Source organism: Lemur catta, chromosome 21, assembly GCF_020740605.2.
Source record: "Lemur catta isolate mLemCat1 chromosome 21, mLemCat1.pri, whole genome shotgun sequence".
NCBI lineage: Eukaryota > Metazoa > Chordata > Mammalia > Primates > Lemuridae > Lemur > Lemur catta.
Genome location: NC_059148.1, coordinates 25,153,829 through 25,432,393, shown reverse-complemented (window position 1 = coordinate 25,432,393; position 278,565 = coordinate 25,153,829). Strand labels below are relative to the sequence as shown.

General features: G+C 42.7%; 9 protein-coding genes and 4 long non-coding RNA genes across 24 annotated transcripts; 7 read left to right on the top strand and 6 right to left on the bottom strand.

The window, feature by feature from the left end:
* Nucleotides 1-16,863: 16,863 nt before the first annotated feature.
* LOC123626047 (BRCA1 associated protein) lies at nt 16,864-43,546 on the bottom strand. Its single transcript, XM_045534817.1, has 12 exons — nt 43,262-43,546; nt 41,348-41,509; nt 40,118-40,316; nt 38,798-38,987; nt 33,832-33,945; nt 31,646-31,794; nt 28,128-28,203; nt 27,363-27,501; nt 26,870-26,979; nt 25,716-25,805; nt 21,978-22,081; nt 16,864-19,265 (listed from the first exon to the last, which is right to left on the bottom strand). The coding sequence occupies exons 1-12, from the start codon at nt 43,341-43,343 to the stop codon at nt 18,902-18,904; spliced, it is 1,779 nt and encodes a 592-aa protein (XP_045390773.1). The 5' UTR covers nt 43,344-43,546; the 3' UTR covers nt 16,864-18,901.
* A 41-nt stretch (nt 43,547-43,587) lies between these two features.
* Nucleotides 43,588-88,802, top strand: ACAD10 (acyl-CoA dehydrogenase family member 10). 7 transcript variants are annotated; one of them, XM_045534804.1, is made up of 21 exons: nt 43,588-43,798; nt 48,100-48,299; nt 49,896-50,044; nt 52,610-52,804; nt 55,355-55,513; nt 56,355-56,514; nt 57,734-57,875; nt 60,909-60,980; nt 62,579-62,760; nt 67,721-67,871; nt 71,136-71,281; nt 73,142-73,315; nt 77,570-77,970; nt 81,018-81,158; nt 81,951-82,088; nt 82,170-82,260; nt 83,069-83,227; nt 83,926-84,098; nt 85,694-85,837; nt 87,451-87,528; nt 88,071-88,802. In XM_045534804.1, exons 2-21 carry the CDS (start codon nt 48,113-48,115, stop codon nt 88,209-88,211), a joined length of 3,183 nt encoding a protein of 1,060 aa, XP_045390760.1. In that variant the 5' UTR covers nt 43,588-43,798; nt 48,100-48,112; the 3' UTR covers nt 88,212-88,802. The 7 variants fall into 7 exon arrangements, with proteins under 7 accessions (XP_045390760.1, XP_045390761.1, XP_045390763.1 ...); XM_045534805.1 differs by having other exon boundaries at nt 43,588-43,827; XM_045534807.1 differs by having other exon boundaries at nt 43,593-43,700.
* On the bottom strand, nt 61,537-69,447 carry LOC123626046. Its single transcript, XR_006730726.1, has 3 exons — nt 69,197-69,447; nt 65,171-65,281; nt 61,537-61,582 (listed from the first exon to the last, which is right to left on the bottom strand). It is a non-coding gene; the product is annotated as an uncharacterized LOC123626046 (long non-coding RNA).
* An 8,919-nt stretch (nt 88,803-97,721) lies between the features above and the next one.
* On the top strand, nt 97,722-119,279 carry ALDH2 (aldehyde dehydrogenase 2 family member). Its single transcript, XM_045534812.1, has 13 exons — nt 97,722-97,888; nt 102,881-102,985; nt 104,168-104,308; nt 105,374-105,453; nt 107,926-108,037; nt 108,519-108,647; nt 109,066-109,179; nt 110,861-110,963; nt 111,362-111,546; nt 113,302-113,466; nt 115,447-115,604; nt 116,851-116,965; nt 118,879-119,279. Exons 1-13 carry the CDS (start codon nt 97,775-97,777, stop codon nt 118,909-118,911), a joined length of 1,554 nt encoding a protein of 517 aa, XP_045390768.1. The 5' UTR covers nt 97,722-97,774; the 3' UTR covers nt 118,912-119,279.
* Nucleotides 119,280-126,433: 7,154 nt separating this feature from the next.
* On the bottom strand, nt 126,434-129,118 carry LOC123626044. Its single transcript, XR_006730724.1, has 2 exons — nt 128,957-129,118; nt 126,434-127,128 (listed from the first exon to the last, which is right to left on the bottom strand). It is a non-coding gene; the product is annotated as an uncharacterized LOC123626044 (long non-coding RNA).
* A 430-nt stretch (nt 129,119-129,548) lies between these two features.
* On the bottom strand, nt 129,549-129,968 carry LOC123626043 (putative uncharacterized protein encoded by MAPKAPK5-AS1). Its single transcript, XM_045534816.1, has one exon. It carries the CDS (start codon nt 129,966-129,968, stop codon nt 129,549-129,551), a length of 420 nt encoding a protein of 139 aa, XP_045390772.1.
* Nucleotides 129,801-162,305, top strand: MAPKAPK5 (MAPK activated protein kinase 5). 3 transcript variants are annotated; one of them, XM_045534814.1, is made up of 14 exons: nt 129,801-129,972; nt 136,505-136,578; nt 137,428-137,503; nt 138,943-139,040; nt 140,090-140,198; nt 141,930-142,019; nt 143,228-143,323; nt 151,630-151,710; nt 153,315-153,502; nt 155,354-155,474; nt 158,118-158,248; nt 158,525-158,640; nt 160,033-160,137; nt 161,858-162,305. In XM_045534814.1, the coding sequence occupies exons 1-14, from the start codon at nt 129,937-129,939 to the stop codon at nt 161,950-161,952; spliced, it is 1,416 nt and encodes a 471-aa protein (XP_045390770.1). In that variant the 5' UTR covers nt 129,801-129,936; the 3' UTR covers nt 161,953-162,305. The 3 variants fall into 3 exon arrangements, with proteins under 3 accessions (XP_045390770.1, XP_045390769.1, XP_045390771.1); XM_045534813.1 differs by having other exon boundaries at nt 129,894-129,972; nt 158,525-158,646; XM_045534815.1 differs by lacking the exon at nt 138,943-139,040 and having other exon boundaries at nt 129,894-129,972; nt 141,934-142,019; nt 158,525-158,646.
* Nucleotides 162,306-166,172: 3,867 nt separating this feature from the next.
* Nucleotides 166,173-168,782, top strand: LOC123625981 (disintegrin and metalloproteinase domain-containing protein 1a-like). The gene is given in 4 exon segments (XM_045534721.1): nt 166,173-168,065; nt 168,068-168,142; nt 168,145-168,666; nt 168,712-168,782. Coding segments are annotated over 4 exon segments (2,508 nt in total). The 5' UTR covers nt 166,173-166,225.
* Nucleotides 168,783-172,656: 3,874 nt separating this feature from the next.
* Nucleotides 172,657-204,304, bottom strand: LOC123626045. Its single transcript, XR_006730725.1, has 3 exons — nt 204,200-204,304; nt 196,841-196,972; nt 172,657-172,912 (listed from the first exon to the last, which is right to left on the bottom strand). It is a non-coding gene; the product is annotated as an uncharacterized LOC123626045 (long non-coding RNA).
* On the top strand, nt 183,354-185,883 carry LOC123626040 (disintegrin and metalloproteinase domain-containing protein 1b-like). The gene has a single exon (XM_045534811.1). The coding sequence runs from the start codon at nt 183,419-183,421 to the stop codon at nt 185,750-185,752; it is 2,334 nt and encodes a 777-aa protein (XP_045390767.1). The 5' UTR covers nt 183,354-183,418; the 3' UTR covers nt 185,753-185,883.
* A 161-nt stretch (nt 204,305-204,465) lies between the features above and the next one.
* ERP29 (endoplasmic reticulum protein 29) lies at nt 204,466-213,228 on the top strand. Its single transcript, XM_045534803.1, has 3 exons — nt 204,466-204,783; nt 209,759-209,897; nt 212,365-213,228. Exons 1-3 carry the CDS (start codon nt 204,643-204,645, stop codon nt 212,865-212,867), a joined length of 783 nt encoding a protein of 260 aa, XP_045390759.1. The 5' UTR covers nt 204,466-204,642; the 3' UTR covers nt 212,868-213,228.
* A 686-nt stretch (nt 213,229-213,914) lies between these two features.
* LOC123626037 lies at nt 213,915-233,422 on the top strand. Of its 2 annotated transcripts, none has more exons than XR_006730720.1 (2): nt 213,915-214,301; nt 233,028-233,422. It is a non-coding gene; the product is annotated as an uncharacterized LOC123626037 (long non-coding RNA). The 2 variants fall into 2 exon arrangements; XR_006730719.1 differs by lacking the exon at nt 213,915-214,301 and adding an exon at nt 223,002-223,258.
* On the bottom strand, nt 216,953-270,226 carry NAA25 (N-alpha-acetyltransferase 25, NatB auxiliary subunit). 3 transcript variants are annotated; one of them, XM_045534800.1, is made up of 24 exons: nt 269,925-270,226; nt 260,408-260,493; nt 259,827-259,965; nt 258,278-258,396; nt 255,432-255,506; nt 253,852-253,959; nt 253,405-253,483; nt 252,263-252,374; nt 251,569-251,658; nt 248,783-248,952; nt 246,865-246,977; nt 244,762-244,969; nt 243,488-243,577; nt 240,693-240,873; nt 239,889-239,988; nt 234,532-234,683; nt 233,870-233,995; nt 232,988-233,231; nt 232,430-232,553; nt 231,712-231,777; nt 231,002-231,099; nt 228,158-228,268; nt 223,381-223,527; nt 216,953-219,683 (listed from the first exon to the last, which is right to left on the bottom strand). In XM_045534800.1, the coding sequence occupies exons 1-24, from the start codon at nt 269,980-269,982 to the stop codon at nt 219,561-219,563; spliced, it is 2,919 nt and encodes a 972-aa protein (XP_045390756.1). In that variant the 5' UTR covers nt 269,983-270,226; the 3' UTR covers nt 216,953-219,560. The 3 variants fall into 3 exon arrangements, with proteins under 3 accessions (XP_045390756.1, XP_045390758.1, XP_045390757.1); XM_045534801.1 differs by lacking the exon at nt 216,953-219,683 and adding an exon at nt 221,751-221,910 and having other exon boundaries at nt 269,925-269,988; XM_045534802.1 differs by lacking the exon at nt 223,381-223,527 and having other exon boundaries at nt 269,925-269,988.
* Nucleotides 270,227-278,565: the final 8,339 nt, after the last annotated feature.

Genomic DNA, 278,565 nt, shown 5'->3' with positions numbered 1-278,565 from the left:
TTTGAGGTTGCTGTGAGCTAGGCTGACACCATAGCACTCTAGCCCAAGCAACAGAGCAAGACTCTGTCTCAAAAAGAAAAATCAAAAGCATTTCCTGTGATTTCCATGTACCTTCAGAATTCTTTAAAGACAAATGATGCGATCAGGAACTAATATATCCTGTAGAAGTTAACATATTGAATGCTCCCACCTGCCCAAATGATTTTCAGGCAGCTATTTAAACAAAACCAAGTGTCTTTGGAGAGGTGTCTTTAAAGGCAATGAAGAATATTGTCCTGAAAGAGTCCTGATATTGAGAAGTATTGTTACAATTAAAATTTCAGAAAGAACTATTGCCATTTCAGCCACTGTTTCAGAAACGAAAAAACACCTCAAAGGAGAAAGCATATCGAGAAAGCCTTTCAGACTTGCAAGTCTAGTCCTGTGACTTCTATACTTGCTGTCTGATTTTCAATGACCCTTCAGCAAGCCACATGGCCCTTTTACTAGCCTGTTAATTTTCATCACATCAATGACTAATCAAGTCTCGAGATTTGGGAATGACAAACTGATGGAGCCCTCCAAGGCAGAGCTGGGAATCGTGATTTGCTACCACTCACTACAGCAGCGCACATCACATGACCCAATATTCCTGGCAATTCATTTTTCTGCAATCACTTCTTTTCAGCTCTCTTCGTTTGATCATGTTTAATGTGTGATGATACATTATTCACTCAATACTCTTGATTTCACTTTCAAAAGCATGAAAATTAATTCAAATCAAAACTTAACATGCATCCCCAAAAATCCAACCTCTTCAAGTTTTTGTATAGACCAATCCACATTAAAAAAAAAAAAAAAAGGAAAAAAAAAGAGCAGATGTAATTTCAAAAATAGGACTATGGCTAGTTAAACCTATGTTGTTTTTTTTCTAACCACGGTTCCTCAGAATTCTTAGAGGCTAATCCATTTGTAGACACTCCAGGAACCCCGAAAGACTAAATGCAATAACAGAAATTTGTTAAAAAAGGAAAAGTGTGTGGGGGTGGGGACTTCCAGGAAGGCATCATTTATATACCTTGTGTGCAAAGTAACAACTTTCCCATGGCTTTGAAAAACTGAGGAGGGGGTGTGGCAAAATAGTAGGGAACACAGCAACATTATTTGAAAAGCTTTTAAATGAGCCATTCCCTCCAAAGAAGCACACTTCTTGTTAAAGTTGCTTGTTTTGTTTTACCTTGTGGGACAGAATAATGATGCAGTGACATTATTCACAAGGCAAAAGCTGGATGCCAGCTGAAATAGACACAGAAGAAAGAATTCTTTATTTTTCATTGGAAATGCTTGCTCTCTGCAGAGCCAGAAATTTAAAGAAACTCAGCCTTTTGTTTCTCCTCCTCCTCCCTTCTTTGTTTTTATTCACTCCCTTTTTGGGGGTGAATTTTGTGGGCAGCCAGTTGTTTCAGGGCCACAGATTTACGGAGAGCTGAGGATTTGCGGTATGCAGCATTTGGAGAATGCAGGAGGGGGTTTAAAGTGGAGAGGTGCAGATCGGTGACAGCTGAACTAGCCATTAGCGTGGGATCTTAGTTTGGAGCAAAATACTGAGAGCCCTACAGTGGAACCCCAGAGGGGTCAGCCTACGATTGATACTGACGTTGCTGACCTGTAATCTTAGAATAGGAACTTGGGTGCTTGTTCTCTCGTGGAATCAGATATGGGCTTAACAATACTCACTTATTTAAGCATCCATGTTATCAAAAATATTTATTTTCCATGAGGCAAGCCAGAGCTAGAGAATAACAATCACAGACCCTTATATAGCATTCACTATGTGCCGGGCATGTTCTAAGTGCTTTCTGCACAACAACTTGCTCATTTAGTCCTCTCAACAATCTGTTGGTTTTCAATGGGAGCGGGGAGGTTTGCCCCACTCTTTCCCGCAAGGAGATATTTGCCACTGTCTAGAGGCATTTTTGGTTTTCACAATAGGGGAGAATTCTACTTGGCATCTTGTGGGCAGAGACCAGGGGTGCTGCTTGTGATATTGTGAAATATACATCTAGTCTTTGTTCTGGTTTCCTGGCATACAACTGCTAAAATCCTTGGAATCTTCGGAGTGATGGATGGCCTCAGGTTGAGGGCTGGTCACAGGATTAGAGGGTTGGGACTGTTCAGCCCCACCCCTCAGCCTCCGGGAGGGCAGAGGGACTGACAGTTAAGGTGATCATCAATGGCCAATGATTTAATTAATCGTGCCTATAGAATGAGGCTCCCATGAAAACCCAAAAGGACTGGGTTCTGAGAGCTTTCACATAGCTGAATAGTTGGAAGTTCCTAGAGTGTGGCTCATCCCTTCCCACAGGCCTTGACCTGTGCACCTCTTCCCTCTGGCTACGCCCTTTGTAATAACACAAGGGTTTCCCTGAGTTCTGTGAGCTCCTCTAGCAAATTAATCGAACCGGAGGAGGATACTGTGGGAACCTGCATTTGTAACCAGTAAGTCAGAAGGACAGGCCACAACCTGTGCTCCCAACTGGCATCTAAAGTGGGGGTCAGTCTTGTGGGACTAAGTCCTCAATCTGTGGGATCTGATACCGTCTCCAGGGGGATAGTGTCAGTGCCAAAACTGAATTGAATTGGAGGTGTCCACTGCAGAATTGCTTGCTTGGTGTATGGGGGGGGGGCGGAGAAACCCCCACATATCTGGTGTCAGAGCACCCTGCAATGCACAAGACAATAGCCCACCACAAAGAGTTATCCACCCTGGGCCGGGCATGGTGGCTCACGCCTGTAATCCTAGCACTCTGGGAGGCTGAGGCGGGAGGATTGTTTGAGATCAGGAGTTTGAGGCCAGCCTGAGCAAGAGCGAGATCCCATTTCTACCAAAAATAGAAAAATTAGCCAGGTGCCGTGGCTAATGCCTGTAGTCCCAGCCACTCAGGAGGCTCAGGCAGGAGGATTGCTGGAGCCCAGGAGTTTGAGGCTGCAGTGAGCTATGACGACACCACTGCACTCTAACCAAGGCAATAGAGAGAGACTTTGTCTCAAAAAAAAAAAAAAAAAAAATCTTGTTGGGCCAAAAAGCAGAAAATATTAGTAAAAATAAATAAGTATGTAGAATACTTTGTATGGTATGCACCTACTTGTGTGAGTATATATATATATATATATATATACATATTTTTTTTTAACTATGATTTCTAGATAGGACACAAAAAACTGTTACTAAAGGACACAGCAGGAAGGAAACTTACTTACCATGTATCATTTAGACTGTTTGAAAATTTATTTTGCTTTGTGCACATATTACCTTTTCCAAAAAAATAATAAAATGTCAGTGTATCAGTAGGAATTACCATTTGCATAGGACTTGCTAGTTTACAAAGCACTGTTATTTGCATTATTGCCTTTGGCCTTGACCCATTTTAGAGATGGCAACACCACAGCAGAGAAACAACTAGAGCTGTCACCCAAGGTCATGCAGTCCTAAGCAGCAGGTAGGAGCCCGGCCCCAGTGTGACTCAGCTGCCCACTTGCTGCCTCTCCTCATTTCCCCATGTCAGATCTCTTACTGTCTAAACCGCTTTAATTTTGTTTTATTCAAACAGAAACTGCCGTTTTCAAGCTCTAGGCAATAAATCCTAAGTCACACAGAAATAGAAAAGAAAGACCAGTTACAGAAGTTTCCTCCTGCATACTTTTCTGCTGAAATGCCAAAATGGCCAGATATAGGAGTGGCCGAGGCAGATGGAGCCTTCTTCCCCTACCACCACCTGTACGGCGTCAGTCTATGCGTACTAGGCACTTAATAATCGGATCTGACAGAGGCTCATTCTCAGTGTATGCATGTTTGCTTACTGGGGCCTGGATTGGCCCATGCTTCCTTCATGCTGATAGCCACCAGCCATGGGCCTGAGTGATGGGGCCAACATCCAAGGCCACCCCCAGTGACCCAGGCAATTCTAGGCGGTAGAGGACCACAGGACAACTAGCCACCTTTACACACACGTTTCTGTCATATGTGGTTTGGGCAGAGTTTTCACTCACCCACCAGGCAAAGCTTATTTCTCTTGCAGTCAGTAGCTTGTGATATGGCTTTGCAGGCATTCGGAAAAGTGTCCCTCTAGTTCATAAGGCAGCACTAGAGCCAAGAAACCACAAGGGGCCTTCTGAGGAACTGCTCTTCGTCACCAGCCTGCTGCAGGCTTCAAAGAGGTTAGAGCTGTGGCCCTGTGAGAGTCGGTTTCCCTCTCCTTTGATCAGGGTTCTCGTCTTCCATTGCACATGTGACTCATTTCTGTCCTCAGAGGGTCAACACAGGACACGTCTCCATGCAGCAACAAGCAATTGATAGGCTTCCGGTGGCTTGAAAATGACTCAGGAAATCCTGTTACCATGATTTCTAATGATCTTGACGTGCGATTTTTTTCTAGTTCTATAAATGTTTTTAAGAACTTCCTGAACATTTGTGTATCAGTTAGCTTTAGCTGTGTAACAACCGCCCCCTGCCCCAACATACGGCTTAAAACAACAAGCTTTTTTTATGTCTTAAAATTCTGCAGGTTGGCTGGACAATTCTACTGTTCTGGACTAGCTCGACTGGGGTGGGTTGGTCTAGGATGACCTCACTGACATGACTGGCAGTTGGCTCTGTGTCAGCTGGGGATGACAGGAACTTGGCCACGTCTCTAGCCGTCCAGCAGGCTGGCCTGGGCATATTCACATAGTGGTGGGCACCAGGTTGCCAAGAGCAGCAAGAGGAGGCAGGCTCCCCTGCACAGGCACTTTGCAGGTTTTGTCTGTGTCACATTTTCTAATGTCACATTAACCAAAGCAAAACATGTGGCAAAGCCCAGACTGGAGGGGTGGGGAAACAGACTCCATCTCTTGGCAAGACAATCTGCCAAATCACTTTGCAAAAGACAGGTGTGCAGGAAGGAGAGAATTGGCAGCCCTTTTCTGTAATCATCACAATTAGTGATGGGGTATTCGGAAACCCATACAAAAACTTTTTTCTTTTTGGGGGGCAGAGTCTCGCTTTGTCACTGGGGCTAGAGTGCCATGGTATCAGCCTAGCTCACAGCAACCTCAAACTCCTAGGCTCAAGAGATCCTCCTGCCTCAGTCCCCCAAGTAGCTGGGACTACTGGCGCGCACCACCATACCCGGCTAATTTTTTCTATTTTTAGTAGAGATGGGTCTTGCTCTTGCTGAGGCTGGTCATGAGCTCACGAGCTCAAGTGATCCTCCCACCTCGGCCTCCTAGAGTGCTAGAATTACAGGCGTGAGCCAAAACTTTTTTTAAAAATACAAGATGTCTTCTAGATACAGAAAAAATCTGAGAAGCATACTTTTAAAAACCTAATGGCCTCCAAACTTCTAGATTCTTGGTCATCTCACCCAGGACTGCTAGAACTATCCTGACAAAAATAGCACCAGGTATAGTTTCTGCAAAATTGGTTGTCCAGAAATGCAAGTGTGTGACCTTGGGAAAGTCATCCTTATTATCCTTCATCAATGACAAGGGGCTATACTGGACATTCTTAAGTTGCAAGGGACTTTTCATAGGTCATGTTGCAGGAAAATGAAAGAAGGGGCCACATGCTAAATGGCTCCAGCCCTGCCTGGAGAGATGAGACAGCCAGGCAGGAGGCTGAAATTGTCAGCTTTCATCCAGAGTTTGGCATGGTCTGTGAGCCTGCGATTTTATTTATTTATTTATTTTTTTTGAGACAGAGTCTCACTTTGTTGCCCGGGCTAGAGTGAGTGCCGTGGCGTCAGCCTAGCTCACAGCAACCTCAGACTCCTGGGCTTAAGCGATCCTACTGCCTCAGCCTCCCGAGTAGCTGGGACTACAGGCATGAGCCACCGTGCCCAGCTAATTTTTTTGTATATATATTTTTAGTTGGCCAGATAATTTCTTTCTATTTTTAGTAGAGACGGGGTCTCACTCTTGCTCAGGCTGGTCTCGAACTCCTGACCTCGAGCGATCCACCCGCCTCGGCCTCCCAGAGCTAGGATTACAGGCGTGAGCCACCGCGCCCGGCCGAGCCTGCGATTTTAAACTTTTCCTTCCCATAGGCTTGATTAAACCTTTGATCTCGTTTTATTGAGCAATGTTATTACACCACTGTACAATGCACCGTTTATTCCAGGCTGACCTTAAACATCTTTCCTTTCCCTGATGGCTTGAAGGGCTCTTACAGTTAAACGATTAGCAGAACCCTCAACAATTCCAGGTTTAAAAAGGGAGAGTCTCCTATGGGAGATACTTGAAAATGTTCAAATAAATGAAGGCCAGGAAGGGAGGAAGGAGACAGAATGAAAGAAATGAAGAAAGACAACTCGTTTACCTAGGATATTTCCCAAGTGCATGTCTAATTTGGCTTTTTTTTTTTTTTTGGAGACAAGAGTCTTGCTCTGTTGCCAGCCCAGCCTGAAGTACAGTGGCATCATCATAGCTCACTGTAACCTCAAACTCCTGGGCCCAAGTGATCCTCCTGCCTCAGCCTCCCCAGTAACTGGGACTATCGTTATGTACTACCACACCCAGCTAAATTTTTTTTTTTTTTCAGTTTTTGTAGAGGGGTCTTGCTATGTTGCCCAGGCTGGTCTTGAATTCCTGGCCTCAAGTGATCTTCCCACCTTGGCCTCCCAAACCACTGGAATTACAAGCATGAGCCACTGCACCCAGCCCCTCAAATTCTTAAAAAGTTAGAGCCTGGCTGGGCGCGGTGGCTCACACCTGTAATCCTACCACTCTGGGAGGCCGAGGCAGGAGGGTTGCTTGAGCTCAGGAGTGTGAGACCAGCCTGAGCAAGACCGAGACCCCATCTCTATAAAAAGTAAAAAAAAATTAGCAGAGCATGGTTGTGCACACCTGTAATCCCAGCTATTCGAGTAGGAGGCTGAGATGGGAAGATCGCTTGATCCCAGGGGGTTGAGGCTGCACTCCAGCCTGGGCAACAGAGAGAGACCCTGTCTTTAAAAAAAAAAAAAAAGAGGGAGGTAGGAACCAGTAGAAGGCAATGAGACAATGGAATTAGAGGGAGAAAAAGTGATGTGACGTGGGACACAAGCCAAGGACTGCAGGTGGGTTCTGGAGGCTGGAAAAGGTAAGGAACAGATTCCGCCTAGAGGCGCCAGAAGAAACCAGGCAGGCTGCCACCTTGACTTTAGCCTTGTAAAACTCACTGTGGACTTGTGACCTCTGTCACTGTTACGATACTACCTGACCGGCCCCGACCAATCTGTTGCACAGAGCACTGGAATTGATGTGACTGGCTTCAACCAGTCGTGACTCAGCTCTTTCCTAAGAAAGCAGCACAACTGTCCAAATATTCGCCCTCTGTGAGCTTCTGGGGTGGGGAGGGCCATCTACAGTCTTAGGGGAGGAAGCCCGATTGTCCTCGTGGGACAGGGGGCAGCCCGGGTGCCGTGGGCCAGGTCTCTGGCGAGGCTGTTGAGCAGCTCGCCTGAGCGATCTGGAAACTGACCTGCCTCCACTGCTGCCTTGTGCAACAGCAAATCCCCTTGTCACCCGAGGCAGTCTGAGTTGGGCTTTCTGTTGCTTGCAGCTGAAGACGTCCTCACAGACACACTCCCTAACGCCACCAGAACGTTGCCTTGGAGCCAAAGACAGCAGCCTCTGGCAGGCCAGCCCTCTCCGCCCTTCCCCGCCCAGCCCGTGTGCCCCCTGCCGGCCCCGCCCCCAGTGTGTGCGTTCCTCTCATTCTGCACGTGTTTAGCAAAGCACTTACAGTCCAGGTGATGTCATAGGTGCTGGCCTCGCTCAGCTGAAAACACCCAGTTCCTGCCTTCAGTTGTGCAATGTCTGCTTGGTTGTACTCCGCCCGGCCTTTGTTCATTCATTCATTCCTTCATTTAGTCTGACACTTCTGTGTTGAGGGGCTTCTCTGAGCCAGGCCTTGTGCAGGTGAAGGAAAATGGTCGCCACTACCAAATGCACAGCGTCTAGTAGGGGGAGAGTGGTAGAGGTAAACGTAGGGACCACCGGAGAGCTGACATAGCCCAGGGGTGGGAGTCCCTGACACCGAAGCCACCAGCAGTGCTCATTGCGCAGAGCGAAGTACCAGCTCATTTAATGCTCCCCACAGTCTAGTGAGGGGCAGATGCCATTATTATCCCCATTTATAGGCAATGAAATCACAGCTTAGAGATGTCAAATAACTTTCCCTAGATCACACAGCCAGGCAGTGGCGGAGCTGGGATTTTTTTTTTTTTTTTTTTCTTTTTTTAGAGCCGGCATCTTGCTCTGTCACCCAGGCTGAAACACAGTGGCGCGATCATAGCTCACTGCCACCTCCAACTGCTGGGCTCAAGCGATCCTCCCACCTCAGCCTCCCGAGTAGCTGGGACTATAGGTGTGCGACACCATGCCCCGCTAAATTTATTGTACAGACAGGGTCTCACCATGTTGCCCAGGTGGAGAGCTGCAGTTTGAACTCAAGCAGGCCAACTCCAGGCCCCTGCAGATAACCTCTGCACCACACTGCCTGTCTGGCCTCATGGCACACTTGCTAGATCCCACCACGGCAAGCTCCCTGAAGACAGGGACACCATGGTGCTCATCTGTGACCCCCAGAGCACCGTGCACTTAGTAGGCCCCAGCTGAATATTTAAGGAGATAGTATTATCTCAATAATAATCAATACTGACCTCTGAGCGCCCCTCCTGCCTCTGGGAGGCTGACGTTGATGGAAGCCCATGCACTTCACAGGCATTAACTCATTTGAGCCTCACAGCAGCCCTGTCAGGTGGGCATCATTCCCCACGTCTACGGAGGGGGAGCCAAAGCACAGAGAGGTAAGGCATGGCACTGGGGTCACACAGCTGGAAAAGGGAGCAGCTGAAATTCGAAGCCAGGTAGCCCTTGCGCTTAATGACTTCTCTGCAATGACTATGCGAAACAGCCGTGCGGAGGCTCATTTCACAGCAATGCTCAACTGGAAAGATGCTTTCCTAGGCAGGGAATTTGGAAGGTCACAGAAATTAGGAGGCAGGAGATCTGGGGTCTGATCCTAGCTCTGTAGTGTGACCAGGTAAACTCAACATTTCTTCTGTCATGTGGTCCACAAACACTGGGGATACAGAGACATAAACCCTGGCTTCAACGAGTTTACAGTTAGAGGAAGGAGACAGGAAAAAATATATGTGGACAAATAAAACCATTGCAATGAAGGAAACAAAGTATTGAGGCAAAGGGCAATAGGGAATGTCTGGGCCGGGATGGCTCAGTGAACACTCATTATTTAGTGGGGCGAGGGGTTGGGGAAAGCCTCTCTTAGGAGAGGACATGTAAGCTAAGACCTAAAGGAAAGGAAGGCCCCAAAGAGGTCAGGAGGGCATTCTAGTGAGAACAGCATATGCAAAGGCCCTGAGGTAGGAAAGAGCTTATAAAGTCAAAACCATGTGTTATAGGTTGAATTTTGTTCCCCCGAAATTCATATGCTGAAGTCCTAGCCCACAGTGCCTCCAAATGTAACATTACTTGAAGACAGCATTTTCGACACAAGTAATCAAGTTAAAAGGAGGTCATTAGGATGGGTCCTAACCCAATATGACTGAGGTCCTTATAAAAAGGGGAAGCAGACATGCACACGGGGAGAGTGCCAGGGGAACGGCAAGGCAGAGATCAGTCTGCTGCATCTGCAAGCCGAGGGACATCAGAGATCGCCCGCAAAGCAGCAGAAGAGAAGACAATGCGTGGAACAGGTTCTCCCTCCCGGGACTCAAAGGAAACCAACCCTGCCAACCCTGATCTCTGACTTCAAACCTCTGGAATTATAAGACAACACATTTCTGTTGTTTAAGCCATTCAGTGTATGGTACTTGGTTACAGCGGCCTCAGCAAACTAATACACCATGTAAGTCACAAGGTAGCTGGGAACTACGGGTGGTCCTCAATTTACAATGGTGTGACATATGATCTTTCATTTTCTTTTCTTTCTTTTTTTCTTTTTTTTGAGATAGGGTCTTAACAAACAAAAAGATAGAAAAAAGAAAAAAAAGAAAAAGTTTGTCCATCTCTGCTTTAAAAGGCTAAATTATGATATGTCCATACAGAGAAAGTAGTATGCAACCTACAGAAAAAATGCTTGCAAGTCATTTTTAATGCCATGGGAAACTATTTGTGACATAATACAAAGTTAAAAAACACAGGAAACAATTTGATCTACGGATTGATACTTAACTTCTCAGGGCCTCTTGTCCTTCTCAGGGGACAAGATCTTGTCCCAGATCTTCATGTGACTCACTTCTTCACATCACTTAGTGCGCTCTGTGCAAACGTCCCTGCCGTGGAGAAACTGTTTCAGTTAGCTTTTGCAGTGTAACAAATCAGCCCCACACTTTGTGGCTTAAAACAGTGCCCATTTGTTTAGCTCCCGATCCTGCGGGCTGGCAGTTTGGGCTGAATTTAGCTGGGTCTTTCTTCTCGTCTTGGCTGGGTTTCCTCACGCCTCTGTGGTCTGCTGGGGGGCAGGGGGGCAGCTCTGCTGCTCTTCGCTCGGCTCCTGTCGAGACCTCAGCTGGGACAATCAGGCTGGCTTGGCTCACACCCACGTGGTCTCTCGCCCCCAGCAGGCTCACCTGGGCTTGTTTCCACAGTGGCTGAGCAGGGTTGTGAGCCAGAGTAGCACCTTGAAATGCCTCCTGAGAATCAGAACTATCACAATGTCACTTATGCCCCATTCTATTGTCTAAAGCAAGTCACCAGACCAGCCCGGATTCAAGGGGGTGAAGAAGCTGCAAAGCCACATTGCAAGGGGAATAATGGACCATTTTTTGCCCACAGTCTACCATGGGGGCCTTCCCTGACTATCCTAAGATAGTCCTTCCCTCCCATCCCTTTACGCTGCTGTATCTTTCTCCCTAGCACTTCTTATTACCTGAGATTGTATATTATTTTGTTTGTTTTTAGGATGGTAATGTCTGGACTATTGAGTTCATTGTCATATCCCTAGGACCTAGACATAGTCTAGCACTTCATAGGCCCTCATGGAATTATTGAAAGAACAAAGAAACCATGTAAAAAGAATATGCATAGAAAATACTAGAAGAAACACACTCTACAATGTTTAATAACTTGCTCTGTTGAGATAAGCATTTAAAATTTTTTCTTCTTTATATTCTTGTGTTTTTAAAATAAAACATTTTGGGAGGGGAGATGGAAATGTTCTACATCTTGATTTTGGTGATGATTACACAGGTATATACAATTGTCAAAAATCATCAAACTGAACACAGAAGATCTGCATTCTATTGTATGTTAATTATATCTCAAAAAATAAAAAACACACTATACGTTTGTATTTGCTATTATAGCATTTAGGATATATCCTTGTAAATAGGAGAAATGGAAATAAATGGAAATGTTAGTCATCACATAATACAAACAGCTATTAAATTATATCAAATTAAATTTGATTTCTTATAATATTAAAAAAAAAGAAGGAAAAAGAAAAAGCTACTGGGCATGGTGGCTCATGCCTGTAATCCAAGCACTTTGGGAGGCTGAGGCAGGAGGATCGCTTGAGCCCAGGAGTTCAAGACCAGCCTGGGCAACATAGCAAGACCCCATCTCTACAAAAAATTTTTTTTAATCAGCCAGGTGTGGTGGTGCACACCTATAGTCCTAGATACTTGGGAGGCTGAGGTGAGTGGATTGCTTGAGCCCAGAAATTTGAGGTTACAGTGAGCTATGATGATGCCACTGCACTCCAGCCTGGGAGATGGAGCAAGACCCCATCTTTTTAAAAAAAAAAAAAAGAAAAAGCTCTTGGAACACATTTGCACACAGACACACACAGCACCAGGGTCCATGTGCCAAATTCATACTGCTTTATAATATCCCCCAGCAGTTTACAAGAATTTTGTCCCAGGCTTTCTCTCTCCCCTGTTTAGTCTGTAATCAATTGAATCTGCAAATTAAGTTGATCCCTCCAGAATCTACATTTTCCAGTGAGCCCTTTTGACTGTGCCTCTGGGGACAGTAACTGAGTCTACGCTCTCAAAGGGAGAACTCCTTAGAGTCTGGATAATTTTGTTCCAGAAGCAATTTTTCCAGCTGAGGAGGAGCTTCAGCTTCCACGAAGCCCTGTATAAAAGAACTGAGATGTCAGCTTAAACCGTTGCCGTGGCCTGGGCTCACGCCTCCCAGGGTGAAGAGGCCAGGACAGGCCATTGAAATGAAGTTTATTGCCGAAGCCAGCCTGTGGCTTTGGTGGGAGAAGGCACTGTGGCGGTTTCCTTCTTCCTTCCTCTTTATCAGCCCTGGCTCAGGCCCTGCGGAAGCGGGGGAGAAGAGAGGGAGAAGCTAGAAAGCTCCATGGGAGGAAGGGAAGGCTTGCAGGCAGGTGTGTAGGACCTCTGGACTCACACATGGCTTTAGCTCAGGCCTCTCCACCTTTACCAGAGCGACAAGAATTGGGGCTGAGCATGGTGGCTCATGCCTGTAATCCCAGCACTTGGGTAGGCTGAGGTGGGAGGGATCACTTGAGCCCAGGAGTTCAAGGCTGCAGTGAACTGTGACCATGCCACTGCACTCCAGCCTGGGTGACAGAGCGAGACCCCGTCCCCTAAAAAAATTAGGAACCAGGAGCTGTATCCTTTACATTCCCAAGTCCCAAAGTTGGGGGAGGCAGCACGGCAGTGCGGGACTAAGCCCAGAGTTTGGGGTCAGATGATGCCAAGATTGAGAATTACCTTCATCGCCTATCAGCTATGTGACCTCAGTCCGTGCTGGCCAAGTCCCATCCTGTCTCTACTGAGCCTCAGTTTCCTGATGTGTCAGATGTGTTGAGGATTGAATGAAACGTTACGAGGAAAGTGCTCAGCACAGTCACTGTGGTTTTGTAAGTAGGAGTTCAGCAAACGCGAGCTGGCCCGGGAATCAGCCATGTCAGATCAGCGGGTCAGGACTCGCTTCCGCTCCTCATTCTCGGCAAGGGCGAGGGGCCTCTGTGCGCTCTGGGCCTGGATGGCCTAATTGGGGTGACCGGTTCTCGTCTAGGATTTTCTTAGTCCGCTTGGGTTCACGCGAGCTAATCCACTCAGGGTTCTTTACCATAGATTACCTCTCTCCCCACAAGAACATTAACTCAGAAGGTGAAAAGGAAACTGTTTTTCAAGGGTTCACCAAAAAGACAGCCCTCTCCTGGGGGCCATAAAAGAGCTAACCAAGAGGAGGGGAGGGGGTGGTGTGGTTATCTTTTTCGGGATTGTTCTGCTTCTGAAAACAGTGGAACATTCCGGTTGACAACTCTGAGGGGCAGAGGGCCCGGGGGAGAGGAGACCCCAGCCCACAGAGGAGGAAAGGGACGGGAGGAAGCCTTAGCGTTACTCTGGCCAAACAGAGCCAGGAATCTCGCCAAGGAGAAAGTGCAGGATTGGCAGCAACCGAAGGATCCTATAAGGACTTTTAGGAAGGGATTCTGGGCCACAGCACGGGGCCTCCTCTGTCCGGGGCCAGGAGAATCCTGGCAGCGCCCCCGGCCCGAGCGTGTTCCCACATAATTGAAGTCGAATGTGCTGGGGGAGAGGCCTCGGCGTTCTTCCCGGCTGCAGGATCCTTCGCGTTCTGCACTTGGCCCTGTTTGGGATCAAAGCCAGTTAGCGCTGATTTTCCACAGCAGGGACACAAATGCAATGAAGCTGTTTTCCTGAGGCATTCGTTTTGCAAAGAGGATTTTCATTTTTCTCCCCCCAAGGACAGGTGGGGTGGGGCGGTGGGGGAGTATGATGTGGCTCTTCTATTACTGTCCTTTCTGCAAACAGCTGGGCTCAGCTTCCGCGTGAGCATGAACTAATCAGCTAGAATACGAGTGGGAACAGCTACAGCTAAGGCTGCGTCTTTCACACGAGATAATTCCTAAAAAAATGCTGCTGGAAGCCCCTCTGGCCGTGCGTGATAAGTCACAACTGGATTGTTCTCTTTTGGAGTGTTTCCAAGACAGCAACTCTCCTCATTCCTTCTAAAATTTTCCATTTTACTCTTTTTCACTTCTAGGTCTTTCTCTGTGATCTGTCCTTCTACCTCAGAAATTAGTTTGTGCTCCCTCTTTTTAGTTAGCACCGAAGACTTTTGGTGCTAAGCGTTATGCTAATGATGTAAAGTGATACAGGCAAGTTTCTTAAGTTATGGAAACAGCTCATTCTTTTACATGGGACTTGACCTCGCCCAGTTCTCTAGGGAAAGTCTGAACTTTTGCCTACTGGGCTATAAACAAGGGACTGAGAATTTAGAATCAGGAGTCGATATAGCTGGGGGCGGGGTGTCAGTGGGCTCCTTTTTAAATGAGGAAACCAATGTACAAGATTTGGTCTAGGACCCGCTGCTGCTTCTGGGCAAAAGATGGCAGAAGACATCTCTATGGAGATATTTCGTGTTTGGCATTTATGCTCAGTGCTATAGGTTTCCTTTTATATTTTGAAAAGAACTGCATCAGTCGCAGTATACAGGGGTAGATTTATCTGGGGTATTGCAAACCTTCATGCTCCAGGACCTCTCGTGGCGCGTGATTTCACTCTCTGCCTTCCCCTCCTGGACAAACCTCGAGCTGGATCTGAAAGGAGTCTCGGGTCAGGGGATTTAGAACAAGGTCTGAAAAGAAACAAAGCTGCTTTAGTTCACTTAGCAAGCTCGGTAATTAGCCTTGGAGTAACAAATGTTATCTGCACCAGCGCAGCCCTGCGCCAAGTACCAAAACCACATTTTCCAGATGATTCCAGTGAGAAGTTTTTGACCCAAAGCAATTCAACATTAGGCCCCAAAGACCGCAGTCATCTTGTATAAACAGATTGTTCATCTCTTCCTTTAATGCAGCAAGAATGCAAAATCCAGATTAAAGACCAACTGCTGACCCCCTTGCATTAGCTGACCCCCAAAGCTTCCAGAATTATAGTCAGACACAACTCAGTGTTCACGGAAAGTATACTAGCTGCAATGATTCTGAAACAGTTTTGGCTTCTGGAAATACAGGTTTCAAAATTAATGTCTGAGGCTGGGCGCGGTGGCTCACACCTGTAATCCTGGCACTCTGGGAGGCCAAGGCAGGAGCATCGCTTGAGGTCAGGAGTCTCAGACCAGCCTGAGCAAGAGTGAGGCTCTGTCTTTACTAAAAATACTACAGATTAGCTGGGCTTGGTGGTGTGCACCTGCAGTCCCAGCTACTCAGGAGGCTGAGGCAGGAGGATCACTTGAGCCCAGGAGTTTGAGGTTGCTGTAGGCTAGGCTGATACCACGGCATTCTAGCTCCGGTGACAGAGCAAGGCTCTGTCTCAAAAAAAATTAATGTGTGATAGAACTTACGGTCATAAGTGTCTGGGAACATTCCAGGGAGAGCACGTGGTTTCATGGATCCAAGGTGAAGTAGGGTTGGTTATCATTAAAAAATGAAAAGAGGTGTAAAGGAGTTGATTATGACATTAATCAGGATAGCAAGGCCACCACCACCCCCCAATAAAAAAATAAAGGCAGCCTTATATAACTTCCTTGAAGTTCCTTAGTGCACAAGTGCAAAGCATGTTTTTTATTTGCTCCAGGCAGCCCACAGGACAGCGTTTAGGGGGTGAAAATCAACTTCACCTGGCAGAGGGAGGGTGGATACTTGGCCTCTAGGGATTCCTAAAGGGAAAAGCTTTTCTTCCTATTACTGCTTTACTCTTTACTGTCATTTAAATTTTTTAACTTTTAAAGGACGATGCACATATTCTAGGACTCCTGTTCCAAGATTTTCACAGGCAAGAATGAAAAGGACCAGCCAGCCGCAGGGCCTGCCACGGAATACTCAGTGGCTTCCTAAACTTGACAGCCAGGTCTTTGGGTAGTTTAGATGTCCCCTGACACCTTTAAGGGGCAGGAACTGGTTCTTAAGAGACTCTGTGATTTCCCTTCTGCTGCCCAGAGAGAAGCAATGCAGCAGAATCACCGTGCAGCAGTTCATTCAGCTTTATCCTGGAGAACACAACATAGTTAGGAGGGACTTTTTCCTTTTTTAGATAAGCCCATGGACTTCATTGCACAAGCCAAAGTATGCCACCAGCCCAAGCAACGTGGCACTGCATACAGCAGCCAAATCTTATGGATAGTATTTGTAGCTTGCGTATCCTGACTGCACCAGGAGAGGGGTTTCCAAACGATGACAGAAGGTTGTTCATTTGTGATTTGCCAAGTTCTCCATACTCTACTGGCTGGCTGCTGAAAACAGTTTCTCAGCCCTTTTTATGACGACAACTTTGCCGTGCAAGTGGAGAGGATAGTTGCTTCAGAGCTTTATATTACTCGATGTATCCTAATAAGCCACATTTGTGACAGCTGCTTACCCCCTCAAGAAAAAACCCTAACAATCTCAGCTTGGTGTAGGGCCTGGAAAAAAAGCCTCAGGTGTGAAAATTGATTGTTTTTCCTTTGCAAAAGAGTCGTGTGCCTGAGTCTTCCCCTATAACCCCCCCCCCACCATTCACATAATTTTCCCCAGTCTATATCTGGTTCAGCTACTTTTCATTAGTTTGGGAGTTGGAGGAAAAGGGCTGAAAGATGAATAATCTAGCTGCAAACTATATCGTGCAGGGGTTGCTTTTTAAAATTTTATTATTTTAGAGATGTGGCCTCACTCTGTTGCCCAGGCTGTAGTGCAATGCTGTGATCATAGCTCACTGCAGCCTCGAACTCCTGTGTTCAAGCGATCCTCCTGTCTCAGCCTCCTGAGTCACTTGGATTACAGGCATGAGCCACCACGTCTGGCTGAGGTGCTGATTTTTATGTGGTTTTCTAAATCCAGGCCATTGACATTTTCTTAGATTATTAGACATGCTCCCAGGCAAATGGCAATCAGAGACACAAATTTCACACGGGGCAGAATAATTTCAAAGTTTGGCTATTTTAATTTCATTGTTCAAGGTAGTATGGTATAGTAAGTGGTTCATTTCCATCCTGAAGAAAACACTAACAGCTTCTAGCTTATGTAATTTTGTCAAATTCAAACATAACCCTTTGACTGTTTTTTAAAAAAATTTTCTTTACATATTTTGATAAGATTTTTTTTTTTCCTGGAACATATTTCTTAAACCTTCAAGTAGTTTGGAAACATTTGACTCTTCGCTCATTCCTCTGGGCACAGCCTTTCAGAGCATTTATCCCACCTGCGCTGAAAAAAATCTCTGTTCTCCCAGCTGGCGGGAGGGCTCCTTGGCGGAGGCGATCAGAGAAAAACAAGGAGCGAGCGAGCATTGTAAACTGCTTGTGATTCTCTTCATTAGTATGCTGCCATCCACCCCAGCTTCTGCAAGGTCAGACATGCAAGACAAATACTTGGCCGAAACAGCAGGATTCTAACTAGTGTAAAAATAGATTTTAAATAAAATAGAATCTCTATAGGAAAGAGAATTAGGTTATGCTTTACATTCCTACTCTTGCTTTAAGATATCTGTATACATCAGTCCAAGGAGAACTTAGAGAGTTGGTATGCCCTAAGTAAAACTGAAGAATGTTTGAGTACATTCATTTTGCAAAGTTACAGGTAAGGTGTTTTGGGAAATGCTGCAGCACATCCCACAAAAATGGATGGTGATACAGTCGGTATGTTCACACAGGTAACATGTAAGATTTTTAGGGCAAAGGCCTAACCACAGGCTGAAAAATAATTCCAAAATGCGATAATTTGAAACCTTTGGCTAATTATAAAGCAAGAAATAAACCCCACAATTTAACAGTATATCTTATTAGCCTATCTACCTCTTCTGGAAGCTAAATTTCAACATGGGTCTTACTTTAAGTTTGCTCAATTACTGCATGTTGTGAATTATGTGACGTTTATGGTTCTAGAGAAAGTACACAGCCCCTCTGTTGGCCCACAACAAGCATTACAAGACTGTTTTAAAGGGGGCTCTGTTGAAATTCTAATTTTAGGATTTAGAAACAGCCTTTGGTTATATCTTGAAAGCATAATTGAAAATCTGCCCAAGCTCCCTCTAGCTGCAACCTGAACATGCAGCTCAATCTTTTGTAAACATTTAGAAAATACTGAACCCAGCAAAATACACAATTAGCTAGTCAGAGGCCTCACTCTACATTTTCCCATGGATGACAAATCTCCCTGCTTACTCTTGCTAGATGCTAGGAAATCCACTCTGAGATTTGAGTCTTGGAGCAGCCATTAAGCCTCCTTCTTATTTGAGGTTCATAATGACGCATGGAGTCACCAAAAATAAACAGTGGAACTGCCACCATTTTTCCTACACTGGGGCTACTCAATATGCCCCGGCTTGTTTTTCCTGGCTAGCCCCACAGCAAGAAGAGATGACTGCTGGTGACAAGCCAGTGCCTGGTTTACAACCCAGCCTCTTTTCATACAACATTCAAACAATTCTTCAATTCCCCAGAGGAAGGGAGGGACCACAATGATATGAGACTAATACTAGGGAATTTTCCTAACTCCTCAGTAGCCAATGGGAACCTCTCTTTAAAGCAGCTGCTACGACCTCAGGGAGGTTTGGTGCTTTAGTGCTAGGTAATGTTACCTTCGAGAGAACAAAAAAACAAACTTAACGTCTTAAACCTACCCCAGAACTGAATGTCAAATACACCAACTCCATAAATATAACAGAAAAATGCACAGAAGAGTTGGGGCATCTACCAAGCAGGAAGGCAAAAAATGGTCATTAGAATGTCTGCGTTCGGTGACCTGTTCCCACCTTTGCAAACACTGCCCCTTCCCTCCGCTGTCCCGGTGGGCACCCTCTGCATCCACTACACCACACACCAGCAAATGAAAGAGCCAAAGACTGCGGCTTGATCCTCGCTTGGAGTTATTAGGGCCACCCTCACATTAGCTGGAGGTCCCAGCACACCCGCGCTGTGCCAGGGGGAACAGTCTCGGGGATGTCTGTTTCTCTGAAGGTCACTTGCCCCTCTTGCTGCGGCCCTTCCTGGAGGGCAGCTTCCCACTGCCCCCTGAAGAAGGGGGGCTCGGGGCTGAGGCCATGGCGATGTTGATCTGTCCCTCCTGGATCTCCTGCCGAGTCTCGGCAGGCAGGTGGTTGATCTTTTGCTGCGTCTCCAGGTAGAACATGACGTCCCGCAGCTGGTCCTGGATCTCGGTGATCTGCGAATCCTTTTGGTCGCAGGTCTCCTTCAGCAGCCTCTCCCCCTCCTTCAGCTTGCTCTGCAGGAGGACTTGGTTGGCTCGCAAACACTTGTTCATTTCCTGCTCCTCTTTGAGCTCGGTGGTGAGTTTGGCCACTTTCGTGTTTAGCTGAGTGCACCTTTTGCAAAACAAAGGAAGACAAAAGCACATTTTTCATTTGCTGACACAGTCCCCTTTCTGCTCTGGGATTGAACGAGAAGCCATGACCTCAGAATCCATTTAGGACAGACCCCTTTCTCCAGCGGTGAGGGAGATCGATTGGTTTGCTGCCAATGCAATCGGCTACGCAAAGCAAGAATTTTGCTCCAGTTAACATAAGCATATCTTCAAGACACTTTATTTGAGCATGATAAATTTTTCAACAGCAGAAACTATTCTGTGACTCATGGGAAACTTCAACTGCTTCCCTGTTTTGCAATCAGGGGTTAAATAGGTGTCTTAGAGGTGACAGCTACGATAAGGAAGTTATGAGGAAAAGTGACATTCTTGGAGAGTCAAGTGCTCTGACCTCACTACATTTGCTGAAAAAGAAAAAAAAGGTGCTTATTCTAATGAAAGGGTTTTAAGAATTGGGAGTGCCCTATTCTTTTTTTTTTTTGAGACAGAGTCTCACTTTGTTGCCGGGGCTAGAGTGAGTGCCGTGACGTCAGCCTAGCTCACAGCAACCTCAAACTCCTGGGCTTAAGCGACCCTACTGCCTCAGCCTCCCGAGTAGCTGGGACTACAGGCATGCGCCACCATGCCCAGCTAATTTTTTCTATATATATATGTATTTTTAGTTGTCCAGATAATTTTTATTTCTATTTTTAGTAGAGACGGGGTCTCGCTCAGGCTGGGCTCAAACTCCTGACCTCGAGCGATCCACCCGCCTCGGCCTCCCAGAGGGCTAGGATTACAGGCGTGAGCCACCGCGCCCGGCCAGGAGTGCCCTATTCTTGATGCTCAATCTTACTCATACGTAAGGAATTGCAAATTAAAACAACATTTGAGGTACCATTTTTATGTATCAGAATGCCAGAGATCTCAGACACGGGCAAAGAGGCACTCTTATACATTGGCACTGGAGCATGAACTGGTACACACTCTTTGGATGTCAACTTGGCAATATCTACAAAAATAAAACATTTTTGCCAAAAATAAAACAGCCTTTGCCGCAGCTATTTTTATTCTAGGAATTCATCCTATAGAATAGATATACTCAGGACTATGCCAAAAGACACATGGAGGAAGATGCTCATCGCAACAATGCCTGCAGTAGTGGAAGACTTTAGACAAATGTCTGTCAGCAGGGAACTGGTACGTGAACACAATGGAATACCACTCGGCTGTTCCGAAGATCAGCATAGATCTAGATGTGCCAGCATGAAAAAAATCTACAAAACAGAATATTTTACCAGGGAGAATACTTACTATTCTATTTTTGCAGAAAAAGATTATGTATCTGAGATATTTATGCAGGCAGAGCTAAAGATCTGGAAGAATAATTAATATTCACTGGTATGATTTATAACGGTTACCTCCAGATAGCATGATTTAGGGAATGAAAAAGAACTTCTAGTTTTTACTTTGTAATTCTTTAACACAGTTCAATTTGTAAGAGTGCTGAAAGTGTAGAATTTTTGATTTTTATTTTTGTTAATGCTGTAATGTTTTTTATAATAGTTAAACTTTTGGTGAGAAAGTTCTGTTTGGGGTGATGAAAAATTTTGAGAACAGATAATGGTGATTATTATACAACATTGTAAATGTACTTAATGCCACTAAATTGTACATTTAAAAATGGTTAAAACAGCAAATCTTACAATCTTTCTCTCTCTATATATAAAAACTACAATTTAAAAAACTTTTAACAATGGGGAAAAATGGGTGAAGGGCATATGAAAATTCTTTGCACTATCTTTGCAACTTTTCTGTAAATCTAAATTTATTCCAAAATAAAAGATTTATTAAAAAACACAAAACTTTCTAAGGACCAATTATCCTCCTTAAATTTATTTTTTATCCATTTCTTTGGAGGTAAAAATCCAATTATTTTTGTGAGTATAACTTAAATCAGAAAGGTAATTTTAATCAACAAAATTTTTATCTTCCCAAATAATGTTCTTGCCATACTGTTTTATGAGTTTTTTTTGCTCCATACTCAACACCTTTGGCCTTTAATTTCTGCATAAGGCCACAGCATATAGAACCTCCAGGTGAGACGCAGTCTCCTTCCTAACTGCCAGTTCTTAGCCCCCACATCTCAGAGAAGCTGAAGGTTCTGGATGCAAAGAAATTGCTTTCTACAGGCAAAAGTGGAAGACATTTGCAAACACTGAAAGCACACAGATATCAAGAGAGAGTGCTATGTTCCACATGGCATCCATCTGGCATAAAACGTGGCTTTTTTTTGTTGTTTGTTTGGTTTTGAGACAGGATCTCATTCTGTTACCCAGGCCTCACTGTAACCTCAAACTCCTGGGGCTCAAGCAGTCTTGCTGCCTCAGCCTCCCAAGTAGCTAGGACTACAGGTGTGCACCACCATGCCCAAGTAATTTTTTAGTAGAGACGAGGTCTCACTATGTTGCCCAGGCTGCTCTTGAACTCCTGGCCAAAAGTGATCCTCCCACCTCGGCCTCCCAGAGTGCTGGGATTACAGGCGTGAGCCACCGCACCCAGCTGGCCCACATTTTTTAATAAACAAAAAGTCACCTATAGGGGGACCCCTGAAAACCTGGTGATACATACACTTGAAAATGAGGGTGTTTCCATAGGAATGAAGGAAATTATCTGTTTATAGAGCCTGTTAAAATAAAATGGCTAAGTTAAAGAACAGACCAATTATACCTACTTTCTTTCCACAGACTGCTTTTCTTTTAGGAGATCATTTAATCTGTGCTCCAGATTATCACATTTCTCAATCGTTTCTTTAAATTTGGTCTTCATGTTGTTAATCTGAAAGAACAAGCAGAAATCAGATTCATTTCACAGAGGCAAAATTGTGTGGTCTTTGGAGCTAACATCATAATTTCCCCCCCAATTATCTATATATAACTTGACAAACCAAATTTAGAAAAGGTGAGACAATCACTTGAAAGAATTTCTGTAATAGGAATAAAAGTACCAAGAAATCCTTTTTTTCCTCACTATTTCTCTATACTAGGATGAAAAAGGGATCCAGAGCCGCTGAATATCAAGCAGAATTGCCCGCTCTGCTGCCAGTAGTATCTTATTTATTCCCTTTTTTTTTTTTAAATCAGGGTCTTGCTCTGTTGCACAGGCTGGAGTGCAGTGGTACAATTATAGCCAATTATAGCTCACTGCAGCCTCAAATGCTTGGGCTCAAGTGATCCTCCCTCCTCAGCCTCCTGGGAAGCTGGGGCTACAGGCTCGTGTCACCATGCTGACTACTTCTTTAAAAACTTTTTTGTAGACACAGGGTCTCACTATGTTGTCTAGGCTGGTCTTGAACTCTTATGCTTAAGTGATCCTCCCACCTTGGCCTCCCAAAGTGCTGGGGTTCTAGGAATAAGCCACCAGGCCTGACCTCCTTTATTCCTTTTAACAAGCCTGTGCCTTAGGTAAGTCAACTTTTGACAGAAACTGAAGCTTAGAGAAAAGAGAGTCAGTATGTCCAAGGTCATCCAGCTAGAGTGTGGTGGATCCAGGACTGGACCCAAAGTCTGGGTCCAAAGCCAACTTCTAAACTCTTCTCTGTGCTACACTGGAGCCCAAAGCTCTGTAGCAAAGGAAAAGTGACTTCCTGGCTGGATCTAAACTCTTAGCAGAGATCCTGTATGGGATGTATGCAGCATCCATCACGGCAGAGAAAGGGTCATCACTTTTAACCTTTCTTTTTAAACATTTTCCATACAGCCTACCTAGCAGATCTCTAATAGTGCTGCCTTAAAAAAAATAAATAACTGTTTTGTAGAAATTAACTTTATAGCCAACCTCATTAACTTGGAAAAACACATAAGGGATATTTCTAACAGTTCCTCTATGTCATAAAAATCACAATGGCTTTATAATTGCTCTAATTCTAGCTTGTTACTCATTTTCTCTTCAATTTTTTTTTTTTTTGAGACAGAGTCTCGCTCTGTTGCCCCGGCTAGAGTGAGTGCTGTGGCATCAGCCTAGCTCACAGCAACCTCAAACTCCTGGGCTTAAGCGATCCTACTGCCTCAGCCTCCCGAGTAGCTGGGACTACAGGCATGCGCCACCATGCCCAGCTAATTTTTTTTTTTCTATATGTATTTTTAGTTGTCCAGATAATTTCTTTCTATTTTTAGTAGAGACGGGGTCTCCCTCAGGCTGGTCTCGAACTCCTGACCTCCTGACCTCGAGTGATCCACCCTCCTCGGCCTCCCAGAGTGCTAGGATTACAGGCGTGAGCCACCGCGCCCGGCCTCTCTTCAATATTATTTTAAAATACGAGACCACTAGATCCTTTTGACATTTTCTACTAAACTGACTCCTGTCAGTTTAAGGAAGTTGGGAAGGACAGAAATTACTATCAATAGGAACCAAGCTCTATTATGTTTTGGTCAATAAAAATACTGAGAAGTATCATTAGGGGAATTCACCAGTACTGACTGCCTACTACGTGTTTTTCATACGTGGCCCCAAGAAAACCAAAAGCATTCAAGTGGCTGTGAGCTTCATTTTCTAGAATAGATTCCATTCACATGGTATAATAATTATATATACTTAAACCACTGGAGGAAAGCAATAGTATTTATAAATGAAGTCCACCATAAATTTCAACCTTGATCTACTCCCCTCCCCACATTAACTTTTTATGAGGCCATGAACAAGAATCTCTGTCAGCGGGACCCAGGGTCTGGATTCCTGTTTCTCCCTGCACATGCTCTGTGGCTGGGTGCGCTAACGGACAGGAGCGGGACAAAGGCTTGCATCATCCACGAACTTATGGATAAACGACATTTGTTATTAGAAAACAAAAGCATCCTTTCAAGCCCTTCAGAGCTTTCTATTTAGAGCTGCTCTTGCCTCCATCTTACCCCTACCTAAAAGCAAACATGAGTTTCACAGTTTTTTGTTTCCCTGCCCCTTTACTTGTTTTTCACTGGCATGTCTTAGTGAATGCAATTAATCCTAAAGAATCTTAAAAAGGCAGGCTAGGCACGGTGGCTCTCGCCTGTTATCCCAGCACTTTGGGAGGCTGAGGCAGGAGGATCGCTTGAGTCTGGGAGTTGGAGACCAGCCTGGGCAACATAGTGAGACCTCGTCCCTAAAAAATAAATAAATAAATAAATATTTTTTAAAAAAAAGAATCTTAAAGGGCAGAGAGAATCCTGAGCTCAGCTCTCAAGGGTCTTCACAAAGCACTTTAGGGTCACACTGGTATGTCCCACAGAAAAACTCATGAGTGAGGCTGCAGGGGAGTTGCCAGTGCACCTCCCCGAGTCCATAACTTGACACCAAGTGGCAGCCACCTGTGCTTTGCCTCCACCGTGTGCCATCGGGAGGCTCATCCTTCCCCGCGCGCACTCCAATCCAGCCCTGTTCGGAACTTGTTAGTAAGTCAAGTGACCTCGAGCACCTCTGGAAAGGCACTTCCATTGCTTGGAAGGTTCTTATAAAAATTTCTTCAATAACTTTCAACTACAAATCATTTTAAACCTGGTGTTAAGCATTAATTTTTTTAGAAACCTGATGTCTTCCATTTATAGGCATACCCAGAAAGAGAGGCTCATGGCCCTGCCCACTAAGCTCCAGGATAACCCCAGCACCCCAGGGTGGGTTCCAACCCAGCTCTGCAGCCTCCATCTGAAGGCCCCGGTTTCAGTGGTGACTCACAAAGTTACTCAAGTCATCATTTAGAAATTTTAAAAGCCTTTATTTGATATTAAGGGAATCACTGAATTATAGACCCTGTCCCTAGGTCCAGAGAATGGTTTCTAGAGCCCGAATTATGCACAACCCTCAGGTGTTCACTGGATAAACAGGTGTTCATCTTCTTTCTCAGTGTTCCTTGTCCATGCTAGAGACCGGAAAACCAAGCAGGCAGAGCTCTGGGCCTTCCATCTGGGTTTCTACCAAAATCACACCACTTTTCTCTTTTATTATGTACAAGCAGGAAATGGCATCTTCTTTAAAGGACTAGTCAGTTAAAATTTGAAAGCTGCTGCCCTAGACCTTCAGGGTGAACACTGACGCTCCAAGATCTCTGCCCAATTTTATTTCCTTCAATTTAGAAGTGCTCAGACCATATCGTCACCTCAGAAGTCAACAGTCAGCTCCCAAAAGTAACTATTCCCAAGTAGACAAACTCAAATTACAAACTCACATGTATGTACTTGTATTTTTTTAATTGAATTGCACAAGGCATTAGAAAACCTGCTTGAGGTTAAAAAAACCAAACCCTCTATGACCACAAAATACCAAACACACAGCCTTTAAAGCCAAGGTTTCTTTTTAGAGGCAAAACAGTTCTCTACCTGTTATCAGACTGAGAAGGGAAGATTCTACAATTCCTTTTTCCCTATACTCTGCATTCCCCCCACCCCACCAGCAGACTGCCCTGCAACGTGGCATTTTAGCAGTCACCAAACCAGAGACTTACTTCCTCTGCTGTGTCCTTCTCTATCCGAACTATCTTGTTTTCCCAGTAGATTCGCTGAGATTCCAGCTGGCTTGTTAGTAAATATGAATACTAGAAACAGACAGAAAAAACACCAAAATGTCACTGTTGTCAGTCTTTGAAATCCAATTAAAATCTGACCTTTAATGATCTACAGAAGCCTAAAAGTAACCATCAAAATGTATAAAACACCTTGATTCCACTCTACTCAACAAGCCCTGGAGCTGGGGAACACAGAAATGACAATTACACTTCTGTCCTCTTGGGGCTTACAATCTAGTTGAGAGAAATGTACATATAAAAAAACTTATTTTCATCAAGTTGACTTTAAGAAGAACCACAGGCTGGGTGCGGTGGCTCATGCCTGTAATCCTAGGCACTTTGGGAGGCTGAGGTGGGAGGACTGCTTGAGCCCAAGAGGCTAAGACCAGCCTGGGCAACAGTGAGACTATGTCTCTACAAAAAATTTAATTTTTTTTTTTTTTTTGAGATAGAGTCTCACTCTGTTGCCCAAGCTAGAGTGTCGTGGCATAAGCTGGGCTCACAGCAACCTCAAACTCCCAGGCTCAAGTGATCCTCCTGCCTCAGCCTCCCGAGTAGCTGGGACTACAGGTGCTCACCACCACACCTGGCTAATTCTTCTATTTTTAGTAGAGATGAGGTCTTGCTCTTGCTCAGGCTGGTCTTGAACTCCTGACCTCAAGCAATCCTCCTGCCTTGGCCTCCCAGAGTGCTAGGATGACAGGCATGAGCCATTACACCTGGCCCCAACAGAACATTCTTAACTTTCAGTTTTACTACCCCTACAGAAGACAACCTTAATACTGCACTTAAGACAACTAGGAACATCACATTGAAAATAATAAGGCATGGTGAAACTTACACTTTCAAAGAAGAAAAACAGACAGAATAAAAATAATAATCCTTCACAGCAATGGTAGAACTTTAAAAAAAAGGTTTTGAGCATAAATAAGGATGTAAATAGAAAAAAAAGAAAAAATAGTTTAAACACTTTTAAAAATAAATATTTACATGCAGGGTAAATGGCAAAATTAAAAGCGCAAACACCCTTTCAAGCTAGAACAGTGCGCAGCAATAGAGACAGGTGGTAAGTGATAACGCATAAAGCATCTTACCTCTAACTGTAAGGCATCTATTTTCTCTTCCTGGCAAGTGTCGCCCTCACATTCATACTGTACGATTTTTCCATCTGTTTTACTTGCAACCAGTCGATGGACATAATTATCTAAAGAAAAGAATGAGTCAACAAAAGCGTGTTCCTTCAGAAGGAAAAGGGTCTCCATATGCTTTTAACTCTTACGAAATTTTTGTTTTTACAGATCTAAATTAAATGCCTTGCAGTATTGCTTTAAAAGTGGGTCAAATCATTCAACTTTTAAAGGGGAAGGAGAGGACAAGAGTGGAAGTATTAATCGTTTCTTTATAAAATGTGCGATTCAGGCCATTCCTAGGAAACGGTGCCCTTGGGCACCGTGAGAATCTGAGTTTGTGAGGGCTCAAAGATGACAGGAAGATGACATTTCAGGCGGTGAGGGAAAGTGGAGAGGTTCCGAAGGAAAAGTTTCCGCATAGAATGAATCCAAATTAGAAACTGAGAGCAGTGCTCACCTCCAGCATAGTCCCAGACCCGATGGTTGGTGAGCTGCATGGCATAGGTGTGCTGCGTCTCCTCAAAGTGCTTATAAGCATGTCGACTTACGTACCGTCCACAGCCTATGTGGCCGCATATTAAACAAATCCAAAGGTTCTGTCAGAAGGAGGTAAGATCTTAATTAGTTAAATAAAAATACATGACCTGGCCCTCTTCGGGTGGAAAGGGGCCTGGCACAGAATGAGACTTACAGTTTTTTTCAGGAGTTTTGAATAAATATACATTTAAAACCCAACAATCGTCTGGGCGTGGTGGCTCACGCCTGTAATCCTAGCACTCTGGGAGGCCAAGGTGGGAGGATCACTGGAGCCCAGGAGTCCGAGGCTGAAATGAGCTACGAGTGTGCCGCTACACTCCAGCCTGGGCGACACAGTGAGACCGAGTCTCAAAAATTAAAAAAATAAAAAAATAAAACCCAATAATCAAGGATGCTTCTATGAGTCATTTTCTTGCTCTGACTTCTAAAGAGCTCTATGTAAATAGCAAGAAAAAGGCTCACAATTTATCAGTAAAAATTTAAGCTTTTTAAAAGAACAAAGAATAAAAGTATAAAGTATTTTGCTTAGGAGTAATGAAATTTGTGTATTCATATGTTTTGTCTGACCCTAGACAAGGGGAAAAAAAAAATCAGTCTCAAAAAGAATTTAAAAGAATTTAAGCAGAAGAAAACCCCAGACAATTAAAGCTGTGTTCATTATTCTTTTCCACCACCCATTACTTACTTCCTGAACACCACACTCAAAACACTTATTTTCTTCTACTGGTTCTGGTGTTTGACAGTACCGGCAAACGGGACACCTATATCCAGGACACCAAAAGACAATGGCGCAGGTTAAATATAAAAGACAGTTGTTTCAGAACCCAAAAGCCAAAACTGGATTTTATATCCTCCCTCTCTTAAGTGCTGTTTTTAAGTGTATCAGAACTAAAGATATCACTTAAAAGACAAACATTTTGGGGCTATTCTCAAACAAAATGAAAATACACAAAATCTTGATAAAGCAGAAGTAGGAGAAACTGTGATCTGCCCCATATCCTTTTCCACTCTTCTGCCTAAAGCTCAGATGATCTTTGCCATTCTAAATGTGTTTCAAAAGAAAAAAGAAAAAACCTTAAATGATCAAAGGGCTAAATATGTGCAGGTTAGAATTGGGACTTGATTTCATGACTGGTTATCTATAATGTATTTTATTCCAAACAATCTACTTTATCTCCATTTCCCAAAGATTTAGATCATTGAAAATGCACCCTTTCCTCTCCAGGTTGTTCCTTAGAGTTGGATCTAAAATCTGTAGTAAATTTTACCAAATTAACAACCAAAAAAAGGTGTTAATGTGCTTCCTGCAATGCACATGACATTTCACCATACAATGAACACAATGCAGAAGATACCAAAGCTCTACTGAATATTCAAGTTTCGATTTACAAATAGCCAATAAAAATGACATTGAAAAAAATCCATTAACCCTTTTATTATACTCCAAAGTAATGCTAAGTCAGTCATGAATATTTTTGTCAGATGGGCAAATATGACACAAAGTAGGTCATAGTTGAGGTTGACTGAATTGGCACCAAGAAGAATGAAGACTCAAGATGTAATTAGTATCAGTCTGTTACCCACCTGAGTAAATTAAACCAAGAAAAGGAAATAAGCAGGAAGAACACTAAGTTCTTGTCACAGGTGAGGAGGCTCTATTTGTGTTTCCTAAGAGAAAGCTAAAGGATCCAATCTGCCTCTTTCTTTAGTATCAAAGAAGACAGGCTAGGCCCGGTGGCTCACGCGTGTAATCCTAGCACTCTGGGAGGCCGAGGCAGGAGGATTGCTTAAGCTCAGGAATTCGAGGCCAGCCTGAGCGAGAGTTAGACCCCGTCTCTACTAAAAATTGAAAAAATTATCTGGGCCTGGTGGCACTCGACTGTAGTCCCAGCTACTCAGGAGGCTGAGGCAGGAAGATGGCTTGAGCCCAGGGGTTTGAGGTTGCTGTGAGCTAGGCTTGACGCCATAGCACTCCAGCCCAGGCAACACAGTAAAACCGTGTCTCAAAAAAAAAAAAAAGAAAGAAAGAAAAAGAAGACAAGCTTGAAGAAATAACAGAAATGATATCTAGTAAGTGAGAAGCAGCCTTGTCAGAGGCAGAAACTAGTGTTGTGTCATCCCTTCTGTTTGTGTGGTGGCTATGGCAGTAGGTGGGTAAGAAAACAAACTAATCCTGCAATCTAATTCTCTACATTGTGCCAGAATGATCTTTCTGAAATGTAAATCTGATCCTGAGAATAAAAGAGGGGAAAAGAGTATAAAAAATGGAAAAAGAATACAAAAATAAACTTATATGTACTACATATAATTAGCACTCATCTCATCTATTAAAAACAATTAGTAGTTTATTAAATCCTTCCCCCCAAATTTTGAGTTTTGATCTTATTTTCCTGATGAGATCTTTGGAAAACCTTCCCAGAATGGCCTTCCCTGACATCTCCACATGTCACAAAACCCGGTCCCAATGCTGCCTCCTACAGCAGCCCTTCCTGAGCACCTCCGCTGGGGACCCCGTCTCTCTCGCCTGCGGTCTCTACCGTGCATCACAGGGACTTAAACACTCCTGCAAACTCCCGTAGACTGAACTTTCCTGGAGAGGACCTGGGTTTGCTTCAGTACCTCGCACTGTACCATGCTCATACCAAGGCTCTAAACCCATTTGCTAAATGAACCACAAGCTTTTGAGGGCACGCGCCATGCCTTACACCCCATGTGACGGGTTGAATTCTAGTCCTAGTCTGATGTTCTCTGGCCATGGCACCCTGAGCATGCTAATTCTCACCTCAGGGCCTCAGTTTCCTCCTCCATAAAATAAGGTTGGACAAGATGGTCTCTGAGGAAATTTCCAACTTTAAAATGTTACGGTTCTATGGTTTTATGACAGTTAACCTATACTGCAAGTAAAATTGGAGTGGTGGGGAATAAAGAAGTGCCCAGAACTCAAAAACGGTATAGCAGATGGACACAAGATACAGATGAACTTGATGGAGTACACCCACCTCAGTGTGGCTTTATTCAAGGTAACTGGACAATTCTTTGAAAAATTCCCAAATGATACCCCAGAATTGACTAAGGACTCTATGGAATTGCAGCAAGATTCTTGTCTTGCTAAGTAAGCCAGGGAAACTCAGTTTATCTGTGCACCAGGTATCCCGCTAGGCGTAAGGGGCGCAGCAGTGAGCCGGCCAGGTGACGTCCCTGCTCTGTGAAAGCTGGCGTTCTTCTTCTAGCCACCAGGCCACGTGTCGGGGGAGAACGGAGATTCCTGTGGACTTTCACCCCTCCTAACCTCTGGGCTTTGGAATGTGATCTTCCCCTTCTTGTCCGCCCACCACTGCCTGGCTTGGTTGTTGGTTCTGCCCTTTATCCAGGTACCTCCTACTTATCCTCCCTGAGATGCCACTTCTCAGGTGGGCCTGGCTGCATCACAACACACTGCATGCTGCTCCTTTGTGACACTAGTTATAACTGTGATTTATTTATTTGTGTGATTATCTGAATCCGTCTGCCTCTCTGTACGTGGAAACCCACGAAGCCAGCACATAATATACCTTTCTAGCTAAGTCCCACAGTGCAGTGTGCAAAGAAAGCAACCACTCCTGATTTAGGTGAAAAAAAATAAAAGGTATAGGCTCCACCTCAGTTCTTTGTAGCAATGTCACCACCTATAACTAAGGCCTCTGATGCACTGGAATCAGGAGACTGTAGGGTAGGCCTCATACTTAGTGACTGCTATTACTACTGGCCACCAAGCCATCCATAGCCAAACAAAGCTAAAACATTAGGTTGCTGTAGCCCTGTTGACAAGAAGCCAAAGTGAATGGCAGACACCAAGTGCAGGTGACAGCTGAGATTCCAGACCTAAGTTTCATTTTAGCTAAGAGCCTCAAAGCTAAGCTTTGCTTTGCTTTTTCCTTTTCCAGCTCTTGGAAGGAAAAAACAACCCATGGTGCTTTGGGGAATTCTATAAGGATTCAGAATCAGCATACTAAAAAGGACCTGGTCTAAGAATGCCAATTCCCACATGAACCGAGGAAAGGGAAGGAGAAAAATGGAAGGCCCTTTGTGTGACCTCTTACTATCATGGTGCCAGGTTTATAAAGTCAAACACTTGGAGTGGTTCATTTTTGGTGGTGGCTATTTTTAATTCTGGAACGGGTGGGAACGGGCTCTGATACAGTGGAGGACGGCCTCTGCACTCACGTCGTGTCGTCCCAGCGCTGCAGACACTGGCTGTGGAAGCTGTGGTTGCATAAGGTGGTGAGAATGCCATTCACAGACTCATCCATGCGCTCCAGACAGACGGTGCACTTGGGGAGCTCGGTCAGGTCCATCACTGGGAGGCTGGCACCCTACAAAAACACCTGGCATAAGCCTCACTCTTCATCCACCAGCAATAATTTTTTTTTCTTTTAGCAATAGTTTTCCTATTGCTTTTTGGCTCTTGGCCAAGATGTTCTCAATATTATCGCTCTATGCAAATAATTTAAATTGATAAGATTTTCAATTATTTATTCATTCATTCAGCAAATACTGATTGAGCACCTCCCATATTCCCAGCACTGTGGTAGGCACTGGGGATACAGTGGTGAACAAAACCAAGATCTCTGCCCTCATGGAGCTGACATTCTAGGAAGGGAGACTGCTGCCAAAATCTTAACATTTAAATCCTAAATGTTACCAGACTCCTAGCTCTAGCTCTAAATGTCTATGACTATAATAGAACACACAGGAATAAAAGAAGCTGAATAGCAATGGATCTGAGGGATTTTTCCATAGCATAAATGATAACTTAACTTTCTACTTAGTGATAATAGTATCAACAACACTGATTTTTATTTATTCTTTCACTTAACAGGTACTTATTGAGTCCTCGCTATGTGTACCAGACGTTGTTCTAGGTGTGGAACAATGATGAACAAAAACTGACTCAGTAAGTCCAAAAATGGGAGCATGGCTGGAGCCCAGGAGTTTGAGACCAGCCTAGGCACCATAGTGAGACCCTATCTCTACAAAATATTAAAAAATTAGCTGGCTGTGGTGGCACATACCTGTAGTCCCAGCTACTCGGAAGGCTGGGCCAGGAGGATCACTTCAGCCTGGGAGTTTAAGGCTACAGTGAGCTGTGATCATGCCACTACACTCTAGCCCAGGCAACAGAGCAAGAATCTGTCTCAAAAAAAAGTGGGGAAAAAAAACAAGAAAAAACCAAAAACCAGTATAGGAAGCTAAAACAGGGTGTGAAACAGGGGGCATGACAGTCTAGGTGGTCAGGAAAGGCACCCTTAAGAGAGCAATGTCTGACTTGAGCCCTTCCAGACAGAAGATGAGCAGGAATTACTTGGGTGAAGCTGGGGAAGCACACAGATAAGGACAAACAGAGAAAAAGCACATTAATCTACAGTCCATGAAAAGGAGATAATCACAGGAAATCTCTCAAGAAGCCGTGTTCATTTAGAGTTTTCTACAAATCCAGATCTCTAAAACTGAGGCCTCATGCAGCACTTGGCACCAAGGGAAGCCCAATTTTATCACCTATCAAGTTTGATTTCACCTAATCTAATGATAGAAAAATCTATTCAGAACTCATTTCCATCAAGCCGATCTCGAGGTAAAAAGATCTTTAGGTTTACTTTTGAAAAAAAGAAATCTTAAAAATATTACAGAGCTGGGTGTGGTGGCCCAAGCCTGTAATCCTAGCACTTTGGGAGGCTTACGCAGGGGGACTGCTTGAGCCCAGGAGTTCGAGGCTGCAGTGTTGCTGCAGCCCGAGCAACAGCGAGACTCTGTCTCAAAAAAAAAAAAAAAATCAAAGAGCTGAATCTGCTATTTCATGAAATGATTCAAGTGAGCACATGTAGGAAAGGTTCCCATAGAGGGCAGCAGATTGGAGCAATTAGAGGTTGCTATCGAAACAGAATCAAAAATTAGGAAGATGATTAAGGATATTTAAAATAAAAACTTTTCTTTTTGGCTCAAGGCAATGCTTCATTGATCTTAAATACAGGAACACTCAATTTCAACAATGTAGATAATATATATTTTTTTAAAAACATTTTTTGCAATTTAAAACATGATATAAAATTCATATAATACAAAATTCTTCATTTTAAAGTATACAGTTCGGTGGCTTTTAGTATATTGACAACAAGATTGTACAACCATTACCACTATCTAATTCTAGAACATTTCTGACACCTCCAAAAGAAACCCTATACCTGTTAGCAGTCACTCCCCATTCATCACTGCCCCCAGCCCCTGACAACCACTGATCTATTTTCAGTCTCTACAGACTGGCCTATCCTAGACATTTCCACATATATCTTAGCATGCAATTTTATACCAATCTTATATATTTTTAATCAAATATAAGAATTATTCACACTTACATCTTCAGATTTCAGCACTTCAGCCCTTTCCACATATACCAGCTGGCAAACATCATCTTCTATTGAGTTGAACTGGCGGCCATTGCACGCTATATAAAAACTATCTGCGTCAGCCTATGTACACCAATGGGGAAAAGGAAAAAATTAAGACAGATATCCTGAAAATTCGCTTTATATTCAAGATGCATGGTTTCATTTATTCTTCTCATCAGCTTTTAAAATTTATACTTAGGAGAGAAAGCAACAGCCAAAAAAGTAACATCTACCTAAACAAGCTGGTCAGCTAACTACACTCCCTGGGTCAATATCCTACATCTCTACAGTGTTTCCTGGGCCACAAGAGAGATTTTATTTGAATTGGCAGAAGGTACCAGAGTGCAATGAGCTGAAAGCTAGTAGAATTTTAATATTCAACCAGCAATGGTCAACATTTCCCTTAATAACAGTTTTTTTCCTCTAGCCATCACTTGAACAGCAGCTGAAAGTAAACAATCATTTCTGGAACCAAATCATAACGGATGAGTGTTATGAAAGAACTCTTTTGAAAAATGTCAGCATCATTTATATTAGAAAAAAACACAAGACCAGTAGAACTGGTATGGGATGAAAAACCAACTCCTCTTCAATGAACCAAATAATACATGATAAGGATCCCATTAGGAGGTGTGAAACCCCCATCTAGTGTCCAATACTTAGTCAAGGTCAAGAGATCCCGGATGAACCAGCTGTTTAAGGACTAATAGTCTCATTCCCTTGCAGGGGAAAGTGGATGGAGAAAGTCCTTGAGGGAAACAGCGCCCTTGAGGCAAAGCTGCAAAGGCACAAGTGCATTTGTGAGTATGGACACAGGTGGATCAGAACTTCTAGTCTAGCCTTGATAGAAAGCAACAAAAAGATGATTCCAGTTTTTAAACTCAGCCAATTTTCTGAGGCAGCAGGGAGGCCAAGGCTTGTCTGGCTTTCATTCTCCCATGGGCATTAGCCCAAACACAGGCAGTTGTGCACTTTGGCCCTACCAACTTTGACAAGCTGCTTCTGGGGAGGATTCTGCAAAAGGAAATGCTGCACTGTCAACCTCCGGGAAGAGATGATTCAAAGCTATACCAGGCAAAAATAGTCCTGTCTGTCTACCTTCGTGGGGTTCTGCAGCTCACTGCTACCATAAGCTTCTCATCAGCTTTTAATTCCCCTCTAATGATGTAATTCAATTGTAGATTCTTGATTATTTATGCTTTCCTAATATGATCAACTGAGCTAAGCAGCCGAGGAAGGACGATCAATTCTGAATGTAGTTGTATTTTGGGGTGGGGAGGAGAAGGCTGCCAGGGGAAGCGCTTTCCTCAGGAGACAACAGTGCATTTTAACTTCAAAATGTTTAAAGCCAGTTGCTGGCTAATAAGTCTGTCTCCTACTAAGAAGAGGCAACTCAAAATGGCTTCCCCCCTTCTTCAGGAGCAATGGCTTTTCCTTGAAATGCTTCTGGCTGAGTAAGCAGCACAGTGAGCACAGGGATTCCCGCCCCGAGGGAGCCGACTGCCTGCAAGTCAGGCCTCAGCTCAGCTCCCCAGGGCCTCAGGCACCCCAGGAGCTGGATCCACAGCTCTGCACATGCTAAATGACCAGGCCTCCTCAGAGGAAGGGGCAGACGTGTGACCAAACCCACGTAACACCAGACAAATTATTCCTTTCTTGGGGGAGTAATTTATCTCTACCAAAGAAGTGTACTTTTTTGAAATGAGAACATCTATAAATAATTGAGATTTCCCAATTTCAACACATTGGTCTCTTCTTTAAAATCTCAGTACTAGAAATGTAGCTTCACTTGGGTGACTATTTACTGAGCACTTGGTATATGCCCGGCACTATGCTATGCACTAGAAAGAGAGTAGGGAACAAAAATCACACGATTCCTACTTCAACTCACCATCAAAATACAAAACGAAAGACTGAAGCTAAGTGCAAAGAACATAGAAGAAACAACTCTTTAATATTTAAAATGTGTGCATTGTATGGAACCAAAACTTTAAAGAAACCCAGGTTTTTTTCCCTAGTCCATTGTTTTTATTGTTCTCTTCTGAGGATGAACTCAGAAAAGATAAATCTATTATGACCAAGGTTACTTCACTGTCACAGTGATCAACTATAGTGCTGAGTATGTATTTTTACTCATCAAAAGAGGGATCTCTCAGGCTGTCCTCACTAAGAACACAAGTGAAAATAAGCCAACATACTCCATTGAGAGGTCATCTGTCCTTTTTTGTCCCCAAGATTAACAAAATGAAATCCCTTCCCGTTTTCCTATGTCTTGAAGAACTATAAATCCTTTACCCAAAGACAAAGTTTCCTAAGGGTCACACTACATGTCTGCAAGCACCTCTCTTTTTAAGACCTCCAACATAAAGCTAAGCCCAATAGAAATTCAAGAGATTATAAAAGACACAGAGAAGGCTTGTGAGTTCCTACTTAAAAATCTCTCGTGAGAAAAAGAAAGGAATAAGACTATAGTTAGCTGCCCAGACTATGGAGTCAGGCTGCCGAGGTTTGAATCCTAATTCTGACACTCATTAGCTGTCTTAACTTTGGGCAAGTGACATAACTGTGCCTGTTTCCTCAACTGTAAAATACAAAAGCAACAACACCTACCTCATGGCGTTGTTGAGAGGATTCAAGGAGATAATGCATGAAAAGCACTTGGCACAGGGTCTGCTTAACAGCTGGTAGCTATCATGTCTATCTATTATTCTCCTTAGAATCTATATTAATTTACCAACTTCAAGTCTTACACCAAGAGAGTGTCATTAGGTCTTAGAAAATTCTTGATAGGATGATCGGGATCAGACCCCAAGATCCAGAGTTAGCAATAAACAACACAACTCATGATACCGAAGCCAAGGGTTCTATCCCCATGGGGAAGAACATGCAGCAACAGTTTCATAGTCTCAGAAAACATCTGTCAACTTGAGCAACCTGCACTTGGTCAAAAGACAGAAGTGGAAAGGATAGTGCAGATATACAATGAAAATCCACTAACAGAATATATCCACAGTAGTATCTGCACATTATGAAGGGTGGCACTTGTTCCCGGGAAGTTTGTGGGTTTATTAGACTTTAGGTCAATATGTTCTCAAATATTTTTTCCCAATCTATTCCTGAACTTTTCCTTTGAGTTACTTGTCACTCTTAATTAAGTAGAAACTATAACTAAAATATTGTTGTTACAGAATGTCTTGCAAACAGTGACTGCTTCTGTTCCCCAAGGTTTCATCCCGTTCCTCCTAGAAGGGGAGCATGTCCTAGGGATGACTAAGAGTGAGGGCACAACCCTGCCTTGGTCATTTGTTTCTAGCTGTGTAACCCTGGGAAAATTATTCATCTCCCTCTGCAGTCAGTTTCTCCATCTGTAAAACAAGGATAAGAGCAGTATCTGTCTACATCAAAGGGCCGTAGTGAGGAATAAATGAGATAAAGCGTGTTGAGCACTCAGCACAGTGAGGGGTATAGAAGAAGCCATCAATAAAGGTTACACATTATTGTCATCATCCTTATTACTGCATGTACTACCAGATTTAAATGGTTTAAGGCACGACTTTCCCATGGTTTGCAAAGCTCCTCATTGACCTTGGAAGGCTTATTGACAGTCAGTGAAAGGAGTTAAATGCTTTTCCGTTCTTGATGTCAACTTGTAAAGTCTAAGTCTACAGGATAATCGAAACCCATGTTTTATACATCTCCCTCAGTGGTGGGGTGCTTTGTAAATGTTAAAGGTAACTGTGTACCTTCTTGTACATAGAACTCCATACTAACGGTTCTCTTTCTGGAGCCCGTGGAACAGGTACACATATAATTCAACTCTCGTTTCTCTTAATTTCCTCCACATGGCCACTGAATGGCTGCCACTGCCATCACCTCTGGATTTCTGTACCCGGAAGGGGGAGATGGCAAGTGGACTTTGTGTTATGGGCTCTGTTTCATCCACAAACCGTGGTGACCAGTCAGAGAGGTAACATTAGGCACGTGATCCTCCAGGCACGCACATTTCTTTCACAAACAGCGATTTAGAACTGTTTATCTGGGGCAAGTGCAAGAAGGCTATCAATGAGGCAGACAAGTGAACTTTTGACAAAGCTGCATTTCAAAACCTAACACAGTTTCAATGTATAAACACAACAGGCTATTTAAAAAAAAAAAACTTGAAGGAAATGGAAGGATAGGGTAGCTCTTTAATAATCTGGATAATACCTAAAGCTTACCTTATTTTTCTATTCATATAAAACTTGCATACTCCTAAGAGTATGAATGGTGTTGCATACTCCTGAGTATGCAAAACTAAAGAAACTTTCTAGTATCTTTAGAACTGAGGTGCATGGAAAGTGCTGCTCAGTGCAATTTAAGTGAAATGGAGTGGATAGCAAAACCTTCCTGCATCGAAAAATATCTGTTATAATGCACAAGCACTTTTAAAAACTAAAACTATCACCATTCTCTTAGTGTTTCTTTCTCTCTAATGCAGTAATTTCCGAAAAGAACTCTAAAGCATCTTTAATAATACTTCAAGGAATGTCACAAAATCCTTCATCACCAAAATTTAAAAAAAAATAATGGTTTTTATCTTTCAAAATGTGCCAAAGAGCACCTTTTAAAAAAAGGAAAATGAAAGTAGGGATAATGGCAAATAATAAGATGGTGTCAACTTCAAACTGCTTTTCTGGAATAGTTACTACTGGATAAAGAAACAAACAAAACCCTAGATTTCATACCCAATCTGATCTAGAAAAAATCATGGGAATTAATTAACAATTGTATTTCTAGTAATCAATTTAGAAATACATCTAGAATTACAATAACCTAGAAGAGATATGTGCGAAGAACCTTAAGTGTAAAACGTTGTAAATCACACACAGCTAATATCATACAGTTTCAAAAACAGTTTCTGTGGCAAAGAGATTTTTAATATCTTAACTTTTACCTGTGCACTAAACTTTATCAGCACCATATATTGATTTGGAGTAGAGTCTCTGATGATTTTCATTTGTTCAATTACTTCATTAAATGGGGCGACAAACTTCATAAGGTCATGACTGGTCATTGTAGCAGGGACTGTGAGAATACACAGCATGGCACTGCGCCTCACATCTTCTTTTAAGGAGGTCATCTTACTAATAAGACAATAATTAGACTGTCTTGAATAGGTGAGGTATGGTTAGTTCAAACAACACTAATTAGACAACTTTTATGTCCAAGAAAATAGGAAAAAATTAAAACTTGTACTATTCCACAAATCAATTTAAACAATGCAGAATCTCTTAAATTATCTCTGCAGTGGAGTTTAAGGCAAGCTTGAAAATGTTCTACATTACACCCCCCACCAAAATTTTTAATCTTCAGTTAAAAATAAACCCTTTTGTTAGGGTTATAAGTCTGCATTAGGCAGATTTGCAGTTTGTGTTTTATTCTCATTAGCGTTTGAATAATAATCTGTCATTAGGTAACTTAGAAGCAGAACTGTAGCTATAGACTTTTTTTAAAGGGTCTGGGGAAAAAAGAGCTCTAAATATAAGAGAGAATCCTAAACCATGAGGATATAACTGAAGATTACAGAAAAGTTTTCGTGGGTTGGAACAGCTGGAATAGAGGGGAAAGAAAAACCTCTCACAATGCAATTTGCTTTTGAAATGCTGCAAACTCAACTTGATGGCTATGATCTGAAATGGCTACCTATTTGTTGTTTTCCCAGTAGGGACCTGGCAGATGAGTTAGGACAAGGACAGCCTTTAAGATATCAAGTACCAATCATCCAAGGAGCTAATGGCCCAGCTTATGGATAATCAAATACTTCCTTTCGTTGGGCCTCTAGCAAGCTGTTTGGACCTCAGAAAAGGGTAAAAAGAAGTGATAAAATTGTAATTACTTAACTTTTTACCAGCTTCTTTAGTAAAGATTTGGTGGGCACATGAGACTACAATGATGGTGTGTATCATTTTCTTTTCTTTTTTTTTTTTTTACCATCCCTTCTTTCAATTTCCCAGTCACCTTCCATACCTACCAGCTCAGGGAATATCTTCCCAGGTATTTTCTTAAGTGTATCTACAAAAGTTTCTTTTATGAGGAAAAGCTTTGACCCAAACCATAAGAGTAACCAAACGTAAAACATCTAATAATTCTCTAACACAAAATACACGAAAGTACTATCTTTTTGAAGTTGAAAACATCCACTTCCCTTCAGGGCAAGAGAGTTTACTCTAAGGCAAAAAACAGACCAACCCAAAAGGAAAAAGGTTGCTCTTACTTTGTCTTGTATAGATGCATAATACCATGAACTATTTCAACTGATGGATTTCCACTGAAGAATGAAATCTGGTCTGGAAGCTGTTTGGATGGAGAATCGGGAGCAGCATTTATGCATTCTTTACTTTGATCTCTACTTCTCTGTGCAGTGGGGGGTGCTTCTGAAGATTTCCTTTCTTCCACTGTAGTTTTTGGTTCATCTTTCACAAATCAAAAAGTAGATTATAAATGGATAGGAAATATGCAGAAAGAGTCTAAACTAGATTAAAACTTCAAGTCAGAAGAATATATTTTGACAGAGAAATTGTAATGTGCTGCATTAAGAACTGTATTTGTAGAACAACTTATTTATGGGAGCATCTCAACTTTAAAGCTCTCTTTGCCCCATAAAAATCTCATTAACGCCCTCAGAAACTCAAGGATGGCGCTTACATTGGGCAGTACTATAATATAAGCAGGTGTCTTCCATCATGCAATCCTAAGTGGGACAAACATTCAGGACTTTTTTTTTTTTTTTTGAGACAGAGTCTTGCTCTGTTGCCTGGGCTAAAGCGCCATGGTGTCAGCCTAGCTCACAGCAACCTCAAATTCCTGGGCTTAAGCAATCCTCCTGCCTCAGCTTCCCGAGTAGCTGGGACTACAGGTGCATACCACCACACCCAACTAATTTCTTCTATTTTTAGTTGCCTGGATAATTTTTTTTCTATTTTTAAGTAGAGATGGGGTCTTGCTCTTGCTCTTGCTCAGGCTGGTCTTGAACTCCTGACCTCAAACAATCCTCCTGCCTCAGGCTTCCAGAGTGCTAGGATTACAGGCATGAGTCATTTCACCCAGCCCATTCAGGACTATAAAGTTTGAAAACCAAACCTACCAGTTCTGACTGCTTCCATGCTGGAGATGCAGCACGCACCACTTCCTCAGGTAAAATGAGCTGAGAGAAGCAGGAGGAAGCAAAACATGCTTATCTAAACACACTCAGATCTGCCACTGAATTAGGTGGTAAGACGCCCTCCTTCACCAAATAGAGTTGTCAACCCAGCTTGTTAGGATTGATTTGGAAAAAATATTTGGAGGCACTGAAATGTGCCTTAACAACCTCATGTCCAACACATAGACAGTGAAAGATAAAAGTACGCTAGAGGTCAAAATCATGGGCTCCTCAAACAGTATGTATAAAACAGACAGCCAGGAGCTGACATTACAAAAGAACCCATGATTTTAGAAAGCATACCTGAGTTGGATTTCATGGTCTCAATGATCATATCTGTCATTTCTCGACGGCCAAGATGCTGATGGATAATTGTTGCTTTTTCCCCTGGTGACTTTCCTTCTAAACAGGCAACCGCTGAAGCTAGTGTCTTCTTTTTGATCTCCTCATCAGACATTTCCCCGGCTAAAGAACACATGAATGATTAATACCTGATGATAAAACGAACTCTTCTCCATTTTCAATGTATCCATCGATAGGTTTCCCTTTTTCTCTCTGCTGCCTTCCCACAAGATGACAAGAAGCCTTTGCAGTACCCATCTCACTCACCTCTGGGACTCCTGCAGTACCCAGTAAACAGTCAATGAGCAGCCAGTACAATAAACTCAGAAATGCAGGGCTGTTCTGGTGGAATCATGCACTTTAAAGTCAATCAACAAGAATAATAGCCTTGGGAGAAGGTTCGACTGTGATTATGCCCAGATGAACTAACATTTTATTAACATCTGATAAAGTGTAGCTGTGTTGAGCCCAAAATGAAGGTATCAAGTCCATTAATAAACAAAATTTCAAAAAACCTTCAGGGATAGTCTTAAACCTTTGGGGTTACTCTCAAGCCATGAAAATTTGTGATTAGTGTCCTAACTCAATGAAACACATAAAAAGGGAAAAAGAATTTGGAGACTTCACTGAAACGAGAGACTTGACTGAAATATCCTTAATATAAACTCTGTCAGGGAAGGAACCACACCTGCTTTGCCCGTCACTTATTCCCAGCACTGATATCACAGTGCCTAGCACACAGAAGGAACTATATGTGTATTGAATTAATGAATAAATGGACTCAGTGAGTGACCCATGTAGATCTATATGTGGCTAATGTGTCAATCTGACTTTCAAAACTCAGAAGTCACTTTTAACTTTTGAAAGGTGCTCATAACCCATTAAAACATATTCAGTCTTTAACGTGCAGCTCCAAAGTTCATGTACTCAGGGAAGTTTCCAGTGACACTATCCGTACCTGCCTTGGTCCTGCTCTCTGAACCAACAGATCTTCTTGTAATAGTTTTCCAACTGCTCCTCCTTTCCTTCAGAGCACTTAATCGCAGTTGTAATTCTGTTTATTCTGCACTTAATTCATGTCTCCCCCACTGAATTGCTGGTGCTATTAAAGCAGACACCACATCTGATTCTACATATAACAAAAATCCCAGCAGACAGAGAACATTAAATAAATATTTCTTGAATGAATGTTATTATTTGGTTATTATTTGAGGACCAAGGAACAGAGTTATAGCTGCATTCCCCACTAAAGAGCTGCGTGAAGAGTTCAGACTCAAGTCCAGCTCCCTGAGTTAGAATCCCAGTTTTACCAATTACACATAACCTTGGGTAAATCATTTAATCACCAACCCTGTTTCACAATTTGTCAAAGGTGCATAACACCCATCTATCGCACAGGATAGTTGCAAATATAGTTAAAGAATACACGAGGTGTTTAGTATAGTGCTGGGCCATAGGAAGCGTCCAAATTTTAGTTATTACTATTGTTACAGGGCACCTAAAGGGACAGCCTTCCAAAGGGGAACAACTTCATTAAACCAGGGACTGTCAGCGTTGCCTTCACGGAGTCTGGAGGAAACCAAGCGAGATACACACACAACTCGACTCGAGCAGGGCGGAGAGCGAGACGCGCCAGGTAGAAACAACGCCTGTGGGAAGGCACGGGGAGGGAGGGACGGGGAAGGGCCTCCCAGAGACGACATCTGGGAAGGCCTCTCAAGGATGGATGGGAAGAGAGGGATCCCAACCACCTCTCGGCTTCTTCCTAAGGCACAAGCCCTCGCCGCGGCCTTTCCCTGGGCCCGTACTTCGGGAGGGCGAGCCCCCCGGGCCCAGACCCGACCGCGGGGAAGGCGGCCAGGCCGCGGGACTCACCGGCGGCGCTGAAGCCGAAGCCGGCGGGGCTGGGCGAGTGTTCCGCGAGCTCCAGTCGGATGACAACCAGTGACACACTCATAGGGCAAGCGCTGGCCGGCGCGGGCCCCGGCGGGCTCAGGCGAGGCTGGGAGGCGAGCCGAGAGGCCGAGCGGCCCGGGGCTGGCAGCGCCGCCACCGCCTCAGCACCGCCGCCGCCTCAGCAGCAGCGGCAGCTGCACCTCACGCAGCCCTCAGAGCCACAACCTCCTCTACTTCCGCCTCCCGGCCGCCGTCCCTGACCCGCGGGGTCACGCATGCGCGCGTGAGCGCGCTCTGATTGGGTGGCGCGGCGCGGGGGAGATCCTGCGGCCTTCCGGGTGGGCTCTGGAAGAGGTCAGGAAGCAAGGACATCGTTGAAGTTGCTGGTGCTGGGCGCTGCCGCTCCTTAGGCCGAGCGGTGGGTTGTCGCCCAGGCCCGGGTCAACATCTGCCTCTCGGACAGGCCTCTTTCTTACGACATCTCGGCTGGCTGCGTGGGGTTCCTGGCTCCGCGAGGTCTGCGAATTGTTCGAAGAACCTGTGCTGTGCGGAACTTTTGCCTCTTTTTTCATGTTTAACCCCTCGCTCTAACCTTAGGAAAGGTTGCTTTATTTCAGCCCCACTTTACAGATAGACACGATGAGGCTCAGCTTGGTGAAGTTGCTTCTTAGGGCCCATGGCGATTGCAGACTCCATTGCAGGGTTTCTGACTCTGTTAAGGTAGCGCTGGGCTGGGTAAGAGCACAGTGCTGGAGATAGATCTGGGTCCTGTTCCCCACTCATCACTTCACAGATGTTTACTGAGGCACTATTGGGATGTTTGAGATACATTGGTGAAGAACATAAACTCAGTTCCTGCCCATATTGTGGAGTGGACCTTCATCACCAGTTGTGCAGTCTTGAGCGAGTCATTGCATAAAGTTGGGATAATATAATATCTCACAGGATTGTGAGGATGAAATGAAATGATGAATATAGTGAGAACATTAGCTTTTCTGAGGTTCAGCATTCTTTTTAGTATATCAGACTGACTTTAGCACATAGGTATTGTTGACAGCCACAATCAGTGCATATATGGCATATACGTGATAGGTTGCCATTCTAGGTGTATGTTATAATGATACATATGTAAGTACACCTATGTAAGTATGTAGTACATCCTGGATATGTGTAGGTATGTTGACTATATGTGTATAACATGGGACCACGTGATGTATGGGTATACAGAGCTTTTGACGGTACTGTGACATATGTTTCAGTATATCTTGCACTATTGACATTTTGGGTCCTGTTAATTCTTTGGAAGGGACAGTGTCCTGAGCATTGTAGAATGTTTGGAAGCATCCCTGGCCTGACCCACTAGACCTTACTAGCTCCTCTTCCCCAGTGGTGACAACCAAAAATGTCTGCAGCCTTCAAAATGCCCCCGTGAGATCAAAGTCACTCCCTGTTGGGAATCACTGGTTTACGTGATAGTGCATAAGCCATACACAAATAGTATATGTGTAAAGCATATGATACCTTGTGTGAACTTTTTCAGTATATTACAGTAGTAATAATATTTAATGGTGTGCCAGATACTGATTTGAGTATTTTACATACTTTATCCCATGCAATGGTACTCAAGAACTTTATGAGACAGGTACTATGATTGTCCCTATTTTATACAGGAGGAACCTGAGGCTACAAGGGAATAACTTGCTCAGGATCTCACAGTTAGGTGACAGAGGTAGAATTTGAATCTGGGCAATTCGGTCCCACAGCCAACACTCTTAATCTCTTTACTAAACAAATTGTCTCGTTAGTATATGACAACACAGTATGGGTGCATATTTATGAAAGCATAAATTAGGTAGCAAATCTACATTATCATACTAATCTCATTATTCTCAGGGAGAAGACTTTCTTTATGGCAGATGCAAATTCCAGAGAACTAGAATTGTTGGCCAGAGAAGGGAAAGTTGGGAATGTTACAGTTCTTTTTGGCTGCCAACCACTAAGCCTGTCCCTAGCCTTTCTCTATTTTCTGCTACATCCAGTTTATGCATCTTTCCAACTCATATTTATGAGCACCTGCTATGTGTCTAGAAACTGCACTGGGCCCTAGGGGATGGTTGTATAGAATGATGGATAAGATAGTCCTCTCCTTAAGGAGCTTACAGTTGTAGATGGAGAGAGACATGAAAATAGTTACTGTGTAGTGGGATAAGTATTCTACTGAAGGTATGGAGAAGGGGCAATGGAGTGAACAAAAAGTCCTGCAGTCTGCCTGGAAAAACAAAGAAAAGCCTCTACATAGGTGGTAAAGCTGAGGCTATGAGGTAAAAATGAATGGAAATTCACCAGGCAATTCAAGAAGGGAAAGGTGTTTCAGTCCATGAGCACAGCAGGTACCAAGGAGTGGAGGTATGAGAAGTGACAGCATTTTCCCACTCTGAAGAGAGCATTGGGAAGTGGCTAGAACAGAACAGTCACCTATAGTTGAAGGAGCAGGCATGCTGCCTGTGGGAGCGTTGCCCACATATCCATTAACAGGAGTGTGTGGAGGTTGGTGTCCTCAATAAGGATTAAAGTTCACCCTCCAGGCCCCAAAGGCACTTTTTATCTCTGTTAAGCCCTCACACTAAGTGTGTTGATGCTTTTACAAGCCTATAAATAAGTTTTTCTTCCTATCATAAACTTTGGCCTTGGCATAGGAACATAAGTAAAAATGCAAATCAACCTCGAAATTTTTAGTTTCAAAATTTACTCCTAAATTCAGCACATTTCTTCCCTCAGCATGCTCAGGGGATTGGTTCCAGGACCCCCTGGATTCTAAAATCTGAGGATGATTAAGTCCCTCATGTAAAGTGGCACAATATTTGCATATAACCCACACACATCCTCCTGTATACTTTAAATCATCTCTAGATTACCTATAATATCCAATACAATGTAAATGTTATATAGTTGTTAAACTCTATTAGTTTTTTATTTGTTTCATTTTTTATTGTTATTTTGGCTTTTTTCCCCCAAATATTTTCAGTCTCCAGTTGGTTAAATCCACAGATACGGAACCCATGGGTGTGGAAGGCTGACTGTACGTGCGAAACACATTATATAGTTTTCAAGATCTACTGCTTAAGATTCCTTTCTTTAGATTGTTATACAGGTTGAGTATCCCTTATCCGAAATGCTTGGGATCAGAAATGTTTCAGATTTTGGATTTTTTTGGGTTTTGGAATATTTGCATATGCATGATATCTTGGGGATAGGACCTAAATCTGAACACAAAGTTCATTTATGTTTCATGTATACCTTATACACATAGCCTCAAGGTAATTTTGTACAATAGTTTTTTGCATAAAACAAAGTTTGCGTTAAGCACTCATGTGTGGAATTTTCCACTTGTGGTATCATGTCAGCACTCAAAAAGTTTCAGATTTTGGAGCATTTTAAATTTCAGATTTTCAGATTAGGGATGCTCAACCTGTGTAGTTTTTTTGAGTCCTTTTGGCAGCACCTAAGTGACTCCCATGAACTCATAGGCTGTCTTACCACCCTGTTTTAATCTTACCTGATTTTTATAAGTTTTTTAACTATAGAAGTGACATAAAAAGTAGGCCGGGTGCAGTGGCTCATGCCTATAATCCTGATACTTTGGAAGGCCAAGGCAGCAGGATCGCTTGAGCCCAGGAGTTTGAGGTTGCAGTGAGTTAGGATGATGCCACTACACGTTAGCCTGGACAACAGAGCTGAAAGAAAGTATAGTGATCTCTCATATACCTTTCATCTAGATTGACTATTAACATTTGGCCATATTTGGTTTATCTCTATGTATGTGTATGTAGATATATATCTATATGCACTTGCATTTGTGTGTTGCGTGTATGCTTTTTTTAAACCTGATTCTTTTGAAAGTAAGTTTAGAAAAGAGGCAGTGGGGGAACAGTTAGTAGGCTATTACAGTGATCAGTAAGAGATAATATGATGGTGTTTTGATGTTGTGATGGTGATATCTTAAGTGCTAGGAGATGAGTACAGGACATCTTGGGAGTATACATACTCCTACTCTGTCATTTCTGGTAGCCAGAAGAGGTTTCATGAAGACAGTGACAGGTAAACTAAAACCCAAAGGACCCTTTAGAATTAACCAGGTAACAGGTGAAAGAGAGCATTCCAGACCAAGGGAACATAATATGCAAAGGTCTGGTATCATGGGGAGGACCTCATGTGTTTGAGGAAACTGCATGTAGATTTGCATGTCCAGGTGATCCGGGTTGCAGTGAAAAAATGGGGAGTTACTGCAGAAAGAGGGAAGCAGATCTTAGAGGGCCTTTTAAACTAGGTTAAGGAACTGAGAGTTTATCTTGAGGGCAGTGGGAACCATTGAAGGTTTTAAGTAGGGTCAGAATGTGCCCAGACGCAGTTTTGAAAGATTCGTCTGACTGAAGAGTGAAGAAAGGATTGGAGGGAGGTTTGAGAAGAGGCAAGGGGACCAGTTAGGATCCATTGCGCAAGATGGTGGCAGTAGGAATGGAAAGAGGTAGATGGAGATTTTCAGGAGGAAGAATTGACAGCACAGAACAACAACTGGAGGCGAGACTGTGGGAACTCAGGGTGAGTCCCAGTCTTCTAGCATGGCAGGAGGATGGATGATGGAGCCCTTTACTCAGTAGTCAGGGAGGGCTGAGACACAGTGAGGTCACTTGTAGATGTGGTTTGAGGTGTCTGTTGGTGATCAGTTGGAAATGTCTGGCTGGCACCCCTGAACTCCAGGGTGGAGGCCTGAATTGGAGGCAGTGAAGGTGAGCTGTGCCCTCTGCCTTCTCGCACAGCCCCAGCCTCAACATGTGCATAAGGAGGCTTTTGCAGTGTCCCCCTCTCCAGTGGGCTCGGAGGGCAGCCTTCCTGAAACACTTCCAGTCCGACCACCAGGAAACCCACCGGTGGACACATTTTGGAGGCAGCACTTACAGAGCCGTGATTTTTGACATGGGTGGAGTTCTCATTCCTTCTCCAGCGGGAGTGGCTGCAGGTGAGCTCTTCATTCTTTTCTGTTTCACTTTGGGGGACTGGGGTGGGGCGGGAGAATGGAGGAGGTGGAGGAGGCAGAGTGTATCCCAGGGGGCAGGGCTCTGGCTCTTGAATCAAATTCCAAGCACCACTTAGTGGCTGAGTGTCTTGGGCAAATTATATAACTCGTTGGAGTCTTATTTTCCTCCTCATTAAATTAGGACTAATAAAAAGTACCTGCCTCCTTGGGATTTGGGGGAGAGTTGAATGAAGCAATCCATGAAAAGCACTTGCCTAGCACAGTGAGTGCTCAGGTCCTCCTAGATTCCCAATCAGTGATGAGCTGCCATGATTGTCGTTGTTCTGATTAGAATTTAACTACCTTTCCCTGGGAACTGTGCTGCTTCTGAAACCTTGAATGCTGAATGCAATTGCCCCTTTGATCACATTTCTCTCTTCTGCCTCGCTCCCTCTAAACCTGCTTCTGGACCTACCAGGTGAACTCTTCAGTCTCTTTGGCCCTCTGTTTATCAGCCTCTCCCTGGTTTTACTTCTTTTCCCTACTCAGTTCAACCTACGTTAGTTAGATTTGTTTTGGCTTCAAGTGGTAGCAAACTTAACAAGTGACTTCTCGTCATTTCCACTTTCACCTCGTGGTCTGTCATGGCTGCCCCACCTCCTGCTATCATGTTCTCATTCCAGCCAGCAGGAAGGAGAAAGGGACAATCTGCTGTCCTTTTCCTTTTGACCTTCACTGGTGGCTGGCTGGCCAGTTCTCCCTCCTAAATCAACCCAAGTGCAGGTTTTCTACACTCATGTGTCTGGGCTAACACTGCCGGAAACAATTACCCAGCTGTGCAAACCAGCTGTGTGGGCTAGTTTTTGAGCTCCAACCTCAGCTGGGCCCTCGGTGCTATGCCAAAGCCTCCCTATTCTTCTGCTAGTATTTCTCTCACAGTTACTTCAGGAGCTGTTCCAAACTGTCAGCTCCTCCAGGCTCCTCACCCCCAAATATTCATACTCTACAGACAGCTGAATCTCCCCTTTTACAGAGACCGTAAAGATCGCTGGACAGGAAGTTTCTCAAGTTTCTCCAGAATATCTTGAGAACCTCCATTCCCAATGCTTCTCCTCGTGTGTAGATCCCTGTCTTCTCTCACCTGAATGATGGCATCAGCCTTCTCACTCCTCTCCCTGCCTCTAGCTCCAGAATTACCTTTCTAGAACATAGATCTTGTTCCTTCCCTCCCCTGCTTCAAAGCCTTGAATGCCTGCATGTAGTCCCTTAGCTTAAGTCTGGAAGCTTTTGCCAGGTATTCAGGGCCTCTCACAGTTCTAGCTCTCCTGTCCCCGTGCCATACCATTTTCACCGTGACCGCGCCCAGCCAGGACCTGATACTTAACAGCAGTGTGCACTCTGTCATACAAATTAGTATCACTCTTCCTTTGGAGGTCTAAGGTTGAGAGTTTGCATTTCATGGATTTCTTTGACTTCCTAATAGCATCCACTCGCACCATGATGATGCAGTAGGAACTGGTGTAATTCCCCTGAGTCCCTCAAACCCCAGCCATTTGTCAATGTATTATATTTTACTTTTGCATATTTCACTTCCTGTAGAATGGGAGATACAGAATCATATCCCTTCTGGAACCATAATGAAGGCCTTTAAGGAAGGTGGTGAAAATGGGCCTTGGATGAGATTTATAAGAGGAGAGATAAAAGTACAGGATTTCTTACAAGAATTTGGGAGACTTTGCTCTGAAATGGTGAGTGATAAACATACCTGCATTTCCATATTATTCTTTTTGCATTGAGTAGTGGTTGCAACATTCATCCATAAGTTGCTTAAACTGAAAATAAAGCAAAATGTAGGCCTGGTGCCATGGCTCACGCCTGTAATTCTAGCACTTTGGGAAGTTGAAGAGGGAGGATCGCTTGAGGCCAGGAGTTCAAGACCAGCCTGAGCAAGAGTGAGACCCTATCTGTATAAAAAAATAGAAAAATTAGCTGGGTGTGGTGGTGCATACCTGTAGTCCCAGCTACTCGAGAGGCTGAGACAAGAGGATCACTTCAGCCCAGGAGTTCAAGGTTGCAGTGTGCTATGATCATGCCATTGTACTCCAGCTTGGGTGACAGAGCAAGACCCTGTCTCAAAAAAAAGAAAAAAAAAAGTGAAACCTAATGTTTCAGTTCATTTTGCACTGCTATAAAGAAATGCCTGAGGCTGGGTAATTTATAAAGAAAAGTGGTTTATTTGGCTCACAGTTCTGCAGATTGTTCAAGAAGCATCGCACTAGCATCTACTTCTGGTGAAAGCTTCAGGGAGCTTCCCATCAAGGTGGAAGGCGAAGAGGAAGCAAGCGTGTCACATGGCAAGAGAAGGAGCAAGGAGGGTGGGAGCGGTGCCAGGCTGCTTCAAACAACCAGCTCTAAGCTAATAAAGAGAGAACTTAGCCATTATAGAGGGGAGGGCACCACGCCATGTATGAGGGATCCACCCCCTGACCCAAACACATCCCACCGGGTCCCACGTTCAACACTGGGGGTCAAATTTCAACATGAAATTTGGAGGGGCCCAACATCCAAACCATATCATCTAATAACCCATTATATGTTTTTAAGCTATTTCTTCTATCCCTAGATACTCAACTTTAAATTCACGTATGAATAAGTAGAAATTTTCTTTAGTAAGCCCCTCCAGCAGATTTTTTTTAATGTTTATGTGTTTATTATAAAGGATATTATGAAGGCTACAGATGAACAGCCACCTGACAAGATGCACTGGGAGAAGGGGTGCAGAGTGTCCATGCCCTTCCTGGGCCTGCCGCCCTCCGTGTGTTCAGCAACCCAGAAACTCCCCCTCCACCCGACAGATAGTGAAACAGGACCTGTCTGCATAAAGGCTTTGATCAAAAACAATATTTAAAGCAATAATATTAGCATTTTCTCTGTATTGTGTATTGCTCTAAGCTCTTTATATTAACTCATGTAACCGTCACAATAGCTCTATTAAAATATAATTTAGAAATATAATAGTAAGAAAAGTTCTGTAGGTGGATGGTGATGATAGTTGCATAACAATGTGACTGTACTTAACACCACTGCATTGTACACTTAAAAATAGTTAAAATGAGCCAGGTGCAGTGGCCCACACCTGTAATCCTGGCACTTTGGAAGGCTGAGGTGGGAAGATTACTTGAGGCCAGAAGTTCGAGACCGGTCTGGGCAACATATCAAGACCCCATCTCAAAAAAAAATTTTTTTTTTAATTACCTGAGAATGGTGGTGAGCCTCTATAATCCTAGCTACTCAGGAGGCTGAGGCAGGAGGATCACGTGAGCCCAGGAGTTCGAGACTGCAGTGAGCTATGATCTCACCACTATACTTCAACTTGGATGACAGAGTGAGACCCTATTTCAAAAAATAAAGAAAAATTTCGTGTTTCATATATTTTCTGTAATTACAAAGTAGGTATATATAAAATAGTAAACCTTGAAAATGTTATGCTAAGTGAAAGAAGCAGCCAGTCAAAAAAGACCACATATCATATGGTTCCATTTATACGAAATGTCCAGAATAGGCAAATCCATAGAGACAGAAAGTGGATTAGTGGTATTCCAGGCCTGGGGCTGTTGGGGGAAATGAGGAGTGACTGCTAATGGGTATGGGTTTCCCTTTAGGTAATGAAAATGTTCTAAAATTGATTGTGGTGATGGTTGCACAACTTTATGAATATATTAAAAACCATTGAATTATATACTTTAGGTGAATTGTACAGTATGTGAATTATATTTCAATGAGGCTATTATAAAATATCTGTGTATATATGCATATGTAAAATAGACTTTGCAGATTTTGAAACTTGATAATAAGAGTTTTAAAAAACTCACATAGATTGAATTTAAAAACAGAAAAATAGAAAGTAAAGTTCATAATGGTGATGCTGAGGCAATACAAAATCATTAAGTGCCTTCTGGATCATTAAAAATTAAATTACATCTGTTTAATACACTTTCAGAGTTTAATGTATCCTCTTAAGACGTTCTGATATTTTTTCAATTAGCAATCCATGGGTGGAATAAAGAAGTTATTTAATTGCATTATTGATATAAATAGCTCCATTCCCCAATCATTGTAACTCTAATTCTAAGTTAATTTTAAAAAACCTTAGATGAAGAGTTCAGCACGGGGTTGGAGGGAGACAGCAAGCCGAGAGTCTGGACACTAATAACCAGAGAACAGCAGGAAGCCAGGAATAAGTCTTTTCTGTTGGTCAGGACTGGTTCTCACTCTTAACGATTCTGGTTCTCTTCTGCCCTCCCCATTCTTAGTCAAAGACCTCTGTGCCTGTGGACTCATTTTTCTCTCTGGTGACCAGTGAGCAAGTGTCAAAGCAGTTCCCAGTGATGACTGAGGCCATCACTCAAATTCGGGCAAAAGGCCTTCGGACTGCAGTCTTGAGCAATAATTTTTACTTTCCCGAAGGGAGAAGCTTTTTGCCCCTGGACCGGAAACAGTTTGATGTGGTAAGCTCACAGTGATTCAAACAATCAGAACAGGATCCGTGCCTTTGCTTCGGGATGCAACATTAAATGCTGCCTTTTAGCAGGTCTTGAGTGATTGGTTTTTTATTCAGAAACTTGACTAAGTTAGGTTTAGATGCAGTGGGTTGAAAACAGGGCTTTTAGAATATCGCTGTGCTCTTAGCAAGGTCAACATCTGTGGGATTTGATAACTGATTGTAACCTCAGCTTTAAAGACTCCCTTACATTCTGAATTCGAGCCTTCGTCTTCATGTAACAAGAGCGTCTCCATCAGCCCGCACACCTTAATGGGCCTTTTGACCTTTTCTCTTCTCAAACCAACTATGTTGCCCTGCATGCTGTGATGTTAATTTCTAGACCAGCGCTGTCCAGTAAAACTTCACCGCTTTCCTGGCCTGATTTACTCCCCTGCTGAATTTATATGACATGCTCCATGTGTATATGCCAACCTCTAATGTTTATGATACAGTTTTGACATGCTTGGCTATATTTGGGCACTTTTTAAATGTTTATTTGTGTCTTATAAACAACAGCAGTGATAATTCCCTTTAGAGACTCCAAAGCCCAGATTGGCATAGGGCTTCCAGGACCTTCCAGAGTTGGGATGGATCGGGAGGACCCTTCCCTGTGGCCCACTCCTCCAGGGATAGTCTGGGTCAGTGCAAATGGGGAACATCTGGCTAAATACAGCGAGACTCACGGTGGCCTCTGGAACGCATTAGGGGAAACTTCTCTGATAACGTGAGCATTGCACATTTTATTAATAGAGCCCCTTTCTGTTTCTTTCCATCCTTGGAAGAGGTACTTTGGTTTGACTCCAGAAAGTAGCATATTCCCTGCCCCTTAGTCCTAAATGTGCCTGTTGCTATGTGTGTTTGTGCCCTTATTTGGACCAGTGAGATTAACACATAGGTTTTCAACTCTGCCTGCACATCAGCATGACCCAGGAGTTTGTAAAGGTGCCGGGTCCCTTTCCCTGGAAGTTCTCACTGAGTGTGTCTGGGCAGGACCTAGACGTGCATATTTATGAAAACCACCACAGGGGATTCTGCCGTGCAGTTGGGGTGGGAACCCCCGAGATGCAGTGAGGGACTTCGGATTCTGTCCACAGTTCTCTCTTGTCACACAGCCTCTAGCATGCTCACCTTGAGAAGGAAGCTTCCCTTCCATCTTCCTGTGACAGATCCTTGATAAACTAAAACCACTTTTATTTCATCTGTATTTGGGCAAACACTGGCCATGTTCCCACAGTTCCTGGTTTGCTGAGAAGGTAATAGAAACCTTGAACAGGTTCATGCCATCTGTGCAAAATAGAACAGAATGAGAAGGCCAGAGATCTGTCAAATAAATCTTCAGGATTTTTCACCTCACCCAAATGCAGTTGACCTGGAGAAAGGAGCTGTCTGCTTGTCAGAACTTGGCCCCATCCCCTGAGTCCCCTCTGCTGTCTCACTGCTTGCCTCGACTGGCACAGCTATGAAGCACAGCAGCTAGAAGCTGCTTCCTTCTAGCATAATGTATCGATTGGTGTCTGACACGTCCTGCTTCTCTGTTACCCACTATTGACATTTTCTTTAGGGGGAGCTTCTTAGTATTCTTTTAACTCATTCAAGTCCTTAGGAGACAAGGAAAAGTAAGTAGAAAGGCCGAATTTATTCAGGACATTTATTTACCTGAAAGAACAGTTTCACCCAGCCAAGAATATAAGTGGAGGGAGGGGCCTTCGGGTTTGTCCTTGGCCTTGGAGAACGTGGGTCATTCCAAGCAGTGAGTCAGAGATTTAGTTGTATTCTTAGAGGGTGCTGGTTGTAGGCCTATATGGCCCAGTTGGGCCCACTTTATAGAAGATTCAGCCCTGGAGACAGTGTAAGAGGACTTCCAGGGGGTCTCTGCACCAGAGATAGCCTGATGCTGAGATAGCTTTTTCAGGGTTCTCCTGAACCCTCACCAGACCCCCGGGTTCCAGATCATGCACATGGCTGAAGCAAGGCTGTCAGGGTAGAGGAGCCTCTTAGCATGAAAGGAACAGTGTCTTTGCCACTATGGTCTCTTTGGTGTCAGCCCTTCTGGGGGATTTCTGTCTAAATTGAGTATGGATGGGTTATTTTTTAACCTCTTAACTAAACATTAAAGTCATGTTTATTTTGTAGCAGTTAACATTCCCTTCTTTCTGGAAAAATGGTAAAATATTCTCCATAAAGCTGACATGTACAGCTTATCTTCTGCTCTGTGTAGCCCCAACATGTGGCATTAGCAAAATGCCACCCACTGTGGCTTTGCTGTTTGTATGAGGTCATGGCATCTGAAGCAGAGCTTTGGTTTCATGAGTTTGCCCCCAGGTTGTAACCTGGTATTGTCAAATCACTCAACGTAAGAAGGCAACATCATCTTATATCATAACACTGTTAAGTTACTTACTGAAATAAATCTCAACTGTCCTCCTCATGCTCTTCCTTTCAAACAGTTTACCAGCATGCATGTGCGAGCGCCACCTTTAGGGACATTCATCTCTCATTCCTGTCCCTCCCTCAGGTCGTGGAGTCTTGCCTGGAAGGTATCTGTAAGCCAGACCCCAGGATCTACCAGCTGTGCTTAGAGCGGCTGGGCCTGCAGCCCTCTGAGTCCATCTTTCTTGACGATCTTGGACCAAATCTAAAAGCAGCTGCCAGCCTTGGCATTCACACCATTAAGGTAATAGTCACTGTGTTTTGAACCCCTACTATGTGCCAGGCACTATGTTTCTATGCAGTCTTTTTACATTTGTAGTTGTTGCTTTCCTTAGTGGTTTTCCCCCATGTTTCCATATTTATCTTTTTTTTTTATTATTAATTTGGCCATCTATGTAACTAGCTGCTTGTATTTTCAATGGGAAGCAAGGTAAACACATACTAAGAAGGCATTTTGAGAAAAGAGATACACAAGGAGGTGAATGGCAGGCTTAAGACACCTGGGGTGGCGTTGAGACTGTCCTGGGGATCTAGTGATGCTGTTCTAGGTGGGGAGCACCCAGGCCACCCAGGCCATGAAGTACAAGAAGCCAAGTGAGAGGTCTCAGCCAGGCTTCTTCTACATTTGAGTTTTCATTATTAAGCTAATGGGGCTGTAGGGACAGAGCAAATGCTTCAGCACAATCTTCCTTCTGCCTACTTGGCCCAAGAGAGTATGTTTTTTAAGGCAGAGTCTCACTATGTTGCCCAGGCTGGCCTTGCACTCCTGAGCTTAGGTGATCCTCCTGCCTCGGCCTCCAGTAGCTGGGACTGTAGGCAGGAACCATCACACCCCACTGTGTTGTGAACTCTTGACTGATGCTCTTCCCTACAGATAGAAAGTTCAGTGTGGTTAGGAGTTATTAATAAATGGGAAGAGGAAACTCATTCTGCTGCTTCCTCATTAGCTGGATATCCTGGCTCTAAAGGCCTTCCTCAGAGAACTGACTTCTTCAATAACTTCCTCTAAAGAACTACCCTTGCAGGGAACAAACAGGAAGAGAGGTCAGGATCAGCTGGTGGTTCAATATTCTCTCCGAAACCAGGTTCGTGACCCAGAGACTGCAGTAAAGGAATTAGAAGCTCTTTTGGGTTTTACATTGAGAGCGAGTATTCCAAACACGCGTCCTGTGAGAAAGACAATGGAAATTCCAAAAGAGTCCTTGGAGAAGTACCTCAAAGACTTACTGGGGATCCAAACCACAGGTATGAGAATTTTGGTATTTTGGTAACTCTCCCTAAGGCTGGGCTTTCAGTCTGGTTCTCACTTTCAATCCCTGATGGAATGTGCCAGAGACAAAGAGGCAGTGCGATGGGGAAACAGCCATTGGGCCTGGTGGATCTGAGTGCTGTTTTCAGTTTTGCTTAGGAAAAAGCATTAACTTCCTTTTTCACGGATTCCCCAAAGTGCATTTGCACCTCTCCTGCACCCGAGAGTGTGGTAGGGCACAGTCGCCTGCAGACGGCTTTCAAGGAGGAGAGGAACTTGGGGACTGCACTGTGTGCTCAGGGGCGTTTGAGAGTTTCTAATTTTTTGGGAGGACAGCCTGTTTTGTGAAGGTGACATGAAAGTTGCATGATTTTAATATGTGACAAGATGTCTCCATCAGAAAAACAGGCGCCTTGCGAGCTTTTGAAGAGATTCTTACCAGATGATCAAGTTTTGCCTTACTCACTTGGTCCCTGAAAAAGGCTTTTATTGATGGAGTTTCATGTTACGATGTTTTCTGGTGATTGGATTCTTGGTAGTGTCTCTGCAAAGCTGAGGGGCCCCTTCTGACCGGGCTGACAGACTCAGGCAGTCCCTTTGCTCTCCTGCTTTTCCGACCAAGTGAAATGAATCTACATCCAGAGTTCAGTCCTACGAAGCTGAGGGTTAGTGGGCTTCACCTCATCAAGGAGCCTACAAGAATTCAGCCTGGTGGAGTGGGAAATTGCATCCCACGGAAGCAGCTTTGGCTCAAGCCAAAGGGCTCTGCATAGCTCCTTTTAGCTGTCACGTCAGTGTCAGGCTGAAGGACACACAGGGCACTTTTCATCCTCAGGCTTAAAGCGTTCCATTTGGCAAGATGGGTTGCCATGACTGTGCTTGTGGTTGATAAACAGAATAAAAATGTTTTTGGTCATGGAGCAGGAGTTGGCAAGAAGGGTAAAACTGGACACTCGTACAAAGTGAGAAAATTATCGTGGTGTAAAGCCAGTGGCCGTTGCCAAACTGTAGTGGCATGTGATTCTGGACCCAAGCTGGCAGGTGCGCCTGGGACTCAGTCACTCCTGGTACCCAGGGAGGAGGTGCCTTCCTTGTTCTGCATACCAGATGAGGATATTTTGCATCCCAAGTGCAGGACTCATTAGAAAGAAAGAATGTCTGTCCAGATCTGTCCTCCAGATCCGGTTTGAGTTTTCAATGTTTGCAAACTTGCAGGCCCGTTGGAACTCCTACAGTTTGATCACGGGCAGTCAAATCCAACTTACTACATCAGACTGGCCAATCATCAGCTGGTTCTGAGGAAGAAACCTCCAGGGGCCCTCCTTCCATCTGCCCACGCAGTGGAGAGGGAGTTCAGGTAAGTTTCAGGGCCCAGGGGGCACTTGCCCACCTGGTCTCCACATTGCACACGCTCAGCCCCTAACTGAAAAGTCAGCACTCTGTAAAAGTGTCCTGACACATTTAAAACTGCAATTAGGAATCGCTCGGTTATTTCAAATGAGAACACATAACCTAATTCCATTCAGAATTTTGGCTTCTCTTTTCTATTCCTAAACCTAAGAAGACTAGATTTTTTTTGGAACTTCGAGATGAAAAAAGGCATTATTGAGATGCTCTTTAGTCTTGCCCTTTAGTCTTGAAAACTTCTTTAAGACCTTTAGTCTTAAAATCAATATATTAATGGGGCTATGCATGGCCATGAGTGGATAGTCGTTGAAGCTGGATGACAGGTACATGGGGTTCACTATACAAATCTCTCTACCTTTGTATGTGTTTGAAATTTTCTATACTAAAATATTTAAAAGAATAAATGTTTTATAACCCATCCCCAGTAAAATAGTTCGTTTTGCAAACAGGAAAATTTAAACATAGAAGGTAGGAAAAAACCTCACTCCAAATCCCTTGGAGAGTGGGCAGCAAAGCCACAAAAGAGCTCTAGAGTGGGGCTCGCTGTCCTGGGAGATTTGCGCTTTCTCTTCTTATTTCAGCCTCTTACGCTCTACAGAAGGAGAGTTGCGGAGAGTAATAAGGAAAATGGGATTTCAGCTCCCAGCCCCTCCTAGTTCTTGTTGTTTACTGTCTCTCCTCTTGACTGTCTGGTTCTTAGGCTCTGCCTTCTCCAGGTGTTGCAGGGACTGCTGACTGGCGATTATGAAGCCTTAGGGGTTACTCACAGGAGACAACCTACAGCCATTTCTGAGCACTTACTATATGCCCATATAAGAGCAGATGTGTATTTGTGGAAAGAGAGACCCTAAAATTGTAAAACCACCACTGTGTTTTCTATATGTCATGCTTGGGATCTCTCTCTAACCATTCCCAGAGGCACCAAGGAATTCTGGAATGCTAGAATGATATTCAAAAGATCCAGGAATGCACAGAATTTCCATTGTAGTAAAAACTGAAATGTTCATTTGAATGTAATACAGTATCTGCTTAAAAAATGCCAAATGTGGCCAGAAGCAGTGGCTCACGCCTGTGATCCCAGCACTTTGAGAGGCCAAGGTGGGAGGATTGCTTGAGGCCAAGAGTTTGAGACCAGCCTAGGCAACATAGTGAGACCCCCATCTCTACAAGAAATGAAAAAATTAGCGGGGTGTGGTGGTGCACACCTGTAGTTCCAGCTACTCAGGAGGCTGAGGTTGGAAGATCACTTGAGTGCAAGAGTTTGAGGCTGCAATGAGCTATGATGACACCACTGCACTCCAGCCTGGGCAACAGCAAGACCCTGTCTCTTAAAAAAAAAAAAATTTCTTCCTTGAGTGTTTCATAGAATTCACCAGTGAAATCATCTGTGCCAGGAATTTTCTTTAGGAGAAGGTTTTTGATTATGCATTCAGTTTAATAAATACAGGGTTACTCAGATATTTTATTTCATCTTGTTTTAGTTTTGATAAATTGGAATTTCTAAAGAATTTTTCCATTTCACCTAAGCTATCAAATTTATTATTCATAATATCACCTTATTATTCTATTTTTTTGGAGATAGGGTCTCACTCTGTTGTCCAGGCTAGAGAGCAGTGGCATCATCATAGCTCACTGCAGCCTCAAACTTCTGGGCCCAAGTGATCCTCCAGCCTCAGCCTGGCCTACTTTTTAAAGTATGTAGGATCTGTAATAATATCCCCTCTTTATCATTCCTGGTATTGATTGATAATTTGTTCTCTCTCTCTCTCTTTTTCTCCCTCATCATTCTAGCTAGGTATGTATCAATTGTGTCGATCTATTCAAAGAACCAATATTTGGTTTCGTCAATTTTTTCTGTTTTTATTGTATTTCTACTATTAACTTTATTCCCTTTCATCTACTTACTCTGGGTTTATTTTTACCTTCTTAAGATGTAACCTTAAGTCAGTGATTTAAAATCTTTCTTCTTTTCTAATACAAACATTTAAAATTGTAAGTTTCTTTCTAAGCACTTCTTAGCTGCTTCTACAAATTCTGTATTTTTATTATTATTCTAATTTGAAATACTTTCTAATTTCTCTTTTGATATTTTTTTATCCTATGGGTTATATAGAAGTATGTTGTTTAGTTTTCAAATATTTGGGTTTTTTCTAGATACCATACATTAGTTTAATCATATTCTAGTTTAATTCCACTGAGATCTGAGAAATAGTCTGCAAGATTTCAGTATTTATTGAAATTTAATGAGACTTATTTTATGGACCAGCACATGATTCATCTTGGTAAACATATTGTGTACACTTGAGAATAATGTGTACTTTGAAATTGCTGAGTGAGTGTTCTAGAAATATCCATGAGGAAGTTGGTTGGTAGCATTGTTCAGATCTATGTCTTTAGATAAAACTTTGTCTAGGTCTATCATTATTGAGAAAGGGGTGTTAAAATCCCAACTATGATTGTGGATTTATCCATTTTTCTCGTTAATTTGAATCATTTTTACTTCATGTATTTCTAAGCTATGTTTTAAGCACATATGTATTTATGATTGTAATATCTTCCTGATAATTAACTGTTCTATTGTTTTGAAATGCCTGTCTTTGTCTCTGGCAATACTCTGCCTTAAAGCCCACTTTATATGGCACTGAAGTAGCCACACCAGCTTCCTTATACTTAGCAATTGCACAGTACTTCCCATTCTAGCCTTTTATTTTCAACGTATCTATGTTTTTATATTTAAAGCATAACTCCTATAGACATCATATAGTTAGGTCATATATTGATATGTTTGATTTAGATCTATGACTTCACCATTTGTTTTTTGCTTATCCCATCTGTTTTGTGTTCTTACCTACTTTGGGTCAATTGAATATTTTTTAGAATTCTATTTCAATTTATGCCTGTACTAATTTTTAAATCAGAAAAGTAATTTCAAGAACATTTCATCAGTTCTGCCAGCAGTTATGCTTATGTTATTTTGTTCTAGCAGGATTATGAAAGCCCTTGCAAAAGCTGGAGTACCTGTCCCTAACGTTGTTGACCTCTGTGAAGATTCAAGGTAAAGTTCAGATGTATTTTTGCTATTGCATATTCAGGCTACAGGAGTGAAAAGCCTATATACCAATTCAAATTCCAGATTGTTCAAGACAAATAAAATTTGGGTAGGAGAGAAAAGAGACTTTATAGCAACCTCCCCCAGAAGTTCTCAGATCTTTTAAATTATCCTGAAAGATCAACATATGCCTGCTTTTTATGAGATTGGTAGAAAACATCTTTTTTAACATACTAAAAATATATATTCATGTAGTTTCTTGTTCCTTGTTTTTGTTAATTTTTTATTGTGGTCTTTCTAAACTATTTTAAACAGCTTTGTAACAAGTCTTTTCTCTTTTTGCCTAACTTTTCATAACTATGAAAACTTTGAAACATACAGAAAAGTTGAAAGAGGAAAAAATGGTGTAATAAATACCTATTTATACTTCACCTAGATTAAAACATTATTAACGTTTTGCCACATTTGCTTTTTGTGTGTATGTGTATGTATGTATATAACATATATATAAAATTATTTTTTTGACTGACCTTTTGAAGTAGTTTTTAGACAGTATGCATCTCTTAAGAGTAAAGATGTTTTCTTCCATAACCACAGCCCCATTATACCTAAGATAATTAACAATAATTTAATAATATTATTTAATATATACACCATCTTTGAATTTCTCCAATTATCCCAGGGATGTCTTTTATAAGTTTTTCAACTCAGGACAAATATTTATAATGGTAGAATTTTCAAAATAATTTTTTAGAGTAGTAAACTGACTGCCAGTAATAACTAAAAGATAGATTCATGACATGTCAGTGGGTCACTTTAATACTACCAGGCAGTGTATGTTATACAGTTCATATCACCAAAACATGATTAAAACAACTCAATAATAAGAAGGGGTATTTATTGAACCCTCATTGGAACTGGACACCAGGCCAGGCAGTATATATTTGTTCCCTTAATTCTTATAATTACTGTTGAAGTCGGTATGTTTTACAGATTTAAAAACAGAAAACAAAAAGACACTAAACACTAAAGCTTAGAGGAAGAAATGGTCCTGGAAAAATAAAACAAAAAAACAGAAAAGAAAAGCCCCCAAACCCCAAAGCTCAGAGAGGTTTGGTAAGTCTCTCAGGGTCACACTGCTAGTAAAGGGCAGAGGTGGGATTTACACCTGGTTCTGTAGGACTTCAGAGTTCCCCCTCTTAACCTTGCCACTTTCTACATTATCACACTTAAACCTATTCTGATGGCTTCTACAAATGGATCAAAGAGAAGAATGCAGCATGCTGGCAAAGAAGTATATACGCGCGCGCGTGCGTGCATGCGTGTGTGTGTGTGTGTGTGTGTGTGTGTGTTGTGTGTGTGTGTGTGTGTGTGCGCGCGCGCTCGCGCGCCGCGTACGCGTGTATACCTCGGCTGGGAGAAGGGATATTTCTATGCCCTGCACTTATGTGCAAAGGAAAAAGGAAGTGTTCAGTACTTGGTCTGAACTCTGCACCAGCAGTCAAATCGTACACCCAGGAACAGTTAGAGCAGGGCCGTGACTCACAGCCCTCCACATTAGGACTTGGGCCCCTGAAACACCCTGTCTGTTTCATCCTTTCCAGCGTCATTGGCACCCCCTTCTATTTGATGGAGTACTGCCCAGGCCTCATCTACAAAGACCCCTCCCTGCCAGGCTTGGAGCCCAGCCAGAGGCGAGCCATATACACTGCCATGAACAGAGTCCTGTGCAAAATCCACAGTGTGGACCTCCAGGCTGCGGGCCTGGAAGACTACGGGAAGCACGGTGAGCAAGAGGCACGTTGTCCACACTGGTCATTTTATCACTAGCAGCTCTGCTTTAGGATTTGAATGGTTTCAGCTATTAACACACCAGGTGTTTGCTAAATGTAAAGTGAACTTTAGCTTCTTCCTTGGAAATCTAGTATAGTTTTAATGAGATATTGCTTACTTGGACATTTTAGCCTTGGATAAGTCCCTTCATGGAGTAACTATATAGACTACAGAATCTCTCTCCCCTACAACTTTTATCTCACTAGGCCATTTAAATTTTTTTTTTCTGATACTGGCCAAGGGTATTTAAGATACATTTTTCTCCAATTTTCACCCTTTGCCATAAATATTCTTTTCAACAGGGATAGTTTTTTGTTTCTGTTTTTGTTTTTTAGAGACAGGGTCTCACTCTGTCACCCAGGCTAGAGTGCAGTGGTGTCATCATAGCTCACTGTGGCCTCAAACTCCTGGACTCAAGCGATGCTCCAGCCTCAGCCTCCTGAGTAGCTGGGACTACAGGTGTGCGCCACCACAACTAGCTAATTTTTCTTATTTTTTATAGAGACGGAGTCTCACTTTGTTGCCCAGGCTGGTCTCAAATTCCTGGCCTTAAATGATCCTCCCACCTCTGCCTCCCTAAGTGCTAGGATTACAGGCATGAGCCACTTCAGCGGCTTTTCCTCTATCTTTAACCAAAATGTATATGTTTTCTATAGGCTCTTATCAGAGGCTACAATATATGTCCAATGTACATCAATTTCCTATTTCTGCCAAGTTACCTGAAGTTCCACCACTCCGAGGGCACATGGTCTGAATCCTCAAAACTAACATTTAAAACACTTTGCTACAACAGAGCAGGCTTGCAGCCTTCCCAGCAGAACTGAGGGAGTACTCTCTGCCTCCACCTGTTCTTAGCACAGCCAGTTCCACATTGTAACATCTGACATTTGTAGAACTCTGTTCTGGAAACCAAGTTTTGTATTAGTTAGGACTCTTAAAGTTGCAGATTTCAGAACCCAATTCAAACTGACTTTTTTTGAGTTTTGTTTTTTTGGGGTTTTTTTGTGTTTTTTGTTTATTGTTTTTTTCTTTGAGACAGAGTCTCACTCTGTTGCCCAGGCTGGAGTGCCATGGCATCAAGCCTAGTTCACAGCAACCGCAAACTCCTGGGCTCAAGCAATCCTCCTGCCTCAGCCTCCCAAGTAACTGGGACTACAGGTGCGCACCACCATGCCCAGCTAATTTTTTCTATTTTTAGTAGAGATAGCATCTCATTCTTGCTTAGGCTGGTCTTGAACTCCTGACCTCAAGCCATCCCCGGCCTCGGCCTCCCAGAGTGCTAAGGATTACAGGTGTGAGCCACCGTGCCTGGCCCAAACTGGCTGAGTTTGAATTTTAAAAATAAATCTATTAGCTCCCAACCCGGCAGGGAACCTTTGGCCTTCTGATTTCAAGATTGTTCTTTTTAAGCACCAAAGGAGGCAAGAAAAGTTTCATCTTTCTCTGCTGCACCCCTTTAATAAAAGGATTTCTTCTGTAAAATTTGGATTCAGTAAAAAGGCTGTATTTAAGGACTTAGAAGAACATATGTGGCCTTAAGCCCGCAGGTTTCCCACCCCTGTAGGACTTCCTTGGGCTTCAGGAATCAGTTTTCTCTCCTTTTCTCAGCTCTGTTTTCTTTTCTTTTGGTTTCATTCCCAGGTTTTTCTTATTTTCTGGCAAAATGGCCCCAGTCAGCTCCAGTGTTATGGCCTACCAGATTGTTACCCCCAGGGCAGAAAGAAAGTCCTGGCCCCTCTTGGGTTATGGGCATAGCTCTGAGTCAGTTACTGGTTGGAGGGATACAGTGATCTGATTGCCAGTCCTGCACGCGTCACCCTCGTCTAAAACTGGGGCCAAGGTCAGCCACACCAAAACAGTATGGACTGATATGGAGGTGGGCAGTTTTCTCCAAAGGAAATATGACTATGTACTAAGGTTACCACATTTAGCAAATAAAAATATAAGCTTCCCAGTTAAATTTGAATTTCAGATCACCTTGGTGATCCCATAGGGAAATATACTCAAAATTTATTTGTTGTCTATCGGAAATTAAATATAATTTATATTAAATATAATTTAATATAAAGTAAGTACAGGATGCCCAGTTAAATTTGGCTAAACAGGTCAAAATAACAGATGTCCTCTATATTGGTCCATTGTTTTACAGTATGAAGAGCACTAGACCAGAAGTCAGCTGCTAATTTGTCAGGTAACCTTAGGCAAGTGACATTACTTTGTCATAGTTCTCTCAGTAGTAAAGGTGAGTTTCAAAGCCCTCCCCTGCCTCCCTCACTGGGTGAGGGGAGAAGCACATGGCAGCTGATCCCAGTGCTTTGAATGAAGAGAAAGCCCCCAGCGCAGTGACAGGCAGTGCGACATACCTGTGTGGCGAGAGAATCGCTCAAGGAGATTCCACCCGCCGTCCTGTCCAGATGGATCCTTTGCCTTTTTGTGTTTTTAAAGTGGATTATTCTGATGCTCTTTCCACTGACCTGTTAGCACAAGGAGACAAAGCAGAAATCTGACGTGATTTCCTGTGACCCACGGCCAGCCCCTTCATCGGATTTCAGGTTCAAGGATCCAGCTACAGGTTCAGGTCTCGAACTCCTGACCTCGAGTGATCCACTCGCCTCGGCCTCCCAGAGCTAGGATTACAGGCGTGAGCCACCGCGCCCGGCCCAGCTACAGGTTCAGGAAACCCACAGTTTGTCAGGTTGTGTCAGGACCCCAGCTGCTGGGCTGGGCATTAGCCACATATAGAATAGTTATATAGATTCCATCGTTTGTAGAAAATGATTTATATTTAAATAAATTCAAAGGTTTGCCTGCACAGCATAGACTGTCTCCAAAAGGAAACCTAAGAAACCAGTCCCGTGGGCAGGTTGCCTTTGGGGAGAAGAGCTGAGTAGCTATGCAGAGGCTTGGGAGACAAACTTCACTGCATTCCTTTTTGTCACTTTTTCACTTTGAGCCGTATGAATGTATTGGCTCTTCAAGAGAACAAATTTAAATTTGTAAAAAAAAAAAAAAAAAGAGCATGCAAACATGATTTCTAGTCAAAAGGGGCTTTTGACAAAGATCCTTTAGGCACAGTCTGATTACCAGAAGGAACCTTCCACCAAGTATCCGTGGGGAACACATCACCCTCCTCTCCGGTCCCAGAGAGGCAGCTGCTTTGGGAAGGACATTTCTGAGCTGGGGCAGGCCTTGCTTGGGACCAGTGGCCAACAGAGCCAGAGACTTGGGACAGCTGCATCTGCTTCCCATGAGGAGGAAAATGTGCGCAGCACGGGGTCGGCATGTGCGGGACCATGGAGTCCCAGATCCATACGGGCAATTCACTGAGAGGCTCCTTCCCCAAGACTCAGCTCCTGTGGTTTCTCATTTGACTTCTTATGGTAATTTTTAAACTAACAGAAAAGTTGAAATAGTACAATCAATAACAATATGCCCATCCCTAATCTCAACAATGGTTAACTTTTGCCATATTTGCTTCTTATCACCCTCTCATATTATATATAGATATGTATATATGTCTATTTGTGTGATTAACAAAGTTGTAGAGACTATGAAACTTCATTCCTAAATACTTTAGTATGAGTTTTCTAAAAATAAGGACATTTCTTACCATCATCATATCCAAGAACATTTACCATTTTAAGTGGGTTTTTTTCCAAATCAGGGCATCTAGAACAGTCTCCCCACTTGTTTTTTTATGAATTTTTTAAGAGACCAAGTCAGTTGTCTTATAGATTTGTGTCTGTTATTTCCTTGTGGTTTCATTTACTGCTATCTTCTATTTCTTGTAATTCTTAAAAACTGGCAGATAGTCCTAAAGGCTTGATTCGTTTCCAATTAAATTCCTATGGATTTTGATCTCCGCGTCTCACAGCCCAGGGGATCCTCCGAAGGGCCAGCATCTGGGTGCAGTGGACTCTGCAGAAGGAGGCCGACTTCTCTGTCCTTGTCTTCAAAGCCTTCATCCTCTGGGGAACATTCTTCTTTTAGATGAGGAGTGAAGGTTTGGCTTAGAGCCAGGGACCTAACACATTATTTATTATTATGTTATTAATAGTGGCAATTAGTAATTGTCAATTGACAGCTAATGATAGTGACATTAATAATGGCCACCACCTATCGGGCAGCCTTCTCTGCTGGCACTGTGCTTGGCACGTTACATATGGATTTCACGTAGTCTTCACAACAACCCTGCGGAACACAGGCATCAATACTCTCGCTGAACCGGTAAAGCAGTGGTGGCTCAGAGAGGTTAAACCAAGTGAGGAGCTGGATTGTGGCTGGGTTGACTCCAGAATTCATTCTGGTTTATGTTCCTAGACGTAACTTTCGAGTCCCTTAACTGTGGCATCTCTTGAGTTTCTTAGCAAGCAGCTGATTGGTAATAGCAAACACTCATGTCGTGCTTAACACATGCCAAGAAGAGTTCCAAGGGCTTTATGTATTTTATCCTTAACAGCTCTGTGAGGACCATCTCAGGATGAAGAAACGAAGGCACAGAGAGGTTAAGTAACCCGCCTGAGATCACACAACTAGAGAATGGCAGAACTGGGATTCAGATCCTAGCAGTTTGGCTCCAGAGTTCATGCTGTTAGCCAAGCACTATTGTTTAGACCAAAAGGGATTATTAAAGGCTATTAGGAAGCTCACAAGATCTTTAAGAGGGCCAGGGATCAGGCTTGGAGGCCAGGTGTCTGGGAACAGTGCCCAGACCACACTCTTCCAGCCGAGACAAAATAGCCAGTGGCTTCCACTTGGGGTGGCAGGAACATTTGCGTGGGGAATGTAGGAATCCATTCAAAGGTGCGGCGCCACTGCAGAGCATTACAAAGGGTTTCACCGTGCTGGTTAATTTTCGAAACTTTTGGAGTTTGTTCAAATAGCACACCGTGTTCTAATCTTCTTTCCCTCAGGGGACTATATTCCACGCCAGGTGCAAACCTGGATTAAGCAGTATCGAGCCTCAGAAACCAGCACCATCCTGGCGATGGAGAGGCTCATCGAGTGGCTGCCACTCCATCTCCCCCATCAGCAGAGGACCACGGTGGTGCACGGGGACTTCAGGTAGACATGGCGCTAGGGGAGCTGAAGATGATGGCAAGGGCATTTGAAAGGGAAATGAAGCCATTGGCCTTGGCCCAGTTTACAGTTGGGAATTGCTCCCAGTGCAGAGCGTCTCCCTGTGCCTGGCCTTTTAAGGCAGCGTTTCTCAGCCTCGGCTCTGTGACATTTTGGGTGGGACAGTTCTTTGTTGTGGGGGCTACCTGTGTACTGTGGGATGTCAAGCATCATCTCTGGCTTCTACTCACTAGATGCCAGTAGCACTCCCTCCCCCTACAAGTTGTGACAACAAAAGTGCTCGTAGACATTGTCCAGTGTTCCATGGGAGGACAGCATCACTCTCCCTTGAGAACCACTGCTTGCAGATAAGGCAGAGTGAGGTATCTCTTACCTCCCACGGGGTCGGGCGATGGACATTCCCATTGGGTGTGGAGTGAAAGGAATGAGAGAGTGGACACGGTCTTCTTGGGCTACATGGTGAGTCTATAGTGTGGCTAAAACTGGAACTTGGATGTGCCTTGCATCCAGCGTGAGTGTCTAGCTTTATCTTGTCATCTCTTGCTGTGAAAGCTGCCCACAAGGCACTTGGGTAGCTTTTGTGATGTTTTCTGCTTCCCAGCAGCGCCTGGAGGTCTGCTTTTGATCCAAGCACGCCTTATTTGGGCCTCTGATGCACTTGGTTGTTTTCTTGCCCATCTGGGGAACTGTGCCTTTTATTAAACAAGGCTAGACAGCAAAGGCTTATTTTAAAGACGCTTCCTTTCATTCCAAATGAAATTGGCCTTTCTTCACTGGCTTGACCTGTGTCACTCGTTCCTGGCTTCTTCTTTTAGCCACCTTTGGGGATCCCCCTGAATGTGAGAGTGAACAGCAAGACTTTCTCCATGTTGCATGGTTGTCCATGAGAGTATGATGCATCCGCTCTCGTGTCAGTCCCTGGCTGACTGTCCCAAGGGATTTCCGCACAGTGCCCTGAACTCAGCATGTGCCTGGGCTGCAGCTGGTTCCCCTGTCCAACCGCCCCCTCCACGTGGGACTCTGGAGCACCAGCAGCACTCTCCTTGCCAACCACTGTCACCCATTTCCTTTGGTGGCCTTGGTGTCACCAGCCTACAAGAGCTGTTCCGTGGACCTTGTCTTTGCCTCTTTTTGCATCTCAAGTGTCCATGAATGTGATTAAGCACACAGGGGGCAGGAGACATCCAGCTGTGGCTTGAGCCCCTCCTCCCTTAGCTATAATGAAGTATGATGATCATTTATGATGGTGCTTTCAGGAAAGACAGCCTCTGATTTTAGACAGTATGATGCCGTTTATAGATGTCACTTACAGTCAAAGGTGTTTCTAGCTGTTGACAGGTGGAGGAACATTTCTTCCATCTCCTAGAGCTGATCAGTGGTGGTAGGAGCATAAACTGGTACAACTACGCTGAAAAGAAATAGCCAATAACGTAGAAGATGGGAATAGGCGACAGCTCATAATTCCTCTTCTGGAGAAGCATTTGCACCTGTGTGCCAGGAGACTTGGACAGAGATGTTCCCTTTGGTCATGCCTGTGATTGTAATACACGATAAATTATGATTTGGTCATATGCTGGAATTCTAATTTTTAGTGGGTAAAATAAACCGATTTGCTATACATAAGTCGTCATAAATAAATCTCAAAAAGATAATGCTGAGTAGAAAAAAGTAAGTCCCAGGCTGCACATGGTGGCTTACGCTTGTAATCCCAGCACTTTGGGAGGCAGAGGCAGGAGGATTGCATGAGGCCAAGAGTTCAAAAGTTCAAGACCAGCCTGCGCAACATAGCAAGACCCTATCTCTAAAAAACATAAAAAATTTAAAAAAAGTTCTAAAAGGATATATATACTGTGTGTATAAATTTTATGTAAATTTTAGAAGAATTGAAAGACCACTATATGTGGTTTATAGGTACATGCATAGATAAGAGACATATAAAAATATCTGAGATATTAATATATACCAACTTCAGGATAGCAGCTATTTTTTTCTTTTTTTGTACTTTTTTACTTTTAAATTTTCTTTACACCTGCTGCAAAGAGAAAGCAAGGATAGCAGTTATTTTTGAGGAAGGAAGGAGAGGAATGGGATGGAGGCCATTAGCTACATCTATGATTTTTTTTTTAATCTGAAGCAAATAGAGAAGCAGGTATGACATCTGTTAAATCTGGAAGATGGCCACATGAATTCTGTTATATCACTCTGTATTTTTCTGCATGTTGGTAATTTTTCTTTTAAATAAAGTATGCATTAGAGAGGGCCGTGGCAGGAAACAGAAGCACTCAAAGAGGCCATCTGAGAAGAGTTTAATATAGGGGTGTAGCATGGCTTAGAGGAGCCAGTGAGGAGCAGCATGGAACCCCGGGGCTAGCAGCAGTGGGGAGTTGCGCCAGCCCTAGGTCTGAAAGAGCAGATGTGTGCTCCGGGTCTTACTGCTGCATAACAAACTACTCCAGCCCTGAGTGGCTGTAAATGATGACTAATTATTTTGCTCAGGCATCTTTGCAGTCTGGGGACAGGACAGCTTGTTTCAACTGGGGTGGCTGTCAGGCTGGGGCTGAGCTAGCATGCTGGCCCCGGGGCAGAGAAGACGCGAACAGCTGGGCTCCTCAGGTCTTTCTGTTTCTTTGTGGTTTCCCACGTGGTTTCTCCAGCATGGGGCGCCTGGGTAGCTGGACTTGTTATGTGGTGACTCTGGGCCCCAAAGGTGTTTATTCTGAGAGAGGGCGGGGGGGGGGGGGGGGGGGGGGAAGCCCTATCACCTTTTTTGACCTCGTGCAGTCTCGGGAAGCCCTTAGCCTCACTTTCACCTGCATTATATTTGTTAGAAGTGAGGTGCTTCAGCAGGGGAAGAATTAGACTCTACCTTTTGTTCGAGGAGTGTCAAAGAATTTGCACACCTATTTTAAACCCATCACAGGGAGGGAGTAATTCCCACAACTCCCGAGAGGGCAGCTCTGTGGGGAGCTCTGCCTGGCCAAAGCTGTGGCCCTCAGTAGAGAGGGTTGCGGCCACCCCTCAGCTGTCTGCAGAGCAGGAGCTGGGGAATAAATAACCAGGCCCCCTTCCGATCCCCTGCTGCTGCCTCTGATTGCTGAGTCCAGCCGGAAGCCAGAAAGCAAGGGAGCTCTGGGAGGAGGCTCAGAAAAGTGAGGAAGGCGGGGAGTGGGCCTGGAGGGGCAAACTGACCGTCCGCACAGAGTCCGCCCTGGGGCTCAGAGTTCTCTCTTTCCTTCTGTGTCTTTGCAGGCTCGACAACCTGCTGTTTCATCCAGAAAAGCCAGAGGTCCTTGCTGTCCTTGACTGGGAACTTTCTACCTTAGGCGACCCCCTTGCCGATGTGGCCTACAGCTGCATGGCTCACTACCTGCCATCCAGTTGTCCTGTGCTGAGAGGTAGGAGCCGGTGCTGGGGACAGAGAGGGACAAGCCAGCTCTGTTCTGCAAGCATTTGGAGCAAACTTGGCTGAAGTAGTTTGCGATTGGGCTGGGGTGTGAAAGTGAGGTCCTGGTGGTTTTGGTAAAAACTGTCATTGGAACACATTCCTATCACATTTGGGGGGCAATGGGCGTAGGCTGTATGTTAAGTGAAAAGGAAGCCTGCGGAGGCCCCTCTCATGCTTTCACATAGCTGACTTCTACTTAGAGTTTTAAATTAAAAATATGCCGATTGCAAAAATATTAGAGGTACCATGATAGTGACCACAACAAAAAACAGTTAAAATCATTAGTAGTCCCAGAGATAACCACTCGCTGACATTTCAGTATCTATCCTTGTCATCTTTTCTTCTATGTATACGTATGTCTTTCAAAACAAAAACGTGGGCCGGGTGTGGTGGCTCAGGCCTGTAATCCTAGCCCTCTGGGAGGCCGAGGCAGGTGGATCGCTCGAGGTCAGGAGTTCAAGACCAGCCTGAGCAAGAGCGAGACCCCATCTCTACTAAAAATAGAAAGAAATTATCTGGCCAACTAAAATATATATATAGAAAAAATTAGCCAGGCATGGTGGCGCATGCCTGTAGTCCCAGCTACTGGGGAGGCTGAGGCAGTAGGATCGCTTGAGCCCAGGAGTTTGAGGTTGCTGTGAGCTAGGCTGACGCCACGGCACTCACTCTAGCCTGGGCAACAGAGCGAGACTCTGTCTCAAAAAAAACAAAAATCAAAAAACAAAAAAAAACATGACTATATGATTTTATGACCTGCTTTTTTTCACTTATTTGTATACTTTGGACATATTTTCATGCCATTAAGTATTTCTCCTGCAGCATAATTTTTAATTAGAGCACAGGATTTTGTTGTATAGAATTAACTTAAGACATTTTGGTTTAATTCCTATTTGGATATATATTTGTTTCTAGATTTTTTTTTTTTTTTTTTTTGAGACAGAGTTTCGCTGTGTTGCCCAGGCTAGAGTGAGTGCCATGGCGTCAGGCTAGCTCACAGCAACCTCAAACTCCTGGGCTTAAGCGATCCTACTGCCTCACCCTCCCGAGTAGCTGGGACTACAGGCATGCACCACCATGCCCAGCTAATTTTTTCTATATATATTTTTTAGTTGGTCAGATAATTTCTTTCTATTTTTAGTAGAGATGGGGTCTCGCTCTTTCTTGCTCAGGCTGGTCTCGAACTCCTGACCTCGAGCGAACCACCCGCCTCGGCCTCCCAGAGTGCTAGGATTACAGGCGTGAGCCACCGTGCCCGGCCGTGTTTCTAGTTTTTTTTAAATATTACCTCATCTGTACCCCCACAAAAAAAGGCAATGAGTATCTTTGTAGTAATATCTTTGCTTCTGTGTAAAAATATCTACAATTAATTCATATGAATGGAATATATTACATGCTTCTAAATAATGAAAATGTCACAAATGAAGCAAACCAGTGAAATTTTTAAATTTATTGTAATTACCTTTTTCACAATTTGGTGGGATCTCTCTTTCAATGCCATTTTTAATCAAATGACTGGGTGAAGATTATGTGCATCCACCTGAACTGTGGTCCAGGTGGAACTGGAGAACCCCATTCCTTCCTTTATTGTCACTTTAGGCTGAAACTTTAAGAGCCCATTTGTGAACAATAAATGCCTGGATTCCCAGCCATCTGAGGGAGGAAGAGCTACTGAAATCACAAGTTAACCCTTGAACTAGTTGTGAAACTAATTTCCAAAGGACATTAGTGATTTTCAAAATGTAAACACCTGCCAGCCACAGGGAAGTGTAAAGTCATTGACTGCCCAAGAACAACTTTGTCTTTCTCCCAGGTTTTAATGACCGTGATTTGACTCAGCTGGGAATCCCTACTGCAGAGGAGTATTTCAGGATGTACTGTCTTCACATGGGGATCCCTCCCATTGAGAACTGGAACTTCTATATGGCTTTCTGCTTTTTCCGTGTGGGCGCCATCCTGCAGGGAGTCTACAAGCGATCGCTCACAGGTAACAGGATGGCTTCCCCCAAGAGCCAGCCTGAGTGTGAGTCACAGCCAAGATGGGCTTCCACCTTTCTCACGTATGTGTGAATATATCTGAAGGTTACATTTCCAGAATTAGAAGAGGCTTTGGAGGGACTGGTTTGGCCAGGATTCTGTAAGATTCAGTTAATCCAACCATCTGTCATATATATATTTTCTGTAAAACATTTAAACTTGTTTTCTAATGATTAAAATAATGCACAGATATTTTTCAGTTAAAGCATACATGCACATGATAAAAATTCAGTCATACAGAAGAATGTGAAATTATTTTGTGGCTGGGCACTGTGACTCACACCTGTAATCCTAGCACTTTGGGAGGCTGAGTTGGGAGGATTACTTGAGGCCAGGAGTTTGAGACCAAATTGAGCAGCATAGTGAGATCTCATCTCTATAAAAAAATGGAAAAAAATTAGCTGGGTGTGGTGGTGCTCACCTGTAGTTCCAGTTACTTGGGAGGCTGAGGCAGGAGGATTGCTTGACTCTAGGAGTTGAAGATTGTAGTGAGCTATGATGACGCCACTGCACTATAGCCTGGGAAACAGAGCAAGACCCTGTCTCAAAAAAAAAAAAAAAGAAAGAAAAAAAGAAAAAATTATTTTCCATCCTTCCCAACATTGTTCCTGAAAAATAAGGGTAACTGTTAAGAGTTTCTTGGACCTGCCAATTTTTTTCTGTATATCTGTCTTTTTTCTCCTTCTCCTATTTTTACACAAATGTGATTAGCCTACATGTGTTTTTCAGATCTTTGTTTTTTAAATCTTTTATGCTTAAGAATTTCTATGGAATATTTGTGTGTGTGTAAATATATTTGGGTATTTAACAACTATATAGGGAAAATTCCTTGCTTTGTTTTTCACTTAACAGTATTTCACAGAGACCTTTTCACACAAGTATGTACAGATCTACATCATTCTTTTTGATTTTTATAGGGCATTGCAATGTATGGATATACTATAGGTTATTTAATCAGTTACCTGATTGATGTCTATATAGATTATTTGCAGATTTTTGCAATTACAAACGGGTTGATGGACATCCTTTCTCATATATGTGTAAATATATCTGAAGGTTAAATTTCCAGAATTAAAATTGCTGTGTTAAAAGTATGTGCATTTAAAATTTGTATAGGTGTTGACAAATTGCCCAGTAAGAGGATTGCTGTCAGCAACACCTCAAGCTTGCTGGCGGCACACTCTCAGCCAGGTTGCCAGATTCTTCTGAGAGAGTCAGTTGTGGTAGGGAATTGATCATTCATTCACAAGCATCTGAGTCCTACTAAGCACCAGCACTGTGTCAGGTGGTCGTGGAGCTTCAAAGCTGTGAGCAAGTGTCCAGAGAAAAGTCAGTGTCTGGAGAATCTCTAGTTTACCCTTACATCATCTGATAAGCAGGGTTCCCAGTAAGCAGGAATTCCTAGAGGTGATATTTTTCCCTCCTTTGCATAGCATCAGCTCTAAGCCACGATTTCTCATTTTTGTTCTGGCTTTGCAGTAAAAACTAACCAGAAACATTTAATTAAACAGATGGATGCTAAGTCCCTACGGTGATAAACAGGCCTGATGGCCTTGACATTCCCTGGTGCTACGAGTTCTCTCTGTGCCCTGCTCCAGCGCCCTGGGGATAGCTGAATAGGCTTTGCCTACTAGGAATTACCCGTTTTCGAGTCTCCCTGCTGGATTGTTCTCCGCCTGCCTACCAGGCAGGAGCCCTTCGGCACATCTCTAAGATCATGTGGACCGTTGGCTTGGCTTCAGCCTTCTCTTGGCTGGGAGGCGAAACACCCACGTTTGCCACCACACAGAAAAATAGGTGTGCTATCCTTTTAGGCCTTTGTTCCTCTGATCCCAATTGTGCACTCCCTTCCCTCCCACCTGGGAAGCCAGCCAGACACACAGGAAGTGACTTAATTTTCTCACATAAAAATAGCGAAATCCATTTTTTGAAAAAATAGTATAAAAACATCCGATGAGGGAGAAAGAACCCAACGGTATGAACATAAGTGTTATTTCTATACATTTGCCTTCTACAATTAGCTGTTAAAATCTTTTTTTTTTTTTTTTTAATGTGAACAGTTGAGATATTTGACACTGCCCTAGAAAAGTGGAGTTTGGAGAAGGGGTATCTGTTTCCAAGGCATTCTCTGGTGTCATTCACAAGAGACTTCAGGTCATCCATGGATTGGGAGGGGGAGGAGAGGACAGCAGGCAGCAGATTCATAGGCGGCACCGTCACCGTTCTCTCTCTCTCGCCTCCGGTGATTGGTGGCTGCAGACATTTAGAGTTCTCATAGATGGCCGCCGAAATTCTAGAAAGGATAAAATGCTAACGACTGCAACTTAGGTGGACGCCAGTGATATGTCTCTTATCCTGGGACTCCATTTGGGAAAATATACTGGAAGCAATAGCTTTAAATCAACCCAAGCCCGTACGAGTGACTTTCTCAGAGACAAAGCAGCAGTCTGAGAGCAAGATCCAACTAAACAGAAGAAAATTAAGACTGCACCTCATACTCTGTTAGAAGAAGAAAATCATGAATAACAATGAGTTTGAGGGGAATACCTTTCCCTTCAACGTGCTGTGTTCAGTCTGAGGGACAGGGGGGAAGTGCAGCCCTTTTGCAGTCACCAGCCTTGCTGTGCCGCTGCAGCACGGCGGGTGGGTGTCTGGTTCCCGACTGATCTCCCAGGGCTTAGGTCCATATCCAGCACCCAGAAGATGCTTAGTAAAGACCTGTTGAGGTCCAGGGGGCTGATTCTCTGCTGGGGAGCAAAGAATTTGGTTCTTAACTCAGTAAGGAATAGTGTAAACTATCTTTAATGCCAAAGCTGCACAAAAATGCCTTTCTTTTGAGAACTATCAATTGACTGTGGCAGGAGCTGGAAGAAAAATGGACCTCTGTGAAGATCCATTTATTGACATAAAGACAATGAGGGAAACAGGCTTTTGGAGACATGGGAATGCTGAAACTAATCCAGGAGAGCTGGCTGTAAAAAAGCGCACTCTAATGAGAACAATATATGTATAAGAACAAGGATGGTCTCAGATGCAGTGCTCTGAGTGTAAGAGGCCATATTGAAAGGGCCACGTCCTGTATGATGTGTGTATTTATGTATTATCCTGGAAGAGACAAACTATAACAACAGAGATCAGTGGGTGTCGGGGACTAAGGGGTAGGGGTGTTAAGTATAAAGGGATACCAGGGAAGTTTGAAGGTGATGGAAATATTCTGTATCTTGGTGTTTACTTGACTATGGGTTTGTTAAAACTTACAGAGTTGTACACTGAGAGGTGTATGTACACTATATCTTAATTTATTTTTTTTGCTCTGTTGCCCGGCCTAGAGTGCCATGGCATCAGCCTAGCTCACAGGAACCTCAAACTCCTGGCTCAAGCGGTCCTCCTGCCTCAGCCTCCTGAGTAGCTGGGACTATCTATGGGCACACACCACTGTGCTTGGCTAATTTTTTCTATTTTTTTTTAATTGCCCAGCTAATTTTTTCTATTTTTAGTAGGAATGGGGGGGGTCTCACTCTTGCTCAAGCTGGTCTAGAACTCCTGATCTCAAGTGATCCTCCTGCCTCAGTTTCTCAGAGTGCTAGTATTATAGGTGTGAGCCACCATGCCCAGCCTCTTAATTTTTTTTAATGTGGAAAAAAAGTTTTAAAAAAACAGTCTCAATGCACCTATTAAAAAAATAGAAAGAGACAGTGAGAGCAAAATAGAGTTCTGTATTGGTTGTTGATCCAGAAAACGTGGTGCCTATAAATCACCCATTCCTCTAATCAATTGTGGCACTGCTGTTATCAGTTTCATGGAAGGGGTGGTCAAGGATAATGTCAGATTTCTTATAGCCCACTGGTGACAGCAGAGTGGTTTGGGATATTACTGATTAAATTTAGTTTCTCTAGGAAAGAAGAAATTAAGAGCAGGGAACAGGCAGACCTGAGCTGGACTTTGGCCTTGAGCCCACTAACTTTCCAGCTGGAGTGGGTCATCTTCCTCTCTAAGACTCGGTTTCCTTGTCTGCAAAATGCAGTGTAAAGCAGTTTATTGCTCTGGGAATTCCATGAGCTGTAATAATAGCTCTCAGCACACTGTCTGGTACATGGCAAGTGCTCAGCAAATGGTAGTAGCTGCTGAAATAACAACATTAACATTAACATTATTATGAAGGGTTGTTTGGGAGTAATCATTGTTTTTCTTTGATTCTGCTTAGGGCAGGCAAGCTCAGCAACTGCCGAACAAACTGGAAAGCTGACTGAATTTATGTTTAACCTGGCATGGGATTTTGCCGTCAAAGAAGGGTTCCGGGTTTTCAAAGAGATGCCGGTCACAAAACCATTAACGAGGTCCTACCACGCGTGGGCCGGTCCACAGTCCCCGCTGAGCCCCACAGGCACGAGGAGTTACAGCTCCATTCCAGAAGCTTCCCCAGCTCCTGCTTCAAAGGGAGCTCTGGTGATCTCTCCGGGGGGCCTTCGCCCGCCAGTCAGGGAGCTGTATGAGCGGCTGGACCGCTTTATGAAACAGCGTGTATACCCTGCAGAGCCAGAGCTGCAGAGTCACCAGGCCGCAGAGGACAGATGGAGACCCGCCCCACTGATAGAAGATCTCAAGGTAAAGCAGCCTGTCGTGAGGCGGTAAGACCTTGTTGACAAGGCAGACCCTCAGCTCGCCCTGCCGGGCTCATCTGTGCCCTTCCAGGCAGTTAGGATACAGGAGAGCTGAGTCAAATTGTCTTTGCTTCCATCGTCATCAGAAACAGCCAGCTCTCCATGACTCAGTTTCCATCTTGCTCTTGCTGCGAGACCAGGTCACAGCCAGACAGCTCAGGTGTGAATGAGCAGCCCAGGCAGAGGACTGCTGTGTCTGTGGCTTAGGAAGCTGGGACAGGTGGGCTTATCTTACACATATTTGAATTATGTAAATTTGAAGCAGTGTGCTATATCAGTTAATAAAGTATCTCTCTACAGAAACCATAATGTCACAGCTGGAGGGCCAAATTGCTTGTAAATTGTGTTTGCATGTCATATGTTATCTCACGGTGATGTTTCTTCAGCTGATGAACAGAAATACCTGTTTCCTTTGTTGAGGTTACCCTTGGATTGTGTTAGTTTTTAAATTATTTGAGATCTTCAGGAGCATAATGCAACCATCATATGTTTTTCTAAAAAATAGCATTATCAGGCTGGACTCAGTGGCTCATACCTATAATCTCAGCTCTTTGGGAGGCCGAGGTGGGAGGATCACTTGAGGCCAGGAGTTTGAGGCTGCAGTGAATTATGATCAGGCCACTGCACTCCAGTGTGGTGGACAAAGAAAGACCCTATCTCTAAAAAAAAAAAAAAAAATAGCATTATCAGTTTTTTTCTAGTTACAAACCTATCACAAAATCAGAGCTCAAATGTGATAAAAGGACATAATACAGAAGTAAGAGTTCTCTAGCCTTCTCTGCCCGCCTAGATAATCACTGTCAACAGTTTGGTGTATTGTGCTCCCAGCTTCTTTTTTCTATAATATACTAACATATTATTTATTATTCCTATGTTAGGATGGAAACGTTCTATATAGTCAAATCTTCCGCTTGCTTTTTTTAATTAAGTAAAGTGTCAGCTTTCCACATCAGCACGCAGAGGGAGCACATCTGAGGGGTTCCACAGTGGGTGCACCATGATTTGTCTAACTTACCCCTGGCTAAGGGACGTCATGGATGTGTCTCAGTTGGCAGTCTGGGCACAAGCCTGATGGCACATTAATGCTATCATTAGTGTGTGAAATGCCCTTTCCCCTCACGCTGGCCAGAACGTGTGGTCCTTGGCCATCCGACACGAGGCCAGCTGCACAGAAGCATTAGAAAAGCAAATACTCGTGCAGCAAACACTTTCAGACACAAAAATGGATGCTTACTATCTTGGTGAACATTCTACTTTTAGTTATACCAGAATGGAATCATGTTAACTAAGATTTTTGGGTAGAGTGATGAAATTATAGCCCATGACTTTTATCCAAATTGTGATTGCTACACATACATAAGGAGGAGTATTTGGCTATTTACCACACATGTCACAAATCCTGGGAGGTGAGCATTATTATCCTCCATTTAAAGGAAAGGAAATAGATTTGTGCATGGTGTACAGTGGAGAATCATAGCACCTGGATTCAGATCCAGGCCTGCAGGCTCGAATTCTGTGGTTTCATTTGTCGCTCCTCCTGCAAGCAGGTGATTAGATTCATTTCCTCATCTGCCGTTTCTCAGAACTACTGTTGCTTCTTCCTCCCTTCTAGTGAACATGCCCTTCTCCTTGGTCATTACACTCTGAGCTAATTAGCTCAACACAAATAGGGAGACATGCATGTACTGATTCTGGAAGCACATGACATTGAGACCAGGCCAGCTGGTGACCTCCCCAGTGAGAAGCAGCAATGACAATGATTATATCCATAATCACTAATATTCATTGCAACCTGCCAGCTTCTGTGTTGGGCTCTTTCTGTTCTATGTGTTATCTCATTTAATCTTCACAATGAGCCAGTGAGGTGGGTGCTGTGGGCCCTGGTCGGGTTTGGGCTGCCCAGTATCCATGCCCCCTTCTGTCGGTGGCAGCACCCTGGTTTTACCCAGGGGCATTCCCTCTCCCTGCCTTTGGATATAGTCTGCCCAGTCTGACAGAACCGGCAGTCACCAGCCCAGCCCGCCCTGGCTAAGAAGTTGTCACGGGAGCCACGCAGGCCTAGCCAGACTCTCTCTTCCTGGAAGTGGAAGAGTGAGCTGTGTTTCCAAGACAGAAGACAGTTGCTGCTCACTCGTGCCACAGTGGGATGGCCCCAGCAGGACGGCCAAGTGTCCTTTCCTAGTGCAATACTCTGGGCTGCCCTGGTCCATTTCCCAGACTCCTTCTCTAATCTCCCTGTCCAGTTTGAAAGCCCCTGAGAACCTTCCCATTCAGTTCCTTTTTCCCTTTAGTTAGTCACAGTCAGTTTCTGTGACTGCAGCTCTGTAGTCCTGTTAGGGTGGTGGTCACATCCCCATTTCATAGATGAGGAAACCGAAACACAGAGATCAAGCATCTGGCCTAGAGTCCCCCAGCAAGGCACAGCAGGGCCACGTCTGACCCGGACAGCCTGTCCTAAAACCTGAGACCCCAGCCCCAGGACAGACTTCCTAGCTGCCCAGCCCAAAGCTACATTCTGGACTCCTCATCTCAGGAACAAAGTTTTACATCATAAAGGAAGTTTGTTCAAGGAATCTCTTTACTCACCATAGAAAAGCAGCCGAGACTACAGCCAGAGGTGCTGGGCCCAGTTCCTATCACATGTGTTGAAGGATCCTTCAGTCTGCTGTGGTCATTGTGTGTGTTCTAACAAGGTTTATAGTTAAAACAGTACTAATGCTAGTCATGGTGAAATCTGGATGTGTGGGGATATCCAGGACATGGAGACGTGGGGGACCTGGTTGTTCCCTGAGGCCTTCTTGTGTCTATGCCACCTGCAGATCCGCAGGTTTATCTCCAGCCCAATGGCCCGGACTCGTGTCATTGTTTTTGGCACATTCTGTAGCTTTGGCTGTCTGCCTTATTCCCACCAATCCCTTTCATTATTTTCCTTGGGTCCAAATAAAATTAAATCATCCACTGTGGTTCCCTGACTTATTTTTCCCATGGTAGGAGAAAGCCAAGGCTGAAGGACTTTGGAACCTTTTCCTACCCTTGGAGACTGATCCCGAGAAGAAATATGGGGCAGGACTGACCAACGTGGAGTACGCACATCTGTGTGAGCTCATGGGCACGTCTCTGTATGCTCCTGAGGTACCTTCTTTAAAGTTTTCCTCAGCATGCGAGAATACCCTGGTCTTCTGTGAGAACATCTCCCCTCGCCCTCCAGTCACTCTCCTGCACAAGGACAAAGAGTGGATTCAGGAACATAAACTTAAATTTCTTATAAGGGCTGGCACAGTGGCTCACACCTGTAATCCCAGCACTTTGGAAGGCTGAGGCGGGAGGATCGCATGATGCCAGGAGTTTGAAACCAGCCTGGACAACATAGCGAGACCCCATCTCTACAAAAAATAGAAAAATTAGCTGGGTGTGTGGGTGCACATCTGTAGTCCCAGCTACTCAGGAGGCTGAGGCAGGAAGATCACTTGAGTCCAGGAATTTGAGGCTGCGGTGAGCTATGATTGCACCACTGCAATCCACCCTGGGCGAGAGTGAGACCCTGTCTCAAAACAAACAGAAATAAAATTAAAAAAAATAAACTTCTTACAAGGAAGGAGGACAACTGTAGGCAGGTGGTTGGAGCCACAGTGAGAAAGCAACTCAGAGCTAGGAGTTGCTCAGGAAGACAGAGCCATATGACCCTGCAGCGCCCCCTCCAGGCTCCTTTCTCTCAGACAAAGAGGGCTCTATGGCTGGGCTTCAGGGGCTCTGAGATACTATATTCAAAATGCTGTGTGTCTGGGCATTTCTTGGGGAGAGGAAGAACTCCTGAGGTTATCAGAGGGTCTGTGACTTGAAGGGGTCCCATTCCACCACTTGTAGGGCATTTGAAGTTACAAATATGGATGTGAGAGTCACTGTTGTGCTCTTTTTCCTTTTCAGATATTTAACTGCTCTGCCCCCGACACGGGGAACATGGAGCTTCTGGTGCGGTATGGCACCGAGGAGCAGAAGGCCCGCTGGCTGACCCCCTTGCTGGAGGGCAGGGCCCGCTCCTGCTTTGCTATGACCGAGCCCCAGGTACCTCATGTGGGCCACTACCCACTTGCCAGGCCCCATGGGTGACACTGGCAGCTCTGACTAGAACGTGCTCTCACGCAGGTTGCCTCTTCGGATGCCACCAACATTGAGGCTTCCATCAGAGAGGAGGATCGCTTCTATGTCATAAATGGTCACAAGTGGTGGATCACAGGTATTTGGCCTGAAATTCGCTTTTCAAGTGCACATCATCGAGTCTGTACTGACAGGCATGTCTCTCAGTGCCTGGTAGCGGCCAGCTTCTTTTTCAGTTGACACAAAGGAGATTCTGTCTCTGTGCCCCCAGCAGAGGCAGCAAACCCTTGGAGAACAAGAGGGTACTGCATGGCATGTGCTGTTCTCAAGGGTACTGTTTCACAGGGCTGGAGACATCCCCAGGTGACCACACATGACTCTAGAAATCTCTGCACTCACCCTGCTCTCTTCATTCTGCCTTGGGCAGCTCCCTTTGGAAAGGTGGGACATCACTTCGGTGGCTTCCCCCTGCTCCTAGATCAGGTGTGTTGCATCCTCAGGGCTAATGACAGTCCTGCTGTTTATGGAGCCTTAGGGAGTCACTTCCCTAATGTGCTAGCCCCCAGCTGCCAAGTAGGGAACCCAGAGTTAAAGGTTTCTTTGATTCCAAAGCCTGGGCCCAAAGCCAGGATGTTTATACCGCCTGTGGGTGGCAGTGACAATGTAGCAGTTTGCAGCCTCTTATCTCTAAATTATATTTTCAGCTCTGCATGATGCTTTTTAAAAAACTTGCTCTTATGATGTTGGATTCATTCCTCACTGGGACAAAACCCAATTTGCTCTTATTTCTGGTCAAGAGCCTCCAAATGCACAGCTGATTACATGACATCTCAGAGAGCTCTGTCTGGTTGCTGCATTCCCTTTCCTCGGCCAGGACTGAGTGTGTAAAGAGATTTGGTGGCCCTGGTGTCAGATGATCGGGGGCTGTCTCTCTCCTTTCCTGGCAGGTGTCCTGGATCCTCGCTGCCAACTCTGTGTGTTTATGGGAAAAACAGACCCGCACGCCCCGAGCCACCAGCAGCAGTCCGTGCTTTTGGTTCCCATGGATACCCCAGGGATAAAAATCATCCGGCCTCTGACAGTATATGGGCTGGAGGATGCTCCAGGTTCGACCCCCTGGGGCGGGTCACCCCTGGGTGGGTCTGGTCCCTGGGAAACGGCTTTGGCAGCGTTTGCTCTTGTTCAGGACTTGCCATGTCCCACATGGAAGGGTATGATGACATTTGGAGGGCCACATGCTCCTGCCTTTCATTTCCATACACGCATAACAACCATGTAGACAGATTTCAGACAGGCATTTATGCATTTTTTTCCTCTTCTAAACTTAGAATGTAAGCAGGAGTCTGTGACATAGGAAGTCACACAGGGCAGAGGCAGGAGGCAGGAAGTGGACTCCAGACCTCTGTGGACAGAGGTCCACAGTCCTCCAGTGTGGACAGCTGGCCTCCAGGCCACAGCCTCAAGTTTGGTCCTCTCACTGGGGTTCTCTGCTAACAATGTTTACCTTCAGTGTTTCCATAGGATCAGTATATCGGCAGAGGCACAAACTATTGGGGCATTTCAGCTTAGGGTGGCATCATTATGTTTTCATAAAAGGAATGACAGAATATCGATTTGCCATTATAAACCAGTGATTCGTTTTCTGTCTGTAATAGGCTCCTTCCTGCTGTCCCTTTCCCTGTGTCCCAGTTAAAAGCTTAACTAACTGGGTTAGTTAAGCTGGCAGTTAACCCAAATGGAGGCAAAGAGTAAACACATCCAAGGGAAATGGGCAGGGCTAAAGGTGATCATTTGGGTCTTTCAGGTGGCCATGGTGAAATCCGATTTGAGCACGTGCGTGTGCCCAAGGAGAACATGGTCCTGGGGCGCGGCCGAGGCTTTGAGATCGCCCAGGGCAGACTGGGCCCCGGCAGGATCCATCACTGCATGAGGCTGATCGGGTTCTCAGAGAGGGCCCTGGCGCTCATGAAGGCCCGTGTGAGTGCTCCTCTCTGCTCCCACCACTGACCCAGAACCACAGCTGTCTCCTTTACTGTCTGACGTCAAATCCTACCTGTTTTCTGAGAGCAGACCTAGCGGGCAAAGCAAGGTGATGTCCTTGCCAGGAAGTTGTGTTCTGGTCTTTGCTTTGCATCTGGCGTGTTGCTGCAGTGTGAATTCAGAGCGGGATGGGGCCCACCCTGTTGAGGTGACCAGAAGCAAAAGGCCAGGTTCGAAAGCCCAGAGGGTTATGGGCTGCCGAGAGCCACTTGCACTCCTAGCATATGGTTAAAAATCAGACACCAGGGAGAACTCATGGTGCTTGTTTTCATCCCTGGGGTTTCAGCATCTGGCCCTGTGCTACCCTCCTCCCCCAGCATGTCCAGAAAACTTTATTCTGCTGTGACCCCACAGAGGTTGGAAGCCTGCATAAAAGAGCCACTGCTGGGACGGGAATTCAAATTGGTGGTAACAATTTCACAAAGGTGAAGCAAACCCTGAGACCAAACCAAATGTCTCGCCATGCGAAGAACAGAGGCAGTCTGTGCGTTTTGATTACTGAGCAAACCGGGGATTTACACCCTTTTGCGCTGAGATGGACCAGTTCTTTTTTCTTTGAAAATAAAATGCTCCTCTCTGAGGACTCAAGTATGGCGCTTCAGCCCCATACAGCATTAACAGTTAGACCGTAGGTATGAAAAGTCTTCGGAAAGTGCTTAGGGTTAACATGACAGCTCCACTCAGGTCTTGGTTGCAAAGGAGTAATTAGGACTCTACCAAAGATTTGCTGCTAGGAGGTTCTCCGCAGCACTGATTCTAACAGCAAAATGTTGGGAACAACCTATGAGGCTAATGGACGACTGGCCAAATAAACCATGGGATGACAGGCAGTGAATCCAGAGTGACGCTAGAAAGATATCCAGCAAATATGAACTGTAAGTGACTAGATGGTGGGATACTAGGTGTTTTTTTATTTTCTTCTCTTTTTTTTTGTTCTGAAAATTGATAGTTTTTTTGCCATGACATATATTATTTGTGCAAAAATCATTTTTAGAAAAATAAATAAAACAAGAAAACAGAGAATACTTACTTTTCCCATGCCTTGTGGCGTTCAGAGCTTGAAATCCCCGTGAGGTCGCCCATGAGGGGGCTCCGTGCTCCCGACAGCACGCGTGGGATGCTGCGCCTTGGTCAGCAGAGGGCACCCTCACCCTGCACCAGGGGAGGCGCCTATGTCACATCCCAAGTCCCAGGTGTAGCCTTGGGCCAGATGCTGGCTCCGATCTGAAAGAACTGCTCTTGCTTGGCAGCTGGGCCTGCCTGTAGGTGGCTGGAATTGCTGGAATAAAGGGTTGTTAGAAGTAATCGTTACAGGCACCACGTGGACCGTGGCTGGGCTCACTCTGCTGCATGTGAATTGTCTTATGTACAGACCCCGCTGGCAACTTGGCAGATGAGCTGCACAATCCTGCTTTTGCTCTCCTCCCCTGCCCTCTCCTGTCTGTGCTTCCTTCCACTCACCTCTGCAGGCCACTAGGCCCCGTGCCTCTTAAGGCCAGCATGTCCCCAACCCCATGTCTCCTGTGTGACAGGTGAAGTCCCGTGTGGCCTTCGGGAAGCCCCTGGTGGAGCAGGGCACGGTGCTGGCAGACATCGCACAGTCGCGGGTGGAGATCGAGCAGGCCAGGCTGCTCGTGCTGAAAGCTGCCCACCTCATGGACGTGGCAGGAAATAAGGTAGGAGGCAGAGGGCACCTGGGAGAGGCCCCCAGAGGATGGAGGACAGAGGATGCTGTAAGGAAATCCATTCTTTCTCATTCAGCAAAGCATGGGGAAAGAGCTTGGCTTCTTGGCATTGAAATCTTTATTTCAACTCTACTTAGAACTGTTTGGGCAGCTTTTTAAAAATAGAAAAGGCACAATAAAAAAGAACCAACCTTTCTGCTTTGCTGACCTGGTGAACTTCTTAGTCTGAGACAGTGGGCCATGCGGGGCCATGGGGCCCCCAGTCAGCCCTGGCCTCCCAGGGCATGTTGGTACAAGTGTCAGGCAAAGAAAGAGTAGGAAGGGAGAAGGGACCTTCTCCTGGCCTTAATCCAAATATAGAATTAGTCAAAATAGAAGCTTATTTCCCAATGTGACATTTTCCTTTATTAAAGCTCTCTCTGGTTGGGTGCAGTGGCTCATGCCTGTAATCCTAGCACTTTGGGAGGCCGCCGAGGCGGGAGGATTGCTTGAGGCTAGGAGTTTGAGACAGCCTGAACAATACAGCAAGACCCCATCTCAACAAAAAATTTTTAAAAATTAGCTGGGTGTGGTGGTGAGCATCTGTAATCCTAGCGACTTAGGAGGCTGAGGCAGGAGGATCGCTTGAGCCCAGGAATTCAAGGCTGCAGTGAGCTATGATTTCGCCACTGAACTTCAGCCTAGGTGACAGAGCGAGACCCTGTTTCTTAAAAAAAAAAAAAAAAAAAAGGCTCTCTCTAAGTGCCTGTCACGGCCAGGCACGATGTCCACATTGACCCTGCTTTGTCCAGCTTTCTGTGGGGCAGCCTCCACTCCCAAGAACCTCAGCGTTGAGCGGACAACCCAGGCTCACAGTTCTTGGTTCTTTGATGCTCTAGTGCTGGATGTGGTGGAGGCTCTCAGGTGCCTCCTGAACACCCTGAGCCAGGGCAGATCCTTGTAGCTCAGTTTCCTGGACCCCCGGCTGGCCTTGGTTCACTGTGGCTTGGAGATGGAGCTGAGCAAGGCACAGCCCCTCTCCCCTCCACTTCCTCTGTGTGCTGGCCACGTTCCCCACCATCTGGGAAGGTGCCTACACTTTCGAAGCTGTCCTTTACCAGACATTTGCCTCACATCTTAGGACATCTTTTTTTTTTTTTAATTTGTATTTTTTTTAGAGAGTGGGTCTCACTCTGTCACCCAGGCTAGGGTACAGTGGTGCAGTCATAGCTCACTGCAGCCTCCACCTCCTGGGCTAAAGTGATCCTCCTGCCTCAGCCTCCTAAGTAGCTGAGACTGCAGGCATGTACTACCATGCCTGGATAATTTTTTCCTATTTTTTGTAGAGATGGGGTCTCACTATGTTGCCCAGGCTACTCTTGAACTCCTGGCCTCAAGGGATCCTCCTACCTCAGCCTCCCAAAGTAGTGGGATTACAGGCGTGAGCCACCATGCCTGGCCTCCTCTTAGGAGGTCTTGAGTCACCCTTGATCTGACATCCCCTGAGACCTCAGAGCCTCTGTTTTGAGCCCTTGTGTTATATTTCTCTCTGTGAGTCTGGTCGTTCTCCCAAGCAAGCTTTCTGCCCTCAGGTCATTTGTAACCACCTCTTCTTTTCCTCTCAGGCTGCAGCTTTGGATATAGCCATGATTAAAATGGTAGCTCCCTCCATGGCCTGCCACGTGATTGATCGCGCTATCCAGGTGAGCACAGACTGGACAGCTGGTTTCTCTGAACTCTTGACACCAGATGTGAAGCCCTCTGGCCTTCGGTGGCCCAACCTCCTGGAACCCTGACAGGGCCTTTATTGCCCCCTCAATGAGCATGCAGTTTTCCTTAGAGGGGGACCCCATCCCACCCCCATTTTGAATATGAGGAAACAGAGGCACAGGAAAGGGAAGTGACTCGTCCAGGTCACTCAGTTTCCAAGGACCTGGGTCTTCATGACTCCGGAGCACAGCCTCTTACCTGTGAGGAGGCCTCCCTCTCAGATCCTAACACCTGGCCCCAACCCAGAGCAGAAGCCACCTGCAGAGCGGACTTGGTGAGTCCCTGAGACGGCAAGCGTGGGGCCCCCTGAAGTCGCTGGATTATTAGTTATCATATTACGTAGATGTCATAGGGGGCCCCCAGGGGAGATGACTGCTATGAGCTGTTACAGGCAGGCCACAGGCCTTTGTTCTGGGGCCCTCAGAGACGAGGGCTCACCCAGGGCTTCCTCCCCTTCCCGCCCTGTGTCCGCCAGGCCTTTGGAGCAGCGGGGCTGAGCAGCGACTACCCCCTGGCCCAGTTCTTCGCCTGGGCCCGAGCGCTGCGCTTTGCCGATGGCCCTGACGAGGTGCACCGGGCGACAGTGGCCAAAATGGAGCTGAAGCACCGCACTTAGACCTTGGGGACTGTGGAGGCCGGATGTCCCTGCTGGGCCAGCCATGCCCAGAACCGCAACTGGCAACTGCTTTGAGAGGTCTGCTGTGTGGGGTCCTTCACCCTGCCCAGCAGCTCTGTCCTGGGACAGTCGAGGTGCACTCAGCCTCTTCAGGTCTCCACAGAGGATGTTTCTGTGAGAAGCCTGGTGTTTGCGTTTCGGGCAAGGAGGAGGGCATTGGCTGTGAGCTGAGCGGGTTTCGAGACGGAGCCTGAAAAGCTGGTCTTTGGGCTCTTGGTGCTGGGCTGGGCAGCCCAAGCCGCCTTCTGTCTGGCTGTGAGAATCTGGACACGTCAGGAGCCAGGCAGTGTGCCAGGCTTGCTGTGGAAGCCGTGGCCTCCTGTCCCTGGCAGGCAGGGGAGCAGCCACCGGCGCCATGGCCTAAAGGCCCAGGGCCACAGTGCTCCTGGGAAAATGGAATGAAACCAAAATCGTGAAGCTGCTGGCATCTAATTTTCTTCATTTGATTGTCCATGGCACAGAACACTAATTTAAATGTTACTTTGGAAAGGGGCAGTGGGGACACAAAAAAATAAGAAAATATATCTCAGAGACTCTGTGGACTTTCTGTATCATACAAAAGGCACCGAGCTTAGAGGCTCTACCTCAGCCCGTCCGTCTCAGCACGTCGGTCACCTCCTCCTCCGCACGCTTGTGTGTCCAGGATCCTGGCCATTGCCTCGGCCCCAAACTCGGTGGGGTCGTGGATGCCATGAGTCCTGCCAGGTCCCGAATCGGCCACCTTCTGTCACTGCTTAATTCCACATTCTGTGCTTATATAAATGTCCCCAGAGGAGCTGTGGCAAAGTGTGTGAGGCCCCTGCAGCCTCCTCACTCCTCTCTCTGCTCTGTTCAGACAGAGCATTTGGGGGCAGGGGAGGTGGTGGGCAATACATGGGCACAATTTGGACAGCAGTGTTCTCTGAGGAAGGTGGAAATGCTCACTTACTCCTCGAGCAGTGGGTACCCCACGAGCCCAGGTGTCGTGGGCAGATAAGCCAGTGGCAGTTAGGACCCAGCCTGCTAATCTCCTACCTTGTGGAGATGTGACCAAAGCCCATTTCAGGTCAGACCAGCCAAGTAGGGACCACCCTTGCCTGCTGCTTTCCCTGAGAGTGCCCTCCTGCTGCAGCAGGGCCCATGGCCCGCAGGGCACAGAGTCACAGGGGCTTGCCCCAAGCTTGCCTTCCTCCACCACACTGAGAAATTGCTTGTTGCTCAAGGAACGTAAAGTTAAAATCCAGCCCCAAACTAACAGCTATCACAACGCCAGCCACACTGGCAAAGAAACCTTTGCAAACCCTGGCAGGATTCTAGCAGCCTGAGTTCTTGCTTCTGCTTCGGGACTCCGGAGAGAGGAGGGTTTTTTTTTTTTTTTTTTTGAAAAAGGAAGTGGTTGTGGCCTGGCATATTACGCAGCCCTAAGAATTTCTTTCGTGGCCTCTGAAGTAAACCTTGCAGTAGTGCAGCTGCAGAGATGAATATAGGTGCTGTGCTGTGGGCAACCCTGGGCCTTAGCTCCTCTGCCTCAAGGGCCGGAGCCACTCGGAGCACCAGTAATGCTGCCTGCGGAAGGGTTAGGGTTAGGGTTCCCGGCAGCCCGCCCCCACCCCCCACCCCCAACCCGGTCAGCACCCCCAGCTCTGCTGGATGATTCCACTCACCGCTGTGGATGGAGCCCAGCCCTGGGCCAGGCACTGGTCTAGGCCTTGAGGAATGTGCAGCTGTGGGGCTGGGGCCCAGGAGGACTCTTTCTAGAAGAGGCATGTGATCCAGGACCTGACCAACAAGAAGAAAGGGTGAGGTGCTTCCAGAAGGAGGAGCTGTGATGCAGAGGCCCCGTGGAGTGGCCCAGGGGCAAGGGAGCAGGAGAGGGGGCGGCAGGTGAGGCTGAGGAGGGTGCCCTGGCGCTGGGCCACTTGACGCCTGCCTGCTGTTGATTCTCACTGTGGCAAAGTGGTGCGCTTAGGTGGTGTTGGGCCAGGACATGATTTGGGTTTTAAAAAGATCTTGCAACTCTCCAAAGTGCAGCAGGAAAAAGAAGGAATAAAGGAGGACTGGAGCTGGTTTAAAGTTCCCTAACATTGCAGAGGACGCCAAGGGAACCACCTACGAAATAAAAAATAAAATAAAATGAAGAGAGGCAGGGATTTAAGAAGATAGGAGCAAAAGATACAAAGAATAAAAGGAAATCTAACCTAATTTCACTTTTTTTCCCACCTCCAGCAAACACTTGGCATTTCTGGTTGGCCAAATGGGGTGACAAACGTGGTGATGCCTCAGCATTTTGTGGCTGTGGGTACACGCTTGGGCGTGAACAAGCTTGGTTTGGCAATGATCGTGCCTGACCAGTTTTATTTGTGGGATACTGTCCTTATGTGGCTGGACCTGTTTGGAAACAAAATATAATCATAACATACTAACATTTTTTCCTCACAGCATATTCTATCGCCAAGTGACAGCACATGTCTCTCTGCTCCCCTCTTTGCAAGCATTGGACTGGATTTCTGCAGGCTTGAGCCCTCCCCAGTGAGCCCATGATTATCCCAGCTCCGCAGGGGCCCACCGAGGATGACAGCCCTGGAGGAGGCTTGCACACTTTTCAATCTCCCTCCTCCCCATTCTCCCTGCAGCCACCTGTGGTCTTGGCATCTGCAGGCTGCCTGTGCTCCCCAAGCCCTGATTTCAGATACTGTCAGATCATTCCAGAACAATTCTATAGAGGCTGAGAGAAAGATGATGCCAGCCAGCTCACCTGGGTGGGGCTCCTTCAAGGCAGCAGCTGGGAGTGACACCGAAAGAACAGGATACAGTGTTCTCTGCCACATGTCCCCATCATAGAGTCCGCAGTGGTTGTCACCACCCAGGGCTTCAGAGTTCCCCAGGGATGTCCTTGGGGGTGCCAGGGCTGTCACTCTGAGACGCCTCTGGTTGGTATTTCCACTGCCTTCTGTGCTGTGATGTGGGTGCAGACTTCCCTCCACCAACCCCACCAAGATGTGTGAGTGTCAGAGCAAACCAGTGGCATCCCAGACTCCAGCAACCTGGGGCCAAACTCACAAGCCCCTGGGACAGAATTTCTGGGACAATTTCTTTTAATCAAGTTGACCCAGTAGAGAAATGGTGTCAGGGAGTTTTGCATCCTATGGGCATGAGAAGGATAACAGAGTGGGATCTGTCAGAGATAAAGCCAGACACTAGCTAAAGTGGTAGGGACAGGATTTAATCAGTAATATACTGTTGTACCTCGGAGGAGGGGCCCGTGGGGAACTAAACCCCATTTTGATTTGTGCAGAGGTCAAGGAGAGAAGGGGGAGGGGGAGTGGCAGGGTGGGGGCTCAAGCAGAGTCCAGGAAGTGGAAATTTATAACAAGTAGGAAGGGGACCCCCATCTGGGTTTGCTAACTGGGCTTATCAATGATAAGTTAGGCTCCTGCCCTCCCACGGAGGCTGGGAGGCAGGGGCGTTTCTTCAGGTGTTGCTGGAACAAACAGTAACTCCTTTTGGCAGCTTTGAGCATTCTCAGGCAGGCACTTTGTCAGCCTTGAGCTGTTAGAAATTATGCTAGTGTTTGTTCAAGTCTTTTCCTGGGGGTGGGGTGGGGATGAAATCCTTTGTGCTGAGAGTCTGCGGTTTTTATAGGCCAAGGTCCACAAGAGGAGGCAGCCTTTGGTCAAGGAGAACCTTTGTCAGGGCTATGGCGCTGGATTCCAGTGGCCCAAATTCAAATGGGCCGTTCCAGACTCACTGGGTGACCTTGGGAAGCGATTTTTCATGTTATACACTTGGTTTTCTCACATGGACAATGGAGAGACCAGTCCTCCATCCTGGAGTTGTTTGAGGATTAACTAACGGGAGGACACCTGGCTTTCAGTAAGCTGCAGCACATGCCAGCTGTTCCTGTGGCTGGAGTCAGGAGCAGGCAGGCTGAGGAGGAGGAGGCTGGGCTCATGTTGGGGTACAGGCCTGTGAGAGCCTCATGAGGGCTGAGGACCAGCTAAGACAGCCATGCTTCTCAAATTTTAACTGCAAAGGAACACCCCTGGAGATCTCGTTAAAATGCAGCGTGGTTCGGTAGGTCTGCCTTTCTAACATGCTTGCAGGCCATGCTGCTGGTTTCGGGACCCACACTGAGAAGCCACAGTGAGGAGAATGGCCAGACTTCCTTCACCCTGTCACTGGGTGGGGGGTGGGGGACACACCTGGATAGAAAAATAAGAGCTACTAGGTGTCTAGTTCATACCAGGTGCCAACAACTGTCCATATGTTATTTTGAAGAATTGGCTGTTGCTTTTTTTGTGCTCATTTTAGAGACGAGGAGACAGGTCCAAAGAGGTTGCTGACTTGCCTAAGAGCACGCAGCTAGTCACCGAATCCGAACCTAAATTCAGAAGATTCTGGAGCTCTTTTCTGCGCTGCAGCATGGAATTTTAGGATCACTAAGGGACTTCCTGAGAGGTGCTGGCTGGCTCTCCTGGAAAAGGAGGAGGGAGAAAATGAAGCCCCACCTAGCCAAGGAGAGTATGCTTTGCCTTGAAGAAAGTTCATGAGTTTCTCCTCTCAGGGTCAGGCACCATGAAGGGGTATCTGCCATGTGGGTCTGGCTGCGTGTGGGGGTGTGAGCCAGCTGTGTGTGTGTGCAAGCAAGGAGGGCAGCTGGGCACAGGGTGATCACATTTTTCCTCCTACTTGAGAGGGCAAATGTCTTCCTGTTTAAATGTTGCTTTTAATTCCCCAGCTAACATCATTGTTTGCAAAAAAAAAAAAAAAAAATGCCATAGACAGAGTCAGTGTCCCAGAATGGGGACTAAGTAACCAAACATCTAAAATCTTACCAGTCAGTGACCCTGAAGGAAACCTCAGTTACCACTGGTTTCAGAGAGCAGGTGGACCTACATTTTTTTCAAACTGAAAACACATAATTAATTGGGCCCTAACAATGAAATGTTTTGGGAGTATTTCAAAGCTAAGAACTTGCATGTCTTAGAGAAAATGAAGTATCTTGGGATGTTTGTCCCAAAGATCTCAGCACTATGAGGGTGTTTGTGCTTTTGCCAGCTCCATTCCTGGCAATCAGCCCATAGAGGAGGGACAATGAAGAACAAGAGAAAAAGCATATTTAGAGAAAAGGAGGTTTTGGGCCGGGGGCGGTGCTCACGCCTGTAATCCTAACACTCTGGGAGGCCAAGGCGGGAGGATCCCTCGAGGTCAGGAGTTCTAGACCAGTCTGAGCAAGAGCGAGACCCCGTCTCTACTAAAAATAGAAAGAAATTAGCTGGACAACTAAAAATATATATGGAAAAACAGCGAGGCATGGTGGCACATGCCTGTAGTCCCAGCTGCTTGGGAGGCTGAGGCAGGAGGATTGGTTGAGCCCAGGACTTTGAGGTTGCTGTGAGCTAGGGTGATGCCATGGCACTCTAGCCTGGGGCAACAGAGTGAGACTCTCTCTCAAAACAAAAACAAAAACAAAACAGAAACCTCATATGCTGTTGGTCTCTTTTGGCCCTTGGATCAACACTTTTGCCTGGTATTTCTTAACTGGGCCTTGGCCAACTTCTGCTTTGGCTCTAGGGGCTCCAGCCACAAACAGCTCCTTGGACACTTGTTGCCTAGATATGCCTCTTTCTTCCACTTGGCTATAAAAACATACTTCCCCAGGAACAGCTCAGCTCTTCTGGCTTTTGCTGACATGTATCTGGTTGAAATGCACAAATTTGACTGGGTATCCACCCCCTTCCCACCCAATGCCCTCTCGTTCCTTCCTGCATCCTTAGTGCCCATTTCAGGATGTCCCTGGAATAAATGACTTTGCAAAATCTTCACTTCCACTCCTACTCTCCAATAATCCATTGTCATTCTGAGATGAGTTTAAGAAGCAAATCAAGCAAACTAAACTCCACTGAAAACCCTACCTGCCCACCTGTCCCCTCACCTCCCATTGCCACCCACTCGTTCACGGGACTCGATTCTTTCCATTTCTCTGGCATGAGCCAGGGTGATCCCATCTCCCAGCCTTTGTGCTTGCTGTGCCCTCCCCCTGGGATGCTCTTCCTGAGACCTTTACAAGACTAGCTCCATCCATCTCTTCACCCTGTTCGCCTCCTTCATGGCCTTATCACTCTCAGAGATGACCTCACCTTTGGGGTTATGGCAGGTCTCTCTGCCTAAAGCACGGGTGGGGGAACCTTTTCATGTTGCAAGGACCCATTCATTTAGCTGTTATCAGATAAGACCACATTCAAGAAACTTCAAGTAGCTATACTTAAAAATGTACATTATTTTGTAAAAATCTAACTACTATGTACTTAATAATTTCAAAAATGAATATTATTTCTTAATTTTAAAGTTAACTAACCTTTTAATGATATTGTTGTGTCTGCTTTTTGTTGGAAAGCACTTGAATATTTGGTTGCAGCATAGAAGTCCGCAGTTTTAGTTGATCCTCTAGATGGGTATCAGCGTCTTGATTTGGGTTAGGTAGGAGAATGTAGATTCCCAGCAATAAGTGGTTGAAAAGCAAGAAAGCATTTTTTGGGCATGTTGCCGCAGGTGTGGGTATTCTACTGCATTTTTCCATATTTCAATTGGATCTTTCTTAGCATCAAACGATGACTTTAAAATGTCATCTACTGAGAGCTCAATGAATTCCATCTGTAGTTCTTTAGATGCCTTGGTGATATCAAGTAGGTGAGGCTGAAATGCTAATTTGACTGTGATGTCATGATTCTCAAAGTCAGTGAACAGTTTATTGTCTTCTCCAATTAATAGATCTAAACAGCTTTGTATTCTTCATTTGTTTATTTTCTTTTTTTTTCTTTTTCTTTTTTTTTTCTTATTTTAGGATCTTGCATTGTATATTCTTCAAATGATTCCCATGTATCATCCTGCTCATCAATGACTTTTGCTAACTGGTGAAAATGTTCACCTGAAATTTCCTTTTGAAGAATTGTTTTGAAAAAAGATAGCTTTTTAAGAAACGCTTGGATTTTTTTTTTGCCACGTATCATATATAGACTTAATTTTACCTGGCAAAGAAATATTCAAGTTGTTTTGATTTGACATATCATACAGAAGTGCTGCATGCCTACAGAAATCTTCTTTCAATAATTCACATTGCTAATTTTGTCCTTCATGAAACTTAACTATCTGTTCTTGCAGAGATAATATTTCAGCTAACACCTGTCCCTATGATAGCCAATACACTTTAGAATGATACCACAAATCCACACTGAACTCATAGTTCAACTTTAGCATGTTACGAAACGGATGATCCTGTGTTGCATTTGCACAAATTGAAGACATCTATTTCCCGTGTTCTGTTTGCGAGAGTACCCAAAGGGAGTAACTCTTCATAGCAAAGAAAATCTTCTGTTATGACTCAAATGAAGTATAAAACCTGCACCAAGTGAGTTGTGTCAGTTGATGTTGCAGCCTGATTACAGAAAGGGGGATGAACACAGAAAGAAACATGCAGACACAAAGAAACACACAGACACACAAAGATGGTACAAGACTGCAGTGCCGAAAGCACCAGTCGCTTTATTTTTATACTCCTTTTGTCCAGCAGCTACTTCCTGGTACGTGACTATCTTTAGAGCCCTGAGGCGACATGTTCCATTTCTTATGGAAATTGCTCAAGGAAGGCAGACGTTTGCATCTTAACCTTTTGACCTCATTACCGCTGTGCAGGACAATGAGACGCCTTGGCTTGTGCGCAAGACCTTAGGCCCTTGGCTATTTGCCACAGGGAACAGTTTGTTTATTCAAGGTGCCATTGACCTCTAGCTCCAAGAAGCATTCAACTGGCCATGTCTGGACCTATTGACCTCTGGCCCCAAGAAGCACGTCCAGCTTCACTGACTCTGGGCTCAAGCCAATTCTTGCCCAGGGACGGTCCCTACAGTTGATTCATCCAAAGCTATTGAATAATACCTATTTTCCTTTTTTTTCCGAGACAGTGTCTGGCTTTGTTGCCCAGGCTAGAGTGAGTGCCATGGCGTCAGCCTAGCTCACAGCAACCTCAAACTCCTGGGCTCAAGCGATCCTTCTGCCTCAGCCTCCCGAGTAGCTGGGACTACAGGCATGCGCCACCATGCCCAGCTAATTTTTTTTCTATATATATTTTAGTTGACCAGATCATTTCTTTCTATTTTTAGTAGAGACGGGGTCTCGCTCTTGCTCGGGCTGGTCTCGAACTCCTGACCTCGAGCAATCCACCCGCCTCGGCCTCCCAGAGTGCTAGGATTACAGGCGTGAGCCACTGTGCCCGGCCCCTATTTTCCTTTTGAAGTATTGCATGAAGTTGTTGTTAAGTTGAAGGCTAACTCATGTTGCCAATCTGTTATGGTTCTCCTTGAAAGAGGCAGTTGTTTGTACTTTGAGATGTAATGGGGGTCTAAGCATCCTACAACTACGACAATGCATTCTTTCACAATTTCTACATCACTGAATGGCTTCCCTTTCCCCCCCAAGTATATAAACTACTTTATAAGTTGCTTCAGTGGCATTATTTCCAGGTCTTATTTCTGTTTGCCTTTTTTTTGTTGTTGTTAAATTTCTGTGTTCCTGAATGCTGTTAGAATTGTCTTTCCTTTTGCTTTTCATCTTTTATTTTCTGCAATATAACCTTTTCGTGACTCTCCCTCTAATTTCGAATATTTGTGGTCCTTAAGAGTGTAATAATGCTGATGAGCATTGAAGTTCTTTAATGTTGATACTGCAGTATCACAAAGCAAGCAAATTACGTTATCTTTAGCAGAAACAAGAGAATATTACAATTCCCAATCCTCATTAAAAAATCTGCTTTCTTCCTATAGTGTTCTCTTGGTCTTCTTTGACATGATGGGCTGGAAGAATTAAGAAATACTGTTGAGCTGTGCAACTATTCACAGATTCCACTTTAGACAGAAACACAGTGCACCACTGTCAAAAGCTGATAACACACTGGCATACTCGACAACCAGCCTCAAGAGTGGCACCAGTAGGGTTGGGGAAGTTAGAACTAAATCATGAGTGTAGCAGCTATCAATTAGCCCTTATGGCTTACTAATGTTCTAACTGTGCTGGTCAATTTGGGAGGATTATTTCAAAACTTATTTTATTCTTTGGTATTTTAAAAATAAAATAAAAATATAAAAGACGAACAAAAATGTATAAATACAAATCAAAGGATTTGTTCTGTAAAATTTGGATTCAGTCAAAAGGCTGCATCCTTGAGGATCCAGAAGGCCACAGGTTCCCCACCCCTGGATGGGAGGTGAATTCCCGAGGTCGGGTCCTTCCCAGGGGCGGTGACGGCGCGTGGAGGAGCTCCGGCCCCCGTCCCCCACCCGCCCCACTGGCCAGGGGAGCGCCCTGGCCGGAGGGTGGCGGGCAGCCGCAGGCCCCGCGCCCCGCCCCGCCTGCCCATTGGCGGCCGCGGAGGTCAGGGGGCGGGGAGAGACGGCGGCGCAGGGGCCCCAGCCCTCCGAGCACACGCGTCCTCCCCGCACTTGTGTCTGCACCGCCGGCCTCGCTGCAGCATGTTGCGCGCTGCAGCCACCCTCGGGCCGCGCCTGGGCCGCCGCCTCCTGTCGGTCGCCGCCACCCAGGCGGTGCCTGCCCCCAACCAGCAGCCGGAGATCTTCTACAACAAGGTGAGACCCCCTCTCCGCCGTCCCGCCCCGCGCTTTGTTCTCTGGCCCGAGACTGCGCAGGACCCGCGCCGCCGTTGGCCTCAGTTTACCCTCTTGGGGCTCGAGAGGTTTGCTGCGGTTGGTCTTTACGCACACTTTCCCTTTCTCGTCCTGCGGGCATTTTGGACCCTTTGCCTCCTGACAGCCCCAGTCCCTTTATCCCCCTGTGACTCTCATTCGTCTTAGTCCAGCTTCGCTCGGTTTTCCAGCGCCAACTCCCCGGGTTGCGTCCTCCCCCAAAGGCCCTTGCCTTTCCGGCCTCTCGGTCGCCCCCGTGTCTGCGCAGGATCTCCACCATCACCCACCCAGAAGACGTGTCCGTCTGAGTCTCTGTTTGCAGGAACTTTTGTGTTTTCCTTGGTCATCTCTCTTCCCCGATTCATGCCCTCGGCCAAAGAGTTCAAAAGGAAAAAGTAGGAAAGGAGAGGTAATTTCCAGCCGAGAAGGCAGAGGCCAAGGCTGCTTCCCTGGCGGGGAACCGGGAAGAGGCCGAGGAGCTTGGCCTCCAGGGCGTGGGTCCCAAATGGTTCCACCGCTTCTGAAGCTGGCTCTCCTTCACCAAACCAGGAAGGGGCTTTCCAGAATAAAACCCATTCCCGCGGACGATTTCTTGCTCAATCAAGACTTTGGAATATACTTTTTTGCTGTTTGAGTTTGGGTAAAGTGCTGGCATTCATACAAAGGGGAACTGGTTATGAAAGAGTTCATTTTGTTTGTGCAACAAGTGCAGTTGGCTGCCGTTTTCTGAGCTTCAGTCTTCTGTAAAATGCGAAGGGGAGGTCGGAGGTCACGTGTCTGGCTAGCACAGGCCCTCATCAATCAGACACTTAACAGTTAATAACAGCTTCTGTCCTCTGTGCACAGCCTTTGCACTTGGTGCTGTTCTAAGCATCTGTTTCGTTGTTTAATTTAATCCTTAAACAGCCTCCTGAGGTAAGGACTGTAATTATCTCCATTTTACAGATGAAAGAGGTTTAGTGACTTGCCCAAAGACCAAAGTTAGTGACAAAGTTAGGGTTGATGTCTAGACCCCCAAGAGTAAGCCTCTAACTAGAACATTTCACGGTATGCTGCAACTTTGTGGGTGAATAAAGGGACCACCAATGCTCCGTGGTTATTGCTGATTCAGGATGCTGTGGAGCCAGCTCCTAGCCCGCTGCTTTCAACAGTACACCTGCTTGTCTGGCCCTGAGTGTTGCTGCAGATTTGCACACAGGTGACAGCTAAAGGCACATCTGGGTGATTTTAAGGAATTTTACAAAGGTAATTTTCAAGAGAATAAAAAAAGATAATATAAAATGTCCTTTGCATAACACAAACCAAAAATGCAGGAGCTGTTTCTTTTTTGGTAGGCTATTTAACCCAAGAGTTCATGCTTGGAAGCCTGAACATCAAAAAGATCTAGCAGAAATACCCTCAAGGGAGAGGCGCCAGCACTCCAAACCCTTGTGGCCACAAGATCTGATTAAGATCTTCATCCTTTGTGCTCACATGGAGGTGAGGTATCTGGGTCCAAGTGTGCACCCAGGCCTGGTGGATAACATGTCCTGTTCTCCAGATTTACTCTGGGGGTGTAGGCTGGCGGGGCAGAGTGAATTCTTCCTGCAGCTGCTTTTCTTTATCAGATTGTCTGAGATCTTAAAAGTGACACATGTTCACGGTATAAACATGCAAAGTACTGACATCAAACTCAGGAGTCCCCAAGACCGGGGTTCCAATTCTGGCTCTGCGCTCACTGCTCTGTGACCTTGAGCAAGTGGCTTGACCTCTGCTGTGCCCAGCATCCTCCCTGTGAAGTGCAGAGGATGAAGTTCATCTTCTAGGTTTACTATGAGGTTTAAATGGGAACAGTCCAAGGTCATTAACTGGTACAGGGGCTGCCCGTAATGAGTATCTAGTTGTGCTGGCTGTTTCTGTGACATGCAGGTGGCTGAGTGGGTGTTCTCCTTGGGGGGGCAATGAGACCAACCAAACCCACCCCACCCCCTCCAGCCTGGCATTCTGCTGCACTCTCCACCCTTGCTGACTCTGGATGCCTCAAGTAAGCCAGCAGGGGGAGCAGGGGAGGGATGCCCACAGTGGGTGCAGGTGAGTGCCATGCACTCCTAACAGGGTGTGGGCTCTGATCTGCTGGTAGCCCTGGGAGCGTCCCTCTCCTTCACACTTACTAGAAGGAGGAGGAGGAGGCCGCTTCTCAGAGGGAGCACATGTGCCCAGGGCCCTCTGCCCAGGCATGGCAGAGTCAAACTTGAATGTAGGTGCAAAGTCTGCCTGACTTGAAACTCTTTTTCACTGCTCTTTTTTGCCATGCCCATGCCACCACACCCCCTGCCAACCTCCGACACTGGAAATGACCCAGCCCCCCTCCAGTGGGAAGAAACGAAAATGTTATTTGCCTAAAAGTGAATGATCAATAGACTAATATGCTACCACACAAACATGTTTCCAAATATCTGGTTAACGTTTACCCACATTCTCCCAAAGCCAAGAGCCTTTTATTGAGCTGCGGATTCCACCACAGGGAATGTGCAGCACAAAGTTCAGCCTGGGGACCTGACCCCTGCTAGGCCCTTACCCTGGCTGGCTCCTACTTGGCTCCTTACCTGGCCACTTGGTTACCTCCCCTTCATCGTCCTGGCATCAGGCACTTACTCCATGCTCGGTTCAGCACAGACACTTTGAAGCCTCACACACCACTTTATGAAGGTGGTACTGCGTGATTTCCATTCTATAGGTGAGGAAACAAAGACCCAGAGAAGTGAAGGCCTTGCACTGTGTGTCAAAACTAGGAGCAGCCAGGCATGGTAGCTCGTGCCTGTAATCCTAGCACTCTGGGAGGCTGAGGTGGGAGGATCCCTTGAGCTCAGGAGTTTGAGACCAGCTTGAGCAAGAGTAAGACCCCCTCTCTTCTAAAAACAGAAAAAAACTAGCTGGGCGTGGGTGTGTGCCTGTCATCCCAGCTACTCGGGAGGCTGAGGCAGGAGAATCACTTGAGCCCAGGAGTTTGAAGTTGCAGTGAGCTATGATGATGCCACTGCACTCTAGCTGGGGTGACAGAGGGAGACCCTATCTCAAAATAAAAACAAAAACAAAAAACAAAACTAGGAGCAAAAGAGCCCAGGTTCATTCAGATTCTTGTCTGAACCTCTGCTCTTGACTGCTGAGCCTGGCACCCCTTCCCGGGCCCTGGTATGAGCCAGGCTCCATGCTTCACTTGGTGGCTTGGTCTTGTTCATGGTCCTAGACTCTGGCCTAGAGTGACTGCAGATGACTCCCTGAGGTTCCAGGCCAGGGCGAGGCCATGATGGGATGCCGGGGCCAAAGAGACCCCTTGAGGAAGGCAGGCAGAGATCCAAATGTCTTTCCCTTCACCGCACTGTGGCCTTTGCCCCAGTGCTGGTGAAGTGACTGTGGACCCGCTTACCTTCCAAGAGACAAGCTTCCCAAGCCTGAAGAGAACAGCTTGCTGGGAGGTCTCTGCTCTCCTCTGAGACTATTGCCTGGTTCCTGGGAGCAGAGGGCAAACTTTCGTACTTTATGAAGCACCTTTGGCAAAGACTCTTCTCTGAACAAATGAAGAGGCTTCCACCTCCCTGACATTGGCCTCTTGAGGAATGAGGTCTTTCACCACACTTGGCTTGGTCCTTGTTAATGCAACAGCAACGACAATGATGGCCTGGTCTGAATTAGGAGAATCAGGAGGCAGATGCTGACCTGAAGTCTTCACAGACTGCCTTCCTCCCTGACCCCATCTCCTGTCCCTTCCTGGTTCACCAGTAACTCTGGCCCCCATTGTTTTTCCTGAACCACCCAGACGTATTCATGTCCCAGAACCTTTGCACTCACGTTGCTGCTCTTCCTTCCCTTCCTTATTGTGGGAGGCTCCTTTCATCCTTCAGGACTCAAAAGTCAAAGGTCTGCTCCTCAGGAAGGCCCCAACCCGACCCAACCCCTTAGTCACTTTATCTGGATCCTGTTTTTCTCCTTTGCATTTAACATTACAATCTGAGGTTGTGTTGTGTATTTGATTGGTTTTTTATTTTCTGTGCCCACCAGAAAAGACAGCACCCTGAGAGCAGGGGCTTGGTTGGTTTTTGTCTCCACTATGTCCTCAGCCCTAGAGCATACCTGACCCATTGCAGGTATTCACTAAAGATGTGCTGAATGGATGAAAGAATAATCTAATTCAGTTCTTGCGACAACCTTGTACAGTAGTGTAGCAGAATAAAGGTGACTGCAAATTCTTTGTTACTGCTCCCAGGGAGAGGGGGAGGCTCTCTCTTCTGCCTGGGAATCTGGACTGGGCCTGTCACTCACTGTGACCAACAGAATCTGGTGTCAAAAATGAGGCATGTGACTTCTGAAGGTAGGTCTTAGGAAGCCTTTCATCTTCCACCTGGGCCTTTTGGAACGCTTTCTCTGGGGAAGCCGGTAGCCTGTGAGAAGTCAGACTAGCCCGAGTCGGCCGTGCAGTCAGGAAGCCCAAGCAGTCACGTGGTGCCAGACTACAGAGGGGAGACACCATCTTGCACATCCAGCCCCATTGAGTTCAGATGAGTCTGGCCCCAGCTGCCTTCAGCACTGAGGCCACGCAAGCAAGCCCTGCCCAGCTGAACCCAATCAAGGGACATAACCGAGAGATTACAAATCATTTTAAGCACCAAGTTTTGGAGTGATTTGTTATACAGTGGTAGATAACTAGAATAGGTAGAAACATTCTCTTCACTTTTCAAAGAAACCAAGGTACTTACTGAAAGGTCAAATGACTTATCTAAGGTCACTTGGCGGAGTTTGGGAATTCCAGCATAGATTGTCTGCGAGGCTGCTGCTTTTCTTCTCTTGGCCACACTACTCTGATGCTAATTCCTGTTTGTTCTGATTTTTTTTTTATAATAAAAATTGGTGTTCAGTATTGAGGGCGGGTTCTGAGCACTTCTTTCCTTCTCATTGCAGATCTTCATAGACAACGAATGGCATGACGCTGTCAGCAAGAAAACATTCCCCACGGTCAATCCGGCCACTGGAGAGGTCATCTGTCAGGTAGCTGAAGGGGACAAGGTGAGACTTACCTTACGGCAGGGATGGGTTTGTTTTTTACTTTCTGTTTTTGTATGGTTGAAACTTTACCATGTGCATGTATTACTTTCACAACTAAGATATGCCAACAAAAATTTTGGTAAATGAGCTGGACGTGGCGGCTCACGCCTGTAGTCCCAGCTGCTTGGGAGGCTGAGGCAGGAGGATCACTTGAGTCCAGGGGTTTGAGCCTGGCAACATAGTGAGACCTCTGTCCCAAAACAAAAACAACAAAAAAATTTTGAGTAAGTGAATCAGCGGAGGGTTGATAATTCATATAATGTGGAATTGTCAACTTGGAAGTGAATTTGGGAAACATCTCCTTTCCAGACCTGGAAGTTGAAGGTCAGAGAAGGGAGATGCACAGCTAGATGGCAATCTTAGTGGGTAGAATTTGGGTCTCCTGAGATCTAGCTCTGGTGTTGGTTTGAATTATATATACTGGTAGGAACTAAAGAAAAGTAATAGTATGTTAAAAGTTTTTCAATTAGACTCTTAGGAAAAATACTTTATTTATTTTTTTAATAGGAAAGGCATGAAAAATAATTCAAGAATGGTTCCTGCCCTCTGCTTTAAGACAGTTCTTTACATTTATTTGTTAGGCCTTCCCTCCTTTGCCAAAACCAAATATGGATATTTTTTTGGTTCAGAGGGTGGCCTATGGTAAATGTGTTTAATATGGATGAAAACCCTGTTCCCTGCCTCCTGGTTCACATCTCTTGATGTAGAAAATGCTGGCTATGTTGATTACTACTTCCCCAAGGAGTGGGACGCTGGTAAAACCTGCATTTGTTGGAGAATGCCGGTCGTCTTAGAAAGTTCGTTTTTGCTGGCCTTCTTTCCTTAGGACTCAAATTCTAAATACTTTTTACGTACTGACCCCTGGGTGCCTCTTCCTCCAAAACTCTTAGAACCTGTCAGGACTCTTGTTCCCACCCCAGCTTCTAGAAGGGAGAGAGAAAAGATGTTATTCAGCCCTGTCGCTGAAATCTGCAGTTCGGCAGGTGGAGCCCTGCCTACGGGGCTAGGAGGACTGTTCGGGGGCAGATTTCTTGTGCAGCTGGCTGCTGGCTGCCCTCTGGATGTGTCTCACAGCAAGGAGTTAGGTATTCGGAGGCGGTTATTACTGAGAAGGCCTGAGCTGCCTCTGTGGGTGTTTTCTAGGAGGATGTGGACAGGGCAGTGAAGGCTGCCCGGGCCGCCTTCCAGCTGGGCTCACCCTGGCGCCGCATGGACGCGTCCTACAGGGGCCGGCTGCTGAACCGCCTGGCCGATCTGATCGAGCGAGACCGAACCTACCTGGCGGTGAGTCCTCAGCCCTCTTTCTCCCTCAATTCCCACGTGGTGAGTGGGCTTGTGGCATCCTGTGAACACATCCTGGGCCACATTGCTGACATGTGACTATTCAGAATGGCATAGAATGGACACCTTTGGGGTATGCCCTGCACCGACCAGAGGGGCCTCTCAGTGTCTCCTCTGATGCATGGGTTTGGCTAAGAAAGGTGGAATCTGGGGTGAGGGAGAAGAGCTATGCTGGGGAGGCCCTCCCAGGAGAGAGACCCCAGGGATGGACACCTCTCCCTGAGCCCCTCCATGGTGGGGCTTTTGCCCGCAGGAGGCAATGCTTCCCCCTCCCCGATCCGTCAGGCATATAGCACTCAGAGTGAACCTTCCAAAAGGCAAGTTATACCATGGCATTCTACTCTGAAACCTTGCTTGGCATCCTGTATATTTAGGTTAAAGTCCTCAGTATGGTCTACAAGACCCTGCCTGATGTGGCTCCATCATCTGGGTAATGCTGGACTGTGGCGTCACACCCGACCCAGCTCCTCGCCAGCCTTCCCTCTGCACCTGCTGCTCCCTCCACCTGGGTGCTCTTTGCACCGTTGCCATTTGTGCCATCCCCTTTGCCCATGTGCCTCCTACGAGTCCTTCAGGCTTTAGCCTAAAGGGCTCATCTCTGTTTGGAGTTTCTAGATGGGGCTGGGCAATCTGGCCTCCTTTTGAGCTAGTGCTCCTCACACATGTGATTGATGACTTGTGTCATCATTCACGGGCTCTTTGCTCTGTAAGCGCCGTGCTCTGTATTCCCAGCACCTGGATCTGGCAGGGAGTGGAAGCTAAAAGAATGTATTTGTGAAAGGACTGAGTGAGAAGTTGGTGCCTCCTGCCTCCCTTCCTCTTCCCCCCTGCCTTTGCAGAGGCCAGGGCAATGGCCCAGAAATGCCCGCGACATTCAGTGGCACAAAGGGGACTCTCACCCTTGGCTACCACCAGCCCTTGTCAGTCCAGGCCTCAATGTGATTTATCAGCCTGTTGGCTTTGTTTCATTCCTGCACCATGTCTCTGCTGATCTTGTTCTCTTCTCAGGCCCTGGAGACCCTGGACAACGGCAAGCCTTATGTTATCTCCTACCTGGTCGATTTGGACATGGTTCTCAAATGTCTCCGGTACTGGTTCAAGTTTCCTGTTCTTTGTTCCGGCAGTGCCAAAGGGGAGGGAATGCTGCTGGGAGGTAGAAATTGAATTACAGAAATGCAAAAGGATCACAGGAGTTGAAGAAGCCTTACTCCATTTACACTCCATCTCGTGGGAAAATCCCTCCATATCAAAATGTGACTTAGTCCTAAACATTTTCTCTTTCTTGTTAAGTCACTTTTGGTAATTTACGTGTTACTTGGAACTTGTCTGTTCTATCTTGGTTATCTAATCTGTGGGTGTACAGTTCATAATATTCTCTTATAATCCTTTTTGTCTCTGTAAGGTCTATAGTAATGTCTCCATTTTCATTTCTGCTTTTGGTTATTTGAGTCTTCTGTGTTTCTTAGTCTGGCTAAAGGTTTGTCAAGTTTGTTAATGTTTTCAAAGATCCAGACTTTCGGTTTTGTTGATTCTCTCTGTTGTTTTTCTATTCTCTATTTTGCCTATGTCTACTCTAGTCTTTATTACTCCCTTCCTTTTGCTGTCTTTGGGTTTAGTTTAATCATAAACCTTCTAATGATGTTTTGTTAGAGTCCTTGGGATGCAGGTAACATAAACTGACTCAGCCCAACTTAGGCAATACAGAGAGTCAGGGGACCTCGCATCCAAAAGGCGAATGGGTCTCATTCACCCTACTGTCTTGCTTCATTCTTTTCTCAGCTACACATGGACTCTTTGAGGTCCAGTCTTTGTGTTGGGACCTAGCTGTCCGCCTTGCTTCTGCATACTTGATTCCAGCCAGACTAAGCTGCAGTCTCCTAGTCCTAATGCCAAATTCCTGGGGGAGGGACCCTTGAGTGGCTGGCCTTGAGTCTGAGTGGCTGTGGTCAGGGTGGACAGACCATTGTCCAAATAATGGCTGCTCCCCTGTGATAGGTGGACAGAGGTGATGGGGAAGAAGCAGTGCCAGGAAAGGAGGGGTTGGACAAAAAAACAGTAGTTATCCTTGACAATGGGTTTGCTCAGCCAGGGTGATCACGTCTCCCAGAGGACAGTGGGCAATGTCCAGAGACAGTCTTGGTAGTCTTGACTGCAGGGGAGGGGTGCTACTGGCATGTAGCGGGTGGAGGCCCGGGATTCTGCTACACATCCTGTAGTACACAGAACAGTCCCCACAGTGAAGAATTTTCCAGCCCCAAATGTCAGTAGTGCCAAGACCAAGAAACCTGCTCTGCAAGGATGTCCTAAAGAGAGCAGCCTGGTGAATCTTGGGCACTGCCTTCCTGAGTTTTAGCAATTATACCTTTGTGCTGATGAAATAACTGTTCTGAGGCATGCAAAACACATGTGATGCAGACTGTCTTTGTATAGATGTGAGGGGAAGGAAGCAGCAATGTCCAGACTTGCATAGATTGGCAACTCCCTGGCTAGCTTCTCTCCAGGGTCACAAACCCATGTTCAAACCCAGGTCACCTTGATCCCAGGCTAACCTTGCCAGACACCACTCATTTTGGAAATCTTCTTTTACCCCACACACTTCATTGTTCCCTCGTCTTTCATTTTTCCTGCTTCCCTGAACATGTAACCATTATAATACCATAAATACATCGCTGTTTCTTTTCCCCAGTTCTGGTTTGCTGTGCTTTTCTGTCACTTGTGTCCCTGTGTGTCTAGATAATGAGCTTCACAAGGGATGGGGCCCAGTGGGTGGTTTCTGTTTGTCTGGGATTGTCCAGGCTTGGGACAGGGCCCTGCACACAGGAGGTGCCGACTGTCGGATGGGGCCACACTTCCCCACCAGATTTGATCCACGGTGCTCAGATGCTTGTATGTGGTATGGGGCTGGTATAATAGTCACATTTTAATAAATCTGGATGTTTATTAAAAATACTGACTCATGGGCCAGGCCCAATGGCTCACACCTGTAATCCCAGCACTTTGGGAGGCTGAGGTGGAAAGATCACTTGAGGCCAGGAGTTTGAGATGAGCCTGGGCAACATAACAAGACCCCCAAATCTTAAATAAAGAAAATTATCTGGGCTTGGTGGTGCCTGCCTGAGTCCCAGGTATATGGGAGACTGAGGTGGAAGGATCCCATTAGCCCAGGACTTAGAGGTTACAGTGAGCTATGACTGGGCCACCACACTCCAGCCTGGGTGACAGAGCAAGACCCTATCTATAAAGAAAAAAGAATACTGATTTCTAGACATCAGCCTCAGAGAGCCAGATTGAGTAGGTTGGAAATGGACCCCTAGAATTTGGTGGATTTTTGACAAGCACCTTATGTGATTCTGAGGCCTAGAGTTTAGCTACCTAGAGTGGATAATTGTGACCCTAGCAGTCATTTAAGTCTTTCTGGGAATAAGTCAAAAGCAAAGGGAGTTATCAGAAAGACCCACTTGGACCAATCTGAGTCTTCTCTTTCTGCCAGGATTTGCAGGGGTTCCTGACAGCCACTGATTAAAGCTTTACTTTGCTCTCTCTCTCTCTCTTTTTTAAAGGTATTATGCCGGCTGGGCGGATAAGTACCACGGGAAAACCATTCCCATCGATGGGGACTTCTTCAGCTACACTCGCCATGAACCCGTGGGGGTGTGCGGGCAGATCATTCCAGTGAGTGCCGGCTTCTCTGGGAGGGCTGTGAGATTCAGCAGTCTTGCCCAGGCTCCTTGCAAAGGTGGAGGTTCAGGGGTGGCCGGTATAGGGGTTGAGAAGATGGGCCATGACAAAGCCAGCTTAGGTTCTTGTCTGAGCCCTGCCACTCTCGAACTCTGTGACCTTGGGCAAGTCCCCTATCCCCCTAAGCCTCAGTTTCCCCATCTGAATAGTGGAAATGAACATAGTACCTGTCTTAGGGAGGTAATGATTAGGGCTTAGCATGGTGCCTTGTACAGAAAAGCACTAATAAACATGAGTCACTATCATCACCACCCACCACCTGCCTTGTCCATCCGTCTTAAACTTACGGTCAAGGTGTGGGGGATGCACGTGGTTCAGAACTTGCTGCTGCTGCTGCTCTATGGCGCTTTCTGCTACCCGGTATACGTAGCTTTCTGGGGGAAGGCCTGGATCTCAGGGGTGGCTGTTATTGCAGTGGAACTTCCCGCTCCTGATGCAAGCATGGAAACTGGGCCCAGCCTTGGCGACTGGAAATGTGGTTGTGATGAAGGTAGCTGAGCAGACGCCCCTCACCGCCCTCTATGTGGCCAACTTGATCAAGGAGGTACGTGGCTTGTTCCAGCCTTGACCTCTAAATGCCCTTGTTTGGGCTTGCTCTAAAGGAGTTCTGAGGAGGGCCCTCAGAGGCCCCACACGGGGGTGTCGGTAGAGCTCCACGTCACCATACATGAACCAAGCTGGCTCCCCCACCTGTTTTCTACATTGGGCTTCACTGCAGGATCCCCTGCGAAGAGTGAAAACCATCATTCTAAGGGAGAGCTGTGGCAGAGGGGCAAGCCACAGGAAACAGGCTGCTTGGCCGTTCCGTTGAGAACTCCTGTGTAGTACCCCATAAAACCGGCTTCTGCTCATGCATGTCCTCGACACACTGTCTTAGCCTCTCTGGGAAGGGGTGTGTTTCCCTGTTCAGGCCCTTGGAACACGAGGGTGATGCGCAGTGTCCCCTGGCTGTTTGCTCCCAGGCTGGCTTTCCACCTGGCGTGGTCAATATTGTTCCTGGATTTGGCCCCACTGCTGGGGCTGCCGTCGCCTCCCACGAGGATGTGGACAAAGTGGCATTCACAGGTTCCACCGAGGTAAGGCATCCTTGGGACCTCAAGCTTTTGGTGTGTTTGGCTTAAGCTCCCACCGTCCTCAAAGGATGATACATTCAGGGGAGTCCTGGGTGTGGTGTGGAGGGTCTCTGCCCTGAGGACGTGCCCCTGAGTAGCTCTGGTGAGGGCCCTGGAGGTCCCGGAGGGATGGGGCCGGGTTGAGCCCTTTGTGGTTTGATTGCCACTCTTGCTGCTGAGGGGAGGACCCGGCATCCCGTGTGGAATAAGGAGGGACTGGGACTGGCTACACTAAAGCCCAGAACTGACCGTCTGCCCCATGTCAAAGCACTGTGGTCGTGCCAGGCTCCTTGACCGACACTGCCATTGTGGTTAAAGACTGTGGGCTTCAGAAAGACATGAGTTCAAATCCTGGCCTTCCCATTATGACATGGGTTGATTCACTGGATGTCTTTGAGGCTCTGTGAGGGTGGCAGTATCTGTGTGGTAGAGATAGTATGGACGGAGCAGAGGGGAAGATAATAGGCTTTGGAGTCAAACTGACCATGGCTCAGCAGCTGTGCAACTTCAGGCAAGTCACTTAGCCTCTTGAAGCCTCCATTTCCCCATCTGTGAAGTGGGGATAGTAACTGTACCCATCTTGCAGGACTGGCGTGAAGGTGAGATAAAGCTTACGAAGTGTTTATCCCAGAGTGCTCGATGAGTGAATGAGTGACCGGATGAGGGGTATTGTTATGCTGCTCTCTGCCAGACACTGGGGAGACAAAGACAAATTAAGATGTGATTCCTTAAACATAATCAATCTCCTTGAAAACAGGGACAGAATTCCTTCTAAAGACATAAACTTTTTCCTCTCCCTGAAATCTTGGAAGGTGTCATTGCGTGACTTCTGAGAAGGAATGCTGAATAGTATAGTGAGTGTGAGCTTCAGTCAGTTCCACCTGCCATAAAGACACCTTCAGACATTCAGTGTGCATGTAGGGGTGGCGGCTCTGGGGAGGGCAGAGCGGTGGCCAGGATAACGTGGTCAGGTTCTGTGCTTAGTCACCGCCTAACTTGATGCCGAGAGGCAACGATGAGAATCTCACAGAGTGGGTGGTTTCCTGGTGGGGATACATGTGTTCATACAGCAAATAAGCACACGGAGGCTTTGTGCCGTGCTGTGGGAAGCCCAGAGTGAGGCAGTGAGAAGCGCCCTGCCATGCTGCATGGAGCCTGGTGTGCTCAGGGACGACTCTCCGGACATCGTGCAGAGAAGGCTGGGTAGCAGGTCTGAACTGGTGTTGGAATCAGCTGCCCGAGTATGGATTCTGATCTCACGTTTACCAGCTGTGTGACTTCGGGCAAGTGACTTGACCACTCTGGGCCTCAGCTCCCACATTTGTAAATCAAGGAGAAGAGTCGCCCCCACTCCCCAGGTCATTATGAGGATCAAATTTAACACAGAGCATTTAGCATAGTGCCTGGCACGTAGGCAGTGCTTAGTGCGCAGAAGCCACATGACGATGACTCTGTATTGCTGTGGTCATTGTCATCCCAAAAGCTCAGAGGGTGGGGCAGCTCAGTGAACAGCTAGATTTGGTGGACTCTCCAGGTCTCCTTAATCCGGGTACTTGCCCAAGTTTTGGGGTGCTCTGCTCTGGGTCTGTGTAGAGTGTTTGGCTCCCCCTCACTGAAAACTGGTCTCAGTTTCTGTTCCCCATAGATCGGCCGGCTAATCCAGGTTGCTGCAGGGAGCAGCAACCTCAAGAGAGTGACTCTGGAGCTGGGGGGCAAGAGCCCCAACATCATCATGTCCGATGCCGACAGTAAGTGTTGGGCTGGAGGGCAGTCCTGCTCACTCCCGCTGTCCTCGGCACCCAGCAGCATCAGTTTCTGCTGGGCGTCGGGCCTCAGGGTGACGGCCAGACTCTAGCACAGTCTGGCCTTGGCTTCTCCCCCAGCTTCTCCTTCGGGGCTCCCTTGGGTCCAGCCTGCATCCAGCTGTGCTGCGCCCCTGCTTTCTGACTAGACAACCCTGCTGCCATCACATCCTTTGTCCTGGTCTGCAGGGGGCTCCCAGAATTGGTCTTCCTCCCTCTGTATCTGTCTGTGGCACCAGCAGGCACCAACCCTGATGGTGGTGGGAAGAGGCTATATGGGGAGGTGACCACTGGGGCCAGGGTCTCCCTCTTCTCACTGTCACCTTTCTGTCCCCTCCCTGCAGTGGACTGGGCTGTGGAGCAGGCCCACTTTGCCCTATTCTTCAACCAGGGTCAGTGCTGTTGTGCTGGCTCCCGGACCTTTGTGCAGGAGGACGTTTACAACGAGTTTGTGGAGCGGAGCGTGGCCCGGGCCAAGTCTCGAGTGGTCGGGAACCCCTTTGACAGCAAGACGGAGCAGGGGCCGCAGGTGAGCCAGGCAGCTGCAGAGTGGTCTTGGTGTCCATGGCTAGCACGAGAAGCACAAAGGGCCTTGGGCTTGGAGCCAGGTGGGACTGGGTTCAAGTCTCAGCTCTGCCATGTCATGGCTCTGTGCCCCTGGGAAGCCGCACTCCCTCTCTGAGCCTCCATCTCCCAGTCCCCGAGGCCTGCCCTGCCTCATTCACGGGGTGCCTGCAAGCGGAAATTAATCCTGGAAGCACATGTAAATTGCACATATATAACAAATACCAGGAGTGTCTGCAAAAGGAAAGGTGTGTTTCCTGGACCTTGGCCATCCATAAAAACACATCTACCAGGAGACACAGATGTGTCAACCGTGGTTGTCTCTGGGGAGAGGGCTGAGGGCCATGGTATGGGTAGGACAGGGACTTTATTTCACTTTATATTCTTCTGAGCTGCTTCCTGATTTTCATACCATGATCATGTGTTCATTTTAATCAGTAAAACTAGTACGAAAAATAATTAAAATAAAAGTAAATCCCGTGCCCATCACCACCACCTCCTCTCCCACTTGGGTCCGTATTCCAGCAATGTCCTGGGCTTGCTCCTTGTAGGGCCTGTGCTGGCCCCTCCAGCCACACCCTCCCATGGGCCCAGGGGTCACAGGGCCAGGGATGTACCTGCCCTGGCCCTGGCCAACCTTTCTAGACCTCTCTGGTCTCCACACTCCTAAGGGTGCTCTGCACTGCTGGTGTCCACTCCCCAGGCTCTAGGGCTGGCCAGGGGCAGCCTACCCCCTTTTCCTCAATTAATTGACTTTATTTATTTATTTATTTATTTTTTGAGACAGAGTCTCGCTCTATTGCCCGGGTTAGAGTGCCATGGCGTGAGCCTAGCTCATAGCAACCTCAAACTCCTGGGCTCAAGGGATCCTCCTGCCTCAGCCTCCCAAGTAGCTGGGACTACAGGCATGCGCCACCATGCCCGGCTAATTTTTTCTATATATTTTTAGTTGTCCAGCTAATTTTCTTTCTATATTTTTAGTAGAGACGGGTCTTGCTTTTGCTTAGGCTGGTCTCAAACTCCTGAGCTCAAATGATCCGCCCAACCAGAGTGCCAGGATTATAGGCATGAGCCACCTCGCTCGGCCTAGTTGACTTTATTTTTAGGATGGTTTTAGGTTTACAGAACACTGAGCTGAAGGCACACAGAGTGCCCATGTACTCCCTTGCACCTCTCTCCTCTCCCAGTTTCCCTTTTATTAACATCTTGCATTTGTGAGCATTGAGGAGCCAACATTGATACATCATTAATTAGAGTCCAGAGTTTACATTACGGGTCACTCTTTGTGTTGTGCATTCAGCGGGCTTGACAAATGTGTAATGATGTGTACCCACCATTCCAGTATTGCACAGAACAGATTCACTGTGCCAAACCCCTGTCCTTCCCTCCCTCCCTCCCTCTCATTCCTTCTACCATTCCTTCTACCAGGTAACATCACTATCCCTCAGCATTAGTGTCTTTTCTTACTGTTTTAATTTTTTGCTGATCTCGTAGTTGAAAAATAAAAATGGATCTGATATGCATTTCTTTGCTGGATGAGGAGGTTGAGCCTTTTTTGTGTTTTATGTTTGTTGGTCCTGTGTCTTTCTTCTTCCCATCCTGCTTATTCATGACCTTGGCCCATCTTCCAGCTGTCTTATTGCCCACGTGAGTCTAAGCCTGACGCCTAGGAAGGGTCTGAACCCAGCCTTCCCATAACTCTGGGCTCCTTCTCCTGCAGGTAGACGAGACTCAGTTTAAGAAGATCCTTGGCTATATCAACTCCGGGAAGCAAGAAGGAGCGAAGCTGCTGTGCGGTGGGGGGCCTGCCGCTGACCGTGGCTACTACATCCAGCCCACTGTGTTCGGAGATGTGCAAGATGGCATGACCATCGCCAAGGAGGAGGTCAGCATCTGGGCTAGCGCCCCGGGGAATGGTCCTGGGGGTGAGGAGAGGTGCATAGTTCAGTCTGGCATCTCGACTCCGTGACCCATCTGCTAGCTTTGGGCCAGATCTCAGCTCTGTGCCTAGAACAGGTTATTTGCAGTTTACATCTGATCTTGTCACTCTCCTCTTCAGCCTGTATGGCCACCTACTGTCTGGTAGAACAGCTAAATGCCCTAGCAGAGCCTTTGGGTTCTGGCCCTGAGAGCCATGAGTCTAGGAAGGAGTTGTCTAGCCTTCTGTGGCCTTCCTATACACAGTACTCACATTAGACCTAAGGGCTGACTCCCCATGTAACAAGATGGCTTTGATGTGTCCCCTCAGTGCTCACTGTGAATGCAGGGCAGCAGCTCTAATTCATTTCACACATACAAATGCCAGGGCGAATGGCTGCTGTGTGCCGGGCTCCCTGCAGACCCTGAGCCACGGGTGCATCCAAGATGTGTCCTCTGCCCTCACGGAGCTCAGACCTGCTGCTCGTCCCCCAGCTGGGTCAAGCCCTTAGCAGCACCATGCAGGGAAAACGTGGTGATGCTGCCTCCTTTCATGTATAAGTCAAACTAAAGTAATGTTAAAATGCAAAGCCAGGGTAAGAAGGTCCAGCAGAATTCTTCCTTTTTCCCATCATGACTACTTGGATGCTTTTCTTTAAAATCTCAGATTATCAGTTTCCAAGAAGGGCAGGGACTGTCCTTTGCTCATGCCTGCAATGCGTGATGCCCAGCTTTCCGTCCTTATTCCAACCACGGTGAGCTCCTGGCTGTCCTCTCCCACCTCTGTCAGCACTCTCCAGTCCTGGAGTCAGCCAGTTCTTTAAGGAGTTCCTTCTAGTGGAGAGTGGGATTTAGTGAGAATAGGCACTGGGTTTGTTTGTGCTGGGGTCTCCGTTTCCCTCTCTGTCCCTCACCCCACTCCAATTTGGCCAGTTTCTGCTCCTGTTGTATCACAGCTTGGCTGTCACTTCTGCTAGTCCTTCCCTGACACTGTCCTCGCCAGCACTCACTCAGGCCCCTCTGGGCTGCCCTGTCATCCCCTGCTCGGAGTGATTGCATTATGATCACTGGATGGGGCACTATAACTCCTTCCAGCCAGTCCCCCCGTGGTCGCCCCTGAGAGCAGTGACACCCCAACAGCAGCAAGCACACCTGCCACCCACACCTTGGTTTCTAAATACCCTTCTCCATGAAAAGAAACCAGAGTTCCTTAAGAAATGGCTCATTCCAGGGGCCAGGTGTGGTGGCTTATGCCTGGAATCCTAGCACTGTGGGAGGCCGAGGCAGAAGGGTCGCTTGAGGTCAGGAGTTCTAGACCAGCCTAAGCAAGAGCGAGACCCCATCTCTACAAAAAATAGAAAACTTAGGCGGGCGTGGTGGCGCGTGCCCGTAGTCCCAGCTACTCAGGAGGCTTACTTGAGCCCAGGAGTTTGAGGTTGCAGTGAGCTATGAGGATGCCGCTGCACTCTAGCCCAGGTGACAGAGAACTGTGTCAAAAGAAAGAAATAGAAAAAAAATAATGGCTCATTCCAGGAACAGTGTGGGGAAAGCATAAGATAACCTGGAACATCTTGAGAGCAGAGACAACATTTTGTTCATAGTTGTTTCTTTAGCACCTAGCCCATGTCTTGCACCTAGATTATATTTGCTGGATGATTGACTTAAATTGTTTGACCTTAAATCTATATATCACATGCAAATAACCCATACCTTACAGGACTGTTTAGAAATAAGATACTGTATGTAAGGCATGGGGCACATGAAAGGTAATCGCTCCCAGTTTGCTTTCTCTCCTTTGCCTTATGGTGAGTTTGGTGGCTGTCATCTCCCTCTGGAACCATCAGGGTATGTCTGGGGGCTCGTCCCCACATCCGGTATCCGAGGTCCCCACCTCAACAGCGGGTGTTTCCATGTTGCCACACCCTCCTCCTCTATTCTCTCACCCCAGATCTTTGGGCCAGTGATGCAGATCCTGAAGTTCAAGACCATAGAGGAAGTTGTTGGGAGAGCCAACAATTCTAATTACGGGCTGGCTGCGGCTGTCTTCACAAAGGACTTGGACAAGGCCAATTATCTGTCCCAAGCCCTCCAGGCTGGCACCGTGTGGTAAGAGCCTTCCACTGACCACTCATAACCTAGCAGAGATTTCCCAAAGCCAGGGCCTTCTGGAATCCAGTGCTCAACATCCCAGAATTTGGGGAGCTGGGGTCAGGTATGGTCTGGCCAATAGATTAGAGAGCTCCTGCCTCCAGGAGATCAGCCTTTCCAGTGCAGATGCCCCTGCAGCTCTCCTTGGCCAGGCAGCAGGGAGACTGGGGCAGGAGACCAGGGCTGAGGGTGCTTGTGGTTGTAATGCTGATTCTAAAAGTGCAGCACCTACTTCGTACCCACTAAAATGGCTGTAATTTTAAAAAACAGAAAATAACAAGTGTTGATGAGTAGGTGGAGAAATCAGAACCTTCATATATCACTGGTAGGAATAGAAAATGGTGCCATCAGTGTGGAAAACCGTCTGGCAGTTCCTTAGAAAGTTAAACATGGAGCTACAATATCGCCCAGCAATTCCACTGCCAGGTATATTCCCAAGAGAGATAAAAACACACCTCCACATAAAAACGTGCACATGAATGTTCACAGCAGTGCTATTCATGACAGCCATAAGGTGGAAACAGCCCATATGTCCATCAACAGATGCATGGAAAAACGCAATGTAGACTATCCACGTGCTAGAACATGATTCAGCCATAAAAAGGAAAGAAGTACTGATGCTGTAGCATGGATGAACCTTGAAAACATGACACTAAGTGAAAGAAGACAGATTCAAAAGGCCACATACTGTATGATCCCATTTATATTAAATATCTAGAATAGGCAAATCCATAGGGACAGAAAGTAGATCAGTGGCTACCAGGGGCTGGAGGAGAGATGAATGGGGAGTGACTGCTTATTTGGCACAGGGCTTCTTCTGCAGGTAATAGAAACATTCTGGAATTAGACAGTGGCAATGGTTGCACAACATTGTGAATATGCTATAAACCACTGAACTGTATACCTTAAAATGGTGAATTTTAAATTTAATTAAAATTTAATACTTTTTTCAAAACTGTAAAAAAAGGAAAAACTTAGCACCTAATTAGCCAAATGATTAGTTCGAATTGGAAGCTGTTCTGTCCCTCTGTGAGCACGTCATGAGGACGAAGATGACTTCGGGCTTTATCTCATGGGGCTTGCTTTGGATTCTTCTGTAGCTGGTTGTTACCACAGGGCTACCCATCCATTTTTCCTCAGTAAGATTTTAGAGCAATGCAAGGATTCCTAACAGTGATTTCTACAATCTCATTTCAAATTACAGGGTCAACTGCTATGACGTGTTTGGGGCCCAGTCCCCATTTGGCGGCTACAAGATGTCGGGAAGCGGCCGGGAGCTGGGCGAGTACGGTCTGCAGGCGTACACTGAAGTGAAGACTGTGAGTGTGGGGCCTGCTCTGGGTGCCACTCCTAGGCCTCTCCCTCCAGCTTGAGGCCATCAGTATTTTTTACTATTATTGTAATAATTTCTGTTTTTAAGCCCAAGAAGCCACAAGAGAGGGTAAAGACCCAGTCTCTGCTCTGTGCCTTAAGAAGTAACTAGGGATTTGCCCCCACCAGGCCTACATGGTCATTTGCTATATGGTCATTTTGCGAAGGCCTAAAAAGCAGGAGAGGAAGGAAAGACCCCAGTGGGCAGAAGCAGCAGGGAAAAGCTTCTAGTAAGAATCAGCGATTAGGCATTAGATATCAAGGGCCATAACCATCTCATATCCTTCAATTTTGCAATTTCAGTGCTAGGACTGAAAGGACAAACCAGAAATGCAAAGAAAGTAAAAGTTCCATAAATGTTCATCACAGCATTATCTCTAAGAGGGAAAAATCAGATATAACCTAAATGCCCAGTAAATTATGGAACACCCCAATCATGGAGCATTGAGTAGCCATTAAAAATGTTTTTGTAGAATATTTGATATGGAAAATGCTCATCCTTTGAAGTAAAAAGCAGGTCACAAAGTATATACATGTAATATAAGCCCAATTTCAGAACTATTTACACACATCTGTAGATACTCAGATACATTTTTTCATAAATGTAAAAATGATGGGAAGGAAATACACTAAAGTAAAAATGACTTTCTCTCTGCAGCGAACACTAATTATAGTTTAACCAGGAAATATAGACACAAGTGATATTTAAAGAAAGAGATAGGGATTGAGCTGGGCTTTCTCAGGATTGCAAAAAAGAAGGCTCAGGGCAGGCCAGCCAGCCGTGGAGCAGGAGAGAAAAGGCAGACGCCATTCATTCAGGATGACAGCGCTAAGCCTGAGCCTAGAGAGATAGATGACACAACCTGTGTTCTTGAAAAGCTCACTGGAATAAACTAAACGTGTTTGATTGTTTAGTGTGGAAACTTTCCAATATATGCAGGAAGAGGTATGATAGCATCACGAGCCCCGTGTCCCCACCATATGGTGGTGACAAAAACAAGCTCACAGCTAGCCTTGCTTCCTGCATATCCCACCAGCTCATACTTCATACGGTGCACGAGCAGAGCCCACTGCAGCAGCAGGTGGCGCATGACGGTGGAGAGCTTGCGCTGGGTTTTTGGGGATGACATTGGGTAAAAAGAGCCAGCTTGAGGTGATGGAGAGTCTTAAGTCTTGGAACATGATTAGTGTTAAGGAAGAGATGTCCAGGATGCCTATGTGGCAAGGTAATAATATTTAAGCTGATACCTGAAGGATAAGCAGAAGTTGAGTTGGTGAGGGGGGAGGAAGCAGAGAACATTCTAGACAAAAGGCATAGTTTATGGAAAGGCCATGGTGGTGAGAAACATGGGTATTCCAGGAATGGAAGGGAGGTTGCTGGTGTCTCACACTGAGACACCTGTGAGCACTAAAGTATATTATTTTTTCCTTGCTTTGAATCTTGTAGAGGAAAAATATGGATCTAGGTCAGGTTTCTCCACCTCGGCACTATTGTTTGGAGCTGGATGATTCTTTGTTGTGGGGGCTTCCCTGAGTGATATGGGATGTTTAGAGGCATCCCTGACCTCAAGTCACCGCATGCCAGTATTGCTATCTTCCCATGACAATAAAAAATGTCCACAGACATTGCCGGCTGTCCACTGGGGGCATGAGCACCCTGGTTGAGAACCACTGGGCTGGGTGGGGGCAGGGTGGCCACAGCCCTGGGGCTCCCTGGGATTGGCCAGTTGGCCAACAAGAAGTTAGAAGTTAGAAGTAAGAAAAGCCCTGTCTGCTTATACTAGGGCATCACCCACTGAGGGTGCCTACAGATCACAGGGAGGCATGGAGATCTTACACTTTCTCTGTGCCCCTCTTATAGGTCACAGTCAAAATTCCTCAGAAGAACTCATAAAGAACCCAGCTGGCTTCCTTCCTCATCCAGTGACAGAAAGTTCACCAAGATCAACAACAAAACCAAGAAAAATGAACGCTGCACGCTAAAAGTCTCAAAAGAAAGTCCCAGAATTTGAATTGATAAGCAGGGTAGGGTGAAGGGTGTGTGGAGAGCCTTTTGAACTGCAACAATAGTGCTGGTTTTCAGGGTCATTTTAAAAAATAGATTCAAATATCTTATCTCTCTGATATACTTCCCCTTAATTTGCCTTTATGGGAGAAGAAAAAGCCATTGTTTACAATTGTATTAGTATTAGCATTGAGACAACTGCTAGCACCTTGCTTTGTATTCTGGAATAAAACTCATTAAACACAGGCCGCTCTTAACTTCTTGGGTAACTCTTTGTCCATCTCAATAACCCAAGGGAATGGGAATACTGTCCCTGCTATTGGTATGTGGCACTCTATATAATTCCTGCCCCTCCCCTGCTATGGGTAAAGAGCTTTTGTTTCATGCATTTGATTAACAAATACCTCTGGCCTGCTGTCTACCTGTGGCAGGCCCTGAGGTAGGCACTAGGGACAAAATCTAAACATGACACCCTCGGAGAGTGGGGAGGTAAACCAGGAAAGAGACATTGAATGTCCAAGGTTGGTTCTATTTTGTAAGTTCAAAAACTTGGTCAGACCAAATGAGACAGAGTCATGCTGGACCAATTTCATAAGAGATTGATTTGGAAACCAGATGTCAGTTTATTCACTTAAGTGAGATCTGTATCTCACTAGGCAGTCTCCTCTCCAGAATGCTGCCTTCCTTTAGTCAAAGTACCTGGCAAATTAGTAGTTAGTTTTCTTAGTCCTCGGTCACTGGAAGATTCCTTGGTGAGGACTGGAGTTGGAACAAAAAGAAGTGAATTATAGAGGTAGTTTGTTAAGTTTGTGATCACAGATTCCTCTGAGAATTTGAGGAAAAGTAAGTTTGACCCTCTCCTAAGAAAAAATGTGCCTTCTGTTTAATTTTTGTACCCAGCATCTGGGGATGCTCAATCTCATTAGCTGACCCTGGCTGTATTTCACCCAGGCTGAGCCACGTCTTTTTTTTTTTTTTATTTGAGACAGAGTCTCACTCTGTTGCCTGGGCTAGAGTGTCGTGGTATCAGCCTAGCTCACAGCAACCTCAAACTCCTGGGCTCAAGGGATCCTCCTGCCCCAGCCTCCCAAGTAGCTGGGACTATAGGCATGTGCCACCATGCCGGGCTAATTTTTTCTGTATATATTTTTAGTTGTCCTAATAATTTCTATTTTTAGTAGAGAAGGGGTCTCGCTCTTGCTCAGGCTGGTCTCGAACTCCTGACCTTGAGTGATCCACCCGCCTCGGCCTCCCAGAGTGCTAGGATTACAGGCGTGAGCCACCACGCCCTGCTTGAGCCATATCTTGATAACCAATCCTTATTCCACTAAAGATCTATTTTATTTTTTTAGAGATAAGGTCTTGCTCTATCACCCTGGCTGGAGTGCAGTGGCGTGATCATAGCTCACTGTAACCTCAAACTCCTGGGTTCAAGCACTACTCTAGCCTTAGCCTCCCCAGTAGCTGGGATTACGGGCATGAGCCACTACACCCGGCTAATTTTTCTTATTCTTTTAGACATGGGGTCTCACTATTTTGCCCAGGCTGGTCTCAAGCTATCCTACCACCTCAGCCTCCCAGAGTGCTAGAATTGTAGGCATGAGGCACCACACCCAGCCTGGTGATTAGCTTATACCTGAGGTTTAAGGTCCACCTCTGTAACCAGGAGCAGAGCCCCCTCGTCTACCTGGGCTGAGAGTAAGGGAGGGAGGGATCCCCGTAAGAAAATCAGGGCTATTGCCTGAAGAAGAGAACATGGAGACTGCAGAGTCCCCTACTGAGGGACACTGATGCCACTGCCAATCTTTTAGTGCTACAGACACTGCTGCAAAGGACCCCATTAAGAGCAAATTGGAAAAGATAGAGAATGTATTGTTTCCTGCCTCCTAGGCATGCGCATCAGACTCGCTGTAGCTGTAAGACATTCAGCTCTTTTAACCAATGAATAGGAAAGCCACTATTAGCTATGAAGAAAAGTCCACAGGGTTGATTCTGACATCCTAGACAATTATTAATCTCCGTGCACTTTTAGTGACAGGAACCAATTAGAACCTTAAGTAGCCGTCTGCAGTAAAAAAGTTCTCAGGTAATGAACCACCTAATCTCTCTGGGTATTTGGATGTGGGTCAGTCACAGGAGTATTGGGTGAAAAGTGGCTGTTTCTGGGCAGAGCCTTGACAGGCCCCCAAGAGGAAATGCTGCACTTCTGGTTGAACAAAGGACACAGGAAGCTTTTCATGCAGCCTGGAGAACCCAGCTGAGGAGGCGCCACCTCTTGGGCCATAAGTAGAACTACAGCGCTGTCCTCTGAGAGCAGACAGGACAGACCTCCCCGCGGGTGTCCTTCAAACCACGTTGCATACAGCTCGACCCGGCAGGCAATGCAATGAGGTAATCAAGAGGCCAAGGTCATATCCTCGAAAGAAGTGAAAACAGGGACTCCAACGAAAACTTGTACACAAATGTTCGCTGCAGCACTATTCACAACAGCCAAGAGGTGGAAACAACCCAAATGTATGTCAACAGATGAATGGATAAACAGAATGTGACATATCCACACAACAGAATATTATTCAGCCATAAAAAGGAAATACTGATACCTATGGGGATGAATCTTGAAAATCATTATGCTAAGTGAAAAAAGTCAGACACAAAAGGACAAATACTGTTATGATTTCAACTTACATGAAATGTCTAAAATAGGCAAATCCATAGAGACAGAAAGCAGATTGGTGGTTGCCAGGGGCCCTGGAAGCAAATAGGGGTGTCACTGCTAATGGGTGTGTGGGGGGTGTCCTTTTGGGGTGATGAAAATGTTTTGGAACTAGATAGAGGTGGTGGTTGCACAACATCGTGAAAGTACTGAATGCCACCAAATTGTTTACTTTAAAATGGTAAATTTTATGTTATGTGAATTTCATCTCAATTTAAAAAACCAGGGTCACAGAGCTGGTCAGGGGAATTTGGGCAAGCCACATAACCTCTGGGACTCCATTTCCTCCCAATCTCTGTAGTGACTTCTGAAAGGGGCCTCCTTGCAAAAATAACAGGAACGTATCTAATCCCACAATTTCCCCAGTAACAGCTAAAGATCAATCCTCTGAGCTCTCTGCTTTTTCTCTCTCTAGCTGACAGGCACCCTGCTGGGGTCTGTTTCACATCTGAAAAGAGATGAATAGACAGACAGAAAGGAAATGTAAATCTTTCTCTTTACATTCCCAGCTCACTGCCTTTTAGAATTTGTTTTATAGCCTCAAGGAGTGCCTGAGAAGTTCCTGGACAGACAGCTGGGGTGCAAACTCCAAGCCTCAGTTTCCTGCCCAAAACCATATCTCAGGGGTGAGATCACATCCCCAGTGATAAGCCTCACTACATTTCAGAGATAACTAAGTCTCCAGGAGAAGAAAAACAGGAAAGACAGACAACCTGACCTCTTGCAGCCGCCTCCTGCTAATTACTCCATGGCAGCTTCTGTTATCAACTGACAACAATCACTATTATTTTTCCTTTCTCTCTGTCCCCATAAAAATAGCAAGTCACTTAGCCTCAGTGTGCCCACCCCACTTCTCTTTTCTGGATGCAATGCCATCCCTCTTTCTCTGTCTCACCACTCAACTCCCCTCTTTTTCCCTTTATTTCCCTTTTCTCTCTCTCGTTCTCTCACTCTCTCCTTCTAAAAGATAAAATAAAATGTATACTTTTACATCCTAATCTCTGTGTGAGAAGTTTTTCTCTACCTGTGCCATGATCACCTACTAAGTTTTCTACCCTAACAACTTCCAGCTCTCATTTGGTTATTTTGTAAAGGATAAAAGGGAACTGATACTTGTTTATTTTGATTTTATTAACCTTTTTGAAAAGGAAATTAAATACACCTGGTAAAAAAAAATCAGTGAAATGTAAATCTGGTGCCCAATCCTGTGGCCCCCCAAGAAGAAATATTTATCATGCACCCACTAACTACCAGGAACTTGGTGCCTTCTTTTCAAGAACTTCATTTTAAGGAGGAAAAAATGGAGGCTCAGAGAGGTTTAGTGATAGCCCATGGGTCACACAGCTTGAAGTGGCCAAGTTAGGACTGAAATCCTGCCCTTCTGATTTTCTTTTTTTTTTTTTGAGACAGAGTCTCACTCAGTTGTCCGGGCTGGAGTGCCATGGCGTCAGCCTAGCTCACAGAAACCTCAAACTCCTGGGCTCAAGCAATCCTCCTACCTCAGCCTCTCGAGTAGCTGGAACTACAGGCATGTGCCACCACGCCTGGCTAATTTTTTCTATTTATTTTTTTAGTTCTCCAGCTAATTTCTGTCTATTTTTAGTAGAGATGGGGTCTTGCTCTTGCTCAGGCTGGTCTCAAAATCTTGGCCTCAAGCAATCCTCCTGCCTCAGCCTCCCAAAGTGCTGGGATTACAGGTGTGAACCACCATGCCCAGCCTCTGAATTTGCATTTTAAGAAGATCCCCAGGTGATCTGCCAGTACACTGAGGTTTTGGAAGTGCTACACTAGGAAAGGTGTTGCCAGGCCTTCAGGCTAACTGAATTTATTCTCAGCCTGAGTAGGTGATGGGCCTGAGGAAGGGATAGTAACACATGGAAGCAACCTTAGCCTTAGCTGTGTCAGTGGGTGCCAGGGAGGAAATAGGGTAGTAGCAAGAGAGTCGGGGTCTGGCCCCAGTTCTATGAGTAGCTGCTACTTAACTGGCTGTATGATTGAGCCCATTGCTGGGCACACAGTAAATCAACAAATATTTTTAGAGAAATTACTAAAAATTGAATAAGTCTAGTTAACCTTTCTTAACTTAGTTTCGTCATCTGTAAAATGGGGATGATGATAATTACAGCACCCAACTGGGAGGGCTGTTATGAGGTTAAATGAAATAGGGTAAGTGAAAGTTACTGTAGAGGTGTTATTTGTTATTATAGAGTGAAGCTTGGATTTCTGCAGTTTTTGGAAAGGGGATGTTCTGTGTCTCCCAAAAGCTGGCTGCAGTTATAGGGTGCTATTTAAGATGAATGCAAACTTGGTTTCAGAGAAGAGTGGTAGAAAAGACTTGACAAAGTCTATCTCTGCTGGCAAGCTTGCAGGAGATTTTCACTTTCTGCATTATTAACTTCCATACTGCTCAATTTTTAAAAAAATGACATACACGATACTTCTGAAATTGGAAAAGAAACCTCATTAGAGGAAAAAACTAGGAGAGAGAAGGAAAGACTGTATGGTCTTCAACTGCTTTTTTGTATCACGTCTTCAGAGGCTCAACTCTGGATGAGGGCTACCAGGGGAGAAGGAAGCAGGCAGGCTCCCTGGCAATGACCCAAGCAGATTACCCAGCATGTCAGATGATGAAACATCTTAAGACTCAGAAGTTCACCACCCTTTTTCTAAGCAGTTAGAGAATTCATCTATCAGCCTAAACAGACTTTTAGCAGTGTTATTAAGGAATTTTAAAAGATCCTTTTGAGAGTAATGAGGTTAATTATCATACTGCTTTTTTTTCTTGAGGTAAAATTCACATAATATAAAACTGATCATTAACCATTTTAAAGTGTACAATTCAGTAGCATTTAGCGCATTCACAATGTGGAGCAACCATCACCTCTATTTAGTACCAAGACCTTTTTCTTGCCTGAAAAGGAAACTCTATACCCATTAAGCAGTCACTTCCTATTCCCTGCTCCACCCAGCCCCTGGGAACCACTAGTCTACTTCCTGTCTCCCTAGATTCACCTAATCTGGATATTTCATATTGTGGAGACAAAAGTGACTTCATCTTGGATGCTAATCTGCCATGCTGACTTCTGATTAGCCCTAGTCCCACGAGTGCCTCAAGATTTCTTATTTACTATCCTTAGTGTAAAAAATATGCACTCACCATAAATCCTGTCTTTAGATCAAAGCGACCTTGATGTTATCGCACATTATAGGCTATGATGCACATAGCACACTTGCCTGTTCTGAAGGGTTGCCTTTAATTGTTTTTATACGGCACTTACCCCTTTCACTATGGTATGGGGAGTGTCAGTGCAGAGATCTACCTATCTTGCACAAGACCACATTTCCATCTGTAAGTTCCCCCAATAAAACACCCTTTACTAACAGACTGGATTTGTTTGCCTCATTCTTTGGTTTCTCTGCTCCTTTGGCATTTGGGGACTACTTTCACAGAACACATATCAATGGAATCATTCAGTATGTGACCTTTTGTTCTGGCTTCCTTCACTCAGCATATTGTATTTAAGGTTCATCCATGTTGTAGCATGAATCAGAATTTTATTCCTTTTTCTGTGTGAATAACATTCCCTTACTATTCTGTGGAATACTCTCTTTTGCTTATCTATTCATCAGTTGATGGACATATGAGTAGTTTCCACCTTTAAGCTACTATTAGTGCTGCTATGAATATTTGTGTACAAATATTTGTTTGAATATCTATTTTCAATGGGGTATATATATCTAGGAATGAAATTGCTGGATCATATGGTAATTTGATGTTAAACTTTTTACTTTCCCACCTAATATATGAGGGCTTCAATTTTTCCACATCCTCCCCAACACCTGTTATTCTCCATTTTTTGATTTTTGTTTTTGTTTCTTAAAATTACGGAAGCATCAGATTGCTTTTGTTAACCAGGGTTACTCTTCTGAAACTTCTGATTAAGGGCAGTTGCACACAGAGAAAATGACATTCAGTGATAGGTTGACTGCATGTTCTTATCCATCCACTCCCGGATTTCAGTCATTGAGCCCCTATTGATATTTTTTAACCCTTTTTCTTTCCAGTGTGCCCGATCTTAGTAAATGTACCACTGTTTGCTGGGCTGCTTGTGCCCTGGGATAACCTAGGAGTTATCCTTGCCACTTCCTTTCCCTTTATCCCCCACATCCAATGCATCACCAACTCCTGCTGATTCTACCTGCATCTCAGATCTGCTCATTTCTCCTAATTTCTGCTGCAGTCATCCTATTTTAGGCCACCATGATCTCTCAGCTGCCTCTTCTCCTTTTTCTTAACCACCTATATAAATTATTCTATATAACAAATGACCACAAACAGCAGCTTCAAATAACCATTTATTAATATTATATCACAAAGCCAGGTGCGGTGGCTCATGCCTGTAATCCTAGCACTCTGGGAGGCTGAGGCGGGTGGATTGTTCGAGGTCAGGAGTTCAAAACCAGCCTGAGTAAGAGCGAGACCCCATCTCTACTAAAAATAGAAAGAAGTTATCTGGCCAACTAAAATTATATATAGAAAGAATTAGCTGGGCATGGTGGCGCATGCCTGTAGTCCCAGCTACTCGGGAGGCTGAGGCAGGAGGATTGCTTAAGCCCAGGAGTTTGAGGTTGCTGTGAGCTAGGCTGATGCCACGGCACTCACTCTAGCCCAGGCAACAAAGTGAGACTCTGTCTCAAAAAAAAAAAAAAAAAAAAAAAAATTATATCACAATTTGTGTGTGTCAGAAATCTGCCGTGGCTTTGCTAGGTGCTCACAGTTCCTAACAAAATCAAAATCAAGGTTGGGCAGGGCTTCAGTCATCTCAAGGATCCACTGGGGAAGGCTCCACTTCTAAGCTCGTTCACGTGACCATCAGCAGGCCTCAGGTCCTTGCTGGCTGTTGGGCAGACATCAGTTCTTTGCCATGTAGGCTTCTCTACAGGGCAGTTTACAAGATGGCAGTTGCATACCCTCAGAGCAAGTAAGCAAGAGTGAGAGAAGGGGCCCAAAAGAGAAGTCACAGTTTCTATGTAACCTAACTTTGGAAGTGATACTCTATTACATTGCTATCTTCTACTCATTAGAATCGAGTTACTGGTTCCAGTCCATGCTCAATGGGTGGAGGGTATGAAGAACAGGAGGCAAGAATCACCAGGAGCCATCTTAAAGGCTACCTACTACCCATCTGCCCTCCAGCAGCCAATGGTTCATGTCCTTCCCACATGTAAAATGCATTCTTTCCCTTTGAAGGGCCTCAAAGCCTCATCCTATTATAGTATCACCTCAAAGTCCAGAATCTCAAAACTAAATCAAGTCCTGGTGTAGATTAATCTCCTTGAGTGTAATTCCTTAAGTGCATTTCCACAAGTATAGATTCTTTCAATCTGTGGACCTGTGAAAATAAGGAGGTAAATTAGTTGTTCCCTACACATTCAATATACAACAGTTTGACAGGCATAGGGCAATGAGATGGTTAATTTTTGTGTGTCAACTTGACTGGGCAAAGGGATACAGAGATAGCTGGTAAAACATTATTTCTGTGTCTGTCTGTGAGGGTGTTTCCAAAAGAGATTAGCATTTGAATCAGCAGACTGAGTAAAGATCACACTCACTGAGTGGGCATCATCCAATCCATTGAAGGCCCAGACAGACCAAAGAGGCGGAGGAAAGGCAAATTTGCTTCTTCTTTTTTTTTTTTTTTCCAGATAGGGTCTTGCTCTGTTACCAGGCTGGAGTGCAGTAGTGTGATCACAGCTCACTGTAACCTATGATCATAGCTCACTGTAACCGTGAACTCCTGGGCTCAAGCAATCCTCCCAGCTAATTAATTTTTTTTGTAGATATGGGGTTTTGCTATGTTGCCCAGCCTGGTCTTGAATTCCTGGCTTCAGGCAATCCTCCTGCTTTCCAAAGTGCTGGGATTATAGGCATGAACCACTGTGCCTGGCCTGCTCCCTCTAGGATAGTCATTTTCTCCTGCCCTTGGTTGGACATCAGCACTCCTGGTTCTTGGGCCTTCAGACTGAGGTACCTACACTAGTAGCTTTCCTGGTTCTCCAACTTATAGATGGCATATCATGGTCTTTCTTGGCCTCCATAATCATATGAGCCAATTCCCATAGGAAATCCTCTCTTATATATGTCTACATCCTATTGGTTCTGTTTCTCTGGGGGACCTAACACAGGCAACTCTTGTTCAAAAAGGAGGAAAGTGGGAGGCACAAAGGAGTCTCTGGTCCTTAACAATCCTGAAATTCAGCTGGGCAAATGTTGGAAGTTCCACGATTAGTTCTCAGGGCCTGAGAATAATTATCCATGGCTCTCAGCTCTACTCTGTGAGTCTTCCTTTTTCATAAAAAATAGCGTATTTACAGTTGAGTAGATGTCTCAGTCTCCTTCCTGCCAGAATTATGAAGGTCTGAATTTCTCTCTTTATTCTGTATTGTCTCTTTCTCCCTCAGTCCAAGAGTCCAAATACAACTTTCAAGAACTTTGTAGTTTCCTAGGAATCTTCTTGGGCACTCAATCAGACAAAAGCCACAACCATAAATCTCCCTGAAATAAATTCTTCTCTACTTGGGCTCCTGCTGAGAGGGATGAGGAACAATGAGCTTAAATCTCTTTCTCGGATTTCCAATAGCCAGCTCCTTCTCATTCCTCAGGGATCTTAGCTTAAATGTTATTTCCTGAGACTCCCTCCCTGACATCTAGTATGAAGCAGGCCTCACATCCAGTTATTTTCACACGTCAGCATCCTGTTTATTTTCTTCTTAGCATCACACACTGTATTTTTTTCCTGCTTATTATCTGCTTAATTTTCCTGAAAGATTCATGAGCAGGTACCGCGTCTTGTTCCTACTGTTTCCCCAGCATCTAGTAGGCCTGACACATGGGGGTGTGCAGTAAATTAGTGAAAGAAGAACCATCAAGAGGGGATTAGCCAAAAGCTTCTGTAATGTCCTTTGATATGTAATTGTCGTAGTGTAAGAAGCCCAAACCTGGCTTCCAATTTCAGCTTTACTACCACTCAGCTGTGCGCAAGCGAGTTAAGCACTCTGAGCCTCAGTTACCTAATCTGTAAATAGGGAATAAGCACGTACTTACCTTAGAACGCTAAATGCCTACCTTCTAAAGATGAAGGAAGGTAATGGAGGAAAAGAGTTTCGTGTAAGGTTAACATTCCATAAATAGAGTTGTTATCGATATTATATATTACACACAATTCTGTTCCCTTATGGCAGAACGGCTCGGTGCCTCAGTTCCCTCTTCTCTACCCAGGGTCGATCTCCACGGGTCCTTTCCGAAGACAGTTTCCACAGGTATACAAGGCAGCGCACAGATAAAGGACGAGGCTCCCACGCACGCGCAGACTCATGTGTCCAGTGGCGACTGCCAATGGCCCTGCCCCGTCGAGCCCCGCCCCATTGCGCCATTAGCTCAGCGCCAGGGTAGCAGAAGGCCCAGGGGGCCTGTCCTGTGTGCAGCGCGTCTTGGGGAGGCCCAGGCGGCCGCCTGCAAGTCAGGTGCGCAGCTCCGGGGCGGCTCAGAAACCCCAGCGGAAGGCAGCGAGGGGCGTGCGGAGCCGTGGGGTCAAGGAGCCGGGCAGCAGGAGGGGCGGCCCGGAGCTCCAGCGGGGCAAAGCGCAGGCAGGCGGCCGGCCGGCGGGGCTGCCCGGCGCGGGTGTTCCGGCGATGTGTGGCGCTGAAGCGGCGGCGGGAGCAGCGGCGGCGGCGGCGGCGGCAGCGGCAGGCTCGGCTTCGGCTTCGGCTTCGCGGCGGTGCCGGCGGCGGAGGCGGAGGCGCAGGCTCTTCCCTAGGACCTGGCGAGCCCGGGCCTAAGCGGCGGCCCTGCAAGGCCCCTGCACAGCGTCCCGAGCCGGGGCCCTCCCCGCCTGGCCCTGCCCCGGGAGCTTTCCTCCCCGGCCGGGGATGAGGCTGGGAGGCGGCCGCGCGGGGCCCAGCACAAAGGCTTGTCCTCAGGGGCCGCCGCCTCCGCTGCTACTGCTGCCGCCCGCCTAGAGCCGCCCGCCGAAGCTGAGCCGGCGCCAGAGCCCTCGTTCCCGCGGGTCCCCAGGGGAGGCTGCTGCCCGTCCCCCCGAGGCCCAGAGATCCTAGCTCCGAGCCCTTCGCTCCCTCGGCAGCGGAGGGACCGGGCAGCTGCGCAGCCTTCGCCGCTCCCGGTTTTGGGGGCACCGCGGAGCATGTCCGAGGAGAGCGACATGGAGAAAACCATCAAGGTAAGGAGGTTCTCCCTCTTCCCCTGGTTTGTCCTGTGGCGTTCCTCTCCGCTCCAGCCTCAGAAAGCAGGGAGAATTCAGCCGCCGCGGATTCCGAGGACCGCATTTTACAGCCCTGGGGCGAAGGGTGTATGGGTGTTTCCTTCTGCCTCCAACTTCCCTGGTTAATGTGATTTGTGCTCAGCTAAAAAGGTGAGTGGCGTGGAGATATTTGATATGAGTGGAACGAAAAGGACCCCCGAGTGCTTCTGGATGGTCTGCCGTAACAGCTCTTGGAGGGTTGGATCTTACCCATCCCTCCCGGTTAGTTTGGAATTATTAGCCTCCTGGAAATCTGCAGTTTGAGAAGTTGCCTTACAACTTGCCGTTTCCAGTGCCTGTTATATTCTTGGCCTGTCCTTTGGTGAAAAGGTTGTTATCACTTTTCCTTGTGTTTTCCTCCCCTTTTTTCTTTTTCCTCTCTCTCCTTGTAGGGAGCATCGACTTAGGAAGAGCTAACAGTGTTATACGACTTATTGCTCTCTTAACCGAAAGAAAAGCAAATATGTGTGTTCGAAAATGACCCAAATAAAATAAGTTTTCTAAAATCTGCTTTTTACTTAAAAAAATAAAAAGGCAAGTTTTGCCCACTAGGAGTCAGTTGTTTGTCTTGACAGCTATAGCTGGGATATTAGTGTTATGAAAATTGAACACTGAAGCTTAAAGTTTGATGCATTATTACTGGGTGTTAAGTCAACCCAGTGCATTTAGGAATTTCATTTTCCTTTGAGGAACAAACATCTATTGGCATCCGTTGGTTATCTTCCCCTTCAAGACCCAGTCACTATTACCAGTAACTATTTAAGAATTTACACTTCTAACCATTTTTTGGGTAGTATACATAGTTTATAGAAATCACTAGTCATTCCAAAGAAAGTTAACCTTTTAAGGGAGTAATCAACATACAACAGACACATTAAGGAAGATCAGATTTTAAATAACAAAAATAAAGGTTCTAAAAGACTGCTTTGATATACCCATTTTTTTCTTTTGGTTTGGGTTTTATTGGAACAGAGTCATGATTTGCTGCCTGAAGTTATATAATTGGGTTGTGAACCAAAGCATATATGGCAGGTTTTTAAATTCAACAGTTAATGCCTTCTTTGTGTTAAGCGATGTCTTAGGCACAAGTGGTACAAGCCAGACTCCTAAATATCCCTGCACTCATGGATCTTATATGATGGAGTTAGGTAATAAACATTGATGGTGGTTATAATTAAGAAGTATAGAAAGGGTGAGGAATACTCTTTTAAATAGGGTAGTCAGGGAAGGTCTCTCTGATGAGGTAATGAGGGAGCAAACCACTACTGTCTTAGGGAAGAATATAACAGGAAGTGGGGAACAGCAAGTACAAAGGCCTTAAAGTAGAAGCAGGCCTAGTGTGATCTAGGACCAACAAGGTGTCTGGAATGCAGTGGGTCAATGTAGATGCAGTTATAGAGAAGTAATGGGAAACAGAATATTTAGGGCCTTGTAGGCCATTGTAAGAACTTTAGCTTTGACCCTGATTAGAAGGTGAACTATGGGAGAGTTTCGAGCAGAAGAGGGACATAGTTCTAGGAGACAAGCATACAAACAGAGAGGTAGTGTTACTTAGTGATTGTTATAGTGTCTCTAGGTAGACTTATTAGTGTCCAACCAATGCAAATTGGAGCTGAAAATATCTGACCTGACAACCGTACCGACTAGGATGTACTCCTTTGGAAGCAAGCCAGCATTATATCAAATAAAAGACTTTTGGTCTGTGGTGTTGTGTTCATTGTTTTGTTTTTTTGAGGTGTTCATCAGATAGTGAGCACCAAGACCTGTAGAGTTCACCTGGAAAGCTGTTTTCCTGGCCTCCAACCACAGTACTTTTTCTGGCAGAGTAGTAGTCTTTTTACTGCATATCCATCCCCAGTTGATGGACGTTTAGATTGTTTCCAGTTTTTAGCTGTTATGAATAAAATGATAAAACTACAAGTTTTTGTGTGAGAGATACATGTTAATTTCTTCTGGGTAGATACCTAGGTGTGGAATGACTGAGTAGTATATAGTAAGTTTATATTTAGCTTTTTAAGAAATTGTCAGACTTCTCCGCAGTGACTGTACCATTACACATTCCCACTAGTAGTGTTTGAGGGTTCTAGTTTTTCTGTCATTTTCACAAATGTTTAGTATTGTCAGTCTGTGTCTTAGCCATTCTGGTGAATGTGAAGTGGTATCTCATTGTGGTTTTCATTTACATTTCCCTAGTGACTAATGCTGCTGGGCATCTTTTTATGTGCTTATTTGCCATTTGTGTTATCTTTTCTGGTGAAGGGTCTATTCAAATATTTAGCTCATTTTAAAACTGGGTTGTATGTCCTATTATTGAGTTGTAAGAGTTCTTTATAAACTCTGAATAAAAGTCATTTATCAGATATATGATGGGAAAATACTTTTTCCCAATCTATGGCTTATCTTTTCACTTTTAATGGTGTCTTTTGAAGAGTAAAATATTTTAATTTTGATGAAGTCCAGTTTAGCAAATTTTCTTTGTTTTATGGATTGTACTTATGGTGTTATAGCTAAGAAATCTTTGCCTAGTCCATGGTCACAAGATTTTTCTATGTTTTCTTCTAGAGGTTTTATCATTTTATTTTATTTTATTTTTTTGAGACAGAGTCTCACTCTGTTGCCCAGGCTAGAGTGCCATGGCGTCAGCCTAACTCACAGCAACCTCAAATTCCTGGGTTCAAGAGATCCTCCTGCCTCAGCCTCCTGACTAGCTGGGACTACAGGTGTGCACCACCACACCCAGCTATGTTTTTTCTATTTTTAATAGAGATGAGGTCTCACTCTTGCTCAGGCTGTTCTTGAATTCCTGAGCTCAGGTGATCCTCTTGCCTCAGCCTCCCAGAGTGTTAGGATTATAGGCGTGAGCCACCGCGCCCGGCCTAGAAGTTTTACCTCTTTCATTTAGGGATAATAGTGAGTTAACTTTTGTGTTTAGTATATAACATAAAGGTCTAAGGTTTTTTGTTTAATTTTTTTTTTTTAAAACATGGATATCCAGTTGTTCTAGGACCATTTGTTGAAGAGACTGCCTTTCTGCTTTTTTGGCCATTGAATTACCTTGTCACGTTTCTTGAAAAGCAGTTGATCAATGTATGAGTTTTTCTGGATTCTCTGTTCTGTTCCACTGATGAATATGACTGTCTTTATGCCACTACCACATTGATTTGATTACTGAAACTTTATAGTAAGTTTTCAAATTTGATAGTGTGAGAACCAACTTGATTCTTCTTTTTCAAAATTGTGCTGGGGCCAGGTGTGGTGGCTCACACCTGTAGTCCCAGCTGCTCTGGAGGTTGAGGTAGGAGAATCACTTGAGCCCAGGAGTTGGAGGCTGCAGAGACCTATGATGGCACTACTGCATTCCAGCCTGGCTGATAGAGCAAGACCCTATCTCCCAAAAAAAAAAAAAAAATTAGCATTCACTAGTTGAGTTCTTTGTATTTCCAAATATATTTTAGAATCAGCTTGTCAATGTCTTTAAAAAAACTTTGTAAGATTTTGACAGGGATTACACTGAATTTATAGGGCAATTTTGTAGGGTGCAGTGGCATCATCATAGCTCACTGCAGCTTCAAACTCCTGGGCTCAAACTCCTGATCCTCCTGCCACAGCCTCCCAAGTAGCTGGGGCTATAGGCGTGCACCACGACGCTTGGTTAATTTTTATATTTTTAGTAGAGATGGGGTCTCACTCTTGCTCAGGCTGGTCTTGAACTTCTGAGCTCAAGCAATCCTCCCACCTGAGCCTCTCAAACTTCTGGGATTATAGGAGTTAGCCACCATTCCAGGCAAGTAAAGTGTTTTAATTAACCCATGCCTTCCTATCTTCTCCTTTGTCTTTAAAGTATGCCAGAAAATGTGCCATCTGCATACAGTCTAGTTGAACGGTATCACTGTGTTAATTTCTTTTGCATAGTTGGGCTTGGTGAAACCTTAGCTCTGGCTAGTGTTTATGGCACTAAGAAGATGCAAGAATTAAACCTGGGAAAAGGACAGGATGTGTATGAGAAGTGGGGTTCAGAAGTCAGGCTGTCGGGAAGCCTGGTAGTGCCTCTCCTATCTTCTGCAAAGTCAAGTGTCAAAACTCCAGTGAGAGTCTCCACAAGTTGAGCTTTCTTAGCTGTCCATTGGGTAGAGTACCATCTTAATAAGTACAGTGGAGAATTTGGTTTAACAACTTATTTTCACATCCTAGAAGCTGAGCATATAGACTCTGATCTGATTATAACAAATAATTGATTAGAACAAATTTCTGTTTTCCATAGAGTTTCCTATGAGTTAATGAGTCTCCTATGAATTAATAATTCCATTTGCATTGAGTGGAGGGATTTGGCAAATGATTTCACTCTACCATGAAGCTGAGATTATGCTCCAACCCCCTCTTTCCCAACTAATTCATTCCTGTCTTCTCAAACTCCTAAATCAAACAGGCCATGTAGTGGAAAAGTGAAGAAGGTAGACAGGTAGATGGGGAGGCTTGAGTTCTGTTTAGGAGGCGGTGAGTGAAGACAGAGGCTGGGACCTCTCTGATTGGGCAGTACTTGTCCCTAATCTTCATGCTTGGGCCTGGGCAGTTATCCTTAATAGTGGGACTGGTGCTGGGGAGGAGACCAAAGCCATAGATTCTAGTCTTGATAGTGTGTATAACTCACTGTGTGACCTTGACAAGCTCCTTAACCCTGATGCACAGTTTTTTAGTAGGGAGTTTGTGTGATCTTGCTGGTTCCTCCTATCTGAATACCCTTTCCTCATTCGGCTTCAGTCTGCCTTTCTAGTCAATTAATTCTATAGTTATTGAACATTTACTGTAGAATTGGGTAGCAGAAAGGGGTGAGATGAAGGCTATTTTAAGCTTGTTTTATACACTTGCACATTCATTGGGCAGAAGCTCTGTTTTCATCTCTGAGCTTAGCCTGGTGTCTGGCACATACTAACTGCTTAATCAGTGTGTATTACGTGAGCAAATATCCTATTCCCCTATGCTAGTAATCAGAATTCTAGTGCTAAACAACAAAACAATGAGAGTTTCATGGACTTTGGCCTGATTTCTTAAGGTGTGTAGGTGCTTTCCTATTTTACCTGTGGAACTCTGCAAAAAATGAATGACTATCACAATTTAAACATGACTTTCTTATCTAAAATATATATAGCAACAGAAGCTTAACATGCAGTGATGCTAGGAATTCCATTAAAACTTTCATTAAACTGTAGAAGCTCTATGCTAAACTATTGAAAGTTACTTATAAAAAATATAGTTACATAATGAATGTGGCAGAATACCTCTGTACTCAAGTGATAGTGAAAACAGGCATAAACTAGGATGTAAACAGTCAATGGGGAAGGGTGTTTAACACAGAAAAGCCTGTCCATGTGAAAGAGGGTAAGGCTCATTAAAGTAACTAACATAATAAATTTGGTCAGTTTGTAAACTGTAAGGAAGGAAATTAGGCCAGAAAATCAAGCATAGACCAGATTCTAAAGACCTTATAAGTCAGAAAGGAATCTGGATTTTATTCCAAGGGCAATAAAAGTTCTAAGCAAAAGCATGACGTTAAATTTTTTTTGAAAAAAGATAATCTGATTGTTGTGTGCAGAAAGTGTGAGCAAAGAACTGTGTCAATAGAGATCATTTGGGGAGGGAATGGAGAGTGACTGCTATGGGGTATGGGTTCTAGGGTCATGAAAATGTTCTACAATTGATTGTGGTGATGGTTGCACAACTCTGTGACTATACTAAAGACTTTTTTTTTAATTTCAGCTCATAAGACTTTTGAATTACACACTTCAATCAGTGAATTGTATAGTACAAGAATTATAGCTCAATAAAGCAGTTATTTAAAAAAAAAAGTATCTGTGTACTCAAAATGGTGCTATTGCAAATTAGGTACTTACACCCAGGCATGGTGGCTCATGCCTGTAATCCTAGCATTTTGGGGAGGTTGAGGCAGGAGGAACGCTTGAGCCTAGGAGTTTGAGGTTGTAGTGAGTGATGATGCACTGCAATCTAGCCAGGGCGACAAGAGTGAGACTCTGTCTCAAAAAAAAAAAAAGAAAAGAAAATTAGGATATTTACTATTCTTTTATTTGGACTTTTAAATCTGGAATCTCAGACAATACATTTGACCATTGTAGCAAAGAGGCATTTAGTAGTTGAAGGATTTTCAAAGAATATCTTCCTCCCATATTCCCTAAAAAACATTAATGGTCTACTTAAATGACCTTGTAGATGAGCTGAATAATCTTTTTATCCTGAAGTCTTTGCTTCCTTGTTGGAAAACAATGTCTAACTGAATCATTTAGACAGAAGCCCAAAAAACACAAAGCTCCACTTATCAGATTCTCTTAGAAGATGAGATGTTGAGTGATAGGTCTTTTTTGGTCCCATCTCTGCTTAAATGTTCACCTTTTTAACTGGGCAATCATTTTCTGCTCTCTCCATTTTTTTATTTTAATAGGAAACTTCCATTTTAGAAGAATACAATATCAACTGGACTCAGAAGCTGGGAGCTGGAATTAGTGGTCCAGTTAGGTAAGAGACCCATGTGAGAACTATGGCAAAGTTGCTCTTAAGAAGGGCCATTTGAAATACATCTTGGGCTGGGCGCGGTAGCTCACGCCTGTAATCCTAGCACTCTGGGAGGCCGAGGTGGGAGGATCGCTCGAGGTCAGGAGTTCGAGACCAGCCTGAGCAAGAGTGAGACCCCCGTCTCTGCTAAAAAATAGAAAGAAATGAGTTGGACAGCTAAAAATATATATAGAAAAAATTAGCTGGGCATGGTGGCGCATCCCTGTAGTCCCAGCTACTCGGGAGGCTGAGGCAGAAGGATTGCTTGAGCCCAGGAGTTTGAGGTTACTGTGAGCTGGGCTGACACCACAGCACTGTAGCCCGGGCAATAGAGCGAGACTCTATCTCCAAAAAAAAAAAAGAAATACATCTTGAATTAGAAGCATCAGGTGTGCCAGATTTGAGAAATAGCCTTAGTTTAACAAGTAGAGGTTTTTATGTTAGGCTTTTTCTTATGCATTTAGAAATATAGTTAAGTGATCAAGTCATATACTCTATAAAATGGAGTCATTTAAGATGTCAAGACTATAGGAGTCTTGACACCTGTGAGAGTCACCTGTAGGCAGCAGAGGCCCTCACTTCTTTACTGGCCCCTAGCAGGGAGGTGAAGGGTTACATGGCTCAGGAGCTGAGTCCTGGGCACTGGCAGCTGGTAAGGCAGTGAGATGCTGCTTTGCCCTGCCACCTCCTGGCAAGTTTGTTCTGATGCACCTGGACATATCCTTGATTAGAAGTACAAATCTCAAAGAACAGACTTCTTAAATTTCACTGTAACATATATGATCTCTGATTGAGTTTTTTCTCCAAATGTAGAGTCTGTGTGAAGAAATCTACCCAAGAGCGATTTGCACTGAAAATTCTTCTTGATCGTCCAAAAGCTAGAAATGAGGTATGGTCCTTTATTGCCTTGACTTGCCTAAATATTTCAAGTGTCTAAGAATTGTTCTTTTTACAGCAGCTTCCTGGAGAGAATACAGAGATGCATAAAGAATTTTATGTCTATCCTTCTCTCTTTCCTATTCATTTTATTATTATATAGTAGTCTTAGATTTGTTAGTATCAAAGACCGTTAGTAGACTTACTTCCTTTCAGCCACTTCTTGTTCTCTTTTAATTAATGTGATTCTTATGCCCTGTTGTATTCAGATTTACTTTAATTTTTGCTTATTGAAAAGGGTACTTGAAGTATGAAGATAAAGTAGTATAAGGAAGGGTCAGGTGAATGGTGTGTAGAAAGTGATGATGCAGGAAAACTGAGGATGTGTTTCTAGTTTTTAAAAATATACATTGGTTTTAAATTATCTGGATGTGGTGACATGCTAATAACATGTGCAATGAAGGATTTATTCTTTTGCTTAAAGAAATGTGAATAGCAGAAAGAAGAGTGCATCAGCAAAGATGTCCTCAATGAACACTGCTTGAATAGTCACAAAAGTTTGCCCTTCTTTCTCCCATTCCTCCCCCCTTGCTGAAGATTGTCTTCCCTCTGATTGAAACAGTCTTTCTTAAGATAGGACAAAAATACTGAATTATCCCCAATACTGGAGTGCAAACCTAGAAGTAACAGCAAAATTTCTTTGAAGTCCCTTGTTTATCATTAAGAATTCATATGTAAACACCGCAATTTGGACTTAATATGTGTGTTTAAATTTTTTTAAGAAATGTCCTTTCTATCACTCAGTAAATAAGTTTAAAAAAAAAAAAGGCCGGGCACGGGTGGCTCATGCCTGTAATCCTAGCACTCTGGGAGGCCGAGGCGGGCGGATTGTTTGAGGTCAGGAGTTCGAGACCAGTCTGAGCAAGAGCGAGACCCCGTCTCTACTAAAAATAGAAAGAAATTATATGGACAGCTAAAAATATATATATAGAAAAATTAGCCAGGCATGGTGGTGCATGCCTGTAGTCCCAGCTACTCGGGAGGCTGAGGCAGGAGGATCTCTTGAGCCCAGGAGTTTGAGGTTGCTGTGAGCTAGGCTGATGCCACAGCACTCTAGCCCAGGCAACAGAGTGAGACTCTGTCTCAAAAAAAAAAAAGGAAATGTGAATAATTTCTGAAATGAGTTATTTGCCAGATTTTTTATTTGCTAATACATAAGACAGTAGGAAGTAAATCTGTTGGTGCTCATGCAAAGAGCATTGAGGAGATCTGTGTATGAAAACACTGTTTTTTTGTTGTTTGTTTTTTTTTAAACATCATTCCAGGTAATAAGGTTTTTATTGTAATAGGCTTATCCCCTTGACCTGGTGTGGTCAGTTTTTGAGGGGGAAGTTTGGAGAGAAAATGTTGGTATCCTCTACATGCAAAAACATTTCCTCTATTTTCTTTAAGGTACGTCTGCACATGATGTGTGCTACACACCCAAATATAGTTCAGATTATTGAAGTGTTTGCTAACAGTGTACAGTTTCCTCATGAGTCCAGCCCCAGGTAAGACTACATGGGATCATCTTCACATTCCTCTATGTAGGCCAACTTGTAGTGGATTCTTCCTCTTTTTCATATGCTCTCTCCCCCTCCTTCTTCCTTTTCTTCTCTTCTTCCCTCTCCCCCTGCCCCTTCCATCTCCCTCTGTATTTTGGAAAATTTTAAACATTTGTAAAAGTTGACAGAATTATGTAATAAATCCCCAAGTACTCAACACCCAACCTCAACAGTTATCTCATGGCCAGTCTTGTTTCATCTACACCCCTACCCACTCCCCAGGCCCCTCTGGTTATTTTGATTACTTTCTCACTTAAAAAAAGCACTTAATGTGGAATTTAAACAGATTCTATTTGAAATCGGTGAAAGGGGCCAAAATGTTATCCTAGGCAATGTCTTAAAGGCTAATAAAACAAAAAGCCCTTATAGCTTAGTTTGACTTTCCTTTTAAAGGATGAAATCAACATTTTTTTTTTTTTAGCTAATAAATGTTTGGCAAGCGCCTTGGGTGGTGGTCTAAGTCTCCTCAAGGGAATTCAAAATTGGTTTGTTTTGGGGAAACTGAGATGTAAATCCATCATCATAGCAATGGGACTGGCATGTGTAAAAATATTCTGAGTTTACAAAGGAGAGGACCTAGCTGCTAACTACAGTCTGGGAGGTGAGGTGTCCACAGAGGATATGTGGACAATAGGACTTGAAGGAAGGGTAGGAATTTTCCAGGTGGAGAAGAAAGATAAAATTTCAGAAATAAATGGGAAACCAAATGATTATTTTTCACGACTGTGCTCTGTTGGTGAAAGCATTTGGATGGAAGTTGGAAGCATTTATATTAGAGAATGGTAACCAAAAATCAAATAATTTTTTTTTTTTTTTGATAACATGAGAATTTTTGCTCTTATTTAGTAGCTGTGTTACCCTGGACTTAGGAAATGGTTACTTTGTAGATGAGTTATCTTTAGGTCAGCTTCTTGATGTTTTAGGGTTTTTTTATTTGTTTTTTTGGGGTTTTTTTTTTTTTTTTTAACTTAACAAAATCAAATGCTTTCAAACAGGGCTCGACTCTTAATTGTAATGGAGATGATGGAAGGGGGAGAGCTATTTCACAGAATCAGCCAGCACCGGCACTTTACAGAGAAGCAAGCCAGCCAAGTAACAAAGCAGGCAAGTTAACCCCGTGTACCAAACTGCCAACAGTGTTGGTTAGCAAGCAATTTCATTGGGGGGGAATAAAAGACAGCTTAAAGAAAAGCTCTGTTTGACTTCTCATTGCCTGCTTTGTTATGTAATCAGAAAAGATGTTTTGACAAGAGAAATGTGACCCCTTATATACTTGGTGGGGGGGACTGTGTTCTCTATCAATTGTCAGCTGTTTCCTTAGGCTATTGTGAGATTTTAAATAAACTCTGGAAAGAAAGTGATCTTAACTCCTTTGTAGACTGTAGGTATCTTTAGGCAAGTAGCTTCTAAGCACTGTTATTGGACTTTGAGATAAAATGCTGCTGTTACCACCTGAAAGATTTTAAGGTATAAAAATATATTCTAAGACAATAATGCATAAGGTCCTTCTTGCATATGAGTCACCCTTCTCTCATTTCTTCAGATTTTAATAGTACCCTAAGATTTTATAATTTTGGGTTATTCCTGTTTACAGTTATATTCTACTTTGAATCACATTTTATTGCTATAGAAATGATTTATATCATAAACAGTACTTACTAGAAGTCCAATCATATCTTGTGGAGATGAAAAGCCAAACTCTCAAGGCTTATGTTCATACCAGGCAAAGAAAAGCAGGAAGCATAGCCCAAATTCTTAATAAAAAGTTCTTCCAGCCTGGGTGCGGTGGCTCACGCCTGTAATCCTAGCACTCTGAGAGGCTGAGGTGGGAGGATTGCTTGAGCTCAGGAGTTCGGGACCAGCCTGAGCAAGAGTGAGACCCCATCTCTACTGAAATAGAAAAATTAGCCAGGTGTTATGACAAGTACCTGTAGTCCCTCTGGGGCAGGAGAATTGCTTGAGCCTAGGAGTTTGAGGTTGCAATGAGCTATGATGATGCCACTGACATCTACCCGGGCTGACAGAGCAAGACTCTGTGTTAAAAAAAAAAAAAAAACAGTTCTTCCAAATTTTTGATGATCCTCAAGCATTTTTGGATGCCTCCTTTCTGGTAGAAGGAACTGATACTAGGATTGCTGAGAAAATTCCATACTGAGAGTTGAAGAACAGATAGAATCTGTTCTGTTTAATTTTTTAAATTACCCCTTTCATTTTTCAAATATGAGGACTAAAGGATGAGTTCAGATAACCTTCTATAAAACAGAACCCTTCAAATCCACACAAACAGGGAACACTTTCAACAAGTAGAGTGAGCAAATTGGAACATCATTTGGAAAAATCCAATCAGCTGATTTCTTGAAGGCAGAGCTTGATGTTCGGCTCCCTGGACAGTGCAGGTCTCTTCTGAGCCAGGCAATCCTGCCTGTTGCCTTGCTGTGAGCAACCCATACCTGCTGAAGGTCACTCAGCTTAGTGTTTCCTCTGCAGTGCCTGTCACACCTCAGATGAATGAAAGTGGGAGCATTTTATTTTTCCTATTCCTTATGGGATTTACCCATCAGTTTATTCTTACAAAGAATTGGTGTACGGTTGTATTTTTCTTTTTGTTTAATAAAATACAGGTTTTAGTTAAACTAAGCACAGTTCATTTCTATTTCTTGGTACCCCAAGTCTTAATTTCTGCTTTAATATTGAAACAAAACAGTCTTACTTGGCTTATGGAAGGCCTTTTTTTTTTTTTTTTTTTTTTTTTTAAACATCATGAGCTTTCTGCACCAGGGATAGGAAAGAATGGGCTTTTCTAAGAGGTGGTTGCTTCACTTTGTCTTTTTCCAGATAGCTTTGGCTCTACAGCATTGTCACTTGTTAAACATCGCGCACAGAGACCTCAAGCCTGAAAATCTGCTTTTCAAGGATAACTCTTTGGTGAGAAGACTTGCTTTTCTGCATAGTGCTGCCACTCTTAACATAATTCAGGAGTAGGTGTATTTGGAGTGCTCTGAATCCATGGTGAAGATGCTTTAGGCCAGTGGTCCCCAAACTTTTTGGCACCAGGAACTTGTTTGATGGCAGACAGTTTTTCCACTGATGGAGGTTGGGGGGATGTTTGGGGTGATCCAAGCGCATTACCTTTATTGTGCAGTCAAACCTCTCTGCTAATGATAATCTGTATTTGCAGCTGCTCCCCAGCACTAGCATCACCACCTTAGTTCCACCTGAGATCATCAGACATTAGATTCTCATAGGGAATGTGCAGCCTAGATCTCTTGCATGCGCAGTTAACAGTAGGGTTTGCGCTCCTATGCTGCTGCCACTGCTGATTTGACAGGAGGCAGAGCGTATGTGGTGATGTGAGCAATGGGGAGCAGCTGTAAACACAGATGAAGCTTCGCTGGCTCACCCAACGCTCACCTCCTGCTATGCGCCTGGTTCCTAACAGGCCACGGACTAGTACTAGTCCTTGGCCCAGGGCTTGAGAACCATAGCTTAGGCCACAGTGCTTCATACAGATTATTTCTTCCACTTGTTCCCTTGCTAGAGGCTCAGAGAAATTGTAGCATACTCCTGGCATTGATAATTTTGGATGATACTGATATGCATTTGTGGGATTTATGATTTTGGGTATTGTTTGGAGGGCCTTTGGGAAGGGACAAGAATCTATATGTTGTTATATATCACCTTGAAACTTGATAGTTTGATTTGCTGTTAACCCCGGTAAGATGTGTTTTTCCCCTTCAGCCCCATCCCCGGCTCCTTGTCTCACCAGATAAGTTGCTCTGGCCATCATAAAGCTTACTGCTGACATTAAATGTGAAGCAGTACCCTGAACTTATGAGAGGTGATAGGCCCATGGAATGAGGGAGTAGTAGGCCAAGACCTTGATTTTAGTGCTGCTTGTACAAGTAATAAAACAGGGCTAGCTATGTGAATGGGTAGAGATTCCTTACTTCTGTATTACTAAGAATGATTCCTCAGTAGGAATCATCGTCTCCAGAGCTGGGGACATATTACTCATAGGCTAGGGTTTCAGCCAGAAATACATAAAAGCTCAGGGTAACATGTCTGGCACCTGGATTTTCCTTTAATGTTTACTGAGAACTCTGGAGCAGTGACTCCCATTTGTTTTATTTCAGGATGCTCCAGTGAAGTTGTGTGACTTTGGATTTGCCAAAATTGACCAAGGTGATTTGATGACACCCCAATTCACCCCTTATTATGTAGCACCTCAGGTAAGTTGTCTCTCTCCTAAAATGTGTCACCAAGCTGCCTATAGACTCATGTTCCTATTGTACAGCATAGGTAGGCATGTATTACAGAATAGGAGGGGAAAGAACTTGCTTCAGAAACCTCAAGCTTGATTTGATATGTACATTTTATTCTTTTAAAATCAGCTTTATTGATGTATGATTTAGAGGTATGATTTACATACAATAAAATAATAAAATACCTCTACTTCAAGTATAGTTTGATGAGTGGGTTTTTTTTTTTTTTTTTTTTTTTTTTGAGATAGCATCTCACTCTGTCACCCCAGCTAGAGTGCAGTGGCATTAGTATAGCTCCCACCCTCCTACCTCGGCCTCCCAGTGTTAGGCTTACAAGCATGAGCCACTGTGCCATCCTTTTTTTTTTTTCTTTCTGAGACAGTCTCACTCTGTCACCCAGGCAAGAGTGCCGTGGTGTCATCATAGTTCACAGCAACCTCAAATTCCTGGGCTCAAGCAATCCTCCTGCCTCAGCCTCCCAAGTAGCTGGGACTATAAGGCGAGTGCCAAAATGCCCGGCTAATTTTTTCTATTTTTTTTTTTTTTTTTGAGACAGAGTCTCACTTTGTTGCCCGGGCTAGAGTGAGTGCCGTGGCGTCAGCCTAGCTCAGCTCACAGCAACCTCAAACTCCTGGGCTTAAGCGATCCTACTGCCTCAGCCTCCGGAGTAGCTGGGACTACAGGCATGCGCCACCATGCCCAGCTAATTTTTTCTATATATATTTTTAGTTGGCCAGATAATTTTTATTTCTATTTTTAGTAGAGACGGGGTCTCGCTCAGGCTGGTCTCAAACTCCTGACCTTGAGCGATCCACCTGCCTCGGCCTCCCAGAGGGCTAGGATTACAGGTGTGAGCCACCGCGCCAGGCCTGATTTTTTCTATTTTTAATAGACACGGGGTCTCACTCTTGCTCAAGCTGGTTTTGAACTCCTGACCTCTAGTGATCCTCCCGCCTTGGCCTCCCAGAGTGCTACGATTACAAGTATAAGCCACTGTGCCCAGCCCTTAATGGCCTTTTAAATCGCCATTAATTAATTTTAAATTTATCAAGTCCATTTCACCTTTTTTTTTTTTAATAATAGTGCTTTTTGTTCCTAAGATCCATGGGCATGAAGATGTTTTCTTATGTGTTCTTATAAAAGGTTATAATTTAAGCTATTACATTTTGATCTGTGATTCATTTGAGTTTGTGTGTGTGTGTGTGTATGTGTGTCTCTCTGCCTGTGTGTAAGAAATAAGAGTCCTCAGCTGGGCATGGTGGCTCACACCTGTAATCTGAGGCTGAGGCAGGAGGATCACTTGAGGCCTGGAGTTTGAGACTGCAGTGAGGTATGATCACGCTATTGTACCCCAGCCTAAGTGACAGAGTGAGACCCTGTCTCTTTAAAAAGTATATGAAATAGGAGTTCAGGTTCTTTTTTTTTCCCTTATGGATATCAAGTTGTTGTAGCATCATTTATAAAAAAGACGATCCTTGCATCATTGAATTACCTTGGAGTTTTGTTGAAAATCAGTTGACCATATATATATCTTCGTCTTTTCTGGACTCTCTGTTCTGTTTATTTAATATATATGTCTGTAGCAAGATCATCTGGATTACTGTAGCTTTATATATAAAGTCTTGACTTCAGGTAGTGTGATAATTCCTTCAAATTTATTCTTTTACAAAATTGTTTTGACTATTCTACATCCTTCACATTTCTCTCTACATTGTAGAATTCACTTCTCTATAACAGAAAAGCTTCCTAGGATTTGACTGGGATTGTGTTTAAACTATAGGTGAATTTGGAGATAATTGACATCTTTATAATATAAAGCCTTCCAATCAGTGAACAAGGTACATCTCTCCATTTATTTAGGTCTTTAATTTTTTTCAGAAATGTTTGTACTTTTTATAGGTCTTGCACATATCTTCTTAAATTTATCCTTAAATTTTACGTTTTTGGATGCTATTGGAAATGATATTTTTAAAAATTTCATTTTCTGTTTCTTACTAGTTTATAGAAATACAAATGATTTATATATATAATAATTATGATTATTTTTAAGAGATGGGGTCTCACTCTGTTGCCCAGGTTGGAGTACAGTGGCACAATAATAGCTCATTGCAGCCTTGAATTTCTGGGCTCAAGCAATCTTTCAGCCCCAGCCTCCCAAAGTGCTGGGATTACGGGCATGAGCCACTGTGCCTGGCTAATTTTTGTATTAGGCTTTTATTCTTGGGATCTTGCTAAATTCACTTACTGAATCTAGTACGGTTTTTGTAGATTTATTAGGATTTTCTATGTACAAGGTCATGTCTGTGAATAAATACAGTTTTACTTTGTTCTTTCTAGTATGTTTGCCTTTTGTTCTTTTCTTTGCCTTATTGTGCTAGCCAGGACTACAAGTTGAATATAAGCGACAGGAACAGATCATCCTTGCTTCATTCCTGATTTTATAGGAAAAAAAAGTTCAGTCTTTTTCTATTCAGTTTGGTATTAACTGTTACATTTTGTGGGTATCCTTTATCAGGTCAAAGAAGTTTCTGTCTGTTCCTAGTTTACTAAAAGTGCATGTGTGTTCAGTTTTGTCCAGTGCTTTTTCTCTGCATGTATTGAGTTGATGATATTTTTCTTCTTTTTGTTAATATGATAAATTACCTTGATTTTCAACTGTACCAATCTCACATTCCTGGGATAAACCCCACTTAGCCATGATGTATTTGTCTTCTTGCTTGATTTGATTTGTTAGTATTTTGTTACGGATTTTATATCTTTTAACAGGAGGGATATGGGTCCATAATCTTTTCTTGTAATGTTTTTGCCTAGTTTTAAGGTATCAGGGTAATGCTGGCCTCAAAAAAATAGTTAGGAAGCGTGTCCTCTATTTTCTAAAAGTTTGTGTAAGATTAATATTTTGGAGTTTTCTTTGGAAAGACTTAGTAATGTGGATTTTAAAAAATAGATAAAAGATCTTACTGCATTTTTGTAATTCTTCTTCTTCTTCTTCTTCTTTTTTTTTTTTTTTTTTTGATACAGGGTCTTGCAATGTTGCCCAGGCATGAGGGCAGTGGCGTGATCCTATTAATAGCTCACTGCAACCTCAAACTCCTGGGCTCAAGCAATCCTCCTGCCTCAGCCTCTGGAGTCACTGGGACTACAGGCATGCACCACTACAGCCAGCTAATTTCTTTTTATATTTTTTGTAGAAATGGGTCTCACTGTGTTGCTCAGGCTGGTCTTAAACTCCTGGGAGTCAAGTGATCCTCCCGCCTCAGCCTCCCAAAGTGCTAGGATTATAGGTGTGAGCCACCGAGCCTGGCCTAAATTTCTTCTTGAGCTAGTTTTAGTAATTTGTGTCTTTGAAGAAATCTGACTACTTATTGTTAAATTTATTGGCATACAGTTATTTATGATAATCTGTTATTAACCTTTTAAAATATCTTTGGGATGTGTAGAGACAAAGGTAAATAGTATTTTTGCCTGAAATTGGGCATGCCTCTTCTGTTGCTAGGCCTTTAGTGTCGGGGTGGGGGTTAAATCAGTCTACTCAGGAGTTGAGCTGAGTTTGAGTTATGGTGTTGCTATGGTTATCAGTGTACCACTGGCATGGGATTCTTCTCTTGTTACCTTGTGCTTGGGGTGGGGGCTGGGATGTCACAAGTTTTTTTTTGTTTGTTTGTTTTTAATATTCGTTTTCCACCCTTACCATTGGCCTTGTCTGTGTGCCTATGCTTTTTTAATTTTTTTTTTTTTTTTTTGAGACAGAGTCTCATTTTGTTGCCCAGGCTAGAGTGAGTGCTGTGGCGTCAGCCTAGCTCACAGCAACCTCAAACTCCTGGGCTCAAGTGATCCTCCTGCCTCAGCCTCCCGAGTAGCTGGTACTACAGGCATGCGCCACCATGCCCGGCTAATATTTTCTATATATTTTTAGTTGTCCAGCTAATTTCTTCTATTTTTAGTAGAGACGGGGTCTTGCTCTTGCTCAGGCTGGTCTCCAACTCCTGACCTCAAGCAATCCTCCTGCCTTGGCCACCCAGAGTGCTAAGATTACAGGCGTGAGCCACCTCGCCCAGCCTAGATCTCTCTTCAGTCTTTCCTCTCCCTTAGCAGTAAATTGCTGTTACTTATTACTTGGTGCTTGCTAGCATGCTGAGGCGGCTGGCAGTGGAGGACAGGGAGGTATCTCTGTTATTTTGGTCTGGGTTCAGTGTTTGGTGGGTCCTGTGTTCTTGAGTCTCATAAACATCTGTTAGAAGTCTGAGCAGAATAGCCTGTGAGTGGTCACAAATCTCCCTTGTTTCCATTGGCTCCTGAGGGTCTGTACCCTCATATGAGCCTACACTTTGCCTTTAGCAATTTGTTAAAAATTTAGCTGAATTCTTTTTACCATATGAAATGCGGTATCACTTCCTCCTGGGCTCTATCACAGGTAAGCCAATGTTCACTTCCTGTCTCTTCTTGGAAGAACTTGTCTGTCTTTAGATTTCAGAATACTTGGTTTCCCTGAGACCTGATCTCAGATGAGTTCAAGAAAAATGATGATTTTGTAGTTTATCTGTCTTTTCCTTGCTCTTAGGGTAAGAGCAACACTTTCTAGCTTTCTGCATTCTAGATAAAACAGAAGTCCCAACAATTTGATTATGGTGTGGGTTTTTGTCTGTTTGTTTTTCCTGTTGGGGGTCTTTTGTGCTCCTTGGATCTGTTCAGGGAGTTTATCAAATTAGGAAATTTTTCAGACACTATTTCTTCAAATATTTTTCTGTCCCTCCTCTAGGCTCTCTGAGACTCCCAATTACATGTATGTTAGACTATATAGGGCATTGAGGTTCTGATCTTTTTTGTTTTCATCATTTTTTTCTGTCTGCACTTCACTTTGGCTAGGTTCTATTGCTAGGACTTCAGTTTCACTGCCCTTCTCTTCTGCATTGTCAGGTCTACTGTTGAGCCCATCCAGTGAGTTTTTTCATTTTAAATTCATATCTACATGTTTTTAGTACCTCAAACATATTTAATAATAACTTATTTAAAACCTCTTTGTTTACTGCATCGTTTCTGTCATTTCCTTTTTTTAATTGACAAGTAAAAATTATATATATTTATGGTGTACAACATGATGTTTTGATATATATACACACATACATTGTGGAATGGCTAAATTAAGCTATTAAACATATGAATCACCTCACGTACACTTTTTTTGTGATGGGAACTTAAAATCTACTCTCTTAGCAGTCTTCACACATACCATACATTGTTATTAACTGTAGTCACCATGATGTACAATAGGTATCTTGACCTTATTTCTCCTAACTGAAATTTTATGTCCTTGACCAGTATCTCCCCAATATTTCGCCCCACCTCCCAGCCCCTGGAAACTAACATTTTATTCTTTGTTTCTATGAGTTTGACTTTTTAGGATTCCACATATAGGTAAGATTATGCAGCAGCCAGGTGTGGTGGCTCATGTCTGTAATCCTAGCACTTTGGGAGGCCCAGGCAAAAGAGGATTGCTTAAGGCAAGGAGTTTGAGACCAGCCTGAGCATGAACAAGAGCAAGACCCCATCTCTACAAAAAATAGAAAACTTAACTGGGCATGGTGGTGTGTGTCTGTGGTCCCAGCTACTCAGGAGGCTAAGACAGGAGGATCACTTGAGCCCAGGAGTTTGAGGTTGCAGTGAGCTATGATGTTGCCACTGCACTCTAGCCTGGGCAACAGAGCGAGACCGTCTCTCAAAAAAATCATGGTATTTGTTGTCCTGTGCCTGGCTTACGTCACTTAAAATGTCCTTCAAGTTTATCATGTTGCAAATGACAGGATTTCCTTCTTTTTAAAGGCTTAGTAGTATTCCATTATGTATGTATGTGTATGTATATATATATATATGTGTGTCACATTTTCTTTATCCATTCATCCATTGATGGACACTTAGATCGATTCTGTAAATTGGCTATTGTGAATAATGCTGCAGTGAACATGGGAGTATAGATATGTCTTCGACGGACTGATTTCATATCCTTTGGATATATACCCAGCAGTGAGATTGGTGGATAATATCACATTTTTTAATATTTTGAGGAACCTCTATACCATTTTCCATAATAGCTGTATTTATATTCCTGCCAACAGTGTTCAGAAGTTCCGTTTTCTTCACATTTTTGCCTAGAGTTGTTATTTTTTGTCTTTTTGGTAATAGCCATTCTAACAAGTGTGAGGTGTTACCTCATTGTGGTTTTAATTTGCATTTCCCTGATGATAAGTGATGTTGAGCATTTTTTTATATATCTGTTGGCCCTTTGTATGTCTTTTGAGAAATTTCTGCCAGATCCTTTGTTCATTTTTTAGTGCAGTGTATGAAAGTTTGAGGTCTTCCACATTCTCAGCAGCATTTGGTATGGCAGTCTTTTTAATTTTGGCTGTTATAGTGGGTATGTAGTGGTATTTCATTGTGGTTTTAATTTATATTTCCCTAATGACTAATGATGTTGAGCATCTTTTCCTGTGTTTTTTTGTCTTCTGTATATTTGCTTTGGGGAAGTGTCTGTTCAAATCTTTTCTCTATTTAAAAATTGGGCTGTTTTCTTATTGTTGAATTTGAGAATTCTTTATATGAGTTCTTTATCAGATCTGTACTTTGCAAAGATTTTCTTCCAGTCTGTGACTTACCTTTTTATTCTTTTAACAGTGTCTTTTGAAGAGCAGACTTATTTTGATGAAGGCCAATTTGTCAAAATATTTTTTATGGCCTGTGCTTTTGGTTTCCTATGTTAAAAATCTTCGTCTGACTCAAGATCACAAAGATTTTTCTCCTGTGTTTTCTTCTAGAAGTTTTATATAGTTTTAGGTTTTATATTTGGGTCTATAATCCATTTTGAGTTAATTTTTACACAATGTATAAGGTATGGATCCAAGTTTATTTTTTAGCATTTGGATATCTAGTTGTTCCAGCACCTTTTGTTGAAAGGCTATCTCTTCTCTGCTGCATTACTTTTTAGCCTTTGTCAAAAATCAGTTGAACATATATGTAGGTTTATTTCTGGACTGTATTCTGTTCAGCTAATCTGTTTGTGTGTCTTTACCCTATTACTACAAGGTCTTGATTACTGTAGCTTTATAATAATTGTTGAAATCAGGTAGTGTTAGCCCTCCAACTTTGTTCTTTTTCAGAGTTGTTTTGGCTATTCTGATTTCTTTGCGTTTCTATATGAACTTTAGAATCAGCTGAAGATTTCTACAAAAAAGCCTATTGGGATTTGGAGTGGGGCTGTTTTAGAGCTGTCATTCAATTTGGGGGTGCTGTCATTTTAATAATATTGAGCCTTCTATATCATTCCATGTGTTTTTGTCTCATAATTTTACTCAGCAATATTTATGTAGTTTTCAGTATATAGGTCTCTCACATCTTTTGTTAGATTTACTCTGTTTAATATTTTTTATGCTGTTGTAAATGGTATATTTTATTTTTCAGGTTTAATTAATTTAGTTTATTGTTCCTATATGATGGCCACAGCTGGAGCCTGGGTCCTCAGAGACTCTGCTGTAGGTTTTTATAAGACATTCAGTGAATTTCTATTAGGTGAGATAGCTATAGGTCCTGGAGATGACATCAAAGGTCATCTTGGCAAAGCTGCCCAAGATGGCAGCATAGCCCCTGTAGCAGTTGTCAACATCTTCTGTACTGAGACAGTATGAGTGGGTCTAGGTGTGGGGATGAAGTGCCCTGGCACAGAGTCTCAGCATCCTGTCACCTTTCAAGGAATAGTGTGGGGTTTGCCAGTGTTGTCTCCCCTATCCCTGCCATAAGAGTCCTTCCTCATAGTGATAGTAGAGAGCTCAGCCAGGATGATGGCCCCAGAGATGGTGGCTACCTCCTTAGAAAGTGCTTAACACCTAGACTAACATGACTGTTATAGTGTCTGTTGGTGACAGATGCCTTGAACCTGATCTTCTGGCCAGTTTGAGTCTGCTTTTGCATAGGCATAAGGGATTTCCCCAGGAAAAAGTCTGATCCCACACTCCTCAATTGGCAGGAAGAAGAGGTAAATCTCCTCCAGGTACTTGATCTTCATGTCCTTGACCTTGGCATTTCTGTGGCTGATTGATAAATTATTGGTTTTAAGAAGAAAAAAAGGTTTCTGGAAGTGGTGTTTATGTGGAGTTTTTCTTTTTCCCCAATTGTTAATTGCAGGTTATCTACCTTCTTCAGCCTTCTAGTAGTCTGTTTCAAGTTGCAGGTCATTGGTCATGTGATTTTCAATAACTTGTCCCCCTTGGTGTGACTCTCAACAGGTACTGGAGGCACAGAGAAGACACCAGAAGGAGAAGTCTGGCATCATACCTACCTCACCAACACCCTACACTTATAACAAGGTAGGGGAAGAGATATTTATCTTCACTTGGTGGAGGTAGCGCCTCTCCTCCTATGAGGTATTTGTGGCCCTCTGGAAATGTGGCTGGTTCCATTCTTACCCCTTAACATTCTTGTCCCAAAGACTTGTAGCAGCCAGACTTGCAGAAAAGTATTTGGAATTCAAGTTTTTGATTGATGAAATTGGAAATCAGGTTCCCATTTAGCTTTTGCAACAGGAAGTATGGGCCATGATCACCTATTAGGTTATTTATTTGGCTAGCTGTATAGTCCACTGACCATATTGAAAAGGCATGGTTCACTTACTTTTTTAGGTACCATTCTTTCTTACCCCATAAAATACCCAACTTAGAAAAGTATCCAGTACATATAACAAGGGCTCCTGAATGTTACTTGGTACTATCATGGTTCTTAACCTATATTCCACATAGCAAGGTTTAGAGCCTCTTGAAACAGGTTCTTGAGTCACCGAGTAGTTCAGAAAAAACGTGTAGCTACATGGGGACTTGAGGCTGGATGTAGATGATAGAGAAGGAGCTGAGGGCAGTAAAATGGGGCAGTAGGCTCACTCTTCAGCTGCATGACAGTGGTGAGGTCACTTAGTTTCATTCCTGACAGAGGACCTGAGAGATGACACAATCTGAAAAGTGAGGGATTTTCACCTAATTTTATGCTGTGATTATATCCTAGAGCATGGGTCATGTCATCCACAGTGGCCACTAGTATGATGCTAAAACATGGGCAAGTGCCAGAGTGACCCCATTTTCCAGGCTTCTCTCTGAGCAGCACACAGCTGTGGTGTAAGGGGGAGTGTGAGGCCCCAGTCCAGGCTCACAGGGCTGCCTTTCTCAGGCAGACACCTCTTTCGTCCCACAGTTCAAGAGAGGCTTGAATTGAAGTCTCTGTGGGTCCAGAGCAGATGGAGCTGCATTTAACTAAGATAGGAGTAATTTTTTAAATTAGTAATCATGCAGTGATTACAGGCCATGGAATTACCTTAATACCTGCAGACATGCTAGTTGGTGGCAGTTTTCTTTCTTTTATAATATCTTTCCCCAGAGTGGTGTATGTTCTTGCAGATGGGCTTAGTGAGTCTTTCTTGGCCAAAGGAAGGCTTTTCGACCTCCTGTTCTTTTCTCTAGGGCCTCTCCCTATTCTATGTCAAACTGCTTTGGGCCTTTACGAAATGGTTTATATTATATATGAGATCAGCCTGCATGTGTCTTAGCTGCTTTGTTTCTGCACATGTTCCAAATCAGCTAGTTTATGTCTTTTACTTCTCTGGCTGGAGGCAAAGTAACCTACACTTGTACCCAAGGATCAGATAGGTGCTTAGGCCTAAGCAGTGAGAATAAAATGACTATTTATTTTATCCCAGATGGGCCTTATATGATGGTGGCCATATATATAGTGTTGGTGGCATATAAAAAATATGGAGAGAAAGGTTAATTCTCCTAAGACTTCCTGAAACTTTCCCAGTCTCTATTAAGTGATTCTTAGAGATATTAGTCTGTGTATGCTAGCGACTATTCCTGGTCCTGTTATGGGGGCTTTATTTTGGGATTCTGCATGTGCTATGAGTGACCACTTTCTTTTTTGCTTTCAGAGTTGTGACTTGTGGTCCCTAGGAGTGATTATTTATGTGATGCTGTGTGGATACCCTCCTTTTTACTCCAAACACCACAGCCGGACTATCCCAAAGGATATGCGAAGAAAGATCATGACAGGCAGTTTCGAGTTCCCAGAGGAAGAGTGGAGTCAGATTTCGGAGATGGCCAAAGATGTTGTGAGGAAGTGAGTCTGAGGGCTGCTGGGTGGGAAGGCCAAGGTGGTAGAGCTCAAGGGAATGCTGGGTAGAGAAAAGTCATTGGTTTCCCAGGTAGGCTTCTTCCTATTTTCATATCACAGAAATCTTGTCCCTTGGAGCCTAAAGTGAGAGTTCTCAGTGTCCACACCTCAATGAAAATGAGCTTTCCCCCCTCCTGTTGTATCCCTAGACTTTGTCCCCCGGGTTGTGATCCTAGGTCCCTCCGTAGCCAGTTTCTGTGGGCAGTAGATCATGACCATAAATTGTAAACTTCTGGTGGGCCCTCCTTAAGCCAGCATGTCATTTGGTGCAGACATGGTGTTGGGAACTGAACTGGGGTGCTGAGATGATGATGATGACATGTTTGGCTTCTTATTCCTTGGATTCTGTGAGTATGTGGTTGGGTCAGGCCTGGACCCCACCCTCCAGCCTTCCCACTGCCAGTTGGTTGCTCTGACATAGATAAAGGTGGGAAGATTTAGTAAGAATTAGGGCTACTGAGCAGGAGAGGGAGAGTTGACATTCAGAGTCCATTGATAGCTGCAGGACTAGATAACAAGTCAGACCTAAATTTGAGGTGTATTTGCTTTTTCTGCCTGTGGCCTTGGGCACCATTCTTGTGTTCTTTCTGCTTGGTTTTCACTGAGCAGTTTCTTCTTTGTTGGTCTCAGTTTCTTCATCTGTATTGGAATGAAGGTAAGTGTTAAAGGGGCAGAACCTGGGAACTATCCCTGACAGTACAGCCATTTCTCCATGGAGGTTACTCTCTCTTAAAAGTGAGCTTTTTCTGTTGGTTAGGGGGCCCCGCGTGCTATAAAGAGAGGGACTGTTTTCTAAAATATACAAGTAAAAAGTTTTTAGGAGAGTAAGGGCAATGTTTAAATCACCACCTGTCTTCACATGCTATTTCATGCTCTATTCCCAGCTATTTAACCCAAACCTTACTATCCTAAGATTTGGTTCTTTGTCAGTTTTCTGTAGAACATATTTCTTTCCCTGGAACAACATTCATTATCGTCTTTCAGCTTTGGGATTCTTTTCTAAGTAATCCTTTCTTTAGAAATATGAAGCTGTTCAGAATGATCCAGAGGAAGGTTGCGGACAACCTGAAGAAGCAATTAGGCATGTTGTCTTGACCCTAACATTTGTAATGAGAGGAGAGGGAGTTGGAAGGGGCAGGGTGGGGGGGGACATGCTGACATGCGTTAGGAACTGCATCAGCAGGAATGGATGAGATGTTGTGAAGAAGTATGATCCAAAAGCAGATAATGCAGAAGCAATACATTAGGCTTAGAAGGAAATGTCATCCCCTTCTCAGAGACTCTAAGTTTTTAGCTTTTAAATATATCTGGAATAATGAGTTCATGTCCTACCATATGGTAACATCTGAGAGTTTTATCGTGGGTATTAAGCTGCTTTTTCACAACCTTTGTAGTCACTATCAGCCAAAAGAGCACTTTGAGTTCCTTCTGGAAGTTAGAGTCCATTGTCCTAGAAACCTCAATATGGAGAATCACGGTCTCAGGAACTATGTGCCATATGTAGGATTACCTTATTGAGCCCTAGAACTCAGTCTGAAGCATCACTGGATTAAGCCTTTTCCTATCATTTTTATCTTACTTTGTCTAGTATAGAAAGGACTGCCTCAGGCCATAGTACCCCCACAACAAGTGGTTAGGGACTAGAATCCCACCCATACCCTGCAGGTGGAAAGCCCAGGCTTGCAGAAGTTGATGAGGAGTCACAAGAAGCCAGAGCTCTTTAGAGCCAAATCCAGAAACTTTCTGTGGCTTTTTGGGAGTAACTGCATGACAGCCCTGTTGGCATTTTCTCCACAGGCTACTGAAAGTCAAACCAGAAGAAAGACTCACCATTGAGGGAGTGTTGGACCACCCCTGGCTCAACTCGACTGAGGCCCTGGATAATGTGCTACCCTCTGCTCAACTGATGATGGATAAGGTTCTGAATGATGCTTATTTTGTTGGCTGAAAAGGCTGTATTGAGAAGGAATGCTGGGGTCTGACTCAGTAAAGGGTTAAAGGCAAAACAATGCAGAGCATGCAGTCTTTCCCAGAGAATCATCTCTGGTTTCCTGAGAATCAGGATCCAAAATAAAAAATTTCTTTCCATAAAGACCAGATCAAGGCCTGGTAAATATACACTAAAGGGACACTCAAAGGAATATCCTCCATATTTGTGTTATGGGTTGGGAGCACAGAATGGTATGAGATACCCTCTCTTCCCCCAAGTTTAAACAAGACCATTTGGGAAGGCAAAGCCAATAAACACAAAACCAAGAGGGAACATTTCAGACGTCAGAGCTTTGCATGTTAAATTTTCTGTGAATGCCATGGCGATTCGGAAAAAGAGCACATCTTTAAAGGGGTAAAAGCTTTGCCTAAAGAGAAGGCAAAACATCTCAAATTTATTAACTATCTACTGAGTGGCAGCATCTGAGTTCTTTCACATGTTCAGGCATGAGCTGTCCTTGAAGAATTTGAGTAGATGGTATAAGTACTCAAGTGTTGTCAACAATGTAAGCAGAAGACTTAAAAGGAAAAACGATGTGGCTTCACCAATGGCAAGTTGGTGAAATGAGTGTGACAGGGGAGGCTTTGCAAGCAGAGGGGTTTAAGTCTTAGTGGGATGTAACTGAGAGGCCCTGGTAGACTTTTGAGAAGAGATTTGCTACTGGGAAGGTATTTAGGGATGGTCAACCAGACTTGCAGACTTGGCATTGTAAGATTTCTGCAGTAATCTAGAAGCTTGAGGGTGGCTCTGGAAGCAGAGAAACAAAGACTAATGAATAGGCTCAATATTTTTTTAAGACATGTCTACAGTTTTTGATGACTGGCTAGATATAAGGGGACAGTGGGTGGCTTATCTGGTGATATCGACAAATCAGGAAGGAGGCTGGTTTGGATGAGGTCTCTTAGGTTATAGATATTATTTGAGGTGGCCGAGGGACATTCAAATGAATGAAACGTGGAGCATGGGACAAGAGTGTGGCTGAAAGGTCCAGGCAGTGACACAGACTTCAGTGTTCCCAGCTTTGAAGAGATGGGGTTGAAGTATGAGAAAGAATAAGCAAATGGGAAAAAAAGAATGCCAAGTTTAGCCGGAGCATGGGAGAGAAAGGAAAGCTGGAGAAAAGGAGTTCTCTGTTATCTCTCTGATTTGTGGGTTGTTGTTTTCCTCGTTTAAATATGCTCCATAGTCCAGAAATGGTTTGGTCAGTCCACAATCCAAAGGGATCATTTAGATCCTAGTTGTCAGCACATAGGGGTTACAGTGTGGCATTCCTCAAGATCTTCAAAATACGGAGATAAAAGTGCCTTCTGGAATTACTTAAAAATCAGTCCAAAATGAAGCCAAATCTGGACATAGAGAATCTTCTTCATGAGAAGAAGTGGCTTACAGGCCTGTAAGATAAAATAACACTGAATAGTGTGTTCCCATTTCTAAAGAAATCATCATCAGGATGTGGAGTAGTCAACTTTGGAAGCACAGAAAAACGGCTTCATAGACAGATGCTGAATAGTGTCCATCCAGGCTTTACCTAGGAGCCTGAACTCATGACCTTGCACTGTTTCTGTCTTTTTGGTTGGGTCATTACTGATGAGGAGATAGATGCAAAGGTACAAGGGTGTAGCCAAGGCTAGCTGTGAGTATACAGTGCCCTTAAATGAGTTGGAACTCTTCCTGATCTAATTGCATGCTCACCAAGGAACTATGTTTGAAAGATGTCAAATTTTGTTATGAAAATCCAGAAAACATAGAGGTATTACAATAAAAAGCAAAACTTCCCTTTCATTCCCCTGCCAGCCTCACCCCTCAGAGTTGAGGTAATCTATGGCTTGATTTATCCTTTCTGATCTTTTTCTGGGGAGACCTCACTCACACATACAGACACACATATACACAGATACACATACACAGTTTGTTCTTTTTTTAAATACAAAAATGAGATCATACTATTCCTATGAAGCTTTCTGTTGATTTGGTCTGCCCATAGTGAGAAGCACACACTGTTTGTAAAGACACAGACTTCAAGAGTTCCAGACTCCATGACAGCTATTTTTCATGTAAATTGACTGGCTTTTATAAATCAGGTTGTGGCCTCAATTCATGAGGGTCTGCCCCTCAGGCTTGGCCGTGCTCACCATGTGAAATGGTCAGGATTCTGAGCTGTCAGGGCTGAGGGGACTGTCCATACTTTGGAGGCAGTGAGTAAATGCCAGTTTGTGGGGCTTCTTGGGTGGCAGCCTGCGAGCCCTTCTCCAGATGCACATATTTGCCTCTCCTCACACTTGCCCTTGTCAGTGGCTGTGAGCACGAGCCTTGTTAGTATTTCTTACCTGCATTTCTATTCCCGCTCCAGGAAGAAAGGCCAGCTGTTGTGTGGCCTTTGTTTGGCTTGGAGTTCCCTGGGCCCTGCTGATCCATGGGAAGAGTCCTCTGTCTTATCAAAATTTATATACCTTCAGTATAAGAATGAAATTGGCTTCTTAGTACTTTGAGCTTCTCCTTCTCACTTTCTTAGATGGCTTTTTAGGTGCCCAGCAATGAATGTCCAAAATTGACAGCAGTGTTTGCATTCAGGCGGTGGTTGCAGGAATCCAGCAGGCTCATGCAGAGCAACTGGCCAACATGAGAATCCAAGATCTGAAAGTTAGCCTCAAACCCCTGCACTCAGTGAACAACCCCATTCTGCGGAAGAGGAAGTTACTTGGGTAACTGAGCTTATTTCTTCTATTCTTCTTCATGGCTGGAATGGCTGAGTATTAGGTTCTGAAAGCTCAGCCAAGAGTCTGCCCTTTTTCTGCCTCCTAAGAGGGTGGAGAAGATAAACTCTTTAAATAGTATCAAGAATTTCAATAGTATTGGGAGTTGGACACACTCTATAGTTATTTTTCTGAAAAATCTGTTGCCTTATATTTAGAGATGTCTGTCCAGAGTTGAGTTTGAGGCTCTCACCTTGTTATTACCTCTCCCCCAAACTTTTAAAGCACCAGGCCAAAGGATGGTGTTTATATCCATGACCATGAGAATGGAGCCGAGGATTCAAATGTTGCTTTGGAAAAGCTCCGAGATGTGATTGCTCAGTGTATTCTCCCCCAGGCTGGTAAAGGTCACGTCATTTACTAATGCTCTGTGTGTGTGTGTGTGTGTGTGTGTGTGTGTGTGTGTGTGTGTCTGCACATGCAGATCTGCACATGACAGAAGGAATGGTTTAATTTGGGGTTGTCTGTTTCATCTTTGTGTTAAGAGAAAATAAGCACATTATATAAATTAGTCTGTGCCCATTAAAAACATTAGATAATGGGAGCTCAGAAGTGTGGTAAGTTGTACCCCTCCTTTGGTTTTCTGTGAAATTTTTACTTTAGACTTAATTGCCCGTATCAGGTATAGCATAATTTTGTGTTTTCTTAGTTTGATGAGGGCACAGGATAGCGGACGGAAAATGGAAACTGTGGACAGGATCAGGTTGCAGGCTGTTAAAGGTATTTCCAGAGCCTTTAGAGGCCAAGGCTGCCATTAGCTTGTGAATATAGAGAACACTCCCTAGTTCAGAAGTAGCCCCTGCTGCTCCTTGTAGCCTGGGCAGAGTGACTGACACATGGGTCCTCTGGGGTAAGAGCTTTATTTTAGTATGTTCTCTCTCCACTCAACAGGATGTGGTGGCCTAGTCTCAGCAAATGAGTAAGATGTTTCACTTACTAGGCCAGAAAACTGTTGGGTTGCCCTGTCTTCCTAGATTCCTTGAGTTTTAAGAGAACTCATGTAGTGTACCTCAGCTAGCCTTCTAAAGTAAGAAATGAGCTTAGGAGGCCAGGTGCTGTGGCTCACGCCTGTAATCCTGGGATTCCAGGAGGCCCAGGCAGGAGGATTGCTCAAGGTCAGGACTTTGAGACAAGCCTGAGCAAGAGCAAGACCCCATCTCTACTAAAAAAAAAAAAAATAGAAAGAAATTAATCAGACAACTAAAACTATAGAAAAAATTAGCCGGGCATGGTGGTGCATGCCTGTAGTCCCAGCTACTCGGGAAGCTGAGGCAGGAGGATTGCTTGAGCCCAAGAGTTTGAGGTTGCTGTGAGCTAGGCTGATGCCAGGGCACTCTAGCCCGGGCAACAGAGTGAGACTCTGTCTCCAAAAAAAAAAAAAAAAAAAAATGAGCTTAGGAGAAAGAGGGTAGCCTAATTCTCCCTCTTTTGGGCATAGGCTGGCCAGGTATTTTTTTGCTCAACGATAGGGCCACTACCTATTTCCTATCCCCTAATGCTAAGAATCTGATGTCATCAGAGGATTTATGTGAGGATGTCAAAGAAGAGTCCAAAGACCAGAAGCAGTCTATGTGTAATGTAGGGACTAGCAGTAAAGCCAGTGAGTCTGGTGAAGTTTTGTGCATTTAACCATCACTTCTCAACCCACTGGACATCATGTCCTTCCATCTGTGACACTAAAACCCCATGATGCTGCAGGAAAAATGCAACTTCCTCTTCATCCTTACCAATAGGAGAGAATGAAGATGAGAAGCTGAATGAAGTAATGCAGGAGGCTTGGAAATATAACCGGGAATGCAAACTCCTGAGAGATACTCTGCAAAGCTTCAGCTGGAATGGTAGGAGCCTTAATTACTCCTTTCCCTGGGAATGCAGAGAAGTGATTATGTTTAGAACATGTATGATCTTTTGGGGGCCCAAGCTGGGGCTGTTTTCAGGTGAAGTAAGGCTGGCTGGAGAATGAGTGGAATATTGTGAGATAGGGTTTAGCTCTACATTAACTGCTCAGGCATATCTGGACATCTGGCCCTTTCATGTTTTCCAGAGTTCAAGTGAATTGTGTGTTGCAGATTCAACACTAGAAAGCCACTTGGGCAAAACAACAACAAAAAACCCACATCTCAGAACTCTTTCCAGCTGCTTCCCATTAAGGAGCAGCCCACGCCAAAGGAGAGAGAGAGGACAAAGTACCAGGGAGTCTGCCCTATTGATTTGCTCAGCTTGGGCAAGAGTTGTTTCATCAAAGAGTAGAAAATTTGCCAGACTTGCTGCTGGCTATTTTTTTCCCCCAAGCAAACAAGTTAGAGATGCATTTCCTGAACTGAGTTTTATATTGTCTTTCCAGTTTAGCAGACCATACTAGACTTAGCATCCCTTCCAGAATGCTCAGGGAAGGGAACAAACTCTGATTTCATTGCCTTGCTTGTATCTTGGACATACCCTAAGAAATCCGGAGTGCTAGCCTGGCCATTGCTTCGAAGAGATTAGCTCCCCTGGGATTTTTTTTTTTTAATGTTGAAATATATCATCATTATAGAAAAGTGATCACATAACAAGTGTGGACTTCAATTAATTTTCACAATATAAACATTCTCCTGTAACTAGCACCTAGGTCATATAGTAGAACATGTGCCCTCTTCTTGTCACTCCCTCCCTCCATTCAAGGATAATCACAATCCTGATTTCTAGCACTTTGGTTTAATTTTTCTGGTTTTGTATTTTATGTAAATAGAATCTCATAAACCTGTGTTCTTTTGTGTATAGCTTCTTTTAATCAACATATGTGAGATCCATCCATGTTGTTATGTGTAGCAGCAGATCATCCTCAGTATATGAATATACTATATTTATCCATTCTGTTGGATGGACATTTGGATTGTTTTCAGGTTTTGGTAATTAAGAAAAGGGCTGTTGTGAACAGTCTTGTCTATATCTTTTGATGAACATTTTGATGAACTCGTTTTTCTTACGTGTCTAGGATTGGAATTGCTGGTTCATGGAGGTATTCACCTGTTTAGTAGGTACTGCCACCAGTTTTCCAAAGTGGTTGTACGAATTTATGAACTCCTAGTAGTAGTATTTGAGGGTTTAGTTACTCAACATCCATACCAACTCTTGCTGTTGTCTGTCTTTTTTATTTTAGTCATCCTGGTTAATATGTAGTGGTATTGCAGTGTGGTTTTGGTTTGCATTACCCTGATGACTGAGGAGATTGTGCCCTTTTTTTTTTTTTAACCGAATTGTATCTTTCTTATAGATGTGTAGGAGTTCTTTATTCTGGATATGGGTTCTTTGTCAGCTGTATGTATTACAAAGATCTCTCTCTTTGTGCTTTGCTTTTGTGTTATGAGCTTAGATTTTTACTGCCAGGTTAATGGAGCTGCTCAATTGCTACCTTAAAAATGGGAAATATGAACTGCTTTTGGTCAGTGTTGGGGATAGTTCCTCCATTGGTAAGGGTGAATTTGACACTGGTAAGGTGTACCTTATTGGATCTATGTGAAGACCTACCACATCTCCAAGAGTTTGAAGACTGACCTGTTCTTTCTTGGGTTTCAGGTCGTGGATTCACAGATAAAGTAGATCGACTAAAACTGGCAGAAATTGTGAAGCAAGTGATAGAAGAGCAAACCACGTCCCATGAATCCCAATAATGACAGCTTCAAACATTGTTTTTTTAACAATTTGAAAAATTATTCTTTAATGTATAAAGTAATTTTTGTGTAAATTAATAAATCATAATTTCATTTCCACATTGATTAAAGTTGCTGTATAGATTTAAGGTACAGGATTTACTAATAGTATAGTTATTGTTTGGTTTTAAAAGCTCAGTTCCTAGAGATAAGCTATAATTTTAGGACTGTCTAGTCTTATATTTGTAAGATGACAGATGGTATTATCAAGCAAGATTGTTTTATTTGTAATAAAGTATACAAAGACCACTTGCAAGAGGTAGATAAAGGACCAACTCTACTGATCTTTCTGCTTAGTAAACAGATGAATCAAGTACTTATGGAATCTGGTTTCAGTTGCCCTGTGTATTTATTTTCTGTACCATTGATAGATTAGCCTGGTGCCAAGAAATTTTTGTGGATCAATCATTGCATACTGCCTGCTGAAACTCAACAGGAAGTAGTACACTTGGGCCTGGGGAGCCAACTTCCATGATAGAAGAGGAGACAGCTGAGTCCTCATTTCTCTTGCCTCTAATTTCCCAGAGTGGGAACATTTCCTTTTTGTCATATTTGTTAAAAGGGTATTGGTATGTTTCTTAAATCTAATGGAATTCTCTTTTGCTTTTATTCTTTACATATTTAACCAGAGGTTCCCTTTCTCCTTCCCTAAGGTCCCACTTTGTCCTCTCCCCTCCCTTGCAACCCTCACCATCTCCATTGCATCTTAATTCCTTTCCCTGTTCCTCTGGCCCTCTTTTGGGGATGATTTTTCTGAGAAAGTTACATGTAATTTAAACAGGACTATTGGACTAGCATGTAAGATAATCCAGTTTTTTTTTTTTTTTTCTCCCTTAAAGCTGCCCTTTTTCTCTGTAATGTTTCTGCCTGGGTTTCATGTAGGCAACCTCTGGGCTTCATTTATTCTGTTCAGTACCCTTTATTTTTAGGAAGCAGGTTCTGGCTCACAGAGCAGCTGTGTGAATGAAAAATAAGGCTTGGTTACTTTTCTAGTTTTTTGTTGTGCATATGGGCTTCCATAACAAACTGGGTTTGGGTTTTTTTTTTTCCCCAAGCAGTTTTTGGTGGGTACCTGTGTTGGTAAATAGAAGAGCTGACAGGCACACCCCAAGTCACAGAGCAGAGTAAGAGGATTAGGAGTCTCTGTCATCCAGTTTTAACTCATCACTTTCTCTGATCAAAATCTATCCCACAGAGCTAACTAATATTTTCTTACTCCTCCGCTATGCTGAGTGTGTCTTCAGGGTGACATTTAGCTAGTATGCTCTATGTGTGTGACTAACTGTGGGAATATATGATAAAAACCTGAAGTGTCTTTTAAGAGTTACTTTATTACATTGCTTCCCTTTTATCTTGGAGAAGTTGTAATTCAGGGTATTTTTTGAGGTAAGGTTCACTAACCTTAGGTGACTGATAACTGTTATAAATGGATACCCTGTAAGGAGAATTGAATACTTTTCATGATGGCAAAATCTAAGAGAGACAGCAGAGAAAAACAAAATGTTTTAAATTTACTGACCAGAAAACTTAGCTGAGAGTTGAATTAAGGGCCTATTCTGTTTTTAGAGAAATACAATCTTGCAGATCACTGCTTACATTTAGGAAAAACTCTGCACTTGTTTTTGTATTATCTGAACAACTGTAGTTTTCCTGTCTTAGGGCAGAGGTTCAGTCTTCCATGGAGAAAGTCAGTAATTACCTTTGTTATACTTCTTTTTCTTTAGAGGAACCTTCTAGCTTACCCAGTCTACCATTAACTTCTCAAATTTGTTATTTGGGTATCTTCTAAAGGCTCAGGATGACTTTTTTTCCCTCTTCCGTATGTGTTGAATTTTAGACATATAAAATGGTATTTCCTTTTACTCTGAGCATCATTTGCCTGTGTTTCAGTCACTTCAGGCAGAATTCACCCGGTCCCCAAAATGAATGTTGTGTCCAGACATGTCCAAATGAACACCATGCTGGAAGTTTGTGAATACTCTGGAGGATGCCTCAGCTTTTGTAACTCAAAAGTGGGTCCTGCTTTGGACAGAGCTCCTTGAAAAACAATAGCTCCCAAGGGACCTAGCTCCCAAGGGACTGCTTGGTTTTCAAAGTGGAGTTTTGTTTGTGTGTTCCTAGGCCAGTAGTAAATTCTGCTTTAACATACCGGTCAAGTTTGCTAATAATGCAAAATTTACACATAACTGGAAGTGAAACCGTATCTTCCTTGTATTTTATGGCCTCTCTAACCTATGGAAACTTAACATCATAAGAACTGTTCTTGTAAAGCAGCAGGTTATAGTCTCCAGTTCTCCTACATGATTTATTAACTCTCTGCTTATTAAACCATTACTTGTCACTCAAATACCTTGAGGCTTTACCACAGTTATGTCTGCTTTATGTAGTACAACTTGTATATCTTTCTGGCTAATATACTTAATGTGTGAGCATAGGATAATGCCTTTCAGAAATGTATCACTTTAAACATAGCTAGGAGGAATTGCTTTCTATAAAGAGTTCATGTTGCTTGTATTAATTTGAGAAAGAATAAGTTGAAGGAATAGTAGGTAACTGTTGGTCAAAGAAGTCAAAAGATTTAAATCGGATCTTGTGTGCGAGTATGTGTGTGCATGTATTTACAAGAGAAAATGCGTTTCAATTTGAAAATTGGATATTTCGTTTTAATTATATTTTTATTTATTTAAACACTAGAGTGTTCTTCCATTATTGATTCTTGATTCTTTTATTCCACCAAATGACTTAATCTACTTTGCCCTGCCTGTTTTGGTTAAAACAGGGAAACAACCTGAAATCTGTAATAGTTTCTAAAATATATACATTTAAGAAGAGGCTTTGCTCTTACATAAAATACAACAGAAATCCATCTAGAAATCATTTCACCTTCACTGCTATAAATTTTTTAATGGGTTTGATATATAACTGAATTTTCTTGCCAGATGTTAATGATATATTTTATCACCTGTATTAGGAATTCAATATTATTAATTGGGGATAGTTATGAGTTGATGTGCTCATGCTAATATTTAAGATATTATGGGCCATACTATTCCTCTCTGAGTTAGTTAAGGGCATTTCCCCATTTTTGAGTATTACGTGTAGTCATAACTCTTATTTGAAAGGTTTTATGTTATACATATTGTACTTAATACAAAGTTATTTTTATGCAAGATAAAAGATGTAGAGTCTTATTTTTGTTCATCTTAGAGTGCAGTGGAAAATGACTGACTGGAGAAGGAAGGGGTAGATAGGATTTCTTTTTCCTTTTAAATTTGTACTGTTAAATATACCAAGAAAATTGACATTGAAACCAATGAGGACTTCCACAGATACTACAGGTCAATTTAGTTACAAAAGTGAACAAATCTTTAAAAAGTTCTTCTAGAGCCCATTTAAATTTTCTTGATGAAATGGTAACTAGACACTTGGTTAATCAGTTATATCCCACAGTTTGTTTTTATGTTGGGGCAGTTTGGAGGAATTGAACTTTGATCCTGATCCCTAACATATTATACTTCCATGGAGAAACTGAGCTCATTTTACTTAACATATATGTCTGTGGTAGGAAAGAATTATGTTTATATGCTGATATAAATTGTCTGAACTTATTTGTTATGAACAACAGATAATAAGGGGAAACTTGGATATCCACATATAGTTTTTCTGGAATTAAAGAAAAAAATCAGACACTGACAAAAGAGGGTTGAACTGAGAAACAATGCTCTTAATACTACAGAAATAAGAAAAAGAGGCAGTGGGCAACAAAGAACTCTGTCCTGCTCAGAGATCCCCACAGAATCCCTGTCCCCTTCCTCCAACCCCCTGCCAGAATGTTGGGTTTCAAAGAATGAGCAGATTAACAGATATCAGGAGTAGTGTGGCCTGGGCTGATGACAAAGAAGAATTTGCCTGTGTTACAGTACTGACTGAATCCCTACAGATCTTCTACTTGGAATATCTCTCCAGGAGGGTAAAAGGAACTTAGCCAAGGAACATTAAAGCTGTTGCTGTTGGAAGGAAGTCATACGCTAAAACTACTAAAGGACAGGAGAGAAGCAAGAATAGAAGGAGACACACAGCCTGAAGTTTATAAGACTCTGAGTTGGGCAACAACTACCCATAAGGGAGCCAGGATAGATCTGAGATTGATACCTGAGCTTCTGAGGGTGTGTGTGCCAGGAGAGCTGCAGCTGATGGACATAGGTCCTGTATCATCAACTGATTCATTTGGGCCATGTCACTGGTGTCATCATTAAAAGAGTCTGCCTCCATCCTGCCTTCCCTACAGAAAAACCAACTAGCCTTGGAAGAGACCTGGGCTCTGCAGAAGTGGAACTTGAGGCTGGGGCTAGTGCCAGTAACTTCATGTGTCAGGTTAGAGATTTTGATGCTGTTAGTGATTTTTCTGCCAAGCATGTACTGTCACCTGGGATCAGTATATTATGCTTCCTATGAAATAATTTTTCCTAAGAGGCTAACAATCCAGGAAAGAGATAACCCAGTGGAAAAAGCATCCTATGTGCTATTTATGCAAGGGCAGAAGCACCTGGTTCACCTAAAGGTGAAGGGAGACTATTTTGTGAATAACTTTCTAGTCTACAGTTACCACGATGGCATCCTGGAGCAAGAATTGCCTTTCATTTCACATGACTGTCACTATGAAGGCTACATAGAAGGAGTGCCAGGTTCTTTTGTTTCTGTCAACAGCTGTTCAGGCCTCAGGGGTATCCTGATTAAGCAGGGAAAATCTTATGGCATTGAGCCCGTGGACTCTTCAAAGCAGTTTGAACATGTGTTGTACACCATGGCACATCAAGCGCAGGTTTTCTGTAGTGTCACTTCCAAAGACAGCCAAGCGGTGTCCACCAGCTGGCAACGAGGGAGCAGGAAGCCTCATCATCTACAGGCACTGTCCTACTTGTGGTCACACACCAAGTACGTGGAGATGTTTGTCGTGGTCAACAACCAGCGGTTCCAGATGTGGGGCAGTAACATCGACGAGACAGTCCAGAGAGTAGTGGACATTGTTGCTCTGGCCAACAGCTTCACTAGGGGAATAAACACAGAGGTGGTGCTAGCTGGAATGGAGATTTGGACTGAGCAGGATCTAATAGAGGTCCCAGTGGACTTGCAGGTTACACTCAGGAATTTCAATAGCTGGAGACGAGAGAAGCTCTTCCCTCGTGTGAAGCATGATGTTGCCCACATGATCGCTAGACACCACCCTGGAGAGAGTATGGGCCAGGCATTTCTCTATGGTGCCTGCTCAAGCAGTTTTGCGGCAGCTGTTGAATCCTTCCACCATGAAGATATCCTCCTGTTTGCAGCGCTCATGGTCCATAAGCTTGGGCACAACCTGGGTATTCAGCATGACCACTCGGCCTGCATGTGTAAGGATAAGCACTTTTGCCTCATGCGTGAAAATATCACTAAACAAAGTGGCTTCAGCAACTGCAGTTCTGACTACTTCTACCACTTCCTTCGTGAACACAAAGGTGCCTGCCTATTTAACAAGCCCTGGCACAAAGGCCGCAAGCGTAGGGATTCCCGCTGTGGAAATGATGTGATGGAAGACCTGGAGGAGTGTGACTGTGGTTCTGATTGTGACAGTCACCCATGCTGTGATCCGACATGTAGTCTGAAGATGGATGCTGAATGTAGTAATGGACTCTGCTGCCATGCCTGCACTTTCAGAAGGCTGGGGTTTTTATGCCGTCCCACTCAGGATGAGTGTGACCTCCCAGAATACTGTGATGGCAGTTTTGCAGAATGCCCTGCAGATAGCTACAAGCAAGATGGCACACTGTGTGATAGAATTCACTATTGCTCTAGGGGTCAGTGTAAGAACTGTGATAAGCAATGCATGAGTATATATGGGTACCCTGCAAGATCTGCCCCAGAAGACTATTACATTTCAATGAATACCAAAGGGGACCGGTTTGGAAACTGCGGCTGCCCCACTACAGCTCAGCAAAGACATGCTACATGTTCAGATGATAATATATTTTGTGGGAAACTCATATGTACAGGTGTTAGATACCTACCACGAATCCAAGCTCACCATACAGCGATCCAGTCCCTCACAGACATGACTGGTGCTGGAGCATGGATGCTTTCAATGGTACTGATATCCCTGATGATGGAGATGTGCAGACTCTTGTGCCCCCAACAAAGTCTGCATCAATTATTCCTGCACTAATCATTCCATACTCCAGTATGACTGCGAACCAGAGGAAATGTGTAATGGGAGAGGAGTTTGCAACAATTTAAGGCACTGCCATTGTGAGTTTGGCTTTGCCCCCCCTTATTGCCAACATCCAGGAGAAGGAGGTAGTTTGGACAGTGGTCCCCTTGGTGAGCCACTTAAGAAAAATCTAAGTGGCAGTCATGTTAGAAGTAACGATAAAGACATAAACTTTAAAATGATAGTGCTCATAGTCCCTGTATTTCTTCTAGTACTACTGTGCGGTCCACTTATCATTGCCTACCTCACGTGTGAAGCGCAGACAGTACAGCATAAAGAAAAGGAGTCTTTGGATTCAGAGCTGACCAGAGAAGATAAGGTACCACCAGCAGAGAAAGCGCCCCCAGCAGAAAAGGCCCCCAAACCAAAGGAGGTTCCCCTACCAGAGCCAGCCCCCTCACCAGAGCCGGCCCCCTCACCAGAGCCGGCCCCCTCATCAGAGCAGGACTAACCACCAGAGTAGGCCCAACCACCAGAGGCCCCAGAAGAGCCTGCACCAAAAGAAGAAGCAGGTAAAGGACAGGAAAAACCAAAGGCAGAAATCTAGTGGAGGATGAAACCAAATAAATTAAACCCCTCAAGCACTGAGTGGGAACGAGCAGCTCAGAAGCAAATGTGAAGTGAGATTTGATGTCTACAGTGGCTCTGACTGGACTATCTAGTCTACAGAAACATACAAATGTACAAAGAGGGATTCTTTCCACTTTCCAGTATTCATTTTAGTAAATTGGTTACACTTCCATATATAAAATACCCTATATTTTTGCTTTTTCACATTCCATGAAACACTTTTAGCTCTTCTCATGGAACATTGCTATCAATATCTTATTTCAATAAGGCCAATTTTTGAGTCAACCCAAAATTGTTCTGCAGGGCATACAATCTTCCATCGCCTTTATTTGATATATTATCTATTATCTGTGCCTATATTGCTATCACTGGGTTATTCATCCCAGTTATACCTACCTATTAGGTTAGGAACATTATTTATGTAATTGAGTATTCTGATTTGCCCTGTCAATTTCTATTCATAAAATGTAGGTGATTTTAAATAAATAAAATGCTTATGTTTCAGAGGAAGCATCACTCTAGACTCCATGAAGCCTACTACTTTGGGGCTTCCTAGAAGGGGCTAGATGTGATCCAGGGAGGTCTCATACTCTTGGTTTGGGTACATGGGGAATGGGAAGGCAACCCAGGCAAGAGGGCTCTTGCACAATGCTGAATTCTTACTTGAAGTATTTGTTTTTTCATTTGACTTTTTTGTCTTAATATTTCTATTGAAGTTGATATTCTGTCTACTGACAATGATAGGAACATCTCTAATACAAGTAACAGAACTTCCGATGTGGTAGTCATTTCTCTGTGAAGAACAGAGCAAGCATAATAATATTCATTCTGTGCCAGGCACCATGTTAAACACTTTACATTCATTGTCTTAATTCAATCCTCCCAACTTCCCAATGAAACCTGCATCTTGTACATGAGAAAACAGAGACCAAAGAGTTTGCTCTAGAGCTAGCTAGTAAGTGGTGGAACTGCATCTGTCCCGAAGTCTGACTGAATCTACATTCTCCACTGCCTCATAAGCCTTTTCCTTCAGTAAAAAGATAAGTGACAGGGAAGATATCTGATATGTTCTTAATTTCCCCAGAGCACAGCTTCTTCCTCAGTGACTTTTAATGAAATGAAGCCTTATAAATGAATACTGACCTTTATTATGAACCAACTGCATTGTGTAGTCATTATGGATTAAAGTGTCTTTTCCCCTACCACATCCTGACAGCATGGAGTAGCAGACTGACATCTTATTTAGCTCTGAGGGCACAGCTCACTGTAGGTACTCAATAAGTGTTGACCCAGTGAATGATTTAACCAGAACCAACCTTAACATATAGTGGTTGCTAGTCCCTAGGCATGGCACATCCAAAATCTTTCTCAGGTGCAATACTGCTGCCGGCTGAGTGAATGTTCTACTTTTGGGGAAGTTCCTGAGGATCAGTCCCCAGGATACACTTGGTGAGCCCCTCTTCTGACTGCCCACCCTATGTCAGCAGAAAAGAGCGAACAGAAGAATCAGACCTGCTGTCTGCTTTCTCGAAACTTATGTTAGTAAGTTACTTTGGGTCAAACCAAACTAAACTTCAGAGCAAAATCCAAAATGAAGCCATCGGTTATGTATGCACGACTATAAGTAAAGCATGAAAATCACAACGCAAGTTCTCACGATTGATTCTGGTAATCAAATCCAGGTGAGAAATCATGGTGTCGGTAGTCACTTGACAGTTTTGAGAACAAGTATGAAACTGGGTACTAAAGGTCTCCAAATGTAAACTTGTATTAAGGACTTTTGAAAAAATGTGGAGGATGTTTGCTGAGAAGCACTGCAGTGGAGAAGTGGGGAGTTACAGAAAGGGTAACTTTTCTTACTGGACATGATGATAGTGACTATAATAAAAGCTAATAAGCATCACATATTTAAAATATCAAGGATAAGGGAATTATGGTTTATGTATAGGGTAATTATTCTTGGCTGATTTAATGGAGCTCTTTAAGTACCAAAAGGCAGGAATCAATAAAAGCCATTTCAGGATCTCACAATATTTGATAAAAAGTTACAAAATTTAGCAAATAAGGAAGTTTTATACAGACTTATCAATTTTAGTTCTTTGTCCTTATGACTGATTTGACTATCGGGGTTATAAGACAAGGTTTAAGACAGGAAACAAAGATTAGGACAGATGTTTGAATGGATGTTGTTAGAAATGGTGTTAGGAAACTGGACATATTAACTCTCATGTGAATCCTAAACTGTGTAGAAACCCCAAGCTCCAATGAAGGTTAGGCTCATTAGGATAGACTACTGCAGGGCAGTGACCATTTTTAGTATGGGCAGGAGAAAGAAGATAAGGGAAGGCCTGAAATCTCCAGGGTTCAAGGGGCAGCATTCTGCATGGTGTGTGACTGCCTCTAAGGGGTGCACTCTTTTGCCTCTGCTCATATTTGAGGCTTCTGAGGAACACTCGTACCTTCCAATAACAGCACAACAGTGCTGGAATTCACATTCAACTCATCTGGAGCTGCCCCAAGAGACACTAGTAGTGACTTCTTACCATCTATTAACTGCCTTCTCTGGGCCACTCTTGTCCTCTCTCTGCTGCTCCAGGGCAGTGGAGACCCAGGCTCTTCCTTTAGTTCTCCAAAGCACAGCCAAGTCCAGGATCTGCATTTGTATCCAGACGTGGAGGAAACAAAGGGAAATTATAATGTCGTAAAGTAAACACATTTGGATGCTGCACGTATCAATGCACTTGGAGTCCAGGGGGTCATGCCCTAGAGGACATGGAATGGCCATCTGTCTTGGCCCCAGCCTGACATCTTTTCTTGTCATTTTACGAATGCCTGATGTAATGTCTCCACAACCTGGAGTCAAACTCCGTTCCATTCCCTGGGGCTCAGTTGAAGGAAAAATAAAAATTTACTTTAAACCCAGATGACATTATCATGGCCTCACAGAATACCACATGACCTATTATCTGCTATTCTGTGCAATATAGAGTTAAAGTCTTCTATTAAGTTCCGAAAATAAATTACCTTATGTTTACAAACCTAATTGTAAAGTACAATTTTGATACTGCCTTTGGGCCAATATGCTCACTGAGATGTTTTCTCAAAACTAAGGGCTAACATCCTTTAAGAATGAGTAGACAAGGTATTGTGCCTTTAATATTCACACTGGTTTTGGACATTACACTAAATTTTTTTTTTTAATCCTAACCTCTAGACGCCCAGGTGTCAAAATTTTTGAGCTAAGCAACAGGAAAAAAGGAACCAATACTACTTACGGTATTTAATGCATTTATAGGAGTCTTAAATAAGGAGGTTATGCCAGAATCAAATATAAGAGGATAACCAAGGGGTTGGGATGAATTCATGAATGACAAAGGCAGGGTGACAATTAGAAAGTGTCTTTTAAAATACATGAAAAGGAAAACATCAGAGGTGGAATCATGACAGGCCAAGTGTCTGACACCTCATGTCTGTTTCATGGCCACAACTATCTACCTAACGGGGCTCCCCAACATCCTTCCTAAGATTCCCCAGACACTGATTTGTCATCACAGTCAAGAGTTCAGGAACATCCATTGCTTCCCCATTACCGGGAGTGGAAAATGTAACCTCAGTGTGGCATTGAAGGATGGTGACAATTGGGCCCTCCTGTCCACTGCCAACCATTATCTCCTATGGCTTCTGAAAACAAGTATTTCCTTCTACCAGCAAGTCTAACAGAAGAGCCTCTGTCCTCATTACATATCACGTCCATTTCCCCACTCTGAGCATTTGATGAGGGTCTTGTTCCCATGGAGTGACTTTACTCTTCCTGACTCCTATTTAGTTTAATCCTCGCAGCCCTGCTGAGGCTCTGGAAACTGCTTCATCATACCTTTCTCAACTTTTCCAGAGGACGGATCAGCTATCCTTGGGGATACTCATGGAAAGTGAGGTAGAGCCTGTAGAGGAGTCCGTCTCAACCAGACCATCAAGTGGTTGTTTTCTATGCAACAGGGAGTATATATGCTTCCTTGTTCACTGAATTTTCCAATTGGTACTTTGAGAGTGAGAAGTATGTTTACGCATGGGATGTTCTCAGAATCTCTCAAATTCCGGAGGTATGTACTAGAAGAGAAATCAAAAGAAAACCTTGTAACAGACAAAAAGGGAAAACCTCTGAAACCACAGCATTTCTGGCAGTGGAAGTAGGGGCGGTGGATCTGGATCTAATAATCACGAGCTGGGTGAAGTACAGACAATTTCATGTGAAAAATGGAAATAAAAAAGGCATAGTGTCAGTGCCAAGAACAGGAGAAAAAGCTCTCCCTCATGCCCTCCACTGACCCCTTATCTACCCAAAGCCATCGTTTATATTGCCATGGATAAACTAGGTCTTTGTAAATTCAGGCAGAGAATACAAATAAATATGCTAAAATAAAGCAAAAGATTACCAATTCATTCTTGGTTTTTAAGGATGAGAATGAGTCCCAACTTTGAGGTAACTGATGTGTCATGATTTGATTTATGGGTAACCACAGACATTCAAATATCTCTTTACGGGAAAACTAAAACTGTTGCTACTAAATTGTATAAGTACATCAAATCCTACAACTATTTTGGGTCTGCGTTGAAGTTTTTACATTTATACAGTAATACACCAAAAACAAGAGCCTGGTAATTTCACTGATGGGTTTTACAAGAGCAGACAATTCTGGATCATACTGGCTACGTTAGCCATTTTTTATAACCAATCTAAATATCTAAAAACGTTTTATAAAACAACTCAAATTTAAGAGGAAAAATTGACACACCTTTCTTCAGCACTCCAAGAGCTCTTTTCTTCCCTTGGATGCTAAGAGTATGAGTGCTGTGTCAGTTCTGCATCTTGGTGTCTTCCTAGCCTAGCAAATCCAACCAGGAAGAGACTTTTGTGAGCAAAGAGTAACCTTTCTTAAAAGGAGAGAGTCATCCCTCTTCTGATTGACTGGGTCTTTCAGGGTCCACATTCCTAAACAGCAGGCGTCACTTTCTGGCTGACTGGTCTTAAGACATGCAACTTAACTTCCTCAGGCCTGGATTTCCTTCTCAGTAAGATGGCCACACAAAGGATGTCTCTTACAGAGTTTTTGTGAGGTTAAATTAGATAACTTGTGTGAGGTTATCTAGTGCAGAGTCTGCCATAGAGCAGGCACTGAAATAAATGCTATGGGATCTAAAACCAAGTGTGATGACAGATGTAAGAATTGTATTATTAATTGTGCACTGTTCAGTATGACCAGATTTAACCACCACCAAGGCATAATACTGAATTTCCCTGGTATCTGTGGCACTCTGACCTACCATGTGGTGGTTTGCAATCATATTCTATCTCCCTTACCCTGGCAATCACTGCCTTGAGCCCAGCTGTGGTTAAGACTTCCATGGACTTTCTTCCTTTCCTCACAGCCCCACTCATGACCATACGTGGCATTAAAAATCTTGCTTCGAGGGTCCCAAATCAAGGATTCTTCTCTTTTCCCTCTGCTGATCCTGTCTCCTGTCCTGAATGCTCAAATCTCCAGGGATAACCTACTTGCCCATTCCAGGCCTTGACCTCCCAGCTTTATGCTTTTAAAAAAAGTTTCATCATACTTAGGGGCTCATACCTGCACTACCTTCCCATGTTTTCATGCATTCATTCATCCTACAACTCTTCACTGAGACTTTATTCATGTATAGTTCATACATAGTCTTTCTTCATGTCAGGCACCGTGGCATGTGGTTGTGAATAAGACAAAGTCTCTTCCTGTAAAAATTATGAACTGGGCATGGGGGGAGGTGAACAATAATCAGATAACTACATGGTGTACCAGGGTTTAATATGTGTGATGAAGCAAGATGAGCAGTCGAAGGGGATCAAGAGCCATGTTAGGGTGGGGTGTGATACTAAGACATTGGTTGGGGGGGTCCTGTCTGATCAGTAGACATTTAAGGAGAGATGTGAGGGGGAAAGCTCTGTAGGCGTTAGGGGAAGGGTAAACCAGGGAGAGGGAACTCTAAGTGAAAAGGTCCTGAGAAAGGAGCGTGCTTGGCATGTAAGAAGAAGAACAAGGAGGATCAGCATCTCTGAACAGAGTGGGCATCGTGGACAGTAGTGGATGAGTGCTGTGGGTGGAGCTGGATCACACAGAGCCTTGGTAAGGAATGGTATTTTTATTTCAGTGAAGATGGCAAGCATGTAAGGGTTCTGACACAGGAGTGACCTGAGCTGATAAGTACTGAAGGAGCACTCCATGTGCTTTGTGAGGAACAGGAACAGGCACAGGCAGGGCAATGGACAATGGAGTGTAGAAGCAGGGAATCCTTAACAACTCTTGTCATTTGCCATGTGGGAAGCTTTTAGGAGTGGTGGTGATGAGAATAGCTGGCATCTGGATATACTGTGAGATAGCGCTAAGAGGGTTTGCTGATTGAGCAGATGTAGTGTGAGAGAAAGGCAGCAGAGAAGTATGACTCCAGTGGCTTTGCTGTGGGCCAGTGCAAGAAAAGAGCTGCGATTTACTGAGATGGGAGTGAGTATGGAAAGAGCAGGTGTTCCAAGTGTTTAGTTTGAGATGCCTGCTAAATACTCACATGTGTATGTCAGCGAGGCAGTATGATCATTGAGTGTGGAATTCAGGAGAGAAATCAGCTAGGGATGTATATTTGAGAGCTGTCCGTGTATAGGTGATAGTTTAAGCCATGGGACTGGTTGACACTGCCTAGGGAGGAAGTATAGCTAGACAAGGGAAGGCATCTGAGGTAAAAATGACTTAGCCCTAGGGTGTTCACTGTGAAGATGTTGCTAAGAGGAGGAGAAGTCTGTAAATAGGCCAGAGGAAGAGTTTCCAGTGTGGTAGGAGTACCACCAAGGGAGAACGATGTCCTGAAAACCCAAAAGAAAGTGTTTCTAGAAGAGTTTTACACTACAAATACAGTCCATTAGCAAATCCTTAGCTCTATCTTCAACATATATCCCGTTGTGACCTCTTACCAGCACCCCACCATATCCCAACTCTCCAGTGTGGGATAAGTCACCTTCAACTCCCTCTAGACAACTGCAGAAGTTTTTAAACTGGTTTCTCTGATTCCACTCTGGCTCCCCTACTAGCCTATTCTCCAGCCAGCAGACAGAGTGATTCTTTTAAAACATAAGCCACGTCATTGTCTAACTTTTAAATGTTGTTGAAAGGTTCATAGAGGACTGAGGGTTGATCATATGATTTGGCAATGGAGAGTCATTCATTAGTAACCAGTCGCAGAGAGTTTAGATGGATGGGTAGGGATGAAAGCTTTCTTCTATTAGAATCAATATAAAAAGGATGACTCAATCAGAAATTAAAGAGGAGATATTACAAGTGATACCACAGAAATATAAAGGATCATGAGAGACCTCTATGAACATTTATATGTCAATAAATTGGAAAACTAGAAGAAATTGATGAATCCCTAGACAAAACTAAATCATGAAAACAAGAAATCTGTACAGAGCAGTAATGAATAAGGAGATCAAATCAGTAATAAAAAGTATTCCACCAACAAAAAGCCCAGGATCTGATGGCTTTGCTGACAAATTTTATCAACCATTTAATGAAGAACTAATACCACTCCTTATCATACTTTTCCTAAAAATGAAGGGGAAGGAAAACTTCCAAACTCATTGCATGAGGCCACCATTATCCTGATACCTTAGCCAGACAAGGATACCACAAGAGAAGAAAATTAGAGGCCAACATCCCCGATGAACACAGATACAAGAATTCTCGACGATCTAGCAAACAGAATTCAACAGCAAATCAAAAGAATCATTCACCACGATCAAGTGAGATTTATTCCTGGGAAGCAAGGATAATTTAACATATAGAAGTCAATAAATGTGATAGTCCACATTAGCAGAATAAAGGACAAAAATCATACGGATCATTTCCATACATGCAGAGAAGACATCTGACGACGTGCAACATCCTCTCATGATAATAAAGAAAAACCTCTCAACAACTTAAGTATAGAGAGATGTACTTAAACACAAAAGTCATCTATGACAAGCCCATAGCTAGCACACTCAGTGTTCAAAAGCTAAAAGTTTTCCTCTAACATCAGTAACAAGACAAGGATACCCACTGAAGTTACATTCAACATAGTACTGTTACAGAAGTCCTAACTAGAGCAATTAGGTAACAGTAAAAATAAAAGGCGTCCAAACTGTAAAGGAAGAAGCTAAATTATCTGTTTGCAGTCAACATGTTTTTACACATAGAAAACCCAACAGGCCGGGCGCAGTGGCTCATCCCTGTAATCCTAGCACTCTGGGAGGCCGAGGGGGGCGGATCGTTTGAGCTCAGGAGTTCGAGACCAGCCTGAGCAAGAGCAAGACCCCGTCTCTACTAAAAAAAAAAAAAAAAAAAAAAGAAATTAGCTGGACAACTAAAAATATAGAGAAAACAATGAGCCGGGCATGGTAGCACATGCCTGTAGTCCCAGCTACTTGGGAGGCTGAGGCAGTAGGATCACTTGAGCCCAGAAGTTTGAGGTTGCTATGAGCTAGGCTGACGCCACAGCACTCTAGCCTGGGCAACAGAAACTCTGTCTCAAATAAATAGATAAATAAATAAAATTAAAAAAATAATAAATAAAAAGAAAAAGAAAACCCTACAGACTCTACAAAAAAACTCAGAACTAATAAGTGAATTCAGTTGCAGGATATAGAATCAACTTAAAAAAACAGTAGCATTTCTATACACTAACAACAAATTACCTGAAAAAGAAATCAAGAAAACAATCCCATTTACAAGAGCTAAAAGAAAGAGAAAATACTTAGGAATAAATATCACCAAGGAGGGGAAAGTTCTGTACACTAAAAACTATAAAACACTGATGAGAGAAATCGAAGAAGACACAAATAAATGAAAAGCCATCCTGTGTACGTGGATTGGAAAAATATTGTTAAAATGCCAGTACAACTCAAAGTGATCTACACATTCAATGCAATCTCTTTCAAAATTCCAACGACATTTTTCACAGAAATAAAAATAATCCAAAAATTCATATGGAACCACAAAGGACCCTGATATTCAAAGCAATCTTGAGCAATAAAACAAAACAAAACAAACTCAACACAGCATCACATGGTCTGATTCCAAAAATCTACTACCAAGCTATAGTAATCAAAACAGCATGGTACTGGCATAAAAGCAGACACACAGACTACTGTAGCAGAATAGACAGCCCAGAAACAAATCCATGCATCTGTGGCCAATTCATTTTCAACAAAGATGTCAAGAACATCATGGGAAAAGGACAGTCTCTTTAATAAATGGTGCTGGGAGAATGGGATATCCAATTGCAGCAGAATGAAATTAGACCCTCATCTCACATCGTATACAAAAAACAACTCAAAATAGATTAAACTTAAATGTACCTGAAACTATAAAACTTCTAGAAGAAAATATAGAGGGGAAAGCTCCACAACACTGGTCTGGGCAAAGATTTTTGGAATAAGACCCCCAAAGCACAGGCAATGGAAGCAAAACTAGAAAAATGGGATTACATAAAACTAAAAAGCTTCTGCATGGCAAAGGAAACACTCAACAAGAGACAGCCTATAGAATAGGAGAATATCTTTGCAAACCATACATCTGATAAAGGGTTAATATCCAAAATATAAAAGTAACTCAAGCAACTCAATAGTAATGACCCAATTAAAAAATGGGCAAAAGACCTGAATAGACATTTCTCAAAAGATGTACAAATGGCCAACAGATATATCAAAAAATACTCCATATCACCACTCATCAGGGAAATGTAAATTAAAACCACAATGACATATCAGCTGACACCTGTTAGAATGGCTATTATCAAAAAGACAAAAGATAACAAGTGTTGGCGAGGATGTGGAGACAAGGAAACCTCTGTATACCGTTGGAAGGAATATAAATTAGTACAGCCATTATGGAACATAATATGTAGGTTTCTCAAAAAATGAAAAACAGAAATACCACATGATCCAGCAACCCCAATACTGGGTATATATCCAAAGGATATGAAATCAGTATGTCAAAGAGATATCTGCATCCCCATATTCACTGCGGCATTATTATTCACAATAGCCAAGATATGGCATCACCCTAAGCATCCATCAACAGGTGAAAGGATAAAGAAAATGTGGTACGTATACATATTGGAACACTCTTCAGTCTTTAAAAATAAGGAAATTCTGTCACTTTTGACAGCCTGGAGGACATTATGTTAACTGAAATAAGCCAGGCACAGAAAGACAAATACCACATGATCTCACTTACATGTGGAGTGTAAAAAAGTTGAACTATAGAAAGAGAGAGTAAAATGGAGGTTACCAGAGGATCGGGTTGGGGGTTTCAGGAGCCATTGGCCAAAGGACACAAAATTTCAGTTAGAAAAGAGGAAGGCGTTCAAGAGAGCTACTGTACATCATGGTGACTACAGTTAATGACAACATATTGCATACTTCAAAATTGCTAAGAGTGGATTTTAAGTGTTCTCACCACAAAAAAAATGATGTTTGTGGGGTAATGCATATGTTAAATAGCTTGATTTAGCTATTCCACAAAGTATACATATATCAGAACATCATGTTGTATACCATAACCACTTTTTATCTGTCAATTAAAAACTTAAAAATGGCCAGGCGCGATGGCTCATGTCTGTAATCCTAGCACTCTGGGAGGCCGAAGCAGGAGGATCGCTCGAGGTTAGGAGTTCGAGACCATCCTTAGCAAGAGCAAGACCCCGTCTCTACTAAAAATAGAAAGAAATGATCTGGACAGCTAAAAATATATATAGAAAAAAATTAGCCGGGCATGGTGGTGCATCCCTGTAGTCCCAGCTACTCGGGAGGCTGAGGCAGAAGGATTGCTTAAACCTAGGAGTTTGAGGTTGCTGTGAGCTTGACACCACGGCACTCTAGCCTAGGCAATAGAGTGAGACTCTGTCAAAACAAAACAAAACAAAACAAAACTGAAAAATGGATGGGTCAATAACCATTTTGTAATTGTGTTCACCTTCAGTAGTATTCAGAGAGAGGCAAAGTATAGCCACAAGGACATATTTCCCACAAGATGAGGTAAAAGTTAAAGGAGTAACCATTTCAAATATGTATTACTGAGGATGTAAAGCTCTGAAAACTCTCATACACTGTTTTGTGAATGTAAAATAGCATGCCAATTTGAAAAACACATTATTTTGTACTTAAGTTGATGTCTCATGTACCCTATGACCTAGAAATTCTACTTCTATGAGTAGACACTTACATAGGTCACATGGACAATAACAGCCACTCAATTCATACTAGCTCGACCCAAGGAAAAGGACCCAACAGTTCAGAGTAACTATAAGAGATGATAAATAATGACGATTTCACATAGGAAATCCTAGTACACAGCAATAGAAATAGAAATGAATCACACAGTAACATGGAAGAAACTAGCATAGCATGTAATAAAATAAGTGTATAAAAATTGAGCTTATATGTCTTTTTTTTTTTTTTTTGAGACAGAGTCTCACTCTGTTACCTGGGCTAGAGTGCCGTGGTGTCAGCCTAGCTCATAGCAACTTCAAACTCCTGGGCTAAAGCAATCCTTCTGCCTCAGCCTCCTGACTAGCTGGGACCACAGAGGCATGCGCCACCATGCCCGGCTAATTTTTTTTCTATATATTTTTAGTTGTCCAGCTAATTTCTTTCTATTTTTTTTTTTAGTAGAGATGGGGTCTCGCTCTTGTTCAGGCTGGTCTTGAACTCCTGAGCTCAAACAATCCACCCGCCTCGGCCTTCCAAGTGCTAGGATTACAGGCGTGAGCCACCAAGCCCGGCCAGGTTGTATGTATTTCTATGAAGGTGAAAAACAGGTAAAAGAAAACCTTGTTTTGAGATGCATATTTAAGAAGGAAAACTATAAAGAAAAATGGAAAGTGGCTGCCATAAAGACAGGATCATGGCCGGGCGCGGTGGCTCACGCCTGTAATCCTAGCACTCTGGGAGGCTGAGGCGGGTGGATCACTCGAGGTCAGGAGTTCGAGACCAGCCTGAGCAAGAGTGAGACCCCCATCTCTACTAAAAATAGAAAGAAATTATCTGGCCAACTAAAAATATATATAGAAAAAATTAGCCGGGCATGGTGGCGCATGCCTGTAGTCCCAACTACTCGGGAGGCTGAGACAGTAAGATCGCTTAAGCCCAGGAGTCTGAGGTTGCTGTGAGCGAGGCTGATGCCACGGCACTCACTCTAGCCGGGGCAACAGAGCGAGACTCTGTCTCAAAAAAAAAAAAAAAAAAAAAAAAAAAGACAGGATCATGATTCCTCTCAGGAAAGAGATCTGTGACTGGGAAGAGCAATGAGTGACTTTTGTGGAGCTGAAAGTATCAGTTACTTGATCAGAGTTGTATTTATTTTATATTTTCAGTAATTCACTGAAACATACATTGTGTTTTAAGCACTTTCATGTGAATGCACTATATTGTACTATTTAAAAAATGTCAAAAAGAGATGAGTGGTTTAAGAATGGAGAAAGCAAGTATGTACTCTTTATCAAAGAGATGCGTTATAAAACAGAGGCAAGATTTGGATGGTTACTGGAGAGTGATGTGCGCTGAAAGGAATGGTTTTATTAAAGTGAGATGGCATAGCATACGTACTATAAGGAGGTTAATCCAATGGAAACCTTAGGTATCTAAGATGCAAAAGAGAGAAGGGACCATCATCTAAGTGAAGTTTATAGGAAACTGAAATGGAAGGAGACCCCCCACACAAGTAAAAGGACTGGCCTTAGAAGCACCATGAACAATTCATCCATTATAATAGGAGGAAAATTTAGATACACATTCATACAGGGGCTACATGTGGAAGTGCTCTTGTGGTGGCTTCTATGTTTTTCAGTGAAATATGAAGGAGGAAGAAATTAGGAGAGTGAACTGACCAGCAAAATGCAGCAGGAGATAAATTTGGAGATCATGAATGTGATCAGCATAGTGCAACATGTGAGTTTTTCTGAAGACGTTTTCAGCCATCAGGGCAGGCATGAAACATGTATAAAAAAATAACATAGAACAGATGAGATACTGTACCACCTGTACCTGGGAGTCATTTCTTCATTCAAAAAATAATTCTTGTTCATCTACTCTTGGGCAGGGGCTCACCTAGGCCTGGGAGTACCAGCATGAACAAACAGAAGTGGGGACTGAAAACATGGAGATTATATTCTAACACGGGAGAGACTTTTAGAATACCTAGCTTTCAACAGGCATAATCTTAGGATACCAATATGTAGGGCCATCTCTCAGAGGGCGTAGTCCCAAGATTATAAATAATGTGTCCATGATAATCACATATAAGAGGAGTCTGCTCTGTTGGCATCTCCCATATACACTTTTGGATATTGTTATAATGAAAACTTAGAAATTTTGGTGATGTTAAATAAGAGGACGTCCCCCAGCAGCCCATTGGGGTCTATGCTGGGGCACAAGGCAACCACTTATCTTATCTAGCACACTGGCTGGTGAGATGTACACACACACACACACACACAACACTTCACTGAGCTGAAAAGATCACCCTGGGTTAAGATGTTTGTGTGCTTAGAGCAAGGGGTTTAGAGGAGAGGAAATGGGGGCCGGGTGCGGTGGCTCATGCCTGTAATCCTAGCCCTCTGGGAGGCCGAGGCGGGTGGATCGCTAGAGGTCAGGAGTTCGAGACCGGCCTGAGCAAGAGCGAGATCCCGTCTCTACTAAAAATGGAAAGAAATTATCTGGCCAACTAAAAATATATATACAAAAAAAAAAATTAGCCGGGCATGGTGGCACATGCTTGTAGTCCCAGCTACTCGGGAAGCTGAGGCAGGAGGATCGCTTAAGCCCAGGAGTTTGAGGTTGCTGTGAGCTAGGCTGACGCCACGGCACTCACTCTAGCCCGGGCAACAAAGTGAGACTCTGTCTCAAAAAAAAAAAAAAAAAGAGGAGAGGAAATGGGCAATGGAGAGTGGCCACCATAGATATCTTTAAGTGTCTCCCCTATCCCATTCCCTCCCCCTAGTCTGGAACATTTAGAGTTAGCTGAGCAACAGACGACTGCAGGGGTGGGGGAGGGGTGTTCCATGAGATCCAGTTGAGGAGGTTAAGGAAGGCATAGAGATTTTGTTTCCTTTCCCATAGTACAGTCCTACATTATAAGACTTCATAGCCCTTGTTCATGATATATCCTTCCGTTATGTAAAAAGGAGGTTAATGGATGCCGGAATGAAGCTGATGGTATAGAAAGTCGTTGCAGAGAAGGGAAACCATCGGAAGGACAACAGAGACATTAGAAAAACTAGGAAGAGACTGAGATAGAAGGCTGTAACTACAGGAGGTAGGCAGGGGACACTGTTCATGCAGCCAGCATAGGTCTGGGGTTAGTTCCTGTGTTTGAGGGTCTGTGTGTCAGGAAGAACTGCTGCTGTTGGACACAGGCCTGCATCATCAACTGATTCACTAGGGCCATGTCAGCAACAGCCTCAGAGAGACTCTGCCTCCTTCCTATCTGCTGTACAGAAACCCCTTGTGGTTTTGTATGAGGCTAGGAGAGTGCTTCAGGCTTGGCTCTGAACATGAAAGCCCAAGGTCTTTCATGTGTCAGGTTGGGGAATATGTTGCTCTTGGGGATGATTTTTTTCCCAAGCATATACTGTGACATGGAATTGGTATATTACTCTTCCTATGAAATAGTCATCCCAAAGAGTCTGACAGGCAGGGGAAGTGAAGACCCTGTAGAAAAGGCATCCTATGTGCTATTTATGCAAGGCCAGAAGCACCTGGTTCACCTGAAGGTGAAGAGAGACTATTTTGTGAATAACTTTCCAGTCTACAGTTACCATAATGCCATCCTGGGGCAAGAACTGCCTTTCATTTCACATGACTGTCACTATGAAGGCTACATAGAAGGAGTGCCAGGTTCTTTTGTTTCTGTCAACAGCTGTTCAGGCCTCAGGGGCATCCTGATTAAGGAGGGAAAATCTTATGGCATTGAGCCCGTGGACTCTTCAAAGCAGTTTGAACATGTGTTGTACACCATGGCACATCAAGCACAAGTTTTCTGTAGTGTCACTTCCAAAGACAGCCAAGCGGTGTCCACCAGCTGGCAACGAGGGAGCAGGAAGCCTCATCATCTACAGGCACTGTCCTACTTGTGGTCACACACCAAGTACGTGGAGATGTTTGTCGTGGTCAACAACCAGCGGTTCCAGATGTGGGGCAGTAACATCAATGAGACAGTCCAGAGAGTAGTGGACATTGTTGCTCTGGCCAACAGCTTCACTAGGGGAATAAACACAGAGGTGGTGCTAGCTGGAATGGAGATTTGGACTGAGCGGGATCTAATAGAGGTCCCAGTGGACTTGCAGGTTACACTCAGGAATTTCAATAGCTGGAGACGAGAGAAGCTCTTCCCTCGTGTGAAGCATGATGTTGCCCACATGATCGTTGGACACCACCCTGGAGAGAGTATGGGCCAGGCATTTCTCAATGGTGCCTGCTCAAGCAGTTTTGCGGCAGCTGTTGAATCCTTCTACCATGAAGATATTCTCCTGTTTGCAGCGCTCATGGTCCATGAGCTTGGGCACAACCTGGGTATTCAGCATGACCACTCGGCCTGCATGTGTAAGGATAAGCACTTTTGCCTCATGCGTGAAAATATCACTAAACAAAGTGGCTTCAGCAACTGCAGTTCTGACTACTTCTACCACTTCCTTCGTGAACACAAAGGTGCCTGCCTATTTAACAAACCCTGGCCCAAAGGCCGCAAGCGTAGGAATCCCAAGTGTGGGGATGGTGTGGTACAGGCACCGGAGCAGTGTGACTGTGGTTCTGCTTGTGGTCAAAACCAATGCTGTGACTCAAACTGTCAACTGAAGGGAGATGCACAGTGTAGTGAAGGGCTCTGCTGTGTTTCCTGTAAACTTATGCAGAAGGGAAACCCTTGTCGTGATGTTAAGGACCAATGTGACCTCCCAGAATATTGTGATGGTACCTCTGGCTCATGCCCTGAAGACAGGATTATGCAAGATGGCTCACCTTGTAATATCAAGTACCTTTGTCTTGAAGGTGTGTGTATAGACCCTACTACTCAGTGCGTGCAAGTATTTGGGCCTGGTGCAGAATCTGCAACACAGGACTGTTACAATTTAATAAATGGAAAAGGGGACCGGTTTGGAAACTGTGGCCGTTCTAATGAAAATAATCAGTATGTTAGTTGCACAGGTGAAGATGTATTGTGTGGGAAACTTGTATGTTCAGGTATTCAATTGTTACCAACAACCAAATCCCACCGTACAATGATCCAGGTCCCTCATGAAAATGAGTGGTGCTGGAGCTTAGATGCCTTTACCGATGTTGACATCCCTGATGAAGGTGATGTGTTAACTGGCACTTACTGTGCTCCACAGAAAGTCTGCTTGAATTCCTCTTGCACAGATTATAGCTCGGTCGCGCTTGAGTGTAATCCAGAGACAACATGTAAGGGGAAAGGAATTTGTAATGATTTAGGGCACTGTCACTGTATCCCTGGGTATGCCCCACCTGACTGCGCAACTGTAGGAAATGGGGGCAGTGTGGACAGTGGCCCTCCTGGTAAGCCAGCTGAACCAATGCCCTCAAAGCCCCCACAAGGAGGACCTCAAAATGCTACTGATACTAAACAGGATGAATTGGCTCTAAATGCAATCATATTATTCGTCATTGTACTTTTAATACTCCTAGTATTAGGTATGCTTATTGGCTGCATGAGCCTTTCTAAAGAACCACCACACGCTGAAGTGGCTCCTCCTCTGGCCCCAACACCGGCCCCAGAAGAGGCTGCTGTGGAAGAAGAGGCAGGAGAAGAAGAAGAAGGAGAAGGAGAAGAAGAGGAAGATGATGAAGAAGAAGAAGAAGAAGAGGAGGCCTAAGAGAAGCCAACTACGTCAAACTCCTCAAGCACTGATTGGGAATGAGAGGTTCAGTGAAGCAAAGGTGAAGTGGAAATAGATGACTCCATTGGCTCTGCCTGGGACTCTAAAGTCTATAAAAATATCTAATGTGGAAGGAGGAATTCTTCCACTTTTATTATTCACTTTAGCAATTAAGTTTGTATTTATTTAATATACTCAATGTGTTAGTATCTTTTGCTTTTTCACATTTCACTCAACTCTTAAAATGCATTGTTGGACGTTAATGTCCTTAATTCTTGGGGCCTATTTTTTCAGTCACCAGAAACTGGTTTTCAGTACATGCTATCTTCCATTAAGTTGTCTGACATGCAGAACTACACATACTTGAATTTATTACTACCACTGGGATTTTCATTTTAAGAAACAACTACTTATGATGTGAGGACAGCTGTTTATGTGGTTGATTACTCTAACTTGCCCTATAAATGTGCATTCATGAAAGGAAGGGTTTTTAAATCCAAAAATAAATAAAACCTTATTCATATTAGACATCTCTTCAGGTTCTGTGTGGTGTAGTTATTGAGGTCACTTTGTTCTGGGGCTCTATGGGAAGGGAGCTATATCTGGTAAGGGAGAAGACCCTGATTGCCCCTGAGTGAAGAGACCAGCATTGAGTTCACCCACTTTGTAAATCTAGCAGATGTTTAACATGATGTATGTATATTCCATAATTACTTCTCAGTATTTCTAGGTGCTTCCTACAACCATACTCTTTTTTTACCTGAAACATTTTTTTTTTCTTCCAGGGCAGCTTTCATAGACCTTGTTCCTTTTTAATAATTTTCCTGGGATTAATTTCACACCCCCAGATAACTCAGGGCCAATGAATATCACCTAGAGTTAGGAAACTGTTTATACTGATTTTGTAACAGTATAGGGGCACCTACCACAGTGCTGAGTACATGGATCAAATTAAAATATTTTCTATTGTTAAAAAAAACTTATTTACATTAATAACTTCTTTTTTTTTTTTTTGAGACAGAGTCTCGCTGTGTTGCCCGGGCTAGAGTGAGTGCCATGGTGTAAGCCTAGCTCACAGCAACCTCAAACTCCTGGGCTTAAGCGATCCTATTGCCTCAGCCTCCCCAGTAGCTGGGACTACAGGCATGCACCACCATGCCCGGCTAATTTTTTCTATATATATATTTTTTTTAGTTGGCCAGATAATTTCTTTCTATTTTTAGTAGAGACGGGGTCTCGCTCTTGCTGAGGCTGGTCTCAAACTCCTGACCTCGAGCAATCCACCTGCCTCGGTCTCCCAGAGTGCTCAGATTACAGGCGTGAGCCACCGCGCCCGGCCCATTAATAACTTCTTGACTGACTGACATTCAGAAGGAACCTCTCTGCTACAAGTAACAGAGCTCTGAAGGTGGCAGTTAATGCTCTGGGAAGAGAGCACAAAGCAAATATAACAACAACATTATTCATTCTGTGCCAAGGCACCTCGTTAAACACTTCACGTTCACTGTCTTAATTTCAATCTTCCCAACTTCCCAATGAAAGCTCCATCTTGTACATGAGAAAACAGAGACCAAAGAGTTTGCTCTAGAGCTAGCTAGTAAGTGGTGGAACTGTATCTTTCCCTAGGTATGACTGAATCTATGCTCTCCACTGCCTCAAGAGCCTTCTCTTTCAGTAAAAAAAAAGTGACAGGGAAGACATTTGATATGACCTTCATTGCCTACAACACAGCTTCTTCCTCAGTGACTCTAATGAAACAAAGCCTTACAAATGGATACTGATCTCTATCATGAACCAACTGCATTGTGTAGTCATTATAGATTAAAGTATCTTTTCCTCTACCATATCCTGACAGCCTGGAGTGGCAAGCTGGCATCATTATTCAGTTCTGTGGGCCTATCTCATTGTAGATGCTCAATAAACATTGTCCAAGTGCATGATTTAACCAAATCCAACCTTAAAAATGGGGCAAGATTTGTGCCTTGGACAGAATGCCCCTTGCCAGTTGATAGCCATTGCACAACCAAAACCTTGCTCAGATGCAATATTGTTAATTTTGAAAACCTCATGAAGTTAGTTGGAAAATGTTACTAAAACCCCAAACTCTAGCCATAGAAGGTTGAAGCCCATTAGGACAGACTATGGCAGGGAGGGATAAATTTTAACATGAGCGGGACTGTGCAGGTACTTGTAACTTGGGATCTTAAATCTCCAGGTTCAAGAGTCAGAGTTCTCTGTAAAGCTAGCATGACAACAGTCTGTTCTGCACTGTGTCTGACTGCCTGTAGGAGGTGTGTTTGGGGGATTATGGGGAATGCTTACATGTCCCAGTAATCTGTGTTGGCAGTCCCCTGTGACCAGACAGGTGCTGCCCCAAGAGACTCTAGTGGTGAATTCTTGTCATCCTTTACCTGCCTTCTTTGGGCCACTCTTTTTTTTTTTTTTTTGAGACAGAGTCTCGCTTTGTTGCCTGGGCTAGAGTGAGTGCCGTGGCATCAGCCTAGCTCACAGCAACCTCAAACTCCTGGGCTTAAGCGATCCTACTGTCTTAGCCTCCCGAGTAGCTGGACTACAGGCATGCGCCACCATGCCCGGCTAATTTTTTCTATATATATTTTAGTTAGCCAGATAATTTCTTTCTATTTTTTAGTAGAGACGGGGTCTCGCTCTTGTTCAGGCTGGTCTCAAACTCCTGAGCTCAGAAGATCCACCTGCCTCGGCCTCCCAGAGTGCTAGGATTACAGGCGTGAACCACCACGCCTGGCCTTTTGGGCCACTCTTACCCTTTCTCAGGCCAGCAGAGATCCAGGCCCTTCCCTACTTCGCCAAAGCACAGCCAAGTCCAGGCTCTAGAGTTTTATCAAGACATGGGGGAACAAAGGAAAATTATAATGTAGTAAAGACAACACATTGGGATGGTGCAGATATTAATGATCCTGGAGTCCAGGGGTCATGCTTTTCCCCAGGGGACATGGATCTACTATGTCTCGGCTTGGCCCCAACCTGACATCTTTTCTTGTCCCTTCAGGAATGCCTGATGGAATGTCCCCCCAATCTAGAGTCAAACTCCATTTGACTCAGTGAGACGGAAAAATAATTAAAAAAAAAAATTTACTGAAAACTCAGATCACATCATCGTAACCTCAGATGTACATAATTCTATGTACAATGAAAACAAAGTGTTACATTGATTTGAAAAAATTTAGCTTCTTGTTTACCTAAACTTCATTACTGAATAGAAGTTTTTCATTTTGTTGTATGTCAAAAGTCTCACTGAAGTGTTTTCTGAAAAGAAAAAAATGCTGTCTTCCTTCACTAATGAAAATGCAAAATGTAAACAACTGTAAAATAAATTTCACCCTGCTTCTAAACATAAAGCTTTCAATATTTTTGATGTATTTTATCACATGCCCAATTTATATGTAATATGGTTCCAGGTAACTACTGGGCAATGGAGAAAAAATCTTCTATAACCCTCCTCAATAAATATGCACACTCAACCACCTCATATCCTGTTATGAAAAATCTTTCTATTTCTAGAGGCTGCTGGGAAGCCTCTAAAAATACTTTGATCTTGACCCTAGCTATGAGATAAATCCTGGGTCTTTGAAACCTGTGACATAATGTACGAAAACTGTAGGCATTTGAAAGCCTCAGCAGTTTTTGGTTTAGTTAGAGGTGGACGTAAAATTTGCCTTCATTTGTGGGAGAACGTTTTAGTGAGATTTTATTTATGCAAAGGTAAATCTCAAGTCCTATTGCCTGGAGTGAGTGAGAATAGGATTTACACAGCTTGACTCAATTTGTAGCTGAGTTGTCTTCAATGTAGACAAAGTTACATTCCGACAGAGTTTGCTGTGATGTTGACTATTGAAAAGGAATAATTTTGGTGAGAGAAAAGTTTGAAGTTGGGGCCCTAGGCTTTGCTTAAGGCGGTCCACGTAGAGGACTGAGGTACAAGAATGCTGGAAGGTAACCCTCCCAGCAGACCATGGCCTATGGAGTCTTGAAGTACTGACATCAAGCATCATTATTTCCTACTTTCTAAATTATAATCCTTGCTATTTTCAGAGAGCCCAAATACAAATACTTTTACAAAATGGGATCCTATCCTACATGCTTCCTTTTTTCAGATGCTCCTCTCTTTAATAAAATGTTGTGTTTGTTTCTTTCACTTTCTTTTCTTTCATTTCTACCCCTTCACTGGCTGTAGCTCTCACCTCCTTTGTTCTTAGAAATCACTGTGAGCCTGGGGCACAGCTTTCCATATCCTTTTCCATGCTTGTATAGATATATATAGGTGCTTGGGGGCAATATTTTGAAAATGAGCTCACATTATTTACATTTCTTTGAATCTTGCTTTTCTCTGCATAGTGACAAGCTCACCAAGTCATTCTGTATAATTCTAAATCATTCTTTTTCATGACTGTATAGGATTCCATGGCATATTGGTAAGTATATGTTATTTCTACCATTTTTCTGTACATGGACATGAATTTTGTTTCCAGAATTTTGTTTTGTTTTTAGCCATTAGAAATAATACTGCCAGCAAAAGACTTGTAGATATATAAAGCAGAATAGAGTATATCAAGGATTTTCTTCTGTGTCCTACCTCCATCTGTGCTGTCTTCCTATTATTACTTTCCCATTTTCACCATTCCTGTTGGCAGAATTCTGAAGACTCTCAAGATAATGACTGATAAAGCATGCTCAGGAAATCCAGACCAGATAAGAAGTCTCTCAATATTCTACTTTAGGCAATCCTTTTGCCTGAGTTAATTCAAGTTTTGGCCACCTGTGCCCTGTTTGATTCAGGGAGACAGTAATTTCACAGGTAGAATTTGTCACTGTTAGCAATGGATGAGGCTGATGAAATTTATGGAAACCTGCTCCTCTCTTCTAAGGCCTTGTAGAGGTACCCTCACTGTTTCATATAGCTTTACTTTATGAAAGATAATTATTAAAATATTTTCCCAGACACCAGATTAGGGGTTAGGGATAGTTTGTTGAACCTATTGGGCCTCCTGACCCTTCAGTTCACTCAACAAGAAGATATCTAAACTGTGATCCAGAGATGGCACTTCTCATACCACTGGCCACCCCTAGGGTTAATAAGAGAGGTTGGCCAATGCATTTGGGCTTTGAAGTCATAATAATTTAGATTTGAATCTCTAGTCATATTTCTTAGTTGTGTGATTTTCAATACCTCATTTTTACTCCATGAGCACCTGTTTATCAGTCATAAGATTGGATAAGTCATAAATACCTTGTAGGGCTGCTGTGAGGATTACTCTTGGTTAGTCTAGCTAAACTTTTCTCAATTTTGTTGATCATTTCAAAGGATCAAATTTTCTTTTGTTAATTTTCTGTTTTGCCTTACTATTTTGTATATCATTTATTTCTGTTTTTTTTTTTTTTTAGACAGGGTCTCACTGTTTCCTGGCCTAGAGTACAGTGGCACTATCAGAGATCACTGTAGTCTCAAACTCTTGAGCTCAAGCGATCCTCCTACTTCAACTTCCAGAGAAGTTGGGACTACAGGCACACACCACCATGCCCAGCTAATTAAAAAAAAAATTTTTTTTTTGGTAGCGACAGGGGGAGGGGGTCTCACTATGTTGCTCAGGCTGCTCTTGAACTCCTGGCTGTAGCTCTTACCATCTCAGCCTCTCAAAGTGTTAGGATTACAGGCATGAGCTACTGCGTCCAACCTTTAATCTTTATTATATCCTTCCTTCTGCTGTTTTTTTAGTTTATTCTTCTTCTATTAATTTCCTAAGGTGGAAGATTAGATTATTGATTTAAGATCTTTCTTCTTTTTTAATATAGGCATTAATAGCTATGAATTTATTTCTTAATACTGCTTTAGCTTTTGTCTATAATTCTGTTATGTCATATTCTTGCTTTCATTTATCTCAAAGTATTTTCTAACTTCCCTTGTGATTTGACTCATTAATTATTTAGGATTATATTGTTTAACTTTCCACATATTGTTGAATTTCCCAAATTTTGTTTTGTTATTGATTTCTTTTTTTTTTAATTAAAAATATTTTAGGGCCGGGTGCAGTGGCTCATGCCTGTAATCCTAGCACTCTGGGAGGCTGAGGTGGGAGGATCGCTCGAGGTCAGGAGTTCGAGACCAGCCTGAGCAAGAGTGAGACCCCATCTCTACTAAAAATAGAAAGAAATTATATGGACAGCTAAAAATATATACAGAAAAAATTAGCCGGGCATGGTGGCGCATGCCTGCAGTCCTAGCTACTCGGGAGGCTGAGGCAGAAGGATCGCTTGAGCCCAGGAGTTTGAGGTTGCTGTGAGCTAGGCTGACACCATGGCATTCTATCCAGGGCGACAGAGTGAGACTCTGTCTAAAAAAAAAAAAAAAAAAATTTTAGGGTGGTGCAGTGGCTCAAACTTGTAAGCCCAGAACTTTGGGAGGCTGAGGTGGAAGGATCACTTGAACCCAGGAATTCAAGACCAACCTGGGCAACATGATGAGATCCTGTCTACAAAAAATAGAAAAATTAGCCAGGTGTGGTGGTGTGCGCCTGTAGTCCTAGGTACTCGGAGGCTGAGGCAAGAGGATCACTTGAACCCCGGAGTTTGAGGCTTCAGTGAGGTATGATTGTGCCACTGCACTCCAGCCTGGGTGATAGAGAAGGATACTCACTCAAAAAAATTTTTTTCTTAGAGATGGGGTCTTACTGTGTTTCCCAGCCTGGCCTAAAACAATCTTCCTGCCTCAGCCTCTCAAGTAGCTGGGACTATAGGTGTGTGCTGTGTCTGGCTTGTTCATTTTTCTTTAAGCATTTAGTAGAATTTACCAGTGAAGCCCACTGGGCCAGGGTATTCTGCTGTTGTTGGGTAGAATGTTCAATAGATATCTGTTATGTCTATTTGGTTAACAGTGTTGTTCAAGTCCTCTATATCCTGTTGATTTTCTGCCTAGCTGTTCTATCCATTACTGAAAGTGGAATATTTAAGTCCACAAATATTATTGTTGATTGTCTCTCTCCTCACTTCTCAGTTTTTACTTCATATATGGTGGAGCTCTGATGTTAGGTGTGTATTTTACAACTGTTACATCTTCCTGATATACTGCCCGTTTTACCACTATAAAAGGTTTCTCTTGGCTGGGCACAGTGGGTCATGCCTATAATCCGAGCACTCTGGGAGGTCAAGGTGGGAGGATTGCTTGAGGTCAGGAGTTTAAGACCAGGCTGAGCAAGAGTGAGACCCCATCTCTACAAAAAATAGAAAACTTAGCCAGGCGAGTTGGTGCACACCTATAATCCCAGCTACTCAGGAGGCTGAGGCAGGGTTCCTTGAGCCCAGGTGTTTAAGGATGCAGTAAGCTATGACTGCACCACTGCACTCCAGCCTCGGTGACACAGTGAGACCCTGTCTAAATAAATAAACAAACAAATTGAGTAACATCACAGAAAATGATGGAATACAGAACTCCAAAAATATATCCTTCCACCAAAGCAACAATTAAGTTGGGAAAAAAACTGTCAAAATCAACTTTTTTGGCACTCTTGGAACCTAATCAAAATTTTACAAAAATTAGGGGAATGCTTATGAAGAAAGATACTAGTAAATTTTGGTTTCTGATTTTTTCTTAGAATTCATGACATATGAAGATGCTGGTAAATTATGGTAAGAGAGTGTTGTGACATTTTAACTTACTTGCCTTATCTTCCCCCTCACTGTGGGGATAGCAGCTGCACTGGGGATAGCAGTCTGCATTCCTGGTGCAGGTTGCTGGTGCCAGAGGGGTCAATATGGACCTTATTCTCAAATAATCATGGTTCTGTGTTTTGACCTGTGTGATGTCACCCTGCAGGATCAACACAGGGGGGCTCACTTTTATTTCACCCACCTTGGAATTTTCTCAGAGCAGGAGTGGCCTCCAAAGAGGCATTTATCAAAAGCACTTAAAGGCAAAAATACTACCATAGCTTCTTAGGGCAAGGGATAACAAATGGGTCAAAGAGCAGAGAGAACCAAAAGCCTGGGAAAGAGGCTGTGGAAGGAGATACATGGGAGAATAAGAACTTTAAAAACACCTGCATTCATCATTCCTAATAGCCAAGATATGTAATCCACCTAAGTGTCCATCAACAGATTAATGGGGCCAGGCACAATGGCTCACGCCTATAATCCCAGCACTTTGGGAGGCTGAGGCGGGAGGATGTCTGGAGGCCAGGAGTTTGAGACCAGCCTGGGGAACATAGTAACACCCCATCTCTTAAAAAAATAATAATAAAAATAATTGGCTGAGCATGTACCTATAGTCTCAGCTACCCTGGATGCTGAGGCAGCAGGACCACTTGAATTTAGGAGTTCAAGGCCACAGTGATCATGCCACTATAGTCCACCCTGGGTGACACAGGAAGATCCTGTCTCAAAATAAAAAAAGAGTTTAAAAATGGTTAAGATTGTAAATTTTCTGTTATGCATTTTTAACCATAATTAAAAATTTCTGGCCGGGCGGGGTGGCTCACACCTGTAATCCTACCACTCTGGGAGGCCAAGGTGGGAGATTGCTCGAGGTCAGGAGTTCAAGACCAGCCTAAGCAAGAGCAAGACCCCGTCTCTACTAAAAAATAGAAAGAAATTATCCGGACAACTAAAAATATATATAGAAAAAATTAGCCGGGCATGGTGGCGCATGCCTGTAGTCCCAGCGACTTGGTAGGCTGAGGCAGAAGGATTGCTTAAGCCCAGCAGTTTGAGGTTGCTGTGAGCTAGGCTGACGCCATGGCACTCTAGCCAGGGCAAAAGAGCAAGATTCTGTGTCAGAAAAAAAAAAAAGAATTTCTAAATGGTTAAAACAGTAAATTTTATATTATGTATATTTTATCACAATTTAAAAAAATCAAACAAACAAACAAAATAAGCTAGCATTTTTAAGCTCTTTCTAGACCATCCCTCCCAGTGATTACAAATAAGAACTCTAGGAAAAATATAAAAAATAACTACTGGAGGACTCTGAAAAGTAAACAAAAGCAGGTAGATAGGGGAAAGAAGTCAAACTCAGAAAAGGGAACTAAACAGAAGTGAGCTTCCCAAACTTTTTTTCTTCTCTCTTTTAGCTTGGCCTTAAGTGTGCACCCCAGTCATGGCGCTGCTCAATGAAACTCTAATAGAAAACTCTAATAGAAATCTATCTTCAGGTCACAGAGACGAGAAAAGGACCCTCTTAGGAAAGCATGGAGGGAATCCCAGAAGTGAGGGAGCCAGAAAAGGAGATGCCATAATTGTGTGTATTAATCCACACAAGTCACAGTCCCAAACCAGCATACCCAAGGCTTATAGAACTAAACTGAGATTTGAACCAGTGCCCACTGATATTGAGACAAAATTTCTATTTGAAGCCTAACCAGGCTGATTGCCTGGTAAATTAAAACATTAGCAATCTCCAGAATTACAAAAGGGCCCAGAGTCTTTGTAACATAGTATTCCTGACATCTAAGATGCAATCCTAAATTACCTGATATACAAAGAACAGGAAAATGTGACACATTGTCATGGGAAGAGACAATCAACAGACACCAGCCTAGAAACGAGCCCGATATTGGACATGCCCAACAAATATTTTTAAAGGCAGCTATTATAATACATGCTCACTGAAGTAAAGGAAAACACACTTGAGATGATTTTGGCCAGGTGGAAGAGGATGGAAACAGGAACATTTGCTATCTTGATTGTGGAGATGATTTCACAGGGAAATACATATGTAAAAACTGATCAATTGTATACCTTACATATATGTAGTTTATTATAGATATAGCTCAATAAAGTTGTAAAAAACCCACAAAGTACCATTAACCACATCTGTACCAATCACAAGGTATATGTTATTAATAGCCATTTTACAGATTAGGAAACTGAAGTTCAGAAAGATTTGGTACTGGCTCAGCATCACAAGGTTAATCAGGTCCAGCACTGTAATGTAGACTTTTTTTACGTCAGAGACTATAATATTATTTCTTTATCTGAGAAAACAACATAGCCTTAACTTTATTTACTTCATGAGGTTATCAGCAGGATTGAGCTAAGTATGTTTCTAAGACATTTTAAACTCGTAAAAGATAGGTAACCTATGAGTGCATGGATTTTATACCACCAATTACATACTATTACTTTCCCACTAAATTGAAAGAAATTTCCTTTCTAGTAACAAATTCCAGTGGGAATAACCAGCAGTGAGCATAACCTCTATTTTTTCACACTGCAAGTCTCAGAAATACAGAAGCAGTATTATATTACATACGGATGGTACTGTATGGGTAAATCCATTGGTAAAATTCATGAAAGATATACAACCCATATATAATTACCTGCAGTATTTTCAAAACTTAATGTTTATTTTATTCCTATAACACAAAACCATGCAGTCATTTCAAAAGATGTTATAGAAGAGTATACCTGCAAATGTGGTCACAATATGTTGAATAATAAAAGTAGATTACAAAAAGTATTAATGTATTATTAGTTTTAAATATATATACTTATTAGAAAGAGATTGAAAGGATATGTAATGTAATATATATAAAATAACATTATCTATCTTTTCGTTTCTCTGAATTTTTTTTTTTTTTTTTTTAGTGATACGGTCTTGCTCTGTTGCCCAGACTAGAGTGTAGTGGCATTATCATAGCTCACTGCAACTCAATTTCAAACTCCTGGGCTCAAGTGATCCTCCCCACTCAGCTTCCCAAGTAGCCAGGACTACAGGCAATGTACCACCATGCCCAGCTAATTTTTAAACTTCTTGTAGAGACAGGAAGGGTCTCACTATGTTCCCCAGGCTGGTCTCAAACTCCTGGCCTCAAGCAATCCTCTCTCCTCAGCTTCCTGAAGCACTGGGATTACAGGTGTGAGCCACTATGCCTGGCCCCAAATTTTCTATAATAAATAGTGGGTTTTTTTCATATGGAAAAATGATAAAAGCTATTGTTTCAAAGTGTAACAACAACCAAATGGGGCTCTACTTCCCAGGAAGAATAATCTTCACTTCCTATTTAGACCTGAGTGAGCCTTTCTTACAAGGTACAGACACAGTCTACTACCACTCACCTTTCCAATTGTTTGTAGGTTATAGCAGATGATGTCCCTATTAGCTGCTGAAGTTCCACAGAGAAATGTCTCAGTGGGCCACCAAATTCCCGGGAGCAGGTCAGAGAAGCTCAGATAAAAGAGTGGCTGTATCTGTCAAAGCAACCAAATGCTCATTTCATAAGTGATGTAGCTCAGAGAACATAAAAATTAGTTATTTTTCCATTTTATGGTCCTAGTAGAAAACTGGGCAGCATTTTCCTTGGGCTTATGCCACTGGTTGACTGTGGGGAATGTAAAGGAACACTTCAGATAGTAAAAGAAAATCTATAATCATAGCTATCCCAACTGTCCTAGAATCAGAATATTCATGGATGAATTAGTACTGGATCTTCTTACTCACAAAGACATTCTTTTCTTAGCTTTAAGGTCAAAGAAATGGATGGACAGACGAAAAATTTTGTGGTAGAGACATACCACAAATGCACAATTGAGGTGCTTTAGTTGCACACCCAATATATTCTAAAAATAAGAAATAAGATTATCTGCTGAGTGTTTATGGATGTGGTTGAGGACTTAATGAAGATGAAAATAGGTTTTCACAATAATAAAATGTCAGGGTAAAGAGTCAGTCATACTAAAAAATATCAGTATGAATTGTATATGTTGCCTTGCAATTTCTGACCTCACTGGTGAAGTTTGTCCTCTTACTTTCTACTATCCTTTTCCTTTTGGCCTCCCCATTTCCACTTACCTAAAAATAGTTTTGTTCCTGCTATGTAGAAAATTACAAAACGTTTACTGAGAGACACTAAAGAAGATCTAAAGTGAAGCAATACACCATTCTCATGGATTGTAAGATGTAATACCATAAAAATGTCAGTTCTCCCTAAATTGATCTACAGATTAAATACAATCTCAATTAAATCTCAACTAAGTTTCCTGTGGAACTTGACAAGCTGACTCTAAATCTGATGTAGAAATACAAAATATCAAGAAACCAAGACACTATTGAAGAAAAAGAAAGAGGAGAACTTGCCTGCCCCATCACAGACTTAATATAAAGCTGGAGTGAAGATACCCTGGTACTAGTACAATGATGGACAAATAGATGAACAGAAAGAAACAGAGAGCCCAAAACAAATCCAACCGTATATACAGACCTCTGATGTATGATAAAAGTGGCTTTTTTAATCAGAAAGAAAAGGGTAGTCTTTTCCAAATATGATGCTAAAAGAATTGGTTATCTATATGGGAAACAAATGAAATTGGACCCCTACTTTATATCTCACACTACACTCAAAAAATCAGTTCCAGGGCTGGGCGCAGTGGCTCATGCCTATAATCCTAGCACTCTGGGAGGCTGAGGCAGGAGGATTGCTTGAGCTTAGGAGTTCCAAGACTAGCCTGAGCAAGAGTGAGACCCCTGTCTGTATATATATATATATATTAAAAAATCAGTTCCAGGTGGTTTAAAGACCTAAATGTGTAAGGTAAAAACAATAAAGTTCTTTTTAGATTATATAGGAAAATGTCTTCAACCTCTGGTTAGAGAAAATTTTCCTAAACAAAACAAAAAGCTCTAAAAGAAATAATGAAAAAAATTCAACATATTAAAAATTTTTAAAAGTCTGTGTCAAATGACAGCATAAACAAATTGAAATGTCCCAGCTACTCAGGAGGCTGAGGCAGGAGGATCACTTGAGGCTGGGAATTTGAAATTGCAGTGAGCTATGATGACACCACTGCACTCTATCTTGGGCAACAGGGAAAGATTCGGTCACATAGTAAAAATTACCAAATTTAATGTTGAAACAACAACAAAAACACTTTGCCTGTAATCCTAGCACTTTGGGAGGCTGAGGTGAGAGAATCACTTGAACCAGGAGTTTGAGACCAGCCTGAACAACGTAGCGAGATCCTGTCTCTACAAAGTATAGAAAAATTCGCTGGGCATGGTAGTACATGCCTGTAGTCCCAGCTACTTGGGAGGCCAAGGCAGGAGGACTACTTGAGCTCAGGAGGCTGAGGTTGCAGTGAGCTATGATGACACCATTGCACTCTAGCATGTTTAAAGACAAAAGCTTGGGATGGCAAAGAGAGTGTATCAATAAAGTTTTAGTAGTACTAGTGAAAAGCTGAGAAGTTGTTATTGTTTGTCATATTTAATACTAACATCTTCTTAAATATTCTGAATCCAAAATTCTACCAGAAATATAACATTACATTATTCATTTAATATACTGATGTTTTAAATATCAACTTTGTGCAAAGCAGTGTGTTATGGAAAATATAAAGGTAAATTACTAAGATACTTATCTAGACTTCCAGGAGCTTAAAATATAGTAGGAAAAATGGCTTCAATACCAAAAACTCAAATAATCTGCACACAGCAATAATCTAGCTACACAGAGTGGCATTCAAACAGGATTTGGAAGAAATTGTAAAACTTGAGCAAGTGTTGGAGGAAAGAAAAAGCAGAAGGAAGAACATTCATTTATGTAACCATTTATCTTTCATCTAGCTGATGTCATGGCACTCTAGCCTGGGCAACACAGTGAGACTCTGTCTCAAAAAAAAAAGAATTACACTCATCTAGAAAAATATTTTCCTTTAAGGAAAAAGTTTTCTACAGATACTTAAAGAAGATTTCTAGAAATAATAGCTGCCAATTATCAAAGTGCTTTTGATGTGTATGGCCCTAATGCTAAGAATTTTAATCCTTAACATAAACTTTGAGGTAAGAAGTAGTAGTATTCTCATTCTGCAGATGAAGAAACTGAGGCTTTAAAAAGTTGTCACTCCCTAAGGTTACAGGGTTATCATGCGGTAATGCCAACATTCAAACTAAACAGTCTGGCTTGAGAGTTCTCACTCTTAACCACTGCAGCAACCTAACCAGGGAGCTGGTTAGTGGAAGAACAGGGAAAGATAATTTGAAAAATTAATTTGACATCAAGGGAGCTGTTTGATCAACTCAGACATAAAAAAGAGAGCATATATTTAGCGCTAAAGAGAGTAGCATCTTTGAGATTAGGCAATGGTTTCTTACATATGACACCGAAATCATAAGCAGCAAAAGACAAAAATAGGTAAATAAACTGGTCATCTTCAAAATTAAAAAAATTTGTGCTTCAAAGGATGCCATCAAGAAAGTGAAAAGCCAGGCCTGGTGGCTCAGTCTTGTAATCCCCGCAGTTGGGAGGTCAAGGCAAGAGGACTGCTTGAGGCCAGGAGTTTGAGACTGGTCTATAAAAATTTTTTTTAATTTAAAAATTAAAGATAAAAAGAAAGCGAAAAGACAACCCACAGAATGGGAGAAAATATTTGTAAACCATGTATCTGATAAGGCACTCGTATATAGAATATTTAAAGAATTCTTACAACTCAATTATAAAAGATAAATTTTACAATGGGCAAAGCTTTTAATAAAAGACCCAATTTTAAAATGGGCAAAGCTTTTAAGCAGAAATTTCTCAAAAAAATATACAAATGACCAATAGCGCATAAAAAGATGTTTACCATCATAGCCATCAGAGAAATACAAATCAAAATCACAATGAGATACTATGTCATACCCACTAGGATGACTACAATCCAAAAGATAGATGATAGTAAATATTGGTGAAGATGTGGAAAAACAGAAACCCTCCTACACTGCTGATGAGAATGTAAAATAGTGCAGCTACTTTGGCAGTTCCTCAACAGGTTAAGCATATAATTACCGTATTACTCAGCCCGTAGGAGGAGACATAAAAACATACCTACATAAAAACTTGGGTAGGAATGTTCATAGCAGCATTATTCATAAAAAAGTAGAAATAATCCAAATGTCCAAGAACTAGCAAATGGATAAATATAGTACTTCCACATAATCACCAATAAAAAGGAAAGTGCTGAGATAGGCTACAACATGGATAAACCCTGAAAACATTACGCAAAGTAAAAAGAAGACAGTCAACAAAGACCACATATAGTACGATGCCATTCATATGAAATGTCCGAAGTAGACAAATCTATAGAGACAGAAAGTAGATTAGTGGTTGCCTGAGGCTAGGAGGATAGTTTGGGAAAGAATGGGGAATGACTATTAATGGGCATGGGGTTTATCTTTTTGGGGTGAGAAAAATGTTCTAAAATTTGATAGTGATGATGGTTGCACAACTCAGTAAATATACTAAAAACCACTGAGCTGTATACTTTAAAAGGATGATTAGTATAGTACGTGAAGCATATCTCAATAAAGCTATTGCCAAAAAATGAAGTTTGGGCTAAAAGTAAGGAAGGAAATGTCCCATTGTTGGGACATCATTACATTCGTGGTGTAATGATTAATGGGGATAGTATGTTTCTGTCTTGCCTACTGAAAATAATACTCAGAATATAAAGTATAAAATAAACATTGTTAAGAGGGAATTGAAGATAAAGATTGTAAGAGAGTACCTGACTGCTCTAAATAAATCTCCCACTCATGGCCTGAATAAATTATACTCCAGAATTTTGACAAAACTTGCAGGTTAACCCAATAAACGACTGAAAGAAATCTGACAGTTCACGTAAAAATGGGAAACTTGCCAGAAAACTAGTGATAATTACAATATTTATTTTTATAAGGAGAAAAGATGGTCAAATCTGCAAGACGTAAGTCAAGGATCTTGGCATTGGTCCCAAACGAGATTCTAGAATGAATTATCCAAAAGATAAAGCAGGATCAAGATCCTGAAGCACGTCTTCAAAAAACTGTAACAGATAAAACATGGCTTTATCAGTATGATCCTGAAGACACAATCAAAGCAAATGGCTACCAAGAGGTGGAAGTGGTACAAAGCAAAAGTTCACTGGTCAAGAACAAAGGTCATGGCAAAAGTTTTTTGGAACACTCAAGGCATTCTGCTGTTGTCTTTCTGGAGGGCCAAAGAATATCTGTTTATTATGAGAATGTTTTGAGAAAGTTAGCCAAAGCTTTAGCAGAAAAATGCCCAGGAAAGCTTCACAGAGGGTCTTTCTCCACTACAATACTCCTGTATTCCTCTCATCAAACAAGAGCAACTTTGCAAGCGTTTCAATGGGAAATCATTAGGCATCCATCTTACAGTCCTGATTTGGTTCCTTTTGACTTCTTTTTGTTTCCTAATCTTAAAAATCTGTAAAGGGCACCCATTTTTCTTCAGTTAATAAAATAAAAAAGACTGCATTGACATGGTTAAATCCCCAGGATCCTCAGTTATTTAGGGATGGACTAAATGGCTGGTATCATCAGTTACAAAAGTTTATATTTTTTATTTTTATCTTTACTGAGCACCTCCTAGGTGCCAGACACTATTCTAGGTACTTAGGGATATACCATAGCGAACAAAACAGACCAAAAAAAAAAAAAACAAAACAGCCCTCATGGGAAATAGATAATAAATAAGCAAATTACTTAGTATGTAACAACTTGAAAAGTACTATAGAGAAAAAAATTACAGAGGGAAGGGAAATGGAAAGCAAAGAAGTATCAGGGAGAAGCAATTTTTAAAAGGATGGTCAGGATAGGCCTCAGTAGAAGGTTGACATTTGAGCAAACACTTGAGGGAAGCGAAGGAGTCAGCCATGCGGGTATCCTGAAGAAAAACCTTTTAGAGGGAGAAAGTCAGTGCAAAGACCTTGAGGAAGGCACATGCCGATGTGTACCAGGGGTAGCAAAGAGGTCAGTGAAACTGCAGCCTCACTGGCTTAATGATGTTAAGAGAAAAATGGGAGAGTTTATATATTAATTGCCTTAGCAGACCATGCCACTTTTCTTCCTCCTCACTCCAGTTGTGAAATTCAGTCATGTGGAAACTCACGTAACATGCCCGTTCCACTTTACCTCCATCCAATATTCAGGTTGAGCCTTTTGGTTTTCCACATCAGTGTCAACTGTGGGTTTTTATAACTTCTGAAATATGGCAGAACTATACCTAGTTTGTTTTGTAGATTATTGTTAGGGTCCTAAAGCGAAGAATCTAATCGTATCATAAGGGAACTGACTAGGACCAGGGCACTATTAAAAGAAAGTATTCACACAATCACTTTTGCAATACATAGCAGAAGTGCCAGTATTTCCTTTCCCTCTCCAACCAATCCACTTCCTTCACTTCTTTCAAAACCTACTTCTAAACTACCCATGACTAGAAAGTAACCACCTTAGTTCATAGCCACTTGCCTCTCTTCTATCATTTGTCTGTGTAACTCACTTAATTTAAATATTTAGGGCAAACTCAAAACAAATTTTTCTGAAATTCCTCCCAAACACATATGCACATTGGTCTCTTTCTCTCAAAATCTCTATCAAATCAAACAGGTTGTCCAAGATTGGATCCTGTTATCTTTGATGACTATTTTATATTCACACACATTTACTGGACAAGTACAATGGTTAATTATGGCACTAAGTCCCTCGTAATGTTACCCTCTTACCCTCATATCCATTTGTTCATCAAGTCTTGTGAATTCTACCCTACAAAAGTTTCTCAATTCCATCCTCACTTCTTCAACGCTACTGTTACATCCTATTGCCAGACCTTAACCTCTCCCACTTAGGCTATTTCAATAGACCCTTATTGCCCTCCCTGCCTTCAGCCTTCTCCCTTCCAATCAATTCCCTTCATTCCTGAGTGGCGTTTTTACACACGCACCTGAGATCACTTCTTTGACCTATACGTCCTAAAAGGAAAAAAAACCTGACATCACTCTCCTGGTTAAAACCTCTGGTGGCTCCATACCCTTTAAGCTTAGTGAGACCCTTTAGAATCTGCCTCAGATTTATCTCAACCAGTTCCCCAACATGTCTGTGTACGCTTTTCCCTCCGTTAGAAACAGCTTGGTTCCCTTTGCCTCACTAATGCCCCCTCTTCTGTCAAGATCCAGGTATAAAATCATCTTCTGTAACCTTCTCTGACCCTACTGAGCAGGACTGACTCTCCATTTGTGTTTTCACAATACCCTAATATAGTCTTATTTTATAGCAGTTACACAGTACTAGCTACATTGTTCCTCCGATGTCTCCTCCTCCCCGAACCTGGTGAGTTCTTCAGCACACGACTGTCTCACTTATCTCTACTCTGTACTCTCACAGGCAAAGCCAGGATCTGGCATAAACTACGCACTGAACAAGTATCTGTCGAATAGAATCAGGTTTTTTTTTGTTTTTTAATCTTCTGGAGCCTTGACCGCTCACCTCAGAGCAGGCCTGACTGGGCCCCGACAGCCACACCAGCAGCCGAGTCTGGCCGACCGGCCCAGGTGAGCAACGCAACAAGCTGACTAAGGGGAGTGGCAGAGTCTGACAGACTAGGGTTAGTGGCTGGACTTGACCAACAGGCTAACGGAGGGTAGTAGCGGGTCCCAACCGACTACCTGATGGACCAAAGGTAGGAAGAAATGATGGCTGGCCGGTCATCTCCGAAGTGGAGGAAAGACAGCAAGGCAACCCCAGCGGCGACGCCACTCACGCGCTTCGCGCCTCTCCTCACGCAGAGGAGGACGGGAACTGGGCTGGCCAGCTGCGAGCCTCGCCGAGTGCGCGTGCGCAGCAGTTCCAGTCTCCATTTCCCCCCCCCCACGTGGCCCCGCCCTCACCCTGGGCGGTGTGAGCTTCGCCCAGTGCGCGTGCGCGGAAGTCCCATTTCCCTGCCCCTCACGCGGCCCCCTCCCCCGCCCGGTTTTCGCCCTAGGACGGCGTGACTCTCTCTGGGTGTCCACGTGCGCGCCCGCGCGAGTCCGTCCTCACGGTCACGTGACCCTTGCCTCCGGGTTGTTCACTACAGGTTTCCTACCTCCAGCTCCCGAAATCCGGCGTTATGGCTACCGCCGTCCCCTGCGCCGCTTCTGTCTCTCCCCTGCTTTTCCTTCTGGGCCTCCTGCTCCTCTGTGCTCCACACGGCGGCAGCGGCCTGCACACCAAGGGCGCCCTTCCCCTGGATACAATCACTTTTTACAAGGTAAGGGGGGCGGCGGACATGGCGCGCAGGTGTAGCCAGGGCTCCCGTGGGCGACGCTGGACACCGAGGGCCGGCGAGAGGTGGTTTGTAGTAACGATCTCCAGGCTTCCCACCGTGCTGTAGGCCTGGTGGACTCTGAGCCAGGGGCATATCGTGACCACGGGGGCACGCACGCTCCGGCGGTCCCGGCGCACCCTTGCTTTTGCAGCATTTAGACTACCTCTTTTGCAAAGATGCAGCTGAGGGAACTAGATGCACCCTTCTGTACCTGTGAGAAGGGGGCGGTGCTGGGGGGAAGATTCAACCCTAGCGTCTCAAGTGTGAGAACCGGAGGGCGGTGCGAGGTCGACGCCACCCGGCTTTGGTACGGGAGTGGGGATGGCGGGGAGAACTCTGCGCCTTAGCATGCATTTCTGTGCCCCTCTTCCTGAGTGTGGATTGCAGCCTGCTTTGCAGTATGCAAACAATGACCAGGTATCATGCATCTCCTTGAAAAGTGCAAGCGTTAAGAGTAAGGTTCGGCTCAACCACTCTTTAAGGAACATCCTGGGTCTGGGAACGAAGTGAATAAAATCAGATCAAGGCATGGAAGAATTATTTGCCACTATTTCCCCCACGAATTTGGGATCCTGGCCTAGGTAAATGGACGGTTGGAAATGTTGAAGGCTGAATGCAACACCGCAGTCCCAATCCCTTCTTGCACCTGTCTTCACCCGCTAGTAGTTTTTAATTTTCTTGAGGAGATGGGCAAGCTAAGTGTTGTCAGAGACCCAGTCGTTTTATTTTCTTGGTTTGTACCCATTTTAGGGAAGTGAAACCTAGAACTGGAGCTCTAAATCTGTCGCGAGTGGTTGAATCTTCCTGTTTTCGAGCGTTCCCTGATCGTGGACTTGGCACTTGTAGCTCATTCAAGGCAAAGTTTCCGGAATTTAAAAGTGAAGGAATAGCTGCTTTGTTGGTTGTCAGGCACACCCCATGGCACCCTATGCTCTATTGGCAAAGTGACACCACTACCTTCCCCAGCTCCATTGGAAATTGGGTAACATCACACACCAAGTGTGACTCAAAGGGAAACTACGCATCATAAAGTTAACAGCGTTTCTTACTAAGACCACCCTGCCGTAGGCTAACATTACAGTAGCCTTCTCACTGGTCTCCCTTCTTTCACTCTTGAGCCTCCACACCTTAACCTAAGTTCTACAGGATCTGACCCCTTGCTTCCCTCTCCTCTCTTCTACCCGTTCTCCTCCTCTGTCCTTTGAATGTTCCTAGCTCATTAATTACTACCTTAGGGAGTTTGCACTAGCTGTTCCTTGTGATTGAAATATTCTTTGCCTAATCTTTGAAAGGCTGGTTACTTCTAATCATTCAGGTTTAGGTTAAGTGTTCCCTCCTCAGACTTCCTCCTTGATTTCCCTTCCTTCCAGTCTAAAGTGCCAGTCACAGCCAGATGTGGTGGCTCAGGCAGGTTTATAATCCTAGCACTTGGGAGGCTGAGACAGGAGGATCACTTGAGGCCAGATGGTTCAAGACCAGCCTAGGCAACATAACGAGACCCATCTCTACAAAAAATAGAAAAATAAGCCCAGCCCTGTGGGTCAGGCTTGTAGTCCCAGCTGCTCGGGAGCCTGAGGCAGGAGGATCGCTTGAGCCCAGGAGTTTGAAGCTGCAGTGACCTATGATGACGCCACTGCGCTCTAGTCTAGGCAACAGAGTGAGACCCTGTCTCAAAAAATAAATAAAATGCCATTCACATTCCCTGGGTTTATTTCTCTGTAGAGCGCTCATCACTAATTTTTTTTTCTTAGCATCTTTCTTTCACATGGCAATATAATATGCTTGTGAATAAGTACCTTGTCTATTTTGTTCCTGATCATCTGCACAGCATAGCAGGTTACCTGTCTCATAGAAGGTGCTCAATAAATAATTTGTTGCATGAATAAACAAATGTTTTCTCCAGTCTCAGTTCAAATCTTATTCTTTCCCATCACCATTAAACAAAAGGGGAGTTTACTAGTGTTTTGTCCAGCAGCCTTGTTTGTGCTTTGCCTTTTAGTGATTTCCAGCATCTTTTTTTTTGTTTGTTTCTTGCCCTTCACCATCACTAGATAAGAGGCCCAGTTTTGTTTTCTGCTGTGTTCACTTAGAATGGTGTCTGGCACATGATAGGCCCTTAGTAACATTTTTTGTTTTGTTTTTTTTTTTTTTTTTTTTTTTTTTTTTTTTTTTTTTGAGACAGAGTGTCACTTTGTTGCCCGGGCTAGAGTGAGTGCCGTGGCATCAGCCTAGCTCACAGCAACCTCAGACTCCTGGGCTTAAGCGATCCTACTGCCTCAGCCTCCCTAGTAGCTGGGACTACAGGCATGAGCCACCATGCCCGGCTAATTTTTTTGTATATATATTTTTTAGTTGGCCAGATAATTTCTTTCTATTTTTAGTGGAGACGGGGTCTCACTCTTGCTCAGGCTGGTCTCGAACTCCTGACCTCGAGCGATCCACCCGCCTCGGCCTCCCAGAGCTAGGATTACAGGCGTGAGCCACCGCGCCCGGCCTTTTGTTTTGTTTTGTTTTTAAAGAGATGGGTTCTCACTATGTTGCCCAGGCTGGCCTCAAACTTCTGGCCTCAAGTGATCCTCCTGCCTTGGCTTCCCAAATTACAGGCATGAGCCACCGCATCCAGCCTAGTAACTTTTTACTCAGTGAACAAATGAATAATGAATTTATCTGCACTTTGGAAAACTAAGTTGCCTGACTGCAGTTAATGGTAGAGCTGATTTCTACTCACTGGACACTGAGAGCTGGCAGGAAGTGGATGAGGAACAGAGAGAGACTTCTAAACAGATTAAGATAACAAAAAATTCTTTATGCAAATGTTTGCCATTCAAAACCATTCAAAACCATCCTGGTAGCTAAGGATAGTGAAAGTAAAAAATTCCATTCCAGTGTTAGACCACTGCATGATTGTTAATATTATTCCATAATATAAGTGTAGGCCCCTTGAACGTAGGTATCCGGTGTTGTGTTTTTTAAACTCCCCCCCCGCCCCCCGACATGTAGCATCTGCTACCAAAGCCTCCAGAGTACTGTCCATTCATCATATATTGTCAGAGCATCTGCCAAGCACTGTTGAGTGCCAGGAATAAAGCAGAAAACAGGTCAGGCGAGGTCCTTATGCTCATCAATGTACATTCTAGTGGAGAGGACAGAAAACAAACAAGCAAATAGGGATGATTAATACAGTGAAGAAAATACAGCAGGGTAATAAGACCAGACTATGATGGAAATGAAGCAATATTAGATGGTCTGATTGGAGGAGTCCTCATTAGGAAGGGATGTTTGACCTGAGCCTTGAATGATAAGGACATGACCAGGGAAAGGGCATTCCAGCCAGCAGAGAGCAAATGAAAAAGCCCTGAGTGGGAGTAAGTTTAGTGTGCTGGACTGAAATAAGGCCAGCTGGGCCAGAGGGATATGATCTGATTTATATTTTAAATCTTCTCTGCTTTTAGGCCCCCAGAGCTCAGACTTTTTGGCATCTGAAGATGATCTGTTCTGGTGGCTTCTCCTCTGTGGTCCTAGGCAGTGTTAAATATTTTTAAAAACCTAAAGCCAAGTGAACATCAATATATAGTAAATGACAAGGACTAACAAAAACATTCAAGTTTCTTTGCCTGCAGCTGGAATTATGTCAACCTGACATAATTTTTGACAGTGATTGCCTGTGATTAAAAAAACTTGACAGTACTGATTACTTGGGTTGGAGAAACAAAAAAAATTGAGGAGAGGAGAGGAAGGCAATATTACTGACACTAACAAGGATACTTGTTAGATAAAATCTGTACATGGGAGAAACCACCAAAAGGAAGTCCTTGGGGCCTCAGTAAATTAAACCTAGACTTAGCATATGACCCCTGCAGTTTCACTCCTAGGTTCTAGCCAAAAGAATTGCGTACAGGTGTTCAAACAAAAACGTGCATGTGAATGTTCACAGCAGCACTATTCACCGTAGCCAAAAGGGAGGAAACAGTCCAAATATCCATCAACTGACTTGAGTGGATAAACAAAGTGCAGTTTGTCCATACAGTAGAATATTTGGTCATAAAGAGGAATGAAGTGCTGATACGTGCTACAACATGAACCAACTTTGAAAACATACTAAGTGAAAGAAGCCAGACACAAAAGGCCACATGGTGTATGATTCCATCAGAATAGACAGATCTATAGAGACAGGAAGCTAGGTTAGTGCTTGCTGGGGCTGGGAGGAGGAGGACTGGGGAATGACTGCCTAAAAGGTACAGGGTTTCCTTTTGGGGTGATGAAAATGTTCTGGCATTAGATAGTAGTGATGGGTGTACACCACTGTTAATACACTAAATCCCACTGAATTGTACACTTTAAAATGGTGACTACTATGGGAATTTTACCACAATTAAAACTAATGTCTTGGGCCTGACAGTATAGGACCCAGAGATCTAGCCAAAGGGAACTGTGTCTAGGGAGAGGATATTGTTCCAAGCCTAGCCTCTCTAGCCAAAGAATCCTCCATGGTGTCAACTCTGTTATAGATGGTTTTGTTTGTTTTTGTCAGATTTCTGATTCAGTGTTACTGAGAGAGTACTTCTGGGATCATGGGCATGGCAGGAGCCAGTGTAGTGTGTGAAGGGTCTCCTTAGCCTTCCTGCAAGGAAGGCTGAAGGAGAAGACCTTAGTATGTCCACAGCTTTGTTTATTCTGGACAGGGTTGTATATATCTGTAATTGATGTGAACAGCTACCCAATGGGGTGCCCTGCACATGGCAGGTACTCACTAAATTATTAAGCAAATTAGTGGATGAATGAATAATAGTTTGTGAGAGCTTGTCTCCCTTGTGGGCTTGTTTCCACTCTGTTTCTTAAACAGGGGCCCCTTGGGAAGGGGAATTAGCCCTCAAAGGTCCCCAGAACACCCCACTTGCTCAGCTCTATACACCCTCAGGTCATTCCCAAAAGCAAGTTCGTCTTGGTGAAGTTCGACACACAGTACCCCTACGGTGAGAAGCAGGATGAGTTCAAGCGTCTTGCTGAAAACTCGGCCTCCAGCGATGATCTCTTGGTGGCAGAGGTGGGGATCTCAGGTATGGACAAGTCCAGGACAACTGGGGAGGGCAGCGAGGGTGGAAGCCAGCAATTATTTCCCTACTTGGAGGGGGAATTCCCGGCACGTTTTCTTCTGAGCCTTCCTTATAGTATAAGTGGGTTTGTGGCCTCTCAAAGAATCTGGTGCCCACAGTAAGCTTAGCCTGAGCAGATTCTGGGACCACGGAACCTTACTCTTGTAGGTGCTTGAAGGGAAGGGAACCCCTCTTCCTTTACCCTCCACTCTGTGTGACATTAAACTATAAGAACTTTGAGCTCTCCTTGTAGGGAACACTTGGCAGAGGGGGTGCCATGTTTCCTACGGGATAACACTGGCAGGTCTTCTGTCTTCATTTTACCTTTTGTAACCAAAACTATTGGGTTTTGGCTTTACCTCAAATGTGCTGGTGCTGCCACTAATCCAAGGGCACCTTTTAACCACAGTGATAGCTGTAATAATAGTCACTAACATTTAGTGGTTTACAATGTAAAGATCTGCATACATACTGCATTTTTTAAAGAGATGGGGTCTTGCTCTCTTGCCCAGGCTGGAGTACAGTGGCACAATCATAGTTCACTGCAGCCTCGAACTCCTGGGCTAAAGGGATCCTCTCACCTCAACCTCCCACCATGCCCTGCTAAATTTTTTATTTTTTTTAGAGCTGGAATCTCACTGTATTGGCTAGGCTAGTCTCAAACTCCTGGCTTCGAGAGATCTTCCTGCCTCAGCCTCCTGAGTAGCTGGGATTACAGGCATGAGCCACCATGCCCAGCACACACTGCATTTTTAATCTTCACTTGAACCTTGCCTGAGAAGCAAGGCAAGGTTCCTTTATACTCAAGGAAAAACTGAAGCTCAAGAAGCTTAAATGACTTCTCTCGGATTATGGGGTATGCAGTGGCTCCTCCAGAACTCCACCTGCATTTAGTCGCAGGCAGTGGACTCTTTCTTACCTGTCTCACTTTCCTCCCAACTGGGATGCCTCCATTCCCTAGTAACCTGGGAACCCACTAAAAAATTTAGTCCTGGGTAAAGATGGCTAGCACACCTCTCCAGGGAAGTCGGGCAGTTTTGACTGAACTTCAGGCCAACTGGCTTGGTGCTTTTAGAATAATAACATTTATCAAATGTTTACTGTGTGCCAGGCCACTGTGCTGAGTGTTCTACACGTTTCATCCTTGTGACAATTCCACAAAGGAAGTACTATGGTTTCATTACTCCTATTTTTCAACTGAAAAAACTAAGGCCTAGAGAAGTAACTTGCTCAAGATTGTGGAACGGTTCAGTGGCAGAGTTAGGACTGGAACCTCAGGTTTCCAACATTACCAGTTGTTGGTCTTGGCCATTTCTTTTTGGCAAAGTATAAGAAACCAGTTGTCACAGCATCAGTCCTTGGGAATGCTGTTGCCTGTTAGGAAGGACGTTGGAAATACTAACAGCAGCTACCACATATTAAACACTTAACGCTGCCAGGTCTCATGTACATATTTCCTCATTCCTTCCCCTCTCTCACTAAGCCCCAACCAGACTGGCCTTTGTAATTGTTAAGTGCACTGAGCTTGATCCTATTTCAGAGCTTATGCACTTGCAGTCCTTTCTGTCTGAGAGACACTCTCCCCAGATCTTCATGTGGCTTGCTCGTTGACATCCAGGTCACCCGGCCGATGTCATCTCCATAAGGAGGCCCTACCCACTCTGTCACCTTGCCCTATTTATTTTCATCATGGCACTAATAATGTATGTTCATTTGTTTATTATCTCTCTTCTCTATTTTTTTTTTTTTTTTTTTTTTTGAGACAGAGTCTCGCTCTGTTGCCCGGGCTAGAGTGCCAAGGCGTCAGCCTAGCTCACAGCAACCTCAAACTCCTGGGCTCAAGTGATTGTTCTGCCTCAGCCTCCTGAGTAGCTGGGACTACAGGCATGTGCCACCATGCCTGGCCAATTTTTTGTACATATTTTAGTTGTTTGGCTAATTTCTTTCTATTTTAGTAGAGACGGGGTCTCCCTCTTGCTCAGGCTGGTCTCGAACTCCTGAGCTCAAACGATCCACCTGCCTTGGCCTCCCAGAGTGCTAGGATTACAGGTGTGAGCCACCGCGCCCAGCCTCTCTTCTCACCCTTAGAAGAATATAAGTTCCTTGAGGTCAGAGAGCTTGATACTCTTAATTACAACTAGATCTCCAGCACCCAGAGCAGTATCTGGCACATAGTGGGCATATAATAAATATTCAGAAGAATCCCCATTTTTTTCAGATCAAGAAAATGAAGTTCAGAGAGGTTAAATGATTTATCTGATGCCACTTGGCTAAGAAGTGGCAGAGGAGGAATTCAAACCAAGGTCCATCCTTTGAACTATTTATTACATAGCCAAGAAAATTCTTCCTCTCAGGTCAAATAGGCCCCATAGCAATTTCCTGCCCTGAGTTCTTCATGGTCTTGCTCCTCATATCTGGTTTCTGTTCACAGATTATGGTGACAAGTTGAACATGGAGCTGAGTGAGAAATACAAGCTGGACAAAGAGAGCTATCCAGTCTTCTACCTCTTCCGGGATGGGGACTTTGAGAACCCAGTCCCGTATAGTGGGGCAGTTAAGGTTGGTGCCATTCAGCGCTGGCTAAAGGGGCAAGGGGTCTACCTAGGCATGCCTGGTTGCCTGCCTGCATATGACTCTCTGGCTGGGGAGTTCATCAGGGCCTCTGGTGTGGAGGCCCGCCAGGCCCTCTTGAAGCAGGGGCGTGACAATCTCTCAAGTGTGAAGGAGACTGAGAAGAAGTGGGCCGAGCAGTACCTGAAGATCATGGGGAAGATCTTAGACCAAGGGGAGGACTTCCCGGCGTCAGAGATGACCCGGATTGCCAAACTGATAGAGAAGAACAAGATGAGCAGTGGGAAGAAGGAGGAGCTCCAGAAGAGTTTAAACATCCTGATGGCCTTCCAGAAAAAAGGGGCTGAGAAGGAGGAGCTGTAAAAAGGCGCGTTACGGTTTTCCAGGGTTTGGTTGGGGTGGGGAGGGGAGACTTAACTGCTGGCTGTAAGACCCTTGTGGAATATAAGAGGGTGGTGGAAACAGTGGTACTGCACCAGAATTCTAAGCCTTGAGTATGTCTGGACATTGATGCTGATGTGATCATGCTATAGGCAGTCTGGGGAGAGCTAGCACAGATGGCTAGTGAAGTACCCCTCGGAAGGAATGGGTGCTATATAGAGGAGTGTACTACTACCCAGGTCCTTGACAGGTGTAATTCTAATCCAATTAAAGTTTCGGTGTTTGGGTTAAGTGGACCTGAAGCCATTCAATTTTCTTTTTCAAATTATACTTTGGCCTATGACTTGCTTTCCTCTTTGGTTTTTTTTTTTTTTGTTGTCGTTTTGCTTTCCTCTTCAAATCACAGCTGGTATGGCTGGACTCCACCCTCCTAGGGTAACAGACTGTCCTGGTAACACTGTGGAAACTGGTCCAAGTTCAAGGCATACTTTGCTTTGTTGTTTTCCAGTGATGTTCAGACTCATGTGGACTGAGTGGTAAAATGTGTTGCGCAGTTTCTGGTCCTTAAAACTTAGCAACATTGAACCATGCATGGTATAACTATTTTCCATGTTCTGTGACATACGAGGTCCGTCCAGAAAGTATTCAGCCATTGTTACATTACATTGTCATATTACATGACTGGGTAGACCTTGTACGTATAGCAAATTCTTAGTTTTACTGATATAATCTATTTTGACATTGGATTTAGATGGTTAAATGATATAATTCAGTGCAATCTGAAAGTTGAAAAAAAAGATTGTTTTCCATCTAAGTCACTTTGTCTCTGTCCATTACTAACTTCTAGAAAGCAGAGTACAGAGCATTGGGCTTTTTAAATCTTCTCTCAGGAATTATGAGCAGTTACCTGCAATAGTGAGCTTCATGACAGCCCCACTATTTGAAAGTGTCACCAGACTGCAGCTCCGGGAATATATCTAATTATACTCACACAAAGAAATTTAAGTTGAATGGAGTTGGCAAATAAAACCTTGGATTGTTTATTTTCCTCTATTTTATCCAGATGGTATTTAAAGAATTTAAAGAGTCACTGAAAACAAAAACTAGAGGAAAATCCATGTGTTGAATTAGATGGAACAAAAAATTGGGGTAGCTTAGGCTAACAATTCAAACCAACTAGGTAAAAGATGTTCAAACCTGAACATCCACCTGCCTGCAACCGTCATATGTACTCTACGTACAATGAAGAATTATACTTTATATATTTAGTCTAATAATTTCAATATTTCCCCTTTCTCATTATTTCAGTTCTAATTGAAACTTCTGGAAGATCTTTTTGGATGCTTCTTACAGGGAAAATAGCTTTAGCTGTTCTAGTTTTTTCCATCTTCATCATCTAAAGATCACTTCTAAAAGGTAATTCAGTGTTTTATGGACATGAGACTACAACATATGGCAGGTGGGGGAAGGACTCTCAAACTAAAGGCATCCACACTCCTAAATATGGTCTCATCTTGATTTTCAATTGTGAGAAGAATGAAAGACAGGAAGGTGGCAGTACATCCATGGGTGCATTATTGGATGGGCGCAGGCTGGGTATCGTTATTTATAACCCCAGGGTCTTGAGTTGAAGAAACATGAACTATTGGGCCATGAAACATGGACTATTGTCCATGAACTATTAGACATGACAACTAGAATATCATGTCAGAGGCCCTTTGTTATCAAATATTTTTCATTAAAGATGGGCCTTCTTTCCAGCTGAGAGTCTGAAGTAATTTGCATATGCCACATAAAATTCAGTCTTCCCTGACACTTAAGTCAGCTCAAGTGCTGCTGTTCATGCTAATGAAGGCTATGGACTATCATCCCAGAATCAAAGTACTTAGAATTTTAAGGGAATTTCCTGAGAACCTAAAGCAAAGCAGACACTGTATTCAACATGAAGAATTATGTCCTCAGGGCCGGGCGTGGTGTCTCACACCTGTAATCCTAGCACTCTGGGAGGCCGAGGCAGGTGGACCATTTGAGCTCAGGAGTTCGAGACCAGCCTGAGCAAGAGCGAGACCCCGTCTCTACTAAAAAAATAGAAAGACATTATATGGACAACTAAAATATATATATAGAAAAAATTAGCCGGGCATGGTGGCACATGCCTGTAGTCCCAGCTACTCGGGAGGCTGAGGCAGGAGGATCACTTGCGCCCAGGAGTTTGAGGTTGCTGTGAGCTAGGCTGAGGCCATGGCACTCTAGCCTGGGCAACAGAGTGAGACTCTGTCTCAAAAAAAAAAAAAGAATTGTGTCCTCAGGAACTTAAAAGTTATCTCAAATGGTACCAAAAATAATTTTAATTTACAAATAGTCCTTGGTAATTGGTGCCACGAAAAATGCTGGAGTTGGAATTGCATCAGGAAAGATTATTCATGGAGAACTGAGGTGGAAATGGAATTTAAACATGGCCATCAAGACAAAGTGGGCCAGGTGTGGTGGCTCACACCTATAATCCCGGTACTTTGGAAGGCCAAGGCAGGAGTACCCTTGAACTCAGGAGTTCAAGGCTGTAATGAGCTATGATGGTGCCACTATACTCCAGCCTGGCCAACAGAGCAGGACCCTGATTCAAAAAAAAAAAAACTAACAATGTGAGATGGTGGAGGGGGATCTGGATTTTAGCTCATTTCCTCAATGCTTTAGAGTATGAATCGTTTGCACGAGACTTGGATCCCAACCCTTACAGTAAGTAGTCTTACCTGCAATAACAAACTGCTGTGAGAACCCCGCAAATCATTTGTATAGGGCAACATTTGGCGGAGGTAGTTTACCTCCATTCATCATTATGAAATACAGGTCTGCATCAAGGCAGTGATAGCACCTTAAAAAACGAGGAACATAAAGTATAAACCCAAGCCCATCTTTTGGGGAATATTAAGAATGGCAGTGGGGCATATCCAAATACCTGTCTTTTGTTAAAGGAAAAAACAACACTGGGGATGGAGTTTTATAACCAAAGAATCAGGCAAAAACTGACTCTTCAGGACTCATGTAAAGGGACTTAATATTACAGGACAGAGAATAAACTAGGAGGAAAAACAAACACTTCTCTGTTTACCCTGTATTGTCAACATGCCTGAATATGTGTTGAATCTTAGCTTGTGGGTTGGAGTACCCTTGATAAATCATGTCCTCAGCCTGCCTGAAATCCTCCAGTAACTTCCCACTCAGTTCAGAATAAAATCTCATTCCTTCACCTGGCTACAAGGTCCTGACTGATCTGTTCCTCACTCTACTTTCTATCTTGGTCCTACCCCTTTCCATTACTTTCATTAAGTCCCAGGCAGTTGAGTCTTTTTTTCCATCACTGGAACATGCTAAAATTTCCTCCCTTGAGGTATTCACACTTGTGTTCCTTTTTCCATTGACTGACTCAGTTCAGATGTCACTACCTCTCGAGAGGTCCTCTCATGACCCAGTCTGAAGCGACCCTATAGAGACACTCTTATCACATACTCTGATTTACTTTATTAAACAGGACTTAATTACAAACTAATATTTATTTTTATGGCCTCTCACAGCCACTAACTAGGATATAGGGTGTCATTTACCATTATGTCAGCAGAGCCTAAACTGGAATCTGGCATTGAGCTAATTAGTGCTCAATAGATATATGTTGAATTAATAAATGTGAGTATGGAAGGTACTACTTTTAAACTGAAAAGACTGCCTTGGAACAAAAGTTCCAAATCTTCAAATATTAAAAATTTTCTGCAGATATAGCACTCAATGCAAAATTAAGATTACATCATTCAGAAAGTTGTGGCTTCTAGCATTTTGAACAAAAATGAACCAGGCAGAAATGCCAACTTAAAATGAAAATGTTTATATAAATTAACCCATCCAGTTGAAAGTAGATTTGCTATGTTTAACTTAATTTTGAAGAAGGAAGACTATATACTTCCCATATTAATAAATCACATCAAATAGGTAGGAAGTTTCAATAACAAGCCTGTCGATACATTGAAACCCCTTTTTATATTAAAAGTTAAAATGAAAGACAAATCCAGATTGAACATAGTTGATTGCAAAATATAATGCAATTTTGAACATTTAAAATTATGAAAATATACAAAATTGATGGGCAACACAACTAGGCATTTATACATTTTCCATTATGTGGAGAACACTAAAAATTTCTCTCCTTTTTATCCACATCAGATAAATGATTTAAACCAAATGTTTGCTTTGGAAAGTCTTAACTTAGGATCTCAGTAGTATAAAAAGCATTAATTTTTCAGTCTGTAAACAGTAGTCGTGTTTTTTCTCCTTTCCTTTTTTTTTTTTTAAATATCAATTTTTACCACACAAAACAAAACAAACCCATACAAACCAAAAACAGCAGCAGCAGCAGTGGGTTATTTGGGAAATCTTTTTAAATACCAATGACATAATGATTGCTGGGAGAGGGTTCTTTTTACTCATGTAAGAATATATATAATATATATATATTTTTAAACTGTACACAATTTATAGTGCATGACAGTTTCCAAAAAAACAGATCAATAAGAGATATTGGCCATTTCTGCATAATTTCATTCTTTTTACAATTAATCTCAAAAGGTGAGAGCTGGATCTAATTGAAATGCTACATTTAGTAGGAAAATCAGCAAGTAATGAAGGAAGCATAACCTCAACGTAACATTGTTTGTCGTTAAAACTGGTAAAGTTTCCAGATACCTCCAGACAAGACACTAGTTAGGTAGACCACTAGAGTCACGCACTGTCCCTGAGGACGAAGGCCAGCCCACTGAGCATACATATGCTAGATTGATCATGGTCAGTTGATAGACTTTTTCAAAGAGCATTTCTACAGTACAGTACTTTTTTGGACATTCAAAGAAACATCATTTCAAGAACACATGCCATACACACACGTACCCTGAACCCCCCCAGCAGACACACACAAAGTTCCATCTAAAATAGGCCATAGTTTTATGAAATTATGATATGTTGTCATTAAATGACATTTAGAATCAATCAGAATTTTCAGTTAATCTTGTGCAAGACAGTTCTTCCTTTTGGGATGGGGTGACAACTGTGGCTACCCATTTATATCAAAAATAAATTTCTGAAACTACTTGATGGACTAGGATTTCCAACAAGTCTTATTTTGAACAAGTAGTAATTTTTAAAAAATTTCCTTGGAAGTTTAAACAGTTATTAATCACCATATCAAACTGAATCTGAGAAAGTCAAGAAAGGGAAAGATGCAGTTGCCTTGCATACAGAGATTCTCCTAGCTCTCTCTTGGTTGCTCTTAAAAGAAAAAAGTATCACATTTCACTGGAGCAGTGCATTGGAAAACCTTTAAGGTCTTCTAAGACCAATCCTCCATCAGATGCTTGAATTTCCACATCAAATTCATTTCTTTGCTCTTACAGAATTACTAACTTGAACTGTATTTAGGTAACAAAGACCAAAAACAGAAGCAGGGATTCAAACACAGAAATGTTACCAAAGAAATTGTATAACATTTTCAAGAGCAATATATATCTCTTCTATCAGACCAGCCTCTGAAGCTATAGTCTTGGGGACCTCCAGGTGAACAAAATAAACAGCATTCTGGTATAATTCTCCATGTTTGAAGAAAGTAGACCAAACCTCAAATCCACTGGATAACATTTCTTTTGCCAGTCTAAAACTTAAAACCTAGGTTAAATCCATAATATACACTCCTTCCTTCCCAAACCCCACTTAAAAACACTAAAGTATTAAATCTTAATTATCAAGCATATATATATATACACACACACACATATATATATGACTCGTGAATCAATTGTAGTATATGACCAAACCAATGAAGTATCAGAGTTGCCCGCATAAATTATGTACACCTCTCTTTGTTAAAACAGTGACTCCTATCTTTCCCAAATGGATGAAACAGCAAGCTGGTCCTCAGCAGGTTTAAGTGGTCTGCGCTGCTTTCCCCTCTAAACAGCTATAAATTAATAGTCTTACTTGCCTCCCTATCTGAGATTTAACTCTTACAGGAGATAGGATGAAAATGTCTTGGCAAAAATTAAGCCAAGAAATAAGCGCCTGTGGTCATCTGAGCTGTGCCCTTTAGCGGCGGCTACTTATGCCAAATCTCATCTAAGGCCCTTTGTGTACCTGTTCTGTAGGAGCCAAGCAGGTAAGGAAGCCTCAAAACAAACCTGCTGCTGTGAAAAGAGGGCCTGCACCCAGTCATGGTCCTCTCTGCTTCCTGTGGCTCAAGGACCAGACCAAAACTTCCACTGCTGTAATGGGAGGGCTGCAGCTGCTCTGAGGTCAATGCTTTATGCTTAATTTCTATTGCTGCTTTTATAGAACGCCCCCAAGATGTTTTGGGTGATGGGAGGGAAGAAAAGTAGGGTTCTCTTGTTGCTGCCATATGCATATGAACACGTATAAAAAGTGGTCAAACCCAGATGAGGGTCCTGCTTCTGGTTTATATACAATAATTTAATCAGTTGTATACATTTAATGCCTAAAAAAATTAATTCACGATCAAAGTCCTTCATGCATTTTATGAGGAAGTTCTGGATTAAAGTGATGGCCAACCAGATGTTGCTTTTGCCTGGGAAGATGGTGTCATTTTCTGTTGTAGAGTCATCAGTGCCTGCAGTTCATACTTTCTTAAATTTTTAGTTTCTTTGTGGTCTCAAGTCTTTTTCTCAGCAGCTCCCCCATTTCCAGAAGTGAGTGCAGATAACTGCTCTGCACCTTGCCTTGAACAGTCTTTGAAAATTTTCTTTCTTCCTATAAAGAAGACAAGAATAAGTATTGTTCCTCAGATAAAAGTTAAAACTACCATTACCTTTGGTCTCATTGTAAGTTCTAGCAGAATAGAGTGGGTGGGTCATTTTCAATTTCATGAAATGCAAAGAAAGCTAAAGTTCATCACAAATGTGTATTTTTTCATGTGATTTTTCAGAGACCCTATTTATTTAACATAATGATTCTTTAAAGTACCCTTTGTTACAAGTAATATAAAGTAAAAAAACTGAGATTTCTGATTGTTTTCATCAAGAAAAATAGAAATTCACTACTAATTTGAATATCATCACTGCCACTTTTTAAAAGGCATCAACTTTACCACCTCCATCTTTTCCCATTACAATACTGACAGTTCTCCCTCCATATTAACAAAGTCCATGGGTTCAAGAGACAAAACAATAAAAGGCAACCACAGCTTTCCTAAACCTTCTCAAACATATGAGTTAAATATTTGCTGGAACATACTTGCTGTGGTAGGGACCACAAAAAAATAAAGGGGAAGGAGTGTCCTAACATAGGAGAAAGGAGGTTGGCTGAGAATTGATTAGGTTTACATGGAGTTGGCAGTTCTGCAAAGCCTAGAACTACAGAAGAAACCAGGTGAACACAGTCTGACCCAACAATACTACTTCAGACCTAATCTACCTAAGAAATACAAATGTGCACGCAAATAAATTTCATTCAATACTGTAAATAAAAGCCAATACAAACAACCTAAAATGTCTAATGGCAGCGGCGCATTTATATTTTGAATACTACACGGCTGTTTAATGAACAAAATTGATCCATATGCATTAACCTGAATAGATCTCTTTAATATAAAGCAGAGTGAAAAAAAGTCAAGCTGCAGAATACAGCATATCACTTACTTTTCAAAAAGTACAAAAATAGGCCAGGTGCGGTGGCTCATACCTGTAATCCCAGTACTTTGGGAGGCTGAGGCAGGAGAATTACTTGAGGCCAGGCATTTGAGATCAGCCTGGGCAACATGGCAAGACCCCATCTCTAAAAAAAATAAATAAATTTCCTGGGTGTGGGTGGTAGTGCGTGCTTGGAGTCCCAGCTACTCAGGAGGCTAAGCCAGGAGGATTGCTTGAGCCCAAGGGTTTGAGGTTGCAGTGAGCTATAATGGCACTGCTGCACTCTAGCCCCAGCAACAGAGCAAGACCTTGTCTCTATAAAAAAAATTTTTTAAATAAAAACAAAAATAAAAAGTACAAAAATAGTTTGGGCACAGTGGCTCACACATATATTCCCAGCACTTTGCAAGGTCAAGGCAGAAGGTTCGCTTGAGGCCAGGAGTTGGAGACCAGCCTGGGCAACACAATGAGACCCAGTCTACAAAAAGTAAATTAGCCGGGAATGGTGGTGCATGCTTGTAGTCCTAGCTACTTGGGAAGCTGAGGAAGGAGGATAACTTGAGCCCAGGCATTTGAGGCTGCAATGAGCTATGATCATGCCACTGCATTCTAGCCTGGGTGATGGAGCAACACCCCCATCTCTAAAAAAAAAAATAAAAATCAAGTATAAAAATAATAAAATAATATAATAATACTGTATATTTTCTCTGTAAGTATAAATACACAAAGAAAGGTCTTGACACAACCAGTTTCCGTTGGCTACACCAACAGAAAGAAGGATACACAAACAGGAGGAAGAGAGGGAACTAGGACTACAGGTCACAATCCAGTGGCCTTATTCAGTTTTTCAAGTTTAGAAAGAAAGGAAGAAGGCCGGGCATCGTGACTCAGGCCTGTAATCTAGCACTCCGGAAAGCCGAGGCAGGAGGATCGTTTGAGCTCAGGAGTTTGAGGCCAGCCTGAGCAAGAGCAAGACCCCATCTCTACTAAAAAAAAAAAAAAATAGAAAGAAATTAGCTGGACAACTAAAAATATATACAAAAAATTAGCCAGGCATGGTGGCACAGGCCTGTAGTTCAGGCTACTCAGGAAGCTGAGGCAGTAGGATTGCTTGAGCCCAGGAGTTTGAGGTTGCTGTTAGCTACAGGCTGATGCTATGGCACTCTAGCCTGAGCAACAGAGTGAGACTCTGTCTCAAAAAAAAAAAAAAAAGGAAGGAAGGAAAGAGAAAAGAGATGATTAATGGAAAGTGAACTGAAGAGACTTTTTACCTAAAAGGAAAGTATCCAGCACTCTGTGGATCCTGTATTTGGTAGTTGGTACTGCTCAGGATGCAACGTGAATCATAACTTTAACAAAAGGAGGCAACATAAGGCCAATAAGTGCTTTGTTTAATCCTCACTATAATCTTCTGAAGTAGCTATTATCACCTCCATTTACAGATAAAGAAATCAAGGCCCAGAGAGGATAAGTATTAATAAGTTTCCCAAGGTCAAAAGGACAGAGCTAGAGCTTAAAAAATCTAGAGTATTACAAAGTTAAGGATAATCTCTAAAATACTGGAAACAAGAACTCTTACTCCTCATTACAGGAGTTAGATCTTTCAACAACCACTAGTCAATGGACACAAAAGCGGGCTACTGTGCCTGTCACCTTTGTTATCTAACAGTCCTTCCCACGTACCATAAGCTCTGGCTCTGCCAGTGTGACTCACGCTGCCCTACACAATTCATTCCTGCCTCTGTGCCTTTGTGCTGCCTCCTGCTTCAGATCCCTTTTGTCCATTTCTGTCCACCTGGTAAAAACCTAGTAATCCTCATCCCCACTCCAGTGAGTCTTTTTCACTTGCTAGTTTCAATGTGAACACATCTGCTTTCTTTAATCAGTCTTTGCTAATGTTAAATGCTCTGAACCTCTTCCCACAGTAAGCACCTTGTTCAAAGCTCTAACATTTTTAAGCTTTACAAAAGAGGGGCTTACAATCTTTTAAGGCTGGTTAAGCCAGGCAAGATTCCATACATTCTCTTCCATAGGAAGGTCTGGGGCTATGATGATTGCTACCGTCAGACTACCGGATGACCTAAACCTCATCAGCAGAGGTTCAGGTCAAACTACTGGAGAGAAGTACTCTCTTAAGATCAGAGTTTCATCACTGGAAAAACTGGCTAGAAACAGATGTTTCCACCACTGTCATTCTGGTCCCTACCAAAATCCTAACCATATTACTGGCCAGTGAATCGAAACTCACAAAAAAGAATCCATATTTTAAAGGCAAAGACTTCACAGGGATTTTGTGAACAACTAGCAGAATTTTAGAACAGGGCCCAAAATAGTATCAGGAGACATTTGATGGTGGGTACCTTTGATTACATACTTAGTTCCATTACCTTTCTGGCTGGCTTGCTCTAGCCTAATTATTAATGACATAATTATTTTTGATGTCCAACATCTCTCCTTCTTCAGGTGGTAACTGCTGGGATGGCAAGGATGCCAGCCAACTCGGCAGCTGGTAAATTCTTACTCAAGGAGATTGTCCCGGGATCTCAAAGGATGGCTAGTTCCCTCTGTTGCTCAAAATGCTGGCATTAGCTTTCATAGTGAAAGAACCACCCCAAAAATGTATAGAAAGGAGGAGCAGTGGGAGGAAATGAAGAGGAGAAAAAACCCACCACCACCAATACAACAAAAAACTGCCAGGTACCTTCTATAAGATTTCACAAGTCTTATAAGGAGAAAGTGATGAATTAAATATTAACTTCTCCTTGAGCTAAAGATAATGACTATATATATAACATTGCTGATTGCCTATAATCTCTTACCGGTGAGAGAGAAATGTCTTCTAAAATAAGTTCTTCAAGTTTAAGTGCAATTAGATGTGTTTCAAGCCCTTTAATATGATCCACAACATTGGAAATTAAAGTCTGAAGCCCAGTAACATAGTCTTGGAAACTGGTAAAGACAGGTGGCTGGGAAAAGATTTAAAAAGAGTTGAAAGATTATCAAACATCAAACATATTTCCTATGTTTACATCACATAAGCTATACTAATTTCATGCTACAGCATTACTCAGTGCTATTAACAACAAGAATGGATACATTTTTAGACTAAGTCTTAAACCAAGGTAAATTTAATTACCACCTAATAACCGCTAACTCAACAATGATGACTTAAGCATTTTTTTTTGGAGACAGAGTCTCACTCTGTTGCCCAGGCTAGAGTGCCGTGGCGTCAGCCTAGCTCACAGCAACCTCAAACTCCTGGGGCTCAAGCAATCCTCCTGCCTCAGCCTCCCGAGTAGCTGGGATTACAGGCATACACCACCATGCCCGGCTAATTTTTTCTATATATACTTTTTAGTTGTCCAGCTAATTTCTTTCTGTTTTTTTTCTTAGTAGAGACGGCATCTTGCTCTTGCTCAGGCTGGTCTCGAACTCCTGAGCTCAAACGATCAGCCCGCCTCGGCCTCCCAGAGTGCTAGGATTACAGGCGTGAGCCACCGTGCCCAGCCAAGCATTTTTTTTTAAATGGAGTTTTATTTCACTATGGGGTACTGGACATGAGAAACCAATAGAAAATATCTTAGTTGGTCATTACTCAACTTAGGGCTGGGAATCTTCTGGAATGCTAAAGGATATGAGAGGAACCAAGACTTTATTTTCTTCTCTTTATGTCTTTATTCTCTATAATGTTAATAGAGAACAGAAACAGAATATTCTAAGTTCTAATGGAAAAATTAATGGGGGACAACAGCTAAGAAAATTCTGAAGAGTAGTGAGAGGAACTTGCTCTAACAGATTGATTAGAGTACATTTTGAAGTTACATCAAAACCAGGTGGTACTGGTACATAAATAAACTGGCAGAGTCAAAGGAAACAAGTAGTGAGATGGACCAAAATATATAAGGGATTCAAATAGTGGCATTTCAAAACAGTGATTTCAAGCAAATGAATGGTACTCAGATAACTAGCTAGATATTTGGAAATAAAAAATAGATAAGACAGTAAATTTTAAATAAATTTCAGATAGATTAAATTCTTAAATATAAAAAAATCCATCAAAGCACCAGAAGAAAATTTAGGTAACTACTGCAATCAAGACATTGACAGTTGAAAAGGCCTTTCTAAACATGACACTAAGCTAGAAAACATTAAAAAGATTATCTTGTTTTTTAAAATATTACTATATTGACCAAAAAAATCACTCAAGTTAAAAAAAAAAATGACAAACTGAACAAAAATTGCATCATGTATGACAGAGGATTAATAACACTATTATTATAAGAACCCAACAGCTTAAAACATTATCAATAGGAAAAATAGTACTACCATAATAGGAAACTTGTGCAAAGAACAGAAAATATATCAAAGAAATCCAAGAAATATGTGCTATAACTAAAAATACATATGAACATAAGAAACCTAGCCAATCAAATAGGAAGGCTAGCTTTTCACTCAAGAAGTATTCTTTGAGGCAGGGCGTGGTGGCTCACGATTGTAATCCTAGCACTCTGGGAGGCCGAGGCAGGAGGATCGCTCAAGGTCAGGAGTTCAAGACCAGCTTGAGCAAGAGCGGGACCCCATCTCTACTGAAAAATAGAAATTAACCAGACAACTAAAAATACATAGAAAAAATTAGCCGGGTATGGTGGCATATGCCTGTAGTCCCAGCTACTTGGGAGGCTGAGGCCGTAGGATTGCTTGAGCTCAGGAGTTTGAGGTTGCTGTGAGCTAGGCTGATGCCACGGCACTCTAGCCCGGGCAACAGAGTGAGACTCTGTCTCAAAAAAATAAATAAATAAATAAATAAATAAATAAATTATAGTATATTAATACAACAGGATGATATATAACTATTAAAGTAATGAGATACATCTATATTTGTGACATGAAAAGATGCCCAATTTAGAAGAGCTCTTAACCGGACATTTTTTTTTCCCAAGAGGTGAGGAAAAAAAAAGATGTTCAAGATACCCTGTTAAGAAGTGAAAACAAAAACAAAAACAAAAAAAATAGGCAAGCCCCATGTCCTAGTTTGATTACCACTAAAATTTTAGCAGTGGTATCACTGGTTGCTAGGCATATGGACGATCTTCACCTTTTCAACACCTTTATGGGTTACTCTGATAATCACAAAAAGAGAATCCATTCTCATTTTTAGAGATCAAAAAAATAGTAACAACAAATAGCACAAAATCCAAATACTAAAAAGCTATTTTTGACAAGTTCAGGGATTGCAGGCTTTCTTTAGAAGCAAGAGCAACCAAGCGACTCTGATCTACACTTTTAAACTTTGCACTTATGATCTGTGAAATTATCTTTCTTCTTGTTGTTTGTTAAATTATCTTGAACAGAGTGAAGGAAAGAAGGTACTCTCATTTAGTCCCTCATTCAAATCTAAATACCCTTTGTTTTTGGATAAATAATAATACCTAGCAAAGTATCTAAAGAATTCCTTAATTATTATTGAATTGCTCAAAAGTCAATTTTACTACCAAAACCATCAACATTTTCAAAGGATAACAGTTATTATTTTGCTACAGTGACAGGAAATCTATTTATAATGACAGTATGAACTCAAACATTAATATTATGAAACAGCATGTCATGAGCTATAATTCTCAAACCTATTTAATAATTATTCTGAAACAACTGATGAATAAATATATCGATGGTATTGGGAACCAGGGTTCTCACTCTGGGAAAAGGAAGTTACAAATAGGGAATGAGAGAGTGAAAAGAATATTGATGCTGGATTAAAACTGGAGGCATCAGTAAGAATTCATTGTTTCAAACTCTGTGTGTGTATGTGCGTGAGAGAGAGAATATATTGCCTAGGTCTCTGCACTGAAAGAAACTACAGGCAATAAAAGCCCCCTAGCAATAAGCACAATAACACTTAGATCTTGGTTTCAAAATACCATTCCCCATAAAGGAACAAGGGTTCTTGAAAAAATGTCTGATTTCAGTTTAGTGAGAAAATACAAAGTTTGTGGATCATTTTTTCTGTTCCAGAAAGGGCTCAAAAACCAACAAGGGCCATCCCGGGGAGGCAGTGGCCACCCCACCTGCCCATTTCTCCCTGGGCCTGAAAAGAAAACAAAAAAAAAAAAACAACTGATAAGGACATGTTAAACGACCAACACCAGCTTAAAGGAGCTACCCAAATTTGGGAAAATTTGAGCATCCAAAAAAAAAAAAAAAAAGTTGATAATAGATTATAATAAAGTGAATTAAAAAAACCGAGTCCATAGGGATACCCAAATAGTGACACTTAAAATATGTATATATATATTTTTTATACATTCAAATATATATGAATGGGAGTGGGTGAGCTCTATTTTACAAAATAATGCCAGCTGGTAAATAAACAATAGAGGATAGAATTTTTAAAAATCACTATTTTGGACACTTCAATGTAATAAATGATTCAGGCAATTTCTACTAACAATGAGTGCTAAAACCAATAGGTGAAAGGCCATTGGGAAATAGGATTTCATGGCCTCAAAGCATCATCTCATAGCTTACTTATGAATTTCAGAACAAAAAAAAGGCACTGTAGGGCAGGTGCAGTGGTGCGCACTTGTAGTCCCACCTACTCAGGAGACTGAGGTGGGAGGATCACTTGAGCCCAGGAGTTTGAGGTCTGCACTCCAGACAGGGCTACAAAGACTCTCTCAAAAAAAAAAAAAAAAAAAACAAACAGGCTGGGCGTGGTGGCTCACGCCTGTAATCCTAGCCCTCTGGGAGGCCAAGGCGGGTGGATCGCTCGAGGTCAGGAGTTCGAGACCAGCCTGAGCAAGAGCGAGACCCCGTCTCTACTAAAAATAGAAAGAAATTATCTGGACAACTAAAAATATATATATAGAAAAAAAAAAAATTAGCCGGGCATGGTGGCGCATGCCTGTAGTCCTAGCTACTGGGGAGGCTGAGGCAGTACGATCGCTTAAGCCCAAGAGTTTGAGGTTGCTGTGAGCTAGGCTGACGCCACAGCACTCACTCTAGCTCGGGCAACAAGGCGAGACTCTGTCTCAAAAAAAAAAAACCAAACAAACAAAAAAAACCACAAAAGCACTGTCACAATGAAGAAATCTGGTAGACACTTCCTTAATCAAATAATGAAATCTAAAATCACCAAAAAGGACATAGCATCTATGTTTAACTTAAACCTAAGGAAATAATTAGCGAAATCCAGACTGTGGGACATTCTACCAAAAACTTAGCTAGACTTTTTGAGTACTGTGGTTTTGTAGGAGACTTGCCCTTTGTTCTAGCCTGGTATGTTAAGTGACAGAAGTCTGTACTTTTCTTTCAAATGATTTAAAAATGAGAAACGGAAGGAGGGGTGGAGGGGTGTCGGAGAGACAGACATAAGGTAAATGTGGTAAACTGTTAACAAGTGATAATCTAGGTAAGGACCTTTATGGGTGTCATTGCACTAATTATTCAACTTTTCTGTAGGTGTGTGATTTAAAAAAAAAGGGTGTGTGTGGGGAGGAATGTATATAGGATCCTAAGGATTTTCACAACATGGAGGAAAGGAGTGAAAAGAAAAAGTAACATGTGACCAGATTGATAGTTTTGTTTTTTTGCTATTACCATGATGATGCTGGTTTCTTTTTTCTTCTTTTTCTTTTTCTGTAAATTTAATTTGTATGGTCGCAGGACACTCTCACAGTAACTGGATACCCAAAGGATAATAGAAATAGTCTGAAAGAGGAAAAATTGCAAATTCATGAATAAGGACTGCACTACCATTATCTATCAGGAAGTTAAAGGCAGTGGATTAAACAAAGACATTCTAACTGGCAGTTCTGCCCAAATCCCTTCAACTGCTCCCTCGAGTCTCTGCTTTCTACAGTCACCACACTGATCCATGCCTTTGTCATCTCCTGCTCAGAATACTACAATAGCCTAACTCTTTATTAATATTCTGGCTCTCCCTGCTTTATATCCATCTGCCCCTGCACAGTTTTCTTTCACTTCCCTGTAAAAGGAGAGATTTATTAACATCCTTTTCACTCAGTGGAATCTAAAGGTTCTTTAGAATATGCCTCTCTCCCCTTACACTTCTCCAGATAAGATACCATCTTACCTGCAAACCTTAACTTCAGAGTTCTACATACATATGGAGAACTGTCCCCAATTGATCAGCACATATCCTGCACTGTATTAAATTACCTGTTTACATGTCTTCTCCTATACTACAGTGTGTGTATGCACATATATTTCCAGTTATTACTCATTCAATAAGAATCTCTTGGCCGGGTGAAGTGGCTCACTCCTGTAATCCTAGCACTCTGGGAGGCTGAGGACGGTGGATCGCTCGAGGTCAGAAGTTCGAGACCAGCCTCAGCAAGAGCAAGACCCCGTCTCTACTAAAAATAGAAAGAAATTATCTGGACAACTAAAAATATATATAGAAAAAATTAGCTGGGCATGGTGACGTATGCCTGTAGTCCCAGCTACTTGGGAGGCTGAGGCAGTAGGATCGCTTAAGCCCAGGAGTTTGAGGTTGCTGTGAGCTAGGCTGACGCCACGGCACTCACTCTAGCCCAGGCAACACAGGGAGACTCTGTCTCAAAAACAAAAACAAACAAAAAAAAAAAGTAAGAAAGAAAGAAATGATTTGGCAGCTAAAAATCTATATAGAAAAAAAAATTAGCCGGGCATGGTGGCACATGCCTGTAGTCCTAGCTACTTGGGAGGCTGAGGCAGGAAGGATTGCTTGAGCCCAGGAATTTGAGGTTGCTGTGAGCTGGGCTGCCGCCATGGCAGTCTAGCCCGGGTGACAGAGTGAGACTCTGTCTCAAAAAAAAAAAAAAAAAAAAAAAGAATCTCTTGGGCATTTACAATGTGCCAGTCATCGGAACAGAGTACAGTGCCTTCAGGAAGCTTATAGACTAATAGGGGGAGAAAAGTAAAGTAAACAAATATGTGACAGAAATAAAAAGAAAGACAATGGATTACAAGTATTTGTGATCTTCCTCTTCTCTCTAGCAAAAAATAAATAAATAAAGGAGGGAGTTTTCCTATATCAGCTCCTGGACTTCTTCATTCGTAATATTGCAGTAATTAGAAAATGACAACAAGTAAGAGAAGCTGGACAAATTAACATAAACTACATAATAAAGAGTGAATGAGAAGGGAAGATGAGGAGAAAACAGCTAGATTTGGAGTGCATGTGGGGAATCTTAGAGATGAGTAATGCAAATATCAACAAGTTTTACCTAAGAATCATGAATGAAATTTTCTTGGAATTCTTGCAAGGAGTTAGTTTAGAAAATGATTCAAATTACTTTGCTCTTTTTTTTCTTTTAGAGACAGGGTCTTACTCTGTCACCCAGGCTGGAGTGCAGTGGCACAATCATAGTTCACCATGACCTTAAACTCCTGGGCTCAAAAAATCCTCCAGACTCAGCCTCCTATATGTAGCTGGGACTACAGCATGTGGTACCACGTCTGGCAAATTTTTTCATTTTTTTGTACAGACAGGGTCTTGCTGTGTTGCCCAAGCTGGTCTTTTTTTTTTTTTTTTTTTGACACAGAGTCTTGCTTTGTTGCCCAGGCTAGAGTGAGTGCTGTGGCGTCATATCAATCTCAAACTCCTTGGCTTAAGCGATCCTACTGCCTCAGCCTCCCAAGTAGCTGGGACTACAGGCATGTGCCACCATGCCCAGCTAATTTTTTTTTTTTTTTTTTTTTTGAGACAGAGTCTCGCTCTGTCGCCCGGGCTATAGTGAGTGCCGTGGCGTCAGCCTAGCTCACAGCAACCTCAAATTCCTGGGCTCAAGCGATTCTACTTGCCTCAGCCTCCCGAGCTGGGTCTACAGGCATGCGCCACCATGCCCGGCTAATTTTTTCTCTATATATTTTTAGTTGGCCAGATAATTTCTTTCTATTTTTAGTAGAGACAGGGTCTCCCTCTTGGTCAGGCTGGTCTCGAACTCCTGACCTTGAGCGATCCGCCCGCCTCGGCCTCCCAGAGTGCTAGGATTACAGGCGTGAGCCACCACACCCGGCCCCAGCTAATTTTTTCTATATATATTTTTAGTTGGCCAGATAATTTCTTTCTATTTTTAGTAGAGACAGGGTCTCGCTCTTGCTCAGGCTGGTCTCGAACTCCTGACCTTGAGCGATCCACCCGCCTCGGCCTCCCAGAATGCTAGGATTACAGGCGTGAGCCACTGTGCCCAACCCCAAGCTGGTCTTGAACTCATGACCTCAAGTGATCAGGAGTTGGGAGGCCTCAACCTCTCATACTGCTAGGATGATAAGCATGAGCCATTGCACCTAGCCTAAATTGCTTTTCAATTAACAAAAAGCAGGAGTAGAGGGTTAAATTGCAGGTATAAGGTGCCTATTACCTATTCACTGTTGGAAAATGAATCTTGCATACTTTTAAGGAAAATAACATCTCTCAGCAAGAAAACAAAAACATACCTCAACAAAGAAGACTAGGTTTTCTAAAAGAGTAGGATGTGTTTTCAAGTTACCATCTTTAACTTCTAAGAGATCACCTTTACAGTTACTGAAGACATCTGAAAACAAAAAAAATATTTTATGGTTTTATTCAGCTTTATGTTTCAATGCTGTTTTTAGAAACACAATGCACAATCTAATGAAGAATAAGCAACTATAAAAGCTTAATCCAGAAAGCTTTTTTCCCTTCATTTCCCATAATGAACCAAACTGCAAAGGATATAATATCTATTTTTAGCTCTTTATTTTTTCTGTCCCATATGATCTACAGGAAATTTTATTTGTTTTTTATTTATATTATGTATTTATTTTATTTATTATTTATTTATTTGTTTAGATACAAGGTCTCACTCTGTTGCCCAGGCTAGAGTGCAGTAGCACAATCATGGGTCACTATAACCTTGAGCTCCTGGGCTCAAGCAATCCTCCTGGTTCAGTCTGCCAAGTAGCTAGGACTACAGGTGCACACCATTTAATTGTACTATTTTATGACAGGTATCTACTACTTTTGTAATCAAAACTTAACTTTTAATAGTTAACAAGTCTTTAAAAATCCCAAAAGCATGCATTATCCTTTTCAAATCCTCTTGCAAGTTTTTGTAGAAAAAAAAATTTGAACTACTGCCAGAGAACCACATACAAATACAGGCATCCTAAAAAAGAACACTTACCTTTTAATTGTTCTAGTAAAGACTTAAGACTATTTTCTATTCGCTCCTGGATCTCCATTGTATCCTCTAAAATTAAAAATCAAGAAATGAAAAACTTTCATTTTCTCAGTAAAATGAAGCAAGACCAATACCTGCAAGCAGTTCACGTGCAAGGATATTTTTTCTTAGCCTAAGACCCCTTGACATCTAAATCCCATGGTTCAGAGATAAAGATGAAGGAAAGAAAAAGGAAAGAGAAAAGGAAAGACATTAATTACCTTTCTTCCAAGGGAACTACCTAAAATTCTTTAGGAGGACTTGAAATCTATGTGCTGCAATTATCCTAAATAATGGGATCTACAAACCTATGATTTTCAAAAATGGTCTATGGAATATTTATGATTCTCACTGAGTTGAGAGCTTAGGAAAAAAATCTCTTTTCCACAAAGTTTAGGGCTTGATTTTTAAAGTCCAATAATATTTCAACAAATGAAGGATTTCTTCAACTTCTGAACCAAACTAGTGATTTCAAATATGGAAAGGTCTTAAGCTTCCAAAACATTACTTTGTAACCTGTAATGTATCCTCTTGCATACTAAATCAGACATTTCCACATTTCCAGAACAGCTTCCATCTACTCTAAACTTTTCCAAATGTGTGCAGTTATAGACATTTTATTGCATTTATTAAGTTTGCAATGACAAAGACCCAGTAAACACACTTGCAAGTGTACACTTACCTAAACCACTGGTATCCAGCTCATAAATATCATTAACAAGATAAAAAGAGCTTATCTGGCACTGAGAACATCCAGAATTAAAGAATCCACCCATTCTGGTAGGTACGGGACCAAGGAAAGGATACTAGGGGGATAAAAAAAAAAGAGAGAAAAAAATTATGTCTTTTAAAACCATCTAAATTCATACAAGATAAGAAAACAAGGCATGTTAACTACTGGATAAAAACCTGTTTCAATGATTTGGTTAAAAGGCATTAATCAGCAAACTAATAACTGAATCATTATGGTAAAAACAATAATGCTGTATTTGTTGCTATTAAAACTTTACCATCACAAAAAAAAAGCCACGCTATTTTGCTTGATCTCACTAGTCTCTAGATATTGAAGAAGCCCCTACAATTCCCTCTGAGTATATAATATTCCTCTTTTTCCCAAAGATGCAATAAACTGGGACAAAATGCTATTCTTTGCTACTTATCCACCCAAACTCCTATTTTTAAAAAGACAGCCATAAATATAATTATTGCAGCTACAATGGCAAATACTCATTGATAATACCTGAATTTCCTTCTCAATAAATCGCTTTCCTGTCTCCAAGGCCACCTCCAGCTGTTGAAGGAGCAAACGAAGAATATCAATGCGGGAAGATACACCATTCTCAGCAGCCTTCTCCGAGTTCTTTGGCTCCACAGGGTGGTTGAGACTTGGAAGTCCACTGATCAGCCTCAATGTTAAGGATCGGATTCTTAACCACAAGGTCTCCTCCTCCAAGGAAAGTTTCTTATGTTCTTCAGAAACATCCCTTAAACAGAAACATCCCCAAACCATCTATTTTATTAAATCTGTTGCCTTCAAATCAATCAAAGTTCGCTTTTACCAGTTAAGATGGCTTCGAATGGCTCTAGCTTTCATTTACTAGCAAAAATGACCTTAGACAAGCCAAAATCTTCTGAATCCCCATTTCACCATCAATAAAATGGGAAAATAGAAAAATTAGGTGGGCTTAGTGTTGTGTACCTATAGTCCCAGCTACTCGGGAGGCTGAGACAGGAGGATTGCTTGAGCCCAGGCATTTGAGGTTGCAGTGAACTATGATGATGCCACTGCACTCTACCCCAGGTGACAAAGTGAGACCCTGTCTCAAAAAATAAATAAATAAAAATTTCTATATTTTCTTCTAGAGTTGCTAAGGAGTTTTAGCATATAGTCTTTAATCCTTCTGGAATTCTCATATATGGTGTGAAGTAGATCTAAATTTTAGATTAGCCAGGAGTCCCAACATAGGGGATGAGATATTTTCTTCATTTTGCTTACCTATATTTCCCGATCCCTATAACAAACATATTTTATATTTGTGTAACAAGTAGATTTTTTCTTTTTAAATCTTAGATTCATCCTAATTCTTTAAAAATAAATTGCTAGGGGTTAAATTCTAGTTACCTGTCTTTTGGATCCCAGCTGAAGAAAACATTTAAGTCTCTGTTGTCTCGCAAATTTTCCCATGGAATATCATCTTCTTCTGGCCTAAGATTCATTGACTTTATACTTTCTGCTAAACTGGTTGATCTATGATATAGAAAATTTATTATGTATTATTTCAGTAGTAAAACAGCCATGCAAATGTATTAACCAGGACTTGGTTTTATTAGAAAGAGAGGAAGGGAAAGAGGAAGGCACGATTTACTATTAAGAAGGGTTCACATAAAGTAAAAGAGAACCAAGCACAGATCATACTGGCTTTGCTACACAGCAAAACAAAGGGTTCTGGAAGCCCGACCAAAATAAAGGAAATTAGTATTAATTCCTGAAATCCCTTGTTTGTAGGGGAGGGGGAGACCTTGTAAGAAAAATATGGACCAGGAAGTGATGACCATGGCCTAATTGGCTTCTGTACTGGACCTGAGATGTTGCTGGCAGTATGCTGTCATTCCCCATGACATGCACCCAGGTTGTGTTTTCTCTTTCTTTCATGTAAGAACCCCCTTTCTCTCTTTTTTGTCCATTGTTCCTTAAGCCTGCTAATGACACCCATGAGCCCATTAATGGCTCTCAGCATCTGATCTAATCCCTTAGTTCCTTTCCACCTCTTATGCAATACTTACATATTTGCTTCAAGTAGAAGGTCTAACAGCATCCGTTCAGTACGGACTTGTGCAAAGTGAAGAGAATTATTCAGCCTGTTCCTAAAAGCGATAAACTCTGGGATCTTCTCAAATGCACCATATTTGTAAGCTTGAATAATATATTCTGAGGTCTGGGAAGGAAAGACATCACCTTGGTATAAATATTTCACAAGCGAGGCAACGTAAGCAACCCTTGCCAGCCAAAACAAAACACTTGAACTAAAATTAAGTTTTGAATTTAATTTCTAAAGGTCTTGTCACCAAATAGAATGTTGCCTTTTAAAAATGTTATTTTTATTCCTTCCTACCTGAGATAACTGTCTTCTTTACTAATATTGCTAATTAGAATACCCAGCTGCTGCTACTAGCACACAGACCTCTTGGCAGTCATGTCTTTCAGTTCAACAGGACTGGAAGTTCTGTTTTGCCATATCAATCAAAAATTTGGTTAGTGCCATTCTGGAAGGGATATTACTCCATGTTTTTCTGCATCTAGGATAAACTGTGTTTCATACAAAGGTTCTAAAAATACCGGAATAACATAGCCACCCCTCCACCCCAAATAAAAATCACACTCCTTCAGAAAAAGACAGGTTGCTCCTTAGTTTTGTTTATTTCCAAATACTGTATCACAAACACAGGGCATATAAGCATTATATCAGAATAAAAGTAAGACGCCAAACAAAAGACCTATAAAAATGCATGTCATAATCCATTCTAAGGACAGAAAGACTTCAAGAACTAGGTTTCTTGTCCATCTAAACTACATAAGACCTCTGCTGGAAATTTCCATAAACAAGTAAGAGAAGGGAACACTTATCACATGTGCTTTAATTGTAGATTAACACATATATATGGATGAAACATTATAGAACAGAGGCAAGATAAAGAATTGTAAACAGAAATTCTGGCACAACAGAAGAAAATCTCAGTGAAGAACATTTCATGGGTATGGGCCGCACTGCCATCAGGATCAGAAGATAGGAGATTACCCCCTTGGGCCAAGGAAAGTGTTAAGCTCAAAGCTGATGTCTGCCCCAAGGATCTTTTCTGAAAAGCCAATCTTTATATAGCCTCAGTTAGTCAGCTCTACCCCCATCTCCATTATGTCTGAATAATTTGCCCAGTAGAAAAATAGGCCAATAGTCAACAACATACCCTCTGATACACAGCCTCGCAGGGTTCATTTCAGGCCGCGGGATTGCGCCACGGGCGCTAATTCAACTGCATTCGATGCGGCTTTTAAACCCCCATGGAACACCTCGGCGAGCTGTTTGCCTGCAGTATCTGGAGAAATTAAAGACGGACGGACACAAGAAAATTAAAAAGATTACTTGTGATCCTGCAGGTTTAAAGAAGGACTACCTGAAAAAGCCTGAGAGTACCTTCTAGCTTGATTAAGGGATAGTGATACACCCCATCAGGAAGAGGCCAGGATACTCTAAACATGGATGTCTATCCTATGGCCCCTTGGCTTAGAAAACATAGCAAGGTTTCCTATCAGCCCTTGCAATAGGAACTTATAGCTTGGAAAAACTGGCTGGTCAGGAACATGTGATTTAGCAATTAATCAGGAAGAAAATATGACTCTATTAATTCCAATCAAATTTATAAATTACAATTCCAAAATGTGCTGTGATTAAAGGCTAGACTCCAGCCTTATGGAGTGTAGAGGCAGTTTTAATTTCTGAGTGGTCTCTGGAATACCACTTTAGAAAAATGTCAGAAGCTTTTAAAAGAGAAAAATAAGGGGCAACAAAGGGAGAATATCGTCTTTAACAAACTAAGAAGGCAACTATCATTCTCTGGCTTTTCTTTTTTAGATAGTCCTCCTTTAATGCTGCAGTAAAGTACCACTGCAGAGCTAGACAAGAGCCTGGGAAGCAACCAATAGGACAAAGGCTATGAAAGTATTACTATATGAAAAAACAACCCCTAAAAGAACTGCAGGCAAAACTAGAAGCCACAGGCACTCTAAAGACTTCTAAATATCAAAATACATTGTCCATACTTATTTCTACTCATTTATGCACCAACGAGGCTATTTAGATCCCGTATGGATTCCTGAAATGAACCCTGGTTGCTGTAAAAATTAGGAAAATACATGGACATCAAACCCCTGAATAATGACCTTCATGAATACCTAAAATAGAGATTTTAAAGGGAAATTTTTATGATGTATAAACATTTAAGTGACTTTTGGAGATATGAAAACCTGCTGATTCTTGTATTGTGAAAAAAAAAAAAATCTATTCCAAAGAAAGATGACAGCAGACAATGACCTTTCTAGAAAGAAAATCCCTGTGTATACCTTCCAAATATAACATTCAATCCCACAGCACGATGCCTTACTAAGCAGAACACTGGATTTTCCCTTTAGGTAAAAGTGTTCTTTCAAAGAGCTACTTGGGAATTGAAGTACATCAGTCACCCAAGAAAAAAGCATCCGGGGATCCCCAAAACTACCAAGAATAAAAGATATAGAGCACAGAGCTTTGGCCATGAAGAGAGGTATTCTCATACTATGAGCAGAAGGTTTAAAACATAACATATGGTTATGTTTTGTTCTGGTTAAACAGAAGGTTTAAACATAACAGTATGACACTACAATTATGATCTTTCTTAGCCTCAGACTCCTTTAGGAAACAGTCCACATCACAGTCTCCATTTTCTTATTCTGGGACGTGGCATTAAGGCCCATTTTCCTTGCTGTATTGTGTTTTTCTTTTGATTCCAGGACTGCCCAAGATTATCTACTTCTATATGATTAAATTAGCTCCATCTTCTCGGTTCATTGTGATAAAAATAAATTTTAAGCAAAAAGTCCTAGAACCAGATCAATAAAATGCTACAATTTTATCAAGTACAATATCACATATATTCAGATGAATTAGTCAATTCTGCCACACACAACTGTCAGCAAACCATTAAAAAAAATGATACAAAAAAACCACTCAGGATAACAAACTCAAATTGCTCCAGGGGATCTCCTTTCCCTATAATATTTTGTGATTTTTGTTTCATGGATTTTTGTTTTTTTAAAACAACTCTTCAGATACAACATTTGTGGGAAGAAAAAAATTAAAGTCTAACTTTTATTACTATAAGATAATGTGCTAGGATGGGCGTGGTGGCTCACACCTGTAATCCTAGCACTTTGGGAGGCCGAGGCAGGAGGATCACTCAAGGTCAGGGGTTCAAGACCAGCCTGAGCAAGAGGGAGACCCTGTTTCTACTAAAAATAGAAAGAAATTAGCTGGACAACTAAAATACACAGAAAAAATTAGCCGGGCATGGTGGCGCATGCCTGTAGTCCCAGCTAGTCGGGAGGCTGAGGCAGAAGGATTGCTTGAGCCCAGGAGTTTGAGGTTGTTGTGAGCTAGCCTGACACCACAGCACTCTAGCCCAAGCAACAGAGCAAGACTCTGTTTCAAAAAAAAAAAAAAAAAAAAACATAATGTGCTAGCATCATGGTGGCTCACACTTGTAAATCCCAGCAGCTCAGGAGGCTGAGGCAGGAGGATTGCTTAAGCCCAGGAGTTCGAGGCTGCAGTGAGCTATGATTGCATCACTGCACTCCAACCTGGGCAACAGAGTGAGACCCCATCTCTTAAAAAAAAAAAAAAAAAAGATAATATGCCTTAATGACCAAATCTTCATGAATTGGCCATATTTGGTTCTTCTAGAATGCTTGAAAACTGGAGGAAAACCAGCCACCAGACTTGAATTAATCCCTTATTTACTGGCACTATGTCAAAGCTATATGAGAAACAAAGCTTTGAAAAAGATTCTTCAGTAAATCAACTGTTTCTTTAATCTCCTTCTTATAATTACAGAAACAAGAGCCAAAATAATGAGACTTAAGGAAATGAATTCTTTTGACATTTTTACTGAAACTTCTTGAAAACAGAGGAGGGCAAGCACAGATACTTGAACAGACAGTGAAAACGCATAGATTTATAACTCAGTTGCCCACTCATGCTAGGAGATCTTAGAAACCCAATGTCCTAGAGATGCCCTTCTGACCTCTAAGCCAGGCCAGCACTTTCTGAACAACATGGTCAGATACTGATACCCACTTCCCTCTCTCCCTGATCAGAAGCTGTGCCCCAAAATGAGATCTAGACAAAGATATCAATTATTGCAGGAAAGGAGGAAAACTTGGGGGAGGGGATGCAAGGCTAAAAACCAACTGATGGTACACAGCTCACCATCTAAGCACAAGAAGAAGCTTTCCACCTGCTCAGAGCCATCCTTTGCTACTCCAGCCCTCTAGGCCACTCCCTGAAGCTTGTCAAAACATAATTATCATAAGCTGAAAACAACAAACCTATATTCTATTCTGCAGAAATATTTCTGCCCTGCCTTCTATTTAATACACCCCTAAAGAATTAGATGGAAGATAGATTAGCCATAGCTATTATAAAAGGGTTTTTAAAAAAAATCCTCATGGGTGTTTGCCAAGAATCCCAGATACCAATTCTCTTGCCAAGGTCCTTAGTAGCTGGTAGACCATGAGAATAGAAAGCTACGGGCAGATATCTGGCATGGCCAAATTCCAGGCAAGGAGTCCTAGAAGTAATGAGAACCAAGTAGGTGGTGACCACCCTAAAGATATGCCTTCTCTCCATATTCCTTGGGTAGTTTTGTGTGGTTGGTTGAATGAATAGAGACCATATGGTTTTTCCACAAAAATTTCTACCTAACCAGTAAGTGAAGTCCAAGTCTGCTTGCAGTGAAAAATATGGGGCAAATCCCATCCTTTCATTATGGCACAGAGACACTCTTTGTCTTATTTGTTGCTACTTTAAAAACCGTACTATTGACTTAAATATCCTGGAATGTTCTTTAATTTTCTAGAAAATATGTGTACCCTATCTTATTTGTTGCTACTTTAAAAAACATATTATTGACCTAAATATCTTGGAATGTTCTTTAATTTTCTAGAAAATATAAGTGTACTCACTGTTGGCAAAGGGCACAGTAGATATAAATGTCAAGATTAAATAAAGGTAACAGAGAGCAGCTGCTATCACAGAATCATACATGGCATCCCCGGCTATAAACTCTAAGAAGCATAACACTTCATAGCCTGTTAATACCCAGTTTTAAATGCAACTTTCCAAGGATTCTACTAAACACACGCATTCTAACAAACACAAATAACTCTTTACCTCTCCCTAACAGCCTTGGACAGTAAGCTGTGGCCTAAGGGCACTTGTTAGTGCAGCATGGTGCACCTCAACATGTGCACTTGTGACATGAGGTAACATACTGTCTGAATTATGTGCAGTCAGCAGGCAAGGCCATAGTAAAAAAAATGGTTTTTCACTTACATCTTTCTGATTGGAGTGGAAAAACCTGAGTGCGAAGTTACAAGACTGGGAGGCAGCAGCATACTGACCTAGAGATTCTGCGTATCGGGTCAAAAGATAACTAGGTCGGAAGGAAAGAAAAAAAAAATATGTGTTATATTTACCCACCTCTAGTATCAAATACTACACTTCAAATACACCTGGCAAAGAAATAGCTATGCATAAAGAAAAAGTAAAACATCCTGCCGTAGAAATGATCTAATTCACAGGATCAAATAAAAAAAAGAAAAGAAAATCAGCAAAGTTAATTCATTTTTGTGGGAGACCTAAAGTTCTATGCCATGCCTTCTTACACTCTGATGATTAACGGAACATAAAATTTATAAGAGAACATAATACTGCCTTCCTAAAACAGCATCACAAGGAATAGAAAAAATGCCCTTAAATAATCACAAAGAGTAGTCAAAAGCATCTCTGAGGTCAACAAACAAAATACATGTCTCAACATCAACTGCAAGGCAGAAGTAAAGACTTCAAAATTATACATGCCAACAATAAGGTTTCAAAGTATATAGCTGTTTGCCATTTATAGGGAAAACTCGTTTACCATTTCTAAATTGTGCAAATTTTAAAATTACCACAAAATGCTAGGACATATAAAATTCTTTCTCCTTTGTAATAAGGCATAATGGGTGATTATTTAATCTAAAAAGCTTAATGTCAGGAATAATTTTATTGCTGAAATCTAAAAGTTAAGAGTCCTACATATGTGTATCCCACACTGGTGCAGCTGGCTGTTCATTATTCAGAGTATATACTACCAACCCAATGGTATCGTGCTGGATATGCTTAGCATCGAGGCTGGAGTAAAGATCCACTACTGGTTCAAATGCACCCAGCATACAGTAGATTCGAACAAGCAGCAATTTGAATTGAGCATTGGAAGGGCTATGGGTTAATCCCTCTTCCAGCAAAGTCAGGGCCTGCCACACAGCGGTCTCGTCACCTAGAACCAAAATACAGCATTATCCACTGCAAATGGAGGTGTCTTTAAAAACAAAACATTATTGACATCATCACCTCCCTTAACTATTGTATAAATGAGTTTAGATGGCAGAGAACAAATTTTAGATACACATTTGTAACCAAAATAGAGAATTTCCCTAGCTGACAGTCTCTCTCAACAGTTAAGTCAGTTATTAACTATGCCGTCTGCAAAACTAATGCAGATTTCAAGTGGACAGGTCATAGGGGGGAAGTTACAGAATCTCATAGAATTTCAAAGAGATGAACTTTGAAAAAGAACTGGAGTCCACCAACCTTACCCCTGCAGGATTTTTTCTACAAGATCCCAGAGATAGATGTTCTCTATAGACATCATTTTTTTTCCATATGTAGCTCTATTAACAGAGTATCAATAGGATATTTTTAAAAAATTGTTGATTAATAATCAAACTAAAATGATACACATTTTTTTTGGCCTACCAAATTTCAAAAGGTTACATGTATCAACAGTCTTAAAGATTAACTTGTCTGTTATGATCTCTATAAAATATGGGTAAAGTTTCATATATAAAAATATTCATATACTCTGTAATGATGAGAGAATGGCTAATTATAGTAACATCCACACATGGAAACACTGTACAGCCATTTGATGTTAATATAGAGTTTTTAATTACAAGGGAAAAATGTTTGTGCAATAATGTTCAGTAAACACAGACACAGAAAATTCAAATTAGCATGAAGATTCGATCTCAAGTCAGTAAAATGTGTACACAGAAGAGAAAAGAAGAAAATAGGAAAAAATGTTAGAGTGAATTTGGGATCTAAAAAGGAGAGATTTCAAATAAACTGATTTCCAAAATTTTTATAAGCTCCTGTTATAGTCAGTAAAAACAGCTAAAATAAATCTCCATGTAATAAGATTTTAAAGACCGGGCGCGGTGGCTCACGCCTGTAATCCTAGCACTCTGGGAGGCCGAGGCGGGTGGATCTCTCGAGGTCAGGAGTTCGAGACCAGCCTGAGCGAGACCCCGTCTCTACTAAAAATAGAAAGAAATTATCTGGCCAACTAAAATACATATAGAAAAAATTAGCCGGGCATGGTGGCGCATGTCTGTAGTCCCAGCTACTTGGGAGGCTGAGGCAGTAGGATCGCTTAAGCCCAGGAGTTTGAGGTTGCTGTGAGCTGGGCTGACGCCACGGCACTCACTCTAGCCTGGGCAACAAAGTGAGACTCTGTTTCAAAAAAAACAAAAACAAAAACAAAAAAAAAAAACAAAAAAAGATTTTAAGGTTATATTCTGTATGCTTTTTTCCAAAAGAAACAAGACATAACCAAAAATTGGGGCTTTAGATAAATATCACTGATAGTCCCACCCAAACTATGCAAACTACCCATAATATACCCAAACTATCATTATTATTTTAATGTATTTCCTTTCAAATATAATTAATTTTACATTTTAATGTATTTCCTTTCAAATATAATTAATTTTACATAGTATTAAATCATAACATACATCTGATTCTGTATTTTGCTATTTTACCTTTAAGTGTTTCCCGTGTTGCTACCTGGTCTTCACAATCATAATTTTATTTAATTCAATATTCACTGACTTAAACCCTAGAATAGCACTAGATATAAGACCCAAAGAGAAGAGTTACAGGTGGTTCCAGGCCTCAAGAAGAGTCAAAGAAACAGATGGACAATTACAGAGATTAGATCTTTTTAAGAAGTCTAGGTTATTCAGGGATAACTGGTATCAGGGAAAAAAATAAATCTGGAAACAAAATTTTAAAGCAAGCAACAAAAAAGTGGTTTAAGTTACACTTCTTTCTGAACTATTAAACCAATACGAAGATACTTATTATTTTTTTATTTTATAAAATTTTATAATAACTATGCAAATTCTTCATCAAATCAAAGTGCATCAAGGGTTGATGAAGTCTTTTGGGACATAATTTTTCTAACTAAATTTTATAATACAGGCATAACAACATGACATCTTTCACTCTCCGTTTTAACTTTGCAGCATAATCATAAATACCTTTCTGCATTTCTGAGTAATGCATAAGCACCTAAAGTTAATTTTTTTACCCAAAACTGCTAGTAAGAGAAAATGTCAGGTGGGAGAACCTAAAGAAAAGGCAGTCCCATTTGCTGAGTAACTCATAATGCTTCCTTTACCACGTATTATATTTTTGTCTTAAATGAGCTACTCAGAACTGTATTCCAAAAAGAATGTATTTTCCTGCATATAAAATTTTTAAAGTGAATAAAAAGGGCTATTCTGTTCCATGAGCCTATACATCTATTTATGAATCAGTCTCATTATACTTTAATTGTCGTAGCTTGTAACAGGTTTTTTACACTTATCACTCATTATTCAGAAACATTAAAAAACAGAACAACTATCTATTGATTTAAGATTACCCTGATTACAGGGAGGGGGATAAATCAGAGACTTGGGTTCTTCTAGAAGCAACCTGGAAAAAGGGAAAAGAAGAAAGACCTAAAAGTATAAATCAAATTCATGGATTATATAATTAATCTAAGGAAAGAACATAGTATTTATAATTAAAAAAAAAATTCAATTGAAATCACTGCTGCTTACCTGTTTCTCTACATATATCAATAAGCACATGAACCGCAAGGAGACAGTAATAGTCAGAAAATTGCAATTCTGTTTTCAAACAGGATTTCCCTATAGGGAAAAAAAAAAATCATGAATTTTAACATTTGTTCAACTATTACTGCCCCAAAGAAGTCTTTTAAAGCAGAAAACTGACAGGAAGGAGAAGCGGAAAAGGAAAAGAAATTAAGAATAAGATAAAAAATACCAAAAAAAATAAATAAATAAGCCATGAATCAAAAGATTCAGAACCAAATGAGACCACGGTCAGCTGGAACAGAAGGAAAGGTTCCAGAGCAGACACAGTATCCATGATGGTCCCAAAGGAAGAGCAACAAGATTTGGAAGGAGGTTTTAGGTGAAGAAAAGAACATAAGCCAAGTGCCATGTATAAATAAATAAATATTATGCTCCTTACTTCATCTAGTTTTTTAGAATATAGTTAGAGAAGTGCTGACATCTTCTCATCAGACAATTTTAGATTTCTATCACATATATCCAGCAAAGGCCAGGCCAATCCGAAGATCATCTACTTCCAAACTAAGTATCTTACAATCTACAATATTTCTTTTGTTCACTAACACAGTCTATATATTATTAATAAGAATATTAAGGTCTATAAGCAGAAAAATGTGACAATGATCATAAACTATGCAATTTATATGAGCCCGAATATAATAAAGAGTAAGCTCATCAAATCAGGAAGTATATGGACTACTGAAAGATAAATAAAATTATTTAAAACTCCAAGCTTAAGAAAGGCTTTTCGGCCATGTGTGGTGGCTCACGCCTCTGATCCTAGCCCTCTGGGAGGCCGAGGCGGGAGGATTGTTTGAGCTCAGGAGTTCGAGACCAGCCTGAGCAAGAGTGAGACCCCGTCTCTACTAAAAATAGAAAGAAATTATATGGACAGCTAAAAATATATAGAGAAAAATTAGCCGGGCATGGTGGCGCATGCCTGTAGTCCCAGCTACTCGGGAGGCTGAGGCAGGAGGATTGCTTAAGCCCAGGAGTTTGAGGTTGCTGTGAGTGAGGCTGATGCCATGGCACTCTAGCCTGGGCAACAGAGTGAGACTCTGTCTCAAAAAAAAAAAAAAAGAAAGGCTTTTCATCATATTGCTTAGATTGTTCTTCCTACTTGACAAAATATTTTCCTTACCAAACGCATTGAAACAGGGTGCTATGGATGTCTGAAAAACTGACTTCTAAGTCTTAGCAGATAAGGGAACTACTGTACATTTGGAATGGTTGCTCACCAAACTCCAGTCCATGCTGGTACCTTAACATCAGTTCTCTGACCACACTCAATTTCTGACTTTTATCCATGGTGTGATACAAGCCAAGTAACCTTGTCAGCTGCACCACACACAGATGTTGCTGCAGAGCTCTGATGTCAGCAGGTAGTGCCAGCTTATCCTCTGTTGGTGTTGACAAAGGAACAACTCCAAGTAACTGATTAATAAACTGCAAAGTGGAGAAAAAAGGAGCACAGGTCTCAAAACACAAATCTTCCATAATTAACAGAAATTGAAATGGTCTAGAAAAAGACAATCAAGGAACAAAAAATTAAAATCCCTTTAGTATATCATTTGCTATCTACCAAAATAGCTAAAAACAAAACAAGTCTGTGACAGGCTGGGCACAGTGGCTTACACCTGTAATTCTAGCACTCTGGGAGGCCGAGGTGGGAGGATCGGTTGAGCTCAGGAAACGAGACCAGCCTGAACAAGAGCGAGACTCCATCTCTACTAAAAATAGAATAAGTAGCCAGGCATGGTGGTGCGTGTCGGTAGTCCCAGCTATTTGGAGGCTGAGGCAGGAGGATCACTGGAACCGAGGAGTTTGAGGTTGTTGTTAGCTAGGCTGACACCACAGCACTCTAGCCTGGGCGACAAAGCAAGACTCTGTCTCAAAAAGAAAAGAAAGACTGTAGAAGAGCAAATTGCCAAAAAGTTTGTAAAAATATAAAAACCTTCAAGGATCTTGATGCACAAAATAAATTCTTTATTTTTTTTTATTTTTTATTTTTTGAGACAGAGTCTCGCTGTGTTGCCTGGGCTAGAGTGAGTGCCGTGGCGTCAGCCTAGCTCACAGCAACCTCAAACTCCTGGGCTTAAGCGATCCTACTGCCTCAGCCTCCCCAGTAGCTGGGACTACAGGCATGCGCCACCATGCCCGGCTAATTTTATTTTTCTATACATATATTTTAGTTGGCCAGATAATTTCTTTCTATTTTTAGTAGAGACGAGGTCTCACTCTGGCTGAGGCTGGTCTCGAACTCTTGACCTCGAGCAATCTACCCGCCTCGGCCTCCCAGAGTGCTAGGATTACAGGCGTGAGCCACCGCGCCCGGCCCGCAAAATAAATTCTTAAAGGGAAGATTATACATTGAAAGAAATGATTATCTTATGTCGTTGACCTTAAATTTTAGTTTAACTTTCCTTTTTGAGATAATTATAGATTCACACTCAGGTATAAGAAATAACACAAAGAAATCCCATATACCATTCATCCAATTTCTCCCAATGGTAACATCTTGCCGTAAAGTCTTAACTATTTAAATATGGTAAGAATTAAAAAAATAAAAAACACCAGTTCCAGCTATATATTGATTAAACACATGCATATTGTCACTCACTTTTAAAATCCTATTAAGATTTATAAGGAATAAAGCGGAATAAACCCACAAAGATCAAGAATATGTCCCCGGCCGGGCGCGGTGGCTCATGCCTGTGATCCTAGCACTCTGGGAGGCAGAGGCGGGGGGATTGTTTGAGCTCAGGAGTTCGAGACCAGCCTGAGCAAGGGCGAGGCCCCGTCTCTACTAAAAATAGAAAGAAATTATATGGACAGCTAAAAAAATATATATATATAGAAAAATTAGCCAGGCATGGTGGGGGAGTATCAATTTCCTAATTATGATATTATACTACAGCTATGCAAGATAAAACTGGAGCTATCACAGCCATCCCGTAAGAAAAAAAAAGAAAAAAGAAACTGGAGCTAAACAGAGGAAGGGTATATGTGATCTCTGTTTATTTTCTTCCAATTGTAGGTAAATCTACAATTATCTCAAAATCAAATGTACAAAAAAGGAGAATCTAATCATCTGTCAGGGATTTACTCCCACTGTGGCTTAACATAAGAAATCACGACTTCACCCCATAATATTCAGAAATTAAAAAAAAAGAAATCATGCCTTCAGTGTAATAGTATGTAGAGTACTTAGCTTGACAAGGCAATTATCGTAGTATCTTGTGTTCACCACTCTCACACATTTTAGAAAAGAAACTCAAACACTTAACCTTCGTGTTCAATAAAGAGGCACCCAGCAGAATTTTTAACCATGTAGTACTTACTTTGGTACACTGTGTAGCAGGCAAAAGGTCAACAAACACCTTAAGGTCTGTAAAACAACAAGGTTTATCTCCAAACTTTTTAAAATATTGGAACATTAATTCTTCTGGATCACCTAAGACAGGAAAAAAAAACATTAAATTATTCATGGGCTGAAGCAATTTATAATTTAAGTGAGAGATCTAACTTGAAACATTTATTTCAATTAAGTTAAAATTTTGCTTGAATGAGAATGAATGAGTATGAAGGCTGGAAGATCACTTGCCAGTTTTAAAATCTGGCTCAACGACTCCTGTCTATAATCAGAGCACTATGGGAGGCAGAGGTGAGAGGATCGTTAGATGCCATGAGTTCGAGACCAGCCCAAGCATCATAGCAAGACCCCCGCCTCTACAAAAAAAAAAATATTGGTCTGGTGTGGTGAAGCACACCTGTACTCCCAGCTACTCGTAAGGCTGAGGGGGGAGGATCGCTTGAGCCCAGGAATTTTTAAATTTTAATACAAATTTCAAAAATAGGCCGGGCACGGTGGCTCACGCCTATAATCCTAGCACTCTGGGAGGCCAAGGCGGGTGGATTGCTTGAGCTCAGGAGTTCGAGACCAGTCTGAGCAAGAGCGAGACCCCGTCTCTACTAAAAATAGAAAGAAATTATCTGGCCAACTAAAATATATATATATAAAAAAATAGCCGGGCATGGTGGCGCATGCCTGTAGTCCCAGCTACTCGGGAGTCTGAGGCAGGAGGATCGTTTAAGCCCAGGAGTTTGAGGTTGCTGTGAGCTAGGCTGATGCCACGGCACTCACTCTAGCCCGGGCAACAAAGTGAGACTCTGTCCCAATCAATAAATCAATCAATAAATAAAATGAAGCTGAAAATTGGGAGAATTATTATCTTAAATTTAACAAAAATGTAGATATAATTAAAACAGTAAGTTAATTTTTAGTATGAGCAAAGAATCACTGCTTTTTGGGGTGGGGGATCATTTTTCCAGCAACGTGTGAACTATTATGGCATCCTTCATAATTATGACAACTTCACTTATTATGCAATAGATCACAAAAAACTATTTTACAAAAACATCCACGCCGGGCGCGGTGGCTCACGCCTGTAATCCTAGCACTCTGGGAGGCCAAGGCGGGTGGATCGCTCGAGGTCAGGAGTTTGAGACCAGCCCGAGCGAGACCCCGTCTCTACTTAAAATAAAAATAAAAATTATCTGGACAACTAAAAATATATATAGAAAAAATTAGCCGGGCATGGTGGCACACGCCTGTAGTCCCAGCTACTCGGGAGGCTGAGGCAGTAGGATTGCTTAAGCCCAGGAGTTTGAGGTTGCTGCGAGCTAGGCTGATGCCACGGCACTCACTCTAGCCTGGGCAACACAGCGAGACTCTGTCTCAAAAAAAAAAAACATCCAAAGGCCTCACCAAATTTCTAGAAGGCTTCTCTCAGTGCTTTACTATCCATATCATTGTTTTCTCCCATCTTGTCATTATCCTTAGAAATTTTCTCTTCAGTTGTGAATTGCTCTAATTCTGCCACATTGTCTTTTGTACAGTTTTGTGAGTGCTTAGAACAGATTTTTAAAAAACCTTTCATCCACTTCATTAAACTTTTGCAAACTGGCAATTTTACTTTGAAATTGATTTTTACTTTATTGTTGGGTCAGCAAGAGAATGTCTGACAAAGACTCCGATAAAATAGAAATGTTAATGTTAAGCCAAGTTGAGTATGTAATTGATGTCTAATTTTATAAGTGATCCATTCTTTAGAAGTGTTTTCAGCTTATGAAGATGTTTGCTTCCCAAACATGACTTTGTCACTGTAGGCCTCACATAATAAATACTTCATTTAGGTACTGAGGGCATCCCTGTATCTTCTCACGGATCCCAATCCCAAATATCATATGGTTTCTTACCAAGTTTATACTCATCATTACAACCTTGATTTCGTAAACGCCTAATCAGCTCCAGTTTAGCTAGATGTGGTCCTCGGAGATGGCGAGAACTTTTAGATTCTTCTGTTATCCGATCTTCTATAAACTTCACAGCTTCTTCTGTGGAATAATGTACTTCCCCTTCTAAAGAACTGGATATAAACACATGAAAAAGGCATTTTATTGCCTCTGTTGTCCTTCCCAAAACTTTGAGTCAAGCCAAATTGATTTTAAGAAACAAATTAGAAAAACCACTTTGATGATTATTAAATACAAATGGGAATAAACAAGAACTACGAGCATATTCCAACAGATAACATGTTATAAGATTACTCCCAATTTTGACATTTGATTAATGCAGTGACTAACCACCTCTACTTCTTTCTTTAAAAAAAAAATGGATAATTTTGTATATATAAAATATTGTCAATGGCCAGAAATGGTAGCTCACACCTGTAATCCCACCACTTTGGGAGGCCGAGAGGTGAGAGGATCACTTGAGGCCAGGAGTTCAAGACCAGCCTGTGCAACACAGCAAGACCCCATCTCTACAAAAAACCAAAAAAATTAGCTGGGTGTAGTGGTGTGCACCTGTAACTTGGGAGGCTGAAGCAGGAAGATGGCTTGGGCACAGGAGTTCAAGGTTGCAGTGATCTATGATCATGCCACTGCACTCTAGCCTGAATGACACAGCGAGTCCCTGTCTCTCTTAAAAGAAAAAAATTGCCCAATAAAAATATCAGTAAATTTTATTTTATTGCTTGAAGAATGAAAGCTGAGAAAAATTAGATAACTTAGTTAATCCTGAAGTAAGTTACTCCTAAAGTAAGCATAAGTTCATAATTGATATCTGAATTCACTTTTTTAAAAGATCCCATTTATGTTTATAGTAATATTGTCTTGCAGTAGTCCCCAACAAAGGATAAAAGAAAAGGAAATCCACAAAAATCCAAGTATTATCAATATAAGAAGTTAAATGAATTACAATACATCTCTGAAACGCAGTACTCTTAAGCCACGAAAAAGAATGAAAGAAATCTACATGTACCATATATGGAAAGATGCCCAAGATATATTTAAAGGAGGAAAATATCAACTTGCAGATCATTATGTCTAATGCAATCCCATTTTTATGTTAAATAATAAGAATTATGTTAGCATAAGACAAAAATAATCTAAAGGAAAAGACACCAAACTGTTATCAAGAGTTATTTCTGGAACAGTAGGGTAACTGGGAACTGCAACACCACACCTTTCTACACTACCAAGATTTTAATAATGAGCCGGGCCCTCTGTGCACTGCTCCGAAGAGGTGCACGTGGGAGCGGCAGATGGCAGGTGGGCCTGGGCCCTCACCCCTGACACTTCCTTCCCCCACTGGCAGGCTCAGGGCGGGTGGATGCCCGGGTCATCCTGGCCCACTCAGCTCACACCAGCCTTCTGGCCTGAGTGAGGGGCAGGGCTTGGGGCTCTGCTCTTCAGACCCTGGGAGGGAATCGATGTCTGTAGGGTCTGGGCCCAGGGTCTCCAGTTGCAGCCCATGCTGAGGGAGTGTCCATCCATCTGGTTGTACTCAAACATTCATTCATTCAGCGTTGGTTAGAAGCCCACCCGGGCAGCACCTTAACACCCTGAATACGGTCTCCTATGCACTTCCTTGACCATCGTATGGGATGGACTATATTTGCCTTGGCTTCTCCATAAGGCAAACGGGCAGCCCCAGGGTTAGGGTGGGAGAGTCGGAAGTTTGTTAGCTTTATAAGATAAAATCTGAAAATTTGGGTCGGTTCAGTGGAGTAAAAGGTTCTTTTCTGTTCTCCCATGTGTTCCATGTAAAGCCAGATGAGGAGAAAAATTTTGTTTCTGGGTTACCGTAGCCATAAGGACCTAAAAATTGCTTAAGTCAGGTTTTGTAGATGGAGAAACTGAGGCCCGGAGTAGAAGAGAGGATTAGCCAGTGCCAGATAACCTAACTCAAGTCTAGAAATTTTTCTACTACCTCACCCTCCCTGGATGCTCCAGTCTCCCATTATTAAGGATTCCCTTTGAGGAGGGGTCAGTGGGATGGGGACATTGGTAGTTAGAGTAATAGATAGCGTCTCCGATTTAGTTGCTAACAGCTCAGGTAAGGTAGAAACTTCATTAGTGGTACCCTCACCTAAATGTCAAGAACTAAACTTTACTTAAAAGTTAGTTAAAGAATGTCAGTGATATTGTGTATTAGAAACAAATCAATAAAACTGCAAGTCATTGGTTAGTTTCCCTTTCAAAAAAAATAATAATTTTGGCTGGGCACAGTGGCTCACGCATGTAATCTTAGCACTCTGGGAGGCCCAGGCAGGAGGATTGCTTGAGCTCAGGAGTTCCAGAGCAGCCTGAGCAAGAGCGAGACCCTGTCTCTACTAAAAGTAGAAAAAATTAGCCGGGCGTGGTGGCATGTGCTTGTAGTCCCAGCTACCCAGGAGGCTGAGGCAGGAGGATCGCTTGAGCCCAGGAGTTTGAGGTTGCTGTGAGCTAGGTTGACGCCACAGCACTCTAGCCCAGGCAAGAGAGTGAGACTCTGTCCCAAAAAAAAAAAAAAAAAAAAAAAAAAGATTTTAATAATGAACATGTGTATTTTACAATTAAAAAATAGGAAAAAATCTCTTACTTTGAAAGGAGTACATTATTGTAAATAATGAAAAAGAATTCAATTGGCTTACAATGAAATCCTTTTGCTACAACATATTTAAAATCACCATTGTAATTCAGGAAAGACGACAACTTACTGTTCACCTTCAGCAGGAGGAGTCCAGGCCTCTTCAATTAGTCGAAAGACAGAATCGAAATAAGTCAGATAGAACTGCCAATCATCTGAGCTAAAATTAGATTGAATGATGCACAGAGGATTAAACCCAAGTTGTGACAAATACACCTTAGGAACCACGGTATTCAACTTATGTTCTATAACAAGTTATATTTTAGGGTGTACTAGGAATGGCCCACCCCTCCCTCTGGGTTTCCTCTGCAGCCCTGAAAGGGCATTTTCCAGAGGCATTTTCAAACTTTAAGAGACTACTCTTTACTTTAATAAAATGACCAGGCCTAGAAAACTAATATTCTTAACAGAAAACTCCCCACATAATCACTTGCTAAATGTGGGGTTGAGGGGGGAGTGCTGTAGAAAGGAAGCCTCTCTCTTTTAGGCCAATACTGAATTTGATAAATTAATGATTTCCAGCATTCATTTTCAGGACCTAACTAATATTCAGTACCATGGTCACTGAGAAAATAAAGTAACATTATATCTCTTTATTGAAAGATGAAGCCTCCTTGAAAACTTTAAAAAACATCCAGGATACAACTACTAATAGAATACTTCATGCCCAGAAATTTCAAAATGCACAGACACAAACAAAAACTCAATAGTGAGGCCTTAAAGCCTCACTACAATCTCAGGGTACAAAAAAAGTATCTACTCACTTTTTCAGTAAGAGGCGCCGGGAAAGGGCATTGCACTCTGGCCACCTGCTCAGCTTCTTATACATAGCCATGCATTTATTTTCTCGACTCTGAATCTCACTTGTCAACTTCTCTACAATTAAGAGGTACAAAAGTTGGTAAACTGGTTTCATTTTACTCAAAAACCAGAACAAAGGCCAACCACAAGAAGGAAAATGTCACATTTTCTTATTGACTTCTTTAGAAAATGGGACCACTATTATATACAAACTTCTATTTTATTGAAGATTATTTTGCTGAAAAGAAAAACAAAGTATATTTCTGGTACTAAATTTTTATAATCATTTTCTCTGTAAAATACAATAATCCAGAATGTATTGCATTGAGGATCTAGTACACAGGATACACTTATAAAACTCCAACAGGTGGCCAGGCACAGTGGCTCACGCCTGTAATCCCAGCACTTTGGGAGGCCAAGGCGGAAGGATTGCTTGAGATCAGTAGTTCAAGACCAGCCTGGGTAACACAGCGAGACTCTGTCTCTACAAAACATTAGGCAGGCATGGTGGCGTGCACCTGTAGTCCTAACTACTTGGCAGGCCAGGAATTTGAGCCTACAGTGAGCTATAATCACGTCCCTATACTCTACCCTGGAAGACAGAATGAGATTCTATCTAAAAAAAAAAAAAAAGAAAAAGAAAAACTTTAAAGAAAAAACAATTTTTTAAAATAAAAACATTGTGCTAACTGAATAAGATTATGAGCCAGTACACTACATTTTCATTTGTGGTTTAAAAAAAAGAAAGGAAAGGAGGGAAGATACATCTTAAGAAGAATATAAAGGACAAGTAACTGGAGGAGAACCTAGAGGAATAGGGTATAGAGATCTGGGGCATAATCTTTCACACTCCTTGAATTTTCTGAAGCCATTATTTTCAATTAAAAATATTTTTTAAAATAAATTTATGGCATACAGAAAAGTCTAGAAGAACATAAAATGATCACAAGTTATTTTTTATGTCTTTGTATCTTTATGTTTCTATATCAGAAAATTTCCTCTCATCACCAGGAAATGGAGGAAAAAAGAGAAATTTTCCACAATAAATATTTTTCATGTTTAAATAGGAATTTTTAAAAATTTTAAGAAAGCTTTAAAAAATTACCTCCTAATTTCCCTCTGATGACATCCAAGGCTTCCTGGTACTTTCCTAAACGTTCCAGGATCATATAATAAAGTTCAACCTTACAGAAAAAAACAAGACATGCAACCACTGAAACTTCTCAATAATAAAGAGATAGTCATTTTCATATTTTTAAAAGTTATTTAATAGTAAAGAACATTATCATCAAATGAGATAAAACTGACAATAAGAAGTAGACAACAGTGTTTCCCCTGCCTATATACATCTCAGCCTAGAGTATTTGCTAGAAACAGCTCAGTGTTCATTATACTTAAGCTGGGGGCTTTCAAAGCTTCACATTTACACAAAGGCCAACACTGAGGACCCAGCTATCAAGCTGGAATAAAACAACAGTTCATAATATTGTAACATAATATTGTAGCATTATCAAAATCATGAAAACACAAAAGTAGGGCTTAAATTACTTACTTCAGCCTCAGCTTCTATCTTGTCCTCTTTCACCATTTTTTCTACCATTCTCTCAGCAAGGGGCAGAAACATTGTTTTTGAGAGGTTTTCATCCTGTGCAGATATAGACTAGAGCGGGAAACATAAATGTTTCATTCTAATTTCTCCCCTGCTTGCACTATTTATATTAATACACAGACCATTACTGTGACTCTGGAACATAATTATCAATTCACTATGTCAAATCAGACCTACTCTGAATTGTCAACAGGGTACATTAGAGAGTAATCTGCCTTATAAGAGATTTCTCTACTAAAGTTTCATCATCCCATGCATTATTAAAATACTAAGCTTCCAGCCGGGTGCGGTGTCTCACGCCTGTAATCCTAGCACTCTGGGAGGCCGAGGCGGGAGGATCATTCGAGCTCAGGCGTTCGAGACCAGCCTGAGCAAGAGCGAGACCCCATCTCTACTAAAAAATAGAAAGAAACTATATGGACAACTAAAAATATATATAGAAAAATTAGCCGGGCATGGTGGCGCATGCCTGTAGTCCCAGCTACTCGGGAGGCTGAGGCAGTAGGATTGCTCGAATCCAGGAGTTTGAGGTTGCTGTGAGCTAGGCTGATGCCACCGCACTCTAGCCCAGGCAACAGAGTGATACTCTGTCTCAAAAAAAAAAAAAAAAAAAAAAAAACAAAAAAAAAACTAAGCTTCCACAATATGACCTAATTTTTAAATAGGTTATTCATACATTTTTCTGGAAATATGTAAAGAGGGAGCATGCCTATATTGTTTATTATACATAAAGAGTATCATCAGGTATTTGAAGAAGAAAGCTTTCAGATCTTTTTGAGATGTTCGCGTATTAGAAGGGAAATGCCAATTCCTTCTACTTATACAGTTTACTAGTAGCTACAGTTGCCTTAAATTTATAATTAAAATGCATGATATTAAAGATGTTTATATTGCCAGATTCTGCTCAGAACTCACTTAACCCTTGTAAACAACCTTTCAAGGTGTATGTTATGCTTATTTTATAGACAAAGGAACTAAGATTAAGAGATTCCCCTTCCCTTAAAGCTCTCCAAGACATGTGGTAAGGCCAGTATATGAAGGCAGACCTGTCTGACCCCAGAACATCTATTCTTAGTCACTACATCTTAACTCCTTCCTCCGCATCCTCTCCTATACAGAATCTTACTCTGGTCCTTACAGCAGTTCTGGGAGATAAATATCTCCATTCTGCAAAAGAGCAAACTCAGGCTCAGAAATGAGAAGTGATAAAAGAAGGCCACCCAGTTCAATGACCTGTACACTAATTAACAATACTGTCTTTAAGAAAAACCTCAATTCGACAAATAACCTAGCAATGTATTTAAGATTCAAGGGAAATACAGTCCACGTTGCATACAAATAAAGCGATAGATCAACTTATTAAGAATACCAAAAATCCCCAACTTAACAAGTCAACTGACAATATGTAAATTCCTGGTTTGACACATGCTGCGACATACTACCCAAATGTTCAGAAGATACACTAAGGACAACAACATAAAAATAAAAACAAACTTCAACACCATTCTGAATGCCATACTCACTTGCATAATTAAGCTCATCACAGACCAAAAGTAGTAAGGGTTTTTGGGGACAATCTTATATAGAGCCATGCCAGCCTGAAAGACAGAGAGCCATAAATACTTAATTTAGAAAACACCACACAAAGGGTAATTAATGATCTAGATAAGCTGACAAGTTTCCTAGGACAACAGCAATACATTTACATACACATTACTATAGGTGTGGTGACACACACTTGTAGTCCTAGCTACTCAGGAGGCTGAGGCTTGAGCCCGGGAGTGGGAGGCTACAGTGAGCTATGATCGTGCCCCTGCACTCCACCTGGGGTGACAGAAAAAGACCCTGTCTCTTTAAAAAACAAAAAATAAAACAAAAACAATAAAAGGAGTAAAGCAGACCTACTCAAGCATAACTTAGAATCTAGAGTGCCAATGGCACAATCATAGCTCACTGCAGCCTCAAAGTCGGCTCAAGCAATTCTCCTGCCTCACCCTCCCAAGTAGCTGGCACTACAGGCATGCGTCAGTCACCACAATCAGCTAATTTTTGTTTAGGACATCTTAAAAAAAAAAAAAAACGACATCTGGCTAAAACAAAGGATTAAGAAGAGTAGTAGTAGGGGACAGAGTTGAAAGGTAGACTGAGGTGTCTTTGTTACAAGGCACTCAAAAAGGAGTCTACAGGGAGTAGGGAAGTGATATGTATAAATCTATACTCTTCTAGGAAGAGTATCTTAGCAGTACTGTGAAGAGACAGAATAGCAAGAAAAGGTAAAGCGATGAGGCAGCAAACCAGGATGAGGTAAATCAAACAGAAAAGGGTCATGAAAGACACTGGAGGTAGAATCAAGATGATCTGGAAACCAAATGGACACACGGAGTAACATAGGGTAGAAGGAGGGTCTAAGATGGCTTGAGGCTCCTGCTTCTAACCCTGGGTATGTATACTCTGCAGATATGTAATGAAAATGTTAGAAAATCAATTTTACTTGAGAATTTGGGAAAAGGAAACTTTTTTTATAATGATAGAGATTAAATAATACTAGAAATTAATATAAATTTTCATATAAAATACAAGACAAAAATTTCATGCTCACACTCTACCATCTTGCAGACTCAGACAATGTTATAAGAGAAAATAATGGATGACAGACAAGTTTTAGAAACATGGCTCTAAGTTGGTGACTCAGAGAGTGGAAATGTCATTTATAGAAAAGAAAAATCTAATCGCCATATATAAATGACTAGCTATTCTTCATTTACAGTGGTTTTAAATATTAGTTGCCAGAGATGTCATTTGGGGCAGTAGAAGCTCTTAAGATTCCCTCCCTCCTACCTCCACCAGTTTATACAAATCATTCATTTATTTAACAAATATATATTGTGCAAATGCTATTCTAGGTGCTGGGGATTCAGCAGTAAGCAAAATAAACAAAAGCCTTCACCCTTATGAAACCCAACATTAAATCTGTGAAATACCTATTACCTCAGACTGCCATACCACATTCAAAATAAACATACATATAAGCTAAGGAATCATAGCTTCCTTAAGCAGGCACAATGATAGTACAAAAATTAGACATTCCAGTCTGAAACATTTAACAGTAGACTACTTCATTTTTCCAATGCATTAGAATGGAATAAAATAAAAACAAGTTATAGTTAAAACATATTAAGGACCTATGCCAGACATAATAGCTCGTGCCTGTAATCCCAGATATGTGGGGGAGGCTGAGGCTGAGGCTGAGGCTGGAGGAACGCTTGAGGCCAGGAGTTCAAGATTAGCCTGGGCAACATAGTGAGACCATGTCTCATATAAATATTTTTAAAAATTAAAAAAGTGTATTAAGGAGCTATAATTGTTAAACCACATCAAAGCAATATTTCCAGAAAGCAAGATGCAAAACTGTATATATTGTATCTCTGACAACATGTAAAGCTAAGCTATACAAAAAAGAAAACTAGCTCTATGTTCAAGTGGTAGATTATTTTTTCCTTTTCTCAAAATTTGCCTTAATATTGCTATTGCACGAACTTGTCCTTTTTGTTATTTGATATACATATATTGTTTGTATATATAAAGGTTGATTTTAAGGAGAAGTATTTGTATTAATATAGTATCTTCCATCCTGCCTGATTTATCTATTGTTGTATTTCAGGTAAAGAATATGGTAAGATAAAAACCCTCATAAGAAACTTTGCCTTCAGAAGACATTATACTCACAAACAAAGCATTTCTTTAAAAAATTAGCTTTTACTGTAACTGTTTATAGGCTTAATAGTGCAGGTTTCATTTCTCTGGGATATCATCTTTACTCACCGCTAGTCCAAATGAGGCTCCTTCACATGTATACAAAGAACACTTATGACAGATAAGCTGCCTCAGGGAAAAAAACACAACAATAACAACAAAAAACAAGCATCTGAGGCAATGGGGATTTTTCCCCCTGGTAGATTTAAAAATCTCAACAGGCTATCAACAATTAAAATTTACAAAGCAGACTGAAACTTTACAATTACTCCTTCTGCAGTGTGTACATTTTTTGCTCTGGGATTTCTGCCCATTTTCTGAAAATGTAACAGCAATTTTACAGTGGGACAATTTGAAGCAGACTTACCAGAACCAAACAAAACACACCACCAAGCCACAAAAGGAGACCATCAACTTTTTTCCAAATTAAATACTTAAAGAACTTGAATGACGGTTCATCTTTAAACCCATATGGAAAATAACTGGCTGATCTCCACACACAAATACATAAATTCAATTCTATATAAACACACTCCAGTGCGGTTAAATCACATTAAAGAGACATTTTTCTCCAACAGCAAATCCCATACCCCAGTGGGTTTGGGGATCAAATTACCTGTTGCATTTTCTTGTATTCACCCACTCTGGCATAGGCCATGAAAAGGTGAGAGTGATACTCCTCACTATTGGGAACTTTCTTCACAGCTGCCTCATAAAGTTTTGTAACTAACTCCGCTAAGATAAAGAGAAATAAGATTTACATTACACTTCAATAATTAAAGAAAATCCTAACAGCATTTAATTTTCTTCCTACTTGGCAGAAACAGATGTCTCCTATCATTAAGGAAGAAGTATTTGCTTTGCCTCATTTGATCATTTCTCTTCTCTTGGTTAGGTGTTGTTCGGATGAAGCATGAAATAGGTCAGGCCTCCTCATCACATTTACAACATGCAAGACCCTATAGGATCTGGCTTCAGTCTCCTTCCTAACTCTTTCCCCAAGTCAATGTAATCCCTAAATAATCAGACATAATACTCCAACTCTTAAGTTTTATCTTTTGTAATTATTAAAAACAAAATTAAGCTATAAAATAACATTTTCTGCCCACCAGATTGGCAAAAATTTTAAAGGTTAAGAATAGTGTTGACAAGGATGTGGAGCAATCAAAAATCAGAAACTGCTAGGATGTTGAAGAAACAAGTTGACATTATCTTTCTTTATCTTGGAGCTAAACATACACTTACCCTATGATCCGACAATTACACTACTAGACTGCAGTGTAGTCACCCAACAAAATGTTTTGTAGCAGTAAAAATGAATTAACTCCAGCCACTTGGAAATCAGATGAAAAATGCAAATCATAGAATACATATAGTACAAATTCACTTATATGAAGTTCAAAATTAAGCAAAACTAATAATGTATAACTTAGAGAAAAAAATTGATAAATATTTTTTAAAACGCAAGAGAATGAAAAATATTCAGAATAGCAAGTTCCTCTTGGGAAGTAAAAGGGGAACTAAGATTGATGAGGTACATACACAGGAATAATTGATAATGCTCTATTTCTTAAGTTGGATGTAGGTTCATGAGTGTTAATTATTACACAACAAATTTACTAGTATGTTACATAAAATATATTCTTTCATAATATGTATTATGAAAAATATGTATTATTTCATAATATTGAGAAATCAATAATGAAAATCTTTATTTATAGATGAAATCATAGACTATCTAGAATATGCTCTGAAATAATCTGGCAGGAGGAGGAGTATAGACAAAATAAAATTGGCTATGTCTTAATAACTGCTGAAGGTGGGTAATGGGAATAATGGAATTTATTAGACTCTTCTATTTTTGTCTATGTTTGAAATTTTCCATACTAAAAAGTGAAAATAAGGGTAAGGCCTCTATTTAGCTAATCAAAATAGCATAACAAACTCACTTTAATCTTCACTCCAATTCAAGGATCCTAATACATGTAAACTATCCTTTCTGTCTACAGTCCTCACAAACCACTGCTAATGCATTATTCTGCCCGCTGCCATCCATTCAAATCATGAATGATAAGTAAATCAGACAAAGCTAACTCAAAAACTCAATCAGAAATATCCAAAAACTTTAGCTCAGGTTGAAAAACAGTGAAAAGAAAGAAACATACGTCGATGCATCTCCCGGTAAAGAATAGTCAATGCCTGCAGTGAGTTGTCATCTGTGGGTTCAAGGGCTGCCACCTCCTGTGCCAAGGTGAAGGCTTCCTCTTGCTTTCCAGTTCTCTGCAAACCGATTGCCTTTAAAACCTGATAGAAAGGAAAGAAAAATCAGTTTTTAAAAGGACCAGAAAAAGAAATATGAACCAAAGAAAGCCAATCTGAAAGTACAAATTGCAAGGTATACCTACGTTGCTAATAAACTGAACCTATTTTTACTAAAAATATAAGCAAATCAAGTCTCTCCTATTTCAATCATATTAAGAGTACACAATATTGCTTAAAAGAATCCTGTGAAAATAAAAAATTAGGGTAATGATATCTAAAGAAATAAACAGCTAGCTTTTAATTAAATACTATTTATGGCATGTAAATGACCAGGAAACTAAATGGTCTACAACGTACTCTGAAAAAAAAACAAAAAACAAAAAACACAATGTCACTACAGAGATTAAACATCCTTCCCCTTTAAGGTGAAGAATTACAAATATAACCCACCAAATATAAGTAACTCAAGGGTAAAAGAACTTACCTTAGCACAATGAAGATCCTTATGTTTCTTCAACAGTTTATCTGCTTGCTGAATTGCCATTTTATTATTACCATTATCAAGATAATCTGTGAAGAAAGAAATTATACAATAGTTATTATTATTCCTTCAACAACAAATATGAAAAATGCACACGCTGAAACAGATGTTTCAGAAAGTATCTTAATTTGCTATTGAAAACATCATGGACCTGATTTTAACTCTGAACAGCTAGGACGGTCCAAAATACAATCTTACATTTCTGTAGTTCTCTCTCATCCAAAAACAGGCCAGACCATAACCTACTACCACTACCAGGCCCTTCTTTCTTCAGAAGGTCTCGAATCAGTATAGGAACAAATGAGGCATAGACAACTCAAAACAATCTGTAGCCAGGCACAATGGCTCATGCCTATAATCCCAGCACTTTGAGAGGCCAAGGCGGGAGGGTCACTTGAGGCCAGGAAATTGAGACCAGGAATTTGAGACCAAGCTGGGCAACATAGCAAGACACTGTCTCTACAAAAAATAGGAAAATTAGCCAGGTGTGGTGGTATGTGCCTATAGTCTCAGCTACTCGGGAGGCTGAGGCAAGAGGATTGCTTGAGCCCAGGAATTAGAGGTTGCAGTGAGCTACCATCGTGCTACTGCACCCTAGCCTGGGGGACAGAAAGAGACCGTGTCTCTAAATAAATAACCAATCTATGGACCAAATGTTGGTGAGAATGTGGAGCAACAGGAACTCTCATTCATTGCTGGTGGGAATGCGAAATGGTACAGCCACTTTTATAAGAAATCACCAAAGTGTCTTTCAAACTAAACATACTCTTACCATATGATCCAGCAACCCCACTCCTTGGTATTTATCCAAATGACTTGAAAATTATACACACATAAAAATCTGCACACATGAATGTTCATAGCAGCTTTATTAAATGTCAAAATTTATAAACAAGCAAGATGTTCTTCAATAGGTGAGTACATAAATAAACCGCACAATGGAATTATATTCAGCAATAAAAAGAAATAACCTACCAAAACACAAAAAGATATGAGAAAAAATACACACACAAAAAAAGCCATGGAGGAACCTTAAATGCATATTGCCAAGTGAAAAAAAGCCACTCTGGCCAGGCACAGTGGCTCACACTTGTAATCCTGGCACTCTGGGAGGCCAAGGCAAAAGGATCGCTTGAGCTCAGTAGTTGGAGACCAGCCTGAGCAAGAGTAAGGCCTGGTCCCTACAAAAAATACAAAAAATTAGCCAGGCATGGTGAGGCACACCTATAGCCCTAGCTACTTGGGAGGCTGAGGCACGAGAATCGCTTGAGCCCAGGAGTTTGAGGTTGCAGTGAGCTATGATGACACCACTGCACTCTACCCCAGTTGACAGAGCAAGACTTTGTCTCAAAAAAAAAGAAAAAAAGGAAAGGAAAAAGCCAATCCTAAAAGGCTATATACTATACGATTCCTATATGACATTCTGGAAAGGCATAATTATAGAGACAGTAAAACAATCAATGGTTGTAGCAGGGGAGGGATGGGGGTGGATAGGCGGAGCACAGGGATTTTTAAGGCAGTGAAACTATTCTGTATACTACTCTAATGGTGGATACACGTCATCATACATTTGTCAAAACCCATAGAATGCACAACACGAAGAATGAACCCTAATGTAAGCTAGCATATGGACTTAGGTTAACAATAATGTATCATATTGGATCTGCAATGTACCGCACTCATGCAAGTTGTTACTAATAAGGAAGGGGATGGTGCTTATGAGGGAGTATATGGGAACTCTCTGTGCTTTCTGTTCATTTTTCCATAAACCTAAAACTGCCCTAAAAATAAAGTTTATCAATTTTTTTTTTTTTTGAGACAGAGTCTCCCTCTGTTGTCCGGGGTAGAGTGCCGTGGCATCAGCCTAGCTCACAGCAACCTTAAACTCCTGGGCTCAAGTGATCCTTCTGCCTCAGCCTCCCAAGTAGCTGGGACTACAGGCATGCGCCACCATGCCCGGCTAATATTTTCTATATATTTTTAGTTGTCCAGCTAATTTCTTCTATTTTTAGTAGAGATGGGGTCTCGCTCTTGCTTAGCCTAGTCTCGAACCCCTGACCTCAAGCAATCCTCCCGCCTCGGCCTCCCAGAGTGCTAGGATTACAGGCCTGAGCCACAGCGCCTGGCCAAGTTTATCAATTTTTTTAAAGTCTAACAAAAGCAAATATTCATTTCCAGAGAAAGAAACTGAGAAGTGCTATAAATGGGAAACAGTACAGTAGCTGTCCATTCTAAATATACAAAGATGACTGAACACAGGCCAGTTCACAATCTACTGCCACTACCAGGTTCTTCTTTGTGCATCAAGGTCCCAAATCAGCATAGGCATGGACAACTCAAATAATCTATGACTCTGGTGGCCCAGAGCATCCCAAATAAAGGAAATAAACTATCATTTTACCACACGGTTTAAATTTTTCTCCATTCAACACTTTACTAAAACTGTTAACAGATGCATGAACACATGAGTTTTCTCTCTTCAATGCACTTAATATTGATGAACACCAATAATGCTAGGTAAAAACATAAGAAGCCTTATTCTGTAGGGAATCACAATCTAGAAAGGAAAGTCAAAGACCTAATACTCAGGTAGAGGGGCTAGGTGCAGTGGCTCACACTTGTAACCCTAGCACTTTGGAAGGTGGGAGGACTGCTTGAAGCCAGGGACCCGAGCCCAGTCTGGGCAACATAGCAAGACCTTATCTCTACAAAAAAGAAAAACGGTCACATGTGGTGGCGGGCACCTGTCATCCCAGCTACTGAGAAGGCTGAGGCAGGAGGATTGCTTGAGCCCAAGAGTTTGAGGTTGCTGGGAGCTATGATGTTACACTGCACTCTAGCCTGGGGAACAGAGCAGGACCTCATTTAAAAAAAAAAAAGAATATCTGACAGATAAACCACCTCAATAAATGACACTCTGTCTTCTTAATAATGATGCTCATCTCATTCTGAGTCGGTTCTAAGTTACTGCTGACTTGGTAATGTAAGTTTCCAGGTTCATAGAACATTATCTTCATATCTTAATAAGACCTAACTCTGAGGGTCTGCCCATAAATGGATCAGATCCCAGAGGTCAGGACTATAAGGATATTTTCCTTTTCCCTCTGTAATTGACAAGCTTCTAATATACTGTATCTATTTGCCCATGCCCTCTTCTCTGGCATTGGTTTCCACTGCCCCTGCTGAAGGGATAAGGCTAGACGACCATGTCTAGACCAGGTAACTGCAACCTATTCCAGGGTGGATGGACATTTGTCCCAAGTTAAGTAAACTAAGTTTCTTCCTGGTAATCTTAAATCACAACACTGAAAGCCCAAGTCAGCAAGCTACGGGGAACCCCAGTCGAGAAATCATAAATATTTGGAGTCTGAGGCTGCCAATGGCAACTCCAGAATTTCTATCTTGAAGGAGCTTTAAGGCATGCAAGTTGGTTGACAGGGAGGAAAGAAAAAGAGCTATCTTTTGACCCTTCATTCACATAGCATTTATATAAAAATGAAAAACATCAATTACCGTTATCAAAAAATATTGAGGGAAGGGGTGGTCCTGATAAAGCTTCCGGGGTGAAGCTAGTAAACCCTCCCTCCTTTTGTGGTGTGGCCACAAAAGCCAACATGCTAGGCTCTGGATAAGGTAATGAGTAAGCAGAAAAAACCAGTCTGAAGAAACAAGAACAAAGAATAGATACACAGAGAAAAGCAGAGATGTGCAGCTGAGAAAGAAGCTTCAGACAGGTCTGACAGGTCTCCAGTTTCCATGAGATCCTGGGGCACTACATTCCTGCCCTTGACTCTCACAAGGGTTAACAGCAGCCTACCTTTATTTGAGCTGGTATCAATGAATTTCTGTTCCTTGTACCCAAAAGAGTTTTAACTAGGACACTTCACCACATTCAGCCTGATGTCAGTCTCCCCTTTCCTGGATGCCTACATAACTGCTGATTAAGTGGCTGCTAAGTCTTTAGGGGAAAATTTATTTTCATTTTACACTACTAACTCTGTAATATAAATTATGTAGCCCTTAGAGAAAACAGGCTAATAAAAACAATATCCTAAGTCTGTCTTTTTAGTAAGTCTTTTAAAAACTTACTCAAAGGTAACTTGGTTTAGCCAAGAAGATTGATGTTCCCTTAATGAACAGGAGTCAGCCAAAATCAGTCATTCACAAATCAGGCAGAGGAAACAATAAGATGGATTGGTTAAAGCAATGTTTTGCAAATCAAGGGTGAGTACCATTCCCAATGAAATGTTTTAGGTGATCTTTGCAGACAGCACCAGATAACACAGTGAGAAAGTTAATCTCTTTTCTAACATTTCTTTTACATTAAGGAGAAAGTGTCAGTTCTGTGATACTTGCTAATGTCTTTTTTTTTTAACAGGTCTCAGAATCAAGAGTTTCACAAGTATCAGAATCTAGTTAAGACTTTAATAACACTGTTTTGTTTCTATGGTACTTCATTTTTTTTTTTTTTTTGAGTCAGAGTCTTGCTCTGTTGCCCAGGCTAGAGTGCCATGGCATCAGCTTAGCTCACAGCAACCTCAAACTCCTGGGCTCAAGCGATCCTCCTGCCTCAGCCTCCCGAGTAGCTGGGACTACAGTGTACTTCATTTTTATAGTTTTATTTTCATAGAGCAACTGATGCAGGTTTTCCATTAATGGTAATGATATAAATTATCGTAAAATAAATTTAACTTTAAAACTTAGAGAAAAATATTAAGTAAATAATAGCACAGATAATACTAAAATTTTGCTAAAATCATGAAACTGGGTAAAAGAATGGTAGAAATTTGGGAAACATTGGGTTGAATCATTGGCAAGAGACTATCAAAATTTGTTGAATGAATGCACAAACCACACTCCTTGGTAACACTTTCAACAGAAGCTGCTTTCCTTAGAGATGCAGACAGCAGTAGGCCCTGACACATGTAGGCCTTCTGTCTACTTGCCCTGTAGAAGAAGTACTGGGATTTAGTTGTCTACTCATCCTTAGGGATGGATACTGACAGCAGGAAAGGTATCAGTCTTGCAAATAAAAAGGAAAGCCTTTCAGTTACACGCTTGCAGCTGCCATGAAGGTCTCCACAGCAGCTGAAGTGATAACCTGTACTGTTTCCACTTCCTACAAGAGCTTTAGAGATTACTAAAGATATTGCTCCAATTTAGAAAAGCACTAAATACAAGATAGCTGTATCTTTAAATCACAATGTCCTTTACTTAAAAACCCTAAATGTCAGCCAGGCCCAGTGGCTTGTGTCTGCAATCCTAGCACTGTGGGAGGGCAAGGTGAGAGAATCACTTGAGCCCAGAAGTTCGAGACTAGCCTGGGCAATAGAGCTACAAAAACTTAAAAAATTAGCCAGGCATGGTGCTGCGCATCTGCCTGTAGTCCCAGCTACTTGGAAGGCTGAGGCAAGAGGATCACTTGAGCCCAGGAGTTTGAGGTTGCAGTAAACTGTGATGATGCCACCGCATTCTAGCCCAGAAAACAGAGTGAGATCCTGTCTCAAAAAAAAAAAACAAAAAAAAAAAACCAAAAATTAAAAGTCTAGGGCTTTTTGAAGGGTCATATTTTCAGAACAGAAGAGGTTGTGCCAAGTGACTTCTCTACCGAAAAGCAAGATAGTCTTTACTCACCAAAGCACCCTGTCACTTTTATTTATTTATTTATTTGAGACAGAGTCTCGCTGAGTTGCCCCGGGCTAGAGTGAGTGCCGTGGCGTCAGCCTAGCTCACAGCAACCTCAAATTCCTGGGCTTAAGCGATCCTCCTGCCTCAGCCTCCCGAGTAGCTGGGACTACAGGCATGCGCCACCATGCCTGGCTAGTTTTTTCTATATATATTTTTAGTTGTCCAGATAATTTTTTTATTTCTATTTTTAGTAGAGACGGGGTCTCGCTCAGGCTGGTCTCGAACTCCTGACCTGGAGCGATCCACCCGCCTCGGCCTCCCAGAGGGCTACGATTACAGGCGTGAGCCACCTCGCCCGGCCTACCCTGTCACTTTTGGGGCAAAACAGAAGGACAAGACTCACAGAGCTAACACTGCCCAAAAGGTCAGAATAAATACCGCCTTTTATTGAGGATCTCAGAGTTTTTATTAACAAACTACAGCAGAATAATTACTGAGCTTATGTTTGGCGAGGCACCCAAGGGAAATGTCCTAACTCACCAAAGAAGTGATTGCCATTGGAGAGACACAGCTGGGAAATATGCTACACCTGATTCAAGCTAGTGCAAGACTGCAGGTTAGTAAGACAGGATCGTGTGGGTGTGTGTATTCTAAAGCCCATGGAAACATTCTTTTTCTTTTCTTCCTTTCTCTTTATCAAATCTCCTCTTAAAAACCTTTTTCTTTTTTCTCTTTTTCCATCATTCTCAGGGAAAAACATTTTTCTACTATGAATACTTCTCTATTTTGCAATTTGCTGATCTAGTAATTCCCATATCCTATACAAAGTTATTAAGTACCATATCTATCATTTCCACTTCTAATTATTTAAATAGAATCAAATATTTATTATGTCTTTCCATCCCTCTCCTTCCTTGCCTCATAATCTCTAAAAACTTTTTTGGGGGAACGAGGTCTTGCTATGTTGCCCAGGCTGATCTCAAGCAATCCCACCTCAGCTTTCTGAGTAGCTGGTATTACAGGCATGTGCCACCACACCTGGCTTAAAAACATTTTAAAATTAATAATAATGGTAGAAGAAAGCACCGCAGCTCACGCAGTCACACAAGAGTGCAAAATCTGCTGAGAACTATGTAGCAAAAGAGATTATTCATTCTTTGCAAAAGGAGAATGAATAATAAAGTAGAAGTTCTAATAAGGTCATGGGTAGAGATTTTCAAAACCTAAAAATGCCATACCCAAACTTATCAATTTATGATGAGTAATGCAGGATGTACTGTGAAGATGTTTCAACTAATCAAATCTATACACAGAAAAGCTATTCCAACTCTAGACACAAGCAGAATTTCAATCCACCACATCTCAACCCACCACAATTTCTCAATAAATCACCTCATAGCCCTGTCCACGTCTACCCTCAATGATATCCAGGAAGAGGTGAGGTCCCAGGCAAGGTTTTCAACAGTTGTAAATCCTTAAAGCTTGGTAGTCAGTACAAATACTGCGGTACCAAGACAGTGGTGCTGCTGAATCTGATTTTGATGAAGGGCTGGGTTCTCCAGTCAGAATGCCTGTTTTAGAATCCCTGCTCTACAGCTTACTAGCTACAACCCTGAGCAAGTTAATCTCTCTGGCCTTCAGCTTCCTATGATCACAACAATCTTACCTACCTAATAGCCCACAAGTAAGCACTAATTAATGCTGACTGTTGTTGAACTTTTGGCTGGTGGGTGAGCACCACCATAGATCAGTTTGTTCACTTGTCAGCTACTGAATGTCTGAATATAAGGAAAATAGCTGTTTAGGGGTACTAATGTATTTAAACAATAAAAGTCTGGAGTTCAAAAGTCAAAAGTGCTGAATTCAAGGACAGTCTGTGCCCATTCTTTTCCTATTCCTGCCAGTTTAAACTAATCGCCTTAGAATTCCTAAAGAAAGCCTCTAATCCTCTTCCCATGTAGCTATAACAAAAGCTACATAACTCTGACTTCAGTTTTGAGAACATAACACATTAATATATTCCAGTGAAGATGTCCTGATGTTTAACAATGTAAAATGGACATGGTGTTTCTTATTGGATAGTCAAAACACTCCTCATTCTCAATGACTATGGACCAAAGGAATTCTCTTTGGTCCTCAAGAACAATTTTAAAAATCCAATTATTCATGAAAGCAAGTCTTTTTGGTTAAAAAAAAAAAAGTCTGCAGGCAGCTGCTACACAAAACTGAAATTAGTCAAACTATGAACCTTGGATTCAATTCTCACCTTCTATCACCCACTTTGTACCACCTTGTATGTATCATCTCTGCCCTCTGAAAATATATACTAAGGGCAAGGGCATGAGAATATGCATCCCTAGGGAAAAGAAAATCAGAGTCTTCAGCTCAAAGTGAGGTGGTTTCTAGCATAATAGGAGAGTGGTTAAGAGAGTGAGCCCAGAACAGCCCACAGGGGTTCGAATCCTAACTCCAAAATATACTAGCTGAGTGGCCTTAGACAAATTACACATCAATAAAGCCCCAGTTTCTTCATCTGTTTTAAAAAGGGGGGGGGGAGGGCTGGACAAAAACAGTACCCACCTCATGAGAATGTGTGAAGATTAAGTGAGTAACCCATATATAAAAGGCCAAAGACAGTGACAATGTCAGTGTATAGTGGTCTATACACTTTAGCTATTATTATTACCCATCTCACAGTGGTGGTGTTGCTAGAATCAGATGAGATATGAGAGTAAAGCATCACAGAAATTATGAAATAAAAGCAGGACCGATTGTGCCAGACACATAACGTGAACACCTCTCCTCCTCAAAAAACTAAACGATCCCAGCCTTGAGAAGCCTCCCTTTAGTATCATCCACACTACAAACATCAGGCCTACTTTTGCCAAAAAACCATTGACCTTGACGCTCATCATTAACTGAGATAGACCAAGACCATACAACTATCTAAGAAGAAAATGCAAAAGGGACCATTATCCAATTACAGAACATCTCCGTTACTGAAAAAGCATTGCTCCTAAACACAGATCTGTGGCTTTTCACTACCAGGTTAACAGGATGACATCAAGGTCTTAAAGCCTGCGGGCTGAGGTAAGCGGTGTCGAGAAGGATCTACTTAGCACGCGGAAAGAAAGCTGCAGAGAAAACCACAGAGAAGCGGCAGAAAGGAAAAGCATTCCTGCAGCCCCGCATGCCCCTCTGACACCGCTATTTTGGGCCCGAGACCCCCTCCCCCCGCCTCCCACGTGTGCCCAGAGCAGCTGTTTCTCCACCAAACAGCTCTGGATCAGGAGCTTGGGAATCCTGGGCCTGCTCTTGACTCGATCTGGGTGACCTTGCGTCAGCCCCCCTTCCGCTCTCCGGACCTCGGTTTCTCCAGGTACACCGAAGCCCACCTAGTCAGACAACCCCCTAGGCCCAGTTCCCGTAAAGAAAAACTCCCTGGTGGAGAGTTTTCCCTCAGATAGGATGTCCCACCCTTATGCTGGAGCCGGCTTCCACCTGCGGGAAGATCTCGGGTCTCCCTTGAAGCGGCCCTATCAACGTAGCCTGTGGGCAACCCAAGTGTCTACGGGTACCATCAGGCCTGCCAGTCGGGCCAGCTCTGCCGACCAGCCGCTGCCCCAATCGCGCCGCTACCACCTCAGGGCTCAGGAAGGCAGGGCCGGCGCCTACGCGAGGCCCGGGGCTGCGGCCTAGTGGCTCGCGCGGCCCGCCCCCAGCGCCTGCCTGTCCTGCGCGCGGGCTCTCAGCTCCCTTCTTGGGCCTTTGCCCCGGCCTCGGCAGCCCTCAGCGCCGCGGACTGGCGACTAGGCAGGCCGCAGGCACTCACCGTAAATGGGCCGGAGGCGCCTGTCGTTAGGGTCCTGCACATGGCCCCGCGTCGCCATGATGACAAGCGCAGAACCGCTGTGCGCACGCGCGGGGCAGGCCCCCGGGAAGGGACTGTTAAAGGGCCCGCGTCGATCTCGCTTAGTCTATCGCGATAGTCGCGGGGGCTGTAGCTGAACGCGCCTGCGCGGAAAGGGGTGTATTCCCCAAGTCGCCGCTTCCATAGATGTGCCTGTGCTCCGTAGATGACCTCAGGCTGAGAAGAGGAGGCTTCTGTTGCGATTGAAATCCCTTCCCAGTCACCTACTGGGAAGTGAAGAGAGAAGAGAAAGTTCTGGGTCAAAATTAGGGCTCGGCTGCTCCTGTTTATCGTATTTATCCTCTGTGCTGAAAAACCAGTTAGACTTGGCTATGATTAATTATTGAGGAACCAGGAACTCCTCTGGGACAGTGACCCAGGGAAAAGTAGGGGTAAGGGGGCTGGCTGATCAACAGTAAAAGTCTGCCCCAAAATTTCGAGAACCCTCCACCCCTCTCCTGGGGCTCAGCCAACTAAGAAGCATCCTAGATGAATTCAATATGTGGCCAGAGCCCTGCATAGACAGTGTGTTGCATGGTTTTTAAATGCATTATCATTTAATGTTCATAACAGCTCTAGTATTTCCCTAGGAGGTAGGTACTATTATAGTATTACCTTCCTTTTTACAGATAGATTTATTCATACAAAACTTAGTGCTTATTATTTCGCATGCTCTGTTTTAGGCACAGAGGATACATCAATAAAATAGACAAAGCCTTAATGTTGCTTTATTTGTACTGGGGGAGACAAACAACAATAAGTAAAGTAGACAGTATATTAGATGCTGATAAATGCTACTGAGAAAAATCAAGAAGGAACTTGGGGAGGGGGTGAGAGATAGAGACAATTTTATAATAAATAGTGTGGTCAGGGAAAGCCTATCTGAGAAAGTGACAATTGTTAAATACTTGAAGTGGGAGAAGGAGCCAAGTAGGTGAGCAAGGCTCAGTGAGGTCATGACCTAAGGCCACATAGTTGCTGTGATTCAAACCCAGTTTTTTCCGAGAATACTTATCCCCTCCATTTGTTACAGGCCCAGTGCAGTGTCCCCAGTGTCAGCCTCAGCCACCTGGGGTTCATCCCTTCTCCCTTTCTGGGCCTTTCAGTGTCCAGAAAAATGATTCTCCAACTCTAGTGGACATCTGAAACCCCTGGGGAACTTAATAGCCATGAGTTTCCTGTAGTTATACTCCCAGAGATTTTGATTCAATCTGGGGACCACTCTTTGAGAAATACTAGTTAGGGGATCTAGATCAAAAGTCTTCAGAATCCACCAGAAGAGCAAGTTAGCAATTGCTATTAAACTTTTAAATATGCATACCTAGAAAAAAACTGTGATGAAAATAGTGACTAATAATAGTGGGCATTTATTAATCATTTATTATGTTCAGAAACTGTGATAAGCTCTTTTACATACATCATCTCATTTCATTCTGACAAACTGGTAGAATAGGCACTCTTGTAATCATCATTTTAAAATGAGAATTTTGAAGCATAAAGATGTTAGGTCATTTGCCCAAAAGCACAGAGTAGTCTGTGGTCAAATTTTTGGTGATCTGACTCCCAAATCCACACTCTTAGCGACTACACTGAACTATTACCAGTGGTTACCTCTTAAGGAGGTAAATGTTTTCACTTTTTACTTTATACGCGTCTGTACTGATTTCTTTACATGAGCATCATCACATTTTTTAATATTTTAAAAGTTTTAAAATGTATGTTTACAAAAATGGCACACAAATAAGGTAAGCATGTCAAGCCTTCTGGTCTAATAGTTGATTCCAAGGCCATCATCAGCAGAGTGCAGAAATATATAAAATGAAGATTGCTTCCTAACAGTCCTAACATCCTAACTGTCCATCAATAGGGACTGGTGGGCTGGGCACGGTGGCTTATGCCTGTAATCCTAGCACTCTGGGAGGCCGAGGTGGGATGATTGCTCTAGGTCAGGAGTTCGAGACCAGCTTGAGCAAGAGTGAGACCTCGTCTCTACTAAAAATAGTAATAAATTAGCCAGACAACTAAAAATATATGGAAAAAACTATCTGGGCATGGTGGCTCCCAGCTACTCAGGAGACTGAGGCAGAAGAATTGCTTGAGCCCAGGAGTTTGAGGTTGCTGTAAGCTAGGCTGATGCCGCGGCACTCTAGCCTGGGCAACAGAGTGGGACTCTGTCTCAAAAAAAAAAAAAAAAAGTGCAGGAAATCAACCATGAAAACTGTGCAATATGTCATTGTCCTGTTTAGGATTAGGTATTAGAACAAGTCCATCAAGACAGAAAAGACAAACAGAAACTACAAGAGTCATTGGGTGAAGACACCTACATCACCACACCCAAGCAATGGGGTCCTTCTCCCTGTGTCCCCAGCTTCTCAGGTACAATGCACCCATGTGCCTTACTGCCCTTTAGGGAGAGGGTTTCTCACCAGAGCAAATCTGTCACCAAATGAAGGGTGTACTCTCACTATGTTGCCCAGGCTGGTCTTGAATTCCTGGCCTCAAGTGATCTTCCCACCTCAGCTTCCCAAAGTGCTAGGATTACAGGCATAAGCCGAGAATCAAACTTTCTGATGGCCGGGCAAGGTGGCTCACTCCGTAATCCTAGCACTCTGGGACGCTGAGGCAGGAGGATCGCTTGAGCTCAGGAGTCTGAGACCAGCCTCAGCAAGAGTGACACCCCGTCTCTACTAAAAAAAATAAAAAATAAAAAATATCCATATCTATATATAGATATATGAATAAAGAAACAAACTTTCTGGCCTAGCTCAGAGGTGGGCAAACTATGACCCATAGGCCAAATCTTGCATACCACCTGTTTTTGCATAGCCTGTGAGCTAGGAATGGTGTTTACATTTTTAAATGCATGAAAAACTCAGAAGAAGAAGAATATTTCATGATGTGAAAATTATTTAAAATTCAAATGTCAGTGTCCGTCAATAAAATTGCATAGAAAACAGCCATACCCGTGCATTTATGCATTGTCTATGGCTTTCATGCTACGACAGCAGAGTTGAGTAGTTGCAATGGATACCATATGGCTCACAGCTGAAAATATTTACTATCTGGCTCTTTTTTTTTTTTTTGAGACAAAGTGTCGCTTTGTTGCCCTGGCTAGAGTGAGTGCCGTGGCGTCAGCCTAGCTCACAGCAACCTCACACTCCTGGGCTTAAGCAATCCTACTGCCTCAGCCTCCATGCCTGGCTAATTTTTTTTTTCTATATATATTTTAGTTGGCCAGATAATTTCTTTCTATTTTTAGTAGAGACGGGGGTCTCGCTCTTGCTCAGGCTGGTCTCGAACCCCTGACCTCAAGCGATCCACCCGCCTCGGCCTCCCAGAGTGCTAGGATTATAGGTGCCCAGCTATCTGGCCCTTTATAGAAAAAGTTTGCTGACCCCTGCTCAAGGTTAACGGAAAGCATTTAAATACTCCCAGGATAAAGTTATAAGGCAAAATACAACACAATCCTTGGGACAGACTTATATATTATTCATTGTTTATCCAAAGTTCAAATTTAACTGGGTGCCTTGTACTTTTACTTGCTAAATCTGGCAACCCTACCCCAGGGAGAACTCCATGTCCCCAAAATCATGCTAACCAGCAAGAATGAAGGGTAGAAGCCTCAGGCAAGCTGACTCCAGCATCACTCTGAGATGGTGTACCCAGATATCAGCTGGCTGAGGTTGGGCTTAAACAGAGGAGGGGAGGGAGGAAGAGACATGGGGTTCACCTTTGGTGCAAGTGAAAGAGATGCTGAGTCACCTGAGTTTCAAGAATTTCCCAGGAATGGAAAAATACAGCACCTTCGGGGGGGCACATAGGAGGCTCCTGGCCAGGCCTGTGGTTACTCAGCTATGTTCATAGGTTACTTTTGTTGGCCCATCTCCAGAGGAATGCCGACAGGCTTGCCACCCAGCTCTCTGAACTTGGCAAGGCCATGGTGTGATCTGGACCTACCTAACAGAAGCCCCTAGATCTTTAGGTCACCATCCTTAGTGGGATGTATTTTCCTCCACTCTGAAAGCTGTTTCCCATCCAAGTAGGATGAATTGGCCTTTTTCTTTTCTCATTCCTACCACTTGTGCTCAGAGTCTAAGATTGAAGCAGTGACCCGGCCCCGGGTGGGCCTGTCCTTACCTGCCCCTGGGGAGGCAGCTTCCACACCCTTTGTCAGGCCTGAGTCACTTCAGGTAACAAAGGAGATGACCACCAAGGGAGCCAAAAACCTGTTCATGCTGTATGATTCAGAAGTTGGAACTCTTAGAGAGGACATTATGGAAAAGTTCTCAGCAGGTGTTCATGAAATGGTGGTTCCATTCTCTCAACTTAGAGCAGGGGAGTGCTCGTTTGGTGACAGATTTGCTCTGGTGAGAAACCCTCTCCCTAAAGGGCAGTGAGGCACATGGGTGCATTGAACCTGAGAAGCTGGGGACACAGGGAGAAGGACCCCATTGCTTGGGTGTGGTGATGTAGGTGTCTCCGCCCAGTGACTCTTGTAGTTTCTGTTTGTCTTTTCTGTCTTGATGGACTTGTTCTAATACCTAATCCTAAACAGGACAATGACATATTGCACAGTTTTCATGGTTGATTTCCTGCACTTCTGACAGTGGAATAAACAGCAACCCTGGTTCTGAAATCAAACAGATTCAGCTTTAAATCCAGGCTCTGACATTTATAAACTCTGTGATCCTAAGCAGATGAAGGAACATCTCTGAGCCTCAGTTTCTGCATTTGTAAAATTATGATAATAAAATAGCCGGGCACGGTGGCTCACTCCTGCAATCCTAGCACTTTGGGAGGTCGAGGTAGGAGGATTGCTTGAGGTCAGGAGTTGGTGACCAGCCTGAGCAAGAGGAAGACCTCGTCTATACAAAAAATAGAAAAATAAGCTGGGCCTGGTGGTGTGTGCCTGTACGTCCAGCTACTCCGGAGGCTGAGGCAGAAGGATCGCTTGAGCCCAGGAGTGACAGATTGCAGTGAGTTATGATCACGCCACTGTACTCTATCCTGGGCGCAGGCCCCTTTTCCACCACAATCCCTTCTGTGCAGTGGCTGTGTCCCCAGCACTTCCAATTCCCTCCACCAGGTGGCATATGAATACTAAAAAAACCCAGGCCAAACCAGAAAAGATTCCTCTAATTTTGTTATTCTTGTTTAACAACGCGTAGCAAATATGATACTTTTGTAAGCTATATTTTTATAATTTTATAGTCAACTTTATTGAGGTATAATTTACATGGCACAAAATTCACAGGCAAGCTGAAAATTGCGCTTTTTAAGCGCACGATTTAATGACTGTTCAACCGTTACAGTAATCCAATTTCAGAACATTTCCATCACCCTATTAATATCCCTCTATAAACTAGTGTTTTCCCTTTTAAAAATTATGTAATATTTCAAGATCTGTAAAAGTAAAAGAGAATACCATCCATGTATACATATCACACGGATTTAACAAATTTTAACATTTGGCACGTGTAGATAAACTCATATGTTGCATGCATATTTCTTCTCCCCACCTCCCTGCCTCTCCAGGGATAACGGCTATTGTGCTCCCAGAGTATCCTTTCATCCATGTTTTAATATTTTTATTATATATGTATGTTTTTATAAACAATATGTGATAATTGTTTTTTCTTTTAAAAATTCCATAAATGTTTTCATGTTATTCATATGCTTTTGTAAGTTGCTTTTTCACCTGCTATTTGGATAGATATTCCCTAATTGCACTTTGACAAGTTTGTATGAATTTTCACTCTCACTACCAGCATGTAAAAATGCCAGTTTCTATTGCCAACACAATGTGCACTCAAATTTTGGGATCTTTGGTAATCTCATAGTGAAAAATATTTCCATATAATTCTAATTCATGTTTCTCTGGTTACAAATGATATTTAGCATATTGTCATCTGTTTAAGACAAGTTTGTATTTCTCTTTGATTAGTCTGCTCATGTCCTTTGGCTACTTTTTTCAGGTTGTTAGTCTTTTCTTTCTAATTTGTAATCATTTTTCTTTTTCTTTCTTTCTTTTTTTTTTTTTTTTCAAGAAACAGGGTCTATCTCTGTCACCCAGGCTGGAGTGCAGTGGTGTGATCATAGCTCACTGCAGCCTCAATCTCCTGGGCTCAAGTGATCCTCCTGCCTCAGCCTCCTGAGTAGCTGGGGCTATAGGCACATGACACCATATCTTGCTAATTTATTTTATTTTTTTTAAGGAAGTTAAAAAAAATGCTAGCTGGGTGTGATGGCTCACACCTGTAATCCTAGCACTTTGGGAGGCCCAGGATGGAGGATTGCTTGAGGCCAGAGTTCGACACCAGCCTGAGCAAGAGCAAGACCCCTTTCTCTACAAAAAATAGAAAAATTAGCTGGGCATAGGGTGGACACCTGTAGTCCCAGCTTCTTGGGAGGCTGAGGCAGGAGGATTACTTGAGCCCAGGAGTTTAAGGTTGCAGTGAGCTATGATGATCCCATTGCTCTCTATCCCAGGTGAAAGAGTGAGATCCTGTCTCAAAAAAAAAAAAATGTATGTTGCCATGTTGCCCAGCTGGTCTCAAACTCTGGACTTCAAGCAATTCCCCTGCCTCCATCTCCCAAGTAGCTGGGATAACAGGTGAGAGCCACTTCAGCCACCTGGTATGGGTTTTTTTGTAATGAAGAAATGCTTTATTTTTTTTGCAGCCTTTCCCCACTTCAATATCATTTTCAAATTACTTTATTAATTCTCGGGTTTTTTTCTTTTTTAAAAATAAGACAAGATATCGTCAAGCAGTCTCCTAGTATTTATTTTGTGTGTGTGTGTGTGTGTGTGTGTGTGTGTGTTATCCATGCTAATCTTCTCTGTATCGTTCCAATTTTAGTATATGTGCTGCTGAAGTGAGCAGGATCCTAGTATTTTTATGGTTTCATTTTTAACAGGTAAATCTTTGATCCATTTAGAATCTATTTCTGTATAAATAACAAGATGGGTTTCCAGTTTTACCATTTTCAGTTGTACCAAACCCTACTTATTTGAATAATCCATCTTTTTCACAAAGCACAGAATGCCATCGTTATCATATGTTAAATTTCCATATGCATGGAAATTCTGACTAGTCATGGAACAGTTTACAGGCTCCATTCAAGGGGGGAGGTCAAAGGTCAAAGCTGGGGTCTGCAAATGGGAAACTGTGCAGCTGGCTGGATTCTCTGTTTTGAGTGTGCACTTGCTTTGTACAGCCTCTGAGTTGCTGGCCTCTTAGGAGAGCCTTGGCAGCTGCATTTGGCTGCCGGATGCCAAGAAGGAGGCCCTTGATTTGAAATGAAGGAGACTCAGGGTGGTAGTGATGCTATACGGTCAGTTTTCTGGTAAAACAGAGCATAAGAGATAAGGGATTAAAACCAGCCAGGAAATTGACAATCTGATTCTAAAATTTATCTGGAAATGCCAATGACCTACAATAGACAAGATAATCTTGAAAAAGGGGAGGAAGAGAGTAGGAGGACTTGTTAAGTAGATAGGATCTCCAGCTCTTCTCGGGACAAGGGTTCCCTGATTTGCTGCTGTTTCGAGCAATTGCCCCACCTGGGAAGAAGGATAAGGGCAAGCACTCCATTTTGGAATGCGCCATCCTTAATCCTATCCTAAGCAACTGCTGTACCTGGGGGAGAAGGGAATGCTTTGTCAATCTAGGAATTCCCCAGCCTAGGTATAATAGGCTTTAGAAAGTGACCTAGAGCAACCTAAGGGTAATTAATATACCATTAGCTTGAATCTGCATTGGTGTTCACCCTCCCCAGATGGGCTTTTTCAGAGTGAGCTCCTATATGCAGATGGAATCTTGAAGACACCTGTTGATCATTTGAAACCATCCCACACCTCCTGAGAGCCTACCTCCAGACTGGGCTAAGAAAATGAAACCGAGAAGCAAGTGAGGAAGTGAGTGGGTCAGCCAGCAAATTAGTTGGTCTGTCTCTCTCCAGGCAGGGAGACAAACCCGTTTTATTCTACAATAAAGCGCTGCTCTTGTGAAACAGCTCCGTCGTATTGGCCTTGCTGGTGATTTTTCCAAGAAAGGAGTAAGGGGACCAGGATAATAGTCTGGACTTGCCACTTTGGTGGTCATTCTTCGGCCAAGACCACACCAAGAACCGAGGGCAGACTCCCACCCTGACATCTTTGGTTCGGAACCCCAGGATTCTGACGGACTTATATTACTAGATTTCAAGACCCAGGTATGCCAACACACTCGGCTTAGGAACATTTTATTTCTGACCAGAAAAGACAGCCAGGGCATGGTGATCACGATGGCAGCAAAAGGATTTAGATTATTGGGCTTGAGGAAGATCTGTTTCTTGGGTTACCGGGAGACAGCTGTATGAGAGGATTAGATGGAATTCTCCTTAGGTAGAGTTTCTCCAACCATAGTTTAAGAAACACCCTATGCTTGCAATTCCTGTAAAAAAAATAATTAAAATTAAAAAAAAAAAAAAAGAAACATCTTCCAAGCCCCACAAGAATCATAAGAGGGCTTGTTAAATTTTTTTTAAGTTTCAGGGCAGGTGCAGTGGCTCATGTCTATAA

What these genes read in the sequence shown, in the direction of transcription:
- LOC123626047 (XM_045534817.1), bottom strand. Translation starts at nt 43,343, where the DNA reads ATGAGTGTGTCACTGGTTGTCATCCGACTGGAGCTCGCGGAACACTCG. An exon ending in ATGCATCTATACAAGACAAA is followed by an intron (nt 38,988 to 40,117) that starts GTAAGAGCAACC and finishes TTGTCTTATTAG; the next exon opens with TAAGATGACCTCCTTAAAAG. An exon ending in AAGTGCTGAAATCTGAAGAT is followed by an intron (nt 31,795 to 33,831) that starts GTAAGTGTGAAT and finishes GTGTTTTTGTAG; the next exon opens with GGTGCCAGCCTCCCAGTGAT.
- ACAD10 (XM_045534804.1), top strand. Translation starts at nt 48,113, where the DNA reads ATGTGCATAAGGAGGCTTTTGCAGTGTCCCCCTCTCCAGTGGGCTCGG. An exon ending in TTGGCATTCACACCATTAAG is followed by an intron (nt 55,514 to 56,354) that starts GTAATAGTCACT and finishes CTCCGAAACCAG; the next exon opens with GTTCGTGACCCAGAGACTGC. An exon ending in ACTGGGGATCCAAACCACAG is followed by an intron (nt 56,515 to 57,733) that starts GTATGAGAATTT and finishes GCAAACTTGCAG; the next exon opens with GCCCGTTGGAACTCCTACAG.
- ALDH2 (XM_045534812.1), top strand. Translation starts at nt 97,775, where the DNA reads ATGTTGCGCGCTGCAGCCACCCTCGGGCCGCGCCTGGGCCGCCGCCTC. An exon ending in ATGGTTCTCAAATGTCTCCG is followed by an intron (nt 105,454 to 107,925) that starts GTACTGGTTCAA and finishes TCTTTTTTAAAG; the next exon opens with GTATTATGCCGGCTGGGCGG. An exon ending in CATCATGTCCGATGCCGACA is followed by an intron (nt 110,964 to 111,361) that starts GTAAGTGTTGGG and finishes CCCTCCCTGCAG; the next exon opens with TGGACTGGGCTGTGGAGCAG.
- MAPKAPK5 (XM_045534813.1), top strand. Translation starts at nt 129,937, where the DNA reads ATGTCCGAGGAGAGCGACATGGAGAAAACCATCAAG. An exon ending in CTTATTATGTAGCACCTCAG is followed by an intron (nt 143,324 to 151,629) that starts GTAAGTTGTCTC and finishes GACTCTCAACAG; the next exon opens with GTACTGGAGGCACAGAGAAG. An exon ending in GCCAAAGATGTTGTGAGGAA is followed by an intron (nt 153,503 to 155,353) that starts GTGAGTCTGAGG and finishes TTTTCTCCACAG; the next exon opens with GCTACTGAAAGTCAAACCAG.
- LOC123626043 (XM_045534816.1), bottom strand. Translation starts at nt 129,968, where the DNA reads ATGGTTTTCTCCATGTCGCTCTCCTCGGACATGCTCCGCGGTGCCCCC.
- LOC123626040 (XM_045534811.1), top strand. Translation starts at nt 183,419, where the DNA reads ATGAAAGCCCAAGGTCTTTCATGTGTCAGGTTGGGGAATATGTTGCTC.
- ERP29 (XM_045534803.1), top strand. Translation starts at nt 204,643, where the DNA reads ATGGCTACCGCCGTCCCCTGCGCCGCTTCTGTCTCTCCCCTGCTTTTC. An exon ending in ATACAATCACTTTTTACAAG is followed by an intron (nt 204,784 to 209,758) that starts GTAAGGGGGGCG and finishes ATACACCCTCAG; the next exon opens with GTCATTCCCAAAAGCAAGTT. An exon ending in GGCAGAGGTGGGGATCTCAG is followed by an intron (nt 209,898 to 212,364) that starts GTATGGACAAGT and finishes TTCTGTTCACAG; the next exon opens with ATTATGGTGACAAGTTGAAC.
- NAA25 (XM_045534800.1), bottom strand. Translation starts at nt 269,982, where the DNA reads ATGGCGACGCGGGGCCATGTGCAGGACCCTAACGACAGGCGCCTCCGG. An exon ending in TAATGATGAGTATAAACTTG is followed by an intron (nt 246,978 to 248,782) that starts GTAAGAAACCAT and finishes TTCCTGTCTTAG; the next exon opens with GTGATCCAGAAGAATTAATG. An exon ending in CCAGCATGGACTGGAGTTTG is followed by an intron (nt 243,578 to 244,761) that starts GTGAGCAACCAT and finishes TTTTCCCTATAG; the next exon opens with GGAAATCCTGTTTGAAAACA.